Here is a 231,589-nt window from a genome sequence, read left to right on the forward strand (position 1 = left end):
TTCAATACTTGTCTCTCATCATGTTTACGGTTACACTGCCTGATGAACTGAGGTGATGGAAAGCACTGGTCAGTTTCTAAATCATACATGGAATTTTATTGACAAATGCAAAATATTATACATTAATGGGGTTCTATGTATTTTGGCTAGATCTGCCTTGTAATTTAATTATTTAATTTTTTTTTTCTCTATCTATCTATCTATAGATGTGTATACATATATACAGTACAGGCCAAAAGTTTGGACACACCTTCTCATTCAATGCGTTTTCTTTATTTTCATGACTATTTACATTGTAGATTCTCACTGAAGGCATCAAAACTATGAATGAACACATGTGGAGTTATGTACTTAACAAAAAAAGGTGAAATAACTGAAAACATGTTTTATATTCTAGTTTCTTCAAAATAGCCACCCTTTGCTCTGATTACTGCTTTGCACACTCTTGGCATTCTGTCGATGAGCTTCAAGAGGTAGTCACCTGAAATGGTTTTCCAACAGTCTTGAAGGAGTTCCCAGAGGTGTTTAGCACTTGTTGGCCCCTTTGCCTTCACTCTGTGGTCCAGCTCACCCCAAACCATCTGGATTGGGTTCAGGTCCGGTGACTATGGAGGCCAGGTCATCTGCCGCAGCACTCCATCACTCTCCTTCTTGGTCAAATAGCCCTTACACAGCCTGGAGGTGTGTTTGGGGTCATTGTCCTTTTGAAAATTAAATGATCGTCCAACTAAACGCAAACCGGATGGGATGGCATGTCGCTGCAGGATGCTGTGGTAGCCATGCTGGTTCAGTGTGCCTTCAATTTTGAATAAATCCCCAACAGTGTCACCAGCAAAACACCCCCACACCATCACACCTCCTCCTCCATGCTTCACAGTGGGAACCAGGCATGTGGAATCCATCCGTTCACCTTTTCTGCGTCTCTCAAAGACACGGCGGTTGGAACCAAAGATCTCAAATTTGGACTCATCAGACCAAAGCACAGATTTCCACTGGTCTAATGTCCATTCCTTGTGTTTCTTGGCCCAAACAAATCTCTTGTGCTTGTTGCCTCTCCTTAGCAGTGGTTTCCTAGCAGCTATTTGACCATGAAGGCCTGATTGGCGCAGTCTCCTCTTAACAGTTGTTCTAGAGATGGGTCTGCTGCTAGAACTCTGTGTGGCATTTATCTGGTCTCTGATCTGAGCTGCTGTTAACTTGCAATTTCTGAGGCTGGTGACTCGGATGAACTTGTCCTCAGAAGCAGAGGTGACTCTTGGTCTTCCTTTCCTAGGTCGGTCCTCATGTGTGCCAGTTTCGTTGTAGTGCTTGATGGTTTTTGCGACTCCACTTGGGGACACATCTAAAGTTTTTGCAATTTTCCGGACTGACTGACCTTCATTTCTTAAAGTAATGATGGCCACTTGTTTTTCTTTAGTTAGCTGATTGGTTCTTGCCATAATATGAATTTTTTTACAGTTGTCCAATAGGGCTGTCGGCTGTGTAGTAACCTGACTTCTGCACAACACAACTGATGGTCCCAACCCCATTGATAAAGCAAGAAATTCCACTAATTAGCCTTGATAAGGCTCACCTGTGAAATGAAAACCATTTCAGGTGACTACCTCTTGAAGCTCATCGAGAGAATGCCAAGAGTGTGCAAAGCAGTAATCAGAGCAAAGGGTGGCTATTTTGAAGAAACTAGAATATAAAACATGTTTTCAGTTATTTCACCTTTTTTTGTTAAGTACATAACTCCACATGTGTTCATTCATAGATTTGATTCCTTCAGTGAGAATCTACAATGTAAATAGTCATGAAAATAAAGAAAACGCATTGAATGAGAAGGTGTGTCCAAACTTTTGGCCTGTACTGTATATATATATATATATATGTGTGTGTGTGTGTGTGTGTGTGTGTGTGTGTATACATTTGGTTTTTTTGTTTTTTTTTCATTAATGCATAGTAATCTTGTTTTTTGACATGTCTGAAATAAACAAAACTAAAAACTAAAAAACTACATTACCAAACAATGTACAGTTAGCGCTACAGGGAATAAAGCTCTAGCATATACAGATTTAGTTCCAGCTTTGGTTGCTTTCTGCTTTTCAGAGTTCAAGCTGAGCAAATGTATTGTTTGACAACAAGAGAGCATGGTTTCTTACCTGTAAATTCACATGCAAGGATATAGAATTTTGCCTTTATAGTAACAAGGTTGTTCATGTGTAGGGGAGACTGGGGTAAGTTGAGCCAAAGGGTAAGTTGAGCCACCCCCTGTTGCTAGGAAACGGTAAAAAATATTGATCATGTGACCAAATATTTAGGAGGAAGGCATCATTTCATGGAGTCTGTGAAGGTAAGAACCACATGGGTAAAGTGGTTAGACATTTATTTCCGAAAAATCATTTTTTACTCTTGAAAGTGAATTCAGTCTATCATCAGCTTCCTGAGAATTGTGTTAAGACCAAAACAGATCATTTTAAATTTGTTCTATACATCAGTTGTGGTATCTATGAGCTACAACATGAGGTCATAAACCTAGCATAAAAGTGCACCATTTTAGCTGTGGGGACTAAAAAAGTCAAAATGGTAGCTCTGGGGTAAGTTGAGCCATTTGGCCAGGGGTAAGTTGAGCCGGTAGGGGTAAGTTGAACCACCGGCTCCTGCATTCTGCGGTGCGTTCGGGGCTGAGGCCGGGGGGTCCAGGGGCATGGGGGAGTGCTGGAGGCCACAACTGCTGCCGCGGAGCCGAGGGCGAGGCATGGGCGCGCCACAGGACCCCGGAAAAAAGACTCGCAAACGCTCAGGCCGTTTTGACCACTTAAGCCTTTACGAGGGTTAAATATTAAATCTCTAAAACTCCCCAGACCTCACAGAGTTGGTGGTACAGCAAGGAGGTCTGAGCAATTTGTGTTCCCCTGCAACCTCGACAGGTGGAATACTGAGTGAAAGCCAGGGGCGGAGCTATGTGGTGGCCAATGGTGGCCATCACAAATATGTTACGTTCATATGTTCATAACTGACCTTACTGTCAGCAAGGACACCAAGAAACTTGTGTTCTAGTGTTTTCTTTCCAAAAACACAGCTGTTAATGTTCTCTTCCCAAGCGCACTTAAAGGCATGTTAAAACAGCTGTTTATTGTACCTGTTGAATTGTGTTTAATAAATAAAAATACACATGAATGTGAAGAAGTGACTGTTATTTAGGGAGGGAGAAGGTGAGGGAGGGGTGGGATGGAGGTGGGGAGGAAGGTGGGGGGTGAGTAGGGATATGGCTCAACTTACCCCGCTCCTATGCTCAACTTACCCCATACACGGGGTAAGTTGTGCCACGAGACCACTTTTTTTGGACATGCTATATTATGGAAACAGTTATGTTTACACTCATTCTGTTTGTTTGAAGAGATGCACAACATCCTGAAATATATGCAGATACATTAGTTAGCGACAAAAATATGATTGCCTTGATGTAGTGATCCTAAATATGAAAAATGGCTCATCTTACCCCAGTCTCCCCTATTATTTTTCAACAAGCTTCAACAAACAATAAGTTCTTCCAGAGTAAAATAAAATATTCAGCAATATTCTTACCAATATACAAAAATTAGACTTGCAATACTATGTATGTGTACATACAAATACATTTTTATTATTATTATTATGACTTCATGAGTAATTAAATATCGATTAGGCAGAAGCCAGCCCTCCTTCCACAGCACATCCTCCACAGGCTGGTTCTAGGATGAACTCCCCCGCGGCAAAGCCGTCATGGAGCTGCTGTTACTGCGGGAATGTCTTGTGCAGCGTGTATAGTGCTGGAGCTACCGGGGGCTGCTGGCTGGGACTGAACCATCCGTGCAGTGTGCAGCGAGGCTCACACTGCCCCGGCGTCTTGAACGCAGCTCAGCCCAGAGTGATGACGTGATGGCCGGGGAGCACGTGTGGCATGGCGCACGGACTGGCTCGCTTCTCTGGAGGTGAGTGCAGCCCGGTGGAGGTGGGACCACCCACACCTGCCGGACTGAGGCTGGCCAGACACAGCGGCTCTCTCACCGGCACTGACAGCACAGCCCGGCTTCTGTCGGCCTCATGATCTAGAGCTCGACCTCCATAGCAGCCCAGCGCTCGCAGCATGGTGGCCCTACTACGATTTGTAAACTAACCCGCTGCACGGAAATCCTGGCACGGTGTGCTCTGGGAGCCGGAGTCAGCTAACGCCAGGTTCAAACTGCAGCACTCACTGGCCGCTTTATTACGTCCACCTGTACAACCTGATCTAATCTAGTCCAACTGTTGTGCTGGAAAGTTTCATTTTCTGCTGCCTATAATGCTCAGGTTTTCTTGTTGTCACAGTAACAGAGGTGTTCATTCAGTTCTGTTTGGCATTGAGCTCATAGTTAGTGGTGCTGTTGGACTGGACTGTATGTTATTGAGAGGTGTTTCTACTATTCTGTGCCCCTCATTGTATATCAATAGGGAGGACAAAAAATTTGAAACACAATATAATGTAGTCCAGCACAAGACCTCTGCAAACTACAACTTCAGTAATAAACATAGAATTAAATTTACACATTCTCCACAATGTCAGCACAAACTGAACATTATAAACTTTGTTAAAAGGTAGAATTTATGGCAGAGCTGCTGAGCTGAACTGCATTAGACTGTACAGGTGGACCTAAATAAAGTGGACTCTGAGTGTATGTAGCCTACTTTGTTGTGAATGTTTAACCTCAAAAGACTATTAACACTACTCATAAAGTAGCATTCAGATAACACGAATATGTGCATGACTTCTTTTTTTCTATTGCCATATAGAACTTAATAAACACAGTAATCTAAGACATGGTCTTTTTTCACTGCAGCAGCAAGTAACGAGATAAAGCATGAAAGACAGGCTCAATGATATGAGCAATCAAGATAGAATAGAAACATACAAAAAAAAAAAAAAAAAAAAACATGATTGGGAATTATTTAAATTACTTGTATGTACCGTGGGTTTATCTATTGCTGTTACTTACAGAATTTTCTATTGTTGGACAATTAATTAATAAAAATGGCTGCTTCATAATATGTGTACACTTGGGCCCATAATAATGAGCAATCAGACTGGTGAACTAAGAAAGAAAACTGAAACGTTTATTTCCAGTATTCACTTTAAAGAAGGAAAAAAAAACAACCTCACAGAGCTTCTCAGGAAAAAAGAATAGAGAAGTAAAACTGCAGAAGTGATCACTTGTTTCCCAAATTTGGAATCATGAACAAAAAGTGGAGCCTTTTAAGTACAAGTAAATTCAGGACAAAGATGGTGCATTACAAGGATTGTTTTCATATTCAAACATTCATATTCATACATATTTTGAATTTTATAAAAGAAATCCCATTTGTTTTGCTGTTGATATTGGAGAAAACTATCTTCTCATGTCAGCAACTTCCGAGATAGATGCACTTCCAACCACAGAGGCGCTCCTTTGGTAAAGGTTTTGTTCCCTGGACCCACATCTGACAGTCATGTGTAAGTATTTCTCAGTTTTTCTGGGCACCACATGGAATCCCCCTCCAGCACTCCGGTTTGGGAACCTTGGATTTCCACAAAGGCCCGTCACTTCCCTGAACAGGAGAGTTGGCCAAACATATGCAACAGCTTACAAAAAATCCTAGCACATTCTGCTGCGATCCCACCGGGGTGAAGAGAGACCGGAGCTGGCATGCCGACAGTCACAGCGGCCTTTCCAACACTTGAGGCACCGAGTCTCATATGTTTGTCATTGTTCATGGTTTGAGTGGAACATCTGACTCTTGGCCTGGAAGCCAAGTGCTAGATTAAGAGAGACAGTTACCGTTAAAGTGGTTCTATTTGTCTTCCTAAGAGTAAAAAGGCCTTTTGTCTGCCTCTCTTGTCCAGAGGGGCCATGACGAAGTTCCTCAGCCAAGTATGTGATAATTTCATTTCAGTGTACCTCATGATGGCTGCCAGTGACTATATAAGAATGACTTGTCTAATCAAAGGTTTCACTCTCACCTCTGTTATTTCTCCATGTACAACTCAATCAATCACCAACAAAAAGCTTCTCATATGCATCCATGCGCAGAAAAATAAAGGAGCTAACTGGAACAAAAAATGGTTCTCCTATGGCATCAGTCTGAAGAACCTATTTTGGTTCCACAAAGAAGCTTTTAGCAAGAGGTTCTTTAAAGTAGTGGTTCCCACACTGGTCCTCAAGAACCCCCTCTCCTGCAGGTTTTTGTTCCAGCAGTACTTTTGCACACTTGACCCAAGATAAGGCCCATGCACCCTCATGTTCAGGTAGATCTGTTTCAACCAATCAGCATGAGGCCCTTAAATGGAGCAGGTGTGAAAGAGAAGAGCTGGAACAAAAACCTGCAGGACAGGGGGTCCATGAGGACGGTTTGGGGACCACTGCTTCAAAGAACCATTTCTGTAGAAGGTTTTCAAAGAACCCTCAAAGGTACTGCAAAGAACAATCAAAAAATGGTTCCTCAAAGAACTTGAGCAAAAATACGTTCTTTAAATTTTTTTAAGAAAGTTCTTTGTGGACCCAGCTGGTTCAGTAAGGAGCCTTTTTGTAAATGTTTCTTTAGTAATTTTCAGAATAAAAGGTTCTTAAACCATTTTAAATCAAATGATTATGGGCATGTTGAAAACCAACGTGAACATGCTGTTGGCCTCCACATTCCTTTTTCCTTCATTGGGTTCCAGACGAGGTATTAAAAATGCCAGCTGTGATGCTGTGGCATTTCTCACTGTTTTCTGATGGTTTATAGACCAAGACGTTAATCCATTCACTGAGAAAATAATCTGCACATTAATCTATAATGAAAAGAATTGTTAGTTGCAGTCCTAATTTCATGCTGCCACCAACAAATATGTCCAATAAAAATGAAGAACCAGTGTGTGTGAAAAACCAGCCCCTAAATAAAAAGGTTCTTCAGCTGGTGACAGTTCTCTGTAGAACCAGAGAGCCTTTTGAAGAACCATGTAAGAGAGTAGGGGTCAGTGTTAGCTGCTCAGGATCATGATCACCTGTGTGGCAGTGGATAAAACCATTCTGAGCAGCATGCCTGTCCTCTTGGTATAATTTTAGAGAAGGTGGGATGAAGGGTATGGCACTGCGTGACAGCTTCTTTTCTTGTCAGAGACAGACATGTCCGGGCCTTCAAGGTGGACTGTGTCCTTCAACCACTGGAAAGACGACAGCCAGACATAACCATGCGGTCAACAAACAGCTACTGTATGGAAATCCATACAGTCTCACCATTATATGACTCAGTTTTGAGTCACAGGCGAGCTGCAAGTTGTCCTGATGGAGGGATATGGCAGACAGATCCCATGCCCTTGAATCGCTCTGACAAAATAACATTTTTAATACAGATATGTAGTGCAGGGAAAGATTTTCACTGGCATAGCACCATCGTGGATATTTCCAGGAAAAAATCCTCACAAATGAAAAATGTGATCGTCTTAATCCACAGCAAAACAAACTTTTTCCAAAGCAGGGTCTAGGTAGGAGGCAGGCATAGGCCGTGGAAAGGAGATCGTTTTTCTGTAAACAATGCAAAAATACATTAAAAAATATTCATATAACAAATAATTTCAAGATATGTGTAGAATGTGGTGTATAATTATTTTTAGGTTTTTCTGTTGCATAGATATTAATGTGATTTTATTTAAATAGTGCGATTTTTTACACCATCTGTATCTTCAATTGGACAGCCACCAACAACATGACTTCCAGACAGTGACATGAATGTCTCTCCATTGAAAAATGCTGATATTTTGACTAACTAAAGAGACTCCCCTCCCGAGAAATCACAGCACCGCTTCTTCCAACTCTCCATCCATCTGCGTGTCAGCCTGCGGTGCAACCAACCACTATTTTCTACGGGCTATTTATATTGTTGTTGTCATTGGTAAACACCACGCATCTACCTACCCCGACTTGCTTCGCATTGGCTCGACGTGCTGTCCGTCATGCCATTTCCGCCCGTTTGGCTGCTTTTGATTGGCTGATGCGTCTTCTTTTTCCTCTTCATCGCGGCGGTGGGTCGGAGCCGCTGTGTCCCCGGTCTGGCACGTTCCTGGTCAAATTCTTCACGGTTTAAAATTGGATCCCCCGTTTTACAAAATCCTAAAAATATTAATCCCCTCTTAAATCTACTGCAACTGCCTCTACGCTTTTTTTTTTTTTTTTTTTTTTTGCATAACACAAACACACACCTAAATCTCAACCAGATCCCCTAGAAGATGGCGGTGGTAAGCGGGATGTCGGGGTCGGCAGTAGCCCGGCTGGAGGGCCGAGAATTCGAGTATCTGATGAAGAAAAGGTCGGTGACCATCGGCCGGAACTCCTCGCAGGGCTCGGTGGACGTCAGCATGGGACACTCCAGCTTCATCTCCCGGCGGCACCTCGAAATTTTCACCGCGGGAGAAGACGGCACGGGCAGCGGGGAATTCTATCTCCGATGCCTCGGGAAAAACGGGGTGTTTGTAGATGGGGTGTTCCAGAGACGAGGGGCTCCACCTCTCCAGCTTCCACGAATGTAAGATGGATTTGTCCGGCTTGCCTTTTTAATTGTTGCCCCCGCAAAAAATCTACAGATTTCGGGCTCATCTTTTGTTATTGTTTTGCTGCCTCGTTGCACGTGTTGTGTCAAGCAACACCTAGCCTCGATGCGCTCCCTGCGCTCGTGTGATGCAAACGTCACGCCAGACTCCATCCATAATTAGGCGATGTATTATGCCCTCGGTTATCGTCAAACTTTATACACCACAACAGCTTTACTTGTCAAAGTTTACCCTTTTCTGAATCTTTGGGGTATCTCGGGGTGTTCGGCCTACATGGCAGCTCTTGTTGAGATCAAATTTATTCATTTATAAATTGCTCAGTGTTTGGTACCGTTCACCGCGGCGTAGTCTGTAAATGACGCGTAAACCAGTTGTAAAAGTTCAAATTTCATGTCAGTGGGTGCTTCGTGGTTTACTTTATCGTATGCCGAATTGAGGAGCGGCCTCTCAATGATTCATAAACGACCTTCAGTCACGTTCTGTGAGGTTTGTGTACAAGCGAGGCACGCCGGTAAGCGAGACATCTCAAATTGTCCTCATGTTTTGAACGGAATTTGGCGTGACGGTCTCGCTTGGAGAAAGGCATGCGTCGGGGCCAAGCAACACCACCTACCTCTGTCCCACCTAACATGCTAGCAGCAGAAGCTAACGCCAGCTAACAGTTGAAGTCGTGTTTGCATATGTAATGACCCGCTGCAACGCAGGCTGCAGTATTATTTGTAAGACAAGAGACCTGCGACAAATTACAGTAGTGGCCCCGGTACTACACCGTTTTTACGCATGGCGTTGTGTTACGGCAGGGGGGAAGCTAATGTTAGTGCAGTAGATCATTTGCTCTGGCTCAATGTCAACTTGGCCTCATGTTCCCTGTCGGTATGTTTACACTGCCCGGCTTGTTTTTACCAGTGTTTCATTTCTCTCCCTCCTAACACCTTTGAGTCCAGACAGACTCGGTGTGTAGCCTGCAGTGCATTATTTGACAATTTCCCATGTAAAGTGTACTACAGCAGTCTCATACTTTGGGGTTGAATGTTTTCAGTGAGATTTACCACCACGCCATTCTAGTAATTCAATTTAGGAGTTAAATGTGCCTGTCAGCAAACCGGTCCAAATATACCCCTTTAATAATAAATTAGACATGTTAGACATGGTCTGTTACATAATGGTCACAGTGGACATCCATATTTAAACCCTGTGCAGCTGAACTTGGATGCTCCTTACTTGGATTCAGTTGGACCCCCTTAACCCGCTTGTTGCAGGGCAAGAGTGTGTAGATACTGTGCAGCACAGCTGGATTATTATTCACTGCAGTGATGTTTGAATCACTGATTTAATTAGGGCTGAGACAATATGTTTATCTCCTGATTTGATACTGTCATGATACTTGGGTGCCATTTTGATATGTGTTGTGATTCTGCAAGTAGGCCCATTGTGATTTGATATTACAGTGTGTTGCAGTTTGTTTTTTGTATTGTCCTCTGGTTTGTGGATGTAAAGTTTCCTAAAGCTGTGGTTATCTTAAAATGAAATGGCTGCTGTGGGGGCTAACATCATCACAGATGAATCAAATGTGGCTCATTGAATCCACAAGAGTCTCAGCTTTCCAGTCAAAGCCAATTGATGCAACTCCAGGACTGTTTAAGCCCCAGTCTGCACAAACACACTATTTTACAACAGGCCACAAGAACACATGTGGACTGCAGGGTTTGTGGCCCAAACTGCATGGAATTAGCATAAGGCGGGCATGTCTGCAAAGGGGAGAGCCGTGGCCGCCTAGAGAACCCATTTTCATTTTCATTTACTTTGAATCGATTCATTAATTTAAGAAAAAAAAAAAAAAGATTTAATAAAGTATTGCGACACTAAAATTTAACCCCTAGATTTAACCTATTATGTCTAATATGGCATTTGTAGAAATGTGCATGCAAGTGAATAAAAGTACCAACTGAAGTGAAAATGGTTCAACATCAAGACAGATGCCTTATAGCTTGGTTGACTCACACACTTGTGTTGTACTTGTGTTCCCCTAGGTGCTGTTTTCGGTTCCCCAGCACAAGTATAAAGATCACGTTTACAGCCCTGTCCATTGACAAGAAAGAGCGAAGGAACGTGCCGGAATCGCCAGTCAAGCCCGTCCAGCCTCAGATTTCGCCGCTGACCATTAACATTCCTGACAACATTGCCCATCTCATGAGCCCCCTGCCTTCACCTACCGGCACCATCAGGTCAGACTGGGCTGGGTCACGTTTTTGCGCAGACCTCAAAACAACAGACTGAGATGTCTGGAGTAGAAATAGGTCATATTTTGTCTCCAGAAGTTTATAATTGAATCGCTTGCCTCGTTTTGTACTTATCCTTCTCTGTAGTCAGTGCAAACCCAGAATACAACCTCACAGGATGTTGTGACTCTGTTCTACAGTGCAGCTAACTCCTGTCCATCAAGTCCACGCGGGGCGGGACTGTCCAGCTACAGGATGGGCCGCGGGTTGACCTCTGACCTTATAGGGGACAACTCTCAATCAGAAAACGACAAAGAGGCCTCAGGTGAAGACAGCCCAAAGGTGAGCGTGAGACAGCGCAGCTCTGACTCAGACTTTGGCAAAATGATGATTATGATCCAGATGCTTCTGCATTTTCTTTGTTAAAAACTGATTTAAGAAGGATATTTAAAACAAAGAGGCTGCACGATGAAGGCAGAAGATCTAATAGATTCCACTCTTGATTGGTTTTGACATAGTCGTATTTTTAATATGGTAACTGAGCTCTCTGAATGTCTTTGGTTACTCATTGAAGTCTAAAAATTGCCCAACGCTCGTGAAAACATAGACTTTGGAGTACAGAACCTTGTTGAACTTCAGTGTGTGTGTGTTTGTGTGTGACTTTTTAGTGAATGAATGTTCAGTCAGCTTGTCTAGAGAACATTTCATTAACAAAAAAGTGCATGAGTTAATGATATATATTTATTTTTTTACTATTGTCCACAGGATGACTCAAAACCACCGTATTCATATGCACAACTCATAGTCCAAGCTATCACCATGGCCCCAGATAAACAGCTAACACTGAACGGAATATACACTCACATCACCAAGAACTACCCCTACTACAGGACAGCAGATAAAGGCTGGCAGGTCAGTGTCTTCACACGTGTTTGGTGCCACTGTCTGAACATTTAGAAAAATATCATTGTCTTCCATGGTGCCAGAGCTGTTGCAGCAGGTGTGTGTGTGTGGTCCTGGGAGACTTTAGTTGATTAAAGCCTTTATCAGTGACTTGCACAATCACCTGCACATAGCTTTTCAAGGCATACTGCATGCCTTACTTTTTTCCCCTCTGCTGGTGCGGTTCATTTCTAACAAGCCGTGCATACCTTAACATAAATTTGAATGTCTCAGATCAGCGCTGATGGCCGTAACAGGTTATCAGTGGAAGGTCGCTGGTAATAGCTAGCCTCCTCTTTTATAAGAGCTGAATAAATGATAAACATCAGTCACTTTATTTTGACAGGACGTCTCAGTAGAATGGCAGCTTTGTAGAACAGTTTGGCAGACTGTTGCATCTTAATATTTAATTATGTATCAAACCAATACTGTTGAACCACTTGTGTATGTAAATTAAAAGGCCTACCGTACAGCTGAGATACAAAACTAAGGAGATAAGCATGCTTGCTGATTTCTCATTAGAAATCCTCACCAGGAGCTGAAGCTCTGTTTTAATTCACTAAGTGGCCTGTGCCATTCGGCATTTACACACTGAAAAATATTCTTGATGCAGCACCATTCTCACTGTTGATTGATAGTTCTTTGTGTTCTGCTTGCACATGAGAAGAGTGCTTTTACTACTTTGACAGGTGCAAAAGCACATCACATGATGCAGAAGACAGAGTGAAAACACCAAAAGGCTGTGTGCAAGGGTAGCATGGAAAACGTGTTATCTTTATGTGCTTGCATTTTATTTGAATTAAAAAAAAATAAAGTCCCCTTCTACCACACAGACATTGAATGCAGCTGCTCTAACACTCCAGCGACACTTTGCTGTCTTCTGATTCCTCTCTCCTGATGTTTCCACTTCATTGGTGTTTCAGAACTCAATCCGCCACAACCTGTCCCTGAACCGGTACTTCATCAAAGTGGCCCGGTCCCAGGAGGAGCCGGGAAAAGGCTCATTCTGGAGGATTGACCCGTCCTCCGAGAGCAAGCTGATAGAGCAGGCTTTCAGGAAACGCAGGCCGAGGGGGGTGCCCTGCTTCAGGACCCCCCTGGGACCTCTCTCCTCCAGGTAAAGCTCCATTTAATGCAGACGCAGAGGTCTCACTTCACGCACGTCCAGTTAAATGGTTGAAAGCTCCGGCTACAAGGACAGTGCTGACCTACAAAGGCAAACAGCAACCTACTTTTGTTTTAAACTTCTGAAGGTTTAGATGTCACATTATCACATCAACACAATCATACCCATGACTTAGAACACATTTCTCTCAGGTTTTCTACTCAGACAGTTGCTGATCTTTGACCTCATAGGAAACTCACACATTTATCAACTCCATTTTTTTTCCTCCCTGTCCCAGGAGTGCTCCAGCCTCTCCCAACCACACAGGGGCACTGTCTGCCCACTCCAGTGGGGTTCAGACCCCAGATAGCCTGTCCAGAGAGGGGTCCCCAGTCCCCATGGAGCCAGAGCCAACCCCACCGCCAGCCCCCACCCCAACCACTACAGTCCAGCCCAAACTCGCTGTCATCCAAGAGGCCCGCTTGGCACAGAATTCTCCTGGTAAGACAAAATAAGATAGCATATTTACTACCTTTCTAGTAAGGCATTTTTAAGTTTTGATCCTCTCTATGAATCATTGATTAAACAGCACATAGTAGTGTATGTATGTATGTGTGTGCCAAATGCATCATTGATTGACTTTTGGCAGTTTAGTCTAGACTTGTGTACATGAACAACTGTATTCTCAAAGCTAGAACTTGTCTTTGTGTTTTGTATGACTGCAGCCTGTGTTTCTGTGCCCCCATAAAAACAAGATAAACTTTATGTAATACTACTGCTGACACAAGCGTTAGCAATGGTATTATGTAAAGCTTTAAGCTCATTGGTGTGTAATAACATCAGCCTCCCATATATTATTAATATAGCAGCTTCAGAAAGTCTTTTGAGGACCCAAGAAGTTGGGTTCTCTGGAGTCCAGCTTTGAGGGAGTTTTCATGATTAATAGTGGCTAATATTTATTGAACCATCTAACCCTAACCCTTGATCTCTGATAGGTTCTCCATTGAACAACCAGCCAGTGCTGATTGCTGTGCAGCGCCAGATGTCCCAGACGACCATGAAGCCTGTGACCTACGCCATGGCGACGCCGGCCATGGTGACAACCGCAGTCAGCTCCGCCCCCGTCATGCAGACGGTGCACGTCTTGCACCAGATCCCGGCGGTCACTATGGCGACCGTCGCCGGACAGGCTGTCGCCACAGTTAGCACAGAACCTCAGGAGAATGGAGGCGGAGACCACCAGGAGATCAAAGGTGAGACACGATTCACGTTTAATTAGTTGAAGATTTTTCAGGTGATGTCTGGCAGCCATATTAGAGGACCACCGCTCCTGATTTGCACAACAGCCAAAGTTATGTGAATAGTAGTGACTCAGCCATTTTGACATGAATAGCAGGTAAATACAGGTGTTACTAATGACATTAATTAAGGCTCCATTCCATTTCAGTGTAGCAGTCTGTCCAGTGAGCCAGCATGAACAACAGCCTGGCTCTGCCTCACTTAAATGGAATGGAGCCTTGATATCATTAGTAACGTGTGTGTTTACCTGCTGTTTCATATCTAAATGGCTGCTGTGAAAAAGGGCTATTAACCACATGTTAACACTAACACTAGTTGCTTTGCCATATGCCACCAAGCTACAACTTTTTTGGATTAGAGATGAGGGCTAAAAACAAGACAGTTGCATCTCTTAAATGTGGAAGCATCTACGTCATCATACTGCTCAGCATTCAAGTATTTCTCAGGTGTCTCATTTTCGCCAGTGTCTTTAGATATTTTGACATTACATGCTTGGCCAGTTCTGTGCTGAACCTTCATAATAAAGCCAAGTTGTGGCTGTAGTGTTTGTGGCAGCTGCATAGCCCCTAGTCACAAACTGTAATGCACATGTTGTATGGGAGCATTTGATTTCAAAGATGTCTCTCTCTCTCTCTCTCTCTCTCTGTAGTGAAAGTGGAGCAGGTCCCAGCCATCACAGCCTCCTCTATAGGCGGAGCTAGTCGCATCATCCAGACCTCTCAGGCTGCTCCCCTTACAACGGTTACCATCGTGCAGCAAGCTCCACTTGGCCAGCACCAGCTTCCAATAAAGACCATCACACAAAATGGGACTCATCTGGTCCCCATCAGTACTGCTGCTAGCACAGGTGACATTCTCTCTCTCTCTCTCTTTTTCTCTCTTCCTCACACACAGCACAGCAGGTACCGATTATGTGTGTGTGTGCTGTTGTTTTCCAGCCTTTGCAAGGTAATTTCTCACAAAAGCAAAGCAAGTGAGGCTTTAAATACAGATCCTTGATTATCTGAACCCCCAGGAATGAAGGTATTTCAGGTAGCTGAAATTTCAGGCAGTTGAAACATGCATAAAAACACATCAGATCTTTTTTGGGGTGCGATTCTATTTAATTAAATATGTCATTAACATGTTTCCAAACACTTTTGTGGCACACTCAGCCTTTAAACCACACAACATATATCAAGGCCGGGCAGTAAAATTAGACTTGACTGCAAACACTTTGGGACAACAGCAGTATCATGGAGGTCCATTATTATCATTATTATTATTGTTGTTGTTATTATTACTGATAAAATTAGTTTTAAGTAGTTCCAGCCAATAGGGAACTCTTGATTTTAATCTAGAGACTTCAGATCAGTGTATAGGAACCTGTTGTTTTAATCCAGATGTTGTCGAGTCTAGAAGGTTCTGAAGACCTCAGCTTGCAATGGTTTTAACCGAGACTGTATTGGTATTGTACAGACATCAATGTCAGTTATATTTACCTGTGCCAAGGCAGGTACAATAGCTCATGCTTCTAAAAAAAAAAAAAATCCTGTCCTTGATCCACCAGCTGTTGCGAACCCTCTCCACCTGCTGGCGACCCACGCATCGGCCTCCGCGTCCCTCCCCACCAAGAGGCCGAACGGAGACCAGCAAGACCAGCCTGAATCTAAAAGGGTGAAAACAGAGGAGGAGGAGGGCGAAGCTGCGGCCGCCAACACCACCACCACCGCCACCGCCAACAACAACACCCCCACCCCCACCCCAACCACGGACAGAGCCGGAGAAGCAGGGGTCAGTGAACAGGTCAGCGACAACTAACGCCCCGGTCTGGATACTGACCCCTGCTCTCCTACACTCATCGAGCCTAACCAACCCACTTTCACACCTTCTACACCATCGGGTCTCTACCTGCCCTCCACCCCTACCTGGTTCTCATCTACTCCAAGGTGCCAAAAGGAGAAGAGATATGGAAACAACCCATGGACTACAGAATGTGAGACGACCCCGCCCGCCCTCACCCCCGGGTATAAAATACGATGCAAAAACTAAAGACCAAAACGGAAAGCAAAAACGAATCAAAGAAGAGAAGTCGCTGATGACCATGACCCCTGACTTTAGAGACTCAAGACTGCGAGGAAAAACAAAACCGAGAAGAAGCACAGGAAGTCTTCAACAGCAGATTCAAAATTTAAAAAAAAGAAAAGAAAGAAAGGAAAAAAAAAAAGAAAAAAGAGAGAGACGAGACTAAAAATTCTGGTTTCCCGATCAGAAAGGACTTAGACGTTAGCCGTGTAGCCAAGCTTAACATTCTCTGTGCCGGCCCGGTGCACGCCGCCGGGACAGCGGAGAGGAGCCACTGCTGATTGGACAGCTCTGAACACGCTCCCCAAAGAAGGGAAGGAGCAGACAGCATTATCCTGGTAGCATTACAGAGAAGCGCTTAATGTTTGTTGGGTAGAAAAAGAAGAAAACAAGTGAAATCAAACAGTAGTGTATTCCGCAAAGGGAAGTGTGTGTACGTGTGGACATTCCCATCTTCGGCAGCTAGCCTCCATGTTGACCTACCTAATACAGTCGTGAGTAGATATGCAGTATTCCGTTGTACATGTGTATCTTTGGATCTTTTTGAGTGTTTCTCCGTTTCCCAAGGCACAGATATCTAGTAATAATTAAGATACTAAAGCTATAAGTGGGGTCTTTAAAAACATTTAAAAACATCACCTGATATTTTGGGATTTTTTTTTTTTTTTAATTTTAATTATTTTTTTTTTTGTATGTGGACTCTTTGTTCAGTGAAATGAATGTAGTCTCCTTCCTTTTCCTTAAAGAAAACACTATATGGAGTGGATGTTTTTTTGTTTTTTTCTTTCTGCTCAGTCAAATGGAAATTAAATTTCTTTATCACTGTACATCTACAGATTTTTCATATTTTACAAATATCTTATGAGATAAAAAGTATATTCCCATGCGTATTTGACCATATGCTTCATCGAGCTTGCATGTTACGGATCTAGAGACAATGTACTTGAGCAGATAATCTGAATATGGAACTGAAGAAAATGTAGACTGAATCTATGCTATATGATTCTGACCAGTGCTGCACTTACCCTCTTACATACGTTTCATTTATCTTCATTTGCTTTCGGTTTTTCCCCTGTCATCATTGGCTGTTTGTTACATTTTGTGTTGAAGTTGGCAGTCTCTCTTTGCTTGATTTACTTTATTCTGTTCAGGCTACTAAAAGTCTATTCAGATTGTATTCTATGTTCCATGAGGAAAAACAAGTGATAGATGTTCGTTCTGCTTAAGTGGGTAAATGCTTTTTTTGTTTTTTTATAAATTAATTTAAAACATATATTGCCTGTTAGTCTGTATTTTCTTGAGTACGCCTCTTTTCGAAAGGGTAAAGCCAAACATCAGACATGATCTGAAAACAGATTTTAGAGTGATTTCTTTCTTGGTCCAGTTCTCAGAGGGAAATGTTTTGCGCTGTTATGAGCTGAACATCTGGAATAGAGGGAAGAGGTAACAAAACTGTAAGTGTTGTTGAGGGGACTGCCGAGGAAGGCTTCATCATGCATTCCACAGAGTTTGGTCAAGCTGTTCCAGGAAGCCTGTGTACCACAGCAGTCGAAATGCTTCCCTGCTCAATGCTATTGGCTTCCTTGAGGAACAAAAACAGCATGACTTCGGTAAAGCTGCTTTTCTTTTCCTGCCTTCCTCTGGTCAGTTTGACCCGGCTTTAGGAGGGCAGGGGCATGGATACGATGAGGTTATGGCTTTGGAGAGGCACTTAAATATATATTTCCATTTTGAAAGCTGTGAGTGAATCAAAGCATCCAGTCACAGATTCTATTACTGTGCTAAGTTGCCTGAAATAGTTTCATTTTGCCAAGGACCCCCCCAAGAGCTTTTTCACGGGGCACTTGAAGCGCAGTAGAGAATGACGGAGCCAAGTATTCCAAATAATGTGTAACTGTAAAAGCAGACATTAAATTTTATTCACAAATTGAAATGCAGGATTTTACAATCATTTTTGAATTTCATCACAGAAACATGTTGAGTTTGTGCAGCGTCCCTACTGTAGTCAGTGACAGCCAAGCAGTGTTGAACCATGTGCAGAGTGATGTGTAGTGTAGCACCTGCAGGTTTACAATCCAAATGCAGAAAGCAACACAAAGGACGTAGGCCCAGTTTCAGCTGTGCAGCCTGTTCAGTCAACAAAATGCTGGAAGAATGACATGACAAAATTAAAAATAGAATATGTGGTATTTAGGTGTACACATGGTCCATTGTAGTTCGGCATGGAGCTGATTCCCTGTATGTGGCCACTGGCTTGAACAAAGCTCCTCAGATTCCCTGATTTACATGAAAGTGAATCTCAGTGCTCCTGTGGGACAGCTGAAGTGGTTTATGGAGCTCCAGAAGTGTGTCACTGTGAATGAAAACTCTGTATTTACCACAACAATGAGCGGCCAGCTACACTGGCCAATGAAACTACCATGACAAAAAGAAAGGTGTGATGGAGCCACCAATCAGACACACTGGTAGGGAGAGTTTTGATTTAATCAAGTTGGGTTGATTATGTGTTAACACAGCGAATGAGTGGCAACATGGTGTGTAGTCCAAGCCATTAAGTCATCAGCCCGGCTTATTCTTCCCATCTATACAGTTCATCTTGGCCGTTGAAGTACAAAGTTAACCAAGAATCGCGTTTCACAATTGATCGAGTTCGGATCCTGTTCCTGAAACCGTGCTTTGTGTTTTGGTTCCCAGACTTTTGCACATCTTTTCACAAGCTCCAAGTAAAAACAAAAGTGATCAGGAAAAGCATATATTGCACAACATATGGGACAAAAGAAAAGAAAAATACGTTTTCAGATTTTTTCTTGCTACTATTCTGTACAGTTCTATGTAGTTACATATTCAGTCTGGTGTGTTGTGTTTATACAGTGAATATAAGCAAAATCTAGTAATACTCAGGATGACGTGTCACAAAGCAGGACCAGTGCCTGTTCAGCCATGTCTGAAGTGGAATATGAACTGCGCAGACAGATGCGGAAGCAAAACTGAATGCTGCAACACCAGGAATAGAGGAAAAACACAGACAGCCCATCAGTGAGTTCACTGACCCTGCTTTGCGCACTGCTAAATATGGTACATTTGTATTTATACACATACATATATGACAATATATGTGCACACACACGTACACTCGCTCTCCAGTCGCGACTCAGTTCATAGGCACTCCCTAGAGTTAGGTTAGGTGGTGTTAGTTAATTTGTTTTTGTTGTTTTTTTTTTTTCAATCCATCTACCTATCAGAATCAAGAATGCAATTTAAAAAATAGCCATCCATTGTAAATTCCACGGAAGACATCTTAAAAAGTACATTTTCCTTTCAAAAAAATAGCTTTCCCTCTTTCTCCCTCTCGTGTTTGGTTTGGGAGTCGTGTCCGCCGACTGTCCAGAGACAATCTTCAAAAGTTCATGTCTGAAAAGGAGGCTGCATTCCATCTATCTGTGCAGTGAGACTCCCTCAGTCTGTGCTGCTGCTTCTCTTTTTTTTCCTCCCTCCTTTTGATGCTCTGGTGCAGAGTCTATTAAGATAAGGAGGGATGTGTCACCGGACATCTCCTCCCTCCGAAAAAAGTAAAACAAGGCTGCGTATAGTGAGTCTGCAAGGGAGTCAAAGGTCATATCTTCTCATCAGTCATCTCCAGGAACTGGGCGTAGACGTCCCTGGAACACTCCCCTTTCTGGTTGAACAGGAACTTGTAGTAGCTTCCGTCAGCACAAATGGCTACAGGGAGAGAAAGAGGGAACCATTGAGAAAGTTATTCACTCAGCAAAACCAGACGTACAACACCTTGATAATTCAGTTTTTTATGAATGTGCCATACGGATGAATGGAATCAAACTTTTTTTTTCCCCAGCAGCCATTTTGACATGAAATGGCAGGTAAACACAGGTGTTACTAATGACATTGATTGAGGTGCTGTTCCAGTTAAGTCTTAGAAGGACCCTAGAAGGAACAGTGCCTTAATTAATGTCATTATCAAGACCTGTGTTTCTACTGGGGCATACTCCAAATCAAATCAAAATGTGTTTTCCAGTTGTTTAGGTTGAAGCAAACATCACTACAGTGCACATAGATGTACTGTTACAATCTGTGATCCATGAATTCTGCCTTCTCCCTTTGTCCCCCCCTACTGTTACAAAGGACCACTGCACTTACTTGGATCCAAAGCGGAAGCAGTCAAATAAATTATTTGCAACTATGACTATGTAACAACATAATTTCTTCAGCTGTTCTTCATGTTAGTTCCATTTCAAAAACATAAAAGCTACTGAGCATATGCAATGATTTCCACCCTGATTTTCAACATCTGTATTGAGCATAATAACCAGGGTTTGCCATCCTGGACATAATCTTTTTTTGGTTTGTGAACACTGTTCCAAAGATGTAAACGGTCTTGAATGTGACAAACAAGTTGTAAAATACATTCTAGCATGCTCCTGTACAGTGTTATTCTGTTATGTTCTTCAAATTGCATGACCAGTGCGTAGCCGTATACTGAACAAGAAATACAGTGAGCAGCACTGGGCTCAGTTCCAAAGTTATGTCAGTGCTGATACAGATGCAGAAAGTGTAGGCAGAAAGAGGCATGACTTGGATTTGCCATTTTTTTCCCTTTTCCTTGCTGTAACAAATGGTTTTGCTGGCAGTTGTTTCTTGCATACACACAGGATATAAGGTTGGTGGTGCTGGTTAGACTGCTGCTACAACTTACTATTCCCTCTCTTCTCTTGTGCTCAGTTTAACATTTCATCATTCTGTCCCATGACTGATTGTTGACTAGTTAGATCTAGGCTCATTCTTTGGAAAATCTTTTGAGATGTACTTGTGATGAAGGGCTGTATCAAGAAATATTCTGAACAGCACTGTTGATCCCCATCCCCCACGTCAAACATACCTATGACGGCATTGGGCTCTGTTCCAAAGGCACACACACACGGGGAGCCTGAGGGGACCTGGAACTTGGAGAAGCTCCATTTGGAGCTGAAGTATTTGGGAAGAAAGCTGGCTGATGCCAAGCTGCAGAGGAAAGGAAACAAAACCAGGATGTGGGGCGGGACAAAACATCAAAAGATTCAATATTTTATCAAATGTCAACTTTTCATATTGTATTTGAGATGTGTTTTGACTATTGTCTCAAGGTATTTTGAATTACACCACAAATTTTGCTGACTAACCTTGACTGTTTGTTCCTTTTGGGGTCCTCTGCTGCGAAGATGTGCACTGTGCCATGGTCACTGGACACACAGATAAGGGATGCGTCCTGGTTGAAATTAATGCTGTGCAGGGCAGAACGGAGGACAATAATGAGGACAAGCAAGACTCAAGTTTTCATCAGAGGAGGGAGGAGAGCCAGGGAAAAGCTGCAGGTTCAGTCAGCTTTCAGGCTGCAGTCTTCACATTCCACAAGTGTAACGCTGTCATCTACATTCTGATCTTGAAAGTGTAGAACTACATAACTGCGATACATTTCCTTGTGGGAGGGATTACTGTGGTCTAGTCTGCCAACAGTGCTGTGGGCAGGGTGTGCCCACTGCAAATAAAACACACTTGTCATGGGGAAATTTTTAACCTAAACAGCCCTGTCATTGTTGGTAACCAGCACTTTTCATCTAGGAGTCTGGTGCAACACTGCAAGAAACTAGTGCTACTGCATGTTGAGACACTGCTTATTTTCTCTAAAAGCACTTTCACAAGTTACGTTTTTTTCTTATATCAGCAAATAGACAACTGATTGTATTTTTTAGTAATGTTGATGTTTGACAATCATCCCCATCAACCTCAGTTACGTCCCTACGTTTCATTCTAATTCACAGCACTTATTGCTATAATGAAACGAACAAATGCACAGTACATTTGCAATGTGATTGCTCAACACGTCAACAACATTATTGCTCAATACTGACCAGTAAATGTTAGCTGCCTGAGAACCTCGTCTCAGCTCCTGGATTAGCTGACCCGCAGAGGTGTCAAAAATTCTTATAAGAGTCCCCTGCAGAAGCACAGATAAGCCACAATATAAGTTAGCAACAGCCAAGAGACACAATATAGTAACCAGACATACTTAAAACTGCATTCACTAAAATTGGAATTCATCTCAGGAAGCAGATTTTGGGCGACATTCAAAATGTTGAAGCCTTTTGTCACTAAAATATTCTTCCACATGGGCCTATCTGGAAATGACTGGAAATGAAGGATTTATCTGTATGGTGCATAACACAGTTGCAATTTACATTTTCAATCGAACAACATTCTGCAGAGAATGGAACTGATTGTAATTTTTCAGATGGCTTATTCATCAAGATATTCTGGGTGGCACATTGAAGACAATCTTTCATTATATTTTGTTTTAACTGAGCCAAATCTAAGTTTTTTCCACATGAGTTAAAGCCAAAAATGCACTATGATTTTTGTCAATTTAGCGCAGCCCTAGCGTGGCGTACTTTCTCTGACGCGGTAGCTATCCTTGTGCCCTGCAGGTTGAGGGCGATGCAGCACAGAGCTCCCTCATGGGCGGGGATGTCAACAGGGGGCTTCTCTGTGTTGGCCAGGTCTACAATCTGAACATGGCCTGAATGGGTACCAGGGAATGCCAAGAGAGAGTTGTTGCTGTTGGGACACAGCACACACAGACCTGAGCAGCAAGGAAGAAGAGCAGAAATGTGGGACAAAAGTTATTTCTGCACACCTGAACATTACAAATTTGTAGTAAATACTTGGTCTTGGTACATCGTCTTGAAAGCATCTGATTTTGCTGAGGACTGAGGGCCTCTGCTGTTTTCAGCAGTGGAGGAGATCAAATCAATCTGATACATGGATTCAAATGAAACATCCATTGACATTCACCTAATTTTGATTTTTAATGTCAGAACACAGAATTATCAATGTCATCATCAAAGTCATAGGTTCCCATCATTTTTCAAAATCTATTTAAAACCACGTCAGTCATACTACTGTAATATTTCCCAATATGACTTTGCAGCGCTGGCAACTAATGGGTCTATTTCACTTTCTCAGCTGCTGCGCACTGGTACTTCCCTCTGGTAGCAGTGAAGAGGCAAAACGAAACTTAAGGCAGAGTGGAAGCCTATCTGGAGATGAGCAATGATCTCTTCATATTTATATCCTGTCGAACTGAACTACTTTTGCCAGTATTGTGAAAGTAATGACTGCGGCATTATAAAGTCATGGTAGGGAAAATGGTATGGAAAATGACAATAGTGAACTCTTAAAATGATGGATCACATTAGTCAACATAACAGTATGTCTTTGCCAGCTGTTTTTATTGTACTTTTTAAAACATGGGGGCCTTTGAAACTGCTTTACATTCTGGCAAATACACGGGTGGGTTTACGCTTCATAGGCATTAACGGTGTGAAAAATTGGAAGTCTGTTTTCAGTGCCTAACAGGCTGGGCTGACCTTTGGGGTTGTAGCAGGTCTCAAACACATGCAGCTGATGGGGGTTGTGGGTGAATGTGAAGACTTTGATCATTGAGTCCAGAACTACCACAATCCTGAGCACAAAGGAGAAATGACGCAAGAGGGTTAAAGGTAAACTGAACAGAATTCACAAGAGAATATAAACAAATACTTCAGCAGCATCATACAATTTTAAACTGGCAGAGTGGAACAATACAGCCTCATTGCCACATTACTTCCGAATTATTAATCTTGTAAAATGTCTTAGGACATAAAAGAGCACGGCATGCCTCATAGAAAAGGTATCTAAAGGGTGTGGCTGTGCCTGAAAAGTAACTCTTGCTATTATGTGACTCTTGCTCTGCAACAGTCAATGATGTTGAAGGAATTACTGCCTGCAAATTTAATAGGAACCAATTCCCTGGCCGATTAAAAACAAATTTAAAAAAGACATCAACTTTTAAGCCATTAATTGGGAAACAGAAAAAGCCTAGCACCAGATAAAGGCTAATAGAGAATGAGAACAATAAGGAAATGGAGTCCTTTACCTATCGCGCCGAAGCTTCACTGCTTTGACTTCTGTTGAGAACTCAATCTCAATGACTGTCTTCTTCTTCAGGTCATCCCAAATCATAACTACAGCATCATGAGGCAAAAACAGAAAAAAATCAACACAGACCCATAAAAACTGCCACTGCTATTTAGGGATATAACAGCCCATTTTTAAGACAATGGAAATGTGCAAGGAGTGAAGACGTATGGCGAAGACTGAGAATATTATTGGTATTACAGAGCCAAACAATCTATCATAAATTGTTCACACTGAATAAGACGATGCAGATTACCTTTGTTAGTTGGGTACTTGGGTTTCTTTCCTCCCCCAACCAGTGCTAGGTAGTTACACCTGAACAGCATCTCCACATGGCCAACCCCACCCTCCAAGAACTCTGAAACACAAAGAACTCATTGGCTATTGTACTATCAATAACAATACAAAAATAAAAATGTGCCAGGTACGATCAAGAAATCGATGCCTTGTGATTACACCTGACTATAAACTGCTGGTAACTAGAAATCACATTTTCCGAGCGCTTCTAATCACTTTGTTTTAGGCATGGAAGTCCTCAATCATGGCTTGACTCTCCTCTACAACAAATGCCAGACCTCAATGAAGATGAATCTTCTCTTCTGCATTCCACACATACAGACAAGCCTCTTTTCATGTACAGCATGCACAAAGCCGGCGGGAAAGAAATCACTACATGCTGTAAAGTTTGTCATCAGAGCATCTGCACATGAATCAGTGCTGAAAAAGGGCAGAAACAGGGCTACATGCTGGCCTGTGGCCTGTACCCTTGTAAAACTCCCAGCTTACAGCTAGGGCTGCACAATACATCGTTTCAGCATGTTTTTTCCTAAATACCTCTCCACCTGTTCCCTTTCCACTTGTCCATGTCAGTGTCAGAGTTGCAAACATGAAACCGAGGTGGAGGTGTGCAAGCTGCTTTTTGGAGGGGTGGCAGAGGAACCACGTATGGTCAAAGTAAGAGGGTTTTTGTTTTGTTTTGTTCAAATAATACAGACTTGTGAAGTATTCAAATGGTGAAAATTATGATTGTTAATTGTGTATTTGTCCATGAATAAAACATTGTATCTTTCTGGTTACATTTCCTGTGTTTTTTCATATACTGCAGAAAGAAATAGTGGCTAAGTGGGTGCTCAATATTTCCAATATTGAGCACCCCCTTACAGCAGTTAAATTGGGTGAGTTTGCCTCCATTGGACAAGTAACTGTGGAGCAGGTCATGTGCTCAATCACATGTGCAGGCTTCTATGGAGGAAATCATTAACTTCCCTTTATACTCCTTCATATGGAGGGAGAAGCTACATTGAATTTGATCAGGCACAGGGGGGGTGATTCCTTGTGTATTACAATGCTGTATTTCTGTGTGTGGCAGAATTTGCTTGGTTTATTATTATTCTGCACTCATAAGCCAAAATACTTTGGAAAGAACTTTAATCTAGCAGTCAATCACTTAACATGCCTAAAAACCACATTACATTTTATTACCAGCCTTACTGAAATGTGACTTCTCTACGATAAAAACTGTGGTTAATATTAAACCATGATTTCTTTTGCTACAATGTCATGTGCCACTGACTTGCAATTAATTAGGATTTTACTTGAGTCACAAATTTACACCAAAAATTCCAGTTAAAATGTGACTAACAAATCGACTAAAATGAATTAGAACTACTGTGCAATTAAAAAGCCAATTGACTATTTTTGCATGCCTCATTAACAATCCGTGAATGTCTCAATAAGCTTAGAGCTGTACTAATTCATCAAAAGAACTCAGCTGGTTCAGTTCTGTTCTGTTCAGTGAACCCCTGTGGTGTAGGTAGGGACATTCGTAACAAAAGTGCCTCACCGAAGTGATGTTTTTAAGTTATGTTTAACATCTCTACATGATTAACATTGACTAATTTAATGGGGTCAACTGGGGAAACATAAATTAACATGATGATATGTTTTCAGTGTCCTGAACACATTGTGTACACATTGGTGTTTATTTGGGGTCAATTTGACCCTAGGCTTCTTATAGCACAGTCTCTTTACCTTGTTTCTCCTTCTCTTTGAGAGGGTCTGTATTGTACACACGGAATCCATTCTCCATTCCACAGGCAAAGCATCCTGGAAGACAACAACAAGTAATGCCAACAATAGCAAGGTTAACCAGCAGTAACCAGGCTGTCATTCTGCATTCACCACATATTACACCTGGGTACCACAACTCTTCAAGGGGTCATGTGAGGTCATCTGTGTGCCAATTTCAACCACAAGCCCATCCTGTCATACCTCTATATACACAGCACTGTACACTGGCCTCAGCTTCACTCACCTGTCTGCACTACCTTCACCTTTAACAAATGTGTCCAAAGAGAGAGAGAGGGGACACCCAACACTACTGCGTTAACCAAGTTGACATCATGAATATCACTCAGGTGGTGCATTTGGCTAAAATAAAAAGCAGGCACAGGGGTGTAACTGGCTTATACCCTTGTCTTTCTGAGAGGCAAGGCATATTTAACAAATAACTGAGTATATGTGGGGGGTTTAGTTAATTTAATTCTCATGAAAAATACACATTAACGTTATTCGACACCGCTGATAACCCAACAAATGATTTGGGTTAACAGTCCAACGTTAGCCAAGTCACATTAGCAGCTGTCAAACGTAGCCACTGTTAGCTTTCAACTAGCTAGCTTTAGGTATCGACTGAGCTGTGGGTGACAATTTAATTTTACATTTGTGCGTTCACTTGTGCACTTTACAGTCATGTTAATGTCTTCTGGCCCGGGGGCTAGCTGAAGTGTGGCTGTAAACAACAACAACAACAACAACAAAAACGCTATTGATGCTAGCTGGCTATGCAAGGTCTAGTATTAACGTAACTGTGGTTTGCGTAGGCTAACGATGCTGGATTAGCGAGTACATGAACGTGTTAGACACTTGAAAATACAGAAAATTTTTCATTTTAGTTGTTTTGCTAACGTTGACTTAGTAACGTTAGGGCGTTTTATGGATATTGAGCCACTAATGTTTAAGGTGAGTTAGCTATTTGAGCCCATCCGCTATAGTCAATTCAGCTGGCCTGAGAAAACGTTGGCTTGTTAGCTTAGCATCCACGACGCTGCCAATTTGGATTTGGGGGAAAAATAAAATATGAAAGTACACCTGCTTACCATGATCCTGGTTAAATCCAGCATAAAGGAGCCCGTTTCCATGTGGATTGGACGGTAGTAAATTCATTATTTTTTTTTTGTTACAAAATGGTCAAATGTCAAATTCAACAAAAGCCGTCCGATGAGCTAGCCGGCTACCATTCCTCCAGAGTCTGCTGGGCAGAAAGGAGGAAAACAACTGAGCTTTGGTTCCTGCCTGCCGAGAGCTGTCATCAGTCAGCACTCGGACTTATCGGACTTATATTTGAGCAGATATTGTAGAGATCGTCATTTGTTTTAACCGCAAATTAAACACACGGGCTTCCCAGACAAACTTTGATCAGAGAAGGCTCTTTGATCAGTGTGCCTTATTTATCGATTAAAGATAACCCAGCATGGTGAACGTCATGTTGTACACAGAAACGGCCTGTGTGCTGTGTATTCATGCATTTTCTGTTAGATATACCAGTCTTTAACACTTTAATAATTTTGAACTTAAATTAGTGACAGCACTAAAAGAGGGTGGGCTCCAGCTTGTCTGTATTTGGGATCAATTCAGGTTAAAGGCTCTCTAATGTGACATAGGTAACAGGTGTAATATTTGACCCAACGTTAAAATTATTGTAAATATATACACAAAACAAATAGTTCAGTTATTTGTTAGATACCAAAATCATACCAGCGTTTAAAATTTTGCCGAGCCCCAGTGGCCTAATGGATAAGGCACTGGCCTCCTAAGCCAGGGATTGTGGGTTCGAGTCCCATCTGGGGTGAACTGTTTTGGGTTACAGCTTCAGATGTGGGGCACACAGAAAATTGACCACGACTGAGAGGTGAAGAACAATACCAAATTGGCAGGATATTGGCCTGTAATGAAATGACACAATTATCGTGCACTGAATGAGAAATATAATAACATTAGTATAATTATCATAGGGCAAAAACATGTCCTAAAATAATTATGTACATTGTTAAGTTACTTATTATTTCATCCATCCATTTTTGTATTTCAGAATGTGTCATTTTAGTCAAGTAAATATGCAACGAGTCACGTATTTGCCCTTCAGTCAGATTCATATTATAGATTTGTGTGCATGTGGCCATGAGCAAAAATTGCATTCATCACATGATATTCATTCAAAATATGATAATTAGCACACCTTCAGCTAGAGAGGAGGGACTATACTGCTCTGTTCTGTTGCCCAATCAGTGGGGACAGCGTTGCATCCTTGGGCGCTCCATCAGCTTGGTTGGTGGTAACACTGGGAATAAATCCTCCAGTGTACCTACGCACATAACTGGGAAGGCAGCCAGCTCCATTCTAAAGGCCACTTTCACTCTGGGCTTCACTGGTGCAGCAGCATGTAGACCTCCAAACCGGCTGTGGAAACAATAGCCAAAGGAAGATTCAAAGTAAAAATGATAACGGAAATCAAATGGTGAAATACACTGGTTTCCACCAAACTCAGTGATTTTTTTTTTTTTTTTTTTTTGTCTTGCCTATACTTAGTCAAGAGTATTTCAGTGTTGGATTTTTACCTTGCCACTGTCTTTTAATGTAAGGATGACTGTAGTAACAGGGTTGAGGGCTGGGGAGCCATTTCAACCTTTGAAAACTATCTTGTTTTATGTATACAATACTAACCATATGGACCTACCTGGAGTATAGCACGCTGTCACAAAAAATAAATTAAGTTAGCTGATTTTTCATGAAGTGCACCATACCTGGGCTAAATGAATAGGGATCCAGCCACAACCGAAACACTGGTTTGCTTGGTAAACTCCAGTCTGCTAGTTAGTCCATAAACAGATAACCCTTAAGTGTGTTTAGATCGCATTTGAAAGCTTTGGACATTTTTTACAGCAGTCAAATAATGAGAAGAGTTTTATTGTACATCTGTGGTAATAGTTGCAGTTGACTGACACACACGCACACACTGAACTGTCATCATAGTGTCCACACAGAGAGCAGATGAATAGGCTATAAAAAGTGAAATTTCTGTTGTTCATTGTCAAATCAAGTTTTTAGTGGATCACTGCAAATAAAGTTAATATGGTTTGGTCAAACTTTGAAAAGTAACAAAGGTATTGTCAGCAGCAGGTATGGCACATGCTTGGCGTCATCCACCACTTAAGAGTTTCAAGAAGCAGCTGAACAGCCTTACAAGGCTTCTTTTATCATCCAATCAATTACAGTCAAAATGCAACTCAATAGCAACCAAGTCAAAAAGATGAGGGAAGAAAGAGAGAAACATTTATAGCTCCACATCTTTTACCTGGCCTAAACTAACTCCTTCTCAGATCATAGAAAACCTGGCATTTGTTTTCCATAAGTTGATGGTTTGAACTTTGCCAGCCATAAATTCACCAAATCCAAACACATACAATTTTGATATGAATTTTGATAATTTCAAAATAAACTATGATATTAAGATGGAATATGAAACACCACCCTTACAATAGGCCTGACACAGATCTTGAGCAGATTTTTTCCTCTCTGTCAACTTTTTAAAGAAGTTAGCAAACTGGCCCCGTCTAAAGCAAGTCTATAGTTTGACAGGTTTGTGATATAGTGTTGCGGTGATGTTTTCATGATAAGCTGTCAATCTAACAATATTTGGCGACGCAGTTGACTCAAATTGACCTCATGGGCTGTTTAAATGGGACCAATGTGACAAGTATTGCAAAAATCATGGAATTACTGTAAACATTAGAAAGTGCCACTTTAGTCAAGAAAAGGCAGTGATTGGGCCTTTAGACCATGATGAGCATGGGCCCATGTTGAACATGACCACTGACACAACCAAAGACACTGGAATATGAGAACAAATGCTTTTTTATTCTGTAGGAAAGCCCTGGGAAGTGAGCATTTGTCCTCAGCCAGTACAGTGTGGGAATTCAGTTACAGCCTCTTGAAATGTAAAATAAGGGAAACAGCCAGTAAAGAAATTAAGATAAACACAAGTATTGGAATATGCTGAGCTTAACGTTTGATGAATAAAACTAAAGACATTAGACAGCAAACATACACTGAGTTAAGACTGTAAACATCTCGCAAGACTCTGCATTACAGTATGAGGCGTTTTTCACAACTGTCAGAATTCAAAATAAAAATATAAATACTGATAAATACAATTGGCCTTCAAGCCAAACTTGTTAACCTCTGAGTGATTCTGGAGCTGCATTTTAAATGTCCAGTCTGTCTTGAGGAAATAAATGGTTTGTGTGAACCAGCAATTTACAAAATTTCCAAAACCAAACAAGGACCCTATATTGACTGAGCGTTTAAAACCTTTAATTTTGAATTTAATCAATGAAACTGCTTACATATTTGTAACGACTTGCAAAAGAATATGAATTTGTTTGTCACAACTGTGTAAAACAATAGTATCCTGTGACCCAGAATCAAGTTGATTTAGTGACAACAAAAATTGAGAAATGTCACATACATCAATCACATTTCAGTAAAATCAATGAACAATAAATAAATAGTGACAACAGATAAGCCAGACTTCACACCACTAGAAACAGAAACAAGTCCTTCCTTTATCCTTTCTCCTGCTTCCAGGTTCAAACTGTTTCTATTTTCAAATGTTACAACATGGACATCAGTGGCAGAAGCTACCTTCCTTAATGCAGCTGTGAAAACCAGTCTACTGTTAAAGACAATGAGATGGTTCGTTTAATTTTCACCTACATAGAATTGTCTTCTCTCTAGATGCATATGTGCATTAGACCAAAGAGTTATTACTACTGAATGTTCATATCACACACACGACTAAAACTGTGAGGAGACTCGAGATCAAGGGTTCCATTTATTCAAAACAAAGTACACTTCAGAAAGATGGTTTATATCATTACATACAAATCTTCAATAGAACTACAGCAAACTTTTCTGTAAAAAATACAAGATAAGATTTTATAATGCACTATACAATTATACAGCTCCCCACGAACCTAGCTGTGACAAACACTGGGGTGACCTAGCAATTAAGGAAGCCGTACTTCAGATGGAGGCCTTGGGCTCAATTCCACATGATGGCCAGCACCCCCCCCCACACACACACCCAAGACATTGAATCCCTTCAAGTTCCTCAAATGCCATCCTGCAACTGGCCCCGACCTTCCTGGACTGGGAAAAGTGGAAAAAGAATCTCCTCGGGATGTGGGGGGAATGACGAGTAAAGCGTCACATTTACATCAACTATGCATGGACGAGCTTTTTGTGTCTTTTTAGGCCGTGCAAGCTTGAAAATCCTTTAGCACATGTAGCACAAACATACGGCCTCTCCCCGGTATGGGTTCGCATGTGCAGGGTGAGGAAACATGACTGCACAAAGGCCTTTTCACACACGCTGCACTTGTACGGTCTTTCTCCGGTATGGTATCGATTATGTATCTTCAGTTCTGCAGCGGATCTGAAAGATTTCTCGCAGTCGTCACACTTGAATGGCCTTTCACCCGTATGAATTAGCGTATGCCTCACCAGCGCATCTTTGCCAAAGAAGCCCTTTCCGCAGTGCTCGCATGGGTGCCGTAACCCTTTGTGATGGTAGTTATCATGTTTCAGAAGGCATCTCCGGGATGTGAAGGTCTTCGAGCACTGGGAGCAACTGAAAATGGATGCAGGTTTCTCAGGTATGGTTATACCAGATTTATGTACACGCTCTACATGCCTGGTCAACGTTACACTATGCCTGAATTTCTTCCCACATTCCCAGCAAAGGAATGGATACGCTTTAGTGTGTTTTTTCTGGTGTTCCAGTAGGTCAGAGTAGGATCTGAATCTTTTAGTGCAAGTAGGGCATTGAAACGGTTGGTGACCGGTGTGTTTCCACTCGTGTCTGATGAAACGCTTCAAACTTTCAAAAACTGCCAGACAGTGGGTGCAAGTGAATGGCCCGTTGGGGTTATGAACATCAATGTAGTGCTTATGCAGAGCCTTAAACACAGGGAAGTTCTCATCACACAGGTTACACTGAAATGGTGTGTGGGAAATCTTGTGCAACTCCAATGCTTCGGTGTCACGCACTAATTTCATGCACATCTCACAGTACAGTGGGTTGTGAGTTTGTTTGTGGGATTCCAGAGTTGACTTGTACTTGAACGCCTTGTCACATTCGTCGCATTTGAAACACTGCTTAACATCCTCTGCTTTCTCGGGATCGACCTGCTGCTCGTTGTAACAGATATTTCTTAAGTGGAACCTAAAAGTCTGCTTGCACTTAAACTCGGCACCACAGTGAGGACAGTAGAAGGGACCTTCTGGTGAATTCTTGTCTCCTTCAGGGCTTTTATCATCAGATGGCCACTCCTCATCAGATGCTGCACCAGGGGCCGTGCTGGATGACTGCTCTCCTTCAGCTGCTGTTTCCTTGCTTGTCTCTAGCTCCTTTGCTTTTTTGCCACTCTTCTGTTTTGTCGGGCTCTGACTTGAACACTTATGTTGCTGCAAGTAACGTGAGGTCTTGTAAAACCTTTTACATTCAGGACAGGAATAAGGCAGCTGTGTTGAGTGCCGATTCATGTGTCGCTGTAAGAATTTGGCGCGACTAACCACCTTGCCACATACTTTGCAGGTTCTCTGGTCCATGGTATTGCTCTTGGCTGATCCTTGGGATCTGGGTAACTTTTTAGGGCTGCTGCTGCTACTAGTACCTCCCTGTGTCTTGACTGTTTTCCTTCTTTGCGACAGATATCTCTTCATCTTAAGCCCCCGGTTCCTTCGCTCTGGTCTGGACTGTGAAGACATGTCAGCCTTCTCCACAAGGATGACATGCTCTGCATCCTCTTGTGGATCCCCTTCTCCACTTCTTATTTCAAAGACTGCTCTTGTGGAGCGTTTCTTTGCTCTTTCCTGTCTGTTGCCCTTCCTCCCTGTGTTATCTTTGGCACTTTTCACAAGCCCATCAAGTGGCATTGCTTTGCCATCTTCTCCAATGACCATCACTCCGGCCTCTTCATTCTCCGCTATCTCACTCTCAACATGCTCCATGTCTTCAACTTGGTCTGTAACCAACTCAGCATCGCCATCTGACTTCATGCCACTGCTTACACCAAACCACTGGTTTTGCACATCTTCCACTGGGGTCTCAGTTCCCTCCACATACATCTCTTTACCCTCAGATTCCACTTCCATCTCTGTGCAGACTGTATACACAAGGCCACTCTCTGCATCTGTTTCTGTTTGTTCATTGACTATCACAACTCTTTCCACAGGAGGGAGACACAGGGCTGACAAGATGCAGCTGTCAACGACATAAGAGTCTGAAAAGAGACAAGGAAATTGCAGTGTTAATATTAGCATACTTCAGATTCAGAGTTAAAGAAATGAGAATAAAACAATCCACATAGATCGATGTGCTTTCCACTACACCATCCTATCAGATTATAATAAATGCCAGTGCTGTTACTAAGGACACTGGTATTGAAAGAAAACAAACTGGCATTTAGTATACCCATGTGTGCAAAGATTGATTGTGAAAAGCTCACCATTGTCCTCTAACTGGTTGAGGTCTTTTTGATTCTCCAGCAAAGTTTTGAGCTCCTCACGATGAGCCACAGACTCCATACATTCATTGAGAACAGACGAAGCATCACTGAGTAGAGATGCAATCTGAGAAAAATATGAAATTTACCATGAGGCTACAGCAAATTCATTTACTCACATAAATGTAAATACAGCAATCCCTAAATTCTTAAAATGTCTTTGTAATGTCTTTTAGTGTTTTATATTTTCAGTTTACCTGCTGTAGGGTTTGAGTGGGAAGAAGCTTTTCAAGTCTGGAGAGAAACAGCCACATCAGTGTCTGTATTGCTTTGTCATACATGGGGCCAAATTCTTCTGGGAACACATCCTAAAGTTTATAGAAAAATAACCAAAGATGTAACGTCTGTACTGACACAAGAAATGAGAATGCATTATGAGCAAAACATGCATACAATGTTTTCTTGGATTATTTACACTGCTGCTTATGACAAGCAAGAGAGGTGTAATGAGGTCATATTCAGAGAGAAAAAAAGCCACACAGAACACTTGCCTGGAAAAAGTTTGCCCTCTCCTCGGGATCTCTCAGCAGATTTTGTACCAGGCCAAGAAAATGAGAATCAGACACTTCCAGATCTGTATTATCAGTCTGCAACAAAAAAGGTGGTTCAGAATGGCAGATTTTACTTTAGTGAGTTGTAAAGCTAGCATGAGTGTGGCATGTGTTTTTAGTTTCATCATTAATACTGACTATAGCTGGGATGTCAGCAGCACAATGCAAAGGGAAATAATGAGAGATACATAACAGAGTAAGGATGATCTCCACTTGAAATTAGGGGGACTGTGAACAAATCTAAAATTCCGTGGGGGTAATCCCTTAAACGTTTCATCACATACTTCATTTGTTGACTACAGTTCAGGTTTAGACTCACCTCTACATTCCACAGAGATCTGAGGTTCTGCATTCGGTCCAGATGTGGCTGAATGATCTGGAGGTCAGCAGTTGCCTCAGCGCGACACAACTCTAGGATCAGCTATAATCAAAGTAGTAACAGTAATAATTAACCACTGATTATGAGAAAAGGAAGCATGGAGCTCATCTCCCACTGTATTGTTCCCATTAAGCCAGGGTCCAAATTCACTTCCATCAAGCACTAGGGGCACAAAACACTACAATTTAGGATTTTCAATGTTAATGTCACAATACCATACTCTATTTGTGTCACAACGTATTCGTACTGAGCTTTAATTGTACATTATATCCACACACACTACTATGCAACTTGGTTATTAACAATAAAAATCATATAAAAACAGCGCAATGGCACATAAACATATCCTAAGGAGAACAGAAAAACAAAACTAATGCACAAAATCTAAAGAACGGCAACTTTCAACATCTTGGAGTGCTGCCACTGATTATGGTTAAGGTTGCTGCAAAAATTTCAACTGTGTCAGAACAAGATCATTTAAACAGAATACAGTTTCCCCAAAGCAAACAGCTGTTCAAACAGAAAATTATTTCTTTATTTTCTTTAGTTCTGTTTCACCGTCTTCTGTAACTGGCACTGAATTTTGCTGGACTCGTCTTGACTCCACTGTCTTGTGCCTGGACTTTGACAGGACAATCGCATGTATCTGTGCAACCTCAGCACCCTCCTTACATTTGTCTATAGTTTAGTCTGGTGTTTAAATAACAAGGGAACAAAAGATATAGATGATACAAGTTTAATTTCTGAAACACTGTACTGCACAAAATGGTTCAGAAAGTTTGATTCCGTATTGATAGTTTTACACCCATACCAAGGACCAAATGCAGGTCAACTGTTTTGGCAAGTCTCTGCCAATACACCGTCTGGGAGTATTGCAGCTGTATAGTATTCTATGTATTATGTCGAGAGCAGAAACACTTTCACAACATTTGATAAGTGTTGTTGATTAACATAATTAAACGTCAATCCTTATTCTTCTTTACTGTATCAGCGTTCCTGCTTCAATAACCCAATTTTCCTCCAGAGAACATTTTCATCATTTTTAACCTTTGCAACAGCTTTGAAAAACATGAACAGTGACTCTTCCCTCTCTGTCTCTTCCTCACCCGTGCTCTGAGACCCAAAATGAGCTCAGCCCTCTGTCTCGTGGTGAGGAGCTCAGGAACAATCTCCGTGACCATGAACACAAACTCCTCGAGCATCCCATAATCAGCCACGACTCTCTGCTGGATGGTTTGCCAGATCGCCGCTGAGACCAGTCGAAGTGGTGGGACCATCAGGCGCAGACAGGCGAGGGGGAGGGAAGGACCTGGACATACACACATAAACAGGACTATGTAAACAATATCCATGTGTAGTCTTTATGTGACACAATATCACACAACTGCTACTGGGGGTTTCTCATGGAAATTCAACTGGACTTAGTTATATGTCTAGAAGACGTTTCATCCCTTATCCAAGTGGCTTCATCAGTTCATGCTGTTCATTAGACTAGTCTGGTAGTCTAACTAACTGGTGGGGAGCTCAGGTATTTAACCTCACCAGTTAGTTTAGACTAGTCTAATGAACAGCATTAACTGATGAAGCCACTTGGATAAGGGGCGAAACGTCTTCTAGTCATATAACTAAGTCCAGTTGACCTGATTCAATTTCCATGAGATGCCTATGACCTGGATGAATGAGAATGTGCACAGACATACTCGGGGTTTATTTGCCGTGCACTTTTATGGGTTATATAGAGGACATAACGAAAAACCTCAAGTAAGATCGCTGATAAAATATGATGCATAATCATTAGGAACAACTCTTCAATTTGGCATACATCCAGTGAAAACTAATTTAAACAGTCTATACATTTCATTTATATTAAAAAAAAAAAAAAATTCTTCCATCATTTACTGATTGGAGGGAATGCATAATACATTATAAAAATATGAATATAACGTGTAAATACCAATCTGTGACCCAAGGCTAGGTGCTAGAGGTCTGTGTAAGCAATATTTTCGGTTATGTGTTTAAGCTTTAATGTTTAATTAGTCTAACTAAATGTCTGATAGGCAGCGGCTGCGTTACCCTATAGCATGATGTATAATTTTGTAAACCCTGGACTGTCTTTGGCTTCTTCTCCTGCGTGCATCACCTCCATCTCAATGACTAATCAAAACACTTGTTCACCGAGTTCATACAAACGGTACCGGACCGCAATAAGGGGGTCCATTACCGGACAGAGTGTTATAGATGTGGCGAGGTTCCGGCTGTCCCAGAAAGAACACTTAAACGCTAATTAAGCGCAAATGAAATACGAATAACGTACTTGTAAAGCGATGTGACATTATTTAGTGCTCTGTCAAGTAACCGTCGTAGGTTTTTTCAAGCGACGGACGATAGCCAATGCAACACACAAGCCACTGAGCCGAGCCGACAGGTTCCATTATCGGACACGGCGTCAAGACAATACTTTATGATTAACGTTACAGCTTCGCTTTAAAACCACTGCATCATATTATATCATATCATCGAATGGTGGATTTTAAAAGGGTGAGAGCTTCCACGAATTCACACTAACGCTTTACGTTGGGAGCTCGGAAAAAAAACACAAGAGCCAGTGCAATGTCGGTGTTAGCATGACCACTTTACACGCATCTCGGTGTGAAATGTCACAATAAATGTCATATCGGTTGGTCACACTGAAGCTGTTATCATTTTGCCTGCGGGTTTGTTAGGGGGCGTCGCCCGGTTTACTCGAAATACATTCATGGTATGGCTCCTGTCCGATAAATGAGCTCGCCCTGGCCTGTCGGATTTTAGCTAGATGCTAAGCTAACAGTTAGCACACGTCCCCAAACGACGACTCGCAGGCTTCGCCGCCGCCAACATGAACTGGCCACTCATAGAAATGAACCGACTAACGACAGAAGGAACTAGTACACAGGATTATGGAGGTCATTCAGTCTGTTTACCGGCAATACCCGCGTTCACGTTGAAACGTTTGACACCGAGCTAGCGAGTAATGCTATTCCCGCGCGCGGGCTGCGACGCGGCCTGTCTCCAACTGTTTGTACTCACCAGATAACTCAGAAATATCTCCGTCCATCCTGCGCGTTCCCTGACGTTACATTACACTGTCAAAAAATACCAAGCAATGCGCGACCAAACGCTCACAAAACGCTAAGGTAAATACTCCAATGTTGTTGACATCCGAGAGCAGAATCACAGACGATTGTAGTACGTATGATCTTGTTCGGTTGTCTGTTCCGTCCGGCACAGTCGTCCGGCAAAATGCGGTGCGGCTTTGATTAGTTCCGCTTACATTAGTTCCAACAATGACACTGATGCATCACGTCCAACCCCTTTGTTCATCTGGAAATTTAATATTACCCTCCTTATAGATAAAAGTACACAAGTTAACCTGTAACAAGTGTAGTAGACATTTGTATATTATTATTATTATTATTATTATTATTACACAGTGATGTAAAAGGACATTTCACAAAATTTAAACACGATAATATTCTGTCCATGAACTAAAATACAGTGTGGAGTGTTGCCCATTGATCTAGTTAACACAAGCAGGTGAAACTATGAAGGTTGGGGCATTATGTGGGCACCACAGACAAGCTTAGGTATGTATCATAAGTTGATGTAAATAGTTAATATAACAGACAACTCAAAAATGAGCAGACATGGAAGAGGACTAACTTTCACAGTTTCTCCAAATTTCCAGATTGAATTCTCCGGGGACTCTTGTATGCTAACATGTTAAAATACACAACTACGTAAATAATTAATAACTTTTCAATGAGGTGTACAGTCTACCATTAACATCCACATCAAATGGGAGATGAGAAGCAGAAAACAGTCTCTCACGGTTCCAAACACCGCATTACAAAACATGGAATCAACACACAACATTTTTAAATTCAAACTATGTTCCTTCAGTCAGTCACTAATAAGGCATTACTTTCTTCCAGCTGCCGTTTAGAGAGCACTGAATTACACAAGTCATTCTACTGCACTGTTCATAGGTCTAAAGCAATAGAAGAAGAAGAAATTAGTACCTTATTATGAAATGTAGACTTAGAAGATTGCATTTTCCTACAATGGAATCTCCTCGAATGTCAAGAATTATCAATGACAAAAAAGGAAAGTAAACATACCACAACAGGCACCTGTCATTGAAGAGATTTTTCTCATACCCTATCTATTTTTTAATATGTCAATGAATATGACAAGGAAAACAAAGTATTTCCGCATAGAGCAATCTTGCATCTGAAACCAACTCTCTATGTGGGTTATGTTTGAAAATGACAACCGGCATTTAACAAGCACTATTTTTGAAGTTCCACCTCATGGTATCATCAAAGAATTAAATATGTAACAAACAAGATTCGCAACCCGTTCTCCTGAGGGATCGACATGTACAACACAATCCAGATTAGCCAAGGGTTCAGTGAAGTAGGACTACTCGATGTCAAATGTATGCATGAGCTTTTTGTGTCTTTTCATGCTGTAAAGGGTTGGAAAAGCTTTGCCGCAGAGGGAGCAAATGTACGGCTTCTCGCCTGAGTGTGTTCGTGCATGTGTCTTCAGTAAACAGGACATTATAAAGCCCCTCCCACAGACATTGCACTTAAATGGCCGCTCTTCAGTGTGGTACTGCATGACATGCCTCTTCATTTCAGCAGTCGATCTGAAGTGCTTGTCACATTCAGGCATTTGGCACTTGTAAGGCTTCTCTCCCGTGTGGATCAGCTTATGTCTACCCATCGCCGATGAGGAGAACAGCTTCCCGCAGTACAAACATGGGTAACGGAACAGCTCCTGTAGGTGTTTGCTCTTCTCGTGTTTTTTCAGGGCTCCTTTCTCTTTGAAGGATTTCTCGCAGAGGGAACACGAGTACCGCCTCTCGTCCCGAGACTGGCTGTGGAGAAAATTTAAGTGCCGTCGCAAGTTGGACCTGCAGGAGAAGGCCTTGCCGCAATCTGCGCAGAGGAAGGGTTTCTCTCTCGTGTGAACTCTCAGATGGGACACGAGATCGGCGTCGTGTTTGAATCTCATGTGGCACTGAGCGCACTGGAACGGAAGTCGACCCGTGTGCTTCCACTCGTGCCCGATGAAGTAACGCAGCTTGGAGAAACTTTTCGGACAGTGGTTGCATTTGAAGGGTCTGCTGAGTTTGTGCACGTTTTCGTAATGCCTCGCCAAGGGCTTATAAAGACGGAAGTTCTCCTCACACAGGGTGCACTGAAACGGCGTGTGAGAGGCCTTGTGCCTTGCTAACGTCTCTGGATCTCGCAGCACCTTCCTGCACACCTCGCAGTACAGCTGGTTGTGCGTCCTTTTGTGCTCGTCCAGGGACAGTTTGTACCTGAACGCCTTTTCACATTCGTTGCACTTGAAAAGAGTTTGCGCCTCCTCTGCCTCTTCCGGATCGACCTGCTGCTGATCGTAGCAGGTTCTCCTTAAATGCAACCTCAGCGAGGACAAGATTGTGAACTTGGTGTCACAGCGGGGGCAGGCATAATCTCCGTTTGGAAAATGGGTTTTCATGTGCGCATTCATGTTCGCCTGCACTTGCTCCTTGCAAATGCAGCATCGGCCTCTCCGTGTTGCAGAATGAGTCTTTCTTGCAGCGGCAGGTTTGATGTCTGAGGTGCCCTGTGCTTTGTCTAGGACTGTGAAATCCTCATCATGGACAGATGCCATGTTGGAAGGGTCCTCATCTGAGCAGTTGGACAATGAATCGTCCTCACTGGAATTGCTAACAGGAGCCAAATTGGTAAGGTCCTTGTATGTGGTGATTGAATCCTCCACATCAAAACCCTCAACAGGAGCCCCACTGGATGCCTTGGCGCTGGATTGAGATGTTTTAGTTTGAGTATATCTCTCTGAGGTAGCTGTTTTTAAGGTAGACATGGTTTTGTGCGCAGGGCGTTCCCCTCCATAAAGTCGTCGTTTCTCTTGCAACAGAATCATTTTCATCTTCAGCCCTCGATTTCGTCTCACAGGTCGAGACTGCAAAGACACTGGCATGTCAAGCCTTTTCACCAGCACTCTGCATTCTTTCTGAGGTAGAGACCTGTCCTTGACTTGAGTAGGTAAAGTCCTTGTGTTTTTATTTCTTGTTACTTCTCCCAAAAGCACAGAGGTTCCATCTTTAACTTTTCTCTCACTTTTTTTAACACCCTCAGCTGTGTCCTTCTCTAGCTGTCTTACATGTAGTAACGCTGCAGATTCCTTCTCCATTCCTGATTTAAATGAAGGCGTGTGATGCACAACGTAGGATTCTGATTGCGCCTTTTCCGTCAACACTGTTTCAACAGAGGAGAGTTTAAGAGCTGAGATAATACAGGTGCCATCCACGGAACCATCTGAAAAGAAGAAAAAGATTTTTAGTCAAACCAGGGACAAAAAGCGACAAATAAAACAAATCCATGATTTAAAAAGGCTTGCCATTGTGATCCAGCTGGCTGAGGTCTTTCTGATGCTGCAGCAGAGTCTTAACCTCCTCGCAGTTCGACACAGACTCCATACACTCCTCCAGCGCAGAGGACACATCAGCAAACATGGAGGCAATCTTGAATGAACGAGGAAAAACAAGATTGCAAGACATGCAAAAGAAATGCAGCTCATCTACAAAAAAAAAAAAAAACAAGCTTCAGAAGTCACTGAAATAGATAGAAAAGTGTGTACTTATGGTGTGTTCAGTTTTGTTGATCTACCTGTTGGAAGGTCTGATGAGAGAGAAACTTTTCAAGTCTTGACAGAAAGAGCCACATCAAGTTATGTAGAGCCTCGTCATATTTTGGCCCAAATTCTTTAGGAAACACATTCTGGAGAACAAGAACATATGTTTTGATCAACTCTTTAACAAAACATGAAAATATACAAGATCAAGCATAAACATGTGCAAGGATATTAATCATAAACACAGCAAGTTCAAAACGCTACTCTAATACTGACCAGGAAGAAGTGTTCTCTCTCTTGGGGCTTTTTCAACAAATTGTGAACTTGATCTGCAAAGTCTGAGAGGGGCGGCTCTGTATTTGTAGCACCAGCCTGCAAAAACAGCACAAACCTTTACAGAGAAGGAGACAAGTAGTAGCCTGCTGTTTGCCAGACCAGTTTGCAAATGCAAATTAATCTGGAACCCCTCAAATCATTTCTAACTTTGTTGGGGTGTTATCAGTGGTCACAAACCAAAATGCCTCTACAACCAATCAGAGTGGTGACACGTGTGACAAGGCGCTGAGCAAGTGTTGAGTGTCAAGGACGCTCCTCATCGTATCAGTCAGTCATCGTATCAAACCCGCCCAGTATGAGATAAACAGTTGTTATTGGCTCAAACTAGCCCAGGTCAGTTTGAAATCTGTCTGAATGGGAGGGAGGGGCAGACCAATCTGCTAGAGCAAATAACATGAGCTCGCAGTTTTGTCTGGTTCCCAGGCCAGATAAGCAGACATATTGTAAAGTTTATGGTAGGTTTTAAAGAGGCATACATCTCACCGCAACAAAACATTAATGATTTTCATTTTCATGTTGATTCTGAAGGCTTTGAACTCACCTCCAACAGCCATGATGCAGTGAGGCTGTGCATCCTGTCCAAATGTGTCTGAATAATCTCAAAGTGAGCAGTTTCCTCAAAGTGACATAACTCCAAGATCAGCTGAAACCACAATACAAAAGTGTTACATGGCCACAGTGACAGAGAACACTTTACTTTTTGAAAAACAAACAGTTAAACATAGTTAACTGCTACAGAGAGTTTTTGGTAATGGACTATCCTATTAATGCTGACCCGCGCTCTCAGGCCTAAGATGAGCTGGGCTCTCTGTCTGCTGGTGAGGAGCTCTGGGACAACATCCGTAACCATGGAAACAAACTCCTCCAGCATCCCATAGTCGGACACAACTTTCTGTTGGATGGTCTGCCAAACGGCTGCGGAGACTAGTTGAAACGGCGGAACCAGGAGGCGCAGACAGGAGAGGGGAAGAGAAGGATCTGGATGAAAACAGATGTACCTTTATGTAGTTCAATAGAGATATACACTACTCACAAAAAGTTAGGGATATTCGGCTTTCGGATGAAATTTCAGGATGAACCTAAAATGCATTATAACCTTTACAGGTGAACTTAATGTGACCTTCTGTAAACTTTTGAATGCACATGTCCAACTGTTCAATGTTTCAGTACTTTTTACACAAGTTGCTGTTCTCTAACAAGGCATTTAACGGCAAAATTCACATCAGGTGTTTGATGCTCCAGCTCATCGAGGTCGTATCATTAGGGAACGGCTGCTGGAGACTGGGGTACCTCAAATGGAGTGGCCTGCACTTTCTCAGACCTGAATCCCATAGAAAACCTATGAGATCAGCTGAGTCGCCGTGTAGAAGCTCGGAGCTCTGTACCCCAGAACCTCAATGTCCTGAGGGCCGCCCTTCAAGAAGAGTGGGATGCCATGCCTCAGCAGACAATAAGTCGACTTGTGAACAGCATGAGACGTCGTCAAGCTGTAATTGATGCTCAAGGGCACAGGACAAGTTATTGACACTGACATTTTTTGTTGTGGTATACCCACCACTGTTGTTGGCTTTTGTTTCAAGAAATTGTTTGAGATGAGGAAATCACCAGTGTATGCTTCTACTTAAATGCCCTACTTTCATGATATAATATCACTGTAGTGTGAACATTTTACATTTTCTATAAATTTCACCCAAAAGCCAAATATCCAAGTGTATATATAAACTGTTTGGAGTAACATGAGGCTAATAGATATTGGGGGGGAAAAACATTTTGGGGTGAACTATTCCACTGACCCACAGCCAAAAGAATGAACCTGACAGGTTTTAAGCTGAAACCCCATTTAAAAATGTTGTGTTTAAAGTGATCCTGCTGACTGGCCAATGTACACACCTGACATAACATCATTTAACCCTTTTAGCAATCGTTACGGTAAATTTTGTTTAATTCGGCTTACAAATAACCCACCAATGACCATTGTATTTCCATAAAACTTGGGCTTTAATATCTGGATCCCATTACTCGCCGCAGCCAGTTGCGATTTTGGTGAAAGACCGAGTGGTGAGCCACATCTTTAGTTGTAATCGCTGTTGAAATGAGTGTCCTGCGTATCGGATACACGCCGCATCATAAAGTGGATCCTAACAATTCAATTCATATCGTCAGTCATGTTGTGCGAGGTCTGTATGTTTGCCAGAAACCATATCAAGTGTTTATAACAGTCTGTCAATGGTGCTCCCTCTGCACACAGGACAAACACTTGAATACCTCCCAGTCGTTTCTAGATCCTTGACTAGGAAACCTTACTGCAGGTAAGTTAGTGTGTAAGGCGAGGAAAACACATGTATTCGTCATATTTGCCCATGTCTTACTCACAGTTTCCACTTGAAATGTGATCTTCCATCCTAGTCTCTCACTGTAGACAACTACAACATGTCCATAAACGCTGGTAACAAGTCAATCGTCGCATTTTGGAAGTCAACAATCCTCCCCCCTGTATTTTTCTTTTTCTTTTTTTTTTTTTTTTTTAACTGGAGAAAAACTCTTGTTCCGTCTGTCATTTTGATCCGGGATGCCCCAAACCGTGCCGGAGCAGGTCTCGCAGTTTTATTGCACGACCCTGAGCAGTTCACATTAAACCGTAAACCATAAATATAACAATCAATATTGCATTTAAATAACTGCGCTATTTAATCCGCTTTTTTTTATTTTTTTTTTATTTTTTTTTTTTTAATGAAACGACAAGGAACTTATAGGCCGGAACCATAAGCAACCATTTGCAACAATTCCAAGACGAGACGGCTTTATGGTCACACCACGCAGGAAGTCTTGATCACGCTGTAAATATTCAAAACCGTTACTGGTATATGTAAAGTGTAATTTGTAACAATAACGATTTAGTTAAAAAAAAAAGAAAGAAAGAAAGAAAACATGCACGGGCTTAGTCATAAAGGAGGAGGTAACAAATGTGTTGATTAAAAAAAAAAAATAAGCAGCCTTTGTAGAAAAGAAATGGATAGCTGATTTTTTTTATGAATGTATTATGGAATTATATGAAACATGTGTATAATGTAATAACATCGATATTATGGCTCTGCTGTGCTGTAAGACAGAGTTTCTCTTGATTCAGACACCAAGCAGCTGATTATAGCACAGCTGAGATCTGACACTGCTCTGGATTTTTGTATTATTTTCATATTATGCATTTTTTTTTTCCTTTTTCCCTCCCAGATCCTCCACTTCCCCTCACTTCCTTGCGCCTCCTGGTCCCACCACTTCGACTGGCCTCGGCCGCAATCTGGCAGACCGTCCGGCACAACGTCGTGACTGATTACGGATTGCTTGAGGAGTTCATCAGCATGACCACCGAGATCGTTCCAGACCTCCTGGATCCCTGCCAGAGAGCTCTGCTGCTCCTAGGCCTTCGAGCGAGGGTGAGTAAGTGAGGGAGGGAGGTGGACGGGAAAACAAAAACACTGGGATCACTTCTTCATATCTGAAGGGTTGTGTGATGAACTGGTGGCAAATTGGGCTGGTTAGAGAGCTTACATTCTGTTACTTAGTACGTGGAATTAAAACAAAATAATACACAACAACGGCATATCGGTGGCTGTCAACATCCCTCCTCACCGATTTCTTTTGTCGGTCTTTAGGTTGTTTTGGAGCTTTGTCACTCGGAGCCCATCGCCGACCTGCGCACAATCCAGCCGCATCTGGACAGGATCCAGACCCTCATGGCAAGCTGGGGCAAAGAGGTCTACCTTCTTTTGTCATTGGATGAAACCCGATAATGTCAGGTTAAATTAGTAGGTTGATTTTAAGGTTTATGTGTCACGGATGTGTCTGTGTTGCAGGTCACGAGTGCAGAGGAGCAGTTGCCCAAATCAAGCCTCTTAGGATTGATTCCGATCTTGTTGAAAGAGCAAGATCAAAAAAGCCGGTGCTTCTTTCAGGTCTGTGCGTTGAGAGCTGCATAAGCACCGGCGCCAAACTTTCTCTTACTTTGTATTTGTGCTGGATTCTCTCCGACTCCCATTGTATTTCATTTCTAGGATGTTTTTCCCGTGGAGGTTCGGCTCAAGTATGACAGCGCTCTACAAACGCTTGTGTGGCACTTCTTATCAAGGCTTGAGAAGCTGCTGCAAGTGCCGCAACTCCGGGAGGTAAAAATAGCAGCGCGGTTTTCTTTGTAATCATGTCCCAGATTCATAACAGTGTCAGAACTGCAGGATTCTTGTGAGGCTGGGATTCTGTGTCACTAACCCTAAGAGTCTCATTGGTCTCCCCGTAAACAATCCAAACCCAGCATTTAGTTCCATAAAGCGACGCCACTGAGACTCGTTCACATGTGGAAATCTTCAAGAAACTAAGAAGTGGCTCACACTCACTGATCAATCTTCATTATTTTTCCTCTTCTGTGTCTTGTACTAGTTATAGAATGTGACCTAATTTTCCAAAATATTGACTAAGTGACCTATTTAGTTGACCCTCGTCCCAACCAGCGTTGTAAGAATAATCCTGCTTGTGAGTTCTGTTCTGTTCAAGACTTCCACAGCCTCAGTAGACTCCATGTTCAGTTCATCTACTCGATAGTTATTCTTGTACTTCTCATTGGCAGGTTGCCTCCCTTCTCAGTGATGTTCCTTCTGTTCTGGAGGAATGTTTTGTGTCTGTCTCTGATCTTCAGGAGCTTAAGTCCCTGTTGTTGTATCAAAAAAACGTCAGCCAGTTGGAGGACAATGGTAAGCCTTTCTGAGTTATCAAAATGTATCGTGTAAGAAAATGCAACTGTGTTTCAGCACGATAAAATGTTTGGTTTCCGTTTCCTCTGTTCTCCAGATGTCGATTTTTCCTCTTGTGGTGACTGCATCCTAAGAGCTCTCAGTTTTCCTCATATGGAGGAAATTGTGACTGTGAATGAGCCGACAGCAACAGGAGAACATGTAGGGCCCGTCAGTGATGAGTTCACTGATGGACGTAGCTGTGATGCAGCGGTGACTGCGGGACTGAGAATATGCATTGGTGATGTAGAGCAAATACAGCAAAGCAGAACAGAAGGACATGCGGAAACCAGCAAACAACCAGTTCACATTGATGACACAGCTGAAAATGTTGATACGTTTTTTGACACTGCAGAAAACAGTGAGGACACCGACCCCGTGACCAGTGAGCAGGATACTATTAAGGAAAGGGACCTAAATAATGTAAATTCTACTGAAGACACTAGATCCAGTGACATTGAAAGTGAAGATGCTGGAGAAAAGGTGGAAGTCTGCAAAACACCGATAGTTGTCGGGGAGGACAAAATTGCAGAACCTTTTGGACTGATGGCAAGTAATGTAAAGGACTTAAGAAATAAATCTGAAGATGATGACACAGCTAAATCCAAACAGCAACAGAAGAACCAGGATGTAACTAGTATGCCTACATTGTTGCTGTTCAGATCAGAGAGACCAAACAGGGGTTTGAAGATGAAGACATTCCTAGCTCAAGGAAGGAAACCAGTCAAAATGCATCTTCTTGACAGCGTAAACAGTCGACCTTTAAGTCTCGCTTCAGATGCTGAACAACGTCAGTGTGCTCGCGCAAAGCAGCAGACATACCCGTGTCACAGATGTGGGAAATATTTGCAAAGTCATTTGAAATTGAAGAGACACGTGCGCAGCTTTTGCAGCGACGTGGGGAGGAAAAGCACAGTATTCAAATGCACCGTATGTGGCAAGACTTTTCCTCGTGCTGCGCAAGTAAAGTGCCACATGATATCGCACTCCAGTGAGCGTCCCTATCATTGCAGCAATTGTGAGAGGTCTTTTAAGCACTTAAGCAGCATGAAGGCTCATGAAGAAGCGTGTAAATATGCCAGCCAGCAGCAGGGGGAGCTTTCCTCTAGAGGACATGGTAGCACTACAGCAGACAATACCTCAGATCCACACCAGTTACTGTTGTCTACAAAATGCTTGCAGGGTGATAATTTGAAGGCTGTCCATCATGATGCAGAAACCTCTGACCCTTTTAACCGCATCTTCCAGGTTTTGCCACAACCCAACATGAATGTTGATGCACAGGAACGGGAAGCTGAGACACTTCTTGGTTCTCTCGCACAGTCAGCATGCACTGAGGCAATACGGAGCTCTGAGGAAATAGCACAACATAAAATGACTCACTCAAGTGATGTTATCTATAATTGCGGCAACTGCCAGAAGACTTACAAGTATTTCAGAAACTTTCAGAAACACAAGGACTTATGTGAGAAAGATACCAATCAGAATTGGGAAGAAAATGAACCCGAGGCTGCTCATGAAACAATTGAAAAATGGTCATCTGAAAAAGGAGAAAGTGTCAGTGGTGTTCCCATTAAGGCATCTTCTACAAGCCAGTTGTCGCCAAGTGGGACCAAACTGGAAAGCAGTGAGTTGAAGAACACGGTGGATGGAAAAGCATGGCACTCAAGGCGCCCTCTGAACGAGAACCTGCTGTCTTCTCCCCACTGTGGCATCACATGTGAGACCAGAGGTGGACGGATGTGTCACGTGAGACAGATCCGCAAGGTGCGCTCGGTCAAGCACGATGAGTCACCGAAGCGAGTCGGGATCAAGAAAAGCTGCAAATGTGAAGAATGCGGGAAAGAGTTTGGGCTCAGATCGACGCTGAGAGCTCACAAACTCACCCACAACTCGCTTTACTGTGCTGCGTGTGGAAAAGTTTGCCCAGATGCTAAAACGCTGCATGCCCACAGTGTCACGCACAGGCCGGTCAGGTGCACCATGTGCGACAAGAGTTTCAACGTGGTACGCTTTCTCATCAAACACTATCTGGATGCCCATCGTTTCAGTGGACCGTTTGTTTGCGCACACTGCCGCAAAAGTTACAGTGAGTTAGGCGCTCTCATCAGACACGAGCGGACACACACGGGGGATCTTCCGTTCTGCTGTGCCAAGTGTCCCAAGAGATTCAACCGACATGTAGACCTCGTTTACCATGACAGGAAACACACAGGAGAGAAACGGTTCCTTTGCTGGGAGTGTGGTCGGGCGTTTAGCACCAATGAAATCCTGAAAAAGCACATGGAGCGCCACTCAGGCCAACACACACACTTCTCTTGCCCCCAGTGTAAGAGAACCTTCTGGACAAGAAAGGCAGTGGATGCTCATGTTCAGATACACCACAAAGGGATGCGGTTCCCTTGTTCACATTGCGGTAAGCTGTTCCTGAGTCGGTCCGCGTTACGGAGACACGACCTAATCCACACCGGGGAAAAGCCTTTTGTCTGCACCTACCAAGATTGTGCCAAGAGTTTCAGGTCAGGTGCTGAGCTGAGGATCCATACCAGGTATCACACGGGAGAGCGGCCTTTCAAGTGCCAGATCTGTGAGAAAGGCTTTGTTCAAGCGCACTACCTAACCATTCACTTGAGGAGTCACACACAGGAGAGGCCCTATGCGTGTCCCAACTGTGAGAGGCGATTCACCACATGCCACCAGCTCAACAGACACAAGCTGGTCCACACCGGGGAGAAACCCTTCAGGTGTGAGGTCTGTGATGAAGGATTCAGTCGCAGACACCGCCTCAAAGCTCATCAGGACAAATATCACAAATGAGAAAAGTGTCATGTTTCAGTGACAATAAAGGAGCGTAATGAACATTTCAGGACAATAATGTAGATTCAGTGGCAACATTGTAAGGGAACTTTGGTATTAGTTTCTGACCTGTTTTGGACATTTCAGAGGGACAGTATTAAAGAGCATGGTACATTTCACAAATACCATGTGTCTCAAGGCTTCTGAGTGGCCTACTTGTCTGACAGGATGCATGGAATGAAAAATATGTAACTAAGAAAAGTTAGGCTCAGGCCATCATGTATCTAAACAAGCTTAACAAGGTTCACCTTGATTTACCTCATTTCTTCTCAAATTAAAACACTATCAGCCTCGAGCCAGTATTTTTTGTATTGACTGTTAAAAAAAAAAAAAAAAAACATGATTAATCCCAAAAATGCACAACCTTATACCCTGTTCCTGTTCGCCTCTACAAGCAGCTCATATCACTGCCACTACATTATAGCAGTGTTTATTCATAGGTTATATGTTTGTGACAGTAGTGTCCAGTGTGCAAAAGTCTCAGGAGGAACTATATACCTTACCCCTCTGGTTAATTTGTTCTTTTTTGGCCGAGACACGATTATGTTCCAAAATATCAACAAAGCTGTTTTCAGAATACAAAACGATTGATAGCATTTCATTTATAAAAGTGTAATAATGTCATTCATATCATTTTATGAGTGAAAAAACTGTCTGTTGTTATGTGGAGGAGCCAAGGCTCACATTGGCGCATTCTGGTGGTGATAAATCCACCTTGGGAACAACAGACATGGCATTGCATCGCAGCTTCGGTCCTGCACTTCCAGTTAACGCTGGACATGCATGTTCTTCCTGCATATGTTCACTTCATTTTAACCACAGCACTGATACAAATGTTTCTCATAAAATCTTTATTTGTGGTGGCAACATCATGCAAAAGCTCCGCTAAGACAAAAAGAAAAAAAAAAAAAAAAAAAAAAAAAAAGAAAAAATAACTGGAATGATCTGCATGAAAAAATAAACAAAGGCAGATATGTCTGGATTACTGTTTTTGACTCTGATGTAACAATGTCCATAGGATTATGCTCATTTCCAACAACACGGTTTTCTGAGCTTATAATTATGCACATCATGTAGGCAATTCTATGGACATTGTTCATTGGAAACTGGAAAAAAAAAAAAAAAAAAAAAAAAAAAAAAAACACTGGTAACTACAAGACTTCTGTAGTGCTCATCCACATGTGATACCCTTCCAGTGAATTTACTCATAGAAACAATAAAGGAGCTTTTTGAAATGAATGGGCCAGGCATTTAAGTATAATTACAGGTGATATACCACAAATGGTGTAATGAATGGATTATTCAAATGAAGAGAAGCCATTTACAGCGATGGGGATGCATGGATCACGTTTCAATCCTTTGCCTCCACCGTTTGTCACAGCTTGGATTCCTCTCCTAATGAGCACTCTGCTCATGTGTGGACATAAAACAGGCAAAGGAAATCCATACTCGTGAATGAAAACATGTCTTTGGAGGCATCAGCACAAAAAATATATTTAACTCCATAGTTACAGGAAGTTCCATTCTCAACAAAAGAACTTGGAAGTCATATCATCTATATCAAATTTATGTTCTAACAAGGGCATGGAAAACTAAGAGATGGCCTTTATACATAGGAATGTAAATAAGGTCAAATTTAGGAGGGGAGGGGGACTTGCCTACCAAAGCTATGGGGATCCGATATTCCTGTGAAACTTATTCAGAAAAAAAAACAATGCACATTTATTTAGATTGCAAATACTATTACAAACGATTGAATCAATAATATCCCACCACAAGAAGTCCCCTTCAATATCATACAGTGCCAAATCATAGGCAATTTTACATTTTCAGCTCATATTCACTAATGTGTGTCAAATCGTAAGAGTACACATTTTTCATGTAGAAAACTTTTCTCACTTTTTTTTTTCTTCCTTTATACAGAGTAATAAAAAAAGTTAAGGCAAGATGCATCAAACAGAAATCCGAAGGCCACGGACCGGCCTCTGCAGATGTGCTCTGATTCCACTTGTTCTGGATCAGAAGAAGGTGCAGCTCCCATTCGCTCTCTGTCTCAGGCATCTTACGCTGGCGGGAGGGGGGGAGAGGAGGAAGTGGTTGCGGGGGGTGGATGGGTGGGAGGGGGGGCAGTGGTGTCCCCTACCAACGACCCCCCACCCCCCGGTTCCCCCTCTGTGAGTCTGCCAAAACACTCCTCTTTGGCACTTAGGCGGGCAGACTCAGCTTCTTTCCTTTCAGTACTGAAACGAGAGAGGACGGATTTATGTTTAACACAACGCAGAAACCATATGAGGGCACTCACCAAAATAAAAAGGTCTAACAATGATTTTTAGGTTCCTCAGAAAACAGTTCAAATAGTCACATACTTGTCAAAAATGTCTCAAAAATGTTGACAGATGCTCTGAGGTAAGGCAAGTTTAAAAGGATGTAAAAGAGAGGACGTAACTTATCTAGCAATCTAACGACAGACATTCCTCAGGTGGTCCGGAAAATGTTCCAAGTCAGTTTATGGGTGAGTACCACATTGGCTATCAGATTTGTTGAGCCAAGTGGATTCTAATGCTGAATTCTGATCAGATTCCACAGAAGTAGGAAAACGGTTCTGTATTTTGTAGATGACAAACTGACCTTGTCCACCCAAAGGTTATTTTGATAAGAGCCAGAGAGATTCCAGTACTGCTATGTCTTTGCGAGAGTAAAAGAAGCGGCAGCATGACTCACCTTTTGTTACATACAAATAGAAGAAGTCGCAGTAGAGGATGGTCTGAACCACCCCGGCGACGATGGCGATCATGTCGAAGAATCCCTCAAAGTAGAAGCGCCATATCCAGTTGATGAGGTAGAGGGCTCTGTAGAGTCCCAGGAAGAACAGGTAATGGGTGGTGATGGTCTCGGCCTCGCCGGTCTTGCTGATCATGAAAAGCTGGGGCAAGATGGACACCGACTCCAAGTAGATGGAGAACGTCCACAGGATCTGAGTGAAAGGAAATGCGATGGGGAGACAGGAGCGTTTTTGGGAAGAAGAATCAGAGAGAACCGAGCGCTGATATGTAACCGCCAAGATAACCAACACTGATGCTTTAAGGATCATACCAGTGACTTTACATGTTTAATGTAATACCTACACAATGCAAACTTCACATCTCTGCTGATCTTTTCCCAAAGCAAGCACCTGTACTTTAGAACTCCAGTATCAATTTTCCTCCCTTTTATCCAGCCATTGGTTTCCATTCATTCCACTACGATATAAAAAATTTACTTTCAGAGACTTCAATCTTTCTTCACACCAGTATTCCATCATTATAATAAAGTCATCTACATTAGTTTTGCGAAAAGCAGCAGCACTGTCGTGTTTTGATGACTTGACAATGGGAAGAGAAAACAGTGCCTTGGAAACACTTTCTTTACTCAGCCAATTAGCAGTTTAGTTATTAGCCGTAGAAGCAGATCATTATAAAGGTGGCTGTTCAACAACAACAACAACAAAAAAAAATCATATTTAAAAATGGAGGGATTTTGTTATGTATTGTGAAATCTTTAGCACCCCTGCATGATTTAGAAAATGACTTGTTGCAATGTGAAATGTGGCAATGTAAAATGGCCAAACACTCAATATCCCTGGTATGGTCCTTAAAATGAAACTGAAAATGTGCATATTTATCCAAAGAAGTCAACATAAGTGTGTCTTCGTGCTGAAGTTCTTACCTCCAGTGGAGAGAAGTCGTGGTTTACCAGGAATGCCAGGCCTCCAACGGGGACGACCAGAAACTCCACTCTGAATGTGTCATGGTTCCCATCGTAAGTGGCCTTGAACTTCACGTAGATCAGGTACACGGTGGCGTACGCACATCCGATGTAGATTATCTGAAACACAGAACCAGTGTTACCCAAACCACTGTCCACACTTGGTGAAAATTCACTGTTCCTGCAGTGTATTGGCCGATGTAAACATAACTAAACATAAGCTGCACTACAAAGTTTGGTTACACCTTGCAGCACGACTTTGTCCTTTGCTAAACAAAGGTGTGTCAGCTTGGTGTAGCAGATTAACCTTGGCATTTTGTGTTCACTGCTTGGAGAAACAGGGGTGGGATTCTTACAGATGTCTAGAGGATACGCCAATGACGAGTATGTCCGTGTGTGAGTCTCACCTTCATTGTGGTGTTGTAAAGAGAGATGAAGGAAGTGAGCAGGTCCAGGTAGCGAGTGGTGAATACCAAGGCAAACAGGATCTGACTCTTGCCAGAAATACCTGTGAAGAGACAGATGGTACAATGCATTATTCAGCTGGATGTTTTTATCTTGATCTTAACCTCTAAGTGTTAGGTCATTTCAAACCTCTAGCCATTTAATCGTCTATTTCCACTCATAAGGCGGGGCTGATTCTGCTGCGCTTGGTTCACAATTTGGCAAACCTACAAAGGAGACGAGGATGTGATTCAAGCCCCATGCAAAACTGGATAACTACCAGTTAATATGGCACCCAATCTAGCTGCCTTTGTACTTCATCCAAATGCTGATGGGGGACACCACACCCCCTCATCCAAGGATTTACATGCAAATAACTGAAAAAAAAAAAAAAAAAAAAAAAAAAAAAAAAAAAATACAGAAATGCAAACTCTTACACTACATCTCAAGCTGTGCGTAGGCTCCTTTAGTTTCACTTGCATGAACTTATTTTTCAACGTACATGACGCTAAAATAGCTGCACCGATCAATCGCTGCAGATGTACAAGGAGCTTCCAGAGTGTCTGATGAGTGCAGCTCCACAGCCTTCATCTCCACCTGCAGCTTTACAGCATAATAATCCCAAGCACAGACACACAGCTGCCCTGCAGGGGGCCTCTCTCGTCTGTCTGGCCTGCAAACACTTGCAAGTGACAACATGCTTTCCTCCAGTCACACACCCACCTCTAGACATGTCAGGGGATGTGATCAGTGCATTCGCTGCAGTAAAAGTGTGATCATTTTAAAGTTAATGGTATCATATGAAACTAGACGACATAGGGATGCTGGTACCAAGCATGTCATGCATGGCTGTCAGCACGGGGACTATTGCCCCAAAATTTGGCAAAATTTTGGCGAGGGGAAAACTGACATTTTCAGCGGGGTCCCTTGACCTCTGACCTCCAAGTCTCTGAATGAAAATGGGTTCTCTCGGCAGCCACGGCTCTCCCCTTTGCAGACATGCCCACCTTCTGCTAATCCCATACACTTTGGGCCACAAACCCTGCAGTCCAAATGTGTTCTTGTGGCCTGTTGTAAAATGGTGTGTTTGTGCAGACTGGGGCCTAAACAGTCTTGGAGTTACATCAATTGGCTTTGACTGGAAAGCTTGTGGATTCAAGGAGCCACATTTGAGTCGTGTGTGATGATATTTGCCCCCATAGCAGCCATTTCATTGTAGTCTGACCATTTTTTTTGGAGCTTGACATCACTGTATAAACTGACCTATCACAGCTTCATGACACTGCACAGCCACAAAGTAGAGAATAAATCAAAAAACAAGTATCACAATAAATCTTATTATTGAATTGCAATACTTAAGAAATGCACATATCAAATCAACACCAGAGTATTGTAGTCGTATTGAATCAGGAGATAAGCAGATCATCCCAGCCCAAATAACCACAGTGGCTAACATTCAAATGTTTACAGTCGTGAAGGCGGAGTAGTACACATTTGCATGATGATTGTGTTCCTCAGGTTAGGTTATTTTCCACTGCTGTTTAACTGTTATTACTTCTGTTTAACTGTTAATACTTCTGTTGAAATTGTTCATATTCCTATCTTTTTATAATCCTTGTTTATAGTGTTTATATTGCTTACTGCTATTTATCATGTGTGTACTGTATATTTCTTCTAAATTTGCACATTGACCTACCTCTATGCACATTTTATACACCCATGCACACGGTTTTTTCTGTATTTTTTGTTGCACATTGCTTTTTGCACACTGGGTTGTACTTAGGTTATTCTGTTGTACTCAGATCTTATTCTGTTATACTTAGATCTTATTCTTTATTTCTATTTTTTTATTATTATTATTATTTACTTAATCTGTAATCTGTGGATACTGCTGAAAAAAATGTGAATTTCCTGCGGGATGAACAAAGTATCTACCTACCTACCGATATGCAGCACTATTCAGTCAAGCCTACAGTAAACGCAATCACACTGCTCTGGTGACTGCGCCTCTTGAGAATACACTGCTATACCCTTTGACCCTCTGTGATCAGAAAACACAGCACACGGATGTTTCATTGCAACAGGACATGCAAACAGTTCCTAATGATCTCAGCTCTGCAGCAGTCAGCTGGAGACAGATATGCGCTGCCACGTCAGAGGTCACCCCGGGCCAAGCGCACAGTATCGGGGGGTCGCCGTCAATAAGCTGAAGTGAGTCCGTGTTCGTCCACAGTGGAGAGGACGCGGCCCAGCGTGCAGCGTGTCACACTAACACGGGAGGTGTTGCAGCCCTCGACCTATGTGTACCTGCGGAGTGACACACCAGCACTGGGCCGCTGCACAGCCGCCGCTAGCCGTGCAGCTCCACTCCCACTTCCCCGCTGTTTCCCGTTACACTGGTCCGGTTTCACACGGTGGCAGGCCCTTTTTTTTTAGTTGGAGTAACACTGACAGATACCGCAGTGAACCGTCATGACTTCATAACAGGGCAAACTGACTGCGCAGCTAATGATACTAGCATGCTAGCAAGAGAGTTGGCTAGCTAACCGGCCGCCGCTGGAGTCTTAATTATAACCGGAGCTATTAAAGTTTGCTGTTAAATGACACACTGCATCCGTGACAGAGATAGAAAGCAATGAAAACCGCTAGTTAAGGCACACGGCTACTTACCGGCGCAGGACCTGGTCTTCCATATTTTTAGCAGCAGGATGATGATGGCTGCTAGATGGGAGAGATCGCCGGTTAGTCTGAAAATGTTCATGTTTCTGCGAAGCTGCGCGGGGGCGAGTGGATCTCCGTCTCTAGAAAGAGCTCCGTCCGGGGGATAATTTACGTTCCAGCGGTGCCGAGTGACACTGACACCAGAAAAAAAGGCGATTTCTCGCTACAGAAGATGGGAAAATGGCGAGTAAAGCGCGACGTGGCCTGGGGACGTGGCCAAGACATCAGCACCCAATGCAAGCCGGGAAACGCTCTATTGATCAGCCAATCAGAGAAGAGCGGCGCTCATTGACATAAACTATGCAAACTGCGTGCTGCGTTGAGGTTTCGCTGGAAAGCTGGTAAATCTCACATCCCCAGCTGGAAATACGGTTACCCTCTAGATTTGGCAGCAAACTTTGCGACTTGCACTCATGCTTGCAATGAAATATAAAGAATAATTTCCATTTCAACTAAAACAACATGCATTCTCATGATAGATCAGCTTGTGGTCACACTGATCAATATGCCATGGGTGTTACACAGCTACTTGATGGATTCTGGGTTGCAGTTCATGTTGCAATATTTGATTCAATATTACTAATGTGTCAAACAGCTGGTGTAACCGCAAGAAAGCTTAAATATTATAGTGTCTTTGTTTCTGAAATGTGGTTTAACTCCTGAACACTTAAATCCATAGGCAATGAAATAAACCATCCGTACAATCATTGTGCACACTGAATGCAGCATTGTGCCAACTTCTCTGTCAAAGAGGCTCAACTTTTTATGGATCCCAAACACTTCACTCGCTCTAATGAAAATAAACTCATCTCCGTTTGGCTGGGGGCTTCCTGAAGCTCCTTGAACCCCACTTAGGGAGCTACTGCTCAGACTGCAATTCAAAATGACAAATCAGAAATCACATTTACAATCACAGAATCTCATGAGAGAACAAAAACTAAGAAACACAAAAAAAAGTTTATTTGCTCTTGGATTCTTTGTACTCTTTCAATACAAACAACATTAAACGTGGCACATTTTAAACAGACCGTTGTGCTATGATATCCTATACGCACAGTATTGACATAGAAGGCCTCATATTGCTTTTATCGCCATTAAAATTAAGTAAGCATTTATAACATTAAACACGATGAGCCCAATTTACTTTGCTTGAGTCAGCGATAGTCTGTGTGCATTGGCCCTATGAATGAAACACGCAAAATATGAGATTGTGAGATTCTCTCCATTGGTAGTACAGTATCTTCAGTTGAAGGAATGATGAACCACAGCACTGACATGAAACCCATGTAATACAACACACTTTACAGAACACACACCAATTCCACACTGATATGTCTGAAGAAGATTTGAGCTTCTCTATAGTTTTGCAGTGAGTTAAAGTGTCATTTCAAGGTTGGCAAACTGCCTTTCAGATATTTTTTTTTTTGCTTACGTAGTAGAGGTATCACTGTCACACATGATGGCTGGTAAATGTAGGAGCTACCTGAGCTTCAAACCTGACTGACCAGTTTGTTCAAAGCACAAAATAATATTTACAGTGTTCATGAATGAAGCCTTTCAAAATTGCACTAGGAGTCTCCCAAGGAGCAATAGCCCAAGACACACTGAAGTCAAGCGAAGCCCGAGCCCCTCATCGTCCAGCACATCATTTGGTATTCATTAAAAGATAAAACACAGTCAAGTCTGATCTCATCAGCAACGAATGAGAGGCTTTTCAATCCTCTAAAGCCTTGAGAACAAATACAGCATCGTCAAGTACGTAGTAATCGTTATACATGTCGCCTTCGCAGAGGTACGGCAACCGAGTCACAGCCTCGACCTGAAAGCCCGCCCCTCGTAACACCTCATTGGACAGATTGGTCACTTGCTCCTCCCACGTCTTCCCCTTTACTCTCAGGCGTTCCTTTGGGCGCTGCCATCTCCCTCCTGGAAACAAATACAGGACATTTTCATTTGCATCATACCAGCAGCGGCGAGGGTACTAAGTTATCTCTATGAATAAGAGACCATCTGAATATACTGCACATACTGAAAATGCAGCATAATCTGATCAGCAAACAAAAGAAGGTGCAGTGGGCGACTGACCGATCTCCACGTAGGGCTGGAAGGGAAGCACCGCAGCCATGATGACTCTGCCTGTGCCGGGGACCAGTGATCGCCGGATGCCCCGCAGCAGCTCCAGAGGATGGTCGCAGCGGTCCAGCAGGTTCAGACAGCTGATCAGATCATACTGGAACCCCGTCTGCTGCCACTCATCTATACCCAGCAGTCTGAGCCAGACAGGGATATATAGAAAGAGAGAGAGGTAAGGATTATTTCCTCCCTCAGCTAAAAGTGCCAGGATATGTGTGCTGGTTAAGGCTTGTAATGCAGTTCTGCCTTTTATTCTTTAAAAAATAATCATGCATTAGCAAAGGTCAACTCAGTTTCATTTTTTTTAGTTAAATTATACATTATGTAATCAGATAGTCTCACTGAAATCTCTTTTTCAAGAAAGATTTGAAGAGGACAAAGACAATTTTACAAAGAATGATAAAGATAGTGGACATAAACATAGTGGAACACAAGTTACAAAAAGTAACCACAACACAAAACAAAATTTGAGAATCACTGCTATAAAAGACAAGAATGTCCGATTTCAATTCTGATTTTGTAACTAACACAGCGCCAGACATAAATCTGGTTCAAAATGTAATCGAAGGGGATTTAAAACTGAACCAGGCTTGTGTTCTATTAATGTAATTACTGGAATTGAAACAAAGTAGAAGACAAAGACGAGGAAAAAAAAAAAAAAGGAAGGATACTCACTTGTAATTCCTCCTCTGCAGGTGCCACCTCATGGGAGCAGAGACCTCGGTGGCGTAGACTTCCCTGAAATGGGCTCCCATCACCTCGGTGACACCTCCGTCCCCGGCCCCCAGGTCCAGCAGCCTCTCTGCCCTCCAGTCTGGGCCGACCCGCAGCAGCCGCTGGAACTGCTCCGCCGAGAACACAAACATAGAGCCACGACCCAGAAGCCTGAGTCAGGACAGAGAGAGAGGATCAGAGCGATGTACGCCGGCGTGGACGGGGCGACACAGAAAGACACTCGACTCACCCGTTGATGGAGGTGCGGGAGATCAGCGGGCTGAGGACTGACGATATGAAAGAGTGGTAAAGCTGAGTGAACAGCCAGCCGGACTTCTCAACGCTCCGCCGGAGGAAGGCCTGGGTGTCTGTGTCCAGGTGGCTCTGGACAAACAGCGGCCGCACCGTGTCTCCAAGCAGGTCAGGACAGCACCGGTACCACTGCACACAGGAGACAAGAGAAAAGCCTAGAATCCATATTGACCCTTGGGACACACCATGACAACTTTACATTTAGTGTTTCCGTCTAATTCTTTAGTAATCTGTAGATGTGGCAAGGTGGCATAACACACAGTCAGTGACAGGGGAATCCAGGACGATGGGCACAAAATATCTTGAGGGAACGCAAAATCAGAATTTAAATGGAAAGGAATGAGTCAGAAAAGACGGACTTCTTGGCACTCTCAGGAGCAGATCTTCTCGAGTGATTCCTTCTATCATGTGGCAGACTCCATTCAAAAATCTGGCAAATGAGCGTGCCAGTGCCTATCGTCAAAAATGTTCATATTTCTATCTTTTTATAATCCTTGTTTATAGTGTTTATATTGCTTACTGCTATTTATCATGTGTATACTGTATATTTCTTCCAAATTTGCACATTGACCTACCTCTATGCACATTTTATACACCCATGCACACGTTTTTTTCTGTTTTTTTTTTTTGTTGTTGTTGTTGCACATTGCTTTTTGCACACTGGGTTGTACTTAGGTTATTCTGTTGTACTCAGATCTTATTCTTTATTTTTATTTTTATTTTTTTGTATTTACTTAATCTGTAATCTGTGGATACTGCTGAAAAAACGTGAATTTCCTGCGGGATGAATAAAGTATCTATCTATCTATCTATCTATCTATCTATCTATCTATCTATCTATCAAAAACACACGCCTCGTTCACTGATAACCAAGCCAACATTATTTGGCCAGATTTTTTTTTTTTTTTTTTTTTTTTTTAATGGAAGTCTGGTAGGTGTTTCCTCCGACTGTGGTCTCTACGGGTTGTACGAATGTAGCCCCAACACAGAAAATACCACAGTAAGTGTGGCCGGGCAAACTTCCCCACTTGTCCCCCGGTAGTGACAGCACGTACCTCTTGGGTCTCGATCCCCGCCGCCTCGCTCTCGCTCGCCATGTTCATGAAGAGTGAGCGTGCGAGCGGACTGCGCACGTACTTCCCCGACCACATTCTTCTGATGGAGAGCAGAAAGGCAATGTAGCCCAACACCCACGCTACAAAAAGCAATGTCCTCAGCTGTAGATGACACATACGGACAAACAACTCAGAGTCTGCGTGGGAAGAGCGACCAGACTGTGGGTACAGTCCAAGCAAGCGGCTGACTGACAGGCCGGCGGACACACAGGCAGAGAAGTGAGGCGCAAATGTTAGTAGACAAGAGTAACGGCATCCAATTGTAAAGCAACACGCCAGAGCATGTCCCCGCTTCCAAATACAACAAACAAACCAACCTGAGGGCGCGGCGGCTTTTACAAATCCAGCTATTTACTCGACATCCTAATCCACTGAGTAAACTGTCAAAGCTACTGTTTGCAGCGCTAGGTAGCACACCCTGACATTGTTCTTGTTTTGTTTTTGTCAACACACAAAACTAACTTCCGCGAGTGTTTCCGCACTTCCTGTGCTACCGCCTAATGTGCCCGGAATCAACTGTCAACTGTATGCTCTTTGACTTATGCTCCGGCTTCTTTATTTATTTTATGGCTTATTTTTTATTTTATTTCATTTTTTTTTTCCACCGGGGACCCAACACGTCTCTGTTGAAGCTGAAATATGCATCATACGCCCGAGAGGAAAGGTAGCTCGCATCCGTGTTTTGGAGATCTTTTATTCTCCCGTGTGACGCGAGAGCCACCATGGCTTCGTTCCATAACCTCTAAAATAACCCACAGGCACCGGTGACGACTATGGCTAAATGTTTGTTTTTCGATAGTTTTTCCAGCATAGTGAATGTTGGAATTCACAAAAGCGTGTAATTGAAACGATAATTGCATTCACGGTTCTAACTGAACGCGTGAAGCTTTTTTTATATTTGCTCTGTTTTGTCTTTTGCGCAGGCTGGTCGGATCGCAACTCTGTGGTTTACCTGCTGGGGTTTACGCGAACGTATCCCCGAAAAGCGCAGGCTCTCAGACTTGACAGAATGTAGTCGGAAATGTGTTCAAAAATCAGACAAATTTAAGTTTTCCCTGTGCATTGGCAAACATGCATTTCTTTTAAAATACACCTCAAGACATGTTTTGGTTCTTGAAGAGCTACGCTTCAATTCGGCATCGACACTATACACCAAGCAGTGTATATTTCTAAAAAGTTTCGACTTTTTATGTTTGCTCTGTTGTTATTCCTAGTCTTCCTCCAAATAATACCATGGATACAGGTGTATCCAGGAGTTTATAAAAAATATATATATAGTGTCTGGTGTTGTATAGTCTATGCCCAGCCATTTGTAAAATGTCTTAAATTATGATCTACAGATTACCTCTCAGTAATGAATACCAAGTAAAGTTGATTTATAATTTGCAAGCATGTAGAAAAAGGGTATTTGGGATGCACAATGACCTCCCTCTCCCCCTTTCTCACTAACGCATATCATACCACTGTGCTCACTTTTGCCCATGTATCATGACTTATTTTTCATGAAATAATTTAATCACTCATTCTGTAACATTCACTTCAGTGCAAATCCTAACACATTCAAGTTATGTCTTGTTTTCTAGAGCCTCCTCTTCCCCTCTCTTGTCTGCGCCTCCTGGTCCCACCACTTCGACTGCTGTCTGCAGCAATGTGGCAGACAGTCCAGCAGAAAGCCGTGACCGACTACGGGTTACTGGATGACTTTGTTACGAAGGTCACTGAGATTGTCCCTGGGCTCCTTAATCACGGACAGAGGGCCTTGCTGAGTCTTGGTCTTCGGGTGCAGGTACAGTTTCAGAACCAATTAGGAATTATGAAATGGTGTGCCGTAATACTGCCTCCATGCATTTTATCAGAGGTGCCTCTGAGATCTAATGGGAATTTACGATGGATTTCCCCTGGTATTAGCTGATACTGGAGTTGTGCCGCCCAGAGCAGATGATAGACCTTGAGGCCATTCAGCCACACTTGGACATAATTCGAACACTCACCTCATTATGGAACATGAAGGTGAGAGTGTGTTCATTTCATACATTGTATGATTACTATAATGCAACAAATACAACTAACAGACCTTTGTAATATGATTTATCACAGACAAGTGATTCCGGGGATGGATCATATGGCTCAAACATCCTGAGTCTTCTTCAAACCCTCGTGAAAGACAAAGATGAGAGGCAGCACTTCTTCAAGGTTAGTGTATCTGGTTTTGAGAGCTAGATGCTGTGAATCTTTGCTCACTTGTTCTGCTGTAGAATGTATAAACTATACCGACCCCTGATTAAATGCTCAATTTCAGGATGTTTACCCAGTGAAATTTGGACACAAGTATAATGAAGACATACAGATGCTTATGGAGAAATTCCTGTTGGAGCTGGAGAAGTTACTTATTATACCAAGTCTTCAACAGGTAACCCACAATATTATTGCACTCTGCAGTAAAGAGGCTTTGGACTTCAGACGTTTGTAACAATGAAACTAAATAAGTTTGCTTTTGTGATCAGGTGGCCTGTATGCTCAGCGACGTCCCCTCAGTCCTGGCAGAATGTGTGGAGTCTTTTTCTCACCCTCAGGAACTTAAATCTCTCCTGGAGTATCAAAAACCCCTTAGCCAGTCCAGCGATAATGGTAATGTAGATTAGACTGTTAAACTATTGTTTTTGTGGTTTATCTCTTTGACTTTAGCTTGCTGCTGATGATAATGTTCAAGTGAATGTCTAAAAGATCGAACATAAGTGGGCTGATATTTTACAAGGTAGTGTTTCGAATTCACAGTGCCACGTCAGTTTGGTAGACATCTGTGATTACAATCTGCGGTTAACTGTATGTGTTCTGATTTTTCAGATAATCCAAATGCTGGCAATAACATTTGTACAGCTCTCTGCCTCCTACCTATGGAAAGTGCTGCGACAGATCAGGAGGACACTGTTTTAATAGCAAATGTGTTGACTGATTACATGGACTCATTTGGCAAAGAACTGACGGTGGAGACAAAAGACTCACAAAACTCAAGTGTGGAGAGCGAAGGAGAGACGAGGAGAGAGACGGAAAGCAGCTGTGTTGAGAATCATTTCTGTGTCAGTGGTGATAGGGGAGCAAAGGATGAGTTTCCTTGCACTGTACAACATGTTGAATCCTTGCACGGAGATAATATGGGTTTAGACTCCTGTGGCGTTGAGGTTCAAGTTGGTTATAATGTGGAGATACCTGCTGAGGGGATTGGATGCACAGAGAACAAGACTTGTGTTGGAGATGTGGGCTCAATAATAGCTACTGGCGAGGATGAACAACTTGAACTGTCAGACAGAACCACCGCTAACAATGATTATGGAGTGAGCAGCTCTTCTGAGAGTGAAAGGTGCCTTAAAAAAGAGCACATGGAGGCCAGTAACAGCATGCTAACTGACAAACAAATGAAAAACATGGACGTGTCTAATGCGATGCTGTCACCCATTCTTTATACACCAGCTGTCCAAGTGCTAACACTTGAGCCGGTCGTGACTGTGTCCTCAAGACCGGTCAGACAAAACCGGGGTATGAAGATGAAAACATTCTTGACAGTAGCATCCAAAAATGAGCAGTCCAAGAGTGGACTCAGAGGTTTGTCGACAAGCAAGACTTGTCCCACGTGTGGTAAAACGTACACCCGTGCGTCCGACATGAGGCGGCATCAGAGGAGCCACACAGGGGAGCGACCATACCAGTGCTCACTGTGCAAGAAACTTTTTCAGTTCCAGTATGACCTGAAGAGACACGAGTTAAATGTCTGTCGAAACACTGTGCAACAACCTAGGAATGCATCATCCAAGACACCTGAGGACAAAGACCCTCAAGATCCTAACCAGTGTGAAGTTTCTGACAAACTCATAAGTCAACCTTTGGACCCCTGCGACCCCGTCATTGCAGCCCGCAGTAACTGTGACAGCACTGCCCAATGCACACAACAGATAAGAACTCATAAAAAGGCATGTGTGGTGAATCAGCAACATGTGGACGCTCCTTCTGGAGAGGAACTTCCTTCAAACGCCGAACAGAATGATCACCAGCCATGTAGTGGCTCAGTCCAGCTGGCAAACGTGGCACAGCAGAACCAGGTACTTTTGAACAGTGACACTGATGCAACAATTCACCAGGAAAATACAGGTGAAGAGGAATCAGAGGTTGTTGTTAGGAAACCTCATGGGGAAACTTGCAAGGAACCTGGCAATTGTAAATGTTGTGGCAAGACCCTTGCGTTCCCCTCTCTCCTGGAAAAACATACAGAGATTCATTCAGGAGAACACCCTTATCATTGCACCATTTGCAATAAAGGTTACAAGAGCATTGCAAGATTGAAGAGGCATTCCGACAAATGTGGTGGTTCCTCAGTACATGATGATGATGTTGAAAGCCAAGAGACAATCACCAAATTAATCCAGAAACCATCATGTGATAGAAAAAGCAAATCTGCAAGTCCAGATGACCTTGTCGAATCCACATCAGAGCATAGTAATCAGTGTTCACATAAGAACCCTCATCCAAACAGGCAGACAGACGAGACAGACTGCTCAAATGTGTGTCACCTGTGTGATAGAACAGTAGCAGGAGCCATAAAATGTCCGATGAAACTGCATCCAGATGAATCCCACTCGTGTCCAAATTGTGACTTAAAGTTTAAGTTAAAAAGAGACTTGAAAAGGCATATAACAGCATGCAAGGTTAAGCAAACTAATGATGGAGAGTGTGATGCTATTCATCAGGAAGGCAAAAGCGGAAAGCAAGAGGAACATGCGAGGGGTTCCAAGTCCACAAGGACATTAGGAAAGCACAAACTTGCTGAAAATTCACTGTATTGTGCCGAGTGCAACAGGTCATTCCCAGACATGGCAAGGCTCAAAACTCACAATCTGAGACACAAACCTCGTCCTTGCACAATGTGTGATGAGAGCTTCAAAGGCTTCATAGACCTCAACCAGCACTACATGGATGTACATAATTTCAGTGGGCCTTTCTCTTGTACTTTTTGTGATCGAAGTTACACAGATCTGAAAGGTCTGATTAGGCATGAGAGGTTCCACACAGGTGACCTCCCGTTTAAGTGTCCCAAGTGTCCAAAAGCGTTCAGTTACGCATCCGCTTTGAAGCTGCATGACAGAACTCACACCAAAGAGGCTCCATTCCTCTGCTGGGACTGTGGAAAAGGCTGCAAGTCCAACGCGGCCCTGAGAATTCACAGGCTTTGTTGTCACAGCAGTGCTGAAGAGAAGCGCTTTTGCTGTGAACACTGTGGAAAAGCATATGCACTTAAAAGAAGCTTAGATCTCCACGTGGCCAAACTACACAATGGTGTGCGGTACCCGTGCTCCCACTGTGGGAAATTGTTCCGAAGTGCGAGCTCGTTGACAAGACATGATTTGACTCACACAGAGGAAAGGCCTTATTCATGCAACGAATGCGGCAAGAGTTTCAGGTCTGCGTCGGAGCTGAAAATACACAATCGCTACCACACTGGGGAGAGGCCGTTCAAGTGTCAGGAGTGTGGAAAGGGCTTTGTTCAGTCTTATTACCTTACTGCACACATGAGGATGCACACTGGGGAAAAGCCCTACAAATGCCTGACATGTGACAAATGTTTCAAAAGTGCAGGGATTTTGAAAAGACACCAGATGACCCACACGGGAGAGAAACCACACAAATGTTCTGTCTGTGAAATGGCCTTCAGTCGGCCAGAGCTTGTGAAAGCTCACATGAGAAAATCCCACTAAATTTTTTGCAGTTTATTTATTATGAACGTATTTTCTCTCATTGTTAAGAAAACAAATCTGCAACAGTATTAATAAAGTATCCATGTTCATATCTTGTAGAAAACAATCATGCATTTATTTATTTATTTATCTATCTATTTTTAACAATTTGGACATCCATCTACTGCTACTGTTCATGTCACAAAAATGATAAGTGTTTTTAATTTAAATCAACTGCCTCATGTTATTGGACAAGATAATCTCAATAATCATTTCCTAAAAGTATGATCTGTTTCCACACGAAGAATCTGAGACCTGAGGGCGTTTTGTCCAAGAACTGTAAGGAAATCTGACGTGATTTTGCAAATTCAAGTTTAAAAAAAAAATTAAACATTTCCCATGTATTATTGACAGAACCTAAGCCGCTGAATACCTTTGTGGATTACTGAAGTCTCTGGAGACTTCCTTGAATAGCCGCATCTATCAGTAAAACCCAGGAATTTTATGTAAGTACAAGAGATATGTTCGGTTTGATGGCAAACCAGCAGGTGATTGTGTCTGAGTGCCAAAACAACCATGAAGCCAAAAGAGATCGCTTTAAGTTCCACAATGATCATTTCATTTAAACCTGGTTGCATTAACAATTAAGTTTCTGTTTTGTTGGAAGGCAATTGATTTTCAGCAGCTACAAAGCTTAAAAGAAATACAAAAACCACAATGAAGCAAGGTGGAAAAACCAATAACGCTGATTCATACATGACAATACAATCACAACAAAACCTGCTTCCATTGGGTCAAATTTGAAGACCCAGAAAGACTTGTCTTCTCGAAGATGGTGGGCTTTTTTTTGAAGTAACACAATGACAACATGCAGATCGTTGCATTCATGTCCCCATTCATGATGAAAAAAAAATGCATTCGATATTTTTTCTCCCCTTTCCAGTGTTACTTTATGAAAGCTTTGTGACTAAAAAAGTGCAGCTCAGACTTTTCCGACGCGTTTGGTACAGTTCAGGAGATTTCAGAGGGGAATAATGGGTGAAAGAAACCTCATGAAAAACAAGGGCAGGGTAGAAAACAAGGCTGTTAAAAGAAGCCCATGAATAATGTTCAGAGTATATGTGGTCTGAAGATCCTCCATGAACCCAAATATGCATTTCAGGATGGAGTCCCACTGGCAAGTTCCTCAAAATTTCTTCCTTCCACAACATCGACTCATCTTCGAAACTTCAGCCTCACAATGCAAAAGGGATGAAAATCGTGACAGTTTTCACAAACATTAGAGAATATATTATAAGCTTTAGCAACTTGTGTATGTCATCATTTTTTCATCCATGCTCCTGAGAATTTGCCTCTGCCACTGGTCTAAAGGAAACTTACTTTATACATTTCTCAGCATTTATGACAGTAGTTGTTGAGCAGTGCTGCGCAGAGCCAATAATGCCAATCACTGAACAGCCATGGGGCCATTTTTTCAAAACCTTTCTAACACGATTTCAGTAAACAGATTGGAAATCGAGCTGAACTTGGGTCTTTCAAAACACAATGAGACCATTCAAATTGGGATGTGGATTTGGAAATCCAATTTTACTCTTAATTAAAGGATGAGATCAGTCATTCTGCATGTTTAGTGTTACATCGACAAAATGTATACACTTCACTTCAAGTTTCTGCTAATCTTTTCCCAAAGCAAGCAGTCATATTTTGGAACTCCAATATCATTTTTCCTCCCTTTTTATCCAGCCATTAGTTTCCATTCATTCCACTACGATATGAAAATGAACTTTCAGAGACTTCAAACTTTCTTCACACCAGTATTCCATCACCGTGATAAAGTTGTCCACATTAGGTTTCCTAAAAGCAGCAGCACTTTTGTGTTTTGATAACTTGAAATTAGGTGGAGTGAAACGGTCCCTCCACCAAAGAAAATAGTCCCTGGTGAAAAGTTTAATTTAACCAGGGACTATATGTATGTATGGGGTATGGTCCTTTAAGATTGGATGTCCAAAAGTCAGAGACAGAAGTTAGGATAGCTTTAATTCTCTATGTTTTCCCATATAGCCTATACATGTTGAACATGCAAGCTGCAAACGGTGCATTGTGTTGAATGCACAAAACCTTCAAAACAAAGCCTGGTGGAGCATCATCTCTCGTGAATGGATAAAAACACTTTGAAGAGAAACAGAAAGTGCTGTTTTGAATTATTTTTGTCACGTAACGAGCTTTGAATCTTGTCTTTAACTTCTAAAACATGTGCAGGTAAGTGAACAAAAGTAACTTACAAAGTGTCTTGTGCACTTTTTCCATTTAGTTCCCTGCAGCCTTTTGCCTGACAACATGTTGTAATGCTGAGATAGTGGTCTATTTATAGACTGCAAAGTAATCTTCATCATGTGGCTCGAAATGATCCTGTGAAGAACTGACTCAAAATTACAGCAAGATCATTCTGATGCTGAACTGCAAAAAGGGGTTAGAAAATCTGTATAATCCTGATTCTAATCCTGATTTAAAGTTCTAGAAAAACTGGCGATATTATACCATGCAGAGTTTATGCAAAAGCCTATTAGTACGTCTGTACATACAATAATAAAACTGAAAAAAAAAAAAAAAAAAGTTCTTCAACTTCTTCTTCTTCTTCTTGATATGCATTTATTTATTCATTAATGTAATTATTTATTACAAGTATTGGAAATATTTGGAAGTATTCCCAGGCTAGTCCATGTCTCCTTATTAGATTGTTTTGAATTTGTTTTATGCTAATAAATAAAATGTTCTCTTGTAACTAATACCACTTAATGACCAGCAGATGTCGCCAAAACACAAGCACCCACTCGGGATAGGTCCGGGTGTCCATGCAGGAAAACAAGCATGATTTTCATTATTTTCCATTTCATAGTTAATTTACCAGAAATAATCCCCAACAGAGAATGTATATTAATTATTATCAGAAGTTTCATCTCACCTCTATAATGATCCCATCACAAAACGTTTTTCAGTTTGGTGTAAAAGTCTTCACATGTGAATTCCTCAGACTGACTGTGATCACAAGGGGATCCCCGGTTTATTTTGTGCCTGTATGGATATGAAAGAGTTTGAGAGGAAACCCTGACTTTAACTATGGGTTCCTTAACGTTCATTAATTCAGTTTTCCTTACACGACTCACCGTGCGCTGTGATTTACAGACTGAAGGAGCCGGGTTATGATGGCTGGTTCTGGGGAAGGAGCTGTCAAACTCTTCAGCTCTTCAAGTTGGCTCGTGTTGGCCGCGTTAAGACCGGAAATCAAGCCATTTTGCCTTCAAAATCAAACAACCACTGATGACAACATTTTATACAGAGTAGCCAATTTTCTGTCATTTTCACACTGAAGTATCGTGCGAGACAGTCCTAAAACGCTGCACCGTCAACCAAGAAGACCTTTATTTTGACAGTTGTGATCAACGTTTTGTTTGTGCATGCCGTGCGTGCATGCATTTCTTAACAGGGAGAAAAGCAACCAAACCCTGTTTCCTCTGCCGAAACTTAACAAGACTTACAGGGTGGATGATAGATAGATAGATAGATAGATAGATAGATAGATAGATAGATAGATAGATAGATAGATCTTTATTGAAATTACACTCAAATAAACAAACATTTCCGACATGTGCTCAATATAATGTGCGAAGAGGACAGGAGTATGAATTAAAAAAAAAAAAAAAAATCTAATAAATTCTAAATCTAATGAAAAACATCATTGGGGAAAATAGACTCCATTAATATATAATCATTAACAAATTAGACTACAACATATCAGTTATTCCTCTTTACAAAGTTCATGGTACATACTGACAGTTTTATTACTTTTTTTTTGGTGCTTATAAGTTTGATCGTTCTTTTAATTAACATAAAAAGCAGTGACATTTGGGGTAAGCTTTGTAATTCCATATTTATGTATATGATTTACCATATAGCCTATCAATAACTTCTCATCATGTTCAAACTAAATAATGATATTTTTCATTCATTTTTAACATTATGACTAGTTTTAACCAATGCAATTTTTTTTTCATTCTAGTCAAAAAAGGAATTGAATATACACAATGGGAAAATTGTGCATATTCAGTGTATTCAGTGGATGCAGTGGAAGATCAACATTACACCTGAGAAATGCAGCCACTGCATGGATTTGGTTTGGATTCCTTGGGTTAAGGTAAGGGCAGGCCTGGGGAGCCATGTGCTATGCAGGGCCAAGAGGCTGCAGGTTTTCATTTCAACCAAAAACTCCACCAGCTGATTTCACTAATTAGCTCACCTTCAAGCAGAGAGGAGCAGCTAGTCAATGAAATCACCTGGTGGACTTTTTGGTTGCAGCCCCTTGGCCCTGCATGGTCACGCATGGTTCCCAAGGCCTGGCTTAAGGTAAACAGGGGTGGAGGCTTTTCTCGGCAGGGATGCGAAACTCTCTACCGGAAGTGTTGCAAATTATGTTGCACTTGACGCTGCTCAGGACTCCTCGCACTGGCAGCGGATTGCCCGCAGTTTCTACACACGCGTCTGTCACCGCCTTCTGTAACAGTGTTTATAACAGGTGAGACCGGACCTCTCTTTACTGACTCGTTTATTCATTTAGAGCAAACTTAAATGAACTTAACTTGCCAAATGAGCGCAGTGTTATAGGTGGATAGACGTGTGCGTGTGTGTGCGCGCGTGTGTGTGTTTGTGTTTAGGACTTTACGTGACAGGGACTCGGAGCACCTTGACAGTTAAGACGGGCAAGCGCAAGAGGAGAGACTAAACTTAGGGAGGATTTAAATCAATAACATAATTCAGTTCACATAATTTGTGTAGATGTGTTCGAAGAGGCAGCCCGACACAGTGTCCGTTTTGGTTTGTAGACAGTTCATTCTTAGTTGGCGCTGCCAGCCGAGTTGACATGGCATGTCTGGGGTTTCCTTAAACGCGATATTTTTGTCCTGTAGCCAAACTCCGATCAGAAATCTGTATTTTAGAGTTTCTTTGCTTACTGGCGAGCATAAACACTTAGTAGAACACAATTGTAAACCTTATAAGAACCGATAATCCCTTCTGGTAAATTCGGCATACATATAATGCACCAAACGCCACCCTTTTCCAATAAAATCTGGACTTTTATAGTTGTTTTACGCCGCGCTTATCGTCATCGAGGAGGCGTTTTTGTTTAGGCACATCGGCGGGATAACAGGTGACTCGATTACAAAATTTAAAATTTTGTTGAAATAATGTGCTGCTTGGTGGAAGCAATATATGCCGGATTTACAAGTGGACACTAATGAATTGCCAGAGGTCGTGTTTTAATAGATGATGCCGTTTACAGGTAAGCAATTTAGCGTTAACTTGCGAATGGAGTCCTGCGAATGGAGCTTTCGTATGTGTGTTCTGTCCACAGGCGAGAGCGGGACGTAACGGGACTGGGACCGGCGGGGGAAGGTGTAAAAAATCCATCCAGTCTTTAAACACTTTTTCAAAACAGCTGAAATAATGCCAGCAGGATCAACTGATTTCTCTTGGTTTCAATGCAACGTATGTTGTTTCAGTGTTTTTTTCCATTGAATTTTCTTTTTCTTGACAGGGCTATAGCTATTGCTTTGATTTTCCCTGTGTCAAGACAGTGTATCCAAGTATCCAAGTTTGACAGGTTCCAGCAAGAAAAGTTGTTGGAAACAAATTAATTAAAATATGTTACTCCAATTTTTTTTTTTTTTTTTTTTTTTTTTTTTGGTTAAAATCTAACCTATTATTATTAGGGTGAATTTGACCCAGAGAAGCTACCCTGGCTATTTTTGATTTGTGATATTTTTTGAAGTCTGCATGAGTGAAGTGCTTTCTTATGGCAGCATAAGCAACTCCAGTTCAGCGATGGGCACAGGCCTCCTTACGGGACTCTGCCCAGTTGGCTACTGCTCTAGCCCTGGGGATTTAGACTAATAATTCAATGTCTGTGACTAGTGATGACACCCTTTTTGGACTCCTTGTTTGCATTCTGGCTCATGTCAGTGAGGTGCTATGCAGTTGTTTACTCTCTGGCAAGGTGCCTGGCTAGTTTTAGATCACGGGTCATTGGAAAGACACGCATTGGCATCTGCTGCTGGGCTACAACTGCTGTACAATCCATCTCCTATTAGGAGGAATAGCTGAACTATCTTTACAGCAGATCTGTACTAGCTGGCAAGCAAGTTAGGCTACTTGTGCTTTTGACATGCAAAGTGTAACCTAAGCTCTTGATATTCATACTCAACTAAAGAGGCAAGAAGGGAATGGAATAAAGTAGCTTGCTGCTGAAGTAGAAAAGTCCTTAAGTGCCTCACTTGATTGGGCTTTTCATGTGTGAAAGGATGACAAGGGGAATGCATATTCTGTCCTATGTAGCCCAGAGCCCCTCAAACAGTGTCATGATGCGGTTTAGGTGTAAAAATATAAATTCAGCTGACTTGCTTTTTAATAGCAGAACTTCTCAACACTATTTAATTTCTCCATAGCTTGCATACTAAGTACCGATTTAGAAACAAGGTAGAGACTAGTGCTCTGCTGGCCTTTTAGTTTGCCTCTGAGCCTCGTTGGAAGTCCTAATTGTGGTTTTGTTTTGCACCCAGAATCAGCTCCTGTTTTAATTGGAGGCTGTGTGGCTCTCTGGAACTGCTTGTTTGATGTTGTATGTGCCTCAGTGGTAGAAAAAGACTAACCCAGGGGGACTGTTTCTACCCTCCTGCTTGAAAACATTTCTCCTGGTTATTTTGTGTCCCTTTAGTGCCATTTCTGCACTTCTTGTCCCAAGCGATAGGGATTTCAGGCAAATTGGTTTTGAAGCCGCGGTCAGCTCTGCCTCACTCCCCTTCTTGGAGAGGAAAAAAGAAGGAACTGCAAGTGCTACTTTTCCCACAGACTTAAGCTGGCAGAAAACCATAAACTGCTGGACTGCAAACATGCTTCCTTAAAGTTGTGAGAATGTTATGGATGGACTGAGACTGTATTCCTGCATGGAAAAAGTAACAGATGAGGTTCACCCCTCTGAGGGACTGGGCTTTCAGTATTAGAGTAAGCAAACAAAGTTTGGGCCAAATTAAAGATAATCACCTAGTCCTTACAAGCTTCATTAAAAAAAAAAAAGAAAAAGCGAATTATTTTAGTATTATTCATGAATCATTAACTAACTTGGCAGTAGGACTTTGCACTATAGCAATATTATATCAATATTGTGATATTAGACTAGATATCATCTGGGATTTTGGATATCGTCATATCGATATAGCATAAGTGATGTCTATTCCTGTTTTTAAAGGATGTATTCTTATGTAAGGACCAACAGTTACACCTCCATTATCATCACAATGCTGAGGCATTTGTTCAAAAATATGATCTTTGATATTGTCTATAGCATGTGGGAAACAGCCTGTGCCATTGATTGTGGGGACAGGTGTCGTCGCATGTTCTTTATGAAATCCCAAAGAGCAATAGGGCGAAAAAATATCAGCTGGTAGTGTCACAGCCAGGAAAATGCTACAAAGAAGCTACTGATCATGTCTGTTAGAAGAAAATTGGGTTTTTTGATGTATTATAGAAGCGAGAGATTGACAATGTGAACTTTCTCACCCCCTCTCTGTCTAGTGTTCCCTCGGGCAGGTCGGCCTCCTGCAGCCTCGAGATTGTCTGAGATGGACCATGGACATATGAACATACACTAACCTTCAACCAGGCCTGATCGTCAGACTACCAGGCGTCCATCGCAGGAAATGGATCCAAAATCTGACAACAAGTGGGAGAAGACTACCTGGTTTACCTAACACTCTTCCTCTTTAGATGGCGTTGAGCCCTGTATCGTCCCATGGCGTCTTTCCACTGGAATGAGATGGCTAACTGTGAACTCTGAACTCTTCATTGTCTTGCAAAGACACAAGAATTGAAGACTTTTTTTTTTTTTTTTTTGGAGAATTGGACATCTTTATGGAGTACACTTTCACTATGTTGAAGGAGTGTTGAAAGCAGAAGAAGAAGAAGAACAAAAACGCATATTCCGTGACTGACTGCTGTTAGTAGCGTGTGTCTGTGGTCAAGGCCGTAGAAATGGGGAAAGAACAGGATCTGCTGGTGGCCGTGAAGAATGGAGACCTTCTCTTGGCACACAAACTCCTCTCCAAAGTCAAGTGCAACAAGACAAGTGAGTATGAGCCGAACAGAGGCAGGCCGATAGGATCAGTGATTTGTGTGCTCTGCCGATGCTGCTGATGGCTCCAGTTCTAAATTGTTTTGTGTGTGTGTTTACAGTGTGTGTCTCTTCCTTGAAGTGTGGGCTTATTTTGGAGTAATCATGTGTCCTGTGCATGGGTGTGCGAGCGTACTTGTATCAGCCTTGAAATAGAGCTGAGATAAAGGAGCTGCAGCCATCGCCGTCAGTGATGTTGTCATTACAGCTGAAGCAAGTGCACTTTCTTTGTGATAACCACAGGATCAGGTTCAGCTGTCGACCACAGAATACGACCCCTCCAGCAGCGAGGTCGGGGACAATTTGAAACTAAGTGGATTCAAACGGCGGTACAACATGAGCTAATCTCTCAAATGCAGACCCCCGCTGCCTACTTGTCTTGCTTGTGTGGGTTTTGGGGCTTTCTATTTCCTTTCAGAGTTCCTTATCTGTGCAGATTCCGAGTCGGGCGACAAGCGAGCTTGCTTTACAGTAGCATTGTTGCAAATGACAGGGTTCTCCTTATCCAGGCCTGGGGAAAGTTAAGGCCAGGCAGGCTCTGAAGTTTGAAGCCTCCCTTTGTGGCGTTATCTGCTCTGGGCTTTCATCAGTATGGCTGGCTGCTTCTCAGTGGCAAACTGCGGGAACAAAGCTCCGGCTGTCAGGAAAAACCCTTTTACACACGACACTGACAGCCACCGCTGCTTGGTATAGAATATTAAAAGTGATATTGTTTGTGTCTTTGTACTGCCGTGAACTTTGTTTTATGTACTGCTGCCGCTGAACTCGCTGAAAAGATGTAGGTGGGTGGAAAGTGAATGAGTAATCGTCTCCACTGCCTCAAAAACTACCTTGGTGTGCCCTTGAGCAAGGCATTTAGCCGCCCAACTGCTTCATACCTAAGCAGAAGACTTGTTATACCAGTGAGCTCCCAGGTGTACAGGTGCTTCTCAAAAAAAATAGAATATTATGGAAATTTTTTTTCCTTAATGTAATTCAAAAAGTGAAACTGTTATATATTTTAGATTCATTACACATAAAGTGAAACATTTCACGCCTTTTTTGTGTTAACTTTGAAGATTACGGCTTACAGTTCATGAATATCAAAAATCCAGTGCATCAGAATATTAGAATATTACTTAAGACCAGTCAAAAAAAGGTTTTATAGTACAGAAATGTTGACCTGTTGAAAAGTATGTTAATTCATGTAGTCAGTACTTGGTCGGGGCTCCTTTTGCACAAATGACTGTACGGCGAGGCATGGAGGCCATCAGCCCGTGGCTCTGCTGAGGGGTTATGGAAGCCCAGGCTGCTTTGACTGGGGCCTTCAGCTCGTCTGTATTGTTGGAGTCTGGAGTCTCTCATCTTCCTCTTGACAATATACCATAGATTCTCTATGGGGTTCGGATCAGGTGAATTGGCTGGCCAGTCAAGCCCAGTAATCTAGTGCATAAATGAACATACTTTTCAGAATGTCAACATTTCTGCATTATAAATCCTTTTTGATTGGTCTTATGTAATATTCTAATATTTTGTGATATTGGATTTTTGATTTTTATGAATTGTGACTCAACTTTTCCACGATATTTTAATTTTTTGAGATGCACTTGTGCAAACTGAATCAGGGCACTCCTGAAAGAGGCATCCTTGCTCAGTTGACTTTCCTCGGATAAATAAAGGCAAAACAGAATATATTTGGATATGTGTTAAATGGAACAGGAATAAACAGAGAGCTTTGTAGAGCAGGTGCATCAGGGTGAAACATGAAAGGATCAATATGAAAGAAACATCCTGCACTCTCACTCTTGCAACACTATTCTTATGTATTTACTTATGTTTCATTCAAATCGCGTTTGTCTGACTGCACTGAGGCACAGGTGGATAAATAAAGCACGTCTTGTATTGCAAGTGTAGTCTGCAGGATTTTTTTTTTTTAGGGCCCTCGCCTCTCTGTTTTTTTTTTTTTTTTTTTCATTTTTGTAGGAATGTGTTTTTAGACGTTGTTCTTGGCAGGTAACATTCATGGGTCAAAGTGTGTGCTTTTAACTCTTAAATATGCGGCAGCCATGCACATTTTAGAACTTAGCATACTTAGCATATGGCATTTCTTACCCCCCTCTCTTTCTTTCTGTCTATCATACACATGCACACTCTCTTCTTTCGACACTGCTCATCCTCAGGGGTCATTGTAGAACACGGTCAGTGGTGTAGTCGTTTGTCACTTCAGCTCCAGCCTCCAGTGTCTGACATCAATACAGCAGATGATGCTGCAGCTGGCTGTGTCGGCTCTGCATGTGACCTGCACTGTCAACCATTTACAAAACAGCCTGTCAATAACGGCTGATTGATTGTTTGGTAGAGACTTGCTTAGAAAGCCCTGAAAGCCGGCGACCCTGCAAATAGAGTTGTGCAGTGTGCCACTCCATAGCTTTAACTTTTTCCACCGTGTAACTCGGCTCTGAATTTTTTCATTAAAGTCACAGTGAAATGAAAAAGAACTTTTTCACCCTGTTAGCTGGATCTCCATTTCATATTGTATATCTTTTTAATTAACGGAAATGTACATTTTTAATTTTTTTTTTTTTTATTGCATAATGGCATATCAGTGGTTGACATGTTCCAGCCAATAATACGTCAGAGATTTTCAAACAGTTTTCACAAATTTCACATTCCATTAGACCTGAAACTCTAATGGATCAGCCTATTAGTCAATTGACAATGCATTAATTGATTATAGCTTTGATAATAGATTAATTGTTTTCATTGTTTATCAAGTGAGAAACACCAAACATTTGCTGGTCGTAGCTGCTTTTCTCAGCTCATATTACAGATTGCAAACAATAACTTTTGTACACCTGAGTTATCTTTATGCAGGTGCGTTGGAACACAAAAGGATGAAATGTAGAAAGGAGGAAGTCCTGTACACTGCTGGAAAAATTTTCACAAAAGGAAAAAGAAACTGATGCAAATGATTTGTTTGTGTTTTCCAGCGCAGTTTGCACGGTAAATGACGCGTTGTCATGTGTCCATGTGTGCTATGTTTTATGTATCACCGTGTCAACCTTATTTCATGTCTGCCTGCCAAAGGTCTCAGACTGAAACTTTGAAGATTTTTTTCTGAATGTTTTGCAAGTTACAAATTACAGCAATGTGTAGGACTACTTCCTTTCCACATATCATAACAGAATTAATTAAAAAAAAGCGCCCGAGTCAGCATCCTGTTTTAACCCAAAATACATTGAATTAGGGGAACAACAAGCCATCTGAATGCTGTTTCCTCTTGACTTTATTTGTGACAACGAGTAGCACCTATCCAGGCTCAGTGTGCAGTGTTTTGCTTCTGGAGGGGTCAGGTGGTTTCTAAGCTGTTTTGGCGGTGTCAGGCTGACATGCTGGACATTCCCGAGCCTCCAGGCTAAGCTGCGGGTCAGGGCCGGGTGCAGATGGAGCAGGGAGGCCCTCGTTCATTGACTGAACCCTGTAAAGCTGCAGGGAGAGGTGAGGGGAGTCAGGGGTCAGAGAGCGACCAGGCATGTGGCTAACAGAACAACACACAGTTTTGCTAGGGGGGCGTCTGGTCAGCTGGCCTGGCTGGATGCAGGACTCAGCCGGCTGGGACAGACTGTGTGTGTGTGTGTGTGTGATGGGTTGTTGGGAATGTGCAGCCTGGGAGTAGTCTAGGCTTGGAAGGAAGCTGAAGAGCAGTGAAACAAAGTGAGAGCACTTACATTGGCCTTGAAGTGATGAGACACAGTGAAAGAGGAGTGCAGAGAGAGAGAGAGAGAATAATTTGCCTATACAATGGTTGCACAAGAAGTTTGACTTGAGTGCTGACGCATTACAAGACAGTTATACAACACAGGATTGACGTGCTCGCTGAAGAATAACATGTAACACGACTTCAGTGGAGCAGTCAAGACGTAGTAAGACAGATTTTTTAAACCTTTATTTAACCAGATAAGTCTCACTGAGATAGAAAACAATCTTGCATTAGAGAGTCCTGGCCGAGACAGCAGCAGTTCACAAAATAACATTGCAGACAACACACCCAAACACTCAAAACATACCTACAGAGGAAGGAAAAAAATACATTTGTAGTTTGTAACAGTGATTGAGGTTGCCTCTATGTGCGTTTTGTTTTTAGAGCTTCTTCATCTTCTTTTTCTTCTGCCCTAAAATGATCTGTCCCTCCGAGACATTATGTCCTAGAGCAACCAGATTTGGTGGACAGTTTTCAAATCTTCCCCATTACTTCCCCAGGCATCAATTAATTACAGAAATGAGTCCAGCATTTGGAAAATCCAAACCATTTGGCTGTGGTGCACTAAAAGAAAGTTGATGTCAAAGATGTGCAAACAGGAATTGAGGCATAATCCCTTATGCTCACAATTTAGAACAGACATATATTTGGGATGGATCCCAAAATAAGCTATATTTGGTAGTGCATCATAGAACCACCACCCAGATAGCCTCGCAATAGCATTTAAAAAAAAAAAAAAATCTTCTGCAAAGTTGCCTTAACATCTATTAGATTTTACACAGCATGTATTTCAACTGTTTACATCATCTTTATATCGCAGAATTTTGGATATCTGTAACCATTTGGCTGTGACACACAAAAGAAGGTCAAGATGGTGAGGATGCACAAGCAGGAAGACCATACAAACCTCACAAAGGCCTACATGTTTGCAAAGGGCCTTGAAATGTGCTGGGCCACATTTTGATTTGTATTGGTTTCAGTGGAGAGTTTTAGTGATGGTCCAAATGCTGCTTCAGAGGCTCTTCTGCTCAGATAAGAATGCAGGTCTGATGGAAAGACTGAGCACTTGTTTACCTTTGGAATAACTGGGTCATGACAAGAGCTGGCACTACTGAATATCTGCAGCTTCAGAAGAAAAATACCTTCGAACCACATACCAGTTTTATCCCAGTAGTGACTATAATGTGGTGGTGGTGTAAGGTACCCCATGATAAAGCTGGTTGGGAGAAGGTGGAAGAGGCTTGTGGTGTCCCAAGGGGATTAGCAGTGGCACTGACGCTGCCTGCTGACAGACAGGGAGCTGACATGGGAGGTTTCTTCTCCGATTGACCATCTGCTGACATGAGGCTTGGTGCTCAGTCAGTTTTGGCTTATCACTCTCTGGCTCATTTACTCTTTCTGCTCCCCCTTCTCTCTTTTTTTTCGGTCAGCGAGTGGAAGCTGACGTGAGGTGGGCACATTGTATACTGTATCTCTATACCGCTGATGCTGACTCAGTAGGCTGACGGCTTGTAAAGTAATCCTGCCCACAGTGCAACCCCCGTCGCCTCACGTTTGACTGGGACTCAGTTGAAGTAGGCGCTGCTTGCCCCTCCCTAAATGAAGACCATTACAGGCTGGAGGTTCTTCAAAGGCCACAATGATTACAATGTCTTTTGTTGCAACACATGTTTGCTTTCATCTTGACCCGAGGCCCAACCCTCTCATCTGTCATGGTAAACACACAGTCTTTGGCTTTTTCTCAATGGTCAGATGGACAAACAGCTCTGACACAAAGGCAAAAGATCATAGTCAAACATTTAACATTTGGGTCCTGGGACTGTTTAGATCAAGCCAATGAGATGTGGCCATAGGTCACAAACCTAAGGTTCATTACAGCTCCAAAGAAGACAAGGGTCATCTCCATCACTGCCTCCCTGAGCCCATATAAAATGACCAAACAAAATGTACTATGATTATCACCATTTGCCATTCTTATTGTGAAAACATTCCCAAGAGATCACAAAAATAAGTTAAAACTATCAGTGAAATAAATAGGAAATAAAAATCAGGTGCCAATATTTTCTCAACACATTGCATCTGAAATGGAATAACACAGCAGTAACAGATTCATTCATGTTACTGCTCACATTTCAGCCATTGTGTGATGCCCATGTGATGTGAGGCAAAGCATTTTAAAGGGGCATTCAGTAATTTATGACTGCTTTTGATCTCTATCAGCAACCAGCAGGAAGCATAGTGACTTTAATAGACTAACGTCCTCCTACACAAGTCTCTGTGTGTGGAAGCAGCACTCAGCCAGGAGTTTTGGAGCGAGAAACTGAATACGGGACGTAAAACGACTCAGCACCTGACGGAGAGATTGTTGAATCACTGGTCTTGATCAACAACTCCATCAGCCTCCTGCAGGTATATTGTGGTCATTTTGTGCTGTGGGGCAGAAAAGTCTTATTCCCCATTTTAAAGGAAAGACTTGAGACGAGTTTACATTAGCAGCAACGCTTTAGCACATTTCATTGTAATTCATCAGGCTCTAGCTGCAGAATGCCACCCAGTATTAAAAAAAAAAACAACAACAAAAAAACAAAGCAAAAAACAGACAAAACTCAGAATCCACACTGGTTGTTTTACTCGTTCATTAATTATGAATAACCTTCCAACAATAGGTGATACTTTCATCGAGCTCTTCAAGAACCCAAGCTCTGGTTGTCGTATGCAAAACTCCCACTACATATTTGTGCATCTCTGTGATGTTTGCACCTCGTTTGAAGTTCTGTCGGTGACAATTGGTGACAATCCTCATGTTGAAATTATGTCTGCTTTATGCTTTTTTAGGATACCCTTTTCTTTCTGCAGCGTTCAGTTCCTCACCTGTGCGTTTGCCGACTGATGAGATTCTCTTCCTTCCCTTCATTTGCATGTCTTTAATTTGGTTGCCCCCTTTTCACACACACACACACACACACACACACACACACACACATGCACACCCACACACATCCTTACCTCCTCCTCCTTACTTCATTCCTTTACCTTCAATCAGGGACACCCATCTGGCTTATGGTCAGATTAGAAGTCTTAAGAGTATGCAGAAGCGTGTGTGTGTGTGTGTGTGCATTAATGCGTGCATTTGTAATTGATTGTATGTGTGCATGCATGTGGGTGGTGCTTTCTTTATTTCATTGTTGTCTTACAGCAAAGATAGCAGATGTGTTTTCTGTCTGGGCTGGCTCTGTAACATCGTCTCTGTTTTGGTTGTGCGACAGCCGGTTACAGTAGTTAGCCCATTAACTAGCTGGCTAACCGGGCTAATCAGTTTTCAACTCTATGAGCCAGAGAGTTGAGTAACAGCCAAGTCGCGTGTGAAGAGCTTTCAAGTTCCACCTGCTCATGCACTGTATCAGATATGCACACACACGCGCAAACACACACATTAATCCTGACCCCTTTTCCCCCCTGACAGATGGGGTGGCCTGTCTGGGATTGCCAAGGAATTTACTGAAGGACTTAAGTTGTGTTCATGCATGTGTGTATGTGTGTGTGTGTGTGTGTGTGCGTATAATAGACAGTTTCATCTACTGTAACTGGCCTTTTATTACTAGCTCCGGGCTGCACATAGTTAGGCTGGCACTCATCCTCATTTAGGCCTATTCTTTCCCTCTGTTCCTAAAGCCAAGCCATCACTCAGACAGGCGCATGAATGTAGCATTCAGAGCGCAAGCCATCAAGTCGCCTGGCTGTGCCCTGCCTTTACATGCCCTGCAACTGTATTCATGTGTTTGGATTTGGATCTTTGATAAGGTGTTTAAGAAGACAGGGGAAAAAAAGAAGGAAAAAAAGACATATGTCTGTAGGCGGGGTGATGTGTGTTTGTGGAATTGTTTTTGTACTTGTGCAGACAGGGATAACGTGATTGTCTGACATGGAGGTTGCTTTGGTGAGATGTCTCAGTAGTCTGTGTGTGTGTGTGTGTGTGTGTGTGTGTGTGTGTGTGTGCGCGCGCGTGCGGGTGTGTAGGCGCATGTGTCCCTTATGGGAATTAGGCTATATCAGTATCTGGTAGTGGTAATGAGAATCAGCAGGATCCTGCTTTTGTAGTGGTTTCTTTTCTGGCTTTGATCTTGTTTGCCCTCTTCCCTTTTTTTTACTTCATTTCATCCCCTGATTCTTCTCTTCTCTCACATTGAATTGGAAGCAAATAGAAATCAACACCTACGGTAACAGTGCACATCTGCCAGCTTTGTAGTTATTTGAAAAGCGGCGTGACATTGTATCTTAAAGGAAAAAGCTGCTCATTGTGTTGAGAAGTGCGTGGATAATAGTGTCTGGGGCTGGGTGATATGTGAGTTAACAGATGAGCATATGTCTGTGTTACACTTGCGACAAGGAAAGAAGAAGTGGATTACATACACTGGAGGAGGAAGACACTATTTTTTTTTTTTTTTTTTTTGGTTGTCAGCATAGTCCAACAATCAGCTTTTTATGCAATGCCATTTTTCCATCATTTGTCTTCCCCAGATTAAGCATTGGCATTGGCATATTCTTAATTTAAGGTCTTGAGACGATGGTTAAAATGCAGATTTTCTTAGTTAGTATCATTCTTGAGAACTACCTTCATCATTCATCAGTTTCAGAATTCCTAAAAGTCGATAGCTTTAATAAATCATATCACGACAGGGTAAGAGCTGTTACACTGTTGGTTTTAGCATGTGATTAGCCCGACATGGCATGTATGCATGTCGTAGCTGTAGACCGGGGTCTAAATGACCAACATCCAAGTAGCATGAAATGGTTTCTCGTTCCCCAAAATTTCCACATTAAGTCGGAGCGGGAGTGTATTGATCCCTGCCTCTTAGGCTAAATGAAAACTGTAATGACTTTTCCATCTGTGTTGGAGTGTGTGACCTCATGCTGGTGTTTGGCTAAATCTCAATAATCACATGGCCGTTTGCAAACTAGCTGGGGGGTCCAGTGAGGAAGGTAGCCTAAGTTCGATAGATTTTTTTTTTTGTTCTGTTACTGACCTCAATGACATAATCAGAAATAGCCTTGAGGCTTTGTCAGCCTCACTTTATAAAAATAGGAACGAGCCAATGGCTTGTTCAGGCCCGTGGCTTAAAGCCACACTAGTCAAGCAACATCTTATCAGCCTGAATTATGAATCCACTCTAATTTAGACCTCATGGACACAGACTCTCTGTCCAAATTATTTTCTGTTGTTGGGTACAGTCAACCGTGGGAAATGCTTTCCACACATGAAGTGATGAATCAAAACTGTCTCCTAAACATTAGTAAATATTGTACAATGTGCAAATTTAAACTATTGGCTCAGCTAAGTGGTTTTCAAAGTGGGATTCAGGGACCCTCAGGAGTACTTGAGAGTCTTCCATACATGTATTTTTTTTGTCATTTAATTATTATTATTTTTTAAATTAAATTAAATTAATTTTTTTTTTGCTATGTTTACGATAATTTTCATTTTTTTTATTTTCATTTTAATTTTTGGTAAATTTTCCATGTTTTTCAAAGAAAACAAGTCAATTAGCATAGGTTTTAAAGGGTTAATTCACTTGACTTTGCTATTACAATATGCAGTCTTTTTGAAAATATGTATGTGTGTGTAATTGATGTTATGTTGTAATCTCACTATTTTAAATGTATTTGACAAGTATGACACCTAGACAATTTCAAAACTAACATAGATATATTTTCATGTCTGAATCCTGAGTGTATAGCTAATAAGTGGGTAGAGGGGCCAATCCAGCTTCAAGTCCCTTTCTTAGCAAATTTCCACCCTACTGAAGTGTCCTTGAGCAAGACACTGAATCCCTCCCGTGGTGCTGTGCTGTTGCAAACTCTGACCTCTGACCTCGCTGGAGACAGGCGAAAAAGAAAAGAGAATTTATCTGAAGGGTGAACTACAGTACCAAGCTATTTTTACAGTACGCTACAAGCCACTTGAATTGGAGTATACTATCATTTCCAAGAAGGAAAAACCTAGGCTTGGTTTAGGAAAAAAAAGAAAGAAAGAAAGAAAAGTAACTGATGTGGTAAAGTGTCGCTCACAGCAGACACAATAGACCGCGCGCAGCTCCCATACTACTGTGCAGCATCAAAGAGAAGACAACGATGAGCCAGCAGAAAATGCGCAACAAACACACAAAAGTTTTGCAGGCAAGGTGAACTCCCCATGAACCTGTGTCATATTTCTCTCATTACACCCAAATCTTCCCCGGTAACAGTGGTGGCTCTGGGCTAGGGACGGGTTTCTGTCAATCTTCAGCCGCCTCGCCACGATGCACACAAGAGAGAGGGAGAAATCGAAACACAACGCTTCATCAGACTGAAGTGGATGGAGACACATCAGTGTTGCTTTGTTTAGATTCATCATGCATTTTTGCAGACCTCTGATAGGGATATGTCTTTTCTCCTCCTAAGCATGTTCAAACCTCAGCCCGTTTCCTGCTCAGCTCTCTCTGCAGAAATTTGTGTAGCCAAGAAGGTCATTTGCCGGACATTTGTAGCCTCTTTGAGAGGACTTTGCATAGCTGCCCAGTAAAGGAAATGTTGTTTTTTTTTTCTTTCTCCGCCCATGTAGGCAGCCCAACATACTTGTTTGAAGTGTTCTGATATGCTGCTCATGAGGGAATGGGAATGTGCTTACCGATTCAGCATGTGGATTTCAGCCTTAACAGATGATAATCCTCGAGTGATGAATACATCATTGATTTCATGTGTCCTGCCAGCCTCTGTTTAGCGCTTTGGTTACAATGTTCTACTTATTTCTCTCATAGTCAGCCAAACACAGCATGCAGAAAACTTTCAGTGCAACTTGAAAATTTTGACTAAATTGGATTCTTGAAGACTTGAAGAGGCTGACTGTCGATGGTATTTTTGCTCGCATTTTGTTCCAATATTGAGTATCTTTAAATTTGACCATTTTGTTGCCAAAACATTCTAAAAAATATAATGTTTCCCCTAAATGTTTTGACATCACAGTGTGGAAAAGCAACTCTAGGACAGTGATAATCATGATTGAAAACAAAGATAAAATTTACATTAATAATAGAGGATAATGCATACTCACAGAATTGGATTAAAATGTTGCACAAAAATCAAATTTGCATTGGCAGCCTTAATTATACAATAAAATACAACAAATAAAACAATAATAGTTACACAATAATACATCATTTAACTCAGTGCAAGCTCTCTTTTGAATGACACCCTGGTTACAAAACATATTTTTATCTGTTTCTGCAGTGTTCCACTTATGTGAAGTGTAATAAGTGTGATGACAAAACACTTGCTGATATCTGAGTTTAGTTGAAAGGCCGACGCTCGCAAAGTATCAGCACAAGGGTTGAGCCGTATAGACAGCTACTGACAGCTACAGCCTACTGCGTCTGAGTTGTAGAAACAGTATGGAAAGTCAGCGGCGCTGCTCGAGGACGGGCTCTGAGGCCAGTTTGGTAACCAGAGCAAACAGATGATTTGAATGGTGAAGTGTTTTGTCTCTGAGGTGCACGGCTGAGATACGTTATGTAACTCCAAATGAGCAGGTGTGTTTGCCCTGTTGTTTAGGCGGAAGCACACACATGTAGCGATGATGGTACACGTGCACTCACTAATACACACAGCGCAACACAACACTACCGATGCTCTGTTTCATTTCCACACTGGCTCATTGTCAACGAATATTGAATGTGTCTGACCTAGTTGCCAACGGCACCATGGGAGATTACTCCCTGCATTTTTAACAATGGAGTGCATCTATTGGATAATGCGGCCCAGGCCTGTTTTGATGTTTAGGGTTTTCTTATCTGTCTTGTGCTGTAGGGGGGGTTGCTAAAGACCCAGTTCCACTTTTTTTCATTCTGATCAAAAGACACAGTATGGAGCAATTGATGAAGTATTGATGAAGCTAAAGTATGTCAATTTGCAAATTTGGTGTATGTGAATGCTGTTGTGTATGAGTGTGTGTGTGTGTAGTGTTTACAGTGTCCTCCATTGCCTCCACAGTGTTGGGAAACTTTGTCAGTGAGCTCCAGCTGCATCAACAGATCATGCACACAGCCCACGCTGTCTCTCGCATGAGTATCTGTTTGCTTGGACACAGCGACAAACAAACACACACACACACACACACACGCTCCCGGACACATGCAAACCTCCCATTGCCTTACAGCCCACATGCATCACATAGCACCATACTCCCTTTATAACCGCATTGTAACTGAATAGACTTTATTGTTGCAGGTAAGGTTGCATTTTTGACTACGCTGCTGTCAGGAAGCTCCACCCGGCAGCCGGCCAGAAAGCTTTGCTCATTTATTTGTTTGCAGATGGATGCTGAGCTCACCTTAGGGCTTGTTTTTCCCCTGCAGGGGGTTTTACCTGACATTAACATGCATCTTGTATCTGGGTGTGTGTGGATTTCATATGATTTATACCCGTGTCTGTTACCGTCTGACACAATGCAGTGTGTAGGAGGTGGTCAAGTTCAACATCAGCTCACAGAGGACAGCATTTTTTTTTAAAGTTTTCAAATGCTGTGGTGAGATGAAAGTTAGACTGAAACAGCACTGGAAGCTGTTTTGAACTGATGTGAGAAAATATTTGTATCCTGAGGTTCCAGATTGATGCAGGAAGCCGTTATGGATGACTGCAGATATGATCTCAGCTTTCATTTCGGCGGTGTTTTAACGCAGCTTGTTAGCACAGGTGCACGCCACCATGTCAACGCCTTCTCAGTGTCGAAATGTTTTCTGGGTTAAGATTGGAAATGGATTTCTCTTTGCCAAAATGCAAAAGGGAGTATTGCGCAAATCAGTTCCTCTGTATTCATACTCTGTTAAACTGAGTATGAATACACTCTCTCGCTCTCTAGCTCTCTTGATCTCATCCATCCATGTTTGACGATGCAATACAAGCAGCCTGTTGCCTGTTTTCATTTGTCTCTGTTTCCTGTTGGATCCATAAGGAAAGTTTTCTCTTAAAGGGTTGATTCACCCATTTTGGAAAATATGATGTTTGCTGGGGGGAAGTCCACCTCAATGGCAGGAGGCTAACAGTTAGCATCTGAAGCATCCAGCCCGTATCCAGCACTCAGTAACAATGAGAGGAAGAGAGCACCACTACTGTCCTACAGAACAGATAGGGGGGAAGTGAAATACCGTATTTCACCAATTAATCGCCCGGCCGCAAATAGCCGCGTGGTTCTTATAAACGCCTGGGGTCTGCACCCATTTTGCGTATTAAACGCCCACCCGAATAACCACCGGGGCGATTATTTGCATCATAATGAGGTAACCCAAAATAAGGGTATTCACCTTATTTTTGCAGAAGTAAACAGTTAACCGCACAATAACTGTGCGGCACTTCCGTTTTCTGTCAAAATAAGAGAGCTAGCTAACGTTAGAAAAAAAGGGTGTACTGTAATCTTAAATCGACCGACTGTAAATATGTTTGACAGTAACTGTCATCACGATAATGGCCTGGTGCAGGTCTTTGCAAAAATAAATAAAGGCCTGCAGTGAATAACCGCCTGGTTCTTTTAAACGCCTGGGGTTGATTTTGCGTATTAAACGCCCAGGCGACTAATTGGGGAAATACGGTAATATCATGTTTTTCAAAATGGGTAAACCATCCCTGTAATAATGTGTCTGCAGATTGGAGAAATTGTACATTCACACATTGTACTTACTGAAGTCAAATGTGTCCGATTATTTGAAGGTGATAAAAGTGATTGGGTCTTTAAAGGTCTCAGCTGCAAACACTTTGACTTTTTCGCTCTGTTTGATTTCAGTCCAATCTCCTAGAAAGCAGGCTAATGCTTGAAAGCTTAGTTAGGGTCCTCATAAACCAGTGGCCTTTTAGCCAAAGGTTTTTAAAGGGTTAAACACTTTTTTTTTTTTTTTTTTTTTTTTTTTTTTTTTACTACAAAATGTTAAAGGCTCCCGCTGCTGCTGTGTTTTGTTACCGTGTCGCACAGCCAGGTATTGATGTATGGAGGCTTTAAATAGTGATGCAGACTTTTGCCTGCTGGCTTGACAAATCAATTGAGGCTAATAAGCAAATGTGGCAGTTAGGCTTTGGCCCATCTAGGGTGTGACAAGTTAAATCTTTCCAGTCATTTATTAATTTTTTGTGCTTTTATTTTTTTTTTTGCCTCCATCTGAGCTTCTGTCTGTCTCTCATCTGTCATCCTTTGCTTCTGTGATCCAGTCGTGCACTAAATGGTTTCAATTTGAAAATGTAAAAAAAAAAAAAATATGGTTTTTAATCATCTTAACCACTTTCAACCTGGGTTTTTTTAAATTCATGATTTCCTGGAGTTTCCATTTACAATTTCACAGCTTTTACTTGCCATCTTCAATTGGAGAAGGCGTCCAGCTTGTTTCTTTATTTCAGTATCACCCTCTTGTCCTAAGCCTCAGCACTGTGCTGTAGCTGCTGTTTTTTGAAGCTAGAGTGACTCCTCTTTAATTTTTTTTTTTTTTTTTTTGGGGGGGGGGGGTCTGGAGCTGTGCGAGCTAAAACAGGCAAGCTCTGTGTCTCTTCCTCCCTTGACAGTGAGCTGGCTGATGGCTCTCACTTTGTCTGAGAATTAACCTCCCAGTTTAATCACATTGTTGGACCTGACACACACACACACTCACACTCACACACACACACAGGCATGCGTGTACGTACTGTACGCATGCACACACTCTCCTACTGGGATTTGGCCATCACCTCATCACCTGCCAAGGACACCGGCACTGCTGTTGCCAGGCCGGATAACACCAGGCACAAGACACTCTGGTAGCTGTTAATAAGGGATTGATTTAGGCTGGGTTTACTGTACGTATGCTACTGGCCTGCAGGATACCAAGGGTGAGAATAACGTCTAACCAAGTAATCCTGCAAGAAAACAGTGCTGGAGGATGCTCATCGGGGATTTCAATCAGAATCGAGTGGAAAGTTTGTATCTCTAAATATCAACTTTTCAGAAACTGAAATGGAGCCTTGACTCATTTTGAGACTTTTTTTTTTTTTTTTTTAGCTTATGCAAATGGTTTTGAAAGCCCACAGGTCACACAATTTGCCTCAGCCCCTAGAAGACTTTCAATCACTCTGAATTTAAGTTAAAACATGAGGACGGCCAAAATTGTAGTGAGGCTTCGCGTGACAGCAGCAGGCTAAATTTATGCCACCGAGGAAATGGAAATGGCGCATGACAAGTGTCAAGCGACTGATGGACAGTTTCAGCCATTTTCGCAGAGCACCTCCATCTCTTTCCCTTGTTCCATGTTTTTTCCTGGTCGTAATAAGCAACATCAGTCTGTCGCATCTAGAAACAAACACATTCCTAATGTATTATTAGGAATTCTGCGGGAACACATGGAGCGAAGCCAAGCCCCCGCTCGGCCTCGGCGGTTTGGTCGGAGGGACTGTGTTTACCCTCTCAGTAATCAGCGCAGTTAGATGGATGTGTTCCCCAGATAAGTGCTTCCCTTGATGAGGTGCTTACCTGACCACAAACCGTTTATCTCCACAGACAGACGATAGCCTTAAATTACCACTCTTTTTTGCTCCTCTGTATTTTGGTCTCGCCCCAGGCCACAGTGCCTTCACTGTTTGTATGTGGAGTACCTTCAGCTCATCATGGAGTGTGTGTGTGTGTGTGTGTGTGTGTGTATTTGGGAAGGGGAAGGGGGCGTTCATCTCAATGTGTAGCTCCAAAGTCAAGTGTCCTTTTCTGCTTTTCTTAATGAGAGGCCTGCGTGGGTGGAAGTGGGTTTGAACTCCCCGCATAATAACTCAAGGAACATTTTCCAGACGGGGGGGTGGGGGGGAGAAAACCCCAACACAATCCCAGTTAAACTGGTCTGCATATTTTCACTATAACCACACACTGCCCTTTCCAATCAAAGCTACTTAACCTAACATGCATTTTACATACAGTAACTAACCACTGACTTTCTTTTCCCCTCTTCGTCTTGAAACAGCATTAAGTGTCTTCCTGAGTAAATATCATCCAAAGCAAGCCTTTCCTGTCTTTTCTTCAAACGCTGAAAGAGTGAAACCAGCCCCGACATGCATGCGTATCTTTAAAAACCTTTAGCCGTTGCAAGGCGACGTGCGTCCTCAAAATTGGAGAAATTAAAAGATGCCATTAGACAAGGCATCTCAGCTCTGCTCAGATAGTGTAAGAAAAGGGCAAATGTCGGCAAGCAGCACTCAACAGTTGTCAGCTAGACTCAGCACCTACTTGAGAGGCATTTAGTTCAAAGCAACATTAAGGCTGCGCTAGACAAGATTTGGATGTAAAAATACACTTATCAGCCTTAATCTTAAAGTGCGGTGTCCCCTTCCCACTAATTAAAATAACGCAGATTCTCCCTGTTTGACCAAATTAACGTCTAGTGTCAGATTTTCATACTTCTCCACAGGAAGTGATGAATCAAAACTAAAGAGTGTAACACAAACTCTACACAGTGGCTGTTTTTTCTCTTGATATTCTTTGGTATATCTTCCATGTTTGCCTTGTAGGGGCTTAAAACATCCTTTATCACTTTATGAACTAATTGACAAACTGCTACCTATTGCATGGAAGTGTATTTTACTTAACTGGGTCTGCTGTGACCGTCTTGTACAGAGAGATTTTTAAGAGACTTCCACATAAAATAACACATGCTGCACTAATGGATAATGATAATTTGTCCTCACAAATATGGTCACCACTCCTAGATTATATTCCTGTTGATATTTCATGTATGCTTAAACAGAGTTTACTGTTTAGACTAGAAAGGTCATAATGCAATCCAGATATCAGACATTATAGATTAAAGGTTATAGAATCTGGTGCTCAGTGATTTACAAGGCTAATCTAAATACAGTTATCTACCTTTTTGAGGTCCAAATGACTGATAGGGACAAAAAAAAAATTGAAACTGGTTGAAAAATACCAGAATTATCCTTTAAGTGTTAGTTGCTTTTTAGGTGCAGGTTCTTTTTGCTGTGTTCTCGCATTTTGTATTGTTTAAATTCAGTAAAATTTACTTCAAGAAGCCGTTACCTCTCATTGATATTCGGGGCCAACAACATGCAAAATCTCCTCGTACGTGGCTGTATTTTCTTGCTTTAATGAAATGAATATAATCACCAAATGCAAAACTTTGTTGCTTCCTGTAGGGGAATTCTCTTCTCTTTTCTTGAGCCCTTACACTGGTCAAGTCAGGCTTAGCCGTGTATTGCTCATACTTCAGATGACCCTAAGATATGATTGGACATAAAAAAGAACTCGAGCCAGGAGTCAAAACAAGTCAGATGCTGTTTTTTTTTTTTCCCCTGCTCTCTGTGATTTCTCATTTCCCATTGAAGCGGTTCAGAGCTGTTTGCCCACTTGTCTGATCTTGCGGTGAGCATTTGAAAAAGCCCTTTGCCTGTTGCCTTGTTTACTCACCTGAACGCTGGAGAAAAGATGCATCCCCCACACCACTCCTCCCCCTTCTCCTCCTGCTCCTTGCTTTATTTCCCTCCTGTTTCGAGCGTTACTTTGCTCCACAGTGAACTCTGTTCTCCACATCAAAGCACCGGCATCCCTTTCTTCTGTCCAGGATGCCTCAACCGATATGGAAAAAGGTGCGCTAGGGAGCATAACAAGAGCGGTTTGGCGCATCGCTTATGTGAAATTATTCCGTGGCGGGCACCATCGGATAAGGTTATCATAACACAGCACGACATGTTCTCTCATGCTTTGCAAACAATAGACGGCTTCCGCAGCAAAAGGTGCCTTGACTTTTTTTTTTTGGCGTTCAATATTTTGTTTCATCAAACGTCAGCTGTGTTTTCAGCAAAGGGGGCAAACCTTGTAATTTCCCTGTCTCTGCAACAAAAACCAGCACTTGAGATTTACTACATAGCTGCTAACACTGGCTCCAACACACACACACACACACACACACATACACACCACATCTCATGCAAGCTGAGCAGTTTTCTACCTGGTGCCACGTTGGTTATGTGCGTGTGTGTTTTTGAGCGTGCAACTCTGTGTGTGTCTGACTTGTCAGAAAGCACAGCTGTAGGACGCAGCAAATGAATGGTTTTGTGTTTTTGCAGTCGAGCTTATTGCATTGCAAATTATCATGTTGGCTGCGTGTGTGTGTGTGTGTGTGTGGCGGTGGAGCAGGCGAGGAGGAGGGGGGCATACACATACACACACGGAGTCAACACGCTGGTAATTTAATTGATCCTGATCTCAGAGTATGCTCCCCCGCCCCGAGACCCCCCCCCCCCATCCCATCTATTGTGTTTTTTCGCTCAGAGAGGAGGAGGCAAGAGGGAAGGAGTGCAGAGAAGTGGGACCTGACAGTTTCTGTGCAGAGTGTAGGATCGCATGGTGGGTGTGCTATGTGAGGAATGCCGGCTCATGTTGTAACTAGAACTCCTGAAAGGCCTTGTTCTCTCCGTACTGTCTTGTGGGCCAGTGTAGACCCCAGCTTGGCAATCAGCCCCGAAGCCCAGCCCGCTATCTGCCTCCATATCAATGGGCCTGCTTGTGTCCTCAGGCTCTTGTTTTTGTACGTGTGGTGTTGCAGCAGCACCAGCTCTGCCTGGGCTGGCCTGTAAACTCCGTTTCCGCGAGTTGTGCACATTTGCCCGTTGGCATTTACCTGACGTGCCTTCGAGTATTGTGAAAAATGGCAAAGCACGCAACACGTATCAAGGCTCCAGGCCCTTCGCTGCATGTCATCCGCTCTCTCTCTCCCCTGCCTCTCCTTTCATTCTCTAATGTCACCATCAAAGCAGAAAGCAGAAATGCAAAAAAAAAAAAAATTCAAAATCTTTAAAAATATATTTATTTCGAACATGTCAGCATCCTGAAAATCCTGAAATGTTATGGAATTTGTAGTGTATTTCCATGTAGGAAAGGTCAGTGAATTTAATTGAAAGACCGTAACAGTGTTGAGTGTAATATCTACAAAATGTGCATGCTTCAACCATCTGCTAATCTTTTATCGCATATTGCTTCTCCTCCCTTTATCCAGCTTTTGGGTTTCTTTGAGAGACTTTTGCACTATTGTGTTTTGATGACTTGAAAGCAGTGCTGAAAACTCTGAAAGCTCTCAAGGTGGTGCATTTAGGGGGCATCTGACAACAGCACGCCAGTTATTATCCACTGAATAACAAACGCCATCATATTGACAAGCTCTGTTGTCAGTAAAGCTAACCCAGAAGACAAAAGGCACCAGTGTCATGGGGATAGTGTGAATTTGATAGTTTTTAATCAAAGTGACTATAAAAAATTATCAGAGTAATTCTATTGATAAGAATTACTTATTTATTTATGACTTACTTATTGCATTAGATAGAGGTTTTCAGTTGTTTTATTCTGCAGCAAACCCAACTGGTGTGAGAAACAGACTGTTTACCCTTTCTAACTTTTCGGAGCTGAAAAAACAACATTAATAAACCAGGAGGGGGGGACCATTTTTAGGTCATGGAAAGCACACCAGCTAGGTTCTGGAAAGTCATGGTAAAGTCATGGGATATTACATCAGAGCAGACTGGGAGCTCACAGGCGCTATACGCTGTCAATTCACACACGGCTGTCCTTCAGATTCTTATATTCCTCTCATCTGTTATGTGCAATAAGTGCTAAAAGTTACATGATTGTTTTCAGAATTTCATGGTACATTTATTTCACATTGTTGGTATATTTTCACATAAAATCAGACCTTTTTCACAGCAGCCGTTTGGACATGAACTAGCAGCTAAACACAGGTGTTACTTATGACAGTAACGAAGGTCTTTCCAGTGAATCAGCATGAACAGCAGCAGGGCCCAGGCACCGGCTGACCTGTATTGAACAGAACCTTAATCAGTGTTATTAGGAACATCTGTGTTTACCTGCTGCTTCATGTCAAAGTGGCTGCTGTGAAAAGAAAAAAAGAGAAATCATATCGTATCCTTGCTCTTTCCATTTTGCTGGAGAACAACATTTCCCAGAATACCACAGGATACTGTTTACCTTTTTGCTGAATTATAGCCCGTGGAATCGCTTTCATTAAATTAGCTCTGTGGTTCCTGGTGATTATAAAGCCAGTTGGCTGTCAGGCTCCTTTATTGCGAGCTCTCTCCCTCCTGCTCTCCCCATCCCTCTCTCTCTTTATCCCACACACATATGTCCGTGATTTTCCTCACCCAAGTGGGAGAAAACAGTGAGGGAGATTGACTGCAATGAATGGCTCTGTATTCAGAGGCCTTGGCAGACAGGCTTCTATGTGGGCCTTAGTGGACAGTGGGGCCTATACAGCAGCTCGGCCTGCTGTAGGACGTCCAGGGATATTTCATTGTGTGAGGAGAGCTCGCTGTCCTCATTAGAGGCTCGAGACGGATGGAAGAGGATCCGTGATGCTCAGAGATGCAGCCTGTGGAGGTCTTGTTTTAGATTGATGGCTCAGAATGAGGCTTTTAGGGTTCGCTAGGGCATCGGGACCCAAAGAAGGGTGAGGGTCAAGAATGTTTGGTGCTCAGAAGAGAGTTGTGCATGTAGGACCGAAGGACGTCACCGTTGTCACAATGCAAAAAGTTTTAGTTTGCTGCTAATTCAAATATCTTAAAATTCCAATATTCAAACTACTTCTTTTTTTTTTTTTAACTATTGCAAACTGCACGTTTACGCCCTCATGAGGTTACATCAGAATGGAGTATTAGCTCTGTTGCACTCCAGAACATATCCGACATTTGTGAAATACTGAATTAGATTTTTTTTTATGTTGACATTTTGGTTATTGTGACAACACTAGTGCAAGTAGTGCTAGTGAAAGAGTGTGAATGGGAGACTCAGTGTAGATTGCACTCAGTTGCCTGCTGGAATACAGAATGAATGAGTAAAACATGGGACAAGTAGCGGTCTGTCTGGTGCGAGGTAAGTGACAAACAAACAAATAAAAAAAAAAAGCTGTGTAGTCATGCTAACCCATATGATGCAGACTATTTTTTTTTTTTTTTTGCACGATTCTTTGCTGAAAAAAAATGTGTGCCAAAAATACATATTTATGCACGCACATCCTGGCATGCCTCCACTCTGCGGTTGTCACTCTCAATTCCAAACAGCTGTGATAAAGATAGCGGAACGGTACATTTCTGCGAGGCAAAACCCGTTTGTTTATGAATGATTCGCTTGCCACGAAGGTGTCAGATGTGTCGAGAGGGAAGGGAGGAGGCGGGAGGAGGTGAGGAAAACTCTCCCTCCATCCTGTCGGCGCTGTCAAGTTGTTTGAGGGAAGGAGTGATGACGGGAAGGAGAGGAGGAACAAGCACGCTCCCGCTGAGAAAACACACCAGGGGTCCTGCAGGAATGGAGGGATTTCTGTGCAGAGAAGACAAATATGTCACCAAATACTAATGGTCTTTTTCCATCTCCCCTCCCTTTTTTTCCCCCCGTCTCCTCTCCTTTGTTTTCCAGAGTTGCTGGGCTCCACCAAGAGACTGAATATCAACTACCAAGACTCAGATGGGTAAGAGCATGTGTTTGTGTGTGTGTGTGTGTGTGTGTGTGTGTGTGACAACCTGCAGGATAAGCTTGTGAGCTCATGTTTGCTTAGCTGAGGTTAACATGAAGTGTCGTCAGAGGAATCCAGTGGAAAGAGTCACTGCGCGTCTCTGTGTTTTGATTGACGCGCCGCTGTTTTATCAGGGGGGAAAAGTACATATGGTGGGGCTGTCTCCTGTTTATCCAGCATCTTCATGGGCTGACTCATAACCCAAACACACACACATTGGCAGGCAGTGCCCTCCAGATTTCATGTCTTGCCTTGAGGGAAGAAGAGTCACGAAAGCTCTGAAAAATGTGGGGGAAAAAAACAACAACAACAAAGTGCCGTAAAGCTCCGCCTCAATTTGCTTGTAAATTTTCTTTTTTCTTTTCTTTTCTTTTTTTTAATTAATAGTTTTGTCATGTTTCAAACAGAAAACTTCTCAGTTTGTTCTAGCAACATTTTCTTAAGATACAGGGGGAGGCAGGCAAAATATATAAAATATAGAAAAGAGAGAAATGAAAAAGAAAAATACATATATGTGTGCCCCCACCCCCCACCCACCCACCAGAAAAAGATCAGGAGTTGACTATATGGATATATATACTCAATGTTTGGCCATATATGGAAAAAAACATATTTAATACCTGAGAAGAAAGTGTATATATATATATAAATATATAGTTGGTATATCTCCACCCACCCCAAAAAAAGACAGTTAAGGAAAAAGCAAATGAACAAATGATAATACTAATAACAATGTGCCAAAAAAAAAAAAAATAAAATAAAAATAAAACTAAGTAGATAATTTACTGCTAAATAATTTACTGCTTGTAAATTTTCAGCTGGATTTGCTGTAGCTGCTTCAAGTGGGAGCCACCAACATAATGAGCTGTGATGTTTTTGATGCTCTCACACACACACACACACCTCCCTGCCACCCCGTGAACAACCTTGCATCCATTCAGCTTAAATTTCTGTTAAATCTATCAAAGTAGGCCATCAGACATGCAATGAATCCCCTACTATAAACCCCATTGTGTGTGTGTGTGTGTGTGTGTGTGTGTGGGTGCTGACATAGGTTTGCTGCACGTCCCTACATGCAGGGTCAGCCTAGCGTGTGGGAGGTGATACACAATAGGGGGGTTGAATTTGAAGTGTTGAAGTGTGTGTATGTGTGTGTGTGTGTGTGTGTGTGTGAAAAGAGAGGTACATAGGAGGGGGTAACCTGTGATATATGAGAGGAGTGCGGAGGGACTGAATGCAAGAGGGATAGGTGAGCAAACAGTCATTGAGTCAACACTATCTCAGAGAGAGAGATTAAAACTGTGTGTGTGTGTGTGTGTGTGTGTGTGTGTGTGTGTGTGTGTGTGTGTGTGTGTCATTAGCGAGCAAACATGACAGACAGGATTGTAGACTTAATAAGGGCCGAACTAAGAAGAAAAGGGAAAGTGGCTTTAACAGCTGAGTGAGATGGATGAGATGTCTGGTTGAGAGAGACGGATTGATAAATAAATAAATGGATAGATGGATGTGTGTGTGTGTGTGTGTGTGTGTGTGTGTGTGTGTGTGTGTGTGTGAGACTGAGGAGCAGTGATGCCCAAACAATGAACCAGATAAGAAATGCCACATCTGCAAACCCTAATCTGTGTCATCGGGACTTTACTGTTTCTATATTTTTCTTATTTTTATCTCTCTCTTTCTTTATTGCTCTCTCCACAATGGTGTGTGTGTGTGTGTGTGTGTGTGTGTGTGTGTGTGTGTGTTGGCTGGATAGGCGTCAGCCCCCTGAAACACCTCAGTACGAACTAGGAGGCACCAAACAAACAAAGCTGAAGCCTCTGCAGCATTTTCTGTTTGTTTTCAGTCGGTTTCCCGGGTTCAATTTTACGGTGAAACGGCACATGAATGCATCACTGTCTAGCAACCAGTTTGGAAGTCTCGACTGTCAGACTTTTTCCAGCCAGCATTTGAACACAGCATAATAGTCGCACCTAAAAAAAAAAAAATGAAAATCATCAAATGGTGAAAATCTCTTCAGCTGATCCATGGGCAAGGAGCAGTCTGTCCACCAAATTTCAGCCAAATCCATTTGTCGCTTGCCAGATGTCTGTCCAACAAAACAAACAGATGAAGGAAATTGTAGTATCCTCCCAACTTTGCTGGTGGACATAATAAGTGGGTAAAGAAAACTGACTGAATGAACCAGTATTTACTGCCAGTTTGTGAACAGGAAGAAAAAGCAGAACATATACAGGGTGTCCACAAAGTCTCTTTACAATTTAAAAAATCTATTACAATCACAGTTGCAGTTGATGAGATATGTTAATCAGATTTGTTCTATGTACTCAGTGGTTATCAAAGTTTTTAACCCTATAAAGCCATTTGTATCATATATGATACACGTTATTAAATAACACATTCCATTTACAGTTTAATCAGTACCTGACCAAAATACAGTTGTTCCCCTGTTCACCCTGGACCAAACCATTGGCACTTCAAGTACATATCATATATGATACAACAGAAAAACCCTATGTAATAACATATTTTTTGAAAAATCTTTTTTTTTTTTTTTTTTTTACATTTTGTTATAGGACTAAATAAATAGATAGATAGATAGATAGATTTTATTGTCATTGCACAATCATATACGTATAATAATGCAACGAAATTAGGGCTCAGTCCTTTCGGTGCAGGGGAGAATAGAAAGCATCGTGCATTCTGCTAGTTGAATAGCCAAGTCCAGTAATAGATGGCTGCAGCCATGTCTCTGATATCAGAAAAAATGCAACAGTCACGGAAACACTTGTTGGATGTGCAACCACAAAGGGTTCAATTTCAAAAAAATGGAATTTTCTGCCAATTCTTTCATAGTTCAGGCTTTAAAGGGTTAATCACATTGGACATCAACAACCTGAAGCAGAAAGTCACTGATGCCGTTGCCACCATTGATGAGGCTCTGCTACAGCCAACATGGCAAGAAATCGAGTACCGTCTTGATGTGCTTCGTGCAAATAATGGTGCCCATATAGAGGTGTATTAAATGAGGCAAAAAAAAAACCCTTCAAAATCTACTCCTCATTTTGTAATAATTTCCACAGATTTGTTATTTTATTCATTTGCTTTTGTAATAAATTTGTTAAATTGTAAAGAGACTTTATGGACGCCCTGTATATGACTTGTGCCTGAGATGCCGCAGGCTGTCAACAAACCTATCAAACTAGTGCTGTACACACACACACACACACACACACACACACACAAAGAGGTAATAAAAAATTGAGTGCTTGAGGCTACACAAATGTAACCACATGATCTGTATCACAAAAGAGGCGTGATAATAAACACAGGAGTCAACATTGAAGAGTTTTTTCCACTTGCCTGGTTGAGCCAGCTGGTCTCTCCCTGGTTTAGTTTTACCGAGTCAATTATTGTTCCATACAAGATTAGACCAGTTTAACTACATCAGGACATTATCTTTTTTGAATACCAGATATATCAGCATGTCCATGTCTTCCCCCTCTGATATGTAAGAGATTATTCCCTACCTCTTTGTTTTATAAAGATTTTTACTTTTGTATGACACACACATCTCTCTCATCTCTTTATTTGGCAATAGTCTCTTTGCATGTTCTTCCCATGTCTGCGAGCAGTTCCACTGGGAGCTCCGGTTTCCTCCCACAGTCCAAAAACACGCAGGTCAGGTGAATTGGAGATACAAAATTGCCCCTTAGGTGTGAATGGGTGTGTGAATGTGCCTGTTTGTCTGTCTGTCCTGTGATGGACTGGCCTTTTGCCCAATGAAGCCGCTGGGATAGGCTCCAGCACCCCCGCGACCTTTATGGATAAACAGTTTGGAAAATGAATTAATGAATAATGTCTTTATTTCTCTTTGTTTTGTTGTATTCTCTTTGTTATTTTGCTCGTTCAAACATTTCATTAATAAGGAATTTACTCTTATATACACTATATTACCAAAAGTATTCGCTCACCTGCCTTTACTCATACTATGAACTGAAGTGCCATCCCATTCCTAACCCATAGAGTTCAATATGATGTCGGTCCACCTTTTGCAGCTATTACAGCTTCAACTCTTCTGGGAAGACTGTCCACAAGGTTGAGGAGAGTGTTTATAGGAATTTTTGACCATTCTTCCAAAAGCGCATTGGTGAGGTCACACACTGATGTTGGTCGAGAAGGCCTGGCTCTCAGTCTCCGCTCTAATTCATCCCAAAGGTGTTCTATCGGGTTCAGGTCAGGACTCTGTGCAGGCCAGTCAAGTTCATCCACACCAGACTCTGTCATCCATGTCTTTATGGACCTTGTTTTGTGCACTGGTGCACAGTCATGTTGGAAGAGGAAGGGGCCCGCTCCAAACTGTTCCCACAAGGTTGGGAGCATGGAATTGTCCAAAATGTTTTGGTATCCTGAAGCATTCAAAGTTCCTTTCACTGGAACTAAGGGGCCAAGCCCAGCTCCTGAAAAACAACCCCACACCATAATTCCTCCTCCACCAAATTTCACAGTCGGCACAATGCAGTCTGAAATGTACCGTTCTCCTGGCAACCTCCAAACCCAGACTCGTCCATCAGATTGCCAGATGGAAAAGCGTGATTCATCACTCCAGAGAACGCGTCTCCACTGCTCTAGAGGCCAGTGGCGGCGTGCTTTACACCATTGCATCCGACGCTTTGCATTGCACTTGGTGATGTGTGGCTTGGCTGCAGCTGCTCGGCCATGGAAACCCATTCCATGAAGCTCTCTGCGTACTGTACTTGGGCTAATCTGAAGGTCACATGAAGTTTGTAGCTCTGTAGCAATTGACTGTGCAGAAAGTCGGCGACCTCTTTGCACTATGCGCTTCAGCATCCGCTGACCCCTCTCCGTCACTTTACGTGGCCTACCACTTCGTGGCTGAGTTGCTGTTGTTCCCAAACGCTTCCATTTTGTTATAATAGAGCTGACAGTTGACTGTGGAATATTTAGGAGCGAGGAAATTTCACGACTGGATTTGTTGCACAGGTGGCATCCTATGACAGTTCCACGCTGGAATTCACTGAGCTCCTGAGAGCGGCCCATTCTTTCACAAATGTCTTGTTTCACAGTCTGCATGCCTGAGTGCTTGATTTTATACACCTGTGGCCAGGCCAAGTGATTAGGACACCTGATTCTGATCATTTGAATGGGTGAGCGAATACTTTTGGTAATATAGTGTAATAGTTTCCTTTTTTGCATAGTAAAATTTAAAGATACTGAATATCAGCACAAAACATCACCTGTTTGCCACTTCAGTTCATAAGATTTCATAGTATTTATCAGTAATATCATAAAATGTATGATATTGATTCTGCTCTCGTCTGGGTGACGATTTTAGCCTCTGGGGGGCAAGGGCACGTTTTCAGGTTTAGCTGGAAACTGTGTCCGTTTCCGTTTCCATTTCTTTTGTTACACGAGTCGTTTCTCAACACAGCACACCAACGCTAATCAATACTTTTGCGGGTGTTTTAGGTGCGCACATTTTTGCCAGCTTTAATGTTTACCTTCATAAAAACCACTCACACTACAAACGGCAACAATCATATAATAGAAACAAAAACGGAAACCAGAACACTTCTAATACAAAAATCTCACCCCTTGTCTACAGATTTTAAATATGTGAATATAGACTTAGACTTTCTTTATTGTCATTGCACAAAAAAACACAGCAGTGAGTTTATAGAGATTAGTTAGTACATAAATAATAAATAAATAAATCGGGAAAGAACTTGAAATGTCTGGTTCTTCACAATTCTGTTCATTTAAGCCTCCATTATCTCAATACAACATAAATCAGATTTCAGTAGCGAAATGATCGATTCACAGTCAAACACATCACGAAATGAATGAGGTGCATTCAGTTCCTCTGAGGTTGAGGTCGTGCGATTAGAAACACAGCCAGCTCTTAACACCTGCTGTTGGAGAAGACCTGCCAGGTAGAGGGCATGTCACGCTTTGGACACGCCCTCTGTCCTTTAGTCGCCGCTTAATCCCCAAAAGAGGAGAGCGTGTCCCGACCGTAACTCAGCCCATGTCTCGCCTCAGTTCGAGGGTCGCTGCCTCTGGAACAACACGCCGCATCTCCGCTCTGAAGCAAAAGCACAATTTATGTCTTTAATTTGTTCCTCTATGGAGCATACTATGACCTGACACGCACACACACACACACACACACACACATCTCATCTCTGAGGTTTGGATCAGAGCACAAACACACAAGACAGTCCTTATCTCAGGCTGCAGTTTTGATGGGCACTGTCACACATTTGCTTGCACATATGCACACACAAACACACACACACACACACACATGCTTTTTTTTCTCTTCATCTCAGTCTGCAGATTTGATGGGAACACACAGACGTAGACACAATGGACACATGCACCCACACATACACATATGTCATCTCAGTGTGGAGTTTGGGAAAGAGTTCACCTCCTGTAAAGTCATCAACAAAATTTACAGCTGCTCCCATGTCTGTGTCTCTTCCCCTTCTTTCTCTCCCTTGATCTCTCTCTCTCTCTCTCTGTGTCTCTCTGTCTTGCTCTCTCGCCCTCAGGTTTTCAGCGCTGCACCACGCGGCTCTGACAGGCACCACGGAGCTGCTGTCTCTGCTGCTGGAGGCCCAGGCCACAGTGGATATCAAGGACATCAACGGTATCAAGATGGCAGAGCAGCTTTACCGCCTCAGCCAGCCACCAGTTAGGGCAAACAGCCTAGACAAAACATCCATGTTTAATGCTGAGCTGAAAAAAAAAAAAAAAAAAAAAAAAAAACACAGTCAGGGTTTAAACTGGGTCAGTACGATCGTCAGTGGCATCCTTGTTGGAAAAAAAAAAAGTTTTACCTATGTAAATAAGTATGAGTCACTCTTAAGTTTGTCTGCAGAAATACCAAAGGCATCACATGGATTTGTTTTGACTTGTGATCAATCTCTCTCTCTCTCTCTCTCTCTCTCTCTCTCTCTCTCTCTCTCTCTCTCTCTCTCTCTCTCTCTCTCTCTCTCAGTCTGTGTATCCCTCCTCTCGACACAGCTCAAGTTCTGCTGCCGTGAATCTCCACTTAGATTCATCCCTAGCTGCCATTAATAATTTCTAAATTCACCATTGTGTTAGACAGCTGAACAGGCTAATGGGATGGCTGACTCAGCTCACTCAGCCAAAAACAAAATGTACCGACAATCATGGGCTAAGCAGGCGTCTGATGAAACAAGATGAGGTGAAACGTGGCTGTTCTGACCTCAGTCCTGTGAAAAGTGGCTGTGCCGGACAGTTGATTTCAAACCCCGGTTATTTATACAGTTAAACGGCGCCTATGTATCCTCACCGTCTCTCCTCTGCCTGTCTGTGTTTGATGTATGTGGGAGGAGCTACAGTGTACTGGTTCATTTTGAAAAAGCATTCATTTTGAAAATAGCCTTTTTCCGACTCACCCAGGCATAGGCGGTTCTAGGGGGTGGCAGAAAAATGCCTTGCCACCCTAGTTGCCACCCCAATTTCAGACAATTTATTTATTTATTTTTTAATTGTGGCTGTTCAGAAACTTGCTGTTACGAGACTCAAATGTCCGAGTGCAAGTAAATGCAGCAAAAGATGACACTCCCACTATTTAAGGGGTTGATAAATAAATAAATAAATAAATAAATAAGTATTTCTAATGCCACCTTTTGGTTTTCTATTCAATGCTTTACTCATGTACCACAATAATAGAATGTTTTTGAGTGAAAATATCCTCATTTGGGGGTTTTCCAAGCAAATACTGATATATGTGATCGTTTGGTATTAAATCAGCATATATTTTTCTGCCACCCCTTAAAGTCTCCATGCCACCCTCTTGCCACCCCATGAATATTTGTCTAGTTCCGCCCCTGCACAGGGTTGCTGTAAGGTTAATTTTTTTCACTTTGATGGAGGTAGTCTAATGACTCCCATAGACTTCAGGTCTTTATCCTAAGCTAACACAAAATGCCACCCATTGGAGCCGAACCATTGGACGTACAGGGTTGAAAATGGGTATGGTGGTGCGTCTCTCCCTCACTTATATCTCTGTGTGTGTGTGTGTGTCCAGGTATGCGTCCTCTCCACTACGCAGCATGGCAAGGTAAAGCCGACTCTGTCTTATTGCTCCTGAGAGCCGGCGCTTCAGTCAACTCACCCTCCCATGACGGACAGATACCATTGCACCTCTCTGCTCAGTACGGACACTATGATGTGGTGCGTGCACACACACACACACACACACACACAAACATATGTGGATATAGACACCTCCACCACCAAAGGCAAAGTTTGAAGGCATTACTAGTTGGATTCTCCCATTTCAGTGAAATCCAACCTCTTTGTGTCTCAGCCTGCATTGTCCACCGACAATACCATTAATGCCGTTACACAAGATTTTCACAGCATGTTGAACCTGAGCGGCTGGGTCTCAAGAGATGGAGTACACGCATTCCTTTCCTTTAGACTCATTCTTTTTTTCTCTGGAATGTGTCACCGGATAGTTCCACATATCGCGGACTTACACACACCTCAGCGTAACACGTAACTCATGCTGAGCCACGCCGTGATGTCTGCCCCTCTCCTATCACTCGCACTGACCCCAGTAGCGCGACACCATCCGACACAATTACCGGAAGCCCCTGAACAGAGACGGCACCAGAGCTATCGTATGTTCCGGCCCCTGTTCAAAGACAAAACATCAACACATGCATTGAGGACGTGTTGGGATGATTGGCGTGTGAGTGTACGTGCATAATGCACAGGGTGGTATCACTTACACCGCCCTTTCTCTCTCTCTTTTTTTTCCCCCGCCCTCTTTTAGTCTGAGATGTTGCTGCAGCACCAGTCCAACCCCTGCCTGATGAATAAAGCGAAGAAGACGCCTCTAGATCTGGCCTGCGAGTTTGGCAGACTAAAGGTGTGTGTGTGTTAAGTGTGTGACATTGGATTTTATTAAAAACCGAATGTCCACCCGTCGGTATCATCCACTCTTGATTTGATAGATATGATGCATGTCTGGTTCCATATTTATACTGGAATTTATCAGTTCCACCCTGGTTGTCCACAGGAGACCCTTAATCTGAATGCAACCTATTTGGATTTGCATTTTGATTTCAGTGCTCTCCCTGTCATCTTCCTGTATTTCAGCTGGCGATATGAATAGTCCATAATGGTCTAAAATGATGTTACTGGGGCTTTTCCACTCTGATGAGGGAAAAAATAATCAATATTTTTGATTGTTTTGGTATGAAAATTGTGAAACTTGAAAATGCTGGATGTCACCTGTCAAAAGCAACAATCCAACAATATCAGCCTTCAAAAACGCATAGTGGCTGAACCCTAATGTAAATGCATGTATCAGTGCACAAGCATACTGTACTATATTATACATGGATACTATAGTGGGCTTATTAAAGCTTCCCATAGAGGTTTTATTTGATTCATATAGTCAGTGTAATCCTGTTATTTGCATGTAAAGCCTCCCTATTTTTGCCTGTGATCTCAGACGCCCACTGATCAAAGCCATGAATAAGCTGTGATCGCCTCTAGGACTCAATGTGTGTGTGTGTGTGTGTCTGTGTGTCTGTGTTTTGTAATTTTTTTTTTTTTGTGTGTTCATCTGTATCTAACAAGGGCATGTATGATGGATAGCTAGGCAGGGCCTGTGTCAAACATCGACCATAGCTTAGATTAACTAGCCCAGCTAAAATAAGCTTGTTTGAGGCTAAAAAGAAAATAAGCTTGAGCATCTCCTTCTGGACACACACACACACACACACACACACACACACACATACAAGCATCCACTCTTACACTGTAAACTTAAAAGGATTGCACATTGCAGTGTGTTTCACTGTTTCTCTGTCACATCTTTGGATAAGCCTGGTTGTGAAACGTATAGCTGGCCCTGTAATTCAGAATTAGAGCACACACACACACATCAACACACACACACGCACACACACACATACGCAGACACTTCCCATGCCAGTCAAATTTTCTCTCGTCTGGTCTGAGTTTGCAGTTTACTCGGCGAGAATAGCAGGCTTTGGGCTTTGCTTTGACTCAGGGACTGTGCATGTCTGTGTTAATGTGTGTGTGTGTGTGTGTGTGTGTGTGTAGTGCTTGTTCTAGAGGCTGGGGTATCTTTAGACAGTTGCTGGGCAGGGGATGAGTTTCTGTGTACTAGCACGACCCCATATATAAAGCACCATGGTATATGATGCATTTCATTCAGTGTATTTTTACCATATCATCAGCGTTTAGCGTGACTCTGTGTATAATTATATCATTAATGCTGTAATTGTTGCCCTGATTCTGCCACTCTCTCATGTTCTCACGTCTCACTCTTCTCCCGTCTCCCCGTCGTTTGTCTCCTCTCCAGGTGGCCCAGTTGCTGCTGAGCAGTAACATGGTGGCAGCCCTGTTAGAGGGCGAGGGAGGGCGCGACGGCTCAGAGTCAGCCTCCACCACCCCCCTCCACCTGGCCGCCAGGAACGGACACAAAGACATCATCAGGTGAGGGGCTGTGAGAACGGGGTACAGCAGTCGTCTTGTGTGTGTGTGTATGTTTGTGTGTGTGTGTGTGTGTGTGTGTGTGTGTGTGTGTGTGTGTGTGTGTGATTTCTACCCCTCCAGCTTCCTGGCAGCTCTCATCCGCCTAAACTACAGTGTTTTGTACTATACCTTGGTAATCTGCTAATACCACGACTGCTGAATATAATAATACAATTGATTTATAATGATTTATAAAGTGTTTACAACCTAATTCTAAACCATTCATAAACCCTTTATAAGAATACTTTCATTGTAAAGTCATACCCTTTCTTGAATACTGCTACTACTATTAGTGCCTCTACCATTACTATTACTACTACTACTGCTACTACCACTGTTGCCGTTACAGCTGCTACTCATTACTCAAGACTCAAAGCTCAAGAGACTTTATTTGCCTCTTGCACAGGTACACAGACAGGTGCACATCGGAATTCACGGTTCCCTTAATCAATAAAGGAAAGTTAAAAAAACACAAATTAAACAAAGAATGACAGATTAAAAATATGAACTACCGTATTGATCTGAATATAAGACGATATTTTTTCCATTGAAAATGCCCTGAAAAAACGCCCTCGTCTTATATTGGGGGTCTAAGCAAATACACATGTATTGTACTTGCATATGTTCCATGCTTGAATGTGTACACTTCCCCCGCTCTGGCACGGTTGGAAGGGGTGTGCTCCAGCACGGTACGGGCGTTCATGCACGAGCACATGAACGGTCACGCACGCAGCGCGCGAACGTGGATACAACGTAAATCATGCAACTTTCCTCCTGCCTCCGCAAAATCGTTTAATGCGAAGTGCGATTACCCGGTTGAATGTAGCAGCCAGCTGACATGCCGCTCCGGCTGTCAGTTGGACGCTTTCTGAAGTTACCTCCGAAACTGTCAAGGTAAATAAACATCCCTTAACCCTGGCCCTGAGTGCAATGTGAGACGGTGGCGGTCTCAGAAAGAAGAGCTAAAAAAAAAAAAAAAATGCCCACAGCCAGAGAAGGGCTTTTCGTGGTCCAAAAACTGGTCGATTCAACGAGACTGACAGGAGGGTGTGCAATTTTGTGAATGAGAAACGTAGTGAAGGACTGCCCGTTACGAGGGCTGTGATGCAGCAAAAAGCACTTGAAGTTGCCACAGAGCTCAAAATACCCCGCACTGAGTTCAAAGCTAGCATGGGCTGGTGTTGCAGAATGCAGTGGCAGATTTAAGAAATTTGGGACCCAAGGCAAAGGCAGGCATGGGGCCCTCTGAGATGAGAGGACAACACACAAAACAGGGGCCCCGAGACACACATAATACGATAAGCATTCTGCTGGCATTTTAGCAAAAGTATTTTAATCAAAAACATAATTAATGTGCGCAAATAAGTAATAACTGTATTAACCATAAGTGTATGAGGAGTTTTATGGGGCCCTCAGGAACTTGGGGCCCTAGGCCACCGCCTAGTTTTGCCTAATGGTAAGTCCGCTCCTGGCAGAATGTCCATATAAAAAGTATTTTTCCAAAAAAGGGTCTTGAAAAAGAGGGGTCGTCTTAAAATCAGGGTCGTCTTTTATTCGGGTCAATACGGTACTACTAGAGTTATCGCTAGTACCACTGTTGCCGTGACTACCATACTGCTACAATAGAAACAGAATACTATTTTCAAAGTATATCCATATTAACAAAACATTTCTGCTGCCCAGGTGTCTGTAATTTGCTGTGGGAGTTGCTGCTGGTTTTGTGGTTTTACAGAATAACTTTACCCATTCACATAGCCCCGGGAAGTTAAGCCTGTATGTTAAGGGAATGGCTCGATTTCCACTTCCACCAGGAAAATCTATACAATGTTGTCCCTGTAACTGCAGACTCTTCAGACACTGTTCACTGTGTAAATGTGTTTTCTGTCAGCACGTCCTGTAGGTATGTGTGTACACAGCCAAGTAGCTCCACCCTGCTTTTTAGACATGCTAGATAATGATTCCCATCCTCCCTAAGTCATTAGGTTCCCATCCTCCTGACCTGGAATGTAGAATAGTAGACAAGGAAACAGAAAAAAAATCTATACTGCATCAGCACAAGAGTTTACTCTGAGTTTCCTCAGCAGAACTTTGGCTGGGAACTAAAGGATTTACGCCTCTCCTCCAAGACTCCCATACTCATGCTGCAGGATGTCTTATTGTGTCTACTTTCTGTATAGCGAGTGCAGTTCTCTGGTTCACTGATACTAGACTTCTCAAACATTTCCATGTTACTGACCCCTGAATAGACACACATCAAGACACAGAGCTCAGTCTTATAAAACATTGTCACAGTGACCCCTTTTAGAATGATTTTTGATGTGGTATTAAATTATTTAACGGTGCATACGTAATTGTGCCACCTACGTTCAGAATAGTCACCTTTAAACATTCTCTTTCTGGGATTGTTTCTCATGAGATCTGAACCTCCTGAAGGACCACTTGGGGATCCCTGGACCCCACATTGACCACCTCTGCCCTTGTACGCCCTGCACTTGCATGTATTTTACATGCAGCAGTTTTTCTTCATGACATGTGAGAACGGAGACAGCGTGTTGAGTGTAAACCTGCTGCTTATCAGCAGGACAGAAAGGAAGAGTGTAAGCTCTGACACCGGTTTCAGGCGTTCAGCCTTTCTCACGCTTGGAGCCCAACGTGATTAAAAGCTCTGTGTTGCTGCTGAGCGAAGGAAGAATCTGCTGGATACAATAGGTGCGCTTCAGGCTCTTTTTTCCCCTTTCCGTCTCTTTGAGCATTTCCTCTGTCTGTCTGACCCCCCCCAATTGTGTCCCACTTGGTGTGATCCCATCTAGTCATGGGTATTTGTCAGCAACATTCTCGTCTCACAAGCCCTACTGGCCTGATGTTCCCACACAAATACAGTATCCCAGCTCTCATCAATCCCTATAAAAAATAACAAAGTCAGAACAAGAGTAGCTGCATCCAACCAAGTTTTACTGTTCAAAATGTGACAAGTATATATTTGAGAACCTGAATGGGAAGTTAAAATGTGGATATACTTTCTTGAGTATTGCACAAAAGTTGACCTAGTAATGTTTATTGTCAGTAGACCTATTTTCCACATTAGCCATGTTGACATGAAATAGCAGGTAAACACACTGGTGTCACTAATGATATTAATTAAAGTTGTGTTTAATTTAAGTATGAGCCAACACGAGTAATAGCAGGACCATGGCTCAGTGAGACCTGAACTGAGGCTTAATTAATTTCATTAGTAACACCTGTGTTTACGCTGCTGTTCATGTCAGTTGGTTCATTAAAATATTACCAGTAGAGTCAATATCAATATAGGGTACCATTTGGTGTCTCGGGCAGAAATCACTCACTTTTCATGAAAAATTTGCAAAATAACAAAACTCTGAGGGTTTATTATAAATGGCCAAACATCTAAACACACATTGGTACAGAGATACATCTTTAAAAGGGTGTTTTTCATATTTAAAAAAAATGTTCTATGATTAGATGCATGTGATTTTGCCATGTCCCAAACTCCTCTCTACTAACTTCACTGAGTGAAATAAGTAGATAAATGATATACAATGTACAAACCTTTTACATGCTCTTGTTGCTCTCATCAAGTACTTGAATAAAATGAGTCAATTGGATCATTTATGGTCTAATTTCATAATAATAATAAATGTTTTGCATGTGTCCCTAGATTTGCTGTCCACCCCGTCATTAGGTGGTTACTGCCACTAAAAGAGACCACCTGCTGTAATCAGTGACATCACTACCACTGCTTTGTCTTTTACAAATGGAGTGAAGAATAGCTCCTGCAGAGAGAGTACATATAAACATTTATATTTTGACATTTTCATCATTTTATGATTGAACTTGAATGTGTTCAATCTTAATGTGTCCACCCTGTCATTGCAAAAAATGAATCTATATAAATGCTTTTCAGAAATTCAAAATATGTTTGTTAAAGTATACAGAGTCACCTTCCTAACGGATACATGTTGCTAGCTAATGGCCCAACATGTGCTCATTAAATGCAAACTTCAGCCAAAAACGTCCACCCTGTCATTGTCCACCCCGTCATCAAGTCTAGTTTTATAACAGTTTTATAAGTTTTTCAGTGTTTTTTTGTGATAGGCCTACATTTAGGGACCAACATGTTTTTGTTTTGTTTATATTAATCTTGTTTTTTTCGTCTAGTTCAAGGTTTTATTTATTTATTTTTGCTGTTGTTGAGTGTCATTTCCAGATGTAGCCTACCTGTGCACAATTCAAAATACAGTAGGTGAAAAAAGTCATGTTTTGACAAATAACATTTGTTGACAAAACCGTAACATTGTTTCCTTTAAATATATATGAGGCACTTCACTATTGTCCACCCTGTCATGCCAAGGTCCACCCCGTCATGTCATTGTCCACCCCGTCGTGTTCATGTTTTACGTGAATAAATAATTATTTTCACAAGTTATCAAAACCTTTTGTGTGATTTTGCTCTGAAGAGATTAGGGCCAAACAGTATTATTTCAAAGTTTGACCAGATACCTTTATTTATAGAGTTTATTCAGAAAAGAAAGTACAACTTTCACAGATTTTACATATACAAACTATATATATACAAAATACAAAATATATTCCTGAACGAGGGACCAAATACCTTTCTGAAAATGTACATTTTGTAATCAATATGATTAGAACATATTTACTCTATTTAGAAATTGTCCCATGACAGGGTGGACACATTTTGCAATTCGCTATGCTTGCAGTCAATTTATAAAAGGTGCAGGAGCTTGACCAACATGCATTTCTAACAGCTTAAGGTCTACTTTATACAATGGATATGGAGTTCAGTGGAAAATCTCATCTTTTTTTGTGTGACATTGGGAAGTCTCAATGGCACTCTATACTGATATTGACTCAGTAACGGAGAGCCACTTACCTGATACTAATCAATTGTTGAAAGATTATTAATAGCTGTTCTGCTGGATGTTTTATTTATTTATTTATTTATTTTTTAGATGTAGTTCTGCCTTTTGGAAGCCTCTTTTCACCTGAACTCCCTAAATAGTCCAGTCATTTTATGAAAAAACCTAGGACAAATTGCAAGAGAAGCAAACTCAACTGATTTTGTATCCTCAGTTTGTCCTGAGTGAGGGAAAAAAAGTCCCAAGAAATCCCATTGGTGGAAAGTTTTGAAAATCACCTATATATGACCATATAATACCAAAAAAACACCCTTTTTAAACACACAGGTGAAAGGGGTTCAAAATTTTACTTTCAGATATCACTATAAAAATTCACAAGTTGATTACACACACAAAGACAAGAAAAAAAGTCAATTACAAGTTCTTTGAATTATTCTGTTTACACATGCATATCACACATTATCTGATTTGATATGGGCTAATAAGGAATATAAGGAATAAATGCCAGAACAGATATTCAAACAGTGAATTAAAAGGTTACCATATATATATAGTGACCTTGAATTAAAAGGTTACTATATAAAAGAGAATTAATTTAAATATCTGTTCTGGCATTTATTCCTTATATTCCTTATTAGCGCATATCAAATCAGATAATGTGTGATATGCATGTGTAAACAGAATAATTCAAAGAACTTGTAATTGACTTTTTTTCTTGTCTTTGTGTGTGTAATCAACTTGTCAATTTTTATAGTGATATCCGAAAGTAAAATTTTGAACCCCATTCACCTGTGTGTTACAAAGGGTGTTTTTTGGTATTATATAGTCATATATAGGTGATTTTCAAAACTTTGCACCAATGGGATTTCTTGAGACTTTTTTTCCCCTCACTCGGGACAAACTGAGGATACATAATCAGTTGAGTTTGCTTCTCTTGCAATTGTCCTAGGTTGACCCCAATTTTGGCCTAAAATTACTGGACTAAAACAGAAAAACTCAAATTGCTCCTCATTTTTTCTGAAGTTTCATTTCATCTGTTTAACGCATTGCCTTGACGGTTGGAGGAAAACACACTGTAGCTCGTGATATAACAGCCAAGCTACCTTCATCTAGTGGGCTGTCAGAAAGTGCTTGGACTGTCTAAACACTGCACATGAACCCAGCTAATTACCTAGAGCAGCGGTTCGGTGTTATTTCCATCCTCAAAACTGACTCAATCTTCTAATAGTGATCCCAAGACTCCCTCCTGCACCGCTGTCTGGATGAGTTGCCATCAGCATTCCGGCATCTGGACCTCTCAAAGAGCCAGAGAGAGAGATTTGTTAGTTTGTGTGTGTGTGTGTGTGTGTGTGTGTGTGTGTGTGTGTGTGTGTGTGTGTATGTGTCTGTGTGTGTGTGTGTGGGTGGACGGGTAGGGGGCATATGACTTAATGAGATGTTGCAGATGCCTGTAACAGTTGAATGGATGGATCTGTTTCCGAGCGTTGCCTGCAGATTAATACGAGTGTTTGTGATTTGATTTCCAAGCTTGCTGCTCAAAGCTGGTATTGACATCAACCGAGCCACCAAAGCCGGGACCTCCCTGCACGAGGCTGCCCTCTACGGCAAGACTGAAGTAGTGCGGCTGCTACTTGATGTGAGCAACGACAACATGAACCTAACCAGGAGGGGGGTTGTACCTGTGTTGAGGGCGAATGTAAAAGAATTGTCTTGAAGCTTTAAATAAGTTAAAATAATACGAGCCTTGAGTGCTCCCTCCAAACTGCACCCATGTCATGGTGCAAGACCCATCAGCATTTACGCCATCATGTGGCATTAAAGCTCATTTGAAAGCCATACTAATGAAATTCTTTTAGGATTTGGCCGCCTCTTAAGGCAGGTTTCATTACAGGTTTTAAAGACTTACACTCAGAAGCTGTGGAGGAAAATCCTCCCACACACAAATGATTTCTCTTGTCATCATCATTACAATGAATAATAAAAACATACTGACATGTTGCAGTCAGAAAGGGACCTCTAATTTTTAAGAAAATAATTTTGATTATGATTGTAATTATCATAATACCTGATGTATATAGAAAACCGGTACATGGGTTTAAACATATGTTGAAAATTAATTTTAAAGTGCAGTGTTAAGTTTTAGTCTGTTTCACATACAGCTTTGCAAATTAAAGGGAAACACTACTTTTCAACAGATAGATGCCTTGTTCAGTATTATTCTTTAATACAGAAGGGAGGCGTTTCTGCAGAGCTGCAGGAGAGGGAGGTTGTTATTTTAAAAGCACATCTCACTAGCAATAATCTCACTGTGTGTGTGTGTGTGTGTGTGTGTGTGTGTGTGTGTTTTCCTCCAGGCGGGCATCAATGTGAATATACGCAACACATACAATCAGACAGCTCTGGACATCGTCAACCAGTTCACCACCTCCACAGCCAGCAAGGAAATCAAACAACTGCTGAGAGGTAGGTAGCTCTGTTTTGCTGTTTCAATTTTCATTTTTGACACTTTATTAGTGATATTATGAGATTTAGGTTTCAGGCTGAAACAGAGGCACGGGATGTAAGAGCGGTGGGTTTGCTAAATGGTAGAGAAAGGGTGGTAGAAAGAAAAAATGTAAGATATCCATGCTTCCAAATGATGTGGATTTACATAATTTGTCTTTGTGGTTCTGTGCAGAAGCTTCAAGTTCTCTCCAGGTCAGAGCGGTGAAAGACTACTGGAACCTCCACGACCCCACCGCCCTCAACCTCCGGGCTGGAGATCTCGTTATGGTACATGTTTTTCTATATGCTCTTGTGCTGAGAACAACAACAAAAAAAACACCTATAGTTGCTGTGCTATAAGTCATGGCTTCATTCCCCAGCACTCTTGTTTTTGGTTGAGTTGTTGCACTCCAATAAACTCAGTGACTCTGTCACACTCATGCTCTGTGTCCTGGGGCTAAATTATCAGCAGTGGCTCCCAATCCTCCATTAAGACCCACAGAATTTAGACTTTCTTTTTCTTCAGGCTATCCGTTTGCCTTTAGTTAATTGTGTTTTTAACATTGCAATACAAGTGTCTTAATTACACATGCTGCTTTAAAGGAGCACAACATGTTTCAGGGAGATCGGTCCATTGGTCATCTTATGTGATGAGAAGACACCAAAATCATCCATGTGTCCCTGGCAGATCATTCACTCTGGTGCCCCATGGTGATGCAGCCAAGTTTATTTTTGAAACTAACATATTCATCTGCCCCAGTAATTTTTTTTGTTGCTTGAATAGTTTTTTCCCCTCACTTTTAAAATCGTACCAGCCTTCTGCTATTATAGTGTATGTTACAGAATGGAGCTTCAAACTGAATGATCTGCCGGGGAAGAATTTTCGTATTTGTGTTCTCATCACAATCTACCAAAACATTTGGTGTATTTTTTTAAGGCCTACACCTAAGTGAGTCAGAGTTGGGATTAGAAAAGGTTTGTTGTGAACAGTAACTAGTTGCACAAGTGAATAGTGTTTTTCAAAATGTGCGCAGTGTGTGCTAACTGTTTATCTGTTTGTCTAACTGTTTGTTTGCCGATATCGGGATTACACAGTGACTTTCCCCCATACGTTTTTCTTGACAGCTAAAATCAATTCAAATGCAAGTCTTTTTATACCTGGTGGAAGCAACTTCAATCTGTCTTTTTCAGTGGAAGGGGAAACAAAGGCAATGTAAGGATTATGTGAAGAAGGCTCTGGGGAAGTAACTCTTGTTGTTAGGATTTGTGTGGGATGTTGCAGAGTAATTTGGTGTACCCTGAAAGAGAGACCACAGCAGAGAAGCAGGCAGAAACTTGCTCCTGTCAGCTCTCTCATTACCGACTTATTCGCTCATTCACACACCGTGCACGCATTCATTCCTGCGTGTGCGTAATTGTGTGTTTGTGTTTGTATACTTAGCTCTGACTGACTGTGTGTGTGTGTGTTTTAATATCTTCATACGAGCCATCCTGTCACCTCAGACTCCTGTTTGAACTCGCACATTGGGCTGCTCCATCCCGTCTGAAGGCAGAGGTGTTTGTTTTCGTCCTCTCCAGGCATTTTGTTAACACTCACAGCATAGACTGTGTATTTCCAGCTCATTGGCTCTCTCATTATGGTCTTAAAAGCATGCCTTGAGGAGTCACATAAGAGCTGACATGCATACTTAAAGTTGACATACAGTTGACAGGGTAAAATGTGGGCAAAGCAAGTTTTTTTTTTTTTTTTTTTTTTTTTTTTTCTGCAGTGTTCCAGCTGAATTATATTGATTTAGTATACCTGGCTCAACATAGGCCAAAGAGAAATAACCAAATGCATTGTTTGTTTGTTTGTCAGTTGTTAAAGTTTTCCCATGTTGATAGTGTAGGAGGAATATTTTAATGTTCAGGATTTTGCAACTTTATTGAGAAAGTGATTTGACAAATAAAGTACTGCTATTACTACTAATAAAAAGTAATAATAATACAAAACTCATCACACAGCCATCATGCTTAAAATTAGCGACTTTGACGTCAAAGATGGGGACTTGAGTCATTGCGACTTGGACTCAAGTCGACTTGAGTCGCTGTTTTAATGACTTGTGACTTGACTTGACAAAAAATAAAAAACTTGAGACTTGACTTGGACTTGGAAGTTTAAGACTCGGGACTTGACTCGACTTGAGACACGATGACTTGAATGACTTGATTGTTGTTCATTTCATGTTTTCAGTTTGAATATAAAATATAAAATACATATCTATAGCCTGGAATATTACCCGATATACGAGTGCACACTGGGAATGGTGTTGTAATGATTGGATGACGACCCTGTCAATCAGTTACTAATATCTTATATTCTCTCTTTATTGAGACCGGATTCTGCAGGTAAGATTGTAATAATGTGACTTGACTTGGACTTGACTTGATATAACCTGTGACTTGACTTGACTTGCCCAAGAAAAAATTACTTGGGACTTACTTGAGACTTGAAGGTTAAGACTTGAGACTTACTTGAGACTTGCACATGGGTGACTTGATCCCATCTCTGTTTGACGTGTACCATTTTGTCTTCCTATCTGGTGTAAATCTGAGACTGAATCATTCAAACCCTCATTCATCAGCGTGCTCTTTTATGACAACACAGTTTAGGCAAAGTTTCCATGTGATTGGTTGGTTTCAGGTCCTGGAGCAGCACTCGGACGGCCGGTGGAAAGGTCACATCCATGACACCCAGCGGGGGACGGACCGGGTTGGCTTCTTCCCTCCGTCAGTGGTGGAGGTCCTCAGCAGGAGAGCGGGTAGAGAGATAAGAAGCTTGCACACAAACCATGCATGCATGCAGACATTTGTTGACACATTGTGAGTAATATGCATATATACATATCTAATCATATCAGGGATTTCTACACTCCAATTACCCTGGGGCTGAAAAGGCTACCCTACAGCCCTTTTTACCTCAGACTAATGAACACTTAGATTGGGAGCTAAGTACCACACTTCTCGTTACAAGCAGATTATAAGATCATTTGAAGCATAACTAAACTTTAAAACCTACAATATAAACCATCAGCATCTGAAAATTACATTCAGTTTAATGCCATTCCATTAATAACATATAATTGCCCCATGACATATTGAGCCCCCTACAAGTTGCTGCTTTCCATTTGATTTGGAAAACAGAAAAAAAAAAATATGATTAAAATGCCACATTGAGATCAAAAATCATTCTCTGACCATTCTATTTAGCGCCTTAACTGCACCTTTTGAAGTAAAACATTCCCCCAATTTGTAAAGACGTTCCCCTGGACCCAAAGCCCGGGGCTAGATAGGCTCTGCAGGGTTAATAATGGATCTCAGGACTGAGCTGACCTAGAGCAGTGTTAAAGTGGATCTCTTTGCCTAGGGCAGTGGGTATTCCTGGGTTAAGACCATGCCTTCACACTTGTGCACCAGCAGGTTCTCTGTCCTGTCAGCATGTGTGGTCACAGGCAAATTCAGCATGCTTGCAGACCTTGTAATTCAATTCCCTTGAACAAAAGGAATATGATTTCTGTGCCCGTTTTGCAGTTATAGACACTCACTGACATTCAAGCAGCAGGGAGAGCACGGTAAGAGGTCACAGATCTAGACACACACTGCACCCTACCTAAAACACTGCACTTTCATTTCCAGGCCCCCAACAAGCTGGGTTACACTCTCAAACACACACTCACACAGACATTAATAGGATTACTATGGCCAGATTGGGAAGTGTCAGCTCAGTGCTAAAGCCCTTACAGTCTACGTTGGAATATTGTGTGCAGTGTATGTGTATGAATGTGTGTGTGTGCGCGTGTGTATCTGGGTTTCCTCATGCTTGAGGAAAGAGAGACAAGAGAAAGAGAGTTCGATTTAAAGCCCAGAGTCGTTGACAGGTCCTTTGCACAAGAGGCAAACTCAGCAGAGTGCGTGAGTGTGTGTGTGTGTGTGTCTGTACTCAATGATAATGTCAACGGTGTCAGCAACCGTGGACCGACACACACAAAGGCAAAGTAAGCCCTCTCAGCAGTGCTGGTGATCTTACACTCCCATTCAGCAGCCCCTTATGTAACAGCAGAAGGGATTTAAACTGAATTTGCCCTCTTGTTAGATCTATTCAGTGAATGGAATGGATGATGAAGTTCATAACGTACTCGCAAGATTTCACTTCTGCAGCAGCAGAAAAGTGGTTTTCAGCTGCCGTCTTACAGCACCTGCAGACGCCCATGCCTGTGCATTCACACACACTGACACGCACACACAAACACACAAGCACCTATGCATGTACGCAAACTGCATTCCCTCACTCATGCATGTCTGCCTCACCCCGAACCTGTTTCCCTGACCTTAGGGGGCACGCTTGTCCGCCAAGCCTCGTTACCTTGCCAACGACAACACCTTCTGTCCAGAGCTCCTCCCTCAAGCCTCGGCCCCGCCCCTCAGACTGATGACTCTTACACCCTTGGCTATGAACATGCAGGTACACACACACACACACACACAAACATACACAAGCACATTTTGGATATTTGCCAGAGACTTCCCTTTCTTACCTGTGAGATGTTCAGCTCCTTCTGAGAGCGTTCCCTTCCAGCCTCTGTGGACTTGATTCACCCCGTCCCTCCCAGCCGGCCCCCTGATCCCAGTCTCTCCTCGGTCAGCCCTCCGGGCTCTGCGCTGCTCTGTGGTGCCCGCAGCGATCCTAAATGTCAGCTTGATAGGTCAACTCCTGGCTAAAGTTTGTGTGGAGCACACAGTGTGTGGGTGTTCATTAGGTACTCGATCTGGCTAAAGTGTGTGTGTGTTTGTTAGGTGCTCCACCTGGCAGTCAGCTGTCAGCCCCAGCTAGTCCTGCTAGCCCTACTCAGGACATTTGGGTCCTCAGGAGCTCTCCCACTGGTAAGAGTGTGTGGTGTGGCCCCTAGCACCCTCCACCCTCACCTTGTGTGAACCCTGCAGACCAGCTCCCAGCCCTGTGTGTGTGCCTGTAATGCCCCGCCCCACCCCCCTCGAGATTCAGTGTGTGACGTGAAGAGTCTAATCCACCCACCAGTCGACTGTCAATCCCAATCTAATGAGTCCTCAGTTCAACTCCCAGCAGGCTCTGTCCCATGGACAATAATCAGCCCACTGCTTTTGCATCCCTTAGACTGTGGAACACCTGTCAGCTGATTGTACACGGGCAAATTTTTAGGGCAAAATTTTCTAGAAATATTTTGTCACTCAAAACAATTTTTGAGTTGGAAATCTAGTCAAACTTGATCAGAGAGCCTTGCCGGCAGTGTTTCAACATCAACCAGTCAGAGACAAGAAAATTGGTCAGCCTGACCAGGTTCTGTGATTTGCCCTGTTATGACTGTAAAGCAAACATAGAAATAAATTTATGCACAAATAGGCCTAGTTCTCATGGCCTGTAATTTGAGCATAAATGTTGGATAGCTAATCTAATAATCCTATATTAACCACAGCTGTTATAAATATTAAACATCTAGGCAGTAATAGCTGTGTTTCTTTTTATAAATGTATTACATTTCATTAAATACAGTTTATACATTTAATCCAGGTAGCCATGTGCTGGCTGCCAATAGAATAGAATATTCTTCGTACATAAGCCTAAAATGCACATTATTGAATTTCTTTGCATAACCTAAATACAATGATTAAATTGTTACTTTATTACTGCCACAACTGTCAGTTAATATTCATAGAAATTGCCCGTTGCTGGCAAATTGCACCTAGCATGCCCAAAAATTCACCCATGTGTGACTTAAGAGCCACCTTTACTCTGCAGCCTTTCAGTGTTACACCTGCATTTTTGTTTTTTGGGCAGCGTGTTTATTGTGTTATATGCCAGAAGCATTTTCTCTGTGTTTTTGTTTGATGCATGATGGAAACGAATAATCCATAACAACGTTGTATGCTTAAATATACATTATGGTATTTAATTCTCCTATTTTCTTCTTATTTATGATTGATATATCACTACAGTAATTAAAGCTACAGCCACTTCATGAAATCTTTTGCAACACCCTGTGTGGTAGCTCTTTCCCGCTGCACAGGAAGCGACATGTTTTAAATTTCTGGTTTGATTACAATAAATAGAAGAACTGTGTAGCAATAGGCACCATTGGCAGATAGACAAAGAGAGGAGCACAACCTGTTGCAGTTCAAAAGCGATGTTAACAGAAAATCCAAGGAAACATGGAACAGTATCACCCACACTGATTGACAGGTGATTTTTTTTGGAAGAGCAGTATAGATAGACCTTTTTTTTTTTTTTTTTTAAATGAGGGTCTCCAAGATTTGAACCCATTCATCAAGATAAACAGTCTCTGTTCTGTTATCTCTCTACCCTGCACACCCCAAATCTCCCCCCGCCTTGCAGGAGGGTCATTCCCAATCCCTGTGTTTATCCCTCTATATCCCAAAGTACTGACCTTGCCTACGGTGTTGCCTTGCAAATCCCAGCTCAGCCCAAAGCCCACCCCACCCCACCATTCACCCTAAAAGCCTAATGATCCCTAATTGCCTCGCAGCACCATATGATGGTAAGTGTCACTACTCCCTTAGACCGCCTGGAAACATCTTTTATCCCCGTGTTTCTCCTGGCCTGGTGCCGTCTGCAGTGTGTCTGCAGCTCACCGGTGTGCCTGACTCCCCGCCCAAAGCCTGTAATGGCTGTTCTTAATGACTTATTAAGAAAAAAGTATTTTTTCTTAATAAGTCATGTAATCTAGTATCTAGTATAAGTTTTAAGGATTTATTTTTCTTACAGTTTGTGAATAAATCTGCACTCACCTCGTGGGCAGATTTTTTCATACATGTGAAGAAAAATAAAATGAAAGATTGAATAGGTGACTAAAAGATTTGTTAAGATGGTCGTTTTTGCTGTGTGCTCAGACTACACACCGCCGGTTACCCGCTCCTCTTCTCGCTTCCACTCCTGAACTCCCAAATCTCAAATTCCCAAGTCTCACTTTTTTTTCGTTTTGTTGCTCTCTCCCTCTCTCCCTCTCTCTCTCTCTCTCTCTCTCTCTGTGTTTTCAATGTTTCTCTCTCTCAGGTGATAGAAACAGTGTTGGAAGTGCCGGCAGTGTGGGCAGCAGTCGTAGTGCCGGCAGCGGCCAGAGCTCGGAGAGTGGCCAAAAACAGAACGGGATTCAGTCACGCCACAACACTGACACGGGGAAGGTTAGATCTGCTGAATAAACATTGGGATCTATTGCAAATAAGTGCAGGCCTTGCATTTGTTGTGAACGTAAATTATTCACTGTATTTATGACCTTCTCATCAAGACATTCTTGAGGCCTAAAAACGCAGTAAAAAGACGTCCATTTAGCCTCATACTGAGTCTTAAAATGTAATATTTTGTGAAGTTAGTGGAATGACTTGATAATTCCACTTGATTCTAAAGCAGATTCAGATTCAGATTCAGATGACTTTCTTGTCCTAAAAAAGGCAGGATTCTTTGATTTAAGGATCCTGAAGAAACAAGGGTCAACATCTTGAAACAAGTTGGAATAAGGCAGGCCCTTCCACCAGTATGGATAAAATGACAATCAGTTACTTGTTTGAAGAAATGTGGCATTTGAAGACCTTACACTGGAGTAAAATACTAGTGGCTGCAGTATAAGTCTCATTAAACAACATTACATCTACAGAATGTGTTGGTTATCCATTGAAAGTGAGGCCATCGTGCTCCTGTGATTCAGGTGCACCACAGTATTAACTGCGCTGTTTCTTTTTCTGTGTTTTTCTGTGTAAAGTTGCTTCCCTCTGCTGGTGAATCCGCAGACCATCTCCACACTGCAGGAACAGACAGCAAACAGGCAGACGGGTCCACAGGTTAGTCAGCAAAATCAGCGTCACCCCTCTTCTTCTTCCTCTTGTGTTTATCTCTCTTTCTGTATTTTCTGTCTGTGATTGTCAAACAGAAAATGCAGTAGCTGTCCTAGCTCCTCTTATTTTTCTTTTGAGAGGCAGACTATGCAGTTTCAAAGGGGAGGGCACACCCCTTTGTTTTCCTAATGTAAAGAATAGGGCTGAGGATAAAACCTGTCAGGTTCATAGCCTGAGCTCTGGATAACCTCTGGCATTAATGCAACATTTTTAAATGTCTCTCAGGCACAATTTTTTAATGTCAAATGTACCCCAAAATATAAATAATGGAGTTAAATGCCCTTATGTTTTAGATTATGATGACTTTGAGAATTAAATGGCATTCATCATTCTTTACCACATCAAGTTGTGGGCTCTCCTTTTTCAGACTCCATGATCTGCCTTGAAGGGTCAATATGTGTGTCGCTCTGTCTTGAAACTCTGTTAATGCAAACTAAACAGTGACATAATGAAGGCTAAACCCAAATGAGCTGACTTTACCTAAAAAAAAAAAAAAGACTTAAATTCCTAGTAAACATTATAAGAAGTAGTATTACTGTGATCTTTGGCATATGATAGGGACTTAGAAGAGAAAAGGTATTTCCCACTGCATCACAGAGTATATTGAGAGTATATTGTGAAGTGTACAAGTGAAGTGTATGAGAGAATTATGTTCATCCATCAATTTTAAACACCACTACCCTGCCTTTTGTGTTTTGTATGACAATCTCATTATGTTGCCACTGCAAAAACACAGCAGTCTTCCACCTGCCCTGCACTCTGAGAGGTTTTGCTGTAGGACTGAAAGGAAATGAGACAGAAGGAGAGAGAATCTGCCTACCTCACCTCGCCACTGAAACCAATAAAACCTCGTGCTTCTCCTAAAAGCACAGCCCATAAAAGCACCAGATCACTTCTCTAAAGGAACAGCAAGAGCCAACAATTTCTGCCTTTGAAAGAAAGAAGTCTTTGCATGTGTGATGTGTCTGTGTCTGTGTGCATTGTCAGATATAAGCGGCAGGCATGAAAAAAAAATCCTAGAGAAGGTACTCTCTGAACTTCAGGGGTTTCTGCTGAGTAACGACTTTCCAAAGAGCTCTCAGCTGTTCAACGTGAAGAAGTGACAAGGATCAGTGTTGACCTCAGGGTGAATGCAAAGGAGGGATAAAGTGAAAGAGAAGACAGAAACTAGAAGAAACTACGAGTGGGAGGGAGGGCTCGAGGGGAGGAGACAGGAAAGTAAGCGGTATAGGCAAAAAAAAAAATGAAAAATATCTTTGTTAAATCAAGTAGAAAGTGGGAGAAGACTGAACACTGTGAAGTGGAAGAGGAAGGGAAGAAAACAGAGAGGCATTCTTTGACTCAAAGAGACGTCTGCAGCGTGTGAGAGAAAGGCACAAAGAAAGATGAAGTGCAAAACAACAGGAGCTCTGCCACTCTCGTTCCTGCTGAAGGGTAAGGGATCAGGAATTGATTTGACAGGGAGTTTTTGTCGTTGCTGCTGCAGCCGTGGGGGTCAGCGCTTCTTCACAGTTCATGGAATTCATCATTTCTGCCACGGGAGACGAAACGTTAAATGTTGCGTGGGCAGTCAAGTCACGTTAGAGATTGTTTTTTGTTTTGGTTTGCATTCACTGAGACAGTCTGAAGGCAGACCGGGACAGGGTGGATGACAATGGAAAGACATCTCTGAAGAGGTTTTGTCTTATACCAACCATTATGAAACCTCTGGATGCCTACACTGATGTTATGAAAGACTGATGGATTGATGGGTTTCTATACTTGAGTATTGCACTGTAAAAAAAGCTGATAATCATGTGGTGTTGGGAAGTAAAAAATGTTGTGATCTTGGCAAGGGGGTTAATTTTCAATCTAGAGTTAGTAATGGCACTAAAAGTGGGTGACACATGTTAAAATGGCTCTTGATCCAAAAAAGTTATAGTGCATTTGACCTTGCTTTAAGATATTCTTGGTCAAATCATCTTCTGCACTGGTGTATATTTAGCTACTTTCAAGAAATCTTATTGATCTTATTGATCTTTATTATTAGTATTATCATTATTATTTTAAAGAGGTCATAGTGACGTGGATCAGGGAGTCTTTTGTTAGCCATGTGTTATTTTTCTCTCTGTCCTCAGCCTTGTAAATCGTAATGTGTTTTGGACCCTGGACTAGATGAAGTTTTTGTCTCTCTCTGTTTGTCAGTGTGTCTCACCCCGGGGCCAAATAACTCTTCACTAGGTGCTACTTTGCTTTCTTGGGAGACGGGGGCCCCTGACCTAAAAAAAAAAAAAGGTAGAAATAGACAAAAAAGAGGGAATTAGAGATACTGAAAGAAAATGAATCAACAGTATCCTACTGAGAGATCTACAATGATTTTTTTCTTTATTCTGGGTTGTTATATATATTTTTTTCTCCTTTGTTAAGTGCTATGTTACTGTGTTTTGAAGAGTGCCACATAAATAAGGACCACTGTAAAGAAATGGAAGGGTGTAAGTGAAGGATAGATCATGCATGGCAGACGGGAAGACAAAGAGAGCCAAATGTCAGAGAAAAAGAAAGCGGGAGCGATCAAAACCTTTGCCTTGGGCAAAAAAAGAGAAAAGATGGAGAAAATGGGAAGAAAGGTGCATTCTTCACTGATCTGTGTAATATGTCATGACTGTGTGTGTGTTGAGTCATGAGTGCGTTCACTGAGCTTTCAGATCAGCTAGATAACACAGCTTCACTCAGCTGGAGCGTCTCAGCACACCACTCACCCGGACATCAGCACAGACAAAATCAGTCTGCACTATTAGCTTGTCTGTGTCCATGTACCCAATAGCAGTATCCCTCCTTGCAAGTGATTCGATTTAGAATTTGGTCTTAACGTCTTAATTTTCTTAAAACAAGCGGGAAAAAATGGAAAACAAGCTGAGGTCATTTCATTTGTTGCAACTGCAAAGCATGTCTCAAGTGTCTGTCTTGACTGCAGTGAACTGATCTGCCTTGTTTCAACATATTTTTCTTGAGATACATTATTCAGAGTCTAAATATCAGACGAGATGACTTATTAGCATTGGTGTTTTTGCAGTGAGTGCTGCACATCCATAAAAATGATTCACACATCACTTTTCAAGGTCAACTTTAGGATTTATAGAAGTGGGGTAAAAAGTAAATCATCCAATATCTCAGAAACACAGAGGATCAAGTCTGTGAAAGTGTTTAAAAATGTGTGTGTAAACCCAAATCAGCTTTAGGCATTGTTTTATTCAATTTTGGGTTATCCACAGACTCCACCAATCACAATTAAAGCTTCACAACATGTTTCCTCGCAGTGTGAAAAATGAGGCAGATCTCCTCCATTAGTGTCACTCTCAGACTGAGGATAGAGAGATATTGGACTAAAATAGACTTAATTGTAGTGGGAACTTCTTTCCTATGGTCCTATTACAGCTAAGGAGGAAGTTCCCACTTTTAAACTGTAGCTCAGTGAAATGACTAATACCCTTCACCTTGAAAAACATAAGGTTTTCTCTGAACAATAGACAGTTACAATTCAATAAGATTTGGCAACTCTTTGTCTGCTGCCTAAGAAACAGCCCACAGTGGACACTTTGTGTTGTCAACTGTCCATTTTTACTTTTCACCTTTTATTACTTTCATTGCAAGCTTTATTGTCATCTACTATGTCCTGAGCAGAACGGGGAGGGAAGGACGGGGGCTGTGTTAAGAGTATTTCATGTGTTTATTTATTGTGGACGTTATGTGTTGCTTTGCTTTGTTTTTCTCAAACGAAAAGGTAGACTGCATTCTCATGTCCTGCATCTTGAAACCCTTCTTAAATAAAACATATTTGTCATGAAGACGCTGAATAAGACACCACGCGACTAGCTTAAAACAGGCGTTGTTTTCAGTGTACAGCTTTGATTCACTGGTTACTGTTGAGAATTCGCTGTGTTTGTCTTGGTGTAACTCGGCATTTGCTTTGTAACACTGTTGTCTTCTTTGCCCTCAGGGTTTGGTGACCCTGAAGTCTCTCACAATAACACAGAGCGAAGGTTGTCGCCCTGTAGGATTGATAATGTGTGTTTTCTAGGTGGTCCCCGCCGGCAGGTCAACGGCGCTCCCCAGAAAGGCTTCGTCAGGCCAGAGCAGCTTCTGGAAGGCAAGGTGAGTGAGGTAATAGGAGCAGTTTGTGTGTTAGATATGGTGTGCGCATATGTGTGTGTGTATGTGTGTGAGAGAGAGAGATAAGCCTTATATGTTTCGCTCTGTCATTAGGACTCTGAGGCCATTTACCAGTGGTTGTGTGAGTTCCAGCTGGAGCAGTACACATCCAACTTCATCAATGCAGGATATGATGTACCCACCATCAGCAGGATGACCCCTGAGGTGTGTGTTTGTATGTGTGTGTGGTTTCAAGGTGCTATGTCTTTAGCTTTTTAAAATGTATCACAACCACATCAATTCCAAGACATCGGTAATAATTAATGTAAATAATTGTGGCCAATAAATGAAATTAATTCAACTAAACTTTAACTCTTCACTGCATTCTTCACCGTGTGTCTCTCGGTAGGAAATTTGCTGGATTGCTTTACAGCACAAACAAATATTGCTTCATGGCACAGCACAGGAAGAGGGTGCTATTCTTCCAACAAAAACAAAGATACAATTTTCAGAGATTCTCTGAACGGGAGATGGTGAAAGCAGTGACCGTGCCAACAGAGATGGAATTGTGGGGCAGTTTAAATAAATAAAATATAATCTATATAACTAGTGTGTAAAAAACAAGAGCTAAATAATAATGAGTGCAAGAAAGAATACATAGATAAAACAAAATAAACAGTGTAAACTACAGAATAAACAGTGTAAACAGCAGAAACAATGTAGCAGCAGGGTGGAGAGTATTTCACAATAGGAGGTAATATTATATGTATATTTTGTATGCGCACCCCACATTGTACCCCAGTGAGCTGACTTAGAATCTACCTTGAAAATCCAGCATTTGTTTTCTTGCATTATGTAATGATTTTATAACATCAAGAGGAAGGTGATAAGACTATATGTAATATATTGCTGTTCTGCATATTGGGTAGAGCAAGGCCAAAACAAAGCTCAAGGTAAGAGTACGATTCCAACAGAGCCACTGCAGTCATGGGAGAGTTAGGGTTATCAATATCCTGAAATGAAACTGATCAGAAACAAACTTTCGCTGCAACACTGATTCACCAGCAAAATGTTTTTATGATGTCTCTGAAGGACAGCATAAAACAGGTGGAAACAACATGAATTTTAGTTTACAGAAGCATCATTGAGGCATAAGTGGAATAAAGACAATGCAGGCGGCAGACTCCTCACAAGGCAGTGGTTCTGACTTAGATGATGCAGTGGCAACTGTCACTTGCTCATCAGTTTGAGAGCAAGATGCTGTGGATGAAAGTGTTATGTCATAATAATTGGCTGAACAAATGTGTGGTTGTTCTTCAGGACCTGACAGCCATCGGAGTGACCAAACCAGGCCACCGTAAGAAGATCTCAATAGAGATTGGCAACCTGAGCATCCCTGAGTGGCTGCCTGATTACATTCCTGTAAGAAAATATCTCTTATCTCCCATTTATAAATTGTAAAGTGCCCTTTGTTGCAAATACAGTATTTCTTTGTTTTGCTGTCAAATTTAAAATAAAACCAGTGGTCTCCCACCATTTGCCATCTTTACATAAGAGCAGCTTGTTTCACTGGTTAATTCAGCCTTTCTGCTTGAGGGTGTGTTAATCAGTGAGATCAGCTGCTGTAGTGATTAGTTGGAATAAAAAACTGCATTCCCTTGGGTAATAATGGCACATATATCCCACTACTTTAGTCCAGCAAGCACATCATCCAGGATGGTTGTGGCATTGTGTTGATTTCAGACCAGACACAGCTCAACTGCCTCATCCCCTCTCTGCCTTTGTCCACCTCTTGTTCTCTCTCTCAGTCGGACCTGGGGGAGTGGTTGAGTGTGATTGGACTGCCTCAGTACCAGAAGAGACTGTGTGAGAACGGCTACGACTCGATCACTATCGTCAAAGACATCACCTGGGAGGACCTGCAAGAGATAGGCATCACCAAACTGGGTGAGGGATTAGACAGGTCTGCGGGTCACAGACGCAGTGATAATCCTACTGTGGCTATAAAAAGTAGACTGCATTCGTTCATCCCTCCGTTCCTGTTTTTCTGTTGAAGCCAATGCAGAAATTGGACTGACAGAAAACAACTGAGAAGTGCATCATCTGCACTTTTATCTATAGTTATAATGCCCTTTGAAATTCCAGAAACTCAAATGCAGTACATTTCATCCATATGTACTTCAAGAGCCAGGGAAAATATTAAGGCTGAGTCCTGATCGCAGCGTCCTGTGTTCAAATCCGACCTCAGGCCCTTTGCTGCATGTCATCCCTTCTCTCTTCTCAGCCTTTCCTGTCTCTCTCTACTGTCACTGTCAAATAAAACAGAAATTCACCCAAAAAATAGTCTTTAAAAAAAAATGCAATAAATAAGAGTACTTTAGACCGGAACCTCAAATGAAAGTATTTTGAGCTTTGTAGGACATCACACTGTGCAAAAGTTGAAAGGGGGTTTAGTACTTTTTGCAGCCACTGTTTACTGTTTATGAAACTTTGAGGGTCCTTTATTGTGCAGATGGTAATGATTCATATTTCTTTCTGTTCAGGTCATCAGAAAAAACTGATGCTAGCAGTGAAGAGGCTCAGTGACCTCCAGCGCTCTCGTAACTATGTCGACAGGACTGGATGCAGGACTCTGAGACGGAAACCTCCTGCCGCCTTAGAGCTGGTGGCGATCGAACACACACCAACACACACCATACACACTCACCCCCACTCCGATGTTCCCTCTGAGGACTGCTGCCCCTCCCCTCGCACCCCCAAGACGCTCCTCTCCTTCCAGGACAGTGAGTTGAGTGCTGAGCTGCAGACTGCCATGATGGGCAGAGCAGGACACGGAGTCGGGGAAGTGTTCACCGTTCAGGGTGCAGCCTCTGCGGCAGCGATGTCTTCCATGTCAGTCAGTCAGGAGAGCATTGGTGTGCGGTCCCGGGGCTCTGGGAATTCTGGAAATTCTCATCCAGGATATCCTCAGGATCAGCAGGCCATGCTGGCATCAGCCAGAACACCAAGTCAATCGCAGGAGAGCTTGGGAAATGGAGAAGTAGGCGTAGAGGCCAAGCATGGAGGAGGCAGTCCCGGAGGGAGACATAGACAGAGACCCACAGAGATGTGGGAGCACCAGGCTCGATCCACCACTCCCAGCAAATTCCCTTTCACCCCCCTCACCCCTCCTCTTACCCCGAGCAAGATGCCCCGCTTCGCCTACCCGGCCGTCCCACCCAAGTCTAAGCCCTGCCAGTCCCCTAGTCGACTTTATCAGCCCCACCACCCCTTCTCCTCCCCTTCCTCTCCATCCCCACAGGCTTCCCCCACACATAAGGCCTTCAGTTACATCCACACCCAGGGAGGAGGCGGGGAATGTGGTCCGCGGGTGCTGTCCAAGCCCCTGGCTGGTGCCGTTCCTCTCCCAGGCCCCCGACCCGGACACGGCCTCGCCGATGATGCCCAGAGGTTTGCACACAAGAAGCGCGCCCAGAGTCTGACACGTTACGCTCTCTCCGATGGAGAGCCAGACGAAGATGATGACCCTGCCACCCCTAGCACCTCTGCTTCCTCTGTAGTCATGCCCTCCTACGCAACCCTGGCACGTCGGCCAGGACGTGGACATGCCAGCGCCAACGGGTCCCAGCGCCATATCAACCGTAGCCACTCATTTGCTGTGCGTTCCCGACGCAAAGGCCCACCGCCACCACCACCTAAGAGAATGAGTTCAGTGGCTAGCCAACCAGGAGGTGAGAAAGTGCTTGAGCCAGTGGTCAAGGCAGGGGTGGAGACAGAGAGTGTAGGCAGCGTGAGGAGCATTGCAGCAAGGCTAGAGGGAGGTGCCAGTAGTCCGTCCAAGAGGATAGACGTACCACCAACCTTTATACCAAGTTCACCTATTCACACCACTGCTTCTGCCCTCAGTCCACATTCACACATCATCCCAGTATCTTCTAAACCTGTCCCGGCTCTAGGACTGGGAGGCCTGAAGAGGGTGGGAAATGAGCGAACAGATGGAGGGATTGACAAAGTCCAAAGAGGTGGAGGCATCGAGGGCACAGATGAGGAGAGAGGGAGAGGAAGGAAAACTAGTCAGGTATCACAAAGCACTACTGCATCTCCAAAGAACCGCTCTGGTAACAATCTGCCTTTTGCTGAAGAAGGCAACCTCACCATCAAGCAGCGGCCCAGAATAGCAGCTGTCAGCCGGGCAGATGCTGAAATCAAGGCCCAGGCCTCTCCAGAAGCCATACCCCAGACCCCGAATACACTGGACCTTCCAGAGTTCAATCTGAAAGAGTCCGACACAGTCAAAAGACGGCACAAACCCAAAGACAAAGACGCGCAAACACCTGAGGAGGTCACTACCCCGACCAGTGGAGACGACGCATACTTCCACGCAGCGGGACGGACCAACGGTTTCCATACGCATACTGACATCGATGTGGTTAACGATGAGGAGTCTCAGAGGCCAGGCAATGGTTTCCAGAGAGCAGGCTCCATGGGAAAAGGCCCTAAACCTCCTGTGTCTTCCAAACCTTCCAGTCCTCTCAAATCGCCCATCACCAGCAAGCCAGCAAGCCCCCATAAAACCATGTCTCCAGTGTTGAAACAGCCTAATGCCCAGGCACACACAGCCATTCCTAAACTAACCAGTGTGCAGATTCACACGGTCTCACCAAAACTGGGCAGCAGCATGCCGACTCAAATGTGTAGTCCCAAACCAGTGAAGCACCCACAGACGGCAATGTCCAGCCAGCCAGCCAGTCCACAGAAAGCTGCATCAAGACTCCCCCAGCTCCACACAGCCTCAACATCCACAGCAGGTAACTACTGACAGTGTGACGTGCAAATGACATATCTTGAGGCTCGCGTAGCATTGGTGGCGGTATACACTCTGTACACAGTGCCAGCTTTCGAGTTCAAAATGCATTTATTAATTACTTCTTTGAAGCCACCAAAACTAGAATAAAACTCCATGCTTGAGTGACAGATATTTCATGCTGTGCTATAACATTCTGTAGCAGAAAATACGCCACACCATAAAATCCTCTTATGCTGAATACAAATAAACAAATTCCTCACAAGAAGGTGAAAATACCTACAAATGATGAATCAGAATGTTATTAAATGTGTTTCCTGTGATAGTCCAAGCGATTAAGTGGGTGAATACTTTGACAAACTAGATTATTGTAGAATTTCTTGAACTTTCACTTCCACTTAGACAGCCAGCATAGTCTGTTTAGATTTAAAACAAAGAACCCCAGTAAGCATTGGCCAGATGCTGTTGTCTGAATTAAGAAAGTCACTCTTGGATTGTGCATTTTTTTGGTCTGGCTTTTAGCATAAATTTTACCTGCTACAAAATCATACATATTTTAGAATCTCAATATGAAATTTTCGCCAAGACTTGTAGCAACATCACAGATTGTATGTCTAGATCTGACTACTGTAACATTAATATTATAGCGTATTAAAATGTGAACGGGGTTGCTCACTTGGACACTGTATAGCTTTGCAAGCAATAGTCAAAAATATTCTGTCTTTGTTGTTCCCTTCATTTCCCGCTCCTCGTTCCTTGCAGCTCGTTCCCCAGGACTGAATTTTAACGTGGTCCAAAGTGTTGCTTTTGCCGCTCCGTCCTCCTCCCCGGTGCCAGCCTCTCCCTACCCCACCTCAGCACTACCCGTCCAGGCGGGGAAAGCGGGGAAGTCGCAGCCTGGTGCGGCCACGCCGGAGGTGCTTGTTCAGAAGAGGCTGGAGGAAACCAGCACATCGCTGGAGGCAGCCCTGAAGGTGGTGGAGAACAAACTGGCACAGGACAACAGTATTGATGGGTAAGGAAGACTCACTTAAAAACACACACCTGTGCAGAGGTGGCAGGCAGGTGTGGTGGCTCTCAGAGTGGGCTTTTGGGACATTCCTTGAGGGTGGAGTTGGGGTTGGTTGGGTGGGGTGGAACATTGTTGTTTCCAGGTATTTTCTATGTGTAAAGTTTGAATTCATATTTTATTTTTCTTTGCTGTCTCTTATCGCTGCAATGACCACATTTCACCATGGGAATCTTTCAAGTCTCACCTAACCTAAAAGAATTTCCACTTATGGTATTTATTAATTTTCAGTATCACCCTAGAAATGAAACAGGTCTACATATCGCCATGGTTACAGCATTGTCCTGTCTTGTTCCCAGTGGCAGGAGCACAGTGAAGGCAGCAGGAAATATACTGGATGACATCGGCAACATGTTTGATGACCTGGCTGACCAGCTGGACGCCATGTTGGAATAAGTTCCCGAGTTCAGGCCGCACACGGACACAAAATGTGTTTCTAAAGGGAGCAGAAAGGAAAAAAAAAAAAAAAAAAAAGATGTTTTGAAAGCCAGCAGAGATAAAACAGGAACTTTGATGTTGGTGAACACAGACAGATGCTGGTGTTTCCAAGCTCAGGGAGGACTAGGGAGCCTCTCACCACCAGCTTCAAGACACTGGAGGGGAAAAAAAAAAAAAAAAAAACGAGGAGCACGGCTGAGGATTTCCTGCACATCGCGAGATATTGCCCGATATTTCAACACGAGCACTTCGCCTTAGGACACACACCTGGGAATGTTATTGGAGCGACAACAAACAGGAGGACAGATGAGCTGTGCCTGTGCAAGATTAGCTTCCAGATGTCTGTGTGTGCACGCGTGTGTGTGTGTGTGTGTGTGTATGTGTATGAATGTGTATGTGAAGTCTATTACCACTAAAAGGGAATAAGGGTCCATTTTATTTTCTATGTTAAATGTAAATGTATAGACAAGACATAAGTGTATGGTGGCACTGTGTATGTGTTCAGGTGCAGTCAAAGATCTATTGTAAATTAAGTTACGGCTATATTTATACTACTTCTATAATATGTCTGTTTTTTAACAAATGTTCATATTGACAGATCATTATCTTGTATATTATTATTGCTCTGCTATATATATTTTGCTGCTTATTGTCTATAACATGGGGGGAAATAGTCTAAAATATGTAGTTTACTGTATTACAAGCGGCATATTCCACATGTAAGTGTTTTTAAACATTTTTACCAAAGTTCAGCTTAAAAGGAGGCACATTCATTTTTCGGTTAACACAAAACAGGGGAGAAATACATTCTTTAAAGCACTACTGTCAAAAGCACATGTTTTTTCAGGTCTAGTAAGGTTGTTATTTAGAGAGCACGGAGCTTGGTCCACCTCCCTCTAACAGTGTGGAAGGTTTTACTGCTCGCCTCAGGGTGCTATGAAGTGAACTTACTGTAAGCGTGCAATTAGGTGACCTTCCCCTTCCCTGAGAATGGGGAATGTTATTAAATGTTTCAGCGGTGGCCTGTTTCAAAGCGTTTCACAAATTGTGCAAGAATATGCCCATTATCCCATGTGACTGAGCACATGAAGCTGAATTGAAAAGACTCTTACTCTCTATAGAAATGTTTTCAACAGTTTCCACAGTCCAAAGCAAGAGACTTTGACCGACTGATCTGTTACAAAGACTTTTAAAAGATTGATTTTGTAACATTATTCATCGACTCGTATTTGTTTCCTGTCTTCATTTCTGTGTGAATCTTATGTTTCATACATGCCCATTTGCTTCATTTTTTTTTCCTCCCGCAGGTTTTACTAATCCTCTTCCATAAAGATCGGTAAAAAAGGCCACATTGCAGCACAATAACCATCTTGAATCTGATATCCCATATTTATCTTTATAACTTATGAAATATGAGGCATTTCTGGCGTCAAAACTTGACATTTTAGCACTACTGATTCCTCTGTTGTGTTTTGATGCATGCCGATTACTGTCATTAATCACATTTCCATTCAGTTCTGCATTGTCCTTGAAATTATTAAAGGGAAAATTTATACCCAGGGGTCAACATTTTGAAATTATTGCTACATTACAAAACAAGAGTCTGACAGCATTCATTTAATTTGATCTGAACGTTATATTTGTGAATCCTCATAAATACATTCTCCAGCACCAGTGCCCCCACACACAGTCTGTTTCCACACGGGACAGATTCCTGTCTAGCCACAATGAGGCTCAACTGGCACGAGACTTTTCACCTGACAGCGATATCAACACAATCAAAAGGAGATCTTCACTTTTTCTCAGTCAAAATATAATTTTCCTCTGATATCATTTACTGTATGTACAAATCTAACAAAAGATAAACATCATGAAAAAAATAATTTGTGTCATTTTCTTATAGAGCTCTTCTTACAGGTAAATCATGAGGACAGAGAACCCAGGGAGGGGAGGAGATTTATGACAGGACATGACAGTTTTTAATCCTGAGATCTACAGTCTCTTTAAACATTCTCCATCAGGTGATGTCGGCTCTGTGACGGCTTGTGTTTGGAGAAGACAAACAGATTGTCAGGACTGATATGTTGGCAGCTGACGGCTCAGGAACAGCATTTACTTGATCCTGTTCTGCAACTTCAATCACAGGCAGTGAAGCAGATGGCGAGGATCCTCTCTCTCTGTGTGTGATTGTTCATTCATACATGTTAACTAAGAGAAGCACATTTGGATTCCTTAAAACTAGTTACTGCTGCAATCACTTTGCAAAAGCTCACAGAATCGAAAGCGTTTCAAAACCAGTTCTTTCTCCTTGTACTGTAGATTTAAAATCTTAATATCAAATCTGCCAATAATTCATTATTTTCCCTATGTCCCATTATTCCTTGCATGGTCCTTTTCCTAAAAGAGAATGTACATTGCTATTTTTTTCCTCTTCTCCATCTTCACTTCATTCTTAATATATTATTGCTTATTCTATGGAGTGCCATTAAAACAGTTTGAAAAACAAAGTAGAACAGTGGTAGACTCCTAAATTAAAACAATGACATAAAATCATCAAAATAACACTGTTTCACATTAAAGGTCCTAAACAAACGACATGTCTTGGATACTATGTTACAAGGTAATACCCAAAACCAAAGAGGAGAGCCAGGGAGGACGGAGGAGAGAGGAGGTCGTCCGTCGCTCACTTCCCTGCTGGAGGAGGAGGAGGAGGAGGAGGAGGAGGAGGAGGAGGAGGAGGAGGTGTTGTGGAGGCTGGTGTTTATAAGTTGCTGAACAGTTCGTTCCTCTTGCTCCAGTCCATCGCCGGGGCTTTCTTGGCACTTCGTTTCTGGTGGGCTCTTTCCTTGGCCTCGGCCAGCGTCATGCCCAGGGGCGGAGCACCATCACTGCCCCGCGCTGGCTCTGGAGCCCTTTCAGTCTGTGCACGCACACACACACACACACACGCAAATTCACAATATGTACAATACTGTTGCACTTATGAAAAATTGCTGGACTTTGCCATAACCCTCCATGACAAAGCTGAAGTGTTTCCATGACGTAAGCATATTCCTGTTTTTCTAAAAGGGTGAACAGACTTGTTGCCACTACAGGAGGACTAAAATACATTTCTCTTCATCATGTTACGAATGAAGCACGCACGCACGCGCACACACACACACACACACACACACACACACACACACACACACACACACACACACGCAGTACCTCTGGCTGCGGCCTGCTGGTGTTTGCCATAGGTAGCGATGCGCTGGAGGAGGCACTGGAAGTCGACGAGCTTTTAGACACTTTAGGTTTCAGCTCTACTGCTGCCTTATCGTTCACCTGCAAAACACACACACACACACACACACACACACTACATTAATGCACGTGTCCTACAGGTTGTACTTCATGATGTTGCCCACTAGGGGGCAGGAGCCACCATTAAAAAGACTGTCTCAGAGTTTTGCAGCTTTCAACAGATCTTCTCATTACTCACACATTAGCAGCGAGGCGTCAGCACTGATCTGAGAGCAGAACGGGGAAAAAACTGCTCAAATATTAACACGCCTGGTCGTTCCCACAGTCATGTGTTGCACTGTCCTAATCCATATAAGCAAGCATGACTCAGTTTGTGTACAAACCCAACCAATTCCCAAGCAGCTGCTCCTTCCAAAAATAAACTCATGGCACTGGAAGTGGCTTTGGACAAACAAATAAGCTGAAAAGCCCTCTGGCAACATCTGAAATGCCTATTTGACACACCAGCTCTCTTTTAACACTGTGCTCTTTTCTTTTTTTAACTTACAAAAACATGGACACGTGTCAATCAGTAAGTGCTGTGTTTAATTGTGGCTGGCTTGACTTTCTGGTTGGATGAGTTCACACGTGATTACACACTAAACAACGAGCCGCTATCTTGTGTTGTGCGAGGATGACATCAGCGCCCCTCTTCGTCTCAGGCCTGTTTAGTATTTAGCACAAGCAAGTTTCAAATCAGCCTCGTGGGTTTTTGTATGTGTGGCTAAATTAGAGGCCATCTGTTTTGATGGTGTGGCTCAGGCAACAAGAGGGCACACACACACACACACACACACACACACACACACACACAAGGTCAGAGGTCCCTGTGAATGTTTATGGCTGTTATGTAACTGCGAGTGAGTAAGTGACTGTGTGATCGCTCTGGCTGCTGGAGTTGTGGCGAGCGCATGTGCTGCTACCCCAAAAGGCCTCGTTACTCATTTCATTAGCATAATCCCCAGCACGCCCCGGGAATTACAGCCGACTCAATCCCATGATCCTCCAGGATGCAGAGAGAGAGAGGGCGAGCGAGAGAGAGAGAGAGAGAGAGAGAGAGAGAGAGAGAGAGAGAGAGGTAGCCCTGTTGCCATGGTGAGGGGTCAGTGACAATGTCGCTGAAGGGGGCAATCTACTTTTCCCATGGTGTCACTGTGTGTGTGTGTGTGTGTGTGTGTGTGTGTGTGTGTTGGGGGCAGGGAGTGTTGCTGTTCTTTCCTAGAAGAGAGTGTTTACTTTTGATAAAGTGGCCTGCCTGTGCCTGTATCAGCCTCTCACTGATATATGGGGCCAATAATAGTCTTTTATTTAAACTCAGCAGGTCACATACTGTATGACGGCTATGATGCACTTTGACTGATCACATATTTAGTTTATCACTGCTCAATGATACACCGGCTTTTCAAACTTTCATTAAGCCTTGATATGAAAAAACATATTTGCGGTGAGGATTAAAGTCCCCTGATGTTAGACACGGACTAATAGATTCAAAGTGGTGAGATTAAATGTTGTCTTAACATAATCACTCGTACATGTTTGTATTACAACAATTTCTGGATCATGACGGTGAATGTAATCCTTTGAAACCTGAGCAAGGCAATTAATGGATGAGCAAAAACAGTTGAGTTAAAAAAAGTAAAATTGTTAAAAGTAACACCAAAAGGGAAAATTACCTAAAAATGACCAAAAAAAAATAAAAAATACAAGAAAACTATATCAACAATTAATTAATAATTTACTGAAGAAGCCCCACCCCCACCCCCCGACACATTTTGATCCCCCCCCGAACCTAATGACATATTTTGATCAGATTCCACACACCTATGCCTGCTTTTTAATGTTATTATCATCACCCTGCGTTTCAGTGTGTGAAACCAATTTCAGATGATGAAATCCCAAACACTAAATACTGTGTTGAAAATTATCTCTTTTATGGAAATCTAATACAGGCACAAAATATCAGCTACTGGATGTTTCAGTGCAACACTCTTTCTATCAGTATCAGCCAGTATCAGCTGTTTGTGGCTGTCTGGTTTCACGCTGTGTTTTACAGGAAACCGTCAGCACAGGAGGACAGCCAGAGAGCAACACACGACACTTTCCAGAACTCCTAATCTCCATCCAGGAATGTCCAGAGGGGATCAGCAGGGCTTTTCCAGGCCATATCTGCTCTGCTGAGGGGTGTTTTTCTCTCTCTCTGTGTGTGTGGGTGTGTGTGTGTTTGTGTAGCTGTTAGGGTTAAAAAATGGTCAAATAGTGCTGTTTCAGTTGTCAGTAAATCATCCTGATGCACCATTAGGGAAGACACTGATAGCAAAAGGATTCCTATCCATTTCTAGGTATGAGCATGAGCAGAAAAGCCAAGCATATGGGCATTAAATGTACACAAGTATGCGCACGCACACACACACACACACACACACACACATTCATGCATGCAAACACAAGGCCTCACCTCGTCCTCCACTGATGCTCTACTTGACACAGGCTGAGGAAGAGGTCCTGGGAAAAAGAAGACAAAAGAGGCTCAGTTCACTTACATTTACACAGATTATACAGCCAGTATGTGTATATATGTGTGTGTGTGTGTGTGTGTGTGTGTGTGTGTGTGTGTGTGTGTGTGTGTATTTTCAATCTACAATTCAAAGCAGCTGTCAAGTGACTGCGTAAAATCTCAGTCATGGAGAATTGCTGGAGAAACTCCTCCATCTTGAAACTTGGAGGCCCTTTTCACCCTGTCAGGTTACCATGGATACAGTTGCTATGACTTCATCTACACGACTACTGGCTCTTGTTACTATCCTCTTTCTTTATCCGGCACTCTGCTGTGACTTGATTGTTTTCTGGTCTCAGGGATGTTACAGGTGCACGTGCTCTTTGGATGGTCAAGGCACTGAAACACACTGCTCTCACTGTAAGTCACTCTGATGAAAATGGGAATGTAACAATGCTGGGAGATGACAGATGATAACATGACACTGTGCGTCCTCGTCTGTGTCTCGACAGACAACAGAGTGGCATCTGCCGGTTCATTGTTGGCTTTTCTGTGAGGCACAAAGTGTGTGCAGCAGCCGCACCGGGGCTGGAGGTCACCTGGTGGTGCAGTGGACTTTACTAAGAGTCTCAAGTTCCAATACCGGTGTTGGCAAATGACTCTGAGATTGACTCTCAAGCCCAGAACATTTCCATGACGCTATTAGAAAGGGTTGATTTAAAAGATAATGCTTTTTTCAACCAAGATACTGAGAGAAAAGTAACATCACACATTAATATTAATAATTTACTTTGATTATTGCTGACGATGAACACAGATAAGAGTAGGCCTGAGTAACAGATCAACAATCAGGTGTACACAGGTAACACACTCTCTGCACCTAAACATTTTGTCCTTTTTTTAGGCTACTGCTTGTCATGTTGGCCCCAGTAAGATAACCTGCACAACTAGGCTGCATCTCATCATGAATTAGGAGTTAACATTTAAATATGGCTTCCAAACAGCTTTCTGATGATTTCTGTTTGGTCTTTGCTCTTTGTTATGATGATAAAAGCCACAAGATCAAAGCTGGACCTAAGATGATGAGCCTAAGATATGGTGAGATCCACACCCCTCCACACCCAAGTGGCACCCATGGTTGATCCTGCATGAGAAATGACTCTATGAGAAAATGGAGTAAATGACTCCGTGACACTCACCACAGACACAGATAAGATGCTACATGAGCAAACCATCACACGGTGACTGTTAGCCTTTGGTTGCACTTGTATGATAACATTTTTTAAGATAAGATTATGCTTTATTGTCCACCGTCATGGAAACCTGTTTTGCGATCAGCGCCAAGAACAACATACCACACACTCACAATCATAATAAAGGTCATTTTAGTAAAAACACTCATCCCTCAGCACTCCTCGTCCAGGAACAGGAGGTAATGGAAAACAGCACTGCACCAGTCATACGGATAATGATGCAACTATGCTTGCCTGAACCTTAATACAGCCTCCATAAGTGGATTGTGTGTGTGTCTGTGTTCCCACCGGTGAGGTGCTCCTCGGCGGGCAGGACGTTGCAGCTTTGGAAGAAGTCGTCGGTTTCGGGGTCGACGACCAGCAGGCTGGTCTCATCTCCTCCGGCTTTGATGGCTGCCACCACCTCTGAGTGCTGCATGCCCACCACCGACATGCTGTTCACCTGCAGGAGGAGGAGGAGGAGATTAAAATACTTGTTCACTGGTTGGGTTGATAGCCAGCTGGTGCAACACACCTGGAGCACTGAAAGGTTAAAGACTTAAATATCCTGCTCAAGGATTTATTACTATTTGAATTTTGGCTTCAATATCAGTCACTAAGCACAAAAACAACATTTTCACCCATAAAACCAAAGTGTACTTATCCAAAACTAACCATTTTACCTTACCCAATCCTCTGAGTCTACATTTAAGTTTTTTAAATGATGACAAGAATAATGCATATCAATTCTGTTTTTTTCCCTAAAGGCGAATGGCCAGGTACTTAACTTATCATGATTTTTAAAAGTTGGGGACGATGTAAGTGAAAATTTTGGGGGGTGTTCCACAGACCTAGCTTCCAGGTAGTAATAATCAAAATAATAAAACTGTGTATTTCCTCAGACTTCTTTTGAGTGGCAAACCCAGTATTAATGGTGGGGTTTTGCCACACAGTTGTCTCAAAACCAGCGGTCAAAAAAGGAAACGGCTCACATTTCTTTAGGATTAGTAAAGGAGACAGTCTCCTTGTACTCGTCATGTTCTTCTTTAACCTCACTGGACAGAGAGGACAAGAAGCAGGTAGAAAGCCAAAGGTAAAAGTTGAGAAACAAATAAATTACAGAGGAACATCAATAATCTGAAGGGCAGCTCCTCCTTCAGTGATAACGGAGCAATGGCAGACATATGATGGAGGATGTCTGGGGATGTTGTTATTACAAGGTGTGGTATCTGGGAAAGCCTTTTGGTCATGCACACTCCCAGAGTTGGAACGAATCAAAGATCCATGGGAGATTGGCTGCTGAGGAATTCCCGTGGGAGGAAAATGTAAGGCGGGAATACCGTCAGGAATCTCCCTCACCGACTCCCACACTCCTGGCTCCGAACAACAGAGCCCTTATATATGAGCAGAGTGCATAGATGATTGTGAGTTTCTACTTTCAGCTGGCCTTCAAACAGGATTAGGGTTAGGGTTAGGCTGAAAAACTTCCATTTCTTCCTGGTTTGTTCTCTATTTTCCACTAGAATTGAATTTCCTGAGGCAAAACACATCTTAAAACCATCATATAAAACAGTTGATGTACAAAGCAAGCTGTGAGATAAATTCTAGTTACCCCACTGCACAATCGCCTGACATTACCCGACAGTCTACCAAACTTCCTGACTTTCCCCATCTGAAATCCACCTCTCAAACCTCCTGTTCAAACCAACTGCCTCTGTGTGAATATGTATACAGTCGCGGTATAATCACACCAGCTTTGCGTGACTACTTCCACTCCAGAATTTCTCCACCCCGTTCTCTCCTCCACCCCACTGGTGGGAAAGCCTGTGCAGACAGTCTGACCAGTCTGTAATTCGTCCCAGAGACGCCGTAAGTGGATTAACTGTGGTCGTGTTACGTGTGACATGGCCTGAGGGGCTGCTCCACAACAACACAATGGAAGATGAAAGGCTGTTTTCCCCCTTCAGACAAACACTGCAAAACGCCCCTGACACACACACACACATAACACACACGGGCACTGCGCAGACATATAAGCTTCATCAACACCACTATTACCTAACACCACTTGTTGTTAGTTTACTGATGTAATAGGATTATGATCGACACAAACACTTAGAACCAAGCAAAAGTGTCACAGGTCAGGAAAACAGCTGTGTGTGTGTGTTATGTGTGTGTGTGTGTGTGCGGACAAGCACTTGTGACTGAGTCAGACTTTGAATGAGTGAGTGAGGGAGTTAGTGAGTGATTAAAGTCACTAAGTGAGAAAGAGTGAGCCTGAGAGGGAACACATGAGCAGGTGAGTGACTGAGCATGTGATGCTTGTGCATGCCAGTGTGTGTGTGTGTGTGTGTGTGTGTGTACCTGGATGATCTTGTCCTGTGGCTTGAGGCCTGCTCTATCTGCTGGGGAGTCTTCATCCACGGCTCTGATGTACTGGCCTGGCTTGGACTTCTCACTGTGCAGGTTGAAGCCATAGCCGTTCGCTCCCTTCTTGAGTTGGCAAAGACGAGGCCGCAGTTCAGCCTTCCCATCCTGCAGACACAGGGAGGGCAAATCCACTGTGAGCACAAATTTGACAGCCTGACACAGCCTGGGATTGGCCCATTTACAACAATTTCCCTACATTTTACATTACAACAAAGCAAATGCTGCTAACAAAGTCATCAACATTCATCGAGCACAGAACTGATGATTGTCTGTGGAAAGTAAATGTTTCCCTGGGGACTATTTTCCAGCAGAGAGACTGTTACACTCCGCCAAGTCATGTCAAGTCATCAAAACACAACAGAGCTAGATTTCCTGTTAGAAAATCTAATGTGGACAACTTTATTCCAGTGATGGAATACTGGTGTGAGGAAAGTTTGAAGTCTGAAAGTTCATTTTCATACAATGGCTGGATAAAAGGGAGGAAAAATTATGTTGGAGTTGTAAAATATGACTGCTTGCTTTGGGACAACATTAGCAGAAATGTAGACATGACAGTAAACATGCAAAATCACTGGTATGGTCTTTCTATGGTATGACAGAGCTTATTCTCTTGTTTGTTTGTCTTTACAGAACTAGGGATGCTGCAGGTGCTGGAGAATCAGCGTATTTCACAAACAATACTGTCCGAGGGTCCCTGAATGTAACACACCCTGAGCTTTCCTAATGTCAAAACCTTTCTTTTTGTTTGTGTCTCAATAGCAACCGTGGTTCTTGATCATGTGTAATTCAAACAGCAGGAACAACTTAGGATAACTACCATTAGATTTGCTTATTGCCAGGTCATGGCAGGTGTTACAAACAAATTAGGGTGAAGAGAGTAGTAGCTTTATTAGTCTGCAGCAGCAAAGTACTTGAAACATTTCATATTTACCATTTACTATTTCAATGTGAGCTTTGCTAAAGATGAAGAACATGAGCTAACATTTGCCAATCTCATTAAAATGCACCAACCTAAAGCATCATCAGAAAGAAGATTTAATATTTTTTGCAAGTATCGCATCTTTAAATTTTGCTTTTGCAAAATACAGCTTCAGTTAAAAAATTCAAATTCAGTGTCAGCCTTAAAAACTGTATCAGTGGAACCATAATTTTAAAATATAGGAATGCACACTTTTGACCATAGAACAGCAAATTTGAATATTAACATAATACCATATAAACACATTTAAACCTGTGAGCACATAACAATCATTAATCTATGATAAAGAAATATAGCAGATAACCAAAAATCAGCTGTCACACTATCAAGAAGTAAACTGTAAAGCATCATTTAGCCTAGTTGTTATTAATTGGCTGGGATTACAACCTTTTCATTGTTCTTTTTATTGTGTGTTATCACCATTTTAGAAAAACAATAAACACAGCCAACAGCCAGTTTTCATACTTAACCTAGGCCATTTGGTGCATGCTAATTGAAATACCATTGGTGAAAATATTTCATTGCATGGAAAGCCTCAAAAGGCAACCTTAAAACCACACATGGAACTGATCCCCTAACCCTGGCAATTTAAGTGCTTTTCTCTTCCCAAGCTCTATTAAGAAAAGACCCTTTTTCCTTTTCATGATAAAAACTGTGAATAAGCAATACACCACAGATGCCTCCAGTGCAATAAACATCCAAATCTGTCTGAAATCTACCGTGTCACACCACTGCACGAACACTACATGCCTGTCAGGAGATGACTTCCCTGTTCATGTACTGTACACACTGTGCTCGTCTGGACAAATAAAACATCAAAATGCACGATGCAGGGTCAAGTTTACATAAAGCGATGAAAAAAAAAATGCCTGAGCAGAAGAGCCTGCTCTCGCAATATAATGTATGTGTACCTTTGGATAGGCGTTCACAAGTGTAATAAGTTAGCAGATAGTCTGACTGAACACCATCTCGCGCTAAGCTTTGTGTGAGAGTGTGTGAGTGTGTGTATAGTGTACTACTGCTGACTTCACTTCCTATCTAGTTAAAGCACAGGCTAATCCTGCACTGAACAAATGCCTAGTTAAGTATATAATCCCACATGTGGGTGAAGGAGCATGACAAGTGTTTCCTTTGCCTTCATTTACCTGTGATGTTCTCCCACATATGGAAAATATAAAGGAAGTTATCTCGCCTTCCCACTCAAATTAGACAAAAATATATATATATATAACGAATAACTGCATCATATCACGATTATTACAAGTAAAAGCAGCTCTTAACCCACATCTAAGGGAACTGAGCCTGAGATTTTCTGAAACACACAGCATCCAGTCTGTAAAAGTGTTGTCACTAAGCTATTTAAGGAATTGAGCTGCCTACTACTGGTTGACAAAGTAATATGGATCAGTTGTATCTCGGGCTGAACAATTCATCAAAATCACAATATGGCCAAGCAAAAAAAAAAAAAAAAAAAAAAAAAAAAAAAATCAAATTACAGAGCTACAATTTTCTGATAAAGGTAAAATGTGTGAAAATATAGAGGTAAATAAAGTATTTTGGTGCTACAGAGATGTCCCGGCCTACAAAATGTATTTTCCAGATGTATGAAAATATGTTTGTTTAGCACAGACTCCAGCAAAAGTCACACCATCATAGTTTTAATAGCTTTTTCAGTGCAAATGAATATTATAATTCAAAAATTTCCCTTCCTGCTAAAATTGTGGATCATATAGCAATCACAACATCCATTAAATTAAAGGCAATATAATTTATTTATAATTATATGATAACACTTCTAAAAAAAAAAAAAGAAAGAAAAAAGAAAAAAAGGATTAATTCGGTCTCACAAGGGGCATTGCTGTTTAACTATTTGTCCTTGGTTGAACTCTGGACCCATGTTTAATATGTTGTTCAAACCGGAAACGTGTTGTATGACCCACGTGACCTTTCTTTATTTTTAACAAAGCCATTACTCTTGTTGCTACACTTGTGGTTGGAAATGTCTGCTAATGAACATGCAAACACAAATAACTGCATGAAACCCTGAAAATCTCTGCTCTGTTTCATGCAAGTGAGAAAACACAGCTTTTGACAATTATTAGGCAGCAACACGAGGGAACATCCGAGGCCCTAATAAAAAGTGTCCCTTGCACTTCCACACCACCTGATAAAACCACTCTTATCTGTGCAGCCTCAGCTATCACCAGTTATTTGTCAATGATTTGCTGCCACTCCACCTTTTAAGATGAACCACTGCAACCACAGCATCCAGGATGGGCTGACCCTCTCACTTACTTAACGCACTTGCAAAATGGTTTATCTATTGATCAAACAGTTTATATAAAATCAAGCTGGTTTATGATTGCTGAGGTGTCCTGAATAGGTAAAAGGCATGTTTGACCAATAGCAGAGGTGAGGTGACAGTCAAATTGAACTTTAGAAACGGAATAGTCCATTTATGACAAAGGCTATAATCTGTGGCTGTTAACAAAGACACTGAGGTGCAGAGTACATCACTGGAATGCTCTGAGGGCTACAGCTATCTGAGCTTCTAAGATATAACGCTTATGATAAAGTACTGCTGAAGGTTTTGCAGCTCTTATACTTAACAGCACACGCGTGTCCTGATCGTTTGCTCTCACAGCGCACCCTCTGGACAGGCACTTGAGTCTGTCAGGCGAGGTGAATGAGAACCATATAATCTGTTTACTTCACATCAGGGGGAAGGGAGGATCTACCCGAGGCACATGAGATGAACAGAGAAAGATTGGCACCTCTCTCTCTCTGTCCCTCGGCTAGTACAAATAAATCTACAGCCAATCCGAGAAAGACCTTGGGAACATGTGCCAGAGACACGGAGGACGGAGATGTCTCCTTCGCTTACCATCTCCATAAATCTCTTTCTCCCTCTGTCAGCTTTGCTTTATCCCTTTCTCTTCCAGCCTCTGCCTTTCTCTTGATCAGATATCCCCAGGCCGGTCCTGATCTCCGGCATCTTGCTGACATATGACAAGAGCCTTGGTGGTGTCTAGACGGGTATCGGTGGGGCAGGCGGTGAAGGGTCTCTGACCGGCTTGCTGGAGATGATGAGGTTAAGACCTTGCTCTCTCCCCAGGACAAACTCTGTTATTGTCGGCCACTGTGGGCTCTGAGACTCCCTGAAGGGCCACAGCCTGGGCATAATGACAGGTACCAGCATGGGATTGGATGACAGGAACAAAGGGAGGGAAGAAGTGAAGGCTACGTTCCCTCTTGATCTGGTCCTGAAATGAACCTTTGAAGTTAATTTTTTTTTTTTACCTGGAAGGAGTGAAAATATATTTTCCCAAAACATCAAGTCTGGGAAAAATCATTCATTTACTTCCCAGACTGATTTAAAAATACTTTATTATATCCACTAAGCTTGACTCATCCCTGGGCTATATCATTAATACAAGCTCTTTTATAAAGCAGGGCAGCAGGCGTCTCCCTGGCTGTGCATGGTAGACTGTTGTCCTCCACTGTTTCCTTTGTACTGGGCCTCTGTGAGAAAAAGGCCACGGTGTTGTTTGCTGAGGCTGAAAATTGGGTAAACAACAGAGTATGTACCATTCTGTAGGCTCTGAGAGAAAGACGTAGGAGAAAATAATAGCCATTTGACACAGCTCAGTGTGTGCATATGTAAGTGAGTGAGCGAGTGAGTGTCTTGCAAAAAGTAGTGACCTGTTTATGTTAATGGTGATGTGCAAGTACATTCTTTCAGTGCGTTAGAATTAGTTTCTGATTTTCTCTTTTTACTGCCTCGTTCTCGCTATACACAGGAAAACCACAGCGTAGTACTGCAGCAATGAGCAACGACACCATTTGCATGAAACATTAAGACAGCGAGGATGATAACAACACCACTGAGTTCTATAATGATGGCAGCACTACGGGCTAAAGTCCATGGGTGTCTCTTTAACACACTGCAGTGCCTACTGCTGACTACAACTTTCCTAAGTTACACATCAGTCAGAGAAGAGGCGTATCTGTGCTTCCATCTACATAAGCTGGCAGCTTTTAGGCTCAAGAAATTCACTGCCACTTTCTTGAGGCTGTTAAAAAAAATGAACTTGTGAAAAGTTAAAATAACAAAGTGGTACTTGTCGAAGGGAAGTCAGAGGTCAGGGTGAACTACAGAGCAGAAAGTCCAGGGTAAATAAATCATCATAAAAAACAACCGTAATAACATCCAGCAGACTTTTAGAGTAGACTAGAGAAAGTGAAATAGCAAATGCATGGGAAGCTCTGGGTTCAGTCAACATGGAGGGAAGGTCAACATTGTTCATTTGCATACATTGCCGACATTTTTATGATACAAAGCTGGTTGAAAATCAGCAAAGAGTTCCTTTAAAATCTGCCTAGGTGAAGTAGGTGACTTTGCTACAACAATGGCACTGGGGTTTACCCTTGTCCTCCCTCTGAAAACAATGAACATATGGTTTGCTGTATGCTACATATGACCAGAATCTAACAAAGGATATGTCTAGTTTTAAGATGCTGGTACCAGAGATGGCAGGCAGTTGCTGTAAATATTCTCTAAACTTGTTGAATTTCAAAGGTCAATGACTTTATAGCTCGCTGTAGCTACACATGAGATCTTACACTCTTCCTGCACTTGGTATCTCGTAATGAGCTGACATAATTTGGTGGGCCTTGAACTGAAACACACCAAGCAGTGTGTGATATCAAAACTTTACGAGCCTATCTTTGGATAGGCTCGTAACTTGGAGTCCCAAGAAAAAAAGAACAGTAAAGATGCAATGACAAAAATAAATGCATTTTGCAAATTTTAAAAAATGTCTTGCATTTGACATATTTTGTTAGGCTTTATCACGGATTAATAAAACTAGGAAGAGCAGGGTGTGTCTCCCAGCGCTATGTGTGTTATGACACTGTGGACCTTACAGTCCCACTTGCACAAGCCTCTTGAAATAATATTCAACTTGAGTGAGGTCCACAGTACGCCTTGATAGCAAGCGTTACACAACTGAGTTACGATCACAGGTTCATGCCAAGTGTCATGCAATTCATTGACAAGATAAAAGATTTACAAGCAAAAGAATTCTGTGAACCGAACAAGCCCCGACAAAGAAATATGTCAGCTTTGATAAAACTCCAGGGAGTCAACGTCTCTTGCAAAAAAATAGACATTACTCTGAGAAAATTCAGAGCAGAAACATTTAGTTGAACGTGCCTTCTGTATAAGCCAACTGATGCTTACCTGCTATGCTCTGTTAGAAATATTATCTGATTGTGTGAATGAGTGATTACAGCAGCAGAAGCAGAAGGAATATTCTATACAAGGTCAGTAGGAGAGGGAGAGATGAGTACTTTTTGAAGAAGAGTTTACACTCAGGGACTCTCCCAGCCAGGGACAGGTTCTGATTGGAGCTGGAGGCTTTTGGGAAATAAAGACGACATCATACTGAAATTGGGTTCACAGTAACTTTGAGACACAATAATAGACTAAAGCTGGGAACCAACTTAAAAACTTTTAGGCTTTAGTTTCAGTCTGTTGAATAAAAAAGTCTTGATTTGATTAACTGGACATGTAAAGGCCGTTGAGATAGTAAATGTTAAATGGACTGCATTTCTATAGCACTTTTCTAGTCTACCAAACACTCAAAGTGCTTGACAATGCTTGTCTCACATTCACCCATTCACATACAGATGGCAAAGGCTGCCATGGAAGGTGCCAAACTGCATCAGGAGCGGTTAGGGGTTCAATGTCTTGCTCAAGGACACTTTGACATGCTATGTGGAGGAGCTGGGGATCAATCCAGGAACCCTCCAATTACCAGGCACACACTCGACCTACAGTGTCACACCACCCTGAACAGTGATGATGGGATTTAAATAAAGTTGAAATGGATTTCCTCCATTTAAATCTGAATGGAGACCAAGAGAAGCCATTGTCTAGGGAGCAGGCCTAGTCATTATCTAATCATAAAAGGGTGTGATCCTCCAATCCAACTCATCTTCAAGTGTTTGCACATCAACAACATAAGACGAAAATATTTTGTGACAGCCTGTTGCTAAGTATGTAATGTCCAATCTTTTCAGTGTGTTCAGTCATCGACACACCCTAATCAGACTGGCAGGTATGGTGTGCCGCTGACTGACTTTTTTATTGCCTGAGGATGCTATCTCCTCGCATAGTCAACACAAGAACATCAATACGTGAAGAATTATGGTTTATGATTGTCAGAGACACAAACATAGCACGTCTGTAACTTGAGTGCTATCGCAAGAAGTTATAGAAGACAGGAAGTGGTTTCCTCACGAAGGCAGCTCGCAACCTGAGAGCCCACATCTCATCTGCTGACAGAGGAACCTGCTGTGTGTGTGTGTGTGTCTGCACACGTGCGCGCGCATGTGTGCTCAACTTACTAAATCTTCAACTGATATGCATGAGTCTATGCATGAGGCATCACTACATGAAAAGTCTTTTTTCTTGGACTCTAAAGTGTGTCATTGACGTGCTCTGGGACTTTACCATTTTTGTCGTTTAGGTATTGTTGTTATCCAGGGCAAATTACAATAAAAGCAACAGTAGTAAAGGCCTCAGTTTTTGCTGTTCAAAGGGGCTTTCGATTCAGCGCCTATCTCACACCACCTACCCCTCTTCTGAGCGGATCTAAACATCTAAACCAATCGCTGTTTGGTCATGCTGAAGAGTGAATGCTCAATTTAGCTGCTACCTCTCACTGATTAGAGGGGAGAGCAGGCTGTCCAAAGCTTGACAACATGGCCCTGGGTATATCACAGAATCAGTGGATTTACTAACTGAGCTAAAGAGAAAGACAAAGAAAGAAAACTTCAAAGACGCTTTCATAATTACTTGCACCAAATGCAATTATAATCCCTGTCACGCCAAAGACCCTGATTAAATCTTGATGGATCTGCAGGCTTTTTTGGACAGCTTAACTTCTCCATCCAGTATTAAGCTGAAGGGAGTGAAATTAATACGGGGCTGACTGCAAAACCATCCCCTCATCTTAGCAGTGACATTTGGAGTATGTCCGTAGTTCACTTTAACTGGAAAAATGATTAGACTGCTGCATGTCCTCTGTATTTTGTGTCACTAAATGCACTTCAACTGTGACTAAAGGTGACTGTGACAGAAGCTGGGACTACTGACAAACAGTATGTGCGTGTCTATGTACTCTATACCATTGAAAAAAAAAAAAAAAAAAAAAAAAAGGCAGTGAGGCAGTGAGGATCTTGGTGGATCTTGGTGAGAACACACCACTGTTTGTTTTGGATGGCAGCCTTAATAAAGATCTCATGGGAGACTAGCTGGCACAGGCGAGGCCATCAAGTTCAGGTCCACTGAATAACAGTTGTATTGAGTCAAATTTTGAGTGCCAATACAATGCAATCACCATAAGCAAGAGTTTTGTCAAATCAAATCGCGACGAAACAGCGAATGTAGCTGTAATGAGCAACATCAAAGTAATCTTGATTTATAGCATCCACGAATCCTGAATCAATAAGATCAATTGTTCTTTTCCAGCCTTGTGTGAGCTGAGTGATAAGAGCTGTTGTGAAACTGTGCAGAGCCCTAACCCGTGGAATGATGAGATCTGCCCCAAGGCCTTCAAGCTGCCATCCAAGGTCGAAAGTCTTAAGTTCTCCTGTAACTGCACAGACAGAGGAAGTGGAGGGGTGAAAGTGTCACCGTTAAGTTGACAGAGTGCATATAATTAATAAATGTCTTTTGCGGACAAATAACCATTGTATTGTCCATTAATAAGTGGAGAGGTTTATTTTCCTAGCTATTCAGATAAAAAGTAGGAAGCAGGACCAGACAAAAAGGGCAAAAATGTAAACCTGGCCTTACTGCTTTAACACCAGCACATTTAGGATTCTGTTATTGTGTCGTTTGTCTGACATTTTTCAGTCCTCAAGCAGAGAACAAATTGCTGTTTAATCCTCTGGCCAGCCCTCTTTTGCCCACACCCAACACCCACACACACTCAGTCCAGTCTTATTGACGGTGTGTGTTAAGAGGGGGTGTAGGTATTTCAGGGTCGGTGGTGCCTCCTTGTTGAGGCGTGAGAGTCCTCTCTCCTTTCCTCCCTGGCCGAATCCCCTTTCTCCTCCCTTTCTCCCCATGCAAACACTGTGGACAAAGCCTCTTTCTGCTGCTGGGGATCTCTATGGTGACCAACAGACAGGCCTTGGGGTGCTGGAAGACTGAATCACTGGAGGCCAGGATGTTACCATAATGATGACATGCTCACTCAACTCATGCTTTTAGGGGAAAGCAATATCAGTGGAATCAGTTACACAAGTCCCTTTTAAGAATGCTACTATGACGATTTTGGTTAATTTAGCATGACATACTTCACTGTCTTTTCAAACACTTCTTTGGGTGTGATCTACATTTTGGGCACTCTGCCCTGGAGAGCAAAAGCAAATCAAATTAAAAAAAAGAGAGGTTTGTGAAAGGAGCTATTATTTGAAGTGCAATCACAGTTGTGCACAGTTGGGCTAGTTTCACGTCATCATCAGCCAGCCCATTCAAGTAGGGCCCTCTGGGAAACAAGTATTAGATGCCAGTATCAGGCCATCAGTCAAGCTCTGCCAAGTCTCCCATCAGGGAGGAATGTAGCAGGAGATTCGTAGCATCCCAGCCAGCCAGCCAGCCAGGCTTTTCACTCTGTGGAGGCCAGAGTATTAATGAGGAGAAAGAGTCACATAACTGGAGAGATACTAAGACTTGGGGATCCCCATTTCCAATACTAGCACATGGCCAAAATGCCTACCTGAGCTACAGATAAGTATAAGTTTAGCAGAATGCTAATCTATATATAATGATTATTCGCAATTTGTTCCATTAGTCCCTTAGGCAAGGTGCTGCATGGAACATTGTAAATACATCATTGTTATATCAACTGTGATTAGTGCCTGGCCAATATGGGATTTTAAAGACCAATTTACAAGGTAAAAAATTACCAATATGGCAGTGAGCTGATACTATATACATATATGTGTGTGTGTGTGTGTGTGTGTGTGTGTGTGTGTGTGTGTGTGTGTGTCTATATCTATATATAAATAGATATATAGACATAGATACAGAAATACAAATAGATAGGTATAGATAGTTATAGATTTAGGGATGTCATGAGAACCAATACTTTGGTATCAAGTCAATGCCAATAGTCCAAAAATATGATAGTCCCCTTTTTTTATGGGACCATAGGTACCAGATGTATGATTTAACCTTCAGTGGGTCAGAATATATTCTTCTGGAACTAACGGGCACAGCATACATATGATTTACACTGGCTCAAATGTGCAGCAGGCAGTCAAGAACACATGAAAGATGGAGCAGCAGCTCCGCCTCGGCTATGCAAACGGTGCCATTGAAGTTTCCCGTTAAAAAGTTGTTTTTTTTCCTAATTATGTGTAAGCCTACTTATTATTTTCCATATTTCTCTCATGTCTATACTGGCTACGACAATTGAAATTCTGTGCAATCTTTTTTTGTTTGTTTGTTTTTTAAAGCACAGTTGACTTATTGTTTGTTTCAAATACTTGAAGTTTTTTTTTTTTTTTTACCATGGTATCGAAACGGGTATCGAGAATCGTGGAAATTGACTGACATTGGTATCGACTACTGAATTTCTGGCATTTTGACAAACCTAATAGATAGATAGATAGATAGATTGATAGGATACCGATGTATCCGTGATAGGCCAACATTGGTCAGCCACTAACTGTGATATCATTGCAGAGATGACTAGTAATCTCTCACACAACAGGTGCTGTTAATTAGTGACTGATTAATTAGTAAAACAGTTGATTAGGGAAGCAGAGGGCATTTTGCTTCATCATTCAAGGTTTTATCTTTGTCTTAAATGAAAAGGATTTAAAAACATGTCAAGGTTGTGATAACTGATGACTTTGGGAGGTGTAGGATGGTAAAGGCTTCACCACTCTACTGAGTTTTCCTTCAGGTTCATCTGCTCTGCTCAAATGTCCTTGAACTCTGACTCCATACTCAGTCCTAGGGAACAGCTCTGTAGCTGCCACCTACCCCTGTGGAGGAGGGCAGAGAGAATTTCCCCAAATATCACATTCATATTTTAAGCTGCTGCCACTCTAAGAGTTCCAGACAGCAAAGCTTTTTCAGAATGAGGCTATTTTCCACTGCTGTTACACAAGATATAAATCGGGGCCCAGACTTTGCACAGTTACATATCCTCGAAAATCTTGGTGTGTCTTGTGACCCCTTCACACCCATGGCTGAACATCATAAATATGATTTCATAACCAACCACAAGAGAACCAGAAGAGCAATGCAGTAAACCATAGAAAGAAAATATGTTGGATGGAAGGCCCAGACAATTGTAGAGGCATGTTCTTAGAGGAGCTCAGCGGTTATGGTTGTAAAGAACAACGTCACGTCAGCTAACCTGATAGTTACAAAAGAATCTGGGCCCTTTTTGTGAATACCATCAATACGAAAACACACTCAGACAAACAGAAACGGTGATGCACCTTAATCCACCACCAAGGATAAGAATCAAGCCAAGCCGCTCTTGACTTGATTGAGCTTAAGGCAGCATCTACAGTTCACTGAAGCCTGTGCTATTAACACACACTATTTTTATCCCATTGTCAGACCTCATTGAATAACCTTACAGATATTTACAGCATGATACAAGATGTTGTGTCTGACTGACACACATCAAAGCAGCAAAGATCCTGGTCTGACAGGCCAAACCTGACCAGGAGCTAAAGAGCGGAACTAGTGAGTCTGACAGACATTTATATCACAAAGACTCTGTTCAGCCGATGAGTAGACGCCTGGGGCATTTCACTATGCTGTGTCACCTCCCAGCCTATAGTCTTTCACTAGCTCTGGCACGGCAAGTGGCGGCTTAAAAGTGGATCTTTTTCCACATAAGCTTTGCAGTTCACCACAGCCGGCTGCAAATTTGATAGGAAAATATAAGCCAGGCACACAGTTTTTGGCTGAGGCGTCTCTTTGTGTCCAGTTTGACTCCTGTATCACAGAAACACCTCTTTAATCAGTCACCTCTTTAATCTGGTCTTGCTTATTAAAGTCACCATGCCTCTTTTCTCTTAAAATATCCTATTATTATGGAACTGCTACCAATTTTATTGTACGTACTGCTTACTGTGTCAGTGTACTGTATAGGCCTGCAACTGATTTAGATTTAGGAGAAGCTAAAAACATTTGAGTTTAGGTTGGTTTTCCTCTAGTACATCCTCGTTTCATAGGCTAATCAGCTCTGTTTAATAGACTGTTTAATAGGGTCACTTGTACGGATAACCACAACCAAACTCCGTTCAAAATTCTGTCGCTTTAACGCTGCCCTGTTTATTCACAAACGCACACAACTCTTGAAAGGTGGCTCAATACTTTTTAGGAATCACTGGGAGCTACTGGAAAATTTGTGATGGGAGTAATCCACCAAGCGATTATTTTTCAATAAACTTTCAAAGTTTAGAATTGGTTCAAACCGCTATCTGTTATCCTTCAGTGTATTTTTGGTGGAGGTGGCTGTCAAAGTTACAGCTAAATCAGTCTACAAAACGTTAATATTCTCAGCTACTTGGTGGACATGGTATATGCCGAAATGAGGAATAAACCCTAAACATTCAGAAAACCCATTTACTTATATTGTAGATGAGTAGATGTTTGCCAGTGAGCAAATCAACATTTGTCTCATATTTTTTCCTGGAGTTTCGCGTGTAGGGTTCAACAGAATGGTGCTCTGGTTTACCCTGTGCTGTTTACTAATAGGTCTTTTTGAGTGTTTTTAGTTTGACTGAGAAGACTGAAGAAATTATTTAAAGGAAGCTTTAAGTCATTTTAGTTTTGGGATACCTTTGAGCTGACACTCAGCCTCTGCAGCGAGACGTCTCCGTTTTCTCCGGGAGCAGAGGTGGACTCCCTGCGGCTGCCGTTGCTCTGTGAGTCCGCTCGGTCTGAGTCACTGTCCCCGCCTGGCAGAGGAATCCCCTCCGTGGCGAACTCTTTCCGGCACTGCAGGTTGTGTTTCTTCAGCAACTCTGCCGTTTCGGAGTCTACCACGATGATCTCCAGAGCCCCGCTAGTGGCTCGTATCCTTGCGACCACCTGCTGGTGGCTCTCGCCCTCCACACTCTCCCCGTTCACGAACACCAGTCGGTCCCCCGCGAGCATCCCCGAAGCAGAGGCGGGAGAGTCGGGCTCCACGAGCCGGATAAACTGCCCGGTCTTGCCCTTCTCTCCATGCAGGTGGAAGCCGTAGCCGTTGGGTCCCTTCTCCAGGACACACAGTCTGGGTCGGAGGTTTGACATGTTCTTTTGTTATATTAGAAGACAAACTATATGTTTCCACTGCGCGAACCGTTTCAACTTTTCAAACCAGGCGAGACAACAATCATGCAGAAAAGTGACACCTGTTGCGTACGCTCTCACTCGGAGAAAGACTCCACTTCCGCAGAACTCTGAGGCAAACTCCCCTCCTCGTTGTTAATGTGGCTCGTTCACTCGCACCGCCCGGATCACAGATCCTCCCCGAAACTGTGTTGCAACCTCCGGATTTCCACCGCTTCAGCGCTCCACCGCTGACGGGGCAGGCAGTGCCAAGTTAGCGGAAGAGGAAAACAAAACGTCCGGTCGCCCTTTCAAAACAAAAGCTACAACACAACATGCCATGCTCACACAATGTCATGAACTAATGTCAGTATTAACACCCGTGTTTACCCTGCTATTTCGTGTCAAAATGGCTGCTAAGACAAGGCCTGTTGCATCTTCTTAGAAGAACAGCCTTCTTTCTGAAAATAGGAACAGAATTGGGAGATTGTTCCTTGCAGTGTTGGGACCAATTACTCACAAAACTAATAAGTTACAATTACTAATTACTTCTGTAAAAAAGTAATTTTGATTACTACTCAATTACTGCTGCAGAAGAGTAATTCAATTACTGGGGAAAGTAATTTTTATGATTACTTTTTCTTTTCTTAAATCCTCTTATTAATGCACATATTTCTGCGTTGCTGTTGCAGTGTGGACATTGCTGTCAAATTTCATCTATCATTGTCAGTGTTGGGCACGTTACTTTGAAAAAGTAATGCATTATAGTTTAAAGTAGTGATGTCAGTTAGTCAGGATGGGGAATTGAACCCCCGGTCTTCTGTATGACAGCGAAACTATTCACTCTGCCGTCGGAGAACACATATGCTTCTTGTAAATTGTGCTCAGTCATTCTCCATGCATGTTGATAAGTTACGAAAAACTGCAAAGTCCGACCGGTTTGAAAATTGACACACCGCTTTTCTCCACAAGACGCACATTTTTCGAACAGGATAGTAAAATAATAATAAGTATTAGTAGTAAGTAACGGCAAGTAACGGCGCATTTTATTGTCAGTAACGGTAACGGCATTACAACGGGGGAAACTAATTTCTTTGATTACTCGTTACTGATAAAAGTAACGCCGTTAGTAACGCCGTTACTTTGTAACGCCGTTACTCCCATCACTGGTTCCTTGTGACCGAAATTCACTTCATTTTTTACTACTTGCAGTCAGGAAGAAATATAATAGAATTAATGAGCTATGCTTTTTACTTTGTACTTTATTCAAGTATTTATCTCCATGTCAACCTTCACTTATACTTCATTATTTAGAAACTAAAATGTATAATGTAACTCATTACAATTTACCTGACTACCTTAGTTACTTGTTATAAAATATTAGAGGTGATCCGGATCCATTACAGATAATTCGTATACAATGACTGCTACCTGACTACGATAGCACAGTGTTTATGGTGTAACCTCAGGAGAAATGATTGTTTTCAACTGAAAGGGCGTCCATTTTCCTGAGTTGACACCATAAATGCCCCGTTGACACAATTTTATTGGTGATACACCCAAGTTCCTCAGAAATGTAAATGTCTGCTGTGTAATACTGCTGACTGCATTTTTTTTTTCTTTTTCATTTCTTAAGCAAAATCAGCATGCCTTTTTTTTTTTTTTTTTTTTTTTTTTGAAGTAAAGGCCACTTCAATTTTGGATTTATTTTGCTGAAATTCTGAATTGTACAGTGTCATGGAAAACATTTATTTTATTGTTTTGTTCTACAGAGGCTGGCTTTCTATATGTTTCAATAAATATCTGAACAATTTTTTTAAATGTTTTTTTTTTTTTTTTATCAAGCACAATTTACTTGTACTTGAATACACACAGACACTTAATACCAAATACTTCAGGATATTTACTTAAACAGTATTGTAAATCGTATTGACTTTTACTCAAGTATGAATTCTGATGACTTTTTACACCACTGGTCAAATCTATCCTCCCTCTGTCAACAATGTGCAGGGTCAGGACTCTACATGAGGATATTAAATTAGTTGAGAAATTTCCTTGTAAGAGACAAGCTACTTATTAACACTGACAGTGGGCACACAGACAAACAGAAACAGCAAAAAAAAAAAAAAAAAAAAAAAAAACGGCCTCAAATGCTGACTAAGCCACAGTCTATACCACAAGAGCACACAGAGCAGGCCACAAGCCAGTGCACCACATAAGCATGGCAACAAGTTTCAGAGCATTACAAAAACAGGGACCCCTTACCAGATCTGTGCTGCTGAGGCCTGAAATAGCTTTCCACTTTCCTGTCCCTCCACCATGAAGTCCCTCGGCTATTGTCATGCTGTGGCCGGGAGCGTGGCTGAATCAGAGCACCAGATGGACAGAAGGCAACAGGCACACCACTTGCTTTGTCTTTTGTGTGTTGCAGGGAATCAAAGTGTCTCTGAAGATCCATTTAACATCCTGTCTTGAGAAAGGTTGTTGTAACCAAAACTCCCTGAAATAAATCAATGCGGAGGTGAAAAGGTGTGTGTGTGTGGGATTTGACTTCGTTCTTTGGAATTTGAGTGGCTGCCTGTTGATGTCTGCCTACCTCAACTGGAGCCGAAAAGTTAATATGTCGTTGGTGCATATGTTTGCACAAGTATAGTTTTGTCATAGATTTTTTGCAGCAGCAGTGTTGGGCAAGTTACTCAAAAAAGTATTCAAGTAAAGTTACTCATTTCTTTTTACAAACTGTAATCACATTACCTTCATCAGACCAGGCCCACATCTCAGCTCACATGACATTAGACCTCTCTCCACTGAGAATCCATATCCTCTCATAAAGCCCCATACTCAAGTAATGGAAATCATGAGAATTTTATTAGAGTAGTAACTGTATTGTAATTTCTGACATTAAAACGTAATCCCTAACTTTACCTTTGTACTGCAAAAAGTCATCTAATCATAATAATCAGAGTAAAACTATTCCATTTACTTTAACATTGCAGCAGTAATGAAAACTGAATTGTCCAAAATTTGTTATGCACTCAATATGGCTGTGTTCATTGTATGCAGCATTTGTAGTTCAAAATGGTGCACATTAGAGCATTTTTTTATGCCACCAAGCACACTTTTCATTGTCCCCTTAGTGAATTGATCGATAGCATGATAAAAGAAAATACCTAAATCTCTGCTGACTACACTGACACCTTTGAACTTTTGTTTGAAAGCCACAGTTCTATTGTTGGTTATCTGGTCACAGTGAAAAAGCTTTGTAAATGGGCACGGAAATAATAAAATATAGTGTTACTTAAAAATGTTAATATTTACATAAAATGATGGTAAATTAATGACAAAATGAGAGCTTGCACCACTGCAATCATGAAATGTCACCTGATATTTAATCCTTAAACTGGCCATTTGAATGAATTGTGTCATTAGGAAGTCTTATGAATGCAAAGCAATATTTTTTGTGTATTACAACTGTAATTCCACTACATATTTAATGTATTGATTCCACTGGGTATTTTGGTGCTAGTTTGATGTAAACCTGTAAACCTCAATACCTACAGTTGCAAGTGATAGGACCGATCAGTGATCATTTTTGCTCTTAGTGGGTTATAAGACTTATAACTGCTATAACTTGGAGTTATGGTCCAGGTTGTGGATCGGCCAGTTTATAGTAAATCTCTCATGCATGTAAATGTGTGTTAGTGAGTCTAAACAGATGCAATTTGGTCTATAAAAGCCAGTAAAGTCAAAGTATATACAGTGTGAAACTTACATGAGCCCTGGTCGAGTTGTCAGCTGCCCCCTGGTGTCTCTCTGTTTTCTCTCTCTCTTTCTTTCTCTTTCTCTCTCACTCATCACTCATCACAGAAAACCCCAAGACCTAGAACAAACCTGTACAAAGGGTACTGAGTTTGAAAAATAGTTTATTTTTATGCAGCATACATCACATCAGTGCTAAATCTGGCAGTGGTATTCTGACAACTAATAAAACTTTACCATATACGAGGTCTCAACGGCTGCAATTTGAATTGTTTTAGATTAATTCAAACTGTTGCAGCAAGGCCTAAGCAAATGAAACGGACTCAGCAGTTAAGAACTGACATTTATCAAACAGTGAAAAGATCTGTTTCTCCTCCTATATTTGCATACTGTTGTCAAATGGTAGCTCAAAAACTTGCCTAATAATAGACAGGCATATTACACTTTGCTTTATAAAGTACAAGTTCCCTTAAAACCTGAACATGAAGCTGTTGCATTGACATCATTTGTGCCTCATGTAATTTCCATCGCAAAACAACACTTTTACGCTATATATTAGAGTTTAACAGCAAAATTAAACCCTGGGCACAGAATGAAAATATGAATATGCAAAGTAGAATTCCGGCCAATATTTTGGGTCTTCTGCACCAACATTATAAGGTTTTAATATGTTGGAGGTTCTGCGCAAAGATATGGTGTCATGCATGCAATAAACATGCAACTGAGCTTAAAAATAAAGCTCATTATCAAAACATGGAAGTCAAACCAATGACACAAATACAGCAAAAAAGGTCTAAGGTAAAAAACAAAAAAAAAAAAAAAAAAAAAAACATGCAGGCAACATGGCAAAACAATAATAAAAAACAATAATTAGAATTTTTTGTCATTGCACTGACAAAAATATACAATTAGTACAATACTCTGTTTGATTTTATGCATCAATCATCCTATACAACCACATTCTGTCATTGCTGTATCTTTTTGTAAAGCTTGAAGGCTTTCATTTCTCTGCAAGTTCAACACACACCCAGAGTTGCCTTGGGGTCCCGCTTGCCGAGCAGTCCCAACGCATCAGGCTCCCAGACTCCGCTTCACCAACTGCGTCCCTGAGCTTGTCCCGCGCCAGCCACGCTCCTCCAGCAGCTGACTGCAGCTCAGCAGCAGCAGTCCACCGCAGGGATCACATCACATAGGCTGACAGGGCTTTTTGCGTCCATTTACTTGGCTCTGAATTGGATCCCTGACACAGTGTATGGCCTTTGTCTGGGTGCGCTGGCAGATTGCATGATACTTGAGGTTGCAGCAGCAGATTGAAGCACTGATTTTCTTTCTTTCTTTCTTTCTTTCTTTTTTTTTGAGCAGGAATCCAAGCTTATGTAAATCCACTTTCAAGATGCTTCAGGAAACAATGTGCACTTCAAAACGACATAACAGAGACTGTGTTGTTTCCCCTGCTTATGGCAGTGCTGTGTGGGTGTGCTCACTTTTGTAAGCATCCTCCACTCTTATAGATTGGTTTCTTTGCAGCATTCTTGTTTTTTATTACCAGTGATGTTGTGGTAACGAAAAAGAACAGAGGCAGGTAAAGTATGACCTCCAGTCAGTGACCACAACAAGGCAAACAACCACTCAAATGAACAAAAATCAGTTACATTTTCATTTACAATGTGTTTTCCCCCTTAAAGGCTCTAATTTCATATAAAGTAAACCACTTTGATATGGCATATTTTAATCTGTATTATGAATTTGTATTATAAATGTATTATAAAACTCTGCTCTGCAAATAAAAAGGTGTTATAATAGTTAAAATGTATGCTATTTCCTTTAATAGGCTCTATTTTAATATAACTTACACTTTGATAATATTTACTTACGAATTTATACCACAAATTTATTATAGAACTCTATTTTGTAAATATAGAAGTGGGCAGCTGAGTTTATATCCCTGTATATCAGTGATCCTGCATATAAAACAGACCTCTGCTTTTGATCCATTGAGCAGCTTTGGGTGTTTAGTCTTGAGTGGCTGCTAATTTCATGTTTTGGGAGCAGCATTGAGTTCTTCAGAGGGCCTCCCTCTCCTTTTGTCTGCACAGCTCAGTCGCTCCCAGCGTGTCTCTGTCAGTCTGCGTGCTCGTCCAGAGTGACGGGAGGGAGAGAGGAGCCGAGGGGGAGGAGGGGAGACAGGAGATGAGACTCAGAAGTAGCTACAGCAGCTCGACTTCTCCTTCTGCGACTCGATGTACTCATGAATCTGGAACTTTGGTTCGTTGGGGTGCTGGACGGCGCGGTGTTTCAGTTCCCTTGAGAGGAGAGACAGACGACCCAGACAATGTTTCAGTTAAATCTATAACTAATACATAAACACATCCTCTCACAGTATTCCTTTTGTGGTTCGACTGATATGCTGCGTCAGTTTGCCAATCTGTTAGGCTGATATTGGTGTTTTATTTAAAAGAAATCAGATATTGGCCAGTCACCATCTTCTACCTCTCATATGACGGAGGTTTATTGGAAACTGAACACTGAATATGTGTCATTTTTTTGGCATAAAAATAATCATATTTAAAGATATTAAGAGAAAGGAGAAGCCTTGTCATAACTGATGATGTGGTAGCTGCCAGATAATGTAACAGCTTGTCATAATGTAGTAAAATGTGCCTCTAAATGGGTTGAGAATGTAATAAAAACCTGTTAATGTAATACAGTGTTAGCTAAATTTTGGCATTAATCACACATAATGACTTTATGAGGATGATGAAGATGTAATAATACTGATTAAGATACAAAGAATGAACTAAGTTTTGTAATAACTGAAGTTATTACAAAATTAAACAATAATATTATAATGTGATCATAAGTCAAAATACTGTATGTTACACCCTATGGCCAGGGTAAAAATGTGATGGATTGTGTGACATGTACAATAAACAGGTTTTATTACATTTGACCATTTCATTATGTATTACATTGAGCTATTATTATTAATAATAATAGCTACAAACCTGGCCACTTATATTGAATATAAAAAAGATCAAACAACATCAAAACGAGTCAGAAAAAGAAAATATCAGCTCAAGAAAAGTAATTGTTGCGAAAATTATTAATACTTAAAGAAAACTACCGAGAGGACTGATTTGGGCCAGCTCAGTGCACATCAGACTGACACTGTAGTCAGTGTAGTGTTAAAAGTTCATTGTGTGAAGCCTGTAAGCAGTTAAACATCACAGTATGGTCGCTTACTTGGCCACTGCGGTGAAAGCCAGCTCCACATTGACCCCGGTCTTGGCACTAGTCTCCATGAAGGGGACCGAATGCTCCTGGAGACATGGCAGAGCGAGAGGCAGCAGCAGTGAACAGCAGGGCAGTGACAGGCCTACACTTCAATGAGCTGTGTCATTTCTGGTCCCCAGTAACAGAATAATGAATAGGACACTCACCCTGGCCAGCTTCTCTCCCTCGTCCCTCCTGATCACCCTTTCACTGGCCATGTCAGCCTGACACACAGAGGCACCACACAACATGACACAGTATGGTCAGATTAGGACCTGGGTGAGATTAGCTCCAATATGATAAAACAAACTAATCCTAGCAAATGGAACTCATTGTAACTGAGTGCTGGACACTGGCTGGATGCCCCAAATGCTAACTGTTAGGGTGTGTTCAGACCAAAATTTCAACTTACACGAATTTCGGGTGTTCAGCTCATTCATTTGCATCTATTTATGACTTTGCATTGACTTTTTACGTAATCACGCCGCATTAAAAACTCACTTTGCGTTTGGTCTGAACGTGCCTTTAGCCTCTTGCCATTAAGGTGGACTTCCCCCCAACTAACATTCTTAAAAATAAATGCCTTCATCCCCTAAAAGGAGGATTAACATCACTTTTTGAGTGTCACTTTCTGAAATTAACATGCACATATGGCAGTAAAAAATCTGCTACACATCATCAACCTGAAACTTTGTTTGTTTAACAATTTGAGTGGATTAAGGTGATTATTTTTCAGAATGTTAGCTGGGGGGAAGTCCACCTCAGTGGTAGGAGGCTAACAGTTAGCATTTCAATATCCAGCACTCAGTAACAATGAGCGGAAGATAGCACCACTATTGTACTACATGACAGCTATGGGGGAAGTGAAATCATATCATATCAAATCATTATAATAAAATTTTTCAATATGGGTGAACTGTACTTTAACATCTTTACATTTGCATTACAGTTACATTTCTATTCTATTTTACCACTTCTGTATTCAATGATCGTTTTGTTATTTTCCAGTTCCCTCTTATCTGAATGTGAAGCAAAACACATCTGTGCCTCAGTGTGTATTCCTCCTGTCACGTGATCCCACACTTGTTCGGTCACTTATTTTTTTTCCTTTTTTTTTTTTTTTTTTTTTTTTTTTTTTACTTTACTCGCTGAGCTTCTCCAGCCATTTCTTCCTCACCTTGTTGCCCAGCAACATGATGACTACATCCTGCTGCGCGTACTCATGGATCTCTGTTAACCATGCCTAAACACAAGCCCAACAGATGGTTCCAGGAACAGAGACAGACCGGAAGAAACAGACAGAAAGTGAGCTTGCATGATTAGAAAGCCTGGAAAGCAGATCAACACACACCCACATATTACTGACGATTGATCAACAGCGGTCAATGCCAGCTCCTCGGCTTCTTCATCCCTATTGGCTTTCTTTTAAAGGCTATTTCCGCTCTCTGATTTGCTCAATTTTGCTCAATTAGTCTACACATTTGCCATAAGCCAGACTTACCCTGATGTTGTCAAACGAAGATTTGTTGGTGATGTCGTAGAGAAGGAGCAGGGCTTTGGAGAAAGACAAGAGCCATGAATGAACATACATCACCACAAACCTCTACTTCAGTAATCTCCTCACATGGTAAAAGCATAGCTGTGAGTCAGTAAATGCAGAGATGGTCATTTGCTCTCACCCTGTGCGTCTCTGTAATATGCATGCGTTACACTCCTGAACCTTTCTTGGCCTGCCGTGTCCCAAATCTGAAACGCAGAGAAAAGAAATGTCCGTCACGGTGATATTACATGCTCGGCTTCTACATTCAGAAACCGATTTTCCTCCAGAGGTTTCCAAAAACACTGGCGCCCAAGCAGAAATAAGGCCAGTGCTTCGAGAAAATAGGCTGCTACTGTGAGAGCAAGGCAAGTTTTCAGTGGAAATGATTCACTGACCTGTAGTTTGACCTTTACGTTGTCAACAGTCACTACTTTATTCTGCAGGAGAGGAAAAGAGAGGGGGCAGGAGTGAGCGCTGCACCGTCCGATTTGATTTATCTGTATTTGTACACACGCGCACACACCCATACACACCCATACACACACACGCACCGTGAAGCCGATGCCCACTGTAGCTGAGAAGGAGCCGGGGATGAACTTGCCCTGGTCGAACTGCACCAACAGAGACGTCTTCCCCACCCCGCTGTCCCCGACCAGGATCGTCTGCCACATAAACACACACACACACACACACACACACACACACACACAAACAGCACAGAAGCCACATCAGTGTGTGTGTGTGTGTGTCTGAATGTCAGGATTAATGGATGCACCCATAAGGTCAGACATAAAAATTGCCTTGCCAATATATTGGGCTGACACTGACCTTTTAATTAAAGATCAGTCACCTCTGATATGATGGATATGATGCCATCTCATTGACTACACATTTATTATCAATTTGATCAATACTACCCCGGGAAGCCATTAACCTGAACTGATATAATATGACACTTTGATCAGATTCCAGATTAATTATGCATGAATATGGTATATAATTATTCTGAATGGGATCAGAACTGATATTAACAATGGTGGTATCAGGGTGAGTGTTAGTGAAGCTTTCAGAGGCTTTTTCCACTCGGATTAAAACAACCATCTTGAAGGGAACACTGTATCCTTCACAACTTAACCATTCAAACATTTTATTTGACCCTCTGAGCAAAATTCATTGTATTTTCTATTAAATGAAATAAATAAATAAATAAATAAATAAATGTAACATTTTTAAATATATGACTTTAATAATTTGGCTTTATTCTTATTATTCTTATTATTCTCATTCCTATTCTTATTCTTATTCTTATTTCATTTTCTGGATATTTTCTGGTCATCTTATTGTAATTTACTTGTAGTTACCTGCTCATTTTGGGGTCATTTCTCATTTTTCTTGCTAATTTGCTCATTTCCCCATGTGTTCGGAAAGACATCCAGTGAATTTTCTCAGGTTACAAAGTGTTCAATCTAAAGATACCAAATACCAGCACAAAATGGCTGGTGACAGGAAATCTCTCCTCCCAGCGGCCATCAGACTGTTTAACGCCAAGAGACGCACTAACTTGGTTTTATGCTTTGCACTTTAATCATTCCATTTTTAGTCATTTTAGTCTTTTTTATTCATTTTCTTTTTATAGAACTTTATCCTTGCAGAATCCCTTTACATATGGGTTTTTTTAATCCCATGCACCATAATTCATCCTTGGTACATATAGTATTTTAGTATTGCACTTTATTATGTAGCTTACTTTTCCTTGAGGATATTGCTTATTTGTCTGTGTCTGTGTGAAGTATATCAGCTGCTGTGATGATATATTTTCAACCCAGGGGTTAATAAAATATCTGCCTAACCCAAAATATCAGCCTCAGCTTCAGTCCAAAACATTATTGGCATCAGCCTTCAACAACTTGTACTGGACCCTTGTGCCAGTTATATTCATTTCAACTGTGCGTCAGCATCTGCGTCAACTTGGGCATTTGTGAGTGCAAGCAACACAAATAATAATGCCTTGTCAAAGAGCTTAAGATCATACCTCGAATGTGACTCACAAGCTCAAGGAGATCTAACCTTCAGAGGGGGAAATGAATGAGACACAGCATTAAATTTAGAAGTCAGAACCACTGGTCAATATCTGATCTCCTTAAGCCTGTGTGTGTGTGTCATTTCTGCATTTATACGGGCAAAGTCATCCTGAGGTATCCGCCACCTACACAGAGCGCTCTCCAGCTGCGAGAGATCAATGTAACACAGGCTGACCTTGTTTCTTCACTGTTTGTGTGAGTTTTCAAGCTCAAAATACAGGCTGAGAATTTTTATTTTTCATTACAGAAGTGGAAAGCCAAGGTCTTTTTTTCTTCTTCTTCTTCTTTTTTTTTTTTTTTAGAAATGTAACTTAGTTTTGTCTTAATACTTCACTATTCAGAGAGAGAAAGAGATAAAGGCAGTGAGAGGGAGAGAGATAAAGAGGGAGGGAGGGAGGGAGAGAAAGGGAGAGGGAAAGGGAGGAGGGATTAGTAGTTTTACTGAGTGTTGGGGATGCTGGAACAGCTTTTCCCAAAAGCCTGGGTACAAATCTTACAGACACCCTTTGATCTCAGCATTTAGAGGGATTACAGAAACCTTCTATTAAACAGAAAAGTTTCCCCTCACCTCAGCTGTAAATAAAATATGGATTTTTGCACATATGCGAGCCAGCTGCGTAAAGAGATAATGGATTTGCACCCAGGGATGAGAATAGAGCCCTGATAGTCATCCTCTGCCACCCAGCAAAAATTGAATATGCATAACAGCTTTGCTTGGGCTTTAATAGTAAGGTATTCTGCCTTTCAAATGCTCTCTGTTTAGAGGGAGGACAGTGACGCAATTAGAAGAGGAATTACGTTTCAGAGGCATCTCTGCGCTTAGTCAGTTATGAAAAGCTAAAGCAATAAAACCAAGGCCTTTTGGAAACTTGAAGGAAGATTAAACATTATTTGACGCAGAATGGATGGAATATATAACACTGCATATAGAGTGGTTATGATTTATATAGACATATGCTGTATATTGCAACTCAGCAGCGATATTATGAAGTCATCTGATCCTCATTTATTTCTTGTACACACAGAGGACCTTTTATATTACATGCATAACTGTACGTGTGTGTATGTGGAGATAGGAGCTGCAGAGCGACTAACTTTATGAATCAAGACGGGTATGATGCTGTTACCGTGGTAACACAGGGTTAGCAGGGAAGTGAGCCTGCATCATAATACCCCCCCTTGAGACTGGAGGCAATTAGGTGGAAGGATCACATATGTTCAGGAATTTAGACATGGATGACATGAATGATGGCATGCATCTCCCTCTCTCCCATACATATACATATATGTACACATATATCTATACTGTATATGTGTATGTGTGTGTGTGTGTGTGTGTGTGTGTGTGTGTGAGAGAGACAGAGGGAGAGACGGTAAAAAGGAAAACAGCATTACATGTTATTAACCTCCAGGATTCACAAGAGGCTTGTTAATACCAGTGAATTTCCTTCCTTTCTGCTGGAGTCCACTTGCTTCAATGGAGAAGGGAGCTTCTACAAACACTTGCACAGAGGGTTCACTGGAAATAAACATGAGTCGCAAGTCCTAGAGGCTCACAAGTGTACAGCTGGATGTTAAGTAGCAAATTACAGCTGCCTCCAAAAGTATTAAGTCAGTCTGACAGCTGATGCCAGCGAATGTAGCGAATCTGCACAGTCTTATTAAAAATCATTCTATACAGAGCCAGAAAATGGTCCACTTGGCCTATCCCATGGCTTAAGTACTTGCAGTGTCATAGAGAACCGTTAAAAATCATGAAATGCTCCAAATCAGCACTGTAGGGTTTTTCCTCAGCTACCACTCTGACATGAATAGCTGGTAAACACAGGTGCTAGTGACATTAATGAAGGCTCTGTTCCAGTTAGATCTAACAGAGCCAGAGTCCTGCTATTGTGCATGGTGGCTCATTGGGGAACTTCAATTAATGTCATTAGTAGCTTGACACCTGCTATTTCATCAGCTGTGAAAAATGTCTATTTTTTTTTCCTTTTTTTTTTTTTTTTTTTTTAACACAAGGTGTATTTACTCTGATTTACCCAGTTTTTTATTTATTTATTTATTTATTTTTATTTTTTATTTTAAGAAATCAGAAAATCATCTGTTTTGGTCACTTCAGCTCTATATAGAACCACTTCCCTACCCATGGAAGCTTAAAGGATCTCCTTTGCTGATATGTGGTTGAAGCTCTTCAGGGCAAAGTGAGGGAAACAAGCTATTGCTCCTCTGAGAGAAGAGGAAAAAAGGAAGAGAGAGTACCCTGTGAGAAGCAGAGCATGGCATGAAACAAGTCGGACTGAAGGCTGAGAGCAAAGAGAATGGGCAGAGTGGACAGATTGCCTCCTTCAAGTTGTTTATGTCAAACTTCTATTTCTGACTCGTGGAAGAACAGCTTGTAGTGTCATAATGTACCCCTTAACAAAGCACCTGCTCCCCTCCCAAAGCTCGCTCTCTCTTCCTGTCTTTCTGTCTGGCACTAACACACACACACACACAGACACATAGAAGTGCTCCTATTAATGGGCAGCTTGTCAAAGTGCATAGTGGTTATATTAGTGCTAAATCAGCTAATGTCCCATTGGACTATTAGCCAATGGGAAACCTCAGCTCTTGCCAAACCCAGGCTAATAAATCACAGTCACTCAGCAGCAGACTTTGCTTGATGTCATTTGAAATGCAATGTGATTATAGCTGAGACTGTGTATGTGCAAATTATGAGACCCATTTGCTTACTGTATAATCAGCAAACAATGCAAAAATTAAGCTCAATTAACATCATGTAATTAGGTAATTATCGTATTAGCACTTGGAGAGAAATCAAAGACTTGGTGCACTACTTTCCCACAGTGACCTATATTTACAGTGCGGAGAGAGGAGAAAGGAAGTAGGGCATTACAGACCAGTGGCAAAATATAATGGAAAACCAGCTTTGATTGACACAGCTCCTCCAGTCACAGTGCACTGGTAATGTTGTTGCACTGTAGCTTCTTAAGGAAATGGAGTGGGAGTTTTAATTGATCCCCAAAGGAAAACTGTCTTATGTGTTGCTTCCCTCCACAGGGGGGGTCAAAGGTCAGATTCAGATGCAGAGCATGACCCCCTGTGGACATTCAGTGGCTGAAACCCAACATCTGACTCCAGATTCTTATTAATGGACCCTCATGAACTTTGTTGATGGGCTGAAGTTCTGATTGCGTTGATATGAGCAGGGGTTCGAGAGCTCTTAACAGGCCTTAATGGGACAGTCTCTCTAAACTACAACCCACTTCAGTGAAGCAGTGAAGAGCAATCCATTAGAAATCCATTTCTCAGCTAACAGCTGCATTAGTAATTGCTACATTAGTGTTAAAATGTAGCACATTCTTTTAACATGAAATAACAGCCACAGAAATGAATGGATTTCTGTTTGCATCATGTTGTTTACTATAGTTTCTGGTCACCTGTCTGTGAAAATGCAGATCAACACAGACTTATGGATATGTTTTGACAGATACTTTTGTTAAGGAATTATGCCTGTAACGAATGAGAAGACTGCACAGATTACTGATGGGAATTTCTAATCACTTCTTTCCCATGTACTGGAAGTAATCAACTATTGCTCAGTTGAAGAGGGAACATCTTAACTGGTTCATTTATTGTATCAAGGAAACAAATCACTGAATGGTCATGTAAACAGCTTAATGAGACATTAATGACAGTATGACTAACGGCCAGGTTATACTGTGTTTTTTTGTTTAGCTATTAGCTGCCATCCCATCCTTTTGATCCTTATCACAGGATCATAAACTAACATTCAGACAAATAAAATAATTTGCAAGGGGTGGGAGTGTATTGACCAACAAAACTTGCTATTCATAGCCTTCAACCTGTGGAGCTATGAATGTAAGATTAACGCTTAAACTCAAGACAGTGGGCGTAATGGAAAGATAACATTTTTGGGGGGTGGTGGGGGTTCAGTGCTTTGCTCAAGGACACTTCGGCAGGGCGGAGGCTTTCAACATGGGACCCTTTGATCCGGGAGGATCTCTTAAAGACAAACAACAAGTGGGAGGCTGGTAAAGTTAACAGCAGCACTGACCAATCAGCATAGAGGCGTAATGATGTGCTTGGCCCCTGTGACCACCAATTAAAACTACGTCCTCTGGAAGATCAGCACCATGGACAGCGCAAAGTCAATTTAGCGCGGAGGCGCGTATAGAAACCAGTGAAAGTGAAGGTTCCATGCTGGTTCAAGCTGTTCTCACTGAAGTCAGCATGTCTTTCTCAGTGGATCACACAACAAAACATCCACAAAGACGACAAAAAGACACAAAGCAGTTCAGTTGCAAGGTCAGCATCATTTAGAGATAAGCAAGCATCACATAAACTTAGATATTTTTAAAATTGACGAATACCAGACATACTAATTTCAAAGTGTTTTACAGTTGTTGCTGTTGATTTTTTTTTTTTTTTTTTTTTTTTTTTTTTGTAGTTTCACAAAGTTCACAAATTCAGGAATTTCTGCTTTAACTGTTTAGAACTACACCTGATTTGATTTAAAAGCGCATTTGGCCGTAATGATAACCAAATTGTCCAACCTTGTGCGTTAAATCCTCGTCGTATACTGGAGCGGGTGGAGTCTTGAGCTGATTGTCGGTGCTTTCTCCAGCTCCTTGGGCGCTCCCGGGATGGATCTCCGGGTAAGCCGTGGTGTAGTATGCCGAGATCGGCTCCATCGACTCCATCCGCTCCATCTTCTCGGCCTCCTCCAAGTCTTTACAGCGGAGGACCGTGGTGAAGAAGATAAAGCTGACAAACCACAAGCAAACTGTCGCTCCGTCTCTCTGCGACCATCCGATCCCACCAAGTCAGCGTCCACTGTTGAGCGCTACAAGCTCCTCCTTTGGAGCCAGCATCACTTAACACTGAGGATGCTGTCGTGACCGTTCACCCACGTCACGCCAAATGTACAAGTGGGGGATGCTAGGATGATGAGAGGACTGAGAGGATGTGAGGGTGAGCAGGATGGGGGGGAGTCAGGATGATGAGGATGAGGAGGATGTGAAGATGAGGAGTTAGTGAGGATGAAGACGATGTCAAGGTGAGAGGGATGAGGAGGATGTGTAAATGAGGAGAAAGTGAGGAAGACGAAGGTATAAGGATGAGGAGAACGTGAGGACCAGGAGAAAATGAAGATGAGGAGAAAGTGAGCATAATGAAGATGTCAGGATGGTTAGGAGGATGAGAATGAGGACTGAGGGTGGAGAGGATGAAGAGGATGTGATTTAAAAATGAAGAGGGTGTGATTTGATCTATGTATATATCCATGCGCATAATCTGATAATCTGTATGCACATGACTTCTGTTGGCGCAGTTATCTCTGAGCAGATATACTGTGTGTGTGTGTGTGTGTGTGTGTACACATATACACACACACATAAATGCATATATGATGTGAGCTTAAGATAATTATAATAGCCTACTTAACTGGCAAAATCCCCTATGTGTAAAGAGTAGCTATTAATGTCACCTGTTGAAATAAAACAAACAAAATACGATCATGATGATCATAATATTATTATAATATGCCCACTTATGATGGGTCCGTGTGCTCTGTGGTACCGTGAGTCTACATAATCTGAGCAGCTGCACACATTCATACACACAGCCTTTGCTTTCTCTCTCTATAGGCTTTGTGGTAGTGCCATTGTGCCATTATAAACATAGTGATATCTATGTATCTATTGACCTTATTATACCACTTTTAATCTCCTGTAGTAATGTTGTATTATTCCTATAATATTGCTGTCACATAGGAAATTTACTCCGGTACCGACATTCCTCTCAAATTTTGTAAAGGATAGGCTAGTAGTGAAATTATCGTAAATTCTTCTTCTACTTCCTTTTTTTTTTTTTTTTTTAACACTATTACTACTACTACTATAAAACTTGACGGGCCACATTCATAATTCATGCGCGTCTCTAAGGTTTTCCACTAGAGGCTGCACAAGATTCATAGCCTCGCTGAGCCCCCCCACTCCCACACAGTGCCCACACCCACTGCCATTTATAACGTTTGGGGTCCCAAACTGTTTCTGTGACACAGCTTTCACTTTTTTTTCCTGGCAAGACAAGCTGGCACTAGGCGTTAATATTTGCCCAGACGTTTGCTGGCTAAGATTTTGTTGACCCGGGTGTTCTCCAAGTTGTTTCCACTTGGTGCGCAAGGTGCATGTAGAGTTCAGAGTAGGTTAGGGCAAGAAATCATAAGAGGCAGCCGTTCACTCCTAGCTGGAAGAACAAGGAGAGACGTTTTTTTTTTCAGTCTGAAGACAATGAATGTATAAAGAAAACTGACGGAGGGGGAAAAAAGTGAAAATGTCCTTCTCAGCTGCAACGGTGCCTCCCGTGCTGACAACAGACCCGCTCACTGTAACTGTGGCTGCAGGTGAGTGGAGGAACAAATTCAAGGATGCAGAACTGAACTCAACTTTTATTATTTGCAGCATAAAATTTACTTACTTTTAATTGGCTGACATAAATCTTTATAGTGTGAATTTGTCAAAACTTACACTTCAAATATAGAAGTATCAGTCAGATGTAAGGAGGGACAGAATAGTGTTTAATTGTTTTTGATTTTGGAGGTTATCTATGAAACGGATGCACCATTCTATTTATCATTATGTCATGCTAATACAGTCCATTGTCTATATTTACATTAACCAAAAGTAGGACTGAAAAAAAAAAAACAAAAACAAAAATCTACTGTCATCCTTCTTAGACTTTTTTTAGACTATGTCCTGTATGTCTTCTCCTTCCCAGTGTCCTGCGTAGCCTTCTGTGTAGTGATCCTAATGCTGGTGGTGGTCCTCTATAGAAAGGATCCTCTGTGCTGCAAAAGCAGGTCTTACCAGGGATCTCAACACTGTATAGTAAGACCAATCATTCACTAAACTAACAGGAAGGCCTCAGTCAAATCAGGATTTATAAAAATGACCCCAGATATTTGGCTATAGGGTTGTGTTTGAGTGTATTGCTATGCAAGAGTCGAATTATTCGTACTGTGTCTCTACAATGTATGTTACCATTATGAGGACACTGTTTTGACACTGACTATCTGAGTTAATTTTTCAAAGTTCAAATTCCAAGTATATCAGCATCACGCTGTTTATGAACAAGATCTCATTTAGGCATGCCTCTGTTCCTGCTGTAGCCACACAGTTTCAATATTTGGCACTGACCATGAGCAATGTTTCAGTGTTGATAACCACTTGTTGAAGTAATAATCAGGACCTTGGAAAAAAGTATCCGCAAACACAATGGCTGCAGAGAGCACACTGCCAGTTATTTTGGCATCTGCCAATGTTGTTAATATGTTACTACTGGTTTATCATACCCTATTAAGGGGTAGGAGCCTCAACTGTCTACTTGGTAGAAGTATAATGAAACATTGATGATCTCCTCTCTCAGGATGCTCCTCCCCAGTACCACAGCAGACACTCTTTGATTGGCTTTGCCCATAACGAGAATGCTGCTGCTGTTAACCAGGGAGCTCTCGGACCACAGGTAAATGCCCTCATCATTACCAATATATTAGAAAAAGTCATTGTTTGATGTGCTGTCTATGAAGTTGCATGGTGTACAAGTTACATTGGAAAGTAAAAAGCAGCTCAGATACACCTCTGCTTTTTGGCGCATATTGCATTAGAGTGTGACATTTCAAGTTCTGGACGTCAGCCTAGATGAGAAATGGTAATTGCACATATTTGAAATGCATCCCGTGGAGCCACTGAGATTTTCCACATAACATTTGGTTGTGTGTGTGTAATCTAGCTGACTGGAGGGCTGTTCATCATCGGCAAGCCGAACAACTACCACTTGGATGGGCCTCTGCCTCGGCTGCCTTCCTACGAGAGCGTTCGCAAGAAGGACCGGCAGAGGCAGATCCACACTATGATTGCCCAGCGCTTTGGTCTCGGCAGCTGCCACACTGAGGTGAGCCGATGGCCTGCAGAGAGCATGCAGAGATACTGCAATTCAATACTCTTCCCATTGTTATCACTTTACAAAATAAGCAGTTGCGCAGTTACGTGAAACATCATAAAAATCAAAGCTCATCAACTGTAAGTTAACTTGGCTGTCTTTGACATAAAATTTGGGGATATCTACAGCAACATTTTTTTTTTTGGCTAAAATAATGAGGTCTCATTAAAATAGAAATAGAAATTTGGATATGCTACACCTAATTTCTTTGTCATACCCCCTTATAGCCTCCACCAACATATGAGGAGACCATTCGCCAGTCCGCTGACCTTTCACCTGTGGATTTGTGGAATCTGGACATTCAGCTGTCAATCAACGCCCAGAATCACTCCTCACACCTCCATCAGGAAGCATCCAGTCCCACTCGACCATCCACAGAGCAGCAGGGGCCAGCTTCTTCCTCTTGCGTAGCGCAGAGCTCCGCACGTGGGCTGCTTTCTGTGTAATTGATGGTCCAACAGTCTGTTGCCAAGCCACAGACGAGGGGGACGAGAGCTGGTGTTGTTAAGAGCCAAGCTGATGACGCCATCAGAGGCAAAAAAAAAAAAAAAAGAGTTTCAGGAATCTGCTGTGAGGCAGAGACACCGATAGATTTCTGTGATTCTGCTTTGAGGCATTTCATGATAATGACTCTGACTCAAGGTGCAAAATTCCAGATGGTCACAATGACCAGGGCAAATCTTAGCCTTGAATGGATTCAGTCAGCAGATTTTACATTGTGGTGTTCCAGGAATCATGGACTTTTATTGGAGAGGTCATAGTCAAGCTTTAACTGATGTGAGTTTTTCAAGGCTGGTACTGATATTTTGTATTGACGCTCTAGATAATGCAAATTTCAATATCAAAATCTTTTAATTTGACAATTTTTTACCCCAAATGCCAAATGTTCATTGTTTTACCAAATCTGAATTCTTGTGAGGGAAAAGCCTCTGAAGCAGCATTAAGACCATCATGGGGGGCTAAAAGTCAATGAACTCCAGACTAAAGAAATTCTTTTAGGGCTTGCAGTTCTCAAAGAAAAGGTGGCCAATCACATTGATTAAATGGTAGGGAAACTGCAGGATACATTACTACATTTAGATGAAGAATGAATTTACAATATCATCTATCATATCATGTATTGAAGTCGAATGACCTTGGATAGACATTAAAAACTCAACATTGGCCCAGTATGCCGATGAGCCGCTCATGTTGGTATACTTTTATGGAGAAAGATGCTGACATTCACTCTGGAGTTCAATAACAGACTAACATTTTATCATTAGCAAGAAACACTGCTTGGCATTGCTTAAACTGTAACTGAGTTTCGTCTGAGCACATCACCACCTGACCATTAGTCTGAGTTCGACACAGAGGGAAATAATGACAACAAAGGATTACTCTTTAACCCAGGCCAAACAGTAACTACAGAGAAGAGGAACACACTTTAAACCAAGTATCGAGTATCCATGCTGAACTAAACTGGAATGTGTCTAGAAAAATTTTTAGTGTCTTTTTATGTTTTTGATGATGCGCTGTATACTGCACTGATACTGACCTTGACTGACAACAAAGTATGTGAATTTAAGACAACAGCCAGTAGCTACTTTGTAACTTCACGACTAATTTGTTCTTCATGAAGATAAGGAACATGTATAGAGACACCCTATCCTGGTACACTAATATACACCAGCCTTTCTGTTTGCTTGTGCATCAAAATGATTATACCCTTCGTTTGGAAAATTTTCACCAATTATCCCTGGTACAGTTCCTTAACCCGATTATCTAACCTGGCATTGAAGAGAGTAGTGACCTAAACTCTATATCGCCATTTCAGCTGGGATCTGCTCCTTCAGCCAAGCGATTTTACCCTCCATCATCTCTCTCAAGAATAAGAGCACCACGTCTGCACATAAAACGCCTTAACTCCTCACACTGATCATTTGTCATGCTTCGTGACAGTGTTCTGACTCCCATACAAATTGTACCAGGCGTCAGCCACACTCCCTTGCATACCACAAGCCTCTGAAATACCATGGCTCTTGTTTACCTCCTCGGATTCCTGTTGAAAGCTTTTCTCTGGGAAAGGCTTGCTGACAAAATACCTTGCTGATAAGCCTCCCTGGCATAAGGCAGAGGAGTCTTTTATGTTGTATGAAGAACACGATAACCTGAGCATGAAACACTGCTAATCATCAAGAATTTCCTGGCAATGTTTCCAATGTTTTCTGATTGAGCAGTCAAACATTTTAGAAAGGGCCTGTCATTCAAATGTGTTTCTCCACTAAATAAATCTTATGACCAATTTGGGAAGTACTTACTACTAAAAACACACACCCTGTGAATTATAATGTCTGACAGTGAATGAATATAAACTTGAGGTCACCACATCCCTGTTTCATACCACTGTAACAGGAGAAACACAAGCCAGGGAGCACATATGGTAGGCAATCTGGCAACATCTTGTGGTTGGTAAAGGAATTGCACTTTTGTCCCCCAGGCAATCTGTAAGGAATGTATTGGATTTTTCTGCAACAGTTACCAACAGTTACAAATGAATAACATCACGAAAACGAATAATGAAAATGATAATGATAATAATAATGCTAAAACCCTTGTCACAAAGCTATATCTATATATCTATATCTATATATACTTAAATATATACTTTATTTGTATATATATATACACTACTCACAAAAAGTTAGGGATATTCGGCTTTCGGGTGAAATTTCAGGATGAACCTAAAATGCATTATAACCTTTACAGGTGAATTTAATGTGACCTTCTGTAAACTTTTGAAAGCACATGTCCAACTGTTCAATGTTTCAGTACTTTTTGCACAAGTTGCTGTTCTCTAACAAGGAGTTTAACGGCAAAATTCACATCAGGTGTTTGATGCTCCAGCTCATCGAGGTCGTATCATTAGGGAACGGCTGCTGGAGACTGGGGTACCTCAAATGGAGTGGCCTGCACTTTCTCAGACCTGAATCCCATAGAAAACCTATGGGATCAGCTGAGTCGCCGTGTAGAGGCTCGGAGCTCTGTACCCCAGAACCTCAATGTCCTGAGGGCCGCCCTTCAAGAAGAGTGGGATGCCATGCCTCAGCAGACAATAAGTCGACTTGTGAACAGCATGAGACGTCGTTGTCAAGCTGTAATTGATGCTCAAGGGCACATGAAAAGTTATTGACACTTTTTTTTTGTGGTATATCCACCACTGTTGTTGGCTTTTGTTTCAAGAAATTGTTTGAGATGAGGAAATCACCAGTGTATGCTTCTACTTAAGTGGCCTACTTTCATGATATAATATCACTGTAGCGTGAACTTTTTATATTTTCCATGCATTTTGGCAGCGGTGACCCATACTGGAAGAGCAAAGGTTCTTGCTGTTTTAGGTCCTGGGCTTGCCTGTTGTGTTCTCAATTGAAGAGAACGATTTCTACTGAATGACATAAGACACCCTGCAGTGGTGCATTACGTCTGCCCTGCAATACAAAAGCCTGACATCCTCAGTAGTCCTGATGATTGGTTCTGAATATGGTTAGGCCAATAATACCATAGTTAGGTGATATATTACAATGACACTGTTCTTTTATTAAGTATAAGATATCGCCTAGTCAGTATTCATTGTCGTTAGGTTCCTTCCTGACCACAGCTACATAAAACTGGCAATGAAATTTTATTTTCTTTGCATGTTTTATTTATTAATGTAATGTTTCAATTACTTTTTTTGCAAATTAATTCTTCATTTAAAGGCCTAATGTATCATTGAGTTTCATCGTCATTGAATCAGTACAGTGGAGACTTTTAGTGTCCCATAATGGTCTACATGCTGTTTCAGAGGATTTTTCTGCCACGTCAAAGATTAAACAGTTTTAGCCTTAAAGAAACTGTACTGGTCAAACCCTAATTCTGAGTCATGTCAAAACAGAGACAGAGATACAAGTGACCAACGTCTTTCAGGGTGTTCACAATGTCAGTCCATCAAACCAAAAGCTCCCTGAACACGAAGACCCTAACCCCCTAACTGCAGGTGTCCATGGGGAAGAATGGGGGTAAACACCGCACCCAGTCTATTCCAGTCCAGTCAGTCTTAGACCATGTCCACCAGTTTGAACATGCCCTCCTGTTTGTTGGGCACAACGCTGATGAATGTCTTGTAGAGTACGGCTCCTTTGGGCAGCTTGGTGATGACCTGAGTGGCTTCCCTGCTGCGTGGTGGTGGGATGTAGACCTCCTTGGTGAAGCGGACCACACCGTCCTCCAAGGCGTACAACGTCTTGTTGGTTCCCATCCCCACCTACAGGACACGGGAGGAGGAACACCAGGAGCAGGACGGGAAGCAAGATGAGGGGAGGGGGCAAAGCGACAAGTAAAACTGGTCAGTGGGCATGTAGATTTAAGTCTGAAATTACATCCAAGCATTGTTTTTGACAGTGAAAGAGTAACTTACATGTGCTCCTGGGTGATACCTCATCATTCTCTGTGTTGCAAGGATGTTGCCAGCATGCACAAAGTTTCCTTGTAAAAAGACAAAAGAAGGGTGAGCCAACTGCCTTTACTCAATATTTTCTCACTGTTGTTTTAAGGTCTGTTAAAACTTAAAACTACTGACACTGGCTATTTTCTAACAAATGTTTGACAGCAGAGAGCCATTGCCAACCAAAGTGGTTATGTGGTGGAACCAACTTTACACTTTATGCCTACACAGAAAAAAAAAAAATCATGTGACTGTAATGTAATTGAGGCAATAATGTAATCACTGCAGTATGACCAATTTCTGAGTCGCAGTCAGTGGTAAGGCGTACTGCCATTAATGGTGTACTGATTTTACTGGGATTCATAGAGACCAATCACAATACATACAGGTTTCCAACATTTCCTCAACTATGATCAAGCTGCTTGTTATACGTAGTGACAGAGCTCATGTTGTCTCAGTTTTTTTCTCTGTTTCAATATACACAACCACAGTCTTGGACTACTGGCAACAGTCAAATTATTAAGCGCATACACAAACAACAACTGAATGTCCTATTAAAGTTTTGACTTATCACATCAAGAGCAACATTCCAAAATGTCCTATTTTGAAGAAGAAATAAGTATAATATAATGTTTGTTGTCCAATGGATAAAAAAATAATAGCAAACATTTTGTGAGCAAAAGTCTTAGAATAAAATGGAACGACTTCAGTAACAATTGATAGTTTTAATTTCATTCAACCAAAATGAGGGAGGAAAAGGTGTCACATTTGCAAACTGCTGGGTCTCATTTTGGAATTAAATTCTTCATATCACCCAGTAATGCTCCCTTTTATATTAGTCCCATTTTTCACATCTGATTAATGTTTATGGGCCTCACATGAGACAATTATTGCAAATGGAAGACCGGGGGAAACAGAGGTGCACTTCCACTGAAGATTCACTTCCAATTTGACTATTGAAGTCATTAATGAAATTGGACAGGAAAAACTACTGCATCCATTATACTTTCAGATGCAGGGCCAGAGGAAAGTGTATTTTGTTCTTTTTAACTCCATAAACACCAGTCAAATGCATTAACTCTAAAAATGGCACACTGGCCTCAAAGAAGAGTGAATGAGCTATATTTTTCTGTAACTGGAATGTTTTTAATTTTCTGAATGTCCTTTCAACGCTGATAGAAAAGACTACCATAAGCTCCAAAGATTGTCAACTGGCAATACTCTTTTCTTTCAAATGGTGTATTTCACATTTTAGAAAGCAACTCATAAAGCCCCCCATGAAATGGACTTTTACTTTACTGATTTCATGTACTTCCTGTTGGAACAGGATGTTTGGGCAGAACATGGTGCAGGGAAGAATCATTTACAGGTGCAAACCAATAGGATCTCAGTTTGGGAGAGAAACAATTTTATTTAAAAGGGATAAGAGATGCTGCCACTCTTTAAGATATTCTGTTTTACATGAGGTAGACGTCATTTCACATGGACTTTAACATGCAGGTTTTCACTCCGCCAGGTGATTTCACGCATCACCTCACCCTCAAGCAGAGAGGGGGAACTAGTGATTGAAATCACCTGGTGGAGTTTCTGGTTGGGTTGAAAACCTGAAGACTTTCCACCCACCTTGGCACATGGTTGACTATCCCTGGTTTACCATCAATCTCAAATTTTGCCCCAATCGCTGAGCATTTTATATCAGCTCCTGTTTATGCACCATGTCTGCATCCATAATTAACATTAATCTCCAGAAATATTTCAGCTCCAAAGATGAATTCCTCCCCCTTTTTACACTTTAAAAATGAAGTAGCTCTATGGATCTGCAAAACAATGTGCTGTCTCTTTGTGATGGCTTGAATGCAGGAGTGGGCAGAGACAGCACCTACAGCTGTATTAACAACAAACAAACAAACAAAACGATCAGCTGTAATTACCATCCTGCTTCTTGAAGCCATATCTGCGACCAGGACTCTTGCCCCCCAGGTTCTTGCTGCTTCCGCCTGCCTTCTTGGATGCAAACCTCACTGAATCAACGAGCGAGGCTTGGCAAGGCACCAGCAGCCCTGAAACCAGCAGCACAGACAGACCCTGTCAAGACAGCCTACCTGCATGAAGTGTCACACCAGACTCCATTCAAAAAAAAAAGTCTGGCAGTGTAAAGGGTTGTAAGTCACTGGCAAAAGTAAATACCTAGTCGAGCGCGATGGAAGACGTTTAATAAGAAGCTGGGAAACACTTTTTAACCCCCTTTTTAAACTGTTCACGGTTCAACATTTGCATTAACCAGTCTCTGTGGGGAAGAACATGACATTCAGTGCTGCTCTCTGCGTGGACATGTCACGTTATTAGCTAACCTGGCCTAGCGACTCAGCCCCACAGCATCTCCCCGGTTCAAACTCTGAGGCTACACGGAGTCAGAGAGCACGTTCAGTTTTACATCTATTAAGAGCCGCGTGTGAATTAACGGGACGCTCACTCGTGCACCACAAACACAGACACTTTGTACCTGCTCTGGATTTGAACATCAAGGACGCCAGCGCTGCCATCTTGAAGCACGTGACCGACGTCCGACGCGCGTGCGTCACAGGGAAGCACTCCTGATGCCTTCACGCGCATAGCAAGGGTCGAGAGACAATGCGAGACAAGAAGAGAAAATACCATCCGCCAGCTTTTAAACGGTATACCAAAAATATATGTGATAAAAAATGTAACACCAGCCTTGAGGTGACAAAAAATTCTATAAAATATCGTTCATCTCGGTTGTCAGGGTGTGCGACTGATGGCACACAAACAATATGAATGATTGTCATCACAGAAATCTTATATAAGATTTACTTTAACAACTCATGGCAGGATACAACTACTTCTGCTGGATTGTTCGTGAAATATATGGGTTAGCTGTATAACATGGACGTAAATGTGTCAAGAACAGAGTACAACCAGAGATGGTTGGCGTGTAATCCAGGAAAGCTAAGGTTACCGATATACGTTTACAATTTCCGAGCATAACATGAACGCAGCATTCGTCTGTACCCGGGCAAATCAAATCGGAAGAAGCTGCAGTTTAGCGTATGCAGCTGGAGTGCTTTAAAACCATAAGCCTGATCGCAGTTTTTCTCGTTGCAAATGACTGTTTGCGCTTATAGTAAAAAGTACCTTTTTTAGAGAAAGCATCATACTAGCTACGTCGTATTTTGACAACTTTCACATGCAAGCTGCTGAAGTAAGTAAGTGTGTGCAGACTGCGGTGTGTGCACGACTAGTTAACCTACATAGTTACTGTTCAATAGAGTTCACCGAAGCAGATTCTCTCAATTTCTAGTTGCTTGTTAATTCTCATTTTGGAGGATGCTTCAGTGTCATGTGTTGTTCTGTCTTGTATGGAGACCAAACCAAACTTAATTCAGAGGTCTGGCTTTTTGTTTACTTGCTTATTGGTAAATACACAAGCCACGCAGAACTGCATTGAAGGCATTTTAGAAATCAGTCATCTGTTGGAACAAAATTTCAACTTTTATAACTGGATTTTTTATAAGCTATTTCTATCACTTTCAAAACTGGCTGCTCTCACAGTCTCGTGTTAATAATTGGCTGCTATCACAACTGTTGCCTGGTAACCTGTCTTTGTCTCTGACATGTGAAACAGCATGGGCAGCTACAGTGATTCCACCAGTGACCTAGAGGAGGAGTTTCCCGTGTATGACTTCCTCCAGCCTGGTCTCCACCGCAGCCAAGCCTCCCAGAGCTGCTCAGAGAAACCGGACCAAGTGCTCCTGGACAGCTCTGACACCGAGCAGGGGGAGCCCTTCTCCCCGGTGTCAGCACAGTGCAGCGAGGGCGCGGGCACGGGCACGGGCACGGGCACAGGAGTGGCTGATGTGATGCTGATCAGCAGTGAATCAGATGAAGAGGACGCGTCCTACGTCCCCCTGGCGCAGAGACTCAAACAGAGACAAGAAAGTGTCGCTGATGGCAGGGATGCTGAGCCGTATTCCCCGTGCGATCGGGCCAGCCCAGAACTCTCAGGCCCAAATGGCTTTTCAGAGTCTGTGCCCCTGCTTGGCTCCCATCAGAGGAACATGGAGGACAGAGGGACTCGGGGCTGCCCAGGGGAGCCTGCGCTCGCTCAGCGGTGGCCGCCTCAGAAACTTTCCTCCTGGGCAGGGAGTGCTAACATGTCCCCTGCTAAGAGGAATCCTGCCAAGCGGACTGCAGAGGAGATCCAGGCCTCCAGGGAGGAGGCACTGAAGAGGAGGGAGGCCAGGGAGAGACAGCAGGGGGACAAGGAGGCGCTTAGGCTGGAACGAGAGAGACAGAAAGCAGAGAGAAAAGCCATGGCGGAGGCAGCCAAAGCCCTGAGGCCAGAGGAGTGTATCAAACATATGGTGGTTGTTGTGGATCCAGGTACACAGCAGAGAATGTGTATACCATGCTAAATAATAGCTTGGCACTGTCCACGACTACTGAGAAATATCTTTGTTTTCAGATTAGATGGATCTTGAATCATCCCTGTGGGAAAATTGTGTTGTTGCAGCAGCAGAAATATGGGATAAAGCCAAGAAAAATGTTGAATATGAATAAAAGAGCAAATAGTGTGACATTAAACACCTCCAACAATTACAGTACTGCAATGCATTATGCATGGTCAAATGGAGTTTCATGGCTCTAATGTGACATGAAAACATTCAGGAACCCTTGATCTGTTGCCTAAATGTTGTGTTAGACTTACAGTCCCTGAGCACTTGCTCTCTTTAGGCCCCAAGCCATTGTTCTAAGAGCTAGTTTATTGTTAACATTTGTTAACCGTGTTTGTGTTGCTTTCCAGCTCTCTTGCAACTGGAAGGAGGGGGCACTCTGTTGACGTCGCTGCAGGCTCTGGGTTGTAGCTGCGCCATAGAGAAACAGCCCCTCCCACGCAGTGTCAGCTGGATGAGGAGGTCTCCCTGCGTGCAGGTGATAACGCTCACACACACATTTCCCATTGCCTTACTGTTTTTAAAGGTGCAACATGTTCCATTTTTAGCATCGATATATCATTGTCGAATTAACTGCATCACCATGCTGCTGTTTTGTTTACTGTAATTACACAAATGTCTCAATTAACTTGGTAATGATTTATTGATGTTGCACTGCTAGATGCAGTGTCAAAGAATCAGTCAAGTAAAGTGTGATGTTTTGATCTCCTCTGTCATCTCTTTCCGTTTCAGCAAGACGATGTGGCGTGTGTGCCAGAGGCCCATGTCGTGATGCACATGACAGTTGATAACTTTATCGCTCTGATCCACAGCTACACGCAGGTTGGTGGGACTGCTGCTGCTTGTCACCGTTTCACAACAGCATCAGCAAAACAACTGACCTGCTGCTGCAGGATGAGAGCAGATGACACCTCATGACTGCTGCAGCAAATGACAGCTGGCTGCAGTTGCTGTAGTTCAGCCACGAACACAGGATACAAATATGAATAGAGCACAAGGGTGCATATAAAAACACAGGGCAGTCACCAGGAACTACACCAGAAAAGCCATAATAACCACATTAGTGAAGAAACAAATCTCAAACATGAATGAGGGTATGCCAAATAATGGTAATACCATTGAAATATGAAAATCTAGCAAAATTTAAAAAATATTGAAATATGTTATATGTTAAAAATTCAATGACAATATACGATGAAAACCTGTATACATCATATTACATATATACAGGGTGCTAAAAATGCACATCATACTATATTGTGATATTAACCGGTATTAGGGCCATTCTTGTGATTTGTCGTTGGCTACAAAAGACAGGCCATGATTAAATTTAAAGGTGCACTACACAGAATTGCCTAGGCTTGACCGAAGTGAGGACCCAACTGACAAAAACATTGAATACACACATAATGTATCAGTTAATCTGATAGTGAGAACAATGCACACTTAACCATCGAATTATGTGTTTATTCAAGATTTTTTGGCACTTCAGTCCACTCTTGGCGGTTTTGCATTGTGCACATTTAATGGTCTGTCTCCTTTCCACATGGTCTGTCTCCTTTCCACCTGAGCAGTAAGTCCAATTAAAATCTGTTTTTGCTGCATTTGCTGCAGTTTCTAATGCCTCCCTCTCTTTATCTAATCTAGGAGCTGAGGCACGGGAGGCCCAACGGTGAACCTACCCTGACGTCCTGGGTTCAGGAGCTGCAGATTCGACATCCTGACCGGATCCTCAGCCTGGTGGTCATTGAGCTGGAGAAATACTTCAGGTAGAAGGAGGGGCTGCATGCGTGAGGAATTGAATTAGGAGATATTTATTTGATAGACACTAAGTTTAGTTAGCTTGGGGGTGGTTGAAACAAAAACCACTGCCGACATATTGTTGAGCAGGGCACCAACACCAACCAAAAGAGCAAGTCACCTTTTCTTAAAAAACGAGAGGAAACTGAACATATCTGATGGTGCGCCCATATTTGAAAACATGTCACATAGGGCTATTCCAAAGTCTGGGGAAATGGCTGGAAGGCGCAGTTACACACGGTGTGAAAAATATGTGTGAAAAGAGGTGTTCAAGCCAAAGGAAGCTGCCTCGCCACCTTTTTAGATTAGAGCGTGGACTGTAGCTAGTGTCAGAAGTGTTCCCCAAAAAGATGACTGAGTGTGCCCAACCTTTTGCTATCAGATCCCAGAAATGTCAAAGCCAGAAGAAGCTGCGAGAGGCGGTGCTGGGGGACGAGCGTGGAGGAAAAGGAGCAGTAAAAAGGAAGAGGAAGAACGGTGGAGTTGAGGTGTTACCTGAGGTGTCCCGCGTTGAGGTGGAGGAGGTAGGCTGCTTTTAAAGTTTACCTTGGGAAAATGAGTACATTTTTGGAACCTGTGGTGAGCTTTTCCCCCACAGGAGGAGACCTTGAGGGAGCAGTTGCCCCAAAAATGAAAATTGTGTCATTATATTCTCAACCTACTGTGAATTTCAATACAGTTTAGGTGTCTTTGTCTATAACAAGGGTGTTCAAATGTTTCTGTTCTTGATCTCCAGGTTGACTCACAATAAGCTACAGAGCCTACATTTAACGTGATTTTGCCCTATAGGGACTCTGATAAGAGATATTTTGGTTTACGTTCAATATTCAGATGCCCTTCACAAGCATTTAAACACAAAAACCTGATCCAGCATCACTGATCTGACCTGTAAATGTATCATTTCAAAGTTCAAATTTCTGGCAGTTTTCTCTTTTTCTTTCTCTCTTTCTCTCTCTTTCTTTCTTTAAAACTTATTTTTCAGTCATTTTTGCTAATTGATAGATAGATCATGCTTGAACACTGTCATATTATGGCGAGATTAAACCAGAAAGAAGAAAATGTTAAGATGATCCCTCATACATTTTCTGCATTCTAATGATTTTTAGTGAATTAAACTACAGTGAAATTAAACTATTCCTCATTTTGTTGAGGACCTTCTGGTAGACCCTCAACGACCTGGACCCCACTTTAAAAAACACGGATCAGCACAACTCACAAGGTGGTCGCTAGAGCAGCTCTGTAGCGGCATTCGTCAAAACAGCAAACAAAATGACTCCATGCAGCGTGCACAGCATGATGCAAGTCTTGAGCCAAACAATTGCATCTCGAGTGGAAAAGACTTAAATTTACACAAATCTTCACTATAGCTTTTGATAAAATAATGGTTGAAGGTAACGTGCACCAACCAGCTTGACAAGAACATGAAAGAATTCAGTATCACGTGTTTCAGCTGGCACATGGGTGAGCAGGTAATGACAAAGTTTTCATTTTTGGGTCAACTAAAAAAAAAAAAAAAAGGTCTGAACTGGAATAAGGATTTCAAACAAAAGGGTTTTTTTTTTTTTTTTAGTTATTCTTCAATGTTTGACCTCCCATCAGGCTTTGGTGCATCTCCAGCTCCACACGGGGGTCTTGGTCCGCTTCTTGTCCACCTGGAAGGACTTCTCAGATCACATCAGCATGACCACCAAAGCGGTTGCCGAGGCGCCTTTCAAGTGAGCGAGTCTTGTCTGTCCTCTTGGAGAACATGAATCAATGCATTTTGTCTTGCAGAAAATAACGACAATAATAATAATAATAATAATTTCATTTTCAGACGAGAGAGGGACAAGACAGGTTTTTCTTTCTACCTGGAGAGTGACTGGGCGGGTGGGCAGCGGGTGGAGAGGAACGGGAAGGGACTGCTGCAGGTGTGGAAGAGGCAGATCCAGCAGTTCAACAGAGTCAGTCCGGACATGGCCTCGGCGATCCTGGCAGCCTACCCCTCCCCACGGCTCCTCAGCCAGGTACACACACTGCTGATGCATGGAATACAAGTCAAGATCACATCAACCCCATTTTAGCACCTTCACACTGCTTACTTATTCAATTGAGGGCTGATTTGTACTTGGAAAGGCAGCGATGGGTCGGGCATCAGGCTGTATCACAAACTTTATAATCCAAAATCAAGATAAAGAGATTTCTGTTGGGTGTTCCAAAGTCCAGATTAAAAAAAGAGAGAATGTACTCTGGGTTTGGAGACTTCTAGACTTTGAGTCAGTCTGATGGTTGCGCTTAGGCTGCTAAATCAGTATCATATAGATCACTTGAGGTTACTTTTTTTTAATTAATTTATTTTCTTTGACATTTTTCTTACTTTGTGTTTGCTGTTGATGTTCATCTGTTTGTTTTGCTCCTTTATACCTTCAAACAGTTTGGAAAAGAGCTATGTAGAGAAATATTTCTTATTGTTATTATTATGGCCACACTGGGATTATATACATGTATTACCTGATAGTCCCTCTGAATCACCTTTTCAGTTAAGTCGGTGCAGCCAACAAGAGAACAGCTGATTCAGAGGGATTCAGACAGACTTAAAGATCAAGGCAAACACATTTAGGTCTAAATCCTTTCAAGTACACAGTGAGGCATACCTGCATACATATTAGCATTTTTTTTCTTCCTCCGAGGGCGAAACATTTCCTTGAATCCTCACCTTGTTCCTCTGTAGAGACATTTGCTAAGTCTTCATGTGTCTGCATGTTTTACATCCCAGCTGCTGTACGACCCACTCTGCCGCCTTCGTCCACAGGCTTACCGTCAGTGCAAGACAGAGCGCGAGAAGGTCTCGCTGCTGTCAGACCTGCTGATTCGCAGAGGCGAGGGCGTGACCTCCACTTCACGCCGGGTGGGTCCGGAGCTTTCCAAGCGCCTCTTCCTCATGATGAACGCCTCTGATCCCGAGCAGACCCTGGACTCCGCCGCCTGACCTCAACACGACGTCTTTATGTTGGAAAACGACTCACAAAACCTCAGCCTGTTGAATGTTTCTGCTGCGGTTTTCAACTGTGCCAGTGCCTGTGTGAATCAGTGAATTTGAAGCTCCCAGGGTGCTACATTCATCTATCATTTCTTTTTTCTTCATGTGTATATGTTTTATTAAAAGCTTTATGAAAATTTTACTTTACTTTTATTTTTTTCAGATTTTTTTTTCCATTGTAGTCATTTTTCTTAATAAATACTGCTTACAATGTTAGATTGCACTGTTTTGTTGGAAATTATGTCATAGGTGTAGCTACTATTGAAAAGGTTTAATTTTCATCTTTACAGTGAATAATCATATGTAGGATTTGATATGGATTTCTGAAGGTCGATACTAATATTTTTGTATCAGTGCTGCTCATAGACAAAATTTCTTTCTGATATTCAGTATCTTTCTAAATATTTTTAAAGCATTTCTTCCATAATTAAACTGGGGACAGGGTGGAAAAGCTTCTGAAACCCAGGATAATCAAATTCCAATAGGGATATACTGGAAGACCTTTAATTACAATTACAATTACATAAAAATGTATTTGTAGCTGTGTTCAGGAAGGAATCTATCATCCTAGAGTTGGATGATACTGACTGACTGATAGCTGGTATTTCATTAAAGGCCATTATGTGTTTGGCATATTGGCAAATCCATTCATTGGACTCACCCCTATCAAGTGCTGCTTTTCGTCATTATCATGGTGTTAAATGACTTAAGGCTTAGTGACTGCCCTTTAAACTGGTTTAATAAAGCATTATCTGAGGCATATAATACTTCACCCCACACCTGCCCAACTGCCATCCAATTGAATTACATGTGGCCAACCTCTGAGCTTTCTGTGTCATTGGGCTCTCTGTGTCTTCATTGCCTGTCAGCGTCGAGGCTTGTTATGACTGGCCCTGTTTGTCTTTTCACGGTGTGCAGTGGTAAATGCCGCCACTGACTCTGCTCCGCTTCGCTTTGCAATGCCCACGGCTCATTTCCACCGCATTAGCAAAATGGAACCTGACCAAGAAGTGATGAGTGCCTGGAACAGAGAAAAGAGGGAGAAAGAGAGGGATGGGTAACGAGCTGTTAAATGGGCTTAAGAGATGAGCAACATGCCTCACCCCAGGTCCTGCATGCTGAGAGACTTAGAGGTACAACAGTCCGCGCTTAGAGAGAGGGATCAAACGGGACGCGGAAGGAGATATATGCAGTAAACTAATGAGAACATTGGTTTCCAGACTTTCAAAACTGGCAAGCAGACTGTCAGGGGACAAAGCAGTGTAGCAATGCAATGAGCAAACATTCAAACATCAAACATCCTCAAGTCACGGACAGACAGATAGACTCACAGAGGCCTTTTGGACCTAACAGGAACTGGTTCTGTTCGGTTTGCAAACAATTTTGAACCGTTCTGAGCATTTCAACCAAAGACAAATTGGTCTGGAATTGGAAAAGTTGGTTCACAGCTGGAACCAAAAAACATTAGGGTTTGAAGGTGGAACCGAGACAACGAGAGTCAACAATAGTGGGCGTGTATTATTCTACAGGGAAAAGTGGAGAGGATGGAGAAACTGAAGAAGGTGCAGAGGTCTGCTGAAGAAACAAAACTATTGCTTTCACTTTGGACATCTCCTGAATTTCATGAGAAGACATGGGAGTACTGGACAAGTCGAACTGTATCTCAGAGTTGCTGAAGCATTTGCAAAGGTTGGGTTTGTTAGAACCAAGGACCAAATTTTCAAGAAATTAAAAAAAAAAAACAACTGAAGTACAGAGACTCCAAAAAAGGACTAAGTGAAAAGTCATGCTGGACAGGGCAATAGAGGGGAGAATTACAAACTCCTCAGGATTACAGCGTAGGAAACCAGCAGACTGGGTCTAAATTCTGATACAGCTATGCAGGAGTCAGTGACCAGTGACCCGGTGGCACCTCCGTCACAATGGTTCACTCACTAACTGGAACAAACTTGGGTTGGTTCACCAGTTAGCACATCCAAGAATTCAATCAAAAAACAGGTAACAGTAGTCACTGGACTCCCATTTGATAAGACTGTGTCCCAAGCAACCCATTTATAGGAAGGTTTTTGTTATTGATGTAGGAATAAACTGTATTCTACACTGCATATGGGGACATAATAGTAGTGAAGAGCCATGATTATATATATTCTCTAATTAGGAAAATTTCTCGTAATGAGGGTCATTTCGAAACCATAATTCATCATTTCTAACGATGAGGGTCCCAGGGTCCGACTTTGGAAACCACTGCTGTGGTGGATATTACACTGAAGTATTGGCTATGGATCAAACCAGAATGTGATGTATAATTTGTTCTGGCGTCATTGCCCAGAAGCTATTGTTGCATTATTGCAGCGCTGTCATGAACATGATCCAATAGCTTTGAGCTCATGTAGCAGCGGAGGGTGAGCGGCACTCTGTCTTGAGATTGCCCCAGTTCAGGTCATTGAACTCTGCAATTACAGCGAGATACATGGCTTAGCTGTACCCTACATGGGCCTCCACTTCCCCATCCTTTCTTGTTTGCTTGGAGCAAGGGTAGATTTCACAGATGCCACGGGGACAGAACGAGAAGAGGATAAGGAAGCGGTGAGAGTTTTATATAAATGTCTCATCCATAGCAATGATATTTCCCTCCGGTCCCCCTCTCTTTGACCTCACCTCCAAAGGAAATGGGGTTTCATCTTTGGAATAGAAAAAGAAGGATAACACAGCTTTAAAGCTTTGTATGTCAGTGTCTGTTTATCCCTGATGGGCAGATATGCATTTGAAGAGCATGTTTGATGTGTACGGAAACATGTAAGTGTGACATTTATATAGGACGACACTACATTTTGAAACGATGAGGATGAAAAAACACGATTTCATTTGAACCTCAGTGGAAAACATCAGCGGCTTATTGGGAACCAAACATACGCTGTGTGAAAACTGTTTGTCAAATTTAGCATTCAAACATGACAGACGCTCAACACGCCTAATTATCATGTAACTCCGCTCTGTGTTGTGCGTGATGTACTTTGTGTTGTCTCTTGTTTTTGTAACACGTCCCATAACAGCTCTCCAGTCTGAAGCTTAACTGTGTTGCCCGGAGGAATGAAAGTTGGCGAATATGAGAAATAAAGTAAAACATTAGATGGAGGAATGTAAATGAATCCATCCATAATCACAGTTTAGACATGTGGGAATTATGGTACAGTCTTGAGCGGTTGCATCAACTCTCACGGTTATGGTTGCAATTAGTCACCGGGGGGCAGACTTGCACCACATACAAAACTCATTGGATTTGAATGGAGGCAGATGGGGGAGATAGAAAAACATCAGCATGTGTCAGGATTTGGGAGGCTTGGATAAATCATCAGGCAGGCAGAAAATGTATCCTGTAAGCTAAGGACGGGGAAAGATAAATATGCACAGAGAAAGCTGCTGGAGATTTCGATTAATGTCGCAGATAAGTATTGGAGGATATCCTTTATGCTAAGATAAGATATCAAAATGAAGGACGTGCTAGTCGGTGTATTATTTCTATACAGGATGTTTAATTTCTTGAGGCTTGTTTTTTTCTTGGCTGTGAAAAGCCACAAGGGGAGACTCATTCATGCTCTGAGGTGGCAGTGGGGGGATAAGGAAGGCGAGGAGGAGGAGAGAAGCAGGCTCGGGTTAGGGTGAAACAGGTTTTTCAATCCTGCTGTCAGCTTCATTAAAAATGTATGATCATGAAGTGTGATATAATGTCAGACTATCAAGGGGGATTGGGCTGTTTCAGTGTGTCTGCATGTGTGTGTGCGCACGTGTGGGTGAATGTGTTTGCGTGGGCGCTTGATGCATGCGTGAATATGAATTAGAGAGAAAAGTAGGAGAGAAAAAGGAGTGTTTTGACTGAAATCGCTCTCTCCCCGCTCTATCGTTACATCCTCTCTCATCTCTCCCTCAGTTTCAGTCAGTCCTTATAGACACACACATGAACACACACTTGTGAGGACCTTCCACTGACTGCATTCATTTCCTAACCCCAAGTCCAAGTCCAATTTTGACTTTTCATGAGCCTTTCTGGTTGTTGTAAAGAAATTTCGTTATACAGTCCTCTGTTATAATGACAAATAAAGCAACTTACTTACTTACTTACTTACTTACTTGTATCTGTCTGTCACAAGTATCAGGAAATGAATATGCTTTGGAAGCTAAAAGATGAATGTGAAAGTTACTCTGCGAAATGAAAGCTGCAACACATACATAAGCTTCCTTACACAATAACGTGGAAATAGAGAGGACACTTGCTATTTATCCTGGTGCACACCTACACCAAGCAGCTAGCTCTACCTAGGCCAGTGACCTGAGCTCCTGGGAGTAACAAGAGAACCCGTAAACCTGACCACCAAAGTCTATTCTCCACACACACATGCAAACAATATAGGTGAGAGACAATCACACTGCAAAAACTCAAAATCTTACCAAGAATATTTGTCTTATTTCTAGTGAAAATATCTCATTACACTTAAAATAAGACATGATCACCTCAGAAATAACTTGTTTTTAGACAATTTTCACTTGCTTGTGAAAATTTGCTTGTTTCATTGGCAAAATTTGTCAGTGGAAAAAGTGAAACTTCACTTGAAACAAGTGAAAATTGGCTAAAAACAAGTTATTTCTTAGGTGATCATGTCTTATTTTAAGTGTAATGAGATATTTTGACTAGAAATAAGACAAATATTCTTGGTAAGATTTTGAGTTTTTGCAGTGCACGATTGCTAGTGAGATGCCAAAATAGAACTGGTATGTTCCTTTGACTAACTTTTTATATAAGTAAAAACATCAATGTCCTCTGTGTGCAGGATTTTTCCTCATTTTTCTATCCTTTAGAGGAAACAGTTTGTCACGAACAGATAGAACACGCTCAGGAACGGTTTCTTTGCCACTGCTGCAGTTTCACTGAGGGTGAAGGAAAAGGTTCCTCCGCTGCTACACCGACGTCAGCTCAGTCAGTCCTTAGCCGCACAGCTCAGCCACTGTCAGGGGTCACCACCGCTCATCAGCATAAACACCTCTATCCTGTCTGCCCCGATCTGTCTCCTTTCTCGTCCCGTCCTCCTCCTTCCTTCTCTCTGTCTCCAACCCATAGAAGGAACCATGACAGGAGTGCTAATAACCGAACCTACGCTGTGAGCCTTAAACAGACCAGGACCAGGACTAAGAGAAGTTGCCCTCAGGCACTTATCAGAGATCAGCTTACACTCCTTAAATAATAATCTTAACATTGATGGGGGATGGTGTGTGTGTGTGTGTGTGTGTGTGTGTCATAATCTGTCCTTGGATCAGCAGATCTGTCGGCAGCCACGCTCCCTGCATCAGAGATTCTGGGAGCTACAAACTACGGTCATCAAATTTTCATTGATCTCCTGTCAGACCAATCAGCGTCGCCCTTCATTCTTAGCACACGCTTGTTTATTTAATGCAACCTCTGTGAGCACAATTTAAGCCTCCAGCAGTGACAGGGAACAGTTTAGCTCATCAAAAATACACACACAGACCATCTCGCAGGGGTTTGGATGTAATCCCCGAGGAGGCAAGAGTCAAACTGAACCCTCCTCTCCTCCCCTGCCGTCTGCCGCCTCAGCTCCGGTGCTCAGTATTCACATCGCACTGGTAACAACACTGGCTAGGTCGCTCCCATGGGGCTTTTTTTTATTAACATTCCAATCAGCGGCGGTCCCGGCTGCTTGATCCACAGAAACAAATTGGGAATAGCCTTTGATAGAGGAGTTGAAAACACTCCTAGGGAGTTCACAGAGACACAAGAAGCAGCATTTCCTAATCACACACAGGCAGGCACGCAACAAACACACACACAAACACACAGGCATATATATGGACGTAGCTAAAAAGATGCTGAAATTGTACATGCACACACCCTGAGTGAGACTGCATTCTTCCATCATTCATGGCTGGCACACTGAGTGCTACTTCAACCACTGGCTTGACTCCAGCAGACAGAGTGGCATTCACAGAGCTCTATTCAAATCAGACACCACAACTTCTTGGTGCTGAACATGAAGTGGCCCTGCTCCCTGCAGTCCTTGAGCTGCATGGCAGAGACTGACAGGCCCTTGAAGCAATGTGTTCAGGCTTTCTTTCTCTCTGGCTGCCAGCAGCATCATGTCTGGCTGTAGCCCGCCGCTGCTGGACGGTGTCCTTTTTTTACACAGCTACAGAGCAACAGCCACCGAGGACGACAGGAGTGGTCGTCGGAGGAAGACAAGCTTCTCTTCCTCCTGGGGAGACTTGGGGAGATAAAGAAACGGGGGGGGGAGGAAAAGGTGGACAAAGAGAGGGAAAGACGGGGAGAGAGAGAGGGAGAGTGAGCGAGAGAGCGTGTGTTGTGTCATTCATCATCGCCTCTTTTCCGCTGTTCTGCCTCCTTTCCCTGTGAGCCTCTGTAAACTGAGCCACGGTAAGATAAAGCACCCACACGGAATGGACAAAAAACACACACACATACACACACGCCCACGGGGGTGCACAAAAACACACAAACACAGGAGCGGTGATACTACGGGAGACTTGTTGTGATGGAGACCCTGTGGCAGAACGGTAGATGTGTGGTTTGCCATGTGGGTGGAAACATGCCCTGTTAAAAAAAGAAAAATTAAAGGACCATACAAGTGATTTTAAATGTGTTTCCTACCATTTATCCACATTTTACATCGCAATGAACCATTTCACAAGATTTTACAACATAACATACTTCTCAAGTTTGATTTTTTTGGCTAGAACAACCAACTTATAATGTTCTGCTTCTGTGGCTAGCAAAGTCATCAACATTCATAAACCACAGAACTGATAATTGGCTGTGTAAAGCAAATGCTCCCCAGATTCACTCAATTTCAAGTCATCAAAACTCAAAAGTGCTGCTGCTTTTAGGAAAAACTAATGTGGAGGGCTTTGTCACAGTGGTGGAAAGTCCATTCAAGTCCTGAAAGTCCATTTTCATGTCATATGAATGAACAAATGGGAACCAATGGCTGGATAAAAGGTAGGGAAATTGATGTCAGAGTTGTAAAATATGACTGCTTGCTTAGGGAAAAGATTAACAGAAACATCATGTATACCAGTTTTGCAGATGTTATGCTAAACATGCAAAATCACTGGTGTGGTCCTTTAAAACATGTAAATGCAACCGCAGCCTCTGACAGCGCAACCCAGCAGCAGAGGCACACTGAGGTGAATTATTACACCTCTCAAATTGTTCTCGCGTCTGTGTTTAGCCCCAGTGACTTCAAACTGTGAGCCAAAGGAGTCAATGACTCTTGTCCACCGCATCGCACAAGATTTCCGCTTCATATAAACCTGAATAAATGATATTCAATGCAACCTTGGCCCTGGTGTTGCTTTCTAGCACTACCACGGCTCCTGTTTACTCCCTGCTCTTTACCTCATTGCCCATGATGGAGTGACAGATCCATCACTCCAACTCGCTTTACTGTATTCAGCAATCAGTTGATGACCAAAAAATAGTGCAAAATATGCAATCTAGCCTCATGTTTTGAAGCATTTAGGGAATTCATACAATGTGCCAGTGTGTAATGGTGATTGATGACGAGATAATGAGGTGATTATCAAAGACAGAAATGGACGCAGCTCCCATTAAGTTGTGTAATGTTGCTGTTGTCCGTCTGGATTTCATTTGCTAATTTTGCTCTTTTCAAAAAGTGTAAAGAGCACGCTGTCCCCAATCTCTGAAACATGGATGAGATTTTTCTTTTTCTTTTCTTTCTGCAAATTATGCCTTCTGCCTACCGAGCTGAAGGACTGGACTCTCTAGTGTGTGAAAAGAAGCGCAAAGTCATTTTCTTCTGCCAAGAGTGGCCAAGCGGTGTGTGTGTGTGTGTGTGTGTGTGTTATGAGAAAGAGTGATGTGGTCTGGGAAACTGCCAGATATTTCAGTTCTTCAGCGCCACTTTCAAAATGACCCTAATAGAAAAGAGATGGTTGTCTAGTGTGAGAGGCCACCTCAGTTCAGGGGGTGACTGAATTAAGTCTTTCACCCCGACAACTTTATTCTCATAACTGCTCATCGCTGGACGGCCAGCCCAAGTTTTTTTTTTTTTTAAAGTATCTAGCTTCAATCAGTGGGGTGTAGAATTGATTACAGTGTGAAGTCGTGGTTTAAATAAAGCAGGCTGAATCATCAAGTTTAACAGTTTAATGTTACTGACTTGCTTCAATTCTAACTTCTTTTTTTTTAGCAATGTAAATGTGGCTATCCATCAGCAAAATGCAAAGTACTGCATCTGAAACCTCTGAGATGGATTATCAGCATTCATGAGTGGCATAACAATGTTTAAGTAATTTTCCAATTTCCTGTCGCAGCAGAAAACCACCCTGTATGTGATTTTTGTCACCTCAGAGCACAGATTTGATGTGTGTGTGTGTGCCTGTGTGTTTCTGTCCTTGTATGGACATGTGTGTGTAAGTGTGTGCTTGCGTGTCTCAGATATCCTGTTGCCATGACTACCTCTTAACACCACACAACTATCTTGTCAGGAGTGGAGCTGGTACTGACGCATGATTTGTATGTTGTTGCTGTTTTGTTTTTGTTTTTTTTGTTTTTTCACACAGGATTTAAACACTAAATCGGGATCCTGTTTTAGTTGCTTCCTAAAAGGCTGAGATTAATCTGTAAATACCAGCCCTGCCTGAAATAAAATGGTATAATATTCCTATGATTAGAGTGCGTCTGTGATACTAAAAGGAGAGCTTATCACTCTTTATAGCTCTCCTGTGGTATCACTGCATTATTCCTGCAGGCTTTTCCATGTAGTTTTATAGTTTTGCTGTGATATTCGTATGATATCTCTCTGACATTTATTGTAGGATTTCAATAACAGTTTATCATAATGGCTCTTACACAAAAGGCAAATCAAGTGAATACCAGGGCAATGGTTCACTCTGAGATGCATGGGAATGAATAGGGCATTGCTGAAGGTCTAAATCTCCATTAACCACAGACTTGTCCAGTGTTTGGATGAATTATAGGCCGAATGGTGATGGAGATTGCACACCTGACAAGTGATGACAAGGTTATCATAACTTAGGCCAGCCCACGCCACCGAGGTGTTAATCTTGGTGGTTCAGCTTTGTGATCCCATCGCGTGTCCTTGGCATTGATGGCTTGATATGAAGCTCGACTGTATATAACATCAGGTGTCCTGTGTCACAGGAAGCTTATCTGAATGCCGCAGCTTCAACCGCTTATCGGTAAAACCCCAAACTCTCAGTTTCTGTCTTGTATAATGTAACTACCACAGCAGTTTGAAAGGATTTAGCAGTATGAAACTGATCTCCTCATGATGACCAACGACCGAAGCAGACCTGTCTCTCCCCTGGTTCTCGGAGGATGAGAAAGTTATTTATTTGACAATGACATGTAATGGAATTATCAAATCAAACTGCCTTAAATAATCTGAAAGGGATGGATTTTCTTATTTTGTATTATTAGTGAGTACTATTCTCTTCTTTCACCAAGATTTGAGTTCCTAAAAGCCAATACCTAAAATAAAAGTAGTTTTAGAGAGATCATGTAATGTTTTCAGGTCCTGTGTTCTCCATTTCTATATTTTCTTAACACACTTTAACTCTTACCCTAACACCAACCCTAACCCGCATTGGACCCTGGGAACACAGGAGCCCGGGAACAGAGGACCCTGAGAACAGAGCACCGAGGGAACAAGGACCTCGGAAACATAGGACCTTGGGAACATAGGACTTTGAGAACATAGGACTGTGGGAACATAGCACCCTGAGAACAGAGGACCAAGGGAACACACGACCTGGGAAACGAGGACCTTGGGAACATAGGACTTTGGGAACATAGGACCTTGGGAACATAGGACTTTGGGAACATAGGACCTTGGGAACATAGGACTTTGGGAACATAGGACCCTGAGAACAGAGGACCCTGAGAACAGAGGACCAAGGGAACACACGACCTGGGAAACGAGGACCTTGGGAACATAGGACTTTGGGAACATAGGACCCTGAGCGAGCACATAATTAGAACTGGGAAACATAGGACCTTGGGAACATAGGACCCTGGGAACACAGGACCGTAGGAACATTGTTCTCAATATGTGCCATATAAATCAGGGGAACATATGAATGACTCTGTTTTGGGAGCTGCATTTCCCACTGTAATCCATTACTGCTGGGCTGGATGGCCTTTATTTCCCTTAACAATATTGTCTGGACCCTGGTAAGACCAATTAACTGTCCAGCAAAGAGGAAATTATCCTGCTTGTTGGAAATTAAAGAGCTATGGGTCTTACCAGTGCTGCAACGTAGCTTAGGTTTTGAGCAAGTGAGCTCTACAGCAGTGTTAGCCAGGAAAGCTTCCTCTTTGGAGGCTTTCCTAACACTGCTAGGGCTTTCCTAACCCTGCTAGAATGTTAATGTAGTAAAACAAGCTTTGGTAAAATGGTAGATTTATATCCAGGAACAACACAAAATCATGAAATAATAGTTAATGTTACTCACTACTGTTGGTTGATCCTCGTGGAGGATAACAGGTGAAGTTAATGAGGGTGTGGGATAAATAAAAACTCTGCTGATGTTCTGATTGGATCACTCCACTCCTATGTCTGAAAGGAGCTTTTAATCCCCGATGATGACAATAAAATGAATCAAATGTTGTTGTTTTTTTGTTTGTTTTTGTTTTTATATATATATATATCTATATAGATATATATATATATTAAATGAACCCTAACTCCCTAACCCCAACCCTGGCCCAAAATATGAAATATGCTGTCACTGCCCCTGTTATTTATATTCATTTGCTGATATTTGCCAGAGAAACATACCACGCATTCCAATGTCATCTGCGTCTCTGGGTCCGATCGCATTTACTGTATGCTAAATCTCTTCTTCTTTGCTCTGAACCATGGTGGAAAAGTTTGCTTTGCTCCATTTTTGTATTGGATTTGTTTAGGTTCACACTAGCCAATTATAATCTAATCATGGCTTGTAAACAAAAGTCTCATGGACTCACAAGAAGCTTGTTTATCGTACAGTTTTGCTAACCTGTCATCCTGCCAGGTTAGAGATGGAGGCGTTGAGGGGGAGTCAAAAACAAATTTGAGTCCCTGAAAGTTAAGCCAAGCATTTTTGATTGCTTCTCGACTTGAGTACTTAAGTATTGTGCATTCTTTCAGGAGTAGGAAAATGTGCTTCTAGCTCATATAGTGGAGAGGGATTGTACCTCATATCTTGGTTTAAAAGACTCCCATTTCTCTTCTCACCAGATGACCCCCCTCCTCTCCCCTCACTCTTCACACTCACTTTTTTGAATTTCTCAAAATCGTGCAGCAGGCAGAAAGGAGCTCAAACTGGGTGCAAAAATACTCTTTGACAAGGAGTTATCCTTTTAGGAATCTTCTAAGCACAGTTATGGTATAGTAAAGCTCCTCTAACATGAATATAACAGTAATAATTTTATTTGCAAAGCCTTACAAAGTGGTGTAAAGGAGACTGACACATCCAGTTAACACAGTACATTTCAAATAGTAATACTGACACTTGCCTGGGTACAGGTGAGTTGGTTAAAACAGCTTGCGTTAACTAGATTTTCCTCACCTTGAAAGAAGTCTGTAGTACAGACGGGGAGCCGTCCACAGGGAGCCAATTTGAACATTAATAGCAGCCAATACTTTGGATGAACCAATCCTTTTCTCAGCATTTCTGTCTATGGTAGCACCCCTGTCTCAGCAGGCCATATGAGGCAGGACATTTACATAGCAAATTGCTCTCATTTCCCCTGCGCTCACAGAAAAAAGGAGGTTATGAGCTAAAGCATCTAGTCCAATTACTGTAGTGCCGTCCTAAATTCCACGGCTGCATGCTGTGTGCAAATTTCACCCTTCAATTGACTTAATACCCGTGACTCAATACTCTTACTCTAATTTAATACTAAAAAGAGCTTTTGACCTACGTACTTTGGGCACTCATTATTCTGAATGGCTCCATTTATCTTGTCATAGGGACTGTTAACTGCAAGGGAATGACTAAATGGCACGAGGAAAATGCCACTAAGCATTTTTTAACTAGATGTGTATTGATTAGTTGTGGTAATTAGTATCTGTTGATTTGTTGCTGTAGGTGTGTCTTTGACAGAGCCGCTTTCACATGCCTTATGCCTGCACAAATGAAACACGGTATAGACTTGAAACTGCAGCTTGTTTTTTTTTTTTTTTATATATGATTCGGTTTCTTCTCTTATTATGACGACCATTATGCATACACATATCTCGATTGTCACCGAGGCACCATATGGACATTTCTTCCTTTCATTTTCTCTGGTGAAGTAAAATAAAAATGTCACAGTCTCTCTTTAAGTGCCAAGTCCTGCTGCGAGGCCTCATTTCACCGGGAAAGCCTAAACATTATAGGGATGCAGTGTCGGGAGGCAGCTTTGCACAAATTAACATGAGATGAAAAATTTAAAAAATGAAATTACAATCCCTGTTAAAGTGCCCACATACACCATAAAGATTTAAAAATAGAAAGCATTAGTAATTTCTATGGGGATATCATATTTGGTCCATTGTGCTGTTAAGGGTTCTTAACCATATAGTGGTATTTGCTACCCCATAAAAATAATAGGTCCTCCAAATTTGACCCGTCAGCTGCTCCCCTTAGTGTAGTATGCTTGTTACACACCTGGTAAGTGAAGCCTTTGTGTAGTGATGCAGAAACAAAACAGTTCCACCTGGAAAAGAACATCAATAATGAATAATTTTCATTTCCTTTTTTCATTTTATATACTTTTATAATTACCTTGCGAGGCAGCTGGATTTGTGAGAAACAGCTCAGGCGAGAATTCATCTTGCCAGGCTTTTGCACATCATATGGTTCGTTGATCCGACTGGTTGAAGTTAGCCTGTGATAGACAGTTACAGACAGATGGTTCGTCCAATCACCTGGCATGTATTTTTTTTTTTTTTTTTTTTTTTTAAAGTGCCTGCCCTTTCCCAAACAGTTTCCAATGACAACTTGTCAGATGGTTGTGTGTAACAAACCATCTGGCGCGTCAGGTTACTAAATTTGCCTTGGACTGAGCATACAAATTATACATACACAATAAGCATAACATATCATTCACCCAGACATCCATAAAAAACTTAAACAAACACGTGCTACTGCGCATCCTTCAAGACAATTTTTCAGCTTTGGATCGCCCCTTGAGATCAAACTGTTTGCAGGGTCAGCTACATGTCTTTCATTTTGGTGAATAACACTTTGACAGGTAAAACTATATATTATATATTACACTGGTATGAATTTAGCTGTATAGGTAAGAACCTGAACCACCACTTTACAGGATTATGCAATAAATCCAGTCTCTAAATTAGTGTAATTAGATTTATTGATGTTAAAATGATACACATAGCCACATAATTTTTAAATAGTGGCATTATTCAGGCAGAATAGATAGATTCTAAGTAATTTGCCCACCAGATGTTGATTTCATATCATGTATTAGATTTACTGAAGTATTGCTCAGCTCTGAGCCACTGGAGCATCATGCAATAATCTCTCTTGGTCATGCTGCAGCAGTGCTGGCATAAGAAGGTTGAAAGACTGCCTCTAAAGCATCTACAACAACCATTATCAGTGTACTGTACTGGAGTGGAGGACTTTTATCTCGACTATAACACCTCTTTACCTTTCCCATTTTACTCCAGTTTTGGGAGCACTTTTACTGCTGATACACCTTTAGAGCGAATTACTTTCTAGCACTGTAAGACTTTGAATTAGTGGAGAAATCTATTATTAGAATTTACTCTTTTAAATTGGGCACTTGCGGCCGACTCTTGGTTTTAGAGGGCGTTGTAAATGGAGCCCTAGGGGTCGGTTATGTTTTTTTTAACAGCTGAAATGCTTTGGAAATTATTTTGAAGTTTCAGTTTATGAGTTAAACTTGTTTTTTTGTGTAGTATTGACATGGCCAGTACCCTAGGCTTTATCAATACGACTGAGATGAATGAAGCCTCTCACTGTGAATATTAATTAAACTGGAAAGACAAACTGGAGTGAACTCGCTCAGTGTCAATTAAAGTGGCTGAATTATCTGGCTGGATGTAGATGTAACAGACGGGAGCGAAAAAGTTTGATATTTACTTGATGTTTGCACTTACTGAATGTAACATCGCCTCCAAACAAACACACCAAAACATGCCATGTGAATGTTAGTCTTTGGGAAGATCAATTTCCCAGATGATTGCTGTGTGGGTGTCATGCTGTTTGTGGATCACGTCTCTGAGACGAACCTGTTGATGAATTATTTCAGGGTCTGCTGGAGGGATCGCTGGGAAGATGGTGAGAAGGAATTGGAGAAATGTGTGTGTGTGTGTGTGTGAGCACATGTGTGTTTGTACATGCATTACAAGATAAGTATTCAAACATTTCCCTGTCACAGAGCTTGATACAGACAAAAATTAGACTGCAGACCCCAATTTGATATGATTTTTCCCTGTGTCTCATAGAAAAGTTGTTGATTTACTCTTGAATTTTCAGTCTGCACTAGATCTGGGCAGATAATACTACTGAAAATGAAAACCTATGATTAGAGTAGATGCACAGTTTTTGAATTACAGTGATAATCCTTGACTTCCTTGTGTTTATGATTTTTTCTCTGTCTTTCTTGCTCAACACTCTGTGGCTGTGGTGTTTCTGCACTGCACTGCACTGCACCTGTCAATCAAATGGTGTAGGCGGTGCTGTGGCATCTTTTCCCTTGGATTTCCTGTTGACAGAGTTTGATTTTAGAAGGTGGTGCTCTTACCCACCAGAAAACGCATACTTTGAGCAGCATATGTGAAAGCTTTCATCAGCTGGATATAAGCTGAATCACTGTTGTGTCACATTAATCGATGACAATAAGTCGCAGAACTGACATGTATTCTTATGGATTAGTCACTTCAATTATAGTGAAATTCTGGGAAGCAAGTTGGAGACAGAAACATATTTACTATGTGTCTCATTATCATGAGGCTTGCATGGGTCAAAACTGATCCAAATCCATCCTAATGTGCTACACGTCCTGGGACATCTATATATGCAAAACACAACAAGATGACCAGTTTTCCTGTATAAACATGGACTTATTTACATAATTTCACTAGTAAAAGCAGACAGCATGTTGTTAGAGACCACTGCCTATGTTGAATACATTTATGACTTTCATATTATTGGGGAACTCTTAATTTTTAATCTTTGAAAGGCTACAATATTTATATGAGGATCTCGGTGCAGTGGCTTGAAGAGAAAGCACCCTGCCCTTCGTTTGATTGACAGCTGTTATGAATCCTTCAAAACAAATCTTCAGCTTTGTGTCACTGCTCAAAATGTACTGTACTGACTTAATTCACCATGGAGCAGTACAACCCACCATGAAGCTCCTGTTCTCAGGACAGGGAAGGATCTCATGGACCAAACTTGGTGGATGTATGACAATCTGGACTGTCACTTTAACTAATGTCATTGGTAACACCTTTGTTTATCCTTCTATTTCATGTCAAAATGGCTGCTGTGAAACAGGTCTACTGTTTAGGGTCTCTGAATGTCATGTATCACTTGCATAACGTGCAATATTTATAAAAAAGCAACAAAAGCAACAGCATAAACCGTTGAAAACACCTTGACATCGAGAAACTTTATTCACATCAGTGGAAAGAGACACATTGTCACCAGAAGCCAGTTTGCATCAGAGGCATGGAACCTCGTAACCCTGATAGCTTGATGTGAACTTGTGCTGCTTTGTTATTGTAGCTTGTGTTATGGTACTTTATTTATTACACTTATAAGGTAATTCAGTGAAGAAGGAGGGAATTAAAACATTTTCATAGAGGGTCAAGAGAAAAAGCTTCCATGCAATCTTGAAATAAACCAGCCCTCCCATCTCAATGAAGAATGCTCTGTCCCTAACCAGCTCAGTGTCACGGTATTTTGTGCAATAATCACAAAATTTAATCTACAGATATGTGTCCTTGGACACCTAATACCCAGTTTCCCCTCAGGGATCAACAAAGTATTTCTGATTCTGATTCTGATTCTACAAATTTCTTTTCCATGAAAGTCAGCACAACTCTAAAAATAATGTGTTTCAATTGGCAGTATGTTTGGTGCCTGTACCATGTACCGTGAGGTGGTATAAAGATTGAGAGAGTTTGTGTTAGGGGGAAGTTAGTGTGGTGGGTCAGTCAACACAACATTTCTGTGGGAGATTGGGGTTTAATTCCCAAGTCTGTTGTTCATTTCCTGTGATGTTACATCGGGTTAACATTTCATAACGTTAACCATGACCTTTTCCTATCCTTAACCATTACCTCTCTCTAACCTTAACCATAACCTACTTCTAACCATAACCATTACCACTTCCTGTTACCTAACTTTAACCCAGTTGTTTTGTTGGCTAAAGCTACTGGAATTTACCGGCTCTGCTGGAAGAAAAATTGTGCTCATGCCATGAATTAAGTTCATGTGCATATGCACGAAAAAGGAAAAATTATGTTCAATTCACAAGATGGACAGTTTGTGTTCAGGGACACAAAACTGGAGATTAAATGTCTTGACTATTGCACAAACTGCTGGCAGGGTTTGTCCCTAACGCACCAGTCAAGTAATGAAAAGCCTTTCCACTGTTAATATGGTTTCTCCTTTAATCCTTTTCTGAACTCAACAATATGATCAAATATTTGTTTCTTTGCTCCACCAAACTCAAATGCACGTCACACTTCTCTCAACAGGATTTCTCAGTGAGCATCTTTCTACGTCACCTCAGTATCCATCACGTGCTCGTGTGTCCTTGAGTGCATTTTTGTTGCTCACTAGCGCCACCGGTGACCAGAACATCTACTGGTCATCTTTGAACTTAATAATTTAACTTTGAACCTTACTGTAATTGAAATGTCTGTCTTTGAAGAACGTGTTTCAGAACTAATCATTTGATGTGGATGTCATCAGGCCTGTGGAGTGTGCTTTGGCTTTGACGGAGAAGGCATATAAGGGATGGTCCTAATGTACATGCAATATCAAAGCAGGCTGTCTTCTGCTTGACAGTACTGAGCAAAAGCGCTTGCATTATTCAGAAATAGCAGGAGGGGGTCCACTCTTAAATCTCCCACTGTGTGAGCCCTGTAAAATCACTTGAAAATGTAAGAACACGGCAGGAGCCAGGCATAAAAAAAAACATTGTATAACCCTCCATACAGTCATTTTGATTCTAGACCTGGGCAAGGTAAGCATAGTAATCTTGTTAATGTATTTTTCTTGGGGCAAAGCTGTAGCAGACGGAGAGAAACATGGCTCTGACCACCAATAAATTAGTTTCAGTCAGAATGGAGCACCTAAAGCGGCAATCTTTCAATGTCTTTGATTTTGAGGCATGGAAACTCCCTGGGCTACCAACACATGAGGACTAGTGGGGAAAAAAAAAAACCTGACATAAAAAAAAAAAAAAAAAATCAAATTTTAGTTTTTGTGCGCCTCATTAAAATTTGATCAGCTTAAGGTGAAAGAATGAAAATTTTACATAGAGAGGCAAACAAAAAGCCACCACCGCTCAATAACTCATCGACTACCCTTTTTGGTATATTGATCCCTTATCTAGACCCATAATTCAACCCTAATTTATGTGGCCTGGTCAAATTAGCATAGGCTCTCCTCAATATGGCTGTCCGTAAAGGGTGTAACAGCAGGCGTACGCTGTAGATTGGTGAGTTTACAGCCGTATAAAACACTTGTAACATTTCGAGCAGATTCCTCCGAGGTAAAGAGAGAGGAAATTAAAGGAAGACAAATAGTCATAGTCTCCCATCACTATAGACCTTTGGTTTTAACCTGTGAACATTTCAGAGATGAATGAGAATGTCAGAAATCCCATAATGCGATTTCCACCCACATCGCCCTACCCTCTCCAGAGGACACATTGTTAACAGTAACAAAGATTTCTGCTCAATATTGTTTTGGCTCGGACTGTGGGAGTCTAGAGGAGGCACATTATCGTGCCATAAAAACTTTTTCTGCTTTAATCCAGGCTCGCTATTACAGTCAGAAACACATCCCCTGCCACCACTCATCATTTAAACTTTTGCTCATTTACAACAGGAGCATATTTCCTGCTGTATTTGTCTAGCTTGTAGAGTTCCCCTCATTCCAGTTTTGGCAGAAGCCTGTTACATCTTAATTGATTTAATGAGGTGTGTTAAGCCCTCTGTGCAGAGGCTGGACACTCTTGAAGCACGTACAAATCCAATTTCATACTTCTTTTTTTTGCATTTCTACTCTCAGCCTGTTGGTGTTGAGGTGTAGTGAGGCATTAAATGGAATAGCTTAGGGTATGGCCAGTCTTTGCATATGGATATTACTGAAGGGGTGCCTGCTGAGGAACTGAATATTTAATTCAAGCCCATGGCAAGTACTGTCCATTTTCTCGCAAAACCAACTCCCAGGTTGAGCTCATCAGAAGTGGTCTGGATGAGTAGAGGGGGGTTGTCCAAGTGCGCTTCAGGCCATGCTTTATTCACATCTCTGTGACCTTGGGACTTGGGATCCATTAAAATGTGATTAGTTTTGATGTTATTCTGCTGACTCAACAAGAGATGCGTGCCGGTATCCTCCTCAGACGAGAAGCCTCATAAACTCAATTCAGCTTATCACTGTGTCAATATCGCCAAAATTAGGAATAGTAATAAAAAATACGCTCTAACACAGGGGAGGGGGTGGTAATATATTCTTGGTGCATGAGCGCAATAGATAGACATACATTGTTTGCACGCATCCACACACACACGTACACACACAAGACGGTATTTCCCCACTATTTTATTGATGTGAAGCCTATGAAACATTCAGACCATCATGGGACAGTAAAACACTCCACTGAAACCCAGGTTAATGAAATTCTTTTAGATGGGCTGGTAGCTTCTTGAAGCCAGGTGACCTCCCCGGGACCTTTTCAATGGCAGGGCAAACTGTGACACACACTGTGCACACACAGCCAGCCACTTCAGGTTATAGCAGGACAGGGGCCTAGACGGTGCCTCCCACCTGCTGTCTTGATGATTGGAGTGGAAAACTAAGTGGAAGCGCTAATCAGGAATGAAAATGATGCTGAGCTCACCTCTAATCGGACCGCTTCTTAGTCACCGTGTCAGGCTGGAGGTCATTTCGCGGGTAGAGGCTAAAAGTGCTGTGGCCCGGATCGGCTGAAACCTTGTCTAATCCAGGGAGGAGAAAACCATTTCATCAGTTAAAAAAAAAAAAAAAAAGTAAAATATTTCAAAGAGGACTATATTTTCTTAGTCGTGGTGTTTTATTCCAACACCCAAGGACGTTTCAGTCTCTATCGCCTCCTGTGCTGTAGAAATTTATGAGAAAGGAGAGGCCGTTCTGCACCACTTTCTGTGATGACCTACAAATATAAAAGATTGCAAAAGGAATATGACAATACAGAGGATGGCAGATGTGTTATTTGGATCAAAACTCATAGCACTATTGGAAAAAGGGCAAGATGTTGCTGTGTGTCCTCAGTCTCACACTTGTATTATTGATAGGGCATCAGGCTGTACACCAGAATAACATCATATAATAGCGTCTGGTTCATAGTTATATCTTCATATTTCAAGCACTTGCTCACAAGTACCCGATTAGACAACTCAAGGCCGTAGGAATGAAATGCAAATTATTAAAGCAAGTGATTTTCCTCTCAAAAATTTACTCTTTAAGTCACAGTGTCATGCAGTTATTTTGGCAATGTCAGGCCCACTGGGGCAATGCATAAAGATGATGTTCTTGTTTTGAAATACTTACCTGCTGTGTTGACTGAAAGGTTATCTTCTTAAGCTGCTATCATTATTCCTCTTTGAATAAACTCTAACTGAGGTTGTGATGAAAGGTGTTTCCTCTCAGATAGATAACCCAGATGGCAGAGGCAGCACAATTCATGCATCCTGTTTTACTGCGTGTGAAGCGTCAGTGATGCTCTATTATAATAAATGGGAGGTTGTGCTGACCCTGTTAAATATGATGTGCTGTGGAAGTAGGATGAGCTAGGAGGCCGGTGGGGATGTGGTGCCGGCAAGAGCTCGGCTGGTTTTTACACGGCGAGCTCTGAACCTGGTGTGACAGGACGTTGCGATGACACTGATGTAATTGTTTGGCTGGATGTACAGCATCTGTCACAGTTTGTCCAAAATGACCCCATTGATGCCTCACATTAAAGCGCAAAGTATGAGGCGTAAACATCCAAAGCTGTCAAGGCTACAGGTGGACACATTATCATTGCAGGAGGAAACATCATCACCACAAGTACAGGTGCCACCACTAAATATACAATACAACATCAAATACCACCACCGTGGGTAATAACGTCATCTCTACAGGTGAAAATGTCATCATCATTTTGTTGACAATAGCTGACTTGCCACCTCTCCACCTACTCAGCCGATCTGCATAATGCACAATCTGTTTACTGTGTAGAAGAATGCAGACAAAAAGAACACACATCAAGTGGTTGGTGTCAATTGCAACTAATCGGGTTGATTCTCATCCATAACATATCAATACAGACTGAATGCTGCATGTGCAAGTTCTGACACTGAAGTAACCAGAAAGCTTACATTTTATTTAGACTGTATGATGCTGACATTCAACTTAGGGGGCTTTCACATCAATTACGATTACTTTGCCCACCTGCAACCGCTCGCATTTGTAGTGTTGTTCCATACCCAAGTGCACTTCTGTATCTACACAGATAGGGAGAGAGAGAGATAGAGCACATAGCGGTCAAGTGAGTTTAAGAATGAATGAAGAGGTGGAGCAGCCCACGTCTGTGTTTGGTACAGTTACGTTTACACATGATGTGGACCGTGCCTGAATATGTTCAAGACTATGGCTCAGTACCTGGGTATGGCATGCAGCGTCCACACTAAGCAAACAAACTGGACGCTGGGGTGAAGTAGATAGATAGATAGATAGATATACTTTATTGATCCCAACCAGGGAAATTCTGGTGTTCCAGCAGCAACAGTAGAAACATATAATAAAGTTAAATAAAACAGAATAAAAGCTAAATATATACAATAAAGACCATAAAGGCTAAAAACTAAAAATATACAATAAGGGCTAACCTAAGAAAAAGAGATATGAGATGTGAAATATACAGATGGTAATGAATATGAAATATACAGATGGAGCTGAAGTACATGATTGTATAGATAAGGTGAGTTAGCATGAAACCCCGAAACCAAGAACCAAGTGGCAGAACCTGACGCCCGGTACTGGGATTCAGGAACTAACCGACTTGATTCGACCTCTTAAGGAATCATCACTTCCCCTCTAGTCTGAAAAGCAGTGTGAATGTATATTAACCTAGGATGTAATATATAGATAATAAATAATAAATAAATAGTTAAGGTGCTGGGTAATGGATAATAAATAAACGGTTAAGGTGCTGAGTAGTGGAGTGAACTCGAATGCGGGCTCAAGTCCCTACTACTGAAAGATCCCCCCCACTCAAAAATGTGTTTCTCTTAAGTGTCCAGAGGCATCGGAGACATCTAGAGACAGCAAAGACATCAAGGAAGCGTTGTTTTGAGTGGCAGGTAGAGCATCTCTCCTTGCTACCCGAGCTGAACTTACTGAACTTGAAAATCAGAGAAGTGATCCTTTAACTTCATATCAACTTGTCCAAGGTATGTACTCGACTTTGTATCACTAGACTCTCAGCAGAACAGTCAGTGGCCTTTAAGAAACTACGCATGGGGTTGAGGTGACGGCAACATGAGAAGCACCGGTGCACTGAACGGGAAACAACACAGTTTGTTTTCTTTACAAAAACTTTAAGAATTCTGTACCAGAATGCAAACAGGACGATTGATCCAATCACCTGCTATGTATTTTTGCAAATGCCCACAGTCCGAGGTAAATTCTCAACTTACCAACTTAATATCAGTTGTGTTAAGGTTAGGGTTAGATACAAGGATAGCCTAGCAACTAGATACTAGAGTTCAATATCAACTTTGGACACTCCAGCTAAAGTGTTACCACAATTATGACATAGGATACACAATATCATTCTTTGTCTGCCTGCGATCTTGTGTTTCCTTAGTGCCTGATATTGTGTTGTGGACATTTATACGTGTAAACAACTTGCAGTCACTGTGTCATACGGCTGTGACCAACGATGTGCTTGAAGCTACATTTTTGCAGCAGACCAAACCAGCAGTGAACTATGGTGTTGCTTTATTGCACACAGGCTGAATTCAGCGTCTACATCTTTCGTGACTGCCGTGGCATTATGGATGCTGCTTACCTCAGCCCCGGGCTACTTGCTGTTTCAAGGTAGACAGCCGATCAAGATGAGTGGCAGGTGTTGGGGCAGGAACTTGACCAAGAGTGGAGGAGAGGGGAAGGACTTGCGATGCACTCTGTTGACTCAAGGCAATAGAGTTGCATACTGTACTTTTATAAGCCAGTTTAAATTAAGGTCATCGAGTTTTGAACTGGTTGGGTGTATATCATGTTCATCAAAATGCATGGTTTAGTGCAAAGATAATGAGTATTTGGTATTACATAAATGGCCAAAACCAGACACCCAAATCCATCACATTCAATTATGTATGATATCACGTGTCGCTTGTCTTTCAACAATATCACGCTGAAAGATTGGAAACCTTGGCAAGGGTTGTGTGTCTGGATTTGGCCAAGGTTGTCTGGTTTTGACCACTGTTGGGTTTGAGTCCGGGATGGACTAAATGTTTTAACGTTGGGGGGAAAAAAAACAAAAAAAACATTTGGAACATTCTGGCTTTCGCACAATTCTGTCCTTCACCTTTGCACAAATAATTCCTCTCAGTTTCTGTGAAGTGTAGACTTTGGCCTTCACTGGCTGAGGAGAACTTCAGGCTTTGCATTAGTGAGCCACGAGGGAATGGATGGAAGATGAAGAGAGAAAAACAGAGACAGAGAAGTAGTAGAAGTTGAAGACTTGAAGACATCTTTTTTATTTTTGTATTTGTACGTCTGAATGCTGGCAGGATGCCCCATTGTCTGCCTTTCATGAAAGAACTTGCTGACAAAGACAGAAATGTGCGGAAAGTCTACTCCTCTTAGTACAAATATACCGTGTATTTTTTTGCTCCGTGTTTTGATGCCACCTGTCTACTGCTGTAGGTGAAGGTTTAGTCTTCAAAGTAGGAGACATTCAAAGTTGTATCCGCCTGCATCATTTTCATAGCATATTCGAGGAATAAGAAAGTGTTACTCGCATCAAGTCTGAGGAAGAGGTTTTAACAAGACAGCATTGATCAGGAGAGTTGGTGGCTGGCAAGTCGTATTATTGTCCTCCAAACAAGTTATTGCGCTGCACTGTAAAAAATCTTTATTGTTCCCATCAAAAGTCAGCGGATGTAAAATAGGACATCAATATGCTTCAAAATGCCCAGGTGTCAGATATTCTGTGCCATGCCTGCACCCATAAAATCAATTACCTAAGTCGGGGAGAGATAACATTTGCAGGATGCCGCATACAGTGTGCCTGTTATCAGGAGGCTGCTGTTGAATCAAATCAGAGCACTTGAGTGTGAAACCAATCCCAAACCAAGCGTACTTATCCTCACCGCTGATGACGACATGACACAATGGCTGTGTTTGCCGCTAAACCCACCGTAACCTTGGCTCTAACCCGAGGAGGAGAGAGGGAAGAGAAGCTGAGGAAATCTCATTCAGGTGGAATAAAATTGTGGGTGTCTTTACTTCCATGCTTCTTTAGGAAGCTTAGGTCATGCACAAATTTCTTCCAGTGGGCATGGGGTAGCACGTTTTTTTTTTTGTCTTTTTTTCCCACTCCACTCGCTGTTTCTCTGTTGACATTGAACTGCCAACGTGAAAGGCATGAAAGGGATGACGAGAGTGCTTTCACTGAGAGGTAAGGAGGTGAGATCAGGTGATGGGGGAGCTGAATAGAAACACAGAGATAGACAGAAACACAGATAAACAAAAACACACACATAGACAGAACACCTGATAACCTTTCCTCTCTGTGTCAGCACAGAGGGCCCTTTACATCTTATTTCTGCGTCAGAGACTATAAGCACGATGACCAAACCCAAAGACCATCACCCGAGTCCACGGCGAGAAAGGCAGAAACAAAAGAAAGAGGACTTTGTGATACCATTTCACGCATTACAAGTTCCAACGCCCGTTATTCACTCCCTATGTTTTGATGAGCCTGGAACATTGGCTGCTACGTGTCTGTTTCACTTACACCACTTCTTACTTCTTACAGCGGCAAATCAAACTCCGCGAACTTATGGAGTTTTCACTGAACTCGCATGACTTTTCCCAAAGCGGGAGGGGAGGGCTGTTATTGCAACGCATCCTAAATCCAGGGCATAGTCTCAATCCAATTCAGTTCAAAAAACTTCATTTCCTTTTTTCTGCGAGGAGCGTCACGCGCTGCAGATAACTGGCTGCACAGCAGACAGTACATAGGAGTAGGATAAGAAAAGGGCAACAAAGGACTAGACAGCTCTATGAATGCAGGAGCGGGCTGAAAGGCCTGCCTCTGAACGCTCAGAAATACTTGACAACAAATTCACAAACTCCGGCATTAACAACATCCCCTCATATTTATCAGTTTGGGAACAACAAATTCACCTAACAGTGTGGATCAGCCGCTCCGGCCTCGACATGCCAAAGTGATCTCCTAAGTATGTTGGTATTTAGAGAGCAGTTTCTTGTCTAGAGTGCAGTGGTGTGTCAAGACAGTCAGCTGCTGCACAACATGCGCTCACTAAGCTAGAGCTGCAGGCGAAATTTACCTGCTGGTTTGAGGACGTCCATAAGGACCTGATGCACTCCATTAAATCTGACTTAAAGTCTCAAGGAGTTTCTCATCCAATATAACTTTTTTTTTTTTTAAACCATGACCGATATCTATGCCCTTGGACAGTTCTTTCTCTTCAGACCCTGGCTGGGCTTCTGCTGGAGTTTTATTAATGTGATTCATGAAGTATTCAATTAGAAAAGCCGAAAGGAAGTGTTTGACGACACTAAGTCATACTGAATATGAATTTGTTGAACCAATAGTGATGTCAGCGTGACACAAACAGCCCAGTAAATGCAGCTTTGGACTTTTCTTCATTTTAAATGTCTGTAAAAATATGTGACGACTAAGGACTCAGGGGACGTAGGATGAATTCTAAGGGCTCAGAACTGACAGAGGCCTTGAAATAATATAAAATAATATGAAATAAGGTTTCTAACCTTCTTATTTCTTTGATGACCACAATCACTAAACCAGTGCTAATGCGATGTTTTACTTACAATGTAGTAATAAAACCACTGCTTTCTGTCATTGTTCTCTCAAAGTTGAGTCTTTACATTTTGCTGACCGATATTTAATTAGCAGACTACAGCCTGGCAAATTTTTAGCAAGCTCCTCATACTAAATCAGTTGTCCTGATGCCAGATACTACAAATGCATCATCATCTGCAGCAGTGTGCCCCGCTGAACACAATGAACCAGGTCAACTCCCTGAAGAAGGTGAGCAGAGCACAATGTCAGGCAGTTAGCCCACTTTTACTAACTTGATGAAGGCAAGGCGTCTGTGGGAACCTTTTTATCATTGAATGAATGATTGAATGGTTATATATATAAATAAATAAAGGGCTAGATAGTTTTTTTCACTTAGAATTCAAATAGAGTTGTTCATTTTCTACACAAACTGACCATTATGTCAGACAAAAATCGTCTAATTGGTATTAGGTGCAGGACACTTTGGGTTGTGTGATTTAGTTTGTTAAAGTGACAAGTGAATATTTAAATAACAGCCATTGCAATGCTACGGTCAAAAATGAAAGTCAGTATGGTGACTGGCAGTGTCAAATTATAATTAGTCACTCAATATCATCAACACTGCAACAAATTTGTTATAATGACAGTTAATGAAATGTATGCATTTAATAATCACAGTAACAAAATGGTAGGAACTGAAGTTATGCTGATGTGATGTGATGCTAAAAGGTATTACATAGGATATGTTCCATAGTGCATGCTTCATATAAAATACAGAGTCAGGAGCATCATTAGGTTATGGAGTTGAGAGAAGTCACAGAGGAGTGCAGAGGTGGAGGAAACAGTGAGAGACAGTCGGAGCAGTTTGGATGATACCCTTTGTACTTATGTTTACTATACTTTGTAGGCCTTTTGTTTAGAAATCTGACGCTGATTGAAGTTTTTTGTTGGTATGAGATCAGATCAGTTTAGTATCAAATAGTAAACTTTACACAAAGGTTTGCATGCATGGCTGCATATTATTAGTCATTTTTACATGGCTCATTATCAGCAGGTTTTGGACAGTAAGTATAGGGACTACAGGAGAGCTACAAACTGCAAAGGCAGAGGAGTTTAAAGGTTTGAATAATTTGCCTGGGTTCTGGATATATGAGTACAGCTGTTGGAATGGGTTGTGGGTGGCGGGGCCCAAAGATATTCCTTCATGTGACCCAAAATCTGCGGTGGCCCACCTGCCTGCTGTTGTTCCTTTATATAATACAATCCATCGTGGCTGTACAGCTTTTACTTTGATGTATTAGACTACTGCTAAATGCATTTCCTTTATCTTCCTCCTCAGACAGCCTGAAATAAGGCTCGCTGGCCTGACATAACAACAACAACTTGTTGGGCACTATTCTGTTCTTGAATGACTCTTTCCATTTTCTTGCGTTTGCTTTTGACATTCAAGATGATGATTTATTCACTTCAGCGCCCACCAGAAGGGAGCGTGCCTAATTCCTGGTTTGTTTTTTGGGATGTTTCAAAAGTTTGCGCAGCAGTTGGATGGAAAATGGAGTCACAGAGTGACGGGAAGAGAGAGAGAGAGGGAGGACCAACACAAAGAGACAGGGAGAGAGACATCAGGGCCATCTGTGGCCCCTAAGCAGCTCAAACCATCTCTTGTCTATTCTCAGCCATCCCTACTTCCATCCATCCAGGGACACGACTCTACACCCTCCTCTCTCTCTCAGCCCCTCTATTTCCTGTTTTCATCTCACCCTCTGGTCCCCACAGACAACAGGAAGGAAATGAAAGAAGGTAAAGGTGCTCTCTCCCTCTCGCTCCCTGCCTGCATATTTCATTGGATTTATTTTAGTTGTCTGGCCTTCTCCCTCTTTTACTGTCACTTTCCTACCTCTCCTGCTCAGCCTCACCCTGGGGGTACACATGCCCCATCTCCATGCGCGTGCACACACGCACACGCGTGCCTTACGCACACATGCATTGCCCGATGCACGCATGCATGAACGCACATTTTCCTGCTCTCCTTATCTCTCTATTTTAAAAGAATACTTTCAGAGTAGCTTGAATAATTCCCTTTGTGCTACACACGGCTCCTCTCTCTCAGAAAGGTTAAAGAAACTTCTCTCCGAAATCTGTTCCCTGGAGCCCTTAGACACTCAATGAAAGAATAATTTACATTGCATCACTGCACCTCTTTCATGAGGCTATAGCTTGTAGACCAGCATAAACCAAGGTAATACTATGTTGTAAGGTTGCAATGTTCCACAGCCTGAGCCCACGCTCAACCCCAGCCTGCCTCATAATGCTATGCATAAGTGTATCAATGCACTGAGTCACTAAGCTCTTGCACATATTTAGTGCAGTGAAAGGTCTGATTTGCAAATGTTTGCAGTTTAATGATTATTGTACTTTTGTATTCTATTTTCGCTAAGCAGAATATTATCCCTACTTAGCATAAAATCACAATTGCAGTTGTCGCTGTAATGACAACACTGTTCATCTCTAGTGTCATTGAGTAATGGCATGGCAGCGAGTTGACAGAATCACAATGGCTGGGAAAAAAAAAAACATTAAGTAATGTTGGAAGTCAAACTGATCTCCATAAAATGCTGTGCTGAAGCACTTACATGCACTCCTAATTTGCATTTCACTCAAATCTGAAATGCACATGAAGACAGTTCAGATGGATAACATTCTTTGCCAAAGCACCTAACAGGATTCAAATGAGCCCTATTAACATGTTTAATTAGTTTCTGTTGATAGAGGCTTGCATCTAATACCCCAAAAATGATTCAAAGTGCCATAATACGATGACATACTGCACACAGTAAGGAATTGTCACTTGTGTGTCCCTGTCCCCTCTCCTTCTGTGAAAATTTAGCACTTCATTTAAACATTGACTTAACACTTCCCTGCAATCTGTTTCTTTTGCCCAGATTCCAGCAACGGCTCAAATTGCCTCACAATGGAGCTGAAAAATGCCACTGGTGTCACTTGCAGAACCAGCAGAAAACTGTCCCAGTGCAAAAAGAGAAGAGGACATGAATAAAAGATGGACAAAGCACAGCCGGGAGCTCTCTATTATTAAAGTGAGTTTCTACATCAAGGAACATGGTAGCTCAAAGTGTGTATGTTTCTGTGCATGTGTGTGTGTGTGTGTGTGTGTGTGTGTGTGTGTGTGTGCATGTGCATACCTGGGTTGGGATCAGCAGCCGGGGTTGCGATGTAATTCACTGTCACGGCAGTTCACACTACTGTGCTCATCGCTTTCCTGGTAACAAAACCAGTGCATAATGGTGTGTTTTGGAGCAAAAACTATTTTTCCTACTGTGAGAGTATTTGTACTTTGATAGCATGCTTTAAAGGGATAGTACTTCACTTCCCCCCAGCTGTTCTATAGGACAGTAGTGGTGCTAAGGAGGTTATTTTTCAGAATGTTGGCTGGGGGGAAGTCCACCTCAATGGCAGGAGGCTAACAGTTAGCATGTGGAGCATCCATCCAGTATCCAGCACTCAGTAACAATGAGAGGAAGAGAGCACCACTACTGTCCAGCTGGGGGGGAAGAGAAATCATATCAAATTTTTCATAATGGGTGAACTATTCCTTTCATACTGCATTATCCTATCAGTTTACTGAAAATGAATATAAAAATGCGCAGTACAAAAGCATAGCCTATGTGTGTGTGTGTGTGTGTGTGAGAGAGAGAGAGAGAGAGAGAGAGTGACATGCCTAGAGTAAGTCAACAATCTCTTTGTGTCTATCTATGTGGCCACAGGGATTTAAACGCTCTCCTTCTGTTCTTGAGCTTTATTAGTGTCATCGAGCTGAACCCCCTTGAAGAAATACAGTATGTGCTAATGCATGTAAGGGCCAACAGCATCTGATCACCACATTATGACTTCCACAGGTGAATTATGTGGTGAGCACGGATGAATATATTCAGGATGTGTCACGTTATGCGCTTTTATTGTGCACAACCTAGCCACGGGCTAGATTTTAATTGGCTTCCCCGAGACATGTAAACATCAGCTCTCATATGCAGCGAGCAACATCAGATAAGAGAACGGAGGGGAAGCAGGAGGGGGATGAAGAGGGTGGAGAAGAAAACACCCTCCATAACGTTAAGAGCATGATTTCCTGTCTTTATAGAGAGAGAGCATCCTCATTTCTTCGGCGCGTGTACCACTGGGAAGGTAATTGAAACGGTGATTGGAGATCTCGGCGCTGTTCTTCTTCACGCCAGACGGCAACAATGTGACAGTTCCTCTTGCCACATATCATCTAAATCAGGGCTTACGCTCAAAGGATAAAGTCACATTTGGCCACTTGAAACGCAGAGGACTGAGATAAAACGATGCGCCGCGCTGAGTCAAGCGATCGCGCCTGAATGAAACCTATAATTTGCCGAGATTGCGGCCTTTTGCGTTGATGGATTTCTGCAGTCGAATTTGTTTGTTTGTTTGTTTGTCTAAATGTTTGCGATCAGCCTGAACTCTTCATCCTCGCGCCGTCTTGTTTCCCCCCCCCCACTTACTTGCCGCGCTCCACATTCCTGCCTCATTTTAATATTTCACAGCACATTTTGAACTTATGTTTACTTATCTGCCGCGTGGGTACAGAAGAACATCAACTTGCTTTTAACAAATCAAGCCTAGAATAGACACGCGGTCGACTGTGTGACGAACACACACACACACACACACAGAGAGAGAGAGAGGGGGAAAAAAAAGAGGATTTAGTTCCTCCCTAGTGATTTGGGTAACACCATTTCTTTTATTCACTTTATGTATTAAATTCTTTTTTTTTTCTTTGTTTTTCCAGCTTCTATTTGGAGATTGTCCTTTTTTCTGATAGCCACTTCCTGATATAAGTTGTTACTTTAAATTTAGGACACATCAGTACTTGACTATTATATGGAGTTGGTCTCTAAAGACGGCAGTGCTATGTGAAGCACTCATCATATCCCTTAGTCTCAGTGAGTCTGAATTTGATCATTTACTTTATATCAATATAACACAGAGCAAATACCAAGCAAATACTGCTAGATATGTATTTGGAAGCCATATCTACGTGAGGGTAGCATTCAGGACCACCAGGGCTCCCTCTCAATTGATAGCTTTGCGACTCACCTCTGATAATTTAGAACTGCCAAATAATGTCTAGTCATTCATTGCCATTACTCCACTTTGAAATTCAGTCGATAAAAAAGCGTTTTCAAAGATCTGGTGTACGATATCAGACGCATTGGCTTTATCATAGCTTAGGTTTTGGAAAATTGATGCTCCTGGTAGATGTACCTCATTATTTCTAACAGTCCTTATTGACACACTGTCACCAATACCGTCTCATCTCTTCCTTGGACACGGATCGATAAGCTAAGAGTGGGAACTTTCTGTTGGTGACATCTGAATGGCAGGTTTAACCACCTTCCCCCGCGACTCACACACACCCTCTGTCTCGCCCAATTATTGGAGTCTCCCGGGAGGCTAGCAGCTCACCTCGATTGCCACGTCTGTCCCAAGTCAACCCCGCTGCCTGGTTCACCGGCTCTGACTGTCTGTCTCTGGATCTCGATTTTCTACCTCCTACCTCCTACTTTTCAGCAATATCCTAATGCACCATACCTGTGAATGTCTGATGTGTATGCGTGACTTTGTGTTGGGGATTGAATCAAAAGGCGCTAATCTAGGTAAGGGTGAACAAAGGCTTAGCATCGAGCAAAACAGTGTCCTGGTCAGGTAGGCCACAACTTGATGTAATAACCTAATGGACGCACCGTGGGATTGAGGTTGGATCACTGCATTGTTGGGGAGAATTGGTGGATTAGTGGCAATTAATTGATTGGAGATGAAGGTTGAATCAGGGAAGAGTCAGCAAGGTGGGTGCTGTCACACTGGGATAATCCGAGGCCACGCATGGGTTAGCTGTTGAGATGCATGAAGCAAAAACGGCTACAATTTATCCCAACAAATAACCTCACTCTCTCCCTTTGTTTCTTGCTCAAACAGGTCAGAAATTGTTGTGTGAACAGCTTTTTCCGGTTTCAAAAAGCTCCTCATGGCTCCGCAAACAACGATGTTAGAGGAGATGTTGTTTCTGATGGGGGTCCTCCTTCCGCAGTTTCACATGTTTCTGGTTGAAACAGGATGCTGAGGCGAGACATGACTCAGCAAGGGACCGGAAAATAGTTGGCAAAAGTTCAAATTTGCGCACAACATTTGGCTATCTCAGTTTTCTGTCAAATGAATGATTCCCAGACACTGATGCCACGTTAATGTCATCTGAGAGGGAAAGCATGAAAGGTTTCTATCACTGCGACGTGCAAGTGTTCACATTAATTTGAAAGTCGAACAGAGAAGTAAAGTAAGCTACCACTCAAATTCTTTGAGTCTGCATCAAACGGTAAAAATATGTTCTGTTTTGCAATAAGCAGAGCTGGTATGTGGTTTAAAATGCATGCATGGTAAAAGTGGTTTAAATTGGGATTTACCTTGAACAGTGGTAGATGACTGAGGACGCTATTTTCCAGGTGCTTTCATGCCATTATCTCGTCAAATATATTGAAGCTTTCAGTGAAATACGCATTTGTACTTACCCTCTACTTATTTGTACTTTTTGTATATTGTTGTATATTGTATACAGGTTGTTCATTGTATATATTCTTTCTATTTTATCTTTATTTTTATTTTATTTTATTTTATTTTTATTATTATTATCGTTATTATTATTATTATTATTATTATTAATTTTTTTTTTACTTGCACAGTGCTGGAGTTGTTGCAATTACATTTCACTGCTGCTGTACCTGTACATTCATGCATGTGACGAATAAATCTTGAATCTTGAATAAATCTTGAATCTTGAATGTTAAGATGTAATTAATTACTAATTGTGTTGAGCAGCTAGATGTAGTTGCAAGTTGGAATATGGTGCTTATGGTAGATACTGTGCTAATGTGGCATGAGACACAGATGTGTTCGGAAAAGGAAAGAAAAAGAAGTGACCCTCTGTCACTTTGAAAATTGTGAGGCTGCGGATTTGATAATATGAGAGGGCTGGAGGGGCAGGATTGTTCCAGAGGTATTATTGGTTGGAATTTTTATGAGTAGCTACTAGCACACCATGAAGTAAGCACTAAAACTATGCCTTTCTCCAGTAAAAGTAATTGGATTTTGATATAAAATACAATGAAATAAATGGCATTTATAGCTGCAAAGGTGTATGGTGTGATACAGACAATGATACAGGTAACAGAGTGAAAAAAGTTATTTTGCATTGCCTTGTGCCTTTACAGCCTCTGTGATTTCAAAATGCCTTCTCAGGTAGGTGCCTCTCAACTCCTGCCGGGAAACCCTTGACCACCGCCGTTATGCAGAAAGGTTGCTCTAACAATAAAAACATTCAACTTTTTGACACATACTCACCAGCCTCTGCTATTCAATGTTCAGACCAGAGGCCACAGATGAGCTTTTCGAGATCAAGCTGAAACCCAGTTCCCGCGAAACAGGACAGAGTGTCTGCTGTTAGGAGCTGCAGGGGATCGCTCACTCCAGGACAGAGTTGCATTACACATTTATGCATTTCTCTGACCAGTAAGCCTTGAATAAATCCCCTCATCAGTGAAAAGTAGTAAAATGAAACACTGTCCTGGGCTAGTTGTGCCTGGGTGATGGAAACAACAACTCCTCTTGCATGCTAGCTTCTTCCCAGTGCGGTAATTTTACAAATATATAGAAGAAAAATATATTCATGTCTGTGCAGTTCATCGTATGTTCACATGCAACACCAAGGATGGATAGCCTGTGCTTGTTATGAGTTTTCTGTCTCTTGAAAAAGGAGGACATGGCTATTTCATTCATCTGTTTTTCGATTTTCTAACTCAGGTATGAGAGAATATATTTCGTATCTGTATCATAAGATACAGTCTCATCAGTGTCAGCCTGCTTGCTGGAGGTGTCCCTGGCAGCACCCACCTTAACAGACCACACCGGTGGTTTTTCACCAGCAGTTGTCACTTTCATGGTTTATCAGTGGCGACGACTTTGTTAGCCACAGAGACAGAGCATAATGTGGGTGTTTCAACCAAAAATTCTAATTTGAAAATCGAGCAATTTTGATTACCTTGAAATGCATTTTTTTTACTAACCAGTGATGGCGCTCGGTGTTTGTGGCCTACATCTACATATCTTCTGCCACATGGCAAATTAAAATTAAAAAAAAAAAAAAAAACTGTCAAACAGATATTAAAAACATGCGATGGATTTTTTTGGTTTATTTTTGATTTTTACAAACCAAACTAAACAGTGATGTATGGTGACTGCACACTCAAAATACTCTCATTTCATGTATGCATTTTAGTTTAGCATTTTAGCATTTTATTTTAGCTATATTACAGTCCAAGTGTATGTGTTTAGTATCAGTCATGAAAAATGTGTCGTTTTCTCGAAGTTCGTCGGGGTCATTCTTTACTGATGAGAATGAATTCTTACTTATAAGAAAGTACGTTCTCTCAACTCGTCCTCCTCATACATACTTCATGTCCAAAGTTGAACATCTTTATCTTCCTCTCCAGAATCACAATATCAAGCATATCCACCATCTTTATACATGAATATATGCTTCGCTATGGACCACTCAGGCTTTGATCCATGTAAGAAAAGCTTCAAAAACACTTTGGAGGTCATGTATGTCCTGGTGCTGCAGCAGACATTGGACATGCGCTCTTTCGGAAAGGAATGTGAACGCTCAGTATTCACCTCTGGCTAATGAACATTTCCTGGGCTGTTGGCACCGCTGAATAAATTCCAAGTATGACATTAACGCTGGTCAGCTGTATCCTTCAGAGGGCATCTTTAAAGGCTTGCAAATGAAGTACAGTCTTGGGGCAAATATGTCTGCTCTGAATGATAGCCAAGCAGGCCATTCATAATAAGAGGATATTTCATAGGCATGACATTTAGAATATGTTTGATGTGGGTCGCTTTAATTTTGTTTGAATTTATGACTCTAACATTTTGTATGCACACACACAAATTCGCTCTGTAGCCCCCACACACACATACAAAATATCATTATAGATGTCCACTTCATCCTGTTCCCTCCATTTCTGAGCTATCACATTAACAAGCATCCATACCCCCCCGTGGCTGTAATAGCCATGTAATTTGTATGTTGTTTAGCCCGGCAACAATGACCTGAGCCATTCGTGCTGTCCTGTCTCACGTGCAAGCCGCCCAGCCGCCCCACCCCATGGGCACCGCACAACTTCTTCCACTCCATGGGCTGAATATATTACTCTTGCCCTCTCCCGGCTCGGATTGACAGCGACAGATTGAGCTGCCCTCTGATAGCTGCAGTAGCTACTGTTATGGGAAATGGAGCCGCACATTTACATTTACTCATTCTATTACTTTGATTGATCTTCCGGGCTGCCACTGCCAGGCAACTATTTGAGGGGTTTTGCGGCTCAATATGGCTTTTTGGAGTAATGCCGAAAAATAATGAGGACAGGTATTGAGCATCATCCGGGAGATGCACAAGTTTGTTATCAAGCGCCGCAGACTGCATACTTAGTGGCGAGTTAGCGGGCCTTGGCGAGCCGGGTCTTACACACGCTTCGTGTGTGTGTGTGTGTTGTATCGGTGTCGTAAAGTTAAATGAAATTGCGAAAACCGAGCAGAACAAAGTGAACAGTCACAGTTGAGGCGTGAACCGCAGTGGTGTCTGGTTGACGTTGGCAAGCAGACAGGGTACATTTTCACACTTCAGCGAGCAGCACTCAGTTTGCTCACACATCAAACCCTTATTATATGACAGGCTAATTGTGACTTAAACAGTTTATAAGCTGCAAAATGTAGACTATGAGTTGCACTTCATTTATATTCATAATTCTTCCCACCAAACCCAATACTTGATCTGTGAAAATTCACAGCTAAGGAAAAGTATCTCACACATTCTTCTGTGGGAGCACCTGTGATAAAGCATGGCTAGTGCGGTAAGCCAACACATTACTGGTGTATAACAAGACTTATTTGTGAATTTTGTGTCCCTGCAGAGCCATTCGGCGTCTGTCTCTTTCTCTTTTTGAAGGCTATAACTTAATTGGAGGAATGCTATTACAGCTGCGGTGCCACAGATGAGAGGAGAAAATAAAAAGGAAAAACACAAAATGCTGAAGCCTTGGAGAGGAGACACTTGATGGACTTATTGTAGCAAACATGACTCTCGCTGTGCATTGACAAATATAGTGAGAGAGAGGAGATGCCATGCACTTGAGAAAATTTCATCTTGTTCATCCCTATTCATTCCTCTACTTGTATAACACAAGGCAAGTTTTTTAGCAACGGAAACTGAAAGTGCACTTGCAACTTTGCATATGAATAATGATGAAAGTATTTGTACCCTTGCCAAGGTAGCAGGTGTGCACTCATAAGTGCTCATACATAAGTGCTCAGGCTGTAAAAAATAAAAAAAAGTTTGACATCAGTTCATCACACAAACTTCCAGTTATACAATGCTCATAATAATTTGCTTCATATTGTAAGCCATCATCGTTTTGAGACTATAGCTGCTTTGTCTATCAGACTGGAGTCTCACTGTAACCTATCCTTCAGGTCAGGTTAGCGATGAGTAACAGAGTCTTCCATGTAAACAACATGGATTTGTACGGTGCAGACCCTGGTGACCATGTTGAATACATTTATGGCCTTAAAAGACATTTTGGATGTCTTAAATTTTAATGCTTACAAGGCTGTGATGTTTACTCAAGGGTCTCAGTGCAGCTTGGAGAGGATGATCCATCTCTTCCGTTGACTGACAGCCTGCTGAAGGCATTTCAGGTCACCACGCCGGCTAATTGACCCATCGGCAAATCTAACATAGCAATTTCCAGCTCGACATGGGTGTTTAACGTAGCTGCTACATCTGCACCGCTGTCTCTAACTCCCCACTATTAATATGGTGTCTCCTTTTATCTATGACTTTTCTCCGTGTGACATTACAATCAACTTTTGGTTTCTTTGTGCTCTCAAACTCAGCTGTGTCTCTTTCTTCTCCCATCATTGAGTGAGCAGAGAAGAAAAAAAAAAAAAAAAAAGAAAAACACTGGGAGAAAGTCACAGTAGAAGGCTGAGACTCAGAGATACCACTTTCTCTGCAGACGTTATCCTCAATAGACCAGAACGCAGAGCGATGACAAAACATGATGTTTTCGGAATAAGTGTTGCTCACTTTTTCTGAGCAGAAAACCTTTTTTTTTTTTTTCTGATGCTCTAACTATGCTATCCCTATGGCTATTACTCGCTCCACCTGTACAGCTGAACACAACACATCCTGGTGTGAAGATGAACAGGCATAGTGACAAATGTAGGAAGTTCTGCATCAAAAACTTTAAAGGAGCATGCCAACATTTTTTGGGCAAAAAAACAAAAAACAAACTTTTTCTGACTTACCCAGTGTTATGTGCCAGGCAGGGAGCAACTGCTTGTGTGTTTTTCTTTCCCTCCTGCTTTTCTTCCTCTCCGTCTCTTGTTTTCTCTCCAGGGGTCAACGACATGATTGGTGTCCACCTGTGACGTCCTGTCATGCGGCTCATTGGCTACCCTTGACTTTGAACTGGCCAATCATCCTTCAGAGCCCTCGGTAAAAGGAGCACGCGGAGTTTGTTCTTCTTCTTAGAACTATTTGTGCACTGGCTGGTTCCTCTGTATGTTTTGGTGAAGTCCTTTTTCTTAAAATAAGCCGGTCAGGTCTTTGTGATTTTTTGTTTTCAGGGTTTGTTCAGTCAGGCCTGGTTTTGTTGTGCTGGTTTCATTTTATTTGGCACAATCAACAATCATTTAGTTCCATCCTCCCCTGCTATGAGAACATTGTGTTTTGTTTGCAAATAGATCTACATGCTGTAAATAGATAATTTTCATTTCCACTCCTACTCTGACTAATTTAAAGTTGTTGGTTGCTGAGTTATTGTCTCCATTTCCCCCCCTAATTTCAAAAGGGGACTTGATAACCCAGACTGAGACAAGATGTTGGATTCCATTTTCACCTCTGTATGTCCACTGGTTTGATTCCTCTGGGTAGCATTTTGTGTTGGAATGACAAATTTTGTACTGGATCTATCTATACCTTCAGTGATGTGCGGATCACTGCGGTAGGAGGAGATACGTGTGTTCAGTGGTTCTAACCATCTAACTTCTCCTAAAATGACAAAGAAAATAAATAAATAAATAAATAAATAAAAAATCCAATATGTATATTTCAAATACATATGATACATTGTGAAGTAGCAGTAACGTTTATTTTTTGATTTGTTTGATGGTCTAGGTAAGTTGGAAAAAGGCTATTTTGCCCAAAATGTTGGAGTATTCCTTTAATAAAGGACCACACTGGTCCAATTTTGACTTCTCAGCAGTGGTTGTAATAGCATCTGTCCATCATTATTTGTCTACAGAATAAACTTTGGTAGCTTAGAAGTCAAGGCTAACTTACCCCAATCCACCTCTATTATAATCAGTTAAAATTCATACAAAAAATTAATATTGAATGTGTTCAAACCCAAAGAGGTTTCTTGGGTCTGCTTGTTAAGTCCTCCGGTCAGATCTATGCTGGGCTAAATAAAAAGCACTCCCTCTGTTTCTACTATGTTTAAGGAAGCATGAAACCGCATATTCAGAAAACCTATGCATTGCAACTTTAATGGATCAGTTTTTTTTCTTTTCTTTCTTTTTTTTTTTTAAACAAACGGGAGTGAATTAGGGTAAATTAGCTTTTAGTCCTTGGCTAACCTGAATAGCAAGTGCTCCATCAGCAGTTTTCACATTTTACTGAACATGAATGTGAATGGCTCAAGTTAACCATGACTTCTAAGATACTAAAACGTGCTCTTTAGACACAACTGACCGATGTGATCACAGCTGTTGACTAGAAGTTGAAACAGCAGGATACCAATATGGTCCTTTAATTTCAACACTTAATGACAATATAACTCCTGGATTGCAGTCAACATCACCGTCTGATGATACATACCATCACAGGGTGGAATTTTCCTTGAACGTTGACCAACTGGCCAACCTCCCATAATTCTGGTGAATATCTTTTTAACGCTTTATTGAGCCAAGAATAATAATATGGATGTGGCTGGGAGACAGAAAACCAAACTGGGTCACAGGACAGTGCTGATGACTTGGCGGGGCAGGACAGGGCAGCAGCTATAAGTCCTGGACTAAATCCAACCACACATACAGGAACTGCTGCGCCTGACAAGCACTTAGCTACATAATTGATTGGCTTATTCAGAGACTGCTGGTCAGCAAACAAGCCAGCCATATGTACTAGACATGAATCAGGCCAGCATGTACCAGATGCACAAGTCATGTACTGCTCTGCACTCTTATTTTAAATAATAAACTAGCTGCAAAGCGTCTGCTGTCTGGCCATTATGAGCCCAGCGCAGACCAAGGCACTGCACTAACTATTTCATGTAAAGTCTGCAGAAGGCTTCTTTTCCTTTGAAAAACTTAAATAACAATGGAATGAAACATTTATTTTGCAATGTGCAAATGCATTCCATATCCAGTTGCCCTTCAGCGTTCACTGTTGTTTATATCACTCGCTAACAAGACCTGGGTAAACTGAGTTTTTATTTTAATTTAGGGCTACCTGGCGGAGATCAAGAGTTGGAGCGTGAAAGAGGGAAGGAGGGTGGTGGTGGTGGGGGGTTGGGGGATTGGCTGAATCCCAGAGAGGTCTGTCAGATGAGAGCGATGTAACACATCTGGCCTGTCTGCTGCTCCCAGGTCTTTAATATTCACAGGAACTCCCAGGAATCCACTGTAAAAAACCCCATAATGAATAATTGATGTGGCGTGGTGCCACAGAGCTCTTTCCTTCTGTTAATTGGATTTCAAGAAAAAAGAACAGAGGCGAAGGTAACAAAAAATGAGGAAACTATTATCATGCTGCTGGCGTGCACTGGTACAGTATGGCCACTGTGGCCTTAATTATTCATTCTTTTTAAGACGTGCCGTCCACTGACCTCAGCCTCACAGCAGTGTGATGTAGGAACTCTCTTCGGTTTGTGGATTTCTGAGTCAGTCTTTCACCACTAACTTGAAGTCTGTCAAGTCATGCGGCCTCATGTTTAAAAGTAAAATTAGAGCTTAAATCCTGAGATCGTTTACACATACTGTGCATGAGGGACAAAAGGGGTAAATTTAGCCTGCAGGTATGTCGAGCCACCTCTTCTGCGGGAGAAACAAAACGCGATTTTTAATCCTATAGGTGTAGCTAATCAGATTAATCAAAGGCCTTATGATTAAAATGTCAAGCAGTTTAGCCAAAAAAGGGTTTATGTAATATCAAAAATTTTAGAGATTGCTCAGTTCTGTGATGAAAATGCCCTCTTAAAACTTGCCCTCTGGTTCGTTAGTTCGCACATTTTGTAAAATGACTACACCCTCCTATTGTGACACTATCAGCAATGTGCTTTTTCCTGTGACTTGAGAAAGATAAGTCCAGGTTAGATTGCTCAGATAGCTTTTTATTTAATTTTCTGGCACCATTTTAGTTGTGTATAATATGAAATAAACTGCTAGTTTATGCTCAAGCACATGGTATTGAGCAATAAATGTCAGTTTATTAACATGTCTGTATTTAAAGATTTTTATGGATTTTGAGGATAAAATGAATTAAACATTAGACCTTTGCTTAAATGAGATCCCTATATCCTTCTATCTCCGAGGTTCAGCCTATAATTTGATTTGGAGAAGATTCTCACACTCTTTTCCCACTGACCCTCAGCAGGTAGCTTAGCAGAGGCTCAATACCTAAGGCTTTGTTCACACTGCAGGCAAATCAGATTGTTTTTTTCAAATCAGATCTTAAAGACAGACTGTCCACGATATTCTGTGCAAGTGGCCAGATCAGATTTGTGTGTCCAGACGTCATGGTGATGTGGTTTTCCAACATGGAAGCATGAGAAGTGGAGGTCCGTCATCTCGCCCTCCAAACAACAGCGCTGTCCAGTCAGCTGTTGTCCTCTGTGTTGTCCTCCGTACTGCTCTGCTCGTGGCAGCATGGATTCTGCTCAGACGCTCTGAGGCACTTCCGTCACCCAGGATTCAACGCTGTCATTGTGTGTCGCACAAAAGACACTTTGAAATCCTATTTGAGCAGCTAGACCAGGCAGACTTAGACATATCTGTTTGAATCTCAATTCAAAAGGCCTCCAAATGTAGCTTGGATCCAATTTGCAAAACCTGCATTTCATATGGCTTTCTTTTTTTCATGTGTTTTTTCCAATCCGGATACAATCTAAATACAACAAAAAAACAGATTTGGGCTTGCAGTCTGAAAAAGGCCTAACTGAGTCTTTCCAACTCTTTGCAGTTTTGCCCACACACACTGCTGTGTAAAACTCAGTGCTGAGGCACAACAATTCACCAACATCATGTGTGACCATGGGCATTTTATGAGGCAAATGAGGGCAAAAAAGCCGAATAGCCTGAAGCCATTGCTGCATAAATATTATGAGCCAAAATTGGAGTGAAATGCTTGAATCACACTGGTGGGATGTGGTAGCAAGATGCTTCAGAGGCAGTCTTGCAGTCAGAACAAAATACTGCAATTGGATTCAAGGACACAAAGAGGGTGGTTGTGCAATAAAGACACACACACACACACACACAAAAAAAAAAAAAGGTGGTGAGACTAGAAGTGTAGACAATGAGAATTACTGAATGCATCAAATATTGAGAGGAAGGAAAGCAGACTGAAGTTTTAGTTACACAAGAGCTGGCCAAGAGGCTGAAACAATAGAGTTTCCAACAATTTCCCCATATTTTACATCGCAACAATCCATTTTTGCAGATCATTCGGAGGGGACTACAAATTTCACCACATACAGTCAAAATCCCTCCATTTTCAAATATGACTTTTTGGTTGAAACACCCACCTAACATAACATAACAATGCTGAGTTCTAATATGCGACTGCTAGCTCTGGGAAAAGATGAGCAGAAATTTCACTAAAAATGCACAATCATTGGTGTGGTCCTTTAAGTTTGACTCCAAACTCCAAATATGTTGAAAAATATGAGTGGCATGCACACCCTTCCCTATGCAAAGTTCAGCTCTTTGCTGTTCAAGACCAGCTTCCCGGCTTGATGAGCTCATCCATTTTCAGCAGTGGTGCTGAAGCCAAATCGCACACAGGAGATGTGCATTTTCCGTGTAGCTGTGGGCTATGGCCATTCAGACAGCATAGAGAGGGCACTCCATCTGTTGGCTCATAAAACCAGGTTAGAGCAAGCAAGAGAGAGAGGGAGGGGAGGAAGAGAGTTAGGTCATGATACAAGCAGCAGACTTTTATGTTTCACCGGCGCACTGCGGCCTTTAGACGTCAGTTACTAGCAGGCCATCGTCACTTACAGAGGTATGTTAAAGCTGCAGCACATATCGGAGGGGAGTTATGGGAACACGCTGGGGGAGTAGAGAAGCTTGTTTCAGAGATCTAAAGTGTTGTTATCTGCGTCTGCATGTGTGTGTGTGTGAGTCTGTGTGTGTGAGAGAGAGAGAGGCAGAGAGAGAGTGGCAGAGGGAGATCTTTTCAGATTATCAGGGTGGACTCTGTGACACAGTAGAGTTCAATAAACCATTAGCCTATGTGTTTTACTTTCATTTCTTGTGGCCTGGCATCGGCTCCGCTCTCTGGAATCCCAACCAGGGCCAGGACGTGACCCAACACTTTGATACAGGCCGGGGCCTTTCAAACTTTTTCATGTTCTGGACTCCAGCGTGGAGTTTCACTGTGCCGCAGCCTCCCTGTCTGGAATTATTTTGCCTTGGGAGCCATGAAAAGAAGGAAACAGTTTTTTTTTTGTATTAAGCATTAAATTGTTTAGATGCCAATTCTGAACACTGCCAAAGATTAAAAGCAGTGAGATTATAACATCGTGTTAAAATAATCACTCTTTGGTAATGTGGCAATTTCTAGTGATTTAATTAAGAGTGAACTTAACCCTTTGAAATCCGAGCAAATGATTTCTTTTAAAAGCCTGGGGGAAAAAAAGTGATTAGGAAGTAATTGAAAAGCACATTAGTAAAAAATGCCAGAAATGGCCCATAAATAAATAAATAAATAAATAAATAAAATTCCTAGAAAAACACCAGCAAATTAGCAAACAAAAACCACACCAAAATTAAAGAAAAAAACTAAACAAAAAATCCTGAAAATTTTGAAAAAAGCATGAAAATCGCCAGCAAATTAGCAACAAATCAAAAGAAAAAACAAACAAACAAACAAACAAATATTAACCAAAAATTACCTAAAAATATGAAAAAATTACAAGAATTTCTTGTGTTTAACTTCCAAAAGCATTTTAACCATTCCTCATTTTGCTGAGGACCCTTGGAAGACTCTCAAGGATGCTTATGACTATAGGCTGTATTTTCTCTATTGGCCATATTGAATGAATGCAGTCTCGTGATCATTGTGTGATGGGATTGTTGGTGCAGATGTCTGACACACTGTTCTATATGTGGCACGGATTAGTGAGCGATATGCACAAATCTGACAGAAAACATCCAATTCCATCTGTGGAGATGGACAATCTGTGACCGATATGCTCACTAAATTGGATTCTTTGTGTAAATCCAGCCTACATGCAGGCATGTGATGCAATTGGGCTGTTTGGTATGGATGGTATGTTGTATGTTTCCTTTACTACATTAAATTAAACTGCAGTTTATGTGTCTGTCTCACCTCTTTGGATCTCTGTTAGTTAAGCCACCTCATGCTGCTTTGAAAACTCGCATACAAAAGTGGTGATTGTCAGAGCTGATCTTGCTTATTAGCATTCAACCTATTATGACTGGCCTGTGTCGCTGCCTTTGAAATTGGGATTTAGTAACTTCAAAGAAAAAGCCTTTAATTAGGTGGAATTTCTGTTCTTGTGTCCACCCCCATTATGTCAGCTGAAAGATGGAGACTGTAAGTAAAAGCTGTTCGGCAAATTAAAGGGTAAGTGCGCTACATCCCATCAATATCTCAGCAAGTATGACGCCGAGCAGAACCTCATTTACTCCTACTCCAGACAAGTTGTCTGGGCAGATAAGGAGCCATGATAGTCACGCAGACACACACCGTAATGTATTGACATTGGATGATTTCATAGCACTTCCGATAAAGATTCTCTGTGTGCTCGGTTTTGAGATTTGGGTCCAAGTTGATTGTTTATGTAATGTCACACTGCCACCAGCAGCACTGCACCATGGGAATGCAATTCACTATGCATGAATTCATGTACCCATGTTGGATGTGCACGTATATGATAACAATGCTGTCACGGTGGATAAAGAGAGGACTGAATAGAGCACAGCTGCAAAGGGAGGCAGAATACATGAATGGTAAAATCAATTAGCGCCCACTGAGACGGGGTGGCGTTAGTGCGGGGCGAGTTAGGCCGGCTCTCGGAGACTTGGAGGCCTCGGAAGAAGCTGCCGATTATGGGGTAAGCAGATTATACAGCTCTTCTGCACTGATCGTTCTGTGTAGCCCGCATTTTCAATTTGCATGTCAGAAAATACATACAGTTGAAACCAAGATGTAATCTTCTCATTCATTGTCTCTAAATAGCATTGCAGCTCTATGGTTAAACATCTCAGCCAGCCTGCTGAATACATGTTAGCATTGCAGTACAGGGAAGCATATCAATGCATACTGTTGCAATTCAGTTTAACCTCAGGGAGCAGTAATAACACGAAAATCTGCCTTTGTATCAGTAAAAAAGGAAACAAATTCGATGTACAGGCATAATATTAAACCAATTAC

General features: G+C 42.0%; 14 protein-coding genes, 3 long non-coding RNA genes and 1 other non-coding gene across 26 annotated transcripts; 7 read left to right on the forward strand and 11 right to left on the reverse strand.

Annotated features, from left to right (window-relative positions):
• Positions 1 to 5,094: 5,094 nt before the first annotated feature.
• LOC115378040 (uncharacterized) lies at positions 5,095 to 6,395 on the reverse strand. The gene is made up of 2 exons (XR_003930096.1): positions 5,999 to 6,395; positions 5,095 to 5,794 (listed from the first exon to the last, which is right to left on the reverse strand). It is a non-coding gene; the product is annotated as an uncharacterized LOC115378040 (long non-coding RNA).
• A 1,657-nt stretch (positions 6,396 to 8,052) lies between these two features.
• Positions 8,053 to 17,465, forward strand: foxk2a (forkhead box K2a). Its single transcript, XM_030077596.1, has 9 exons — positions 8,053 to 8,538; positions 10,594 to 10,788; positions 10,983 to 11,124; positions 11,548 to 11,694; positions 12,648 to 12,841; positions 13,128 to 13,330; positions 13,825 to 14,082; positions 14,778 to 14,975; positions 15,678 to 17,465. Exons 1-9 carry the CDS (start codon positions 8,243 to 8,245, stop codon positions 15,926 to 15,928), a joined length of 1,884 nt encoding a protein of 627 aa, XP_029933456.1. The 5' UTR covers positions 8,053 to 8,242; the 3' UTR covers positions 15,929 to 17,465.
• A 1,532-nt stretch (positions 17,466 to 18,997) lies between these two features.
• Positions 18,998 to 27,601, reverse strand: wdr45b (WD repeat domain 45B). The gene is made up of 10 exons (XM_030077597.1): positions 27,358 to 27,601; positions 26,231 to 26,305; positions 24,456 to 24,557; positions 24,159 to 24,246; positions 23,611 to 23,705; positions 22,633 to 22,823; positions 22,096 to 22,181; positions 21,367 to 21,468; positions 21,087 to 21,208; positions 18,998 to 19,912 (listed from the first exon to the last, which is right to left on the reverse strand). The coding sequence occupies exons 1-10, from the start codon at positions 27,422 to 27,424 to the stop codon at positions 19,806 to 19,808; spliced, it is 1,035 nt and encodes a 344-aa protein (XP_029933457.1). The 5' UTR covers positions 27,425 to 27,601; the 3' UTR covers positions 18,998 to 19,805.
• A 435-nt stretch (positions 27,602 to 28,036) lies between these two features.
• Positions 28,037 to 28,109, forward strand: trnar-ccu (transfer RNA arginine (anticodon CCU)). The gene has a single exon. It is a non-coding gene; the product is annotated as a tRNA-Arg (tRNA).
• Positions 28,110 to 30,154: 2,045 nt separating this feature from the next.
• LOC115377799 (zinc finger protein 665-like) lies at positions 30,155 to 38,095 on the reverse strand. The gene is made up of 7 exons (XM_030077822.1): positions 37,882 to 38,095; positions 35,922 to 36,124; positions 34,756 to 34,857; positions 34,377 to 34,472; positions 34,083 to 34,193; positions 33,829 to 33,952; positions 30,155 to 33,603 (listed from the first exon to the last, which is right to left on the reverse strand). Exons 1-7 carry the CDS (start codon positions 37,907 to 37,909, stop codon positions 31,541 to 31,543), a joined length of 2,727 nt encoding a protein of 908 aa, XP_029933682.1. The 5' UTR covers positions 37,910 to 38,095; the 3' UTR covers positions 30,155 to 31,540.
• A 68-nt stretch (positions 38,096 to 38,163) lies between these two features.
• On the reverse strand, positions 38,164 to 44,372 carry LOC115378314 (zinc finger protein 852-like). Of its 2 annotated transcripts, none has more exons than XM_030078525.1 (7): positions 44,212 to 44,372; positions 42,614 to 42,762; positions 42,380 to 42,481; positions 41,779 to 41,874; positions 41,538 to 41,648; positions 41,269 to 41,392; positions 38,164 to 41,186 (listed from the first exon to the last, which is right to left on the reverse strand). In XM_030078525.1, the coding sequence occupies exons 1-7, from the start codon at positions 44,237 to 44,239 to the stop codon at positions 39,277 to 39,279; spliced, it is 2,520 nt and encodes an 839-aa protein (XP_029934385.1). In that variant the 5' UTR covers positions 44,240 to 44,372; the 3' UTR covers positions 38,164 to 39,276. The 2 variants fall into 2 exon arrangements, with proteins under 2 accessions (XP_029934385.1, XP_029934384.1); XM_030078524.1 differs by having other exon boundaries at positions 42,614 to 42,816; positions 44,212 to 44,371.
• A 202-nt stretch (positions 44,373 to 44,574) lies between these two features.
• LOC115377896 (zinc finger protein 11-like) lies at positions 44,575 to 50,614 on the forward strand. 2 transcript variants are annotated; one of them, XM_030077967.1, is made up of 7 exons: positions 44,575 to 44,794; positions 45,067 to 45,269; positions 45,489 to 45,590; positions 45,690 to 45,788; positions 45,888 to 45,998; positions 46,454 to 46,577; positions 46,675 to 50,614. In XM_030077967.1, the coding sequence occupies exons 1-7, from the start codon at positions 44,767 to 44,769 to the stop codon at positions 49,431 to 49,433; spliced, it is 3,426 nt and encodes a 1,141-aa protein (XP_029933827.1). In that variant the 5' UTR covers positions 44,575 to 44,766; the 3' UTR covers positions 49,434 to 50,614. The 2 variants fall into 2 exon arrangements, with proteins under 2 accessions (XP_029933827.1, XP_029933829.1); XM_030077969.1 differs by having other exon boundaries at positions 44,581 to 44,675.
• Positions 50,469 to 56,632, reverse strand: LOC115377897 (ER lumen protein-retaining receptor 2). Its single transcript, XM_030077970.1, has 5 exons — positions 56,331 to 56,632; positions 53,624 to 53,724; positions 53,178 to 53,336; positions 52,194 to 52,446; positions 50,469 to 51,712 (listed from the first exon to the last, which is right to left on the reverse strand). Exons 1-5 carry the CDS (start codon positions 56,419 to 56,421, stop codon positions 51,678 to 51,680), a joined length of 639 nt encoding a protein of 212 aa, XP_029933830.1. The 5' UTR covers positions 56,422 to 56,632; the 3' UTR covers positions 50,469 to 51,677.
• A 687-nt stretch (positions 56,633 to 57,319) lies between these two features.
• mettl9 (methyltransferase 9, His-X-His N1-histidine) lies at positions 57,320 to 60,772 on the reverse strand. The gene is made up of 5 exons (XM_030078181.1): positions 60,596 to 60,772; positions 59,479 to 59,669; positions 59,190 to 59,399; positions 58,467 to 58,651; positions 57,320 to 58,307 (listed from the first exon to the last, which is right to left on the reverse strand). Exons 1-5 carry the CDS (start codon positions 60,770 to 60,772, stop codon positions 58,096 to 58,098), a joined length of 975 nt encoding a protein of 324 aa, XP_029934041.1. The 3' UTR covers positions 57,320 to 58,095.
• Positions 60,756 to 66,502, forward strand: LOC115378059 (zinc finger protein 91-like). 3 transcript variants are annotated; one of them, XM_030078179.1, is made up of 7 exons: positions 60,756 to 60,887; positions 62,239 to 62,441; positions 62,564 to 62,665; positions 62,753 to 62,848; positions 62,955 to 63,065; positions 63,160 to 63,283; positions 63,500 to 66,502. In XM_030078179.1, the coding sequence occupies exons 2-7, from the start codon at positions 62,304 to 62,306 to the stop codon at positions 66,397 to 66,399; spliced, it is 3,471 nt and encodes a 1,156-aa protein (XP_029934039.1). In that variant the 5' UTR covers positions 60,756 to 60,887; positions 62,239 to 62,303; the 3' UTR covers positions 66,400 to 66,502. The 3 variants fall into 3 exon arrangements, with proteins under 3 accessions (XP_029934039.1, XP_029934038.1, XP_029934040.1); XM_030078178.1 differs by lacking the exon at positions 60,756 to 60,887 and adding an exon at positions 61,175 to 61,319; XM_030078180.1 differs by lacking the exon at positions 60,756 to 60,887 and adding an exon at positions 61,712 to 61,816.
• Positions 66,503 to 66,969: 467 nt separating this feature from the next.
• LOC115378063 (uncharacterized) lies at positions 66,970 to 69,649 on the reverse strand. The gene is made up of 3 exons (XR_003930098.1): positions 69,543 to 69,649; positions 69,341 to 69,450; positions 66,970 to 67,612 (listed from the first exon to the last, which is right to left on the reverse strand). It is a non-coding gene; the product is annotated as an uncharacterized LOC115378063 (long non-coding RNA).
• A 1,191-nt stretch (positions 69,650 to 70,840) lies between these two features.
• On the forward strand, positions 70,841 to 133,760 carry LOC115377953 (CASK interacting protein 2). 3 transcript variants are annotated; one of them, XM_030078036.1, is made up of 22 exons: positions 70,841 to 70,948; positions 74,002 to 74,551; positions 95,797 to 95,848; positions 102,466 to 102,563; positions 103,974 to 104,119; positions 104,727 to 104,822; positions 106,290 to 106,423; positions 112,888 to 112,996; positions 113,715 to 113,823; positions 114,038 to 114,132; positions 116,528 to 116,645; positions 118,217 to 118,345; positions 118,678 to 118,764; positions 120,929 to 121,056; positions 121,632 to 121,710; positions 125,822 to 125,895; positions 126,007 to 126,117; positions 127,213 to 127,314; positions 127,701 to 127,839; positions 128,436 to 130,700; positions 131,459 to 131,711; positions 132,065 to 133,760. In XM_030078036.1, the coding sequence occupies exons 2-22, from the start codon at positions 74,458 to 74,460 to the stop codon at positions 132,159 to 132,161; spliced, it is 4,515 nt and encodes a 1,504-aa protein (XP_029933896.1). In that variant the 5' UTR covers positions 70,841 to 70,948; positions 74,002 to 74,457; the 3' UTR covers positions 132,162 to 133,760. The 3 variants fall into 3 exon arrangements, with proteins under 3 accessions (XP_029933896.1, XP_029933897.1, XP_029933898.1); XM_030078037.1 differs by lacking the exon at positions 118,678 to 118,764; XM_030078038.1 differs by lacking the exons at positions 118,217 to 118,345; positions 118,678 to 118,764.
• A 59-nt stretch (positions 133,761 to 133,819) lies between these two features.
• nherf1a (NHERF family PDZ scaffold protein 1a) lies at positions 133,820 to 155,284 on the reverse strand. Its single transcript, XM_030078039.1, has 6 exons — positions 154,514 to 155,284; positions 141,582 to 141,752; positions 139,527 to 139,680; positions 137,947 to 137,993; positions 135,417 to 135,533; positions 133,820 to 135,123 (listed from the first exon to the last, which is right to left on the reverse strand). The coding sequence occupies exons 1-6, from the start codon at positions 154,967 to 154,969 to the stop codon at positions 134,965 to 134,967; spliced, it is 1,104 nt and encodes a 367-aa protein (XP_029933899.1). The 5' UTR covers positions 154,970 to 155,284; the 3' UTR covers positions 133,820 to 134,964.
• Positions 155,285 to 160,430: 5,146 nt separating this feature from the next.
• Positions 160,431 to 170,469, reverse strand: LOC115377956 (ras-related protein Rab-37-like). Its single transcript, XM_030078040.1, has 9 exons — positions 170,215 to 170,469; positions 164,111 to 164,221; positions 163,955 to 163,996; positions 163,699 to 163,765; positions 163,521 to 163,573; positions 163,197 to 163,262; positions 162,187 to 162,243; positions 161,990 to 162,066; positions 160,431 to 161,049 (listed from the first exon to the last, which is right to left on the reverse strand). The coding sequence occupies exons 1-9, from the start codon at positions 170,368 to 170,370 to the stop codon at positions 160,944 to 160,946; spliced, it is 735 nt and encodes a 244-aa protein (XP_029933900.1). The 5' UTR covers positions 170,371 to 170,469; the 3' UTR covers positions 160,431 to 160,943.
• A 1,410-nt stretch (positions 170,470 to 171,879) lies between these two features.
• Positions 171,880 to 176,032, forward strand: LOC115377407 (uncharacterized). Its single transcript, XM_030077105.1, has 5 exons — positions 171,880 to 172,064; positions 172,439 to 172,548; positions 173,087 to 173,182; positions 173,450 to 173,611; positions 173,887 to 176,032. The coding sequence occupies exons 1-5, from the start codon at positions 171,995 to 171,997 to the stop codon at positions 174,103 to 174,105; spliced, it is 657 nt and encodes a 218-aa protein (XP_029932965.1). The 5' UTR covers positions 171,880 to 171,994; the 3' UTR covers positions 174,106 to 176,032.
• A 1,275-nt stretch (positions 176,033 to 177,307) lies between these two features.
• mrpl27 (mitochondrial ribosomal protein L27) lies at positions 177,308 to 180,664 on the reverse strand. The gene is made up of 4 exons (XM_030078536.1): positions 180,625 to 180,664; positions 180,053 to 180,181; positions 178,095 to 178,162; positions 177,308 to 177,941 (listed from the first exon to the last, which is right to left on the reverse strand). Exons 1-4 carry the CDS (start codon positions 180,662 to 180,664, stop codon positions 177,735 to 177,737), a joined length of 444 nt encoding a protein of 147 aa, XP_029934396.1. The 3' UTR covers positions 177,308 to 177,734.
• eme1 (essential meiotic structure-specific endonuclease 1) lies at positions 180,271 to 187,554 on the forward strand. 3 transcript variants are annotated; one of them, XM_030078533.1, is made up of 9 exons: positions 180,271 to 180,796; positions 181,765 to 182,522; positions 182,944 to 183,071; positions 183,326 to 183,415; positions 184,241 to 184,362; positions 184,776 to 184,917; positions 185,993 to 186,108; positions 186,210 to 186,399; positions 187,185 to 187,554. In XM_030078533.1, exons 1-9 carry the CDS (start codon positions 180,753 to 180,755, stop codon positions 187,359 to 187,361), a joined length of 1,767 nt encoding a protein of 588 aa, XP_029934393.1. In that variant the 5' UTR covers positions 180,271 to 180,752; the 3' UTR covers positions 187,362 to 187,554. The 3 variants fall into 3 exon arrangements, with proteins under 3 accessions (XP_029934393.1, XP_029934395.1, XP_029934394.1); XM_030078535.1 differs by lacking the exon at positions 180,271 to 180,796 and adding an exon at positions 181,157 to 181,345; XM_030078534.1 differs by lacking the exon at positions 180,271 to 180,796 and adding an exon at positions 181,157 to 181,341.
• Positions 187,555 to 199,720: 12,166 nt separating this feature from the next.
• On the reverse strand, positions 199,721 to 224,259 carry LOC115378315 (uncharacterized). Its single transcript, XR_003930110.1, has 5 exons — positions 224,215 to 224,259; positions 215,958 to 216,034; positions 200,235 to 200,337; positions 200,118 to 200,166; positions 199,721 to 199,833 (listed from the first exon to the last, which is right to left on the reverse strand). It is a non-coding gene; the product is annotated as an uncharacterized LOC115378315 (long non-coding RNA).
• Positions 224,260 to 231,589: the final 7,330 nt, after the last annotated feature.

This window comes from Myripristis murdjan, chromosome 19 (assembly GCF_902150065.1).
Source record: "Myripristis murdjan chromosome 19, fMyrMur1.1, whole genome shotgun sequence".
Classification (NCBI taxonomy): Eukaryota; Metazoa; Chordata; class Actinopteri; order Holocentriformes; family Holocentridae; genus Myripristis; species Myripristis murdjan.

Bases quoted from the DNA above. Each gene is read 5' to 3' on its own strand.
- LOC115377953 (XM_030078036.1), top strand. From the start codon at position 74,458: ATGGGGAAAGAACAGGATCTGCTGGTGGCCGTGAAGAATGGAGACCTT. The intron at 106,424-112,887 runs GTGAGGGGCTGT...TTGATTTCCAAG, and splicing joins GGACACAAAGACATCATCAG to CTTGCTGCTCAAAGCTGGTA. The intron at 114,133-116,527 runs GTACATGTTTTT...GGTTGGTTTCAG, and splicing joins GGGCTGGAGATCTCGTTATG to GTCCTGGAGCAGCACTCGGA.
- wdr45b (XM_030077597.1), bottom strand. From the start codon at position 27,424: ATGAATTTACTACCGTCCAATCCACATGGAAACGGGCTCCTTTATGCT. The intron at 26,306-27,357 runs GTAAGCAGGTGT...GTTGTCTTCCAG, and splicing joins TGGATTTAACCAGGATCATG to GATGCTTTGCCTGTGGAATG. The intron at 22,182-22,632 runs GTACGCCACGCT...GTGCTTCTGCAG, and splicing joins TAGCTACCGCGTCAGAGAAA to GGGACTCTTATAAGAATTTT.
- foxk2a (XM_030077596.1), top strand. From the start codon at position 8,243: ATGGCGGTGGTAAGCGGGATGTCGGGGTCGGCAGTAGCCCGGCTGGAG. The intron at 12,842-13,127 runs GTAAAGCTCCAT...TCCCTGTCCCAG, and splicing joins CTGGGACCTCTCTCCTCCAG to GAGTGCTCCAGCCTCTCCCA. The intron at 14,083-14,777 runs GTGAGACACGAT...CTCTCTCTGTAG, and splicing joins AGACCACCAGGAGATCAAAG to TGAAAGTGGAGCAGGTCCCA.
- eme1 (XM_030078533.1), top strand. From the start codon at position 180,753: ATGCGAGACAAGAAGAGAAAATACCATCCGCCAGCTTTTAAACG. The intron at 183,072-183,325 runs GTGATAACGCTC...TTTCCGTTTCAG, and splicing joins GGAGGTCTCCCTGCGTGCAG to CAAGACGATGTGGCGTGTGT. The intron at 186,400-187,184 runs GTACACACACTG...CTTCGTCCACAG, and splicing joins CCCCACGGCTCCTCAGCCAG to GCTTACCGTCAGTGCAAGAC.
- nherf1a (XM_030078039.1), bottom strand. From the start codon at position 154,969: ATGTCAAACCTCCGACCCAGACTGTGTGTCCTGGAGAAGGGACCCAAC. The intron at 137,994-139,526 runs GTGGGAACACAG...TCTTTTTCCCAG, and splicing joins CGCCGAGGAGCACCTCACCG to GACCTCTTCCTCAGCCTGTG. The intron at 135,534-137,946 runs GTGAGGCCTTGT...TGTGTTTTGCAG, and splicing joins GAGCATCAGTGGAGGACGAG to GTGAACGATAAGGCAGCAGT.
- mrpl27 (XM_030078536.1), bottom strand. From the start codon at position 180,664: ATGGCAGCGCTGGCGTCCTTGATGTTCAAATCCAGAGCAG. The intron at 178,163-180,052 runs GTAATTACAGCT...TCTTTTTACAAG, and splicing joins TGGCTTCAAGAAGCAGGATG to GAAACTTTGTGCATGCTGGC. The intron at 177,942-178,094 runs GTAAGTTACTCT...CGTGTCCTGTAG, and splicing joins GGTATCACCCAGGAGCACAT to GTGGGGATGGGAACCAACAA.
- LOC115378059 (XM_030078178.1), top strand. From the start codon at position 61,295: ATGCATCATACGCCCGAGAGGAAAG. The intron at 62,666-62,752 runs GTGAGAGTGTGT...GATTTATCACAG, and splicing joins CCTCATTATGGAACATGAAG to ACAAGTGATTCCGGGGATGG. The intron at 63,284-63,499 runs GTAATGTAGATT...CTGATTTTTCAG, and splicing joins TAGCCAGTCCAGCGATAATG to ATAATCCAAATGCTGGCAAT.
- LOC115377956 (XM_030078040.1), bottom strand. From the start codon at position 170,370: ATGGAGCGGATGGAGTCGATGGAGCCGATCTCGGCATACTACACCACG. The intron at 163,766-163,954 runs GTCAGTGAATCA...TCTGCGTTTCAG, and splicing joins ACGTAAAGGTCAAACTACAG to ATTTGGGACACGGCAGGCCA. The intron at 161,050-161,989 runs GTAAGCGACCAT...TCTCCTCTCAAG, and splicing joins GCTTTCACCGCAGTGGCCAA to GGAACTGAAACACCGCGCCG.
- LOC115377799 (XM_030077822.1), bottom strand. From the start codon at position 37,909: ATGGACGGAGATATTTCTGAGTTATCTG. The intron at 34,194-34,376 runs GCAAGTGTTCTG...TATAAACTTTAG, and splicing joins AGAGGGCAAACTTTTTCCAG to GATGTGTTCCCAGAAGAATT. The intron at 33,604-33,828 runs GTGAGCTTTTCA...GTCTCTTTTCAG, and splicing joins CAACCAGTTAGAGGACAATG to ACTCTTATGTCGTTGACAGC.
- LOC115377897 (XM_030077970.1), bottom strand. From the start codon at position 56,421: ATGAACATTTTCAGACTAACCGGCGATCTCTCCCATCTAGCAGCCATC. The intron at 53,725-56,330 runs GTAAGTAGCCGT...GTCTCTTCACAG, and splicing joins GAAGACCAGGTCCTGCGCCG to GTATTTCTGGCAAGAGTCAG. The intron at 51,713-52,193 runs GTGAGTCATGCT...CTCTCGTTTCAG, and splicing joins CTATTTGTATGTAACAAAAG to TACTGAAAGGAAAGAAGCTG.
- LOC115377896 (XM_030077967.1), top strand. From the start codon at position 44,767: ATGCACGGGCTTAGTCATAAAGGAGGAG. The intron at 45,270-45,488 runs GTGAGTAAGTGA...GTCGGTCTTTAG, and splicing joins TCCTAGGCCTTCGAGCGAGG to GTTGTTTTGGAGCTTTGTCA. The intron at 45,999-46,453 runs GTAAAAATAGCA...TCTCATTGGCAG, and splicing joins AAGTGCCGCAACTCCGGGAG to GTTGCCTCCCTTCTCAGTGA.
- mettl9 (XM_030078181.1), bottom strand. From the start codon at position 60,772: ATGTGTCATCTACAGCTGAGGACATTGCTTTTTGTAGCGTGGGTGTTG. The intron at 59,400-59,478 runs GTGAGTCGAGTG...GTCCTGACTCAG, and splicing joins TCCCGCACCTCCATCAACGG to GCTTCTGGGTCGTGGCTCTA. The intron at 58,308-58,466 runs GTCAGTCGCCCA...ATTTGTTTCCAG, and splicing joins CCAGCCCTACGTGGAGATCG to GAGGGAGATGGCAGCGCCCA.
- LOC115377407 (XM_030077105.1), top strand. From the start codon at position 171,995: ATGTCCTTCTCAGCTGCAACGGTGCCTCCCGTGCTGACAACAGACCCG. The intron at 172,549-173,086 runs GTAAGACCAATC...CTCCTCTCTCAG, and splicing joins AGGGATCTCAACACTGTATA to GATGCTCCTCCCCAGTACCA. The intron at 173,183-173,449 runs GTAAATGCCCTC...TGTGTAATCTAG, and splicing joins AGGGAGCTCTCGGACCACAG to CTGACTGGAGGGCTGTTCAT.
- LOC115378314 (XM_030078524.1), bottom strand. From the start codon at position 44,239: ATGGAAGATCACATTTCAAGTGGAAACT. The intron at 42,482-42,613 runs GTCAGCATTAAT...TTGTGGTTTCAG, and splicing joins TCTTAGGCCTGAGAGCGCGG to CTGATCTTGGAGTTATGTCA. The intron at 41,187-41,268 runs GCAAGCCTTTTT...TCTTCTTTTCAG, and splicing joins CAGCCAGCTGGATCACAATG to ATGGTTCCGTGGATGGCACC.